The sequence below is a fragment of the Salmo salar genome, chromosome ssa10 (genome assembly GCF_905237065.1).
Source record: "Salmo salar chromosome ssa10, Ssal_v3.1, whole genome shotgun sequence".
NCBI lineage: Eukaryota > Metazoa > Chordata > Actinopteri > Salmoniformes > Salmonidae > Salmo > Salmo salar.
In genome coordinates, this window is record NC_059451.1 from 69,817,438 (window position 1) to 70,105,795 (window position 288,358).

The window sequence follows — 288,358 nt, forward strand, 5'->3', positions numbered from 1 at the left end:
CTTGTCAGTTTTTTGCCTGCCAAATGAGTTCTGTTATACTCACAGACACCATTCAAACAGTTTTAGAAACTTTGGAGTGTTTTCTATCCATATGTAATAAGTATATGCATATTCTAGTTACTGGGTAGGAGTGGTAACCAGATTAAATCGGGTATGTTTTTTATCCAGCCGTGAAAATACTGCCCCCTAGCCATAACAGGTTAAATGTATTTGGCTAAGGTGTATGTAAGCTTCCGACTTCAACTGTATCTAACAAGTGGGGCAAGGTATGGGGAAAAATATGAAACGCTCGTGCGCATTCTGACTGAGTGACAGCAAAATTGGCTGCCCATGACAAATTGAGGACACACTGCTTCTAATCTGCAGCTTTTTTGCAGTGAGAATGTGCAGGGGGGTATTTTGCCAACATCTAGTTATGTATATTAAAACACTTCAGTTTTTCCCAACCACCAGTATCATCCTATCTGATTTTCATCGTACGGATACGATTACGAATATGGCCGTGTCGGCACACCCCTACCAGACCCACTTGTCTAAATTGATGGGTCATGTGAAAGAAATACAATTTATTTATTTTACCTTTATTTAACCAGGTAGGCTAGTTGAGAACAAGTTCTCATTTGCAACTGCGACCTGGCCAAGATAAAGCATAGCAATTCGACACATACAACAACACAGAGTTACACATGGAATAAACAAAACATACAGTCAATAATAAAGTAAAACAAAAATAAAAAAAAGGCTATATACAGTGAGTGCAAATGAGGTAAGATAAGGGAGATAAGGCAATAAATAGGCCATGGTGGCGAAGTAATTACAATATAGCAATTAAACACTGGAATGGTAGATGTGCAGAAGATGAATGTGCAAGTAGATATACTGGGGTGCAAAGGAGCAAGATAAATAAAATAAATACTGTAAGGGGATGAAGTAGATGGATGGGCAGTTTACAGATGGGCTATGTACAGGTGCAGTGATCTGTGAGCTGCTCTGACAGCTGGTGCTTAAAGCTAGTGAGGGACATATGTGTCTCCAACTTAGTGATTTTTGCAGTTCGTTCCAGTCATTGGCAGCAGAGAACTGGAAGGAAAGGCGGCCAAAGGAGGAATTGGCTTTGGGCGTGACCAGTGAAATATACCTGCTGGAGCGCGTGCTACGGGTGGGTGCCGCTATGGTGACCTGAGAGCTGAGATAAGGCGGGGCTTTACATAGCAAAGACCTGGAGCCACTGGGTTTGGCGACGATTATGAAGCGAGGGCCAGCCAACGAGAGCGTACAGGTCGCAGTGGTGGGTAGTATATGGGGCTTTGGTGACAAAACGGATGGCACTGTGATAGACTGCAACCAATTTGTTGAGTAGAGTGTTGGAGGCTATTTTGTAAATTACATCGCCTAAGTCGAGGATCGGTAGGATGGTCAGTTTTACGAGGGTATGTTTGGCAGCATGAGTGAAGGATGCTTTGTTGCGAAGTAGGAAGCCGATTCTAGATTTAATTTTGGATTGGAGATGCTTAATGTGAGTCTTGAAGGAGAGTTTACAGTCTATCCAGACACTTAGGTATTTGTAGTTGTCCACATATTCTAAGTCAGAACCGTCCAGAGTAGTGATGCTGGACGGGCGGGCAGGTGCGGGCAGCGATCAGTTGAAAAGCATGCATTTCGTTTTACTTGCATTTAAGAGCAGTTGGAGGCCACAGAAGGAGAGTATTATGGAATTGAAGCTCGTCTGGAGGTTAGTTAACACAGTGTCCAAAGAAGGGCCAGAAGTATACAGAATGGTGTCGTCTGCGTAGAGGTGGATCAGAGAATCACCAGCAACAAGAGTGACATCATTGATATATACAGAGAAGAGAGTCGGCTTCGAGAATTGAACCCTGTGGCACCCATAGAGACTGCCAGAGGTCCGGACAACAGGCCCTCCGATTTGACATACTGAACTCTGTCAGAGAAGTAGTTGGTGAATCAGGCAAGGCAATCATTTGAGAAACCAAGGCTGTTGAGTCTGCCGATAAGAATGTGGTGAATGACAGAGCCGAAAGCCTTGGCCAGGTTGATGAGTACGGCTGCACAGTAGTGTCTCTTATCGATGGCGGTTATGATGTCATTTAGGACCTTGAGCGTGGCGTGGGTGCACCCATAACCAGCTCTGAAATCAGATTGCATATCGGAGAAGGTACAGTGGGATTCGAAATGGTCGGTAATGTGTTTGTTAACTTGGCTTTCGAAGACCTTAGAGAGACAAGGTAGGATAGATATAGGTCTGTAGCAGTTTGGGTCTAGAGTGTCACCTCCTTTGAAGAGGGGGATGACCGCGGCAGCTTTCCAATCTTTGGGAATCTCAGACGATATGAAAGACAGGTTGAACAGGCTAGTAATAGGGGTTGCAACAATTTCGGCAGATAATTTTACAAAGAGAGGGTCCAGATTGTCAAGCCCGGCTGATTTGTAGGGGTCCAGATTTTGCAGCTCTTTCAGAATATCAGCTATCTAGATTTGGGTGAAGGAGAAATGGTGGGGGCTTTGGCGGGTTGCTGTGGAGGGTGCCGGGCAGTTGACCGGGGTAGGGGTAGCCTGGTGGAAAGCGTGGCCAGCCGTAGAGAAATGATTGTTGAAATTCTCAATTATAGTGGATTTATCGGTGGTAACTGTTTCCTAGCCTCAGAGCAGTGGGCAGCTGGGAGGAGGTGCTCTTATTCTCCATGGACTTTACAGTGTCCTAGAACTTTTTTGAGTACTACAAGCTGCAAATTTCAGTTTGAAAAAGCTAGCCTTAGCTTTCTTAATAACCGCCTGTGTATATTTGTTCCTAACTTCCCGGGAAAAGTTACATATCACGGGGGCTATTCGATGCTAATGCAGAACGCCACAGGATGTTTTTGTGCTGGTCAAGGGCAGACAGGTCTGGAGTGAACCAAGGACTATATCTATTCCTAGTTCTACATTTTTGGAATGGGGCATGATTATTTAAGATGGTGAGGAAGGCACTTTTAACCTGTTATGGCTAGGGGGCAGTATTTTCACGGCTGGATAAAAAGCGTACCCGATTTAATCTGGTTACTACTCCTGCCCAGTAACTAGAATATGCATATAATTATTGGCTTTGGATAGAAAACACTCCAAAGTTTCTAAAACTGTTTGAATGGTGTCTGTGAGTATAACAGAACTCAAATGGCAGGTCAAAACCTGAGAGATTCCTTTACAGGAAGTGGCCTGTCTGACCATTTCTTGAACTTCTTTGCCATCTCTATCTTTTACAAAGGATCTCTGCTCTAACGTGACACTTCCTACGTCTTCCATTGGCGCTCAGAGCCCGGGAAAAAACAGAATGTCGTCATCCCAGCCCCAGGCTGAAACACATTATCGCCTTTCTCAAGTGGCCGATCAAGGGACTGTCGGCTTAGGTGCGTGCCCTGGCCGCCCCCGTCTTTGTGATTTTTCCTCTGTTTGCCGAAAAGGAGATTCCCGGTCGGAATATTATCGCTTTTTTACGAGATAAATTGCATAAAAATTGATTTTAAACAGCGGTTGACATGCTTCGAAGTACGGTAATGGAATATTTAGAAATTTTTTGTCACGAATTGCGCCATGCGCAAGACCCTTCTTTACCATTCGGATAGTGTCTGGGACGCACGATCAAAACGCCACTATTCGGATATAACGATGGATTATTTTGGACCAAACCAACATTTGTTATTGAAGTAGCAGTCCTGGGAGTGCATTCTGACGAAGACAACAAAAGGTAATCAAACTTTTATAATAGTAAATCTGATATTGGTGAGTGCTAAACTTGCCGGGTGTCTAAATAGCTAGCCCGTGATGGCTGGGCTATATACTTAGAATATTGCAAAATGTGCTTTCACCAAAAAGCTATTTTAAAATCGGACATATCGAGTGCATAGAGGAGTTCTGTATCTATAATTCTTAAAATAATTGTTATGCTTTTTGTGAACGTTTATCGTGAGTAATTTAGTAAATTGTTAGCAAATTCCCCAGAAGTTTGCGGGGGGTATGCTAGTTCTGAACGTCACATGCTAATGTAAAAAGCTGTTTTTTGATATAAATATGAACTTGATTGAACAAAACATGCATGTATTGTATAACATAATGTCCTAGGTGTGTCATCTGATGATGATCATCAAAGGTTAGTGCTGCATTTAGCTGTCTTCTGGGTTTTTGTGACATTATATGCTAGCTTGAAAAATGGGTGTCTGATTATTTCTGGCTTGGTACTCTGCTGACATAATCTAATGTTTTGCTTTCGCTGTAAAGCCTTTTTGAAATCGGACAGTGTGGTTAGATAAAGGAGAGTCTTGTCTTTAAAATGCTGTGAAATAGTCATATGTTTGAAAAATTGAAGTTTTTGTATTTTTGAGGAATTTGTAATTCGCGCCACGCCTATCATTGGATATTGGAGCAGGTGTTCCGCTAGCGGAACGTCTAGATGTAAGAGGTTCAAGAATAACTATAACCACCCCCAGCCACATCTAGCTAAGTGGATGGGTCACTATTGTCTAGACATGTACACATGTTCATGAAATACAATATATGGCCATAATCAATCCCAGACACACCTGGCTAATGTGATGGGTCATGTAATCAGAATAACAATCTATCCCTCAACGTAACCAAGACTAAGGAGATTATTGTGGACTACAGGAAAAGGAGGACCGAGCATGCCCCCATTCTCATCGACGGGGCTGTAGTGGAGCAGGTTGAGAGCTTCAAGTTCCTTGGTGTGCACATCAACAACAAACTAGAATAGTCCAAACCCTCCTATTACAGTAGTGAAGAGGGCACAACAAAGCCTATTCCCCCTCAGGAAACTAAAAAGATTTGGCATGAGATCCTCAAAAGGTTCTACAGCTACAACATCCAGAGCATCCTGACTGGTTGCATCACTGCCTGGTACGGCAATTGCTCGGCCTCTGACCGCAAGGCACTACAGAGGGTAGTGCGTACGGCCCAGTACATCACTGGGGCTAAGCTGCCTGCCATCCAGGACCTCTACACCAGGCGGTGTCGGAGGAAGGCCCTAAAAATTGTCAAAGACCCCAGCCACCCCAGTCATAGACTGTTCTCTCTATGACCACATGGCAAGCGGTACCGGAGTGCCAAGTCTAGGACAAAAAGGCTTTTCAACAGTTTTTACCCCCAAGCCATAAGACTCCTCTTTTTATGCTGTTGCTACTCTCTGTTTATCATATATGCATAGTCACTTTAACTATACACTCATGTACATACTACCTCAAATGGGCCGACCAACCAGTGCTCCCGCACATTGGCTAACCAGGCTATCTGCACTGTGTCCCACCCACCACCCGCCTACCCCTCTTTTATGATACTGCTACTCTCTGTTCGTCATATATGCATTGTCACTTTAAACATATCTACATGTACATAACACCTCTAACCATATCTACATGTACATACTACCTCTATCAGCCTGACTAACCGGTGTCTGTATGTAGCCACGCTACTTTTATAGTCTCGCTATTGTATATAGCCTGTCTTTTTACTGTTGTTTTATTTTTTACCTACCTATTGTTCACCTAATACCTATTTTGCACTATTGGTTAGAGCCTGTTAGTAAGCATTTCACTGTAAGGTCTACACCTGTTGTATTCAGCACACGTGACAAATAAACTTTGATTTGATTTGATCAATCATCTGGCGAAGCAGCGTCCTTTGTTTAGACATCTAGCTAGCTAAATAATGAACCATATCCCCAACCCATACTGCAAGCAATACAAACTGATTGTCATAGCTAGCCACCATGCATGAAATGCTGTAGTAACTAAGTTCAATGTTAGCTAGCTAGCTAACATTAATGCAAATGGGTTCCTGAGATACAAATAATATTACTACACAGATGATACACGTAACGTTAGCGAGCCAGCAAGCTAACATTTGCTAGCTAGCTAACAGCACACTTTAACTTGCAATTAAAACAACTTTCTGCAATTAAAACAACTTTCTGCCAAAATTAGAAACGTATAATATCTGAAAATGTAGCTTGACTCTTACCCGTATACATGGATGAATGCTTCACGGCAGACTAGAACCCGTTCAACTCTGTTTTGTTTGTACAGTTAGTTTGGCCCGCATTGTGTCAAGTCACTCCAGTTCACACTGACCATGTCTGCAGAAAGTAGTCCATCGCAACTTTTTCCAACTGATCTTTGTTGATAGCGCCTGCTAAATTCAGGGCAGCAATGTTGTTGAGAGCCGTAGCAACACTTTTGCAGTTCTCCATGACTAATGTTGTATCTTTCAAAAAAAGCCACTGTAGCAAGCATTATCTACACATACTAAGCAGCTCACGTTACAGACAGAAACATGATTACATGGCAGACCAATCTCTCGGCATGTCCAGCCCATCCATTATCTCAGACAGTCATGACTAGCGGGAAGGTTCCTCACTTTTTCCATGGCTAAACCAACTAGACTTGTAATTTAACAATTGTATTCGTATTTACAGATGGCATAGAAGTTTGTTATTAAGGCACATGAAAGTTCACATGTTCCAGAAGGCATTTCAACCAAGAAACGCATTTTGATAAAAAAAATTAAATAAATGTAAAATGCCTCTCCTTTGAAGTAGTGACAAGCGACCGACATACGCCTTGCTTCTTGAAACGTGTCACAAATGTCTGCATACTTCACCAGGGGAAACACTAGGGTATTGCTTGGGCTCTCATCAAAGAGAGAAAGAGAGAAGTTTGTCCGGCTCACCTTACATTAGCATGCCTCAAACCTAAATTGTCCGCTACAGTGAAATGGGCTACTCCTATGTGAATTAATGAGGAGGCAGAACGCACCTCATTTCAATCTGTTGTTTGAAAATCAGTTGAATTTGACAAGTTGAAACATAGCCTTTAGATAATTAACAGGTAGCGTGCCTTGGTTTGAGGGCAGCATGGGTTAAAGTAGCAAAGGGGGGAAAAACTCCATATTAATGCCCATGTGTCACGTCCTGACCATAGAAAGATGTTATTTTCTATGGTAGAGTAGGTCAGGGCGTGACAGGGTTTTTTTTCTTCCATGTTTTCTATTTCTATGTTTAGGTTCTAGTTTTGTATTTCTATGATGGGGTTTTGTTTGGGATGATCTCCAGTTAGAGGCAGCTGGTCCTCGTTGTCTCTAATTGGAGATCATACTTAAGTAGGAGTTTTTCCACCTGGGTTTTGTGGGTGATTGTTTTTGAGTAGTGTAAGTTTCAACTCTGCTTCACAGATTGTTGTTTTGTTCTTTAGTTTACGTATTGCATAGTTTCTGTCACGCTCATCGTAGTGATGGGACCAAACTGCAGCGGGTATGTGAATCATCTTCTTGTTTTATTGAAAGAAAATGAACACTGAACAAAAGAACGACAAAAACAGTCCTGTAAGGTACACTGACTATACACGGAGACAACCACCCACAAAACACAAGCTGAAAACCTCTACTTAACCTGTTGAGGGTAGGGGGCAGTATTTGCACGGCCTGATAAAAAACGTACCCGATTTAATCTGGTTATTACTACTGCCCAGAAACTAGAATATGCATAGAATTATTGGCTTTGGATAGAAAATACCCTAAAGTTTCTAAAACTGTTTGAATGGTGTCTGTGAGTATAACAGAACTCATATGGCAGGCAAAAACCTGAGAAGATTCTGTACAGGAAGTGCCCTCTCTGACCATTCCTTGGGCTTCTTGACTCTTTTTATTGAAAACTTAGGATCTTTGCTGTAACGTGACACTTCCTACGGCTCCCATAGGCTCTCAGAACCCGGAAAAAAGCTGAATGATGTCGAAGCAGCCCCTGGCTGAAAAACATTAGCGCCTTTGGTAAGTGGTCTATCAGAGGACAATGAGACTGAGGCGCGTGCAGGAGGCGACCCCATGTTTTTATTTTCTCTTTCTTTGAACGTAAACACGGTTTCCCGGTCGGAATATTATCGCTTTTTTACGAGAAAATTGCATAAAAATTGCTTTTAAACAGCGCTTGACATGCTTCGAAGTACGGTAATGGAATATTTAGAATTTTTTTGTCACGAAACGTGTCGGGCGCGTCACCCTTCTTTACACTTCGGATAGTGTCTTGAATGCACGAACAAAACAGAGGATATTTGAACATAACTATGGATTATTTTGAACCAAACCAACATTTGTTATTGAAGTAGAAGTCCTGGGAGTGCATTCTGACGAAGAACAGCAAAGGTAATAACATTTTTCTTATAGTAAATCTGACTTTGGTGAGGGCTAAACTTGGTGGGTGTCTAAATAGCTAGCCCTGTGATGCCGGGCTATCTACTCAGAATATTGCAAAATGTGCTTTCACCGAAAAGCTATTTTAAAATCGGACATAGCGAGTGCATACAGGAGTTCTGTATCTATAATTCTTAAAATAATTGTTATGCTTTTTGTGAACGTTTATCGTGAGTAATTTAGTAAATTCACCCGAAGTTTGCGGGGGTATGCTAGTTCTGAACGTCACATGCTAATGTAAAAAGCTGGTTTTTGATATAAATATGAACTTGATTGAACAAAACATGCATGTATTGTATAACATAATGTCCTAGGATTGTCATCTGATGAAGATCATCAAAGGTTAGTGCTGCATTTAGCTGTGGTTTGGGTTTATGTGACATTATATGCTAGCTTGAAAAATGGGTGTCTGATTATTTCTGGCTGGGTTCTCTACTGACATAATCTAACGTTTTGCTTTCGTTGTAAAGCCTTTTTGAAATCGGACAGTGTGGTTAGATTAACGAGAGTCTTGTCTTTAAAATGGTGTAAAATAGTCATATGTTTGAGAAATTGAAGTAATAGCATTTCTAAGGTATTTGAATATCGCGCCACGGGATTATACTGGCTGTTGTGTAGGTGGGACGATTTCATCCCACCGACCCTAGAGAGGTTAAATATGGCCTCCAATTAGAGGGAACGAAGAACAGCTGCCTCCAATTGAAGGCCAAACCAAAACCCTGAACATAGAAATAGAACAACTAGATAACCATATAGAAATAGATGACATAGAACATTACCCAAAAATCCAACAACACAAAACAAACACACCCCTGCCACATCCGACCAACTACAATAACAAAATGACCCCTTTACTGGTCAGGACGTGACAGTTTCACAGTGTAAATAAAATGTGGAACAACACACATGCTGCACTTTGGTCCGCTTCTCCTTTCGACAACCGTGACACCATGAGTTTGGAATTAGATGTTCAACGAGCAGGTGTCCACATACTTTTGGTCATGTAGTGTAGTTCTGAAACTTGGAAAATATGAAATCATGTGCCAATATTAAATGAATTATTTGTAGGCATTACTACTAGCTGCTATCAAAATATTGCTAACTCATAGGAATGTAATTCTTATGTAATAGCTTAACTTAATTTAACCATTGGAGTCAAAATATAATTAACACAACTCCTACATTTTCACAAGCTCACGGTCTTTGCCTGTGGGGAAAAGGTGTTGGGTTGTTTGTCCAATGAACAACATTACTTAAATAACAATATTAATTTAATGTTTCACCCTGGAACATGTAATATCTGGAGATGATACCTGCCCCGACCTACTGAACCTCCATGTTTATGTACTAACCAAACCATACCTTTTTCCTCAGGTATGGGCTATACAACTTTGGCTGTGAAGAAGTTTACTGGCAAGTTTTACTGCAATCAATAGAAGACAGGATTCCATCAGGACTTCGGCTGGGATGATTAAACCGGGCTTCAAAGTAAAATATGTTCCTGTAAAGCTAATGCCTTTCATGGGCCGAAGGGAGCAAGGAGGGCACTGATTAATGTAAGTGCTACCTTGCTGACACATAATCACATAGCCATTGTGAAGTAGAGAGGTATAAAGCCAAGAGAGGAGTTGAGCGAGAGAGACTAGAAGTGCCCTATGCCTAAGTTAATGGACGTGTGAATGAGTAGTGAAGAGGGTGAGAGTGGTAGATAGTACTAGAAAGAGAGGGGGAATGAGAGAGCGAGAGCAGGGAGAGAGCACAGAGGGGTTCCCTGGTTCCCAAGTGATGCATCATCATTACAACCTAATGACAATCAAGGTAATCAACTATTATGAAACATTATGACATGCTTATGGCGGCCTTATAAAGGCATTATGTCAGCATAAAACAAGTAGTGTTAATAAGTCATTTGACTGCCAGTCAATTTCTATGTGACATACAGTTGAAGTCGGAAGTTTACATAAACTTAGGTTGAAGTCATTACCCTGTTAGGGCTAGGGGGCAGCATTGACACGGCTGGATAAAAAACATACCCGATTTAATCTGGTTACCACTCCTACTCAGTAACGAGAATATGCATATACTTATTACATATGGATAGAAAACACCCTAAATTTTCTAAAACTGTTTGAATGGTGTCTGTGAGTATAACAGAACTCAAATGGCAGGTCAAAACCTGAGAGATTCCTTTACAGGAATGGCCTGTCTGACCATTTCTGGAACTTCTTTGCCATCTCTATCATTTACTAAGGATCTCTGCTCTAACGTGACACTTCCCACGTCTTCCATAGGCTCTCAGAGCCCGGGAAAAAACAGAATGTCGTCATTCCAGCCCCAGGCTGAAACACATTATCGCCTTTCTCAAGTGGCCCATCAAGAGACACTAGCTTATGCGCGTGACCCCGACCGCCCCGCCTTTGGGATTTTTTCCTCTGTTTGCCGAAAAGGAGATTCCCTGTCGGAATATTATCGCTTTTCTACGAGAAAAATGACGTAAAAATTGATTTTAAACAGCGGTTGACATGCTTCGACGTACGATAATGGAATACTTTGAATTTTATTGTCAGGAATTGCGCCAAGCGCGACACTTCTTTACTATTTCGGATAGTGTCTGGAACGCATACGAACAAAACGCCGCTATTCGGATATAACGATGGATTATTTTGGACCAAACCAACATTTGTTATTGAAGTAGCTGTCCTGGGTGTGTATTCTGACGAAGACAACAAAAGGTAATGACATTTTTATAATAGTAAATATGATTATGGTGAGTGCTAAACTTGCCGGGTGTCTAAATAGCGAGCCCGTGATGCCTGGGCTATGTACTTAGAATATTGCAAAATGTGCTTTCACCAAAAGCTATTTTAAAATCGGACATATCGAGTGCATAGAGGAGGTCTGTATCTATAATTCTTAAAATAATTGTTATGCTTTTTGTGAACGTTTATCGTGAGTAATTTAGTAAAATGTTAGCGAATTCCCCGGAAGTTTGCGGGGGGTATGCTAGTTCTGAACGTCACATGCTAATGTAAAAAGCTGGTTTTTGATATAAATATGAACTTGATTGAACAAAACATGCATGTATTGTATAACATAATGTCCTAGGGTTGTCATCTGATGAAGATCATCAAAGGTGAGTGCTGCATTTAGCTGTCTTCTGGGTTTTGGTGACATTATATGCTGGCTTGAAAAATGGGTGTCTGATTATTTCTGGCTTGGTACTCTGCTGACATAATCTAATGTTTTGCTTTCGTTGTAAAGCCTTTTTGAAATCGGACAGTGTGGTTAGATAAAGGAGAGTCTTATCTTTAAATGGCTGTAAAATAGTCATATGTTTGAGAAATTGAAGTAATAGGATTTTTATGGTTTTGAAAATCGCGCCACAGGCTGGCAGTGGCTGTTACGTAGGTGGGACGAATTCGTCCCGCCTAGCCTAGAGAGGTTAAAACTAGTTTTTCAACCACTTCATACATTTCTTGTTAACAAACTATAGTTTTGGCAAGTCGGTTAGGACATCTACTTTGTGCATGACACAAGTACTTTTTCCAACAATTGTTTACAGACAGATTATTTCACTTACAATTCACTGTATCACAATACCAGAGGGGCAGAAGTCTACATATACTAAGCTGACTGTGCCTTTAAACAGCTTGGAAAATTCCAGAAAATGATGTCATGGCTTTAGAAGCATCTGATAGGCTAATTGACACCATTTGAGTCAATTGGAGGTGTACCTGTGGATGTATTTCAAGGCCTACCTTCAAACACAGTGCCTCTTTGCTTGACATCATTGGAAAATCAAAAGAAATCAGCCAAGACCTCAGAAACAAATTTGTAGACCTCCACAAGTCTGGTTCATCCTTGGGAGGAATTTCCAAATGCCTGAAGGTACCACGTCATCTGTACAAACAATAGTACACAAGTAAAAACACGATGGGACCAGGCAGCCGTCATACCGCTCAGGAATGAGACGCATTCTGTCTCCTAGAGATTAATGTACTTTGGTGCGAAAAGTGTAAATCACTCCCAGAACAACAGCAAAGGACCTTGTGAAGATGCTGGAGGAAACAGGTACAAAAGTATCTATATCCACAGTAAAACGAGTCCTATATAGACATAACCTGAAAGGCAGCTCAACAAGGAAGAGGCCACTGCTCGAAAACTGCCATAAAAAGCCAGACTACGGTTTGCAACTGCACATGGGGACAGAGATCGTACTTTTTTGAGAAATGTCCTCTGGTTTGATGAAACAAAAATAGAACTGTTTGGCCACAATGACCATCGTTATGTTTGGAGGAAAATGGGGGAGGCTTGCAAGCCGAAGAACACCATCCCAATTGTGATGCACGGGGGTGGCAGCATCATGTTGTGGGGGTGCTTTGCTGCAGGAGGGACAGGTGCTCTTCACAAAATAGATGGCATCATGAGGCAAGAAAATTGTGTGGATATATTGAAGCAACATCTCAAGACATTAGTCAGGAAGTTAAAGCTTGGTCGCAAATGGCTCTTCCAAATGGACAATGACCCCAAGCATACTTCCAAAGTTGTGGCAAAATGGCTTAATAAGGACAACAATGTCAAGGTATTGGAGTGGCCATCACCAAGCCCTGACCTCAATCCCATAGAAAATTTGTGGGCAGAACTGAAAAAGTGTGTGCGAGCAATGAAGCCTACAAACCTGACTCAGTGACACCAGCTCTGTCAGGAGGAATGGGCCGAAATTCACCCAACTTATAGTGGGAAGCTTGTGGAAGGCTACCCGAAATGTTTGACCCAAGTTAAACAATTTAAAGGCAATGCTACTAAATACTAATTGAGTGTATGTAAACTTCTGACCCACTGGGAATGAGATGAAAGAAATAAAAGCTGAAAGAAATAATTCTCTCTACTATTATTCTGACATTTCCAATTCTTAAAATATAGTGGTGATCCTGACTGACCTAAAACATGGAATTTTTACTAGGATTAAATGTCAGGAATTGTGAAACACTGAGTTTAAAAGTATTTGGCTAAGGTGTATGTAAACTTCCGACTTCAACTGTAGGTAGATGTGTGCTTTTCCAAATCATGTCCAATCAACTGAATTTACCACAGGTGGACTCCAATCAAGTTGTAGAAACATCTCAAGGGTGATCAATGTAAACAGGATGCAGTTTAGCTCAACTTCGAGTCTCATAGCAAAAGGTATTTAATTTTTTATAGATTTGCAAAAATGTATAAAAACCAGTTTTCACTTTGTCATTATGGGGTATTGTAAACTCAGTAAAAAATCGAAATGTCCCTTCTTCAGGACCCTGTCTTTCAAAGATAATTCATAAAAAATCAAAATATCTTCACAGATCTTCATTGTAAAGGGTTTAAAAACTGTTTCCCATGCTTGTTCAATGAACCATAAACAACACCTCCCCCGTGCTTCGCAGTTGGGATGGTGTTCTTCGGCTTGCTAGCCTCCCCTTTCTTCCTCCAAACATAACGACGGTCATTATGGCTAAACAGTTCTATTTTTGCTTCGTCAGACCAGAGGACATTTCTCCAAAAAGAACCATCTTTGTCCCTATGTGCAGTTGCAACCCGTAGTCTGGCTTTTTTTATGCAGTGGCTTCTTCCTTGCTGAGCGGCCTTTCAGGTTATGTCGATAGAGGACTTGTTTTACTGTGGATATAGATACATTTGTACCTGTTTGCTCCAGCATTTTCACAAGGTCCTTTGCTGTTGTGTATGACGGCTCCTTCCTGAACAGTATGACGGCTGCTTGGTCCCATGGTGTTTATACTTGCGTACTTTTGTTTTTACAGATGAACGTGGTACCTTCAGGTGTTTGAAAATTGCTACCAAGGATGAACCAGACTTGTGGAGGTCTACAATTTTTTCTCTGAGGTCTTGGCTGATTTCTTTTGATTTTCCCATGATGTCAAGCAAAGAGGCACTGAGTTTGACAGTTGGCCTTGAAATACATCGACAGGTACACCTCCGCATATCAGAAGCTTCAAAAAGCCATGACATCATTATCTGGATTTTTCCAAGCTGTTTATTAAAGGCACTTATTGTATGCAAACTTCTGACCCACTGGAATTGGGATACCGTGAATTATAAGTGAAATAATGTGTCTTTAAACAATTGTTGGAAGAATTACTTGTGTCATGCACAAAGTAGGTGTCCTAACCGACTTGCCAAAACTACAGTTTGTTAACAAGAAATTTGTGGAGTGGTTGAAAATTGAGTTTTAATGACTCCAACATAATTGTATGTAAACCTCCGACTTCAACTGTGTATAAGGTCCCACAGTTGACACTGCATGACAGAATAAAATATTCTCTGGTCTGATGAAACCAAGATTGAACTCTTTGGCCTGAATGCCTAGCGTCACGTCTGGAGGAAACCTGTCACCATCCCTACGTTGAAGCATGGTGGTGCCAGCATAATGCTGTGGGCATGTTTTTCAGCGGCAGGTACTGGGAGGCTAGTCAGGATTGAGGAAAGACGAATGGAACAAAGTACAGAGAGGTCCTTGATGAAAATCTGCTCCAGAGTTCTCAGGACCTCAGACTGGGGCAAAGTTTCACCTACCAAGAGGACAATGACTCAAAGCACACAGCCAAGACAATGCAGGAGTGGCTTCAGGACAGTCTCTGAATGTCCTTGATTGGCTCAGCCAGAGACCACACTTGAATCTGAACATCTCTATATAGACCTGAAAATAGCTGTTCAGTGACTGTCCCCATCCAACCTGACAGAGCTTGAAAGGATCTGCAGAGAAGAATGGGAAAAACTCCCCAAATACAGGTGTGCTAAGCTTTTAGCGTCATACCCAAGAAGACTCGAGGCTGTAATCACTGCCAAAGGTGCTTCAACAAAGTACTGAGTGAAGGGTCTGAATACTTATGTATATGTGATATTTCTGTTTTTTTATATCCATTTTCAAAAATGTATAAAAACCTGTTTTTGCTTTGTCATTATGGGGTATTGTGTGTAGATTGATGAGGAGAAAAAATACAACTTAATCAATTTTAGAGTAAGGCTCCAATGTAATTTTCTTTTAGGAAAAGTCAAGGGGTCTGAATACTTTCCAAACACACTTTACTTTATTTTCCAGTGCACTTATTAACGTTGTCATACAGTCTGGTCCAAAATTATTTGCACCCTTGTTAACAATGATCCAAAAAGACTATATTGTATGCAAAAAATATATACTATATCATTTTACTTTTTTTTACAAGTTATATTTTTTTCTCAAAAAAATAGGGGTCAAAATTGTTGCCAACCATGATTTCAATACGTCACCTTGCAAGGATAAGCACTGAATATTTTTCTAAAATATTTTACAAGTTTGTAGAACACATTAGGAGGGATTTTAGTCCAGAATTTTTCCAGGTTCTTTATCCTTTGTCTGTGCTTATACCCTCTTCAATTCAAACCACATGTTTTCAAAGGGGTTCAAGTCCGGACTCCGAGATTTGATTATACGGTCAATTAACCTTTTCTTTGTGGATTTGTATATGTGCTTGGGGTTATTGTATTGATGGACGATCCACTTGAGGGCCAAGTTTCAGGCAACCAGGTTTTTGGCCAAAATGTTTTGGTACTGTGTAAAGACAATGATGCCATTGACCTTAACAAGGGCCCCAAGAACAGTGAAAACAAAACAGCCCGCATAACTTCAAATATTCACCACCATATTTTACGGTAGGTATGAGGTTATTTTCTGCATATGCATTGTTTGTTTTTTTAAACACAAAATCCACCACTGGTCTGCATGGCCTAAAAGCTCTATTTTAATTTAATCTCACCATAGCATTGGTTCCAATCCAATTGCCAATGCTGTTTAGCAAACTCCAGGGATTTACATTTGTTGGATGACAGGATGACAAATAGAGCTCTTGGTTTCAAATTGGTTCCGGGCCGGTAGAATGGGACATTTTTTTAAACATTCTGTGAACAAATGTAAACATTCCCAACTGTTCTGGGAACGTTAGTTTTTAGGTTGCAGGGAGGTTCTGAGAACATTTTACTTGAGTACCTTAAATCTTCCTGAAAGGTTTTATTAACCTTCTGAGAACGGAAGTTATAGGTTATTTGAAGGTAATTAAATTACATTCTGAGAACATTCTCTAAATATTATGAAAGTTTTGCTATGGTTATTATCAAAAAAAAATCCCAACAACAATGACATTTGAAGGTTATTTGGAGTTGTTTTAATAACTTCCTTAAAACTTTCGCTGAATGTTTCAATAAGGCTTTTAATAACACCACTAGCTTATTTTGGGTAACTTTGTTTTACTCAAAGGACACATGGAAGTGTATTTGCTGAGGCATTAATAATGCGAACGCATTTCTTTTCAAATGTGACACAGCATCAGTGAGATTCAAAACCATGATCTTCTGTTCTCTATCCATCGAATTACTCCACTGTGCCACAAGGATGGATTTCAAACAGGCCCCTTTTCAAAGGAAACAAACACTCATTAAGATCAGGTTTGGCCAATTAGTGGGAGCGGCCAACACACCTGAATAGACTTAACAAGGTAGAGCGAGTTCTGTTGACGCTGAGAACGGAATGTATACATTTTAAAATAACATTCTCTCAACGTTATTAAAGTTTTCTTGTGGTTTTTGTGGAAATTTTTCTTCATGTTCTGAGAATGGAATTGAAAACGTATTGATGTTAATGTGTAGAACATTTTTTTTAACATTACCAGAATATTGCCAAGAACTGACAAAAGACAACCATACATTCTCTGAACATTCTGAGAGCATCACTTAAGTCACACCATTTTTAGAACATTCCCAGAATGTAGTAAATTATGACATTAAATAGAACCACATGGGAACTTCAACCCACTAACACAAATTATCCGTGAAATAGAAACAAATTACTTGTGCGAGATTTGATACAGACACACAAAGTATATATTTTTTGTGTCCACCACACAATTTTGTTTGCTGTGCATTTCAATCACAGAAAAATGCAGTAGGTTACTTAATTCAAAAACAATAGGAGGGAGGTTGGCTGGGGAGGATGAGTGGGCATATAACGTGAAGGTCTAGCAACCCAAGCATTGCGTGTTCAAATTACTCGATGGCCAACTGTAGCATTTTAGATAATTAGCAACTTTGGAACTACTTACTACATCTTAACTACTCAGCTAGCATGTTACCTAACCATAACTCAGCATTTCCCAAACTCGATCCTGGGGACCCCAAGGGGTATACATTTTGTTTTTGCTCTAGTACTACACATCTGATTCAAATAATCAAAGCTTGATGATTAGTTGATTATTTGAATCAGCTTTGTAGGGCGAGGGCAAAAACCAAAACATGCAACCCTTGGGGTCCCCAGGACCGAGATTGGGTAACCCTGGACACATGCGTTATGAAGAAAATCATGTGGTGGGCACAAAAAGTCATTTGTGTCTGTTTGACAAAAATATGTGATAGTGTGTTGTGTGGAATGTTCTGTGGAAGTACTAAAATTCCCACAGAAAAACATTGTTTCGTAAAGTTCTCTTGAGAACATGACATTAAATAGAACCATGAGGAAACCTGTATGAAACGTTATGCTCAAGTATTGAAATTCCCACAGAAGAACATTGCTTCTTAAAGTTCTCTGAACAATCTAAGAACATGAATAGAAATAGAACACAGCATAAAATGATTTGTTTCAACGTGCATAAAATGGTAAACGTAGATATGATCGTAACTGTAAAAAGTGAAGCTAATAATTGTCAAAGTAGGGCCTGTGCCAAAATTTGATACATACTGACATTTACATGTTAATACAGTGCCTTCAGAAAGTATTCACACCCCTTGACTTTTTCCACATTCTGTTGAGTTACAGCACAAACTTAAAATTGATTCAATTGATATTTTGTGTCGCTGGCCTACACACAATATCCCATAATGTCAAAGTGGAATTATGTTTTTAGAAATTTAGAAAACTAAATAAAAAATTCAAAGCTGTCATTTGTTATGGCAAGCCTAAATAAGTTCAGAAGTAAAAAGTTGCTTAGCAAGTCACAACACATTGCATGGACTCACTATGTGTGCAATAATAGTGTTTAACATGTTTTTTTAATGACAACCTCATCTCTGTACCCCACACATGCAATTATCTGTAAAGTCCCTCAGTCTAGCAGTGAATTTCAAACACAGATTCAACCACAAAGACCAGGGAGGGTAGCCTAGTGGTTAGAGTGTTGGGCTAGTAACCGAAAGGTTGCAAGTTTGAATCCCCAAGCTGACAAGGTACAAATCTGCCGTTCTGCCCCTGAACAAGGCAGTTAACCCACTGTTCCTAGGCTGTCATTGAACATAAGAATTTGTTATTAACTGACTTGCCTAGTTAAATAAAGGTAAAATAAGAAAATACAAATCCAATGCCTCACAAAGAAGGGCAGCTATTGGTAGATGGAAAAAAAGCAGACATTGAATATCCCTTTGAGCATGGTGAAGTTATTAAATCAGTCTGGTTTCCAACAGAAACTGGGAGATAAATACATCTTTCAGCAGGACAATAACCTAAAACAAAAGGCCAAATATACACTGGAGTTACCTGGGATAGGATAAAGTAATCCTTCTAACCCCCCCCCTTAAAAGATTTAGATGCACTATTGTAAAGTGGTTGTTCCACTGGATATTATAAGGTGAATGCACCAATTTGTAAGTCGCTCTGGATAAGAGCGTCTGCTAAATGACTAAAATGTAAAATGTAAAAATGAGTTGCTTACCAAGATGAAATTGAATGTTCCTGAGTGACCTAATCATAGTTTTCACTTAAATTGGATTGAACAGCTATTGCAAGACTTGAAAATGGCTGTCTAGCAATGATCAACAACCAACTTGACAGAGCTTGAACATTTTTAAAAAGAATAATGTGCCGATATTGTACAATCCAGGTATGCAAAGCTTTGAGACCCAGAAAGACTCACTTCTGTAATCGCTGCCAAGGTGATTCTAACATGTATTTACTCAGGTGTGTGAAAACTTATGTAAATGAGATATTTCTGCATTTCATTTTTAATAAATTTGGCAAGATTTCGAAAAACATGTTTTCACTTCATTATGAGGCATTGTGTGTAGATTGGTGAAAGAAAACATATTTTTAATCCATTTTGAATTCACACTGTAACACAAGGGTGGAATACCTTCTGAAGGCACTGTATTTATTCAGATATCCCCAGATTTCCTGTACACAACCACACACACCGAATCATCTTAATGCACTGTATAAAAACTCTGAATGTGCGTCCACTTGAGAACATCACCATGTCCACTTAGTGAAATGTATATAAAGTTGATGCAGTCGATTTAAATTCTCGCTTAGCGAGAGCTTTCAAAAATTGATATTACAAATAAATGTATCAGCATACTGTAAATTACTGTCAAAATATAACAATACAACATGTTGCAAACAAACCCTTGAAATGAGAGACAAGAATATTGACAAAAAAATTGCCAATATATTGCTAATGGCTACTGTTGTCTGATCTGTTCAAAGTTTACTGCCAAAGAGTGAAGAGACATATGACTGGCTTTTTTGACAGCTACTGTAAATTTTGTAAAAAGATTGCTTTTGGTTGACATCGTGCAATACAGAGGACACAGACTGTTCATCAGGTGATGAACCTGGACCCCCATTTTCACTACCCGGGAACATGGGCTGGGCATACGTGGAGGCTGGGGCCTTGGTGCCATAGGCTACTGGGGAATTTGGTGCTTGGGATGCAGGGGCATTGCTGGAGGCATGAGCTGTTCGGCCATGTGTGGAGGCATGGGCTGCTGGGCTATGTATGGAGGTATCGGCTGTTGGGACATTGTTGAATAGACCAGGCATTTGGGGCCGGCATTATTGTTCCTGGGGGAATCCATTGTGGTGTTGCAGGACGCGTTGCATGGCCTGGAGGATACATTGAGAAAATCACAGTTTGCATGACATTCATTCTCGTTTTCTCTCCCTTTCTCTCTCTCTCTTTCTCTCGGAGGACCTGAGCCCGAGGACCACACCTCAGAACTACCTGACCTGATGACTCCTTGCTGTCCCCAGTCCACCTGGTCGTGCTGCTGCTCTAGTTTCAACTGTTCTGCCTGCAGCTATGGAACCCTGACCTGTTCACCGGACGTGCTACCTTGTCCCAGACCTGCTGTTTTCAACTCTCTAGAGACAGCATGAGCGGTAGAGATACTCTGAATGATCGGCAATGAAAAGCTAACTGACATTTACTCCTGAGGTGTTGATCTGTTGCACCCTCTACAACCACTGTGAATGTTATTATTTGTCCCTGCTGGTCATCTATGAACATTTGAACATCTTGGCCATGTTCTGTTATAATCTCCACCCGGCACAGCCAGAGGAGGACTGGCCACCCCTCATAGCCTGGTTCCTCTCTAGGTTTCTTCCTAGGTTCTGGCCTTTCTAGGGAGCTTTTCCTAGCCACTGTGCTTCTACACCTGCGTTGCTTGCTGTTTGGGGTTTTAGGCTGGGTTTCTGTACAGCACTTTGTGACATCAGCTGATGTAAGAAGGGCTTTATACAGTTGAATCCGGAAGTTTACATACTTACGTTGGAGTCATCAAAACTCATTTTTCAACCACTCCACAAATGACTTGTTAACAAACTATAGTTTTGGCAAGTTGGTTAGGACATCTACTTTGTGCATGACACAAATAATTTTCCAACAATTGTTTACAGACAGATTATTTCACTTATAATTCACTGTATCACAATACCAGAGGGTCAGAAGTTCACATACATACATTAAGTTGACTGTGCCTTTAAACAGCTTGGAAAATTACAGAAAATTATGTCATGGCTTTAGAAGCATCTGATAGGCTAATTGACATAATTTGAGTCAATTGGAGGTGTACCTGTGGATGTATTTCAAGGCCTACCTTCAAACTCAGTGCCTCTTTGCTTGACATCATTGGAAAATGTAAAACAAATCTGCCAAGACCTCAGAGAAAAAATTGTAGACCTCCACAAGTCTGGTTCATCCTTGGGAGCAATTTTCATACACCTGAAGGTACCATGTTCATCTGTACAAACAATAGTATGCAAGTGTAAACACCATGGGACCACGCAGCCGTCATACCGCTCAGGAAGGAGACGCGTTCTGTCTCCTAGAGTTGAACGTACTTTGGTGCGAAAAGTGCAAATCAATCCCAGAACAACAGCAAAGGACCCTGTGAAGATGCTGGAGGAAACAGGAACAAAAGTATCTATATCCACAGTAAAACAAGTCCTATATTGACAGCAAGGAAGAAGCCACTGCTTCAAAACTACCATAAAAAAGCCAGACTACGGTTTGCAACTGCACATGGGGACAAAGATCATACTTTTTGGAGAAATGTCCTCTGGCCTGATGAAACAAGCAAGGAAGCCAGGAAGCAAGGAAGCCTACAAACCTGACTCAGTTATCCCTGCTCTGTCAGGAGGAATGGGCCAAAATTCACCCAACTTATTGCAGGACGCTTTTGGAAGGCTACCCGAAACGTTTGACCTAAGTTAAACAATTTAAAGGCAATGCTACCAAATACTAATTGAGTGTATGTAAACTTCTGATCCAGTGGGAAAGTGATGAAAGAAATAAAAGCTGAAATAAATCATTCTCTCTACTATTTTTCGGACATTCCACATTCTTAAAATGAAGTGGTGATCCTAACTGACCTAAGACAAGCAATTTTACTAGGATTAAATATCAGGAATTGTGAAAAACTGAGTTTAAATGTATTTGGCTAAGGTGTATGTAAACTTCTGACTTCATCTGTAAATACATTTGATTGATTGGATTAAAATTCATGGCAAACCTATACATTTCTTTGCATACAGTCTCAACCAAAACAAAGAAGGCCAAAACTAAACAATATTTTTATGTAAATGAAAACTTGCATGTAAAAACTCACCATCGTCAACTGATGCTTTCATCTTTATGAATTTCAGGAGATGATGGGATTGGAGCCAGAGGGATTTCAACGCATGACTTGATAATGTTGATTGGGTTACTTGTTAGTCTTGTCCCTAGTATCTTGTCGTTCATCACAGTGGGAACTTAACCTTTGCAACCCCAGAGCTGCCACCTTTCCATATATTCTTGTCGGTGTTCCTAAACTTTGTTTCTTACCACTTTACATGATTTCTATGGAATCCCCTTTCACGTAATTTGTCACTAAACATCTTGAATGTATATAGATTTTTATGTGTTTTCTCTAGCTGCTCTTTTATGTAAATGTCAGCCCATATTTCACATTTCACCTCGTTTTCAGTCTGTCATCCCATGACAAATTTTAGTGTTTAGTTAGCTTTTTCTAGGCTAACTGTATGATACCGACCACAAAGAACATCGAAATTAAGCTCAGGTGCATCCTGTTTCAATTGATCATCCTTGAGATGTTTCTACAATGTGATTTGAGCCCACCTGTGGTAAATTCAATTGATTGGAGAAGATTTGGAAAGACACACACCGGTCTATATAAGGTCCCACAATTGACAGTGCATGTCAGAGTAAAAACAAGCCATGAGGATCTAAGGAATTGTCTGTAGAGTTCCGAGACAGGATTGTGTCTAGGCACAGATCTGGGGAAGGGTACCAAAACATTTCTGCAGCATTGAAGGTCCCCGAGAACACAATGGCCTCCATCATTCTTAAATGGAAGAAGTTTGGAACCACCAAGACTCCTTCTAGAGCTGGACGCCCGGACAAACGGGGGAGAAGGGCCTTGGTCAGGGAGGTGACCAAGGACCCGATGTTCACTCTGACAGAGCTCCAGAGTTCCTCTGTGGAGATGGAAGAAACTTCAGGAAGGACAACCATCTCTGCAGCACTCCACCAATCAGACCTTTATGGTAGAGTGGCCAGATGGAAGCCACTCCTCAGTAAAAGGCACATGAAAGCCCACTTGGAGTTTACCAAAAGGCACCTAAAGGACTCTCAGACCATGAGAAACAAGAGTCTCTGGTCTGATGAAACCAAGATTGAAATCTTTGGCCTGAATGCCAAGTGTCACGTCTGGAGGAAACCTGGCACCATCCCTACGGTGAAGCATGGTGGTTACAGCATCATGCTTTGGGGATGTTTTTCAGTGGCAAGGACTGGGAGACTAGTCAGGATTGAGGGAAAGATGAACAGAGCAAAGTACAGAGATATCCTTGATGAAAACCTGCTCCAGAGCGCTCAGGACCTCAGTCTGGGTTGAAGGTTCACCTTCCAACAGGACAACGACCCTAAATGCACAGTCAAGACAACTCAGGCGTGGCTTCGGGACAAGTCTCTGAATGTCCTTGACTGGCCCAGCCAGTGCCCGGACTTGAACCCGATCGATCATCTCCGGAGAGACCTGAAAATAGCTGTGCAGCGATGCTCCCCATCCAACCTGACAGTGCTTGAGAGGATCTGCGGAGAAGAATGGGGAAAACTCCCTAAATACAGGTGTGCCAAGCTTGTCGCGTCATACCCAAGAAGACTCGAGGCTGTAATCACTGCCAAAGGTGCTTTAACAAAGTACTGAGTAAAGGGTCTGAATACTTATGTGAATTTCACACCATATTTAATTTTTCTTAACCCATCAGACCTGGGTCCACAGGGACTTCTGGTTATGAGTCAACCCTCGCATCACTACTGCCTATGATGTCTGACAAATTCACTATTATAGTAGTTCTTCCAAAGTAAGTAAATCATACTTTTATGATTGCTGAATACCAACCATCAATCACTTAGATCATGCACATTCAGGTAGAGGCCTGACGAAGCAACTGCTCTCTATCCCTCTCAATCTCACAGTCTTCTGTCTCTCTCTCACTCTCTGTGTCTTTCCCACACTAACCTAATGTAGCAGGTGTAAAAAAACAAGCAGAATGGACAAGTAGGCAGGCAACGGATTATGTTCATTGTTGTAAATTACCACGTTTTCTGCACTAAACTTTTGGAAACTACAACTCCATACTACATTGCACAGTTTGGGCTTGGTCTGATTTATGTCTAGAGAAACTGTGCTATGTGTGCATTGAGCTTACAGAAAAAATAACTATGAAATGTAATTCAGATAATTGAATTGACATTTCAGTTAATCGCTCAGCCCTAATTCAGAGCGAATGAGTGGATCTTTTTTCTGTCTTTGAAGGGAATTATCTTTTGTTGTGACGGGACTACCATTAATGTGATGACTGTTATTTTATCAAATCAATTAACAGCATCCCGGAGTCGCCACTTCACTGTTGACGTTGAGACTGGTGTTGTGCGGATACTATTTAATGAAGCTGCCAGTTGAGGACTTGTGAGGCGTCTGTTTCTCAAACTAGCAACTCTCATAGAACAGACACGGTTACAATGAGCTGCCCTTGAGAGACCCATTTCACACCCTATACTGCCAACACAGTCATCCCACACTGTGGGTTCTTGCCATAACTCCTCTCCAACCCAGATAAGGCAGACAGATTGCACAGGTAAGTAATGAAAGTGAGGTTTCCATGTTAAATCTATTGTGGATTTATTCTCTGTAACTAACATGTTGACGTGTGTTTTAGAAACAAAATGGACCCATGAGGCCACCATCCTCCTAATATCCCTGGTGGGATAATTCACAGAGGAGTTCCAATCTCTAGTCATTAAGAAAAATATGAAGTGTGGAGGAAAGTAGCCATAGAAATGGCTTCAAAATGTCACTTTCACTCAGCAGGTGCCTGTCATGGGAAATACAGTGCTTTGATTAAAACGTAGTTTGGAAAAGTTTAACATATTTCAAACAGGTACATAAACATACATTGTGTCTGACGCTGTCTTTGATTCAAGAATATAAAAAACAAATTGAAGACAGGGACCGGGGCCGTCCTTTGGGAGTACTATGGACCTTTGGAGGATCTGTTGGCCTACGATCCAAGTGTGGAACCGGTGCACACACAGTTTATTGGTCCTCTGTAACTGACTTGGAAAAGTATGGCACTTACAAAGCCAGGATAATGGGTTTGATTGCCAGGACCATCCATTCGTAAAAAGGTATGCAAACATAGCTGTCAGTCGCTTTGGATAAAAGTGTCTGCTAAATGGCTCATATTATTATTAATTTACAGGTGAAAATATGTGCAATGTGGTAATTGTATAAAGCTAGCAAAGCAGTGAAATATTTAGGGAAGCATTAGTGAAGTTATTATAAAAATATAATGCTGGTATCACAGGTTGTGATGGCATAATATAATCAATGATATAATCAGTAAAATATCCCCACTCTCCTAGGATCCTCAAAAGACTGCACCACCCCAGCAAAGCCTCTTGCAGCCTGGGACAAGTCGAAAAGGCCAAGAAATAGGTATGTACCTGAGGCACTGCAATGGTTCCAGGACCATGCTCAGGAGCAGAGGACACAACTAACCTCACCTATGGAGGTTCAGAAGGCAACATTAAACATAGCCAAAGAACCTAATGACATTTTGAAATGTATTGTTTCAACATTTAAATTACAGCAATGATTTTATTTTTTGTCTACTATTTATTTTTCTATATTGAAACCTGACATTTATTAAGCAACAAATGTTTATTTTAATGTGTACATTCTGTTAAATACAAATATTTTAGCCAAAAATAAATACAATAAAGTCTAAGTAAATTGTTTTGGGCCTGTAATCTGAAAGTGCATACAAATCAACATATATATAAATCTGTCAAAAAAAATCTATAAAGCAAGATCATTCCTCTTTCTCTGTGCAGGTACATTGACCTCAGCCTCTTCATCACTGCCATCCTGAGGGACCTGAGCATCAGCCTCCTAGTCTTCAGTACCCTCATGCCTCAACAGGAGGTTGTGGAGGACACATGCCCGACCACACATTCTACCAAATGCAGAGCCAAGACCAGGAATAGTAACAGTTGCTCTCTTGTGATGTGCTTATTGGTGCAGCACATGTAAACACACATTTGTCATGTTTTCATTCATGTAGAGCTAATCTACCGAATCATGTCCTGCGCATGTGTTATGTCTCTGCCTCATATTTCTGAACAGTTGAAATAAAAACCCTATTGCGATTTGAGCGAATGTTCACAAAAAGTATAGCTATATTTTTGGGCTAATTTAGGATGTAGGCTACAACTTTGTCTGTTGTAACTGCAAGACACAGTCTACACATTGCATTGGGGCAAAATAATCTATAAGCATTTCATGAACAATACAATAATAATAAAACAACATTTGGGGTGGCAGATTCAGAAAAGACATAGGCTCTAATGTTGTTTTTAGTAGGAATTTCTTAGGTCCCCTGGGCTATTTTGTGTCTGCATTGAGCAGTTTGGTGAAGTATGATTGGGGGGAGCCAGTCTCCACACTGGGAGTTCTGCAGGGATTTAGCAAATGTCAGGCAGATCTGCTATCCAGAGACATGATTCCCAGGGTTTCGAGGGCTTCCTGGTAGCTATTAAGGCCTGCTCAGAATTATTCGACAGGCTGTCTTCTGGACACGCTCCAGCTGAGCAGACAAGGTTTGTTTGAGGCTAATTTTGACAGAAAGAGCCATTTACTTGGCTAGCTATAGCCTAATGTTAGCTAGCTGACATTGAACCTGGTTGGTTAGCTACCTGCAGATTAATGCAGGGTAGTAAAGTCATGACTTGTAATTACGGTTTATTGTTTACCTAGCTAGCTAGCTAACGTTACGTGTTTTGACCTTTATTATTCATATCTCAGAGCTATATGCTTGGCTAGCTATAGCCTAATGTTAGCCAGCTAACATTGAACCTGGTTGGTTAGCTACCTGCAGATTCATGTAGGGTAGTGTCGTGACGTGACTATCATTAATCTGATTACTATTATTTATAGAATAATTACCTATTATGTTTAATTATTACTCGTTTAAATTAAACATGTTACATTTAACTCATTGGGAATTTGGGGCACCACGGGAACAGATATTTACTGAGTTACTATCTCCCGACTTAAACCCTGGACGGACATCCAGCGAAAAATCCTATCGCCATTAGCATAACGAAATTTAATATATATATTTTTTCAAATATAGGACTATGTTATATCGTTTTATAGATACACCTCTCCTGAATCGAACCACGTCGTCCGATTTCAAAAAGGCTTTACAGCAAAAGCAAAACATTAGATTATGCTAGAGGAGTATATCGTAAAAGTAGCCACATAGCCATTTTCCGACCAACCACATGCATCACAAATAACCAAAAAACAGCTAAATGCAGCACTAACCTTTGACAATCTTCATCAGATGACACCCCTAGGACATTATGTTACACAATACATGCATTCTTTTGTTCGATAAAGTTCATATTTATATATAAAAACAGCATTTTACATCGGCGCGTAACGTTGACTAACTATTTTCCCTCAAATGCATCCGGTGAAACAGCGCTACAATTTACTAAATTACTATTCGAAAACATTTTTAAAATGTAATATTGTCATTCTAAGATTTATAGATGAATATCTCTTGAAAGCACCTGTAATGCCAGATTTAAAAATAACTTTACTGGGTAATCACACTTGGCGATAAAAGGGGATGCGATGCTCAGAAAATAGGCTACCGTTACAGGTCAGCGCCATCTTGGAACAATCGCATATCAAATCTAGTCTTGTATACTATTGTCAATAATCCCTTACCTTTGATTATCTTCATCAGAAAGCACTTCTAGGGATCCCAGGTCCACAACAAATGTATTTTCATTCGAAAAAGTTAATCCTTTATGTTCCAATAGCTTGTTCTTGTTAGCGCGTTCTGAAGGCTGCACCAAAAGTTCCGTCGTGCGCGGGACTCCACTTTCAAAAAAATGATTTTTAATTTTATTTAGGTTCGTTCAAACATGTCAAACGTTGTATAACATAAATCTTTTTGTGGCGTTTTTCAACCAGAGCTCCAATAAGATTGAAGGGGGACGATTGCATTGTGTTTCAAAACTTTTCGAAAGGGGAGGGTAGCCAGAGGCGCCGGCGTCATAATGGTGATGGCCCTCTCCGTGTGACCACGTTCCACTGCGTCTCATTCATTCAGTTTTCACAGTAGAAGGCTCAAATCACTTTGTAAAGACTGGGGACATCTAGTGGAAGCAATAGGAAGTGCTCAATGAACCATTGCTCACTGTGTGATTTACAGGCAAACTGATGAAGTTGAGTCCGCAATTCAGAATTCCACTTCCTGTTACGATTGGTCTCGGGGTTTTGACTGCCATATGAGTTCTGTTATACTCACAGACACCATTCAAACAGTTTTAGAAACTTTAGGGTGTTTTCTATCCACAAGTATTAATTATATGCATATCCTAGCTTCTGAGTTTGAGTAGGAGGCCGTTTAAAATGGGCACGATTTTTTTTCAAAAATCGCTGTAGCGCCCCCTATCCTAGGGGAACGACAAGAGGTTAAACTCTAAATATTATCTAAATATCTCTTACATCGTTAACAGTCAATTATTAAGTATCACCTCATCAGTCTCATTCTGAACGTTGCATAATCCTCAGATATCTGCACGAACGCTAACCTAAGTGATGAATCAGCGATACACAAATTGTCTTATTTATTTTCTAAATAACTAAATCATCACACAGAATATGTAAAACACACACAGCATAGGTTATTGATTACATACGTAATACAATGAAAACAGGTCCTTAGTGGACTAACAAAAGCATGACCGTTTGATGATGCAATGGAAAGGGAGGGGTATGTAAGGAGAGGGAGAGACAAAGGGAGTCAACTTATCGTACATACATACAATATCCTTCCAGTATACCCGGGCCAGGTCGATTAGAAAGGCCTGCTCGCTGAAATGTTTTAGGGAGCGTTTGACAGGGATGAGTGGTGGTGGTTTGACCTCAGACCCATTACGGATGCAAGTAATGAGGCAGTGATCACTGAGATCTTGGTTGAAAACAGCAGAGGTGTATTTGGTGGGCAAGTTGGTTAGGATGATATCTATGAGGGTGCCGTGTTTACGGCTTTGGGGTTGTACCTGGTAGGTTCATTGATCATTTGTGTGTGATTGAGGGCGTCAAGCTTAGATTGTAGGATGGCCGGGGTGTTAAGCATGTCCCAGTTTATAGGTCACCTAGCAGCACGAGCTCTGAAGATAGATGGGGGCAATCATTTCACATATGGTGTCCAGAGCACAGCTGGGGGCAGAGGTTGGTCTATAGCAAGTGGCAACAGTGAGAGACTTGTTTCTGGAAAGGTGGATTTTTAAAAGTGGAAGCTCTAATTGTTTGGGCGCAGACCTGGATAGTAAGACAGAACTCTACAGGCTCTCTCTGCAGTAGATTGCAACACCGCCCCCTTTGGCAGTTCTATCTTGTTGGAAAATGTTATAGTTGGGGATGGAAATTTCAGGGGTTTTGGTGGTCTTCCTAAACCAGGATTCAGACACCGCTAGGAAATCCAGGTTGGCAGAGTGTGCTAAAGCAGTGAATAAAACAAACTTAGGGAGGAGGCTTCTAATGTTAACATGCAAGAAACCAAGGCTTTTACGGTTACAGAAGTCAACAAATGAGAGCACCTGGGGAATAGGAGTGGAGCTAGGCACTGCAGGGCCTGGATTAACCTCTACATCACCAGAGAAACAGAGGATGAGTAGGATAAGGATACGGCTAAAGGCTATAAGAACTGGTCTTCTAGTACGTCCAGAAGAGAGAGTAAAAGGAGCAGGTTTCTAGGCGCGGTAGAACAGATTCAAGGCATAATGTACAGACAAAGGTATGGTAGGATGTGAATACAGTGGAGGTAGGCCTAGGCATTGAGCGATAATGAGAGAGATATTGTCTTTAGAAACATAATTTAAACCAGGTGATGTCATCGCATGTGTGGGAGGTGGAACTAAAGGGTTGGCTAAGGTATAGTGAGCAGGGCTAGAGGCTCTACAGTGAAATAAGACAATAATCACTAACCAGAACAGCAATGGACAAGGCATATTGACATTATGGAGAGGCATGCGTAGCCGAGTGATCATAAGGGTCCAGTGAGTAGTGAGGATGGTTGGAGACACGGCGATTCAGACAGCTAGCGGGCCAGGGCTAGCAAGCTAGCAGAAGGGCCTCAGAGGGACGTCGTGAAGGGGGGAAGTCTGTTTATAGCCTCCTTGTGCGTTTACGTCGGTAGACCAGTCGTGATGGATTAGTAGGGTTCCATGTGGTAAAGGGGACCAGTCCAATTGGCAAAATAGGTATAGTGGCCCAAGAAATTGTCCGATGGACCTATTCAGCTAACAGCCGATATGCTCAAGACAGCTAGCGGGCCGCGGCTAGCAGGCTAGCAGATGGGCATTCAGGGGATGTCGTGATGGAGGGGCCAGTTGAATAACCCCCTTGGGCAGATTACGTCGGTAGTCCAGTCGTAAAGAACCGGCGAGGCTCCGCACCGGCAGTAAAATGGGTCCAGGCCAATTGTCAAAATAGGTATTGTAGCCCAGGAGTGCAGTGGGAATCTGGGGATATGGAGAGAAAATAGGTCCGGTATGCTCTGGTTAGAATCGCGTTGTGCAAACTAGCGAGAGTTTTCCGAGCTAAAGGTTAGCTGATGACCGCTAGCAGTGGTTAGCTGACTACTAGCTAGTAGCTAGTCAGCTGGCTATCTTCTGTTGGGGTTCCGATTCAGGAGTAAAGAAAATACTTTAGAAAAAAGCAGATCCACACCACATTGGGTGAAGCTGTTTGCAGGAGAGTATTTTGAAGTTGAGGTTTAGAAAAAATATAAAAATATATGCGAAGAAGAAAGATATAAAAGATATATACATGGGACACAATAAAGATGTCTGACTGCTATGCCATCTTGGAAAATATCCTAAAATGGATCAATTTAAAGTGTGGGTTTACAACTCCAATCCAGATGTGTTGGTCATTACTGTGACGCGGTTAAAACCTGTTAAGGCTGGGGGTTCCGCTAGCGGAACGTTTCGACAACATCCGGTGAAATTGCAGAGCGCAAAATAAAAAAAGAATATTAGAAATATTAAACTTTCATACAATCACAAGTGCAATACACCAAACTAAAGCTTACCTTCTTGTTAATCCAGCCACCGTGTCAAATTTCAAAAAGGCTTTACGGCGAAAGCAAACTATGCGCACCCCATCAAACAAACACATGACAATCATATTTCAACCCGCCAGGCGCGACACAAAACTCAGAAATAACGATATAATTCATGCCTTACCTTTGAAGAGCTTCTTCTGTTGGCACTCCAATATGTCCCATAAACATCACAAATGGTCCTTTTGTTCGATTAATTCCGTCGTTATATCTCAAATGTCCATTTATTTGGCGAGTTTGATTCAGAAAAACACCGGTTCCAACTCGCCCAACATGACTACAAAATATCTAATAAGTTACCTGTAAACTTTGTCCAAACATTTCAAACAACTTTCCTAATCCAACTTTAGGTATTTTAAAACGTAAATAATCAATAAAATTTAAGACGGGATAAACTGTGTTCAATAGCAGATAAAATGAAAGTGGAGCGAGCTTCAGGTCACACCCCCCAAACAAAACTGTCCACTTGGCTATACACCCAGAAAGGAAATCTAAATCCCGTTAATGGGATTTGAGCCATAAGAAGTTCTCTCCTGGCCCCTTACACTAAATCTGAATTTGTTCTGCTAGGTTACCTAAACAGGGACATGATTAAACCACCTGACCAAGTCCTAAAGCAATGGCACTCCCTAAATCTTTCTCAGATTATTACCAATCCCACAAGGTATGACTCCAAACACACAGAAAAGGCTACTCTTCTTGATGTTATCCTCACAAATAATCCTGATAGGTATCAGTCTGGTGTTTTCTGTAATGACCGTATTGATCACTGTTTTACAGCCTGTATTTGTAACGGCTGCTTAGTGATACGACCTGTCCTGATTTGTCATGGACGCTTGTTAAAAAACTTTAATGAACAAGCCTTCCTTCATGAACTGGCCTCAGTAAAATGGTATAGAATCAGCGTGATCCCTTCTGTCGAAGATGCTTGGACCTTCTTTTTTTATATTTTCAGTGGTATTGTTAAAGGCAAGACTCTCGTTAATCTAACCACACTGTCCGATTTCAAAAAGACTTTACAACGAAAGCAAAACATTAGATTATGTCAGCAGAGTACCCAGCCAGAAATAATCAGACACCCATTTTTCAAGCTAGCGTATAATGTCACATAAACCCAAACCACAGCTAAATGTAGCACTAACCTTTGATGATCTTCATCAGATGACAACCCTAGCACATTATGTTATACAATACATGCATGTTTTGTTCAATCAAGTTCATATTTATATCAAAAACCAGCTTTTTACATTAGCATGTGACTAGCATTCCCACCGAACACTGCCGGTGAATTTACTAAATTACTCACGATAAACGTTCACAAAAAGCATAACAATTATTTTAAGAATTATAGATACAGAACTCCTCTATGCACTCGATATGTCCGATTTTAAAATAGCTTTTCGGTGAAAGCACATTTTGCAATATTCTCAGTAGATAGCCCGACATCACAGGGCTAGCTATTTAGACACCCAGCAAATGTAGCACTCACCAAAGTCTGATTCTATAAGAAAAATGTTATTACCTTTGCTGTCTTTGTCAGAATGCACTCCCAGGACTTCTACTTCAATAACAAATGTTGGTTTGGTTCAAAATAATCCATAGTTTTATCCAAACAGTGGCGTTTTGTTCGTGCGTTCAAGACACTATCCGAAAGGGTAAATAAGGGTGACGAGCATGGCGCAATTCGTGACAAAAAGATTCTAAATATTCCATTACCGTACTTCGAAGCATGTCATCCGCTGTTTAAAATCTATTTTTATGCCATTTTTCTCATAAAAAAGCGATAATATTCCGACCGGGAATCTGCGTTTAGGTAAACAGACAAAAGAAAATGAAGCATTCGGTCGACTCGGGCACGCGCCTAAGCCCATAGTACTCTGATCGGCCACTTGCCAAAAGCGATAATGTGTTTCAGCCAGAGGCCGCCTCGATATCGTTCAGCTTTTTCCTGGGCTCTGAGAGCCTATGGGAGCCGTAGGAAGTGTCACGTTAGAGCAAAGATCCTCAGTCTTCAATAAAAAGAGCCAAGATGAAACACAACTTCTCAGACAGGCCACTTCCTGCATGGAATCTTCTCAGGTTTTGGCCTGCCATTTGAGTTCTGTTATGATCACAGACACCATTCAAACAGTTTTAGAAACTTTAGGTGTTTTCTATCCAAAGCCAATGATTATATGCATATTCTAGTTACTGGGCAGGAGTAGTAACCAGATTGAATCGGGTACGTTTTTTATCCAGCCGTGTCAATACTGCCCCCTAGCCCTAACAGGTTAAAATGTTGTTTTGTCAGGTTTTAAGAAACATGACAATACAACAATATATAATACAGCAATATATTTCAAAATAACATAATAGCATATTTGAACTTGTATTATGTTCCTTGTGACGTCCTGGCCAGGATAAGGGTTAATTGTTATTGTAGTTTGGTCAGGACGTGGCAGAGGGTATTTGGTTTATGTGGTTCGGGGTGTTTTTTTTTCTAAAAGGGCATTTGATTTATGTATTCCGGGGTTTTTGGGCACTGTTCCTTGTTTATGTAATTCTATGTTTAGTCTAGGTAATCTGTTTCTATGTTGAGTTAATTGGGGTGGACTTCCAATTGAAGGCAGCTGTGTGGTGTTGCCTTTGATTGGAAGTCCTATATTAGTTGGGTGTGTTTGTCTGTGTATTTGTGGGAGATTGTTTCTTGTTTAGTGTGTGTGAGCCTAACAGGACTGTCTAGTAATCGTGAGTTCGTTTTGTTATTTTTGTATGTTCATTTTTGAGTTTATTAAATGTTCAAAATGAACTATCTCAAATCTGCTGCATATTGGTCCTCTTTTTCCGACGATGATTTCGCTATATCATCTGACGACGAAGAAATCCCTGACAGTTCCTAGTCTTTGATTAATAGCCTGAGCTATGCTGCCACAAGTGATCATGTGATCATGGAATATCGTTTCTTTCTTGGAAAAAGTGACATTTTGAATTAGAGCTCACCTCTCACCTCTTGAAGAGGTGAGCTCTAATTGTTTTAGGAACTGCAGAATCTACTCTCTGATACTATATAGAATGTTGTCACTAATCAGACTATTGTCAAATTAATCTTGTCTTTAGGCTAACGCTATTATACAGTGCATTCGGAAAGTATTCAGACCCCTTGACTTTTTACACATTTTGTTGTTACAGCCTTATTCTAAAATTGATGTAATTGTTGTTTTCCTCATCAATCTGCACACAATACCACATAATGACAAGACAAAACAGGTTTTTAGAAATATTTGCACATTTATTTTAAAAAAAATAACGAAAATATTACATTTACACAAGTATTCAGAACTTTGTTGAAGCACCTTGGGCAGCGATTACAGCCTCAAGTCTTCTTAGGTATGACGCTACAAGCTTGGCACAACTGTATTTGGGGAGTTTCTCCCATTCTTCTCCGCAGATCCTCTCAAACTCGTCAGGTTGTATGGGGGAGCATCGCTGCACAGATATTTTCAGGTTTCTCCAGATTTGTTCGATCAGGTTCAAGTCCGAGCTCTGGCTGGGTTAAACGAGCATAATTCAGAGACATTGTATCGAAGCCACTCCTGCCTTGTCTTGGCTGTGTGCTTAGGGTCGTTGTCCAGTTGGAAGGTGAACCTTGCACCAGTCTGAGGTCCTGAGCGCTCTGGAGCAGGTTTTCATCTAGGATCTCTCTGTACTTGGCTCCGTTTATCTTTCCTTCGATCCTGACTAGTCTCCCAGTCTTTGCCTCTGAAAACATCCCCACAGCATGTTGTTGCCACAACCATGCTTTACCGTAGGGATGGTGTCAGGTTTCCTCCAGACGTGACACTTGGCATTCAGGCCAAAGAGTTCAATCTTGGTTTCATCAGACCAGAGAATTTTGTTAGTCTTGGTCTTGAGAGTCCTTTGTTTGCCTTTTGGTAAAGTCCAAGTGGGCTGTCGTGTGTCTTTTACTGAGAAGTGGCTTCCGTCTGGCCAATCTACCGTAAAGGCCTGATTGGTGGAGTGCTGCAGAGATGGTTGTCCTTCTGTAAGTTTCTCCCACCTCCACAGAGGAACTCTGGAGCTCTGTCAGAGTGACCCTCAGGTTATTGGTCACCACCCTGACCAAGGCCCTTCTCCCCCGATTGTTCAGTTTGGCCGAGAAACCAGCTCTAGGAAGAGTCTTAGTGGTTCCAAACTTCTTCCATTTAAGAATGATAGAGGCCACTGTGTTCTTGGGAACCTTCAATGCTGCAGACATTTTTTGGTACCCTTCCCTAGATGTGTGCCTCGACACAATCCTGTCTTGGAGCTCTACGGACAATTCCTTCGACCTCATAGCTTGTTTCTTTCTCTGACATGCACTGTCAATTGTGGGACCTTATATAGACAGGTGTGTGCCTTTCCAAATCATGTCCAATCAATTTAATTTATCACAGGTGGACTTCAATGAAGTTGTAGAAACATCTAAACGATGGTAAATGGAAACAGGATGCACCTGAGATCAATTTCGAGTCTCATAGCAAAGGGTCTGAATGCTTATGTAAATAAGACATTTCAGATTGTTTTTATACATTTGCAAACATTTAAAATACTCTCATTATGGGGTATTGTGTGTAGATTGATAGGGAAAAAAATATTTAATTAATTTTAGAATAACGCTGTAACGTAATAAAATCTGGAAAAAGTCAAGGGGTCTGAATACTTTCTGAATTCACTTTATATTAAAGACACTAATGCCGTTACTGAAGTCAGTTTGAGTATTTATCGAAAGCTGTGGACTTAGATTTGATATGATATCATTGATCTCCATCTGCAAAAGTAGAATCCCTGGATTCTCTGGCTGAACTACTCAGTTGTTGGGGGAAACATGAAATGCTGCTCATGAGCGATTTAAACTGGGACTGGTTATCGCCAAACACAGAATTTTACTAAATTGATAAATGCAGTCACAAGACCCAATCCAAAAGACATCTGTAACTAACAATTTATTTGACCTTTATTTAACCAGGTAGGCCAGTTGAGAACAAGTTCTTATTTACAACTGCGACCTGGCCAAGATAAAGCAAAGCAGTGCGAGACAAACAACAACACGTAGTTACACATGGAATAAAAAATCGACATAAATAATCGACCGTTGGTATTTTCCCTAATGATTTAAGCTATAATTGTGCAGTTGCTTGCATTAGAAACACAAAAAGTGCCCCCTAAGTTCATAATCAAACGAAATGTTAAGTTTGTCTGTGAGCAGGCATTCCTGCACAACCTTTACGAATGCAACTGGGATAGGATTGTGCTTATTCCAGATATCAAGGAGGCATTATCCTATTTTCATTCAATGTTTCCTACTATCTTCAATAAGCACGCCCTTCTCAAAAAGTACCGCGTAAGAGGTAGAGACAATCCCTGGTTTACTGAGGAATTGTCTGATTAATCCATAAACTAAATAAACAATGGGCCAAAGCCAGAAAGGGTATCTCCCAGGCTGAATGGCAGTTATTCACTAACATAAAAAATCGCACCTTGTTAATGCAAATCCAGCTTCAAATAAAAATCTACCAAAGCAAACCTCAATAACCTGACGAAATTATGGAATACTATTAAATCCATGAGTGATAACACAAACTCCTCTGGTCTTCCACTGAAATTGACCTCAAATTCAATGGACATCACGGAGAAGAATAAACTGGTTGACATGACGGACAAGAATAAACTGGTTGACATGTTTGATGAGCAGTTTGCTAAGGCTGGGCATTTGAACTCCAACCTAACATCTCAAATGAAGCTGTGAATTAAACTGCCGGCCTATGGTTCATCTATTTCATTTTACAGAGATTGAGCTTTCAATTCTATTGATATCAAGAAAGCGGCTGGCCCAGATGAATTGAACCCTTATATAAAAAAATTGGTGCAAATCATTGATGCCCCTCTCACTCATTTATTCAAAAGTTTTAGAAAACTGGTGAACTTACAGTTGAAAGACTTTCTTCATAATTACTCAGTTTTATCTAAATTGCAGTTGGGTTTTAAAGCCAAGCATAGTATTATTACTGTGGGTAACTAACTTGTAGGTGATATTCTAGATGCTCAGGACAAGAAACATCACTGTGTTTCACTTTTTATTGACTTAACGAAGGTCTTCGACAATGTTGACCATGCCCTGATGTTGTATACACTAAAAAAGGTTGGTTCAAGTGTTGAAGAATTGGACTGGTTCCAAAACTACCTTTCTGACACAACACATTGTGTAGCACAGGAGGGTATGAAATCGGAGTTTCGAATGGCTTACAAAAGGAGTTCCACAGGGCTCAGTTTTTGGTCCAATCCTTTTTACACTGTATATAAATGATATAGGGAAGACTGTTGACTCTTCAAATCTCCCTATGTATGCTGATGACATAATTACTTATTCTAGAGCATCTAATATTGAGAAGACGAAAATAAGTTGACATTGGGTTTTTATTTTAGGAACAAATCTTGTTTTTCAAAATCAATCAGAAATAACTTTTTTATTGGTGCTGGATTATGGTGATATTGTCTATATGCTGGCCTCAGCAAGTACCTTAACTCTGGATACAGGTGCTCATGGTGCTTTAAGATACAGTGGCAAGAAAACATGTGAACCCTTTGGAATTACCTGGATTTCTGCATAGATTTGTCATAAAATCTGATCTGATCTCCATCTAAGTCACAACAATAGACAAACACAGTCTGCTTAAACTAATAACACAAACAATTACACATTTTCATGTCTTTATTGAACAGACTGTAAACATTCACAGTGTAGGGTGGGAAAAGTATGTGAACCCTTGGATTTAATAACTGGTTGACCCTCCTTTTTCCAGCAATAACCTCAACTTAACATTTTCTGTAGTTGTGATTCAGACCTGCACAATGGTCAGGAGGAATTTTGGACCATTCTTCTTTACAAAACTGTATCAGTTCAGCAATATTCTTGGGATGTCTGGTGTCAACCGCTCTTTTGAGGTCATGCCACAGCATCTCAATCGGGTTGAGGTCAGGACTCTGACCGGGCAACTCCAGAAGTCGTATTTTCTTCTGATGAAGCCATTCTGTTGTTTATTTAATTCTGTGTTTTTTGTCATTGTCTTGTTGCAACACCCAACTTCTGTTGAGCTTCAATTGGCGGACAGATAGCCTTACATTCTCCTGCAAAATGTCTTGATAAACTTGGGAATACTTTTTTCCGTTGATGATCGCAAGCTGTCCAGGCCCTGAGGCAGCAAAGCAGCCCCAAACCATGATGCTCCCTCCACCATACTTTACAGTGGAGATGAGGTTTTGATGTTGGTGTTCTGTGCCATTTTTTCTCCACACAGAGTGTTGTGTGTTTCATCTGTCCACAGAATATTTTGCCGGTAGCGCTGTGGAACATCCAGGTGCTCTTTTGCGAACTTCAGATGTGCAGCAATGTTTTTTTTTGGACAGCAATAGCTTCTTCCGGGGTGTCCTCCCATGAGCACCATTCTTGTTTAGTGTTTTACGTATCGTAGACTCGTCAACCGAGATGTTAGCATGTCCCAGGGATTTATGTAAGTCTTTAGATGACATTCTAGGATTCTTCTTAACCTTATTGAGCATTTTGCACTGTGCTCTTGAAGTCATCTTTGCAGGACGGCCACTCCTAGGGAGAGTAGCAACAGTGCTGAACTTTCTCCATTTATAGACATCTTGTCTTACCGTGGACTGATGAACATCAAGGCTTTTAGAGATACTTTTGTAACCATTTCCCGCTTTATGCAAGTCAACAATTCTTAATCTTAGATCTTTTGAGATCTCTTTTCTTCAAGGCATGGTTCACATCAGGCAATGCTTTTTGTGAATAGCAAACTCAAATTGTCTGAGTGTTTTTTATAAGCAGGGCAGCTCTAACCAACATCTCCAATCCTGTCTCATTGATTGGACTCAAGGTTAGCTGACTCCTGACTCCAATTAGCTTTTGGAGAAGTCATTAGCCTAGGGGTTCATATGCTTTTTCCAACCTACACTGTGAATGTTTAAATCATGTATTCAATACAGGCAAGAAAAATACAATAACGTTTGTGTTATTAGTTTAAGCACAATGTGTTTGTCTATTGTTGTGACTTAGACAAAGATCAGATCAAATTTTATGACCAATTTATGCTAAAATCCAAGTAATTCCAAAGGGTTCACATACTTTTTCTTGCCACGGTATATCACAAATGCTAGTTCACTCAGAGGGGTTGGGTTAAATGCGGTAGACACATTTCAGTTGAATGCATTCAGTTGCACAATTGACTAGGTATCCCGTATGTCATGGTGCAATGGAACTCGCTCCACCAGGAGGCTAAAGCACTGGTACAACTTTGATAGGGCAACTCCCTTTGTAGCTCTATTCCTTACTGAACAGATCTGTCACTCAATACAGTCTTCATTCACAGTCGCTACTGTCCTTGTCTGTTCTAGAACTGAGATGGGGAAATAACATTTTTCCCATAATGCATCTTCATCCTGGAACATGCTTCAAAATATACTAATGTTAGGGGAGTTAGCCTTGCCTGTTTTTAAGACTCTGATCGACCACAATGTTTTTGATAGCTGCAGTTGTTTTTAATCTTCAAATGTATCTGTATACACTTTGTCTTTTTGTGTGTATTTGTATTTTTTTTTTATATTTTATGTACACGCTGCTATATCCCTGTTTTGCCTTCTTGCCATGTCGCCAACACAAAATGTTTTTAACCTCAATGGGTCTTACCTGGTTAACCCATAGTGTCCGTCAACAGCCTTTCTTTAAATTACTATAGCAGCCGCTAACGGCCTTGTTTTTCTAACAATAATATCTGTGTCAATATTGCAAAATGAACTTGCTAACAACCTGTCATAAACCAGAAACCAGAAACAGGATCTGCTGTCATTTGACTTTTCAACTTTACTGAAAATGACAGCGTCGAAGCAGACATTACTTTTCACTGTGAAAGAGGCTTTATCTACTTGTATGTTGGTTGGTAATACAGACTGGCACACGTCCTTGCATTTTGAAAAGCGATGATGTCAAGGTGAGTGAAATAAGTAAACAGCAGATATATGTTTGGTGTTGTTGATGTTTGATGCTGTGAAACTTGGGTAATAGCTCACAGATTAGCAAATCCTGTCATGTTATGATAACTTGGTTGGTACAGGCGAGCACATCAGCGGTGGAGTTTGAATGATTTCTCTCTGTCTCATGGAAATAGTTTCAGTGTTTAGCTGTATAACAATCTAGTTGGTTGTTTTGTCTCGTTTCTACCAATGTAAATGGACCAAGCTGCTTGCTATAGCTAGCTGGTTAACTAGTTAGTCTGTCAGGCAAGAAAAGTTGTGTAGTGGTAAATTTGGGCAGTGCTCAAGAAATGTCAACCTTAGCTGTCACTTTCACTAGCTAGCCATACACACAACCAGCTAACTAGCCACCAAAATGAAGGCTAGAATAATGTGTGTTTATCTGTTGGACGTAGGTTTTGGTTTGCCATGTTTGCTAGGTGCAGATATTCATAGGCTATACATTGCCTCGTTTTCCTATTATTTGACAGCTTAGCTGTCCTATTAGGGTAGTAGATGCCCACACAGTGGAGCTCATATTTTGAGATGGATATTTGTTAACATAGCCAGCTAACAAGTTGCTTGTTTTGCCCTGTTTCTACAAATGCAATTCATTTTGAAACTGGGGGGGCATGTAACTGTATAACACAATCTTTCCACCGGCACAGGTTTCATAAATTCACAAATATCCATTAAATATTCACTTACTTTTTGAAAATCTTCTTCTGATTTGTCATCCAAAGGGTCCCAGCTATAACACGTACAGACATGGCCAAAAGTTGAGAATGACACACATCAATTTCCACAAAGTTTGCTGCTTCAGTGTCTTTAGATATTTTTGTCAGATATTACTATGGAATACTGAAGTATAAATACACGCATTTCATAAGTGTCAAAGGCTTTTATTGGCAATTACATGAAGTTGATGCAGTCAATATTTGCAGTGTTGACCCTTCTTTTTCAAGACCTCTGCAATCCGCCCTGGCATGCTGTCAATTAACTTCTGAGCCACACCCTGACTGATGGCAGCCCATTCTTGCATAATCAATGCTTGGAGTTTGTCAGAATTTGTGGGTTTTTGTTTGTCCACCCACCTCTTGAGGATTGGCTTCCTGGCCATGGACCCAAAATATCGATGTTTAGTTCCCCGAGCCACTTAGTTATCACTTGTTGACTTATGGCACGGTGCTCCATCATGCTGGAAAAGGCATTGTTCGTCACCAAACTGTTCCTGGATGGTTGGGAGAAGTTGCTCTCGAAGGATGTGTTGGTACCATTCTTTAGTCATGGCTGTGCTCCTAGGCAAAATTGTGAGTGAGCCCACTCCCTTGGCTGAGAAGCAACCCCACACATGAATGGTCTCAGGATGCTTTACTGTTGGCATGACACAGGACTGATGGTAGCGCTCACCTTGTCTTCTCCAGACAAGCTTTTTTCCGGATGCCCCAAACAATCGGAAAGGGGATTCATCAGAGAAAATGACTTTACCCCAGTCCTCAGCAGTCCAATCCCTGTACCTTTTGCAGAATATCAGTCTGTCCCTGATGTTTTTCCTGGAGAGAAGTGGCTTCTTTGCTGCCCTTTTTGACACCAGGCCATCATCCAAAAGTATTTGTCTCACTGTGCATGCAGATGCACTTACACCTGCCTGCTGCCATTCCTGAGCAAGCTCTGTACTGGTGGTGCCCCGATCCCGCAGCTGAATCTTCTTTAGGAGATGGTCCTGGCGCTTGCTGGACTTTCTTGGGCACCCTGAAGCCTTCTTCACAACAATTGAACCGCTCTCCTTGAAGTTCTTGATGATCCGATAAATGGTTGATTTAGGTGCAATCTTACTGGCAGCAATATCCTTGCCTGTGAAGCCCTTTTTGTGCAAAGCAATGATGACAGCACGTGTTTCCTTGCAGGTAACCATGATTGACAGAGGAAGAACAATGATTCCAAGCACCACTCTCCTTTTGAAGCTTCCAGTCTGTTATTCGAACTCAATCAGCATGACAGAGTGATCTCCAGCCTTGTCCTCGTCAACACTCACACCTGTGTTAACGGGAGAATCACTGACATGATGTCAGCTGCTCCTTTTGTGGCACGGCTGAAATACAGTGGAAATGTTTTTGGGGGATTCAGTTCATTTGCATGGCAAAGAGGGACTTTGCAATTAATTGCAATTCATCTGATCACTCTTCATAACATTCTTGAGTATATGCAAATTGCCATCTTACAAACAGAGACAACAGACTGTGAAAATGTATATTTGTGTCCTTCTCAAAACTTTTGGCCACAACTGTACATTTTTAACGTCTCTGAATAGTTGTTTGCATTTTTAAATTGTTACAGAAGTAAGAGTCGTTGTCAATCAAATACTTTCTGAATATTGTCTTCTGATCACGTTTTTTTATATATGTAAATAGCATCTAAGTATAATATATTATAGTTGGTACATTTTAAGTGAGTAGTTTAGTCAAATTTACTTCAATTTAAATACGCTTGGGTTTTTTGTTGTGGTAATGTTTTTTTGATATTGAGTGTCTTGACAAAATGAGTGTTATTCCTATTGAAATGAATGTGATGTCATATTAAAGAAGAGGTTGTGCTCTTTAAAACTAAGTAAACTCGTAATTGTCATTTGTTCTTATTTTTTGAGCTATTTCAGTTTTTTTTGTGTGAGAAAATGAGCTTTATCTTGAAAATTCTCAGTCATCTACAGCAGCATTTAATCATTATATTGGGGTCTAAAGAGTTAAAGAAAGGTTAAATTAAAAGGTACATTTCATGTCTGTCACAGGTTCGAGTTAGCTACAATTCTGAACTTTATATCGCTAACATCAAGTTCTGCATCAGCATGCCCACCCAGTTCTTTTGCTATGGTGACTGCTGCGGACCACAGTCTGGAAGACTACACAATTCAAGGTGAATCCAGAGACATTGAACTTCTATACAATAAGGATGACTGAATACCTTTTATGGAAGGAAACTTACATGCAAGTCTACTGCATTCTTTTATCAAAACACTTAAAGGAAAGGTTGCAAGATATACACCGAGTGTACAAAATATTCGGAACACCTTCCTAATATTGAGTTGCGCTAGAACAGATTTCCACCGGTGTAATGTCCATTGCTCTTGTTTCTTGGCCCAATCAAGTCTCTTCTTATTATTGGTGTCCTTTAGTAGTGGTTTCCTTGCAGCAATTCGACCATGAAGGCCTGAATCATGCAGTGTCCTCTGAACAGTTGATGTTGAGATGTGTCTGCTACTTGAACTCTGTGAAGCATTTATTTGGGCTGCAATTTCTAATGAACGTATCCCCTGCAACTGAGGTAACTCTGGGTCTTCCTTTCCTGTGGTGGTCCTCATGAGAGAAAGTTTTATCAAAACGCCTGATGGTTTTTGCGACTGCACTTGAGGAAACTTTCAAAGTTCTTGAAATTTTCCAGATTGACTTATCTTCATGTCTTAAAGTAATGCTAGACTGTCGTTTCTCTTTGCTTATTTGAGCTGTTCTTGCCATAATACGGACTATCTTCTGTATACCAACCCTACCTTGTCACATCACAACTGATTGGCTCAAACGCATTAAGAAGGAAAGAAATTCTACAAATTAACTTTGGTGACTACCTCATGAAGCTGGTTGACAGAATGCCAAGAGTGTGCAAAGCTGTCATCAAGGCAAAGGGTGGCTACTTTGAAGAATCTCAAATATAAAATATTTTTTGATTTGTTTAACACTTTTTTTGGTTACTACATGATTCCATATGTGTTATTCCATAGTTTTGATGTCCTCACTATTATTCTAAAATGTAGAAAATAGTAAACACAAAATAAAAACCGTTGAATGAGTAGATGTGTCTGTCACGACTTCCACCGAAGTCGGCTCCTCTCCTTGTTCAGGCGGCGTTTGGCGGTCGACGTCATTGGCTTTCTAGCCATCGCCTCATTTTTCATTTATCCATTTGTTTTGTCTTGTTCCCTGCACACCTGGTTTTCATTCCCCAATCACACTACATGTATTTATTCCTCTGTTCCCCCTCATGTCTTTGTGTGTGATTGTTTCGTGTTACGTGTCATGTTTGATGCGCTATTTCGTGTTATATTTCACGAGGTATGTTTATTTGCTTGTACATTGCGCGTTTTGCACTTTGGCATGTTGGCTGGAGGTTTTGGACTCAGTCTGTTGGTTTCTCCTGCCTAAATAAAGTGTGCGCCTGTTCACAACTCTCTGCACCTGACTCCGCTCCCAGTACGCACACCATTGACTGTGTCCAAAGTTTTGACTGGTACTGTGCATCATATGGAGATGATTTCTGTATTTCTATATGGTGATGTCCTTTGTGTCCTCTGTACAGAAGTCCCTTATCTTTTCTTAGAGGTACCACTGGTGTTCCAGGCTGATTCTGCTATGGATATGCTGGATATGATGCTGGGTCAATAGTGCTCTCTGGACGCTGCAACACAAACTGCTCAAATCAAATTTTATTTGTCACATACGCCGAATACAACAACCTTACCATGAAATGCTTACTTACAAGCTCTTAACCAACAATGCGGTTCAAGAAGTAGAGTTAATAAAATATTTACTAAATAAACAACCAAATTTAATAAAATAAAAACTCTGTGGCATGGACAACTCCAGGCTCAGCACTGGTGAAGAGGAGGTGGTGGCAACGCTTGGTACCTGCCAGTGGCTTGTAGTTGGTTGTGAGGAAGCTCTGCCAGTCCTGTGTTGGCACAAAGGTCTCAACAGACTCTGAGCCAAGCAGCTGGGGGATCTTGACACCAGTCATTGTGCTGGATTTGGATTTGACAACCTCAGTGATGTCGACCAGGCATGAAACTGGTGTGCGATGGAACTTCTGTTTAAAAAGCTCAAAACACCAGTCCAGACCAAACTTGCTGTGGCCAATGTTGGTTTGGTCCAAAATAATCCATCGTTATATCCAAATTGCGGCGTTTTGTTCGTGCGTTCCAGACACTATCCGAATGGTAAATCAGGGTCGCGAGCATGGCGCAATTCGTGACAAAAGATTTCTAAATATTCCATTACCGTACTTCGAAGCATGTCAACCGCTGTTTAAAATCCATTTTTATGCCATTTTTCTCGTAAAAAAGCGATAATATTCCGACCGGGAATCTCCGTTTAGCTAAACAGAGGGAAGAAAACAAAGCTTTCGGTCGACGCGGGCACGAGCTTGAGTCTCACAGTACTGTAACCAGCCACTATCCAAACGCGCTACTTTGTTTCAGCCAGAGCCTGCAAAGCCACGATTCAGCATTTTGCCGCCTTCTGAGAGTCCATGTGAGCCGTAGAAAGTGTCACGTAAGAGCAGAGATCCCCTGTAATAGATAGAGATAGTCAACAACATTTTTTACATTTACATTTTAGTCATTTAGCAGACGCTCTTATCCAGAGCGACTTACAAATTGGTGCATTCACCTATAATATCCAGTGGAACAACCACTTTACAATAGTGCATCTAAATCTTTTAAGGGGGGGGTTAGAAGGATTACTTTATCCTATCCCAGGTATTCCTTGAAGAGGTGGGGTTTCAGGTGTCTCCGGAAGGTGGTGATTGACTCCGCTGTCCTGGCGTCGTGAGGGAGCTTGTTCCACCATTGGGGTGCCAGAGCAGCGAACAGTTTTGACTGGGCTGAGCGGGAACTGTGCTTCCTCAGAGGTAGGGAGGCGAGCAGGCCAGAGGTGGATGAACGGAGTGCCCTTGTTTGGGTGTAGGGCCTGATCAGAGCCTGAAGGTACGGAGGTGCCGTTCCCCTCACAGCTCCTTAGGCAAGCACCATGGTCTTGTAGCGGATGCGAGCTTCAACTGGAAGCCAGTGGAGAGAGCGGAGGAGCGGGTTGACGTGAGAGAACTTGGGAAGGTTGAACACCAGACGGGCTGGGGCGTTCTGGATGAGTTGTAGGGGTTTAATGGCACAGGCAGGGAGCCCAGCCAACAGCGAGTTGCAATAATCCAGACGGGAGATGACAAGTGCCTGGATTAGGACCTGCGCCGCTTCCTGTGTGAGGCAGGGTCGTACTCTGCGAATGTTGTAGAGCATGAACCTACAGGATCGGGTCACCGCCTTGATGTTGGTGGAGAACGACAGGGTGTTGTCCAGGGTCACGCCAAGGCTCTTAGCACTCTGGGAGGAGGACACAAGGGAGTTGTCAACCGTGATGGCGAGATCATGGAACGGGCAGTCCTTCCCCGGGAGGAAGAGCAGCTCCGTCTTGCCGAGGTTCAGCTTGAGGTGGTGATCCGTCATCCACACTGATATGTCTGCCAGACATGCAGAGATGCGATTCGCCACCTGGTTGTCAGAAGGGGGAAAGGAGAAGATTAATTGTGTGTCATCTGCATAGCAATGATATGAGAGACCATGTGAGGATATGACAGAGCCAAGTGACTTGGTGTATAGCGAGAATAGGAGTGGGCCAAGAACAGAGCCCTGGGGGACACCAGTGGTGAGAGCACGTGGTGCGGAGACAGATTCTCGCCACGCCACCTGGTAGGAGCGACCTGTCAGGTAGGACGCAATCCAAGCGTGCGCGGTGCCGGAGATGCCCAGCTCGGAGAGGGTGGAGAGGAGGATCTGATGGTTCACGGTATCAAAGGCAGCAGATAGGTCTAGAAGGATGAGAGCAGAGGAGAGAGAGTTAGCTTTAGCAGTGCGGAGAGCCTCCGTGACACAGAGAAGAGCAGTCTCAGTTGAATGCCCAGTCTTGAAACCTGACTGATTAGGATCAAGAAGGTCATTCTGAGAGAGATAGCAAGAGAGCTGGCCAAGGACGGCGCGTTCAAGAGTTTTGGAGAGAAAGGAAAGAAGGGATACTGGTCTGTAGTTGTTGACATCGGAGGGATCGAGTGTAGGTTTTTTCAGAAGGGGTGCAACTCTCGCTCTCTTGAAGACGGAAGGGACGTAGCCAGCGGTCAAGGATGCGTTGATGAGCGAGGTGAGGTAGGGGAGAAGGTCTCCGGAAATGGTCTGGAGAAGAGAGGAGGGGATAGGGTCAAGTGGGCAGGTTGTTGGGCGGCCGGCCGTCACAAGACGCGAGATTTCATCTGGAGAGAGAGGGGAGAAAGAGGTCAAAGCACAGGGTAGGGCAGTGTGAGCAGGACCAGCAGTGTCGTTTGACTTAGCAACGAGGATCGGATGTCGTCAACCTTCTTTTCAAAATGGTTGACGAAGTCATCCGCAGAGAGGGAGGAGGGGGGGAGGGGGAGGAGGATTCAGGAGGGAGGAGAAGGTAGCAAAGAGCTTCCTAGGGTTAGAGGCAGATGCTTGGAGTTTAGAGTGGTAGAAAGTGGCTTTAGCAGCAGAGACAGAAGAGGAAAATGTAGAGAGGAGGGAGTGAAAGGATGCCAGGTCCGCAGGGGAGGCGAGTTTTCCTCCATTTCCGCTCGGCTGCCCGGAGCCCTGTTCTGTGAGCTCGCAGTGAGTCGTCGAGCCACGGAGCAGGAGGGGAGGACCGAGCCGGCCTGGAGGATAGGGGACAGAGGAAATCAAAGGATGCAGAGAGGGAGGAGAGGAGGGTTGAGGAGGCAGAATCAGGAGATAGGTTGGAGAAGGTTTGAGCAGGGGGAAGAGATGATAGGATGGAAGAGGAGAGAGTAGCGGGAGAGAGAGAGCGAAGGTTGGGACGGCGCAATACCATCCGAGTAGGGGGAGAGTGAGAAGTGTTGGATGAGAGCGAGAGGGAAAAGGATACAAGGTAGTGGTCGGAGACTTGGAGGGGAGTTGCAATGAGATTAGTGGATGAACAGCATCTAGTAAAGATGAGGTCAAGCGTATTGCCTGCCTTGTGAGTAGGGGGGGAAGGTGAGAGGGTGAGGTCAAAAGAGGAGAGGAGTGGAAAGAAGGAGGCAGAGAGGAATGAGTCAAAGGTAGACGTGGGGAGGTTAAAGTCACCCAGAACTGTGAGAGGTGAGCCATCCTCAGGAAAGGAACTTATCAAGGCGTCAAGCTCATTGATGAACTCTCCAAGGGAACCTGGAGGGCGATAAATGATAAGGATGTTAACCTCTATGGGACCGGCGGGACGAATTCGTCCCACCTACGTAACATCCACTGCCAGCCTGTGGCGCGATTTTCAAAATCTTCAAAATCCTATTACTTCAATTTCTCAAACATATGACTATTTTACAGCCATTTAAAGATAAGACTCTCGTTAATCTAACCACACTGTCCGATTTCAAAAAGGCTTTACAACAAAAGCAAAACATTAGATTATGTCAGCAGAGTACCAAGCCAGAAATAATCAGACACCCATTTTTCAAGCCAGCATATAATGTCACCAAAACCCAGAAGACAGCTAAATGCAGCACTCACCTTTGATGATCTTCATCAGATGACAACCCTAGGACATTATGTTATACAATACATGCATGTTTTGTTCAATCAAGTTCATATTTATATCAAAAACCAGCTTTTTACATTAGCATGTGACGTTCAGAACTAGCATACCCCCGCAAACTTACGGGGAATTCGCTAACATTTTACTAAATTACTCACGATAAACGTTCACAAAAAGCATAACAATTATTTTAAGAATTATAGATACAGACCTCCTCTATGCACTCGATATGTCCGATTTTAAAATAGCTTTTTGGTGAAAGCACATTTTGCAATATTCTAAGTACATAGCCCAGGCATCACGGGCTCGCTTATTTAGACACCCGGCAAGTTTAGCACTCACCATAATCATATTTACTATTATAAAAATGTCATTACCTTTTGTTGTCTTCGTCAGAATGCACACCCAGGACGTCTACTTCAATAACAAATGTTGGTTTGGTCCAAAATAATCCATCGTTATATCCGAATAGCGGCGTTTTGTTCGTATGCGTTCCAGACACTATCCGAAATAGTAAAGAAGTGTCGCGCTTGGCGCAATTCCTGACAATAAAATTCAAAGTATTCCATTGCCGTACGTCGAAGCATGTCAACCGCTGTTTAAAATCAATTTTTACGTCATTTTTCTCGTGAGAAAGCGATAATATTCCGACAGGGAATCTCCTTTTCGGCAAACAGAGGAAAAAATCCCAAAGGCGGGGCGGTCGGGGTCACGCGCATAAGCTAGTGTCTCTTGATGGGCCACTTGAGAAAGGCGATAATGTGTTTCAGCCTGGGGCTGGAATGACGACATTCTCTTTTTTCCCGGGCTATGAGAGCCTATGGAAGACGTGGGAAGTGTCACGTTAGAGCAGAGATCCTTAGTAAATGATAGAGATGGCAAAGAAGTTCCAGAAATGGTCAGACAGGCCACTTCCTGTAAAGGAATCTCTCAGGTTTTGACCTGCCATTTGAGTTCTGTTATACTCACAGACACCATTCAAACAGTTTTAGAAAATTTAGGGTGTTTTCTATCCATATGTAATAAGTATATGCATATTCTAGTTACTGAGTAGGAGTGGTAACCAGATTAAATCGGGTATGTTTTTTATCCAGCCGTGTCAATGCTGCCCCCTAGCCCTAACAGGTTAAGCTTGAAAGGGCTGGTAACTGTGACAGCATGGAATTCAAATGAGGAGATAGACAGATGGGTCAGGGGAGAAAGAGAGAATGTCCACTTGGGAGAGATGAGGATTCCAGTGCCACCACCCCGCTGGCTCGATGCTCTAGGGGTATGCGAGAACACGTAGTCAGACGAGGAGAGAGCAGTAGGAGTAGCAGTGTTATCTGTGGTGATCCATGTTTCCGTCAGCGCCAGGAAGTCTAGGGACTGGAGGGTAGCATAGGCTGAGATGAACTCAGCCTTGTTGGCCGCAGACCGGCAGTTCCAGAGGCTGCCGGAGACCTGGAACTCCACGTGGGTCGTGCGCGCTGGGACCACCAGGTTAGAGTGGCAGCGGCCACGCGGTGTGGAGCGTTTGTATGGCCTGTGCAGAGGAGAGAGAACAGGGATAGGCAGACACATAGTAGACAAGCTACAGAAGAGGCTACGCTAATGCAAGTGAGATTGGAGTGACAAGTGGACTACACGTCTCGAATGTTCAGGAAGTTAAGCTTACGTTGCAAAAATGTTATTGACTAAAATGATACAGTACTGCTGGCTGGTGGAGTAGGCTAGCTAGCAGTGGCTGCGTTGTTGACTTTGAACGTGTAGCTGGCTAGGTAACCTCGGTAGTTTCAGTACTACACCTTGTCATGATACAAAGCAACTTTGTAGCTAGCTAGCTAACATAACACTAATCAAGACGTTCCTTGTAGTGTATTTAGTTTCAACAATGCTGCTCGTCGGTAATAGTTGGCTAGGTTAGGAAAAATAGCGTCGCGGGGGACGGAAATAGCTGGCTAGCTAACCTCGATGGCTGGCTAGCTAACAATTATCAATTAACAATTATCAAGCTATGACAAAGACAACTAGGTAGCTAGCTAGGTAACACTGCACTAGTCAAATCGTTCCGTTGTAAAGTATTAGTAACTACAGCGCTGCTAGTTGGTAATGGTTGGCTAGCTGGCAGTGGGTTAATGATGACTAGGTGTGTTGAGTAAGTCTGGCGCCGCGTCGCGGCTGGCTAGCACACCTCGATAATACTCAAACTCAAACTACACAATTATCTTAGATACAGAGACAGCAAAGACAACAATGTAGCTGGCTAACTAACACTAACACCACACTAATCAAGTCGTTGCGTTGTAATGTAATAGTTTCTGCGGTGCTGCTAGTCGGTAGAAGTTGGCTAGCTAACAGTGATGACTAGCTAGCTAGCAGCTAGCAGTGTTGACTACGTTAGGAGGACGAGGATAGCTAGCCTCGATAATTACTCAGTTACTCTAAACTACACAATTATCTTTGATACAAAGACGGCTATGTAGCTAGCTAAGAAGAATTGCTCAGATCAAACAAATCAAGCCGTTGTAATGTAGCGAAGTGTAATATTACCTGTGGAGCGAAGCGTGGTGCGACTGCTCGCTCCAAACCGCACAATTTATTCTCAATTCTTATTTCTATTCAATATTTTAAAGTTCTGTCTTTCTCACTTCACATTCACACACACACACACACACACAATCACACACTTGCTAGCTAGTCAATCTACACTGCTAAAAAAAATAAAGGGAACACTTAAACAACACAATGTAACTCCAAGTCAATCACTCTTTTGTGAAATCAAACTGTCCACTTAGGAAGCAACACTGACTATACATTTCACATGCTGTTGTGCAAATGGAATAGACAACAGGTGGAAATTATAGGCAATTAGCAAGACACCCCCAATAAAGGAGTGGTTCTGCAGGTGGGGACCACAGACCACTTCTCAGTTCCTATGCTTCCTGGCTGATGTTTTGGTGACTTTTGAATGCTGGCGGTGCTTTCACTCTAGTGGTAGCATGAGACGGAGTCTACAACCCACACAAGGAGTGTGGGTTGTGCAGCTCATCCAGGATGGCACATCAATGCGAGCTGTGGCAAGAAGGTTTGCTGTGTCTGTCAGCGTAGTGTCCAGAGCATGGAGGCGCTACCAGGAGACAGGCCAGTACATCAGGAGACGTGGGGGAGGCCGTAGGAGGGTAACAATCCAGCTGCAGGACCGCTACCTCCGCCTTTGTGCAAGGAGGAGCAGGAGGAGCACTGCCAGAGCCCTGAAAAATGACCTCCAGTAGGCCACAAATGTGCATGTGTCTGCTCAAACGGTCAGAAACAGACTCCATGAGGGTGGTATGAGGGCCCGACGTCCACAGGTGGGGGTTGTGCTTACAGCCCAACACCGTGCAGGACGTTTGGCATTTGCCAGAGAACACCAAGATTGGCAAATTCGCCACTGGCGCCCTGTGCTCTTCACAGATGAAAGCAGGTTCACACTGAGCACATGTGACAGACGTGACAGAGTCTGGAGACGCCGTGGAGAACGTTCTGCTGCCTGCAACATCCTCCAGCATGACCGGTTTGGCGGTGGGTCAGTCATGGTGTGGGGTGGCATTTCTTTGGGAGGCCGCACAGCCCTCCATGTACTCGCCAGAGGTAGCCTGACTGCCATTAGGTACCGAGATGAGATCCTCAGACCCCTTGTGAGACCATATGCTGGTGCGGTTGGCCCTGGGTTCCTCCTAATGCAAGACAATGCTAGACCTCATGTGGCTGGAGTGTGTCAGCAGTTCCTGCAAGAGGAAGGCATTGATGCTATGGACTGGCCCTCCCATTCCCCAGACCTGAATCCAATTGAGCACATCTGGGACATCATGTCTGGGACATGTCTGGGACATCATGTCTCGCTACGTTGCACTACAGACTGTTCAGGAGTTGGCGGATGCTTTAGTCCAGGTCTTGGAGGAGATCCCTCAGGAGACCATCCGCCACCTCATCAGGAGCATGCCCAGGCGTTGTAGGGAGGTCATACAGGCACGTGGAGGCCAGACACACTACTGAGCCTCATTTTGACTTGTTTTAAGGACATTACATCAAAGTTGGATCAGCCTGTAGTGTGGTTTTCACTTTAATTTTGAGTGTGACTCCAAATCCATGGGTTGATAAATTGGATTTCCATTGATTATTTTTGTGTGATTTTGTTGCCAGCACATTCAACTATGTAAAGAAAAAAGTATTTAATAAGATTATTTCATTCATTCAGATCTAGGATGTGTTATTTTAGTGTTCCCTTTATTTTGTGAGCAGTGTATTTGTGCCTCATCACACACACAAAAACTGACTGACAGAGACACATGCACACATAACTCACTCACAGCCAACTAAACATAATTACTAATAGTTGAATGGCAAGCCACTTACCATTGGTGAGTTCATTCATCTGGTCACATCTCTTGACCATCACCTCAGTGGTAAAATGCAAATAGTAGGGCTTCCCTTTGTTGGACTTGCAGGTGCACCTGACCAACTGAAGTACTGTCATTTACAGATCCACCATTCACGAGTGGTCATCCTTGGTTGCCTCAAGGGGCTCGGCCTTGACTCAATTGAGCTTCTCTGTGTATGTGCCGTCTGAGAAGTTGCTAATGGAGATGCTCTCCGGCTCAGGTGTCAAAAAGTAGTCACCACTGAGTTGACACCACTGATTGTCTGAACCAGCTCTGAGTACAACATTACCATTAAGAAATCTAGCGATTTCCATAAAAAATCTCTCTGCCGGGAATCCATCGATGCAGTAGAAAGCTAAGCTAGCTAGCTTGCTAAGGTGTACTGTAGGCAGAGAAACAAGTGAGACTATGTATGATGGGTTTTTGACTGATCTGAAGAATGAGAGACACTGTAGCCTGAGGTAAACTTCTTGTTTTCCCACGGATGATATGCTACGGTAGGTTTGATTGGGCAAACAGGAAAATCATTAGATTAAATAGCCTATTAGGGTGTTTTCTATCCAAAGCCAATAATTATATGCATATTCTAGTTACTGGGCAGGAGTAGTAACCAGATTAAATCGGGTACGTTATTTATCCGGCCGTGTCAATACTGCCCCCTAGCCCTAACAGGTTAACACGTTTCAATGTTTTACTCACATTGGCCACGGAGGAGGGGAGCACCCAGGCTTTGGTAGCGGGCCGTGTCAGTGGCACTGTATTGTCCTCAAAGTGAGCAAAGAAGTTGTTTAATTTGTCTGGGAGCAAGACGTCGGTGTCCGCGACGGGGCTGGTTTTCTTTTTGTAATCCGTGATTGACTGTTGACCCTGCCACATTCGTCTATGTGGCACATTTCTCTGTCTAATTAATTCTGCTAACTTGGTAGAGTTGTTAAGGTTCTCTCTGACTACTTTCAGATAGAATTCTGATTTAAACCTCCTAACAAATCCTATACACTTGTTTCTTAGAGCTCTGACGGAGGTCCAGTCAGCAGGTGCATTTGTACAGCTAGCATTAGCCCAAGATACATTTTTCTGTCAAATTAATTCTGTTAAGTTATCTGAAAACCAGGGATTGTCCCTTCCACTGAGTACCTTTCTTCACAGGGGCATGCTTATCATGCTTGTTCATCAAAGTGCATAAAATGTATTTAAAAATGTAACAGGTTTAGCTTTAACCAGTTATGTATGTCTTACACAAGCGATTGAACAATGATCACTGACATCATTACAGAATGTCCCAGTAGATGGGTATTTGTGAGGGGTATTCATCAGAATGAGGTCCAATAGCATTGATTTGTTAGAGGCTCTGAGATTTAGTCTTGTTGGCGCATCAATTAATTGCACGAGATTCAAGGTCACACGGTTCTTTAACACTAGAACCGCTGGGCCCCAATGGACCCCCCTTCAAGCTAATAAGCAGTCATTCTGACTGCAACATTCTAACAGTGTAATTAACAGTGGTGGATAAAGTACTCAATTGTCATACTTGAGTAAAAGTAAAGATACCATATTAGAAAATGACTCAAGTAAAAGTGAAAGTCACCCAGTAAAATACTACTACAAAAAGTCTAAAAGTATTTGGTTTTAAATATACTTAAGTATCACAAGTAAATGGAATTGCTAAAATGTACTTAAGTATCAAAAGTAAAAAAACATTTCAAATTAATATATTAAGCAAACCAGACGGCACCATTTTCTTTTCCTTTTTTTATTAACGGATAGCCAGGGGCACACTCCAACACTCAGACACAATTTACAAACATAGCATTTGTTTTTAGTGAGTCCGCCAGATTTGAGGCAGTATGGTTGACCAGAGATGTTCTCTTTGTGTGTGAATTGGATCATTTTCCGATCAAAATGTAACGAGTACTTTTGGGTGTCAGGGAAAATGTGTGGGGTAAAAAGTATATTATTTTCTTTAGGAATGAAATGAAAAGTTGGCAAACACATAAATAGTAAAATCAAGTACAGTTACACCAAAAAACTACTTAAGAAGTACTTTAAAATATTTGTATCATAAGTACTTTACACCACTGGTAATTAATACATTGCATATATGCAATCACTAAAAATTATCGTTTGGTTGTGTTTATGAGTGTTTTAGGTAACATTAGAATATATATTTTTTTCATCAAACACAATAGCATTTTCACTAGTTTATGTTCTTGTAAAAAAGTTTATGTTCTTATAAAAAATAATCATAAAAACACAGAAATTCAAGTGTTCAATCAATTAATGGAAACATCAGTAGCCTAAACATCATAAAAAGCACCAAAAAAATCTAAATTTTATATGTCGGATACCATGTAGAATTTGTCTGTTTCCAGGTGTCACGGTCTCGTTTGTTTGTCACCCAAAATAGAGGTAAAACATGATCTCTTTGACGCGATCCTCTGGCATGGTCTCTCCAAAGAAAGGTACATACATGTCAGACCAGAAGCTCACCGTATACAGTCCATGCTCTTTCCACCGAAATGTTCCACGAACATACAGAATTGAAATGAACGCTTCTAGCTCATCAACAGACAGATCCCAGGCAGTGTCTCCTTTCTCCCTGTGTGCCACAGTACATTCCCTGATGTCCATGTCACATAAACAATGAAAGCTGGTGAGTGCGTTACGATGTAGGGCCTGCTCTCTCAGTGATGATATTTTGGGCTGATAATTGGCCTATAGTGTTTTCGCCGTCTTTTTCTATCCAAACGGTGCATTCCCTTCCATCTCTCCTGTCTCACGGTATCATTTGGTGTTGGCGTGGGCACCTGCTCAGTGTGCACCGTTATGTATTTTTTGCACTTAGGCCTCTGGGGGTGTAGGTTCAGGCTGAGGTTCAGAATCAGAAGAATAATCATTAGAGATGTCATTATTAATTTCTTCTCCACCATTTGATTTGCTTTCAGGCAGATATTGTAGCAGCGCTAATGCAGCATGTGCATTCATTTGTCTTGGTGTTCTTGCCATTGTAAATTACGAACGCTCTCACTGTTTAGTCCAAGTAGGCCAGAGTAGACTGATAAGACTGCTTGGATTTGGTAGACTGATATAGGGTACATACAATTTTTCTTCCCCTCGCTAATCAACTTACCCATTCTCCCACTTTCTCCCCCATCATATTTTACTTAATTTATTTCACCTGTTTTAATATGTGTGAAATTAGTTTTGGTAGGTTCAGTTTCGAGGCAATTGTGGGGGTGATTATGAACTGGGCATGGCACCTTCCACTGTTGAGAGGAGCGGAACAGAAGGCGGGGCAACTGGGAAAAAACATTGAAAAAATGACATGCCCTCCAGTTCTGGTTAAGATTCTAACAATGTCAGAGTAATACATTTTTTTTAATGGAGCAGTCAGAATGACCGCTTTAGCAGTTCTGGTGTTGAAAGAATCCAATGTAAGCCAGTCGCAGTTCAGATCTCCTAAAATAAATAATTCAGAGTCATTTAGCTTTTAAAAGGCCAGCATCCCGGAGTCGCATCTTCGCTGTTGACGTTGAGACTGGTGTTTTGCGGGTACGATTTAATGAAGCTGCCAGTTGAGGACTTGTGAGGCGTCTGTTTTTCAAACTAGACACTCTTATGTACTTGTCCTCTTGCTCAGTTGTGCACCGGGGCTTCCCACTCCTCTTTCTATTCTGGTAAGTTTGCGCTGTTCTGTGAAGGGAGTAGTACACAGCGTTGTACGAGATCTTTAGTTTCTTGGCAATTTCTCGCATGGAATAGCCTTCATTTCTCAGAACAAGAATAGACTGACTAGTTTCAGAAAAAAAGGGCATTTTGAGCCTGTAATCGAACCCACAAATTCTGATACTCCAGATACTCAACTAGTCTAAGGAAGGCCAGTTTTATTGCTTCTTTAAGCAGAACAACAGTTTTCAGCTGTGCTAACATAATTGCAAAAGGGTTTTCTAGTCATTAATTAGTCTTTTAAAATGATAAACTTTGATTAGCTAACACAATATTCCATTGGAAGACAGGAGTGATGGTTGGTATTTTTACTTTAAAAAAAAAATCCTTTCTTAAAACTTCTTAAACCATTGTTGGTTAAGGGCTTGAAGTAAGCATTTCACTGTATGGTCTACACCTGTTGTATTCAGCACATGTGACAAATAACATTTGATTTGAAGAATGACTATCCAACGTTAGAAAAGATAAGAGGGTGATTTAACGAGACAGCAAACCCTGCCAGTCTCATTACTGGGTAGAGTCAACACAATCAAAATGAATGTCCTTCCGAGGCTGAATTATTTATTTCAGGTGCCGCAAATTGCATTTCCTAATATTTTCTTTAAAGAACTTCAGAGCAGGGCCTCCTGATTGGCGCAGCAGTCTAAGGTACTGCATCGCAGTGCTTGAGGCGTCACTACAGATCCGTCACTACATGAGGCGGCGTACAATTGACCCAGTGTCGTCCGGGTTAGGGGAGGGTTTGGCAGGCCGGGATATCCTTGTCCCATTGCGCTCTAGTGACTCCTTGCGGTGGGCCGAGCGCATGCATGCTGACTACGGTCGCCAGTTGTACAGTGTTTCCTCCGACACATTGGTTCAGCTGGCTTCCGAGTTAAGCGACCAGTGTGTCAAGAACAGTGTGGCTCGGCAGGGTCGTGTTTCGGAGAATGCATGGCTCTCAACCTTCGCCTCTGCCGAGTCCGTATGGGAGTTGCACTGATGGGACAAGACTGTAACTACCAATTGGGGAGAAAAAGGGATAAAATGTTACAAATAAATAATAACTTCAGAGCTTGCTTTCTATTTTCATTTGGAATGGAAAGGTTTCCAGAATCTGTGTTAATGTACTGTATCTACCATATAAGGCAAGGGGCCTTAGGCTTCCTAAAAGGAAACTATACTATTGGGCAGCTCAGCTCTGCAACTGATGTGTTGCCCCTGGACTTGAATCATGTGTTGGCCTGTGGATTGAAGAATTTGAAATGGGTGGCTGATAATCCTATGAAAATTAACTCAATAAATATATGGGGAAACAGCACAGATTTATGAAATGCAATAAGCTTATGTCCCCTTGTACACACTGCTAGGGATGACCAAGGAGGCAATGAGAAACATTGAGATTGGGTGCAAACAAATAGGGGTTTTATTCTTCAAAATAAACCTAATAGTTTTAAAATTGATGAATAGAAACTGAATTGAAATGAAAAACAGACTGTCATAAAAGCCTCAACTTAAAAAAGAATTGAGGTCAAAGGTGCAGAAACATAATTTACATAAATCATAACTCAACTGACAAGAAGGGGTTACACAGAGAATATAGGAGGAGTGGCCAGTTCCATTCTCTTCCTGAAGGGAGTTTTGCAAAGCATTCATTTGAGCCCTTTAGACCCCAATATAGTTGTAGAATACTGGTGTTGTTACTGAGAATTTTCTAGATATAGCTCATTTTCTCACACATTTCAAACAAACAGACATAGCTCAAAAACAAAGAACAAATTACAAATACAATTTAACTTAGTTTTAAAGTGCACAACCTCTTCTTTAATATGACACCACCTTCTTGTCAATAGGAATAACATTCATTTTGTCCTCCATTGTGTAGACATTCACTATCAAAAAAACTACACAACAACAAAAAAATTGAGAATTGAATTTGTAGTAAATATGACTAAATTACTCACTCAAAATGTACCAAGTATGATATATTATACTTATAAATATAAAACATATAATGCAAAATGTGACCAGAGGACAATATTCAGAAAGTATATTATATAGGTCTATGTACAGTCGGAAGTTAAAGTACGTGAAACCTTTAGAATTTCCTGGATTTCTGCATAAATTGGTCCTAAAATTGTATCTGGTCTTCATCTAAGTCACAACAATAGAGAAACACAGTCTGCTTAAACTAATAACACACAAACAATTATAATTTTTCATGTCTTTATTGAACACACCATGTAAACATTCACAGTGCAAGTTGGAAAAAATATGTGAACCCTTGGAGTTAGTAACAGGCTGACCCTCCTTTGGCAGCAATAACCTCAACCAAACGTTTTCTGTAGTTGCAGATCAGACCTGCACAACGGTCAGGAGGAATTTTGGACCACTCCTCTTTACAAAACTGTTTCAGTTCCACAATATTCGTGGTATGTCTAGTGTGACCCATTCTCTTGAGGTCATGCCACAGCATCTCAGTCAGGTTGAGGTCAGGACTGACTGGGCCACTCCAGAAGGTACATTTTCTTCTGTTCAAGCCATTCTGTTGTTGATTTACTTCTATCTTTAGGGTTGTTGTCCTGTTGCATCACCTAACTTCTCTTGAGCTTCATTTGGCGGACAGAAATGTCTTGATAAACTTGAGAATTCATTTTTCCATCAATGATAGCAAGCTGTCCAGGCCCTGGGGCATAAAAGCAGCCCCAAACCATCATGCTCCGTCCACCGTAGTTTACAGTTGGGATGAGGTTTTGATGTTGGTGTGCTGTGCCTTTTTTTCTCCACACATAGTGTTGTGTGTTCCTTCCAAACAACTCGACTTTAGTTTAATCTGTCCACAGAATATTTTGCCAGTAGCGCTGCGGAATATCCTGGTGCTCTTTTGCAAACTTTCGTTTTTTTGTACAGCAGTGGTTTCTTTCATGGTGTCCTCCCATGCACACCATTCTTGTTTAGTGTTTTACGTATCGTAGACTCATCAACAGAGATGTTAGCATTTTCCAGAGATTTCTGTAAGTCTTTAGCTGACACTCTAGGATTCTTCTTAACCTCATTGAACATTCTGCGCAGTGCTCTTGCAATCATCTTTGCAGGACGGCCACTCCTATGGAGACTAGCAACAGTGCTGAAATTTCTCTATTTATAGACAATTTGTCTTACCATGGACTGACTTTTGAAGATACTTTTGTAACCTTTTCCAGCTATATGCAAGACAACAATTCTTAATCTTAGGTCTTCTGAGACCTATTTTGTTTGAGGCAATGCTTCTTGTGAATAGCAACATTTTGTAGCACCATTTTTTGGGGCAGGGCAGCTCTAACCAAAATCTCCAATCTCGTCTCATTGATTCGACTCCAGGTTAGTTGACTCCTGACTCCAATTAGCTTTTGGAGAAGTAGTTAGCCTAGGGTTTCACATACTTTTTCCAACCTACACTGTGAATGTTTAAATGATGTATTCAATATAGACAAGAAAAATACAATAATTTGTGTGTTATTAGTTTAAGCACACTGAGTTTGTCTATTGTTGTGACTTAGATGAATATCAGATTACATTTTATGTCAAGTTTATGCAGAAATCCAAGTCATTCCAAAGTATTCACATACTTTTTCTTGCCACTGTAAGGTTTTGAAGTGTCTGTCCTGTATTTATATTTTAATACAATCATCTCGGTTGTCATGTCCTTCACGTGTTTCTAACAATTACAGACATTGGCAACTTTGTATTTGTTGTCATATTTGTTCTGAAGTTATCAGCGTTCACAGAAAGACAGATAAACATCTTGATTTTGTGTTTAGTAGAAATGTTCTGTGTATAAACTGACGCAGACGGGCAAAAAAGCTAACGACGTACTTAGCTGTTCTACGAGAGGTCTGAGGCAATCGTTAAATAGCAACCGTTGTCAAGTGCAACTTTAGTAACGATAGTTTTTGGAAACAGCTCAGAGATTTAATGATGCTCTTACGAAGGTTCTAACGATACATTTAGCCTTACGATGCTCTTGGGAAACCGAGCTCAGGTTTTTAAGTACAACACTATTTTAGCAGTGCACAACATAAATGTATGTTGATATTAAAATGTAAAATGCCATTTTAATATCATCACAGAAAAAGAGTTCCCCTGCGTTGACCAGAAAGTGGGCATTCCCTAACATCCCTCTGGAACAATACTTTAGTACCGGAATTCCGGGCGGACCTCCTTTATCAGAACACATCCAGCTTCCATGCTGCAGACATGGTGCCGGTAACTGCGGAGACACAGGTAAACAGAAGACATTAAACAGCACATTTACTGTTTTTTTGTTAATGATATTCATAAAATTATAGTTAAATTATTGAATGAAATTAAACATATAACTGTATGGAGAAGACATGGGCATTGCATTGTCTGGTGACAAGCTTCTTTAAGACCTTGGCCTTTCACTGTCATTTGAGTTGGTGGTCAGTCATTCCTCAGAAACTAATTTCAAAGCCCCAAAGAGATTAAAAAACTGCAAAGTCATCTGTCAGTCTCTGCAATCTGTGCTTGTGAGTAAAAGCTGGTAATTGTAGTCTGAGAAAAAACAACAGCGCGGCAACATCTGACTCCTGTCTGACATGGAGGGGAGATAAACATTTCATGACACATTTCCATGCTATCATCTCGCTCTGACAGGAAATGGAAGCGCAAGGAGTGGGAGTACTGTCAAATGTAGCACCCCCATATAACATTTAGCCTGACTGTGGCAACATCAGTGAAATATTAAAAGCCGAGACGTGTCAATAGTATGAACGCTCCCCAGACATTTCATCACCCCCCTGAATAGAAATCTAAATCTTTGATGATCAAAGTGGCAAACAAAACATCCAAATGATGCACTGCAACTTGAAACAGAAAAGGGTGGGTTGCGACGAGGTGTGGTGAATGAAACCACTTCACTCATGTTCCTGAGCTTCGTGGCATGATGCAACAGAGTGTGACAATGAAACATGATGATGAGATGTTGTCATGACATGTCAAGCAAAGTACAACTGCCAGCCGTTAGACCATACAGACGTGACTTAATTGACCACTGTGTGGAAGAGGCCATGGATAATCATGTTAGCTTTTGTTTCTTATATCCTATACAATAACTTTATTGCAGAAATGGAAAAATACAATCTTGATATTTTATCATCGTTTCTCTATGTTATTGAACTGACAAAGTTCCCCAATCTTTTATTTCTGGCAAGTTTGTGGTTTATCCAAGTCTGTTATAACTGTGTGTTGATAATTGAAGCCGAATTATCTTTGTACCTGGCATTAGGTTCGAGGTTGTGTTTTTCTTAGAACTTCAAGTTGACAGTTTAGTGAAGAGTTTTCAAACCCAGAGTTCCAGCTGGCTAATACTTTCGGAAATGCCTCGTGAAGCTGGCTCGAGAGAACAGACCAGGGTTTGGGAAGTCAATGGAAGAAGTGAAGTGTTCGATAAAGAAGTGTCTTTATCGAACCAATGTCTTAAGTAGCTGAACATGTAATTTCTACAACCTTGTGAAAGTTACAAACTGTCAAAAATGACTTAAATGTGCACTGTGCAGAAATCGCTTTGCCATTTCCTGGTTGTAGAATTAGAACAGTTCTCCTAATATCAGTTTATTTGACAAAACAAGAAAGTATATTGTAGAGAATCATTGTTCCATCTAAACCGTATACAAAACCGAAAATAAAAGACGCCATCTTTGTGTCAATTTGTGACTCACTGCTTACCACAGGAAACATGACAACCTATGGAGCAATGGCAGTGGAGTAACTAGCAGCATGGTTGGGACATTTCAGGGCAGAGCACTTGAGCACCTCAATGCTCAATGTTTGTGTGCTGAAGACACGTATCAGTAGCACATTTATTTCTGAAATATGATCATTTTTACATTTTAGTTGACTCCAGACCAACATCAACATGGATTGACACTGAGTATGTTTACATGCACACTAATAATTTGATATTCAACAGATTATGGCAATAGGCCAAATATGGCATTAGTCATGTAAACACACTGATTATATTAGTTAGCGTAAGGTCATAATCGAAGTAAGCATATGCTGATTAAAACAACTACATTAAAATATTAGGACATGTACCTTAGTCGGAGTTCCAGCGTTGTATTAGATCTGTGAATGTGCTAGCACCAGCAGTGCGAGCATCCATCTTTTGTGCAAGTGAAGTGATTTAGGAGAAACTGAAAGTATGAATCTTAGAAATATTGTATATGTCTGGACTCAGAAACAAATAGGCTTCCCAAAAATAATATGATCCATATGACAGAATGTTTATTTTGATTGGTGAATTTATGCATTTATCACTGCCCCATCAAGTAGCCTGATTTCAGATATGTCCATGTAAACAGGATTATTAGGGAAATAGTCATTCTTGCAAAGCATGTACAAGTGTTTGGTCAAACTATTACATTCATCTATTCAGTGCATGTACACTTACCCACTGACACATCTAGCACATTGAAGAGGTAGGGGTAAATACTGGTAGTATACTGGTAGGCATAATGTCAAGTTGTCAATGTCATGTAAAAATTGCTATGAAAATGGCAATAGATTTTAGACCATAGGTTCTGTAGCAAGTGGAATCAGTATTGTAAGTTGACCCATGCATCTCATTGAACACACATTACACTCCCCCTGAAACTCAGTTCCCCTCAACCAATTGAAATGTATGCAATGACAAATGACTAACTCAAAGGAAAAGTGACAGTCATACCAGAGACGGAAAATAAAGCAAGACATCCCACTCAGTGTTTTTTTCTGGTTCATATACAGACAATTAACTAAGCAAACCAGACCTAGCTGTTAAATGGCCTGAGTGAACTATCTTTATTTTAATTTTTTTTCGCAAGTGGTTGCTAACTAGTGTTAGCACAATGACTGGAATCAGCTAGCTGATCCAATAGACTTCCAGTCATTGTGTCAATGCTAGTTAGCAATGGCTCGCGAAACTAACTGCAACTTCCTTCAAACTGCACACAGAGACTTAACAATGTTATCCATGAGTTCAGCTAACTCTGGGTAAGTAGATGATTGCCAAAATCCCTTTAAGTGGATGTCTTGGTCTGAGAGGGTGGCACTCACATTCATTACCATGTCACATTAAATATATTTATGAATCATCTGTGTATGGTGCCTTGTCACACGTGCCATAGAGCTACAGTCATATTAGACTGTAATGTTAGAGTTGTTTGCATATACACTCCGTACATGATGAAAAATGTGCATTACCTGTCATGGAAGAGCACAAAGAAAGTCAAATTCATACATTTTCAATAGGATGTTTTCTAGTATCATCTCAGAAAGTATTTGTTTGTTGGTAGTTATAAATATTTTAACATCTGTCAAAGCTGCAGCTGTGTTGTTTTACCAGAAGTAAATGAATCAAACATTTTTTTCTGCATAATTACTTTTTTTATTTTTTATTATGATGCTTGGTAGGGTTACGTCAACCATCTAAGTCTGTTCTTCATTATAACATTAAGTAATAATATTTCAATTTAGATGGCTCTGTTCATCTACTACACATTATTTATAAGTTAACTCATTAAGACTTCGTGACAGCAAAATATCTGGTCACTATTACTAAAATGTCATGATTAGTTGCTCTGGGGAGGCACACTCAAGCTATAACAAATAAATAAATAGCTATCCCAGTGGGTTACCATTTTAATAATATTGCCTGACCTTTTCATAAAACCAAAATAATTTAAGAAAGATCAGAATGGTTCGGCTGAATGCATGGCTGTTTTATTATCATGCAAATGATGATAACCCCTGGAAAGAGAACACCGTTGAGAGATTAGAACAATTATCATGATTGTGAGAGGGCTCAAATGAGATTGGCAAGAGCGTAGCATTGAAGAGGTGACACACAAAAAAAGGACGGTGGGAAAAAAGCCCCGAAAGTGAGAGCTGTTGAGCCATCTCCATCAGGTAAGTGCTTAAACTCTCGACAATCTGATTGCAAATGAGGTCTGTGCGTTCCATCTGCTCGGCTGTGACAGCCGGTCTCCTCAGACTGAGTCTGCTCAATGTACACTTCGCACCCTCTCCCCCTGTCTGCTCTCACCGTTGTAGACTCTCATCATTGAGCAACAGCTCCCCCTTAGGGCGTCTGAGGAGAGAGGCCATAATGCCTACAGTATGACTCAGATACAGTCCTGGGCCCATATTCATACAGCAACTCAGAGTAGGAGTGCTGATCTAGGATCAGGTCTTCCCCCTCCATATAATCTTATTCATAAGGATCTAAAAGTCAAAACTACTCTGAGATGCTTTATGGATACAGGCCCAGGTCACCCAAAGGCTGATGCTGCAGTGACGTCTTACTGTCACTACATGTACAGTATGCTCTGCTAGATAATAGTATTCTATGCTACTGCCACTACATGTACAGTATGCTATGCTAGATAACTTAACATTTGACTTAACTAAAGATTTTAAGGCAGCAGGGTGAGTAATATTTTGTGTAGTTAACGAGGAGCAATTAGATACAATTACTTAGACAGTGGCTTATATGAGGTGTAGGTTATATGAAGTAAAAATAACGAAGTGATACAGTGGTTATCGATTTGCCTTTTCTACCTGATGCATGTTTTGTATTACTGTGTAATTGCTGGTGGTGTATGTTTAGTGTACTATTAGAATAGACTGTGACAGTAGACTCCCTCTAGAGCTCTGATTAATGGGTTACCCTAATGAAGTGAAGGAAATTAGGGAGAAATCATTGAAAGTTCCTTTGGCTACTCTTCAATAAGGATATCATTCGGCATGTATCATACTGTATGTGACATGCACTATTCTAAAAACTCAAGTTGCACTTGATCTGTTTTGGATAAAGTTGATTTACAGGTTTTTTAAGCCAATTTTACAATTTAAACTGGGTTCAGTTGTTTTGAGCGTCAAAGTCATAATGTATGAATGCTTTTAAAGCCTTAAAACGACAAGATGCATAGTATTAACGATGTAGATCGAACAGGAGTTGCCGAATTCAGCTATTATCGCGCCTGTTGCTCGTCACAAATGTATGAAATCAATTAATAAACTAATTTGGAACACAGATGAGATAAGATTAATTTTATTCTCCATGGGGAATACTGTGTCTTGGACACAACCTCACATTGTGTTCTAAATCTGGTCAAATAGAGATGTATTGCAGAATGTGTTGTCACGGGTGTCGTAGGGATTGGACCAAAACGCAGCTGGAATATGTATACTCATCTTCTTTTTTATCGAAGAAGGAAAACTAAAATAAACACGTATACAAAACCAATGACGAAACAGTCCTGTAAGGATACTAGGCTATACAAAGAACAACTACCCACAAATCCCATAGAAAAACACCCCTACTAAATAAGACTTTGAATTAGAGGCAACGAGGAACAGCTGCCTCCAATTGAAGGTCAAAACAATAAACTAGACATAGAAATACAAAAACTAGAAAAAGAGCATAGAAATACAAAACATTAGAACACAACCCAAAAACCCCGACAACACAAAACAAACACACCCCTGCCACGTCCTGACCAAACTACAATAACAAATAACCTCTTTTACTGGTCAGGACGTGACATGTGTGCAATAAATGAGGCAATTCAGGTTTCTAGTATATCTTCTCCATCAAATGTGACTTGTTTCAGGAAATTAGGCATATGTCGCGCGTCACTAGTTCACAGGAGAGCCATTTGAACGTAAACGTTATTTTTTTTACAAAATGCATTTTTTGAGTAGAAGTGCCTTCTGGAACATGTGAACTTTCATGTGCCTTAATAACAAACTTGTATGCCATCTGTAAATACAAATAAAATTGTTAAAACCTCTTCAGCGTCTCATCTCGTCAGCGGGATCAAAATCCAGCGAAAAATCATATCGCCATTAGCATAACAAAATGTAATAATTTGGAAAAAAAATTAAAAAAAATAATAATAATTGTTTTATAGATACACCTCTCCTGAATCGACCCACGTCATCCGATTTCAAAAAGGTTTAACAGGAAAAGCAAATCATTAGATTATGTTAGAGGAGTCCATCGTAAAAAGCAGCAACATAGCCATTTTCCGACCAAACACATGCATCACAAATAACCAAAAACAGCTAAATGCAGCACTAACCTTTTACAAACTTCATCAGATGACACACCTAGGACATCATGTTACACAATGCATGCATTCTTTTGTTCAATAAAGTTCATATTTATATATGAAAACAGCATTTTACATCGGCGTCTGACGTTGACTAACTATTTTCCCGTCAAAAGCATCCAATGAAACAGTGCTACAATTTACTGAATTACTATTCGAAAACATATTTAAAATGTAATATTGTCATTCTAAGATTTATAGATGAATATCTCTTGAAAGCACCTGTCATACCAGATATACAAATAACTTTACTGGGTAATCACACTTAGCGATAAAAGGGGATGCGATACTCAGAAAATGAGCTAGTAAATACAGCTCGGCGCCATCTTGGAACAATCGCATATCACATCTAATGTTGTATAATATTGTCAATAATCCCTTACCTTTAGTTGTCTTCATCAGAAAGCACTTCCAGGAATCCCAGGTCCACAACAGATGTATTTTCGGTCGAAAAAGTCCATCCTTTATGTTCCATTAGCTTGCTGTTGTTAGTGCGTCCGAAGGGCGTATCCAACTAATCTGCCTTGCGCGCCACAGTGGTTTCGAAATAATACTTTTTTTTCACATTTAGGTTCGTTCAAACATGTCAAACGTTGTATAACATAAATCTTCAGAGCCTGTTTCAACAAGAGAGCCAAAAAGATTCGAGGGGGACGATTTCAATGTGTTTCAAAACGTTTCCAAAGGTGGGGGTAGACAGGCGTCATAATGGTGATGGCCCTCCCACTGTGACCAATTTCCAACGCGTCTCATTCACTGAGTTTCGACAGTAGAAGGCTCAAAACACTTTGTAAAGACTGGCGACATCTTGTGGAAGCAATAGGAAGTGCTCAATAAACGATATCTCACGGTGTGAATTATAGGCGACGACGTGAAGTTGAGTCCACAATTCAGAATTCCACTTCCTGGTTCAATCGGTCTCGGGGTTTTGACTGCCATATGAGTTCTGTTATACTCACAGACACCATTCAAACAGTTTTAGAAACTTTAGGGTGTTTTCTATCCACAGGTATTAATTATATGCATATCCTAGCTTCTGAGTCTGATTAGTAGGCCGTTGAAAATGGACACGAATTTTTTCCAAAATGCGCTGTGGCACCCCCTATCCTAGGGTAACGTCAAGAGGTTAAATTATGAGCCTAGTTGGTTTAGCCACAGAAAAAGACAGCAAAAAAGTGGAATTACATTGTTGCCAGCAGGTCTACACTCGGTTTGTTGTTTACATTAAAACATTTGCATTAAATTGATTTTAATCAGAACTAAAGTTTTGTTACTAAGGATTCAACAACGCGGTTAGCCTTTACGCCTGGGACTGCAAGTTTATGTTCCTTTTTTGTGTGTGGATTCCGCAAGTGCTAGCTGGCTGTACCACAGACACCTGCCGTCGTTGTGGGAAAGACTCATTGTTATCTTTTCGTAGAACAACTGGTTGCAGTACAGAGACAATCTGCATACCAAGGAGATCCTGAGTGAAATCGACGAGTACCAACAGCTTTACACTATGGAGGAACAACATACTCCCTTGTGGAAAGATCCGACCACCTCACAAAATAACTTTAACCCGACAAAAAAAAGAAAAACCGATTCATCTACGAACACGGACGATTTACTTACCATTGAGGTAGAGGCTAGTGCTCTGGCTGGAATCCATGCAACAATGGAAAAGTTGTGTGAGGAGGTAGCAAGGCTGAGGGGGAGTTTGGAGTTCAGCCAGAGTGAAATTCTCAAGCTCCAAAGACAAAACAAGACACACACAGCCAAGGTAAAAATACACGATTCCAACATGGATTATCTACTCAGGGAAAACAGGGTGATGAAGGAGACGCTACTAGACATACAAAGTCGTAGCATGCGTGAAAATCATTTTTTTTCTGGTATTCCTGAGGACGCATCCAATAATCCAGAGGGCGCGATCAGAGAATTCATGCAATCCGCATTGAAACTTCCTATAGAGACTGTAAACAAGGTGGCTGTCACACCCTGACCTGAGAGAGACGGTTGGTTTCTCTATGTGGTTAGGTCAGGGTGTGGGGTGGGGTGGGCATTCTATGGTGTCTATTTTTTTGTGTTGAGCCGAGTATGGTTCCTAATTAGAGGCAGCTGTCTATCGTTGTCTCTGATAAGGAATCATACTTAGGCAGCCTTTCCCCACCTGTAGTTGTGGGATCTTATTTTTGTACTGCTTGTTAAGCCTGCAAGACGTGACGGTCGTTATTATTGTTTCTTATTTTGTGTTTAGTGTTCTGATTTAAAATAAATACAAGGGTGAACACTTACCACGCTGCACCTTGGTCTACTCCATTGGACAGTCGTTACAGAAGATCCCACCACCAAAGGACCAAGCAGCATGGGCAGGATGACTGGACATGGGAGGACATCCTGGATGGCAAAGGATCCTGGACGTGGCAGGAGATCCAGGCCGGAAGGGATCGCCTCCCATGGGAACAGGTGGAAGCAGCGAGGGAGGTACAGCAACGAGATCGACAGGCAAGGCAACAACAGAGGCCCGAGAGGTAGCGGCAAAAAACATTTTTTGGGGGGGGCACACGGGTAGATTGGCTAAGGCGGTTTTAAGACCTGAGCCAACTCCCCATGCTTACCATGGGGAGCGAGTGACTGAACAAGCACCGTGGTATGCGGTGATGCGCACTGTGCCGCCCATGCGCACTCACAGCCCGGTGTGCTCGGTACAAGCTCCTCACCGTTGCCGTGCTAGAGTTGGCCGTCAGCCAGGAAGAAGTGGGCCGGCTCAGCGTATCTGGTCTCCAGTGCGTCTCTTCGGCCCAGGTTATCCTGCGCCTGCTCTACGCACGGTACCCCCGTTCACCAGCGCAGCACAGTTTGTCCTGTACCAGTGCTCCGCCCTTGCTGGGCGACAATAACCATCCAGCCAGGACGGGGTGTTCCAGCCCTAAGTTCCAGACCTCCAGTGCGCCTCCATAGCCCAGTACGTCCTGTGCCTGCTCCTCGCACTCTCCCTCCAGTGCGCCACCAGAGCCTAGTACGTCCTGTGCTTGCTCCGCGCACTCTCCCTCCAGTGCGCCACCATAGCCCAGTGCGTCCTGTGCCTGCTTCTCGCACTCTTCCTTCAGTACGCCTCCATAGCCCAGTACGGCCGGTGCCTGCTTTGAGCACTCGGTCCTCAGTGCGTCTCCCCAGTCCAGTGAGACCTGTTCCAGCTCCACGAATAAAGCCTCCAGTGATAATCTATTGTCCGAAGCCTGTAGAGATGATCCATGGCACGAAGCCTCTAGTGATGATCCATGGCCCGGAGCCTGTAGGGATAATCCATGGCACGAAGCCTGTAGGGATAATCCATGGCCCAGCACCTGTAGAGATGATCCATGGCACGAAGCCTCCAGTGATGATCCATGGCACGGAACCTGTATTGATGATCCAAGGCATGGAGCCTGCAACAACGGTCCCTAGTCCGGAACCTACAACGACGCTCCTCAGTCCAGAGCCTCCAGTGACGCTCCTCAGTCCGGAGCCTCCAGTGACGCTCCTCAGTCCGGAGCCTCCAGCAACGCTTTCCAGTCCGGAGCCTCCGGTGACGCTTCTCAGTCCGGAGCCTCTGGTGATGCTTCGCAGCCCAGAGTCTTCAGCGGCGGTCTGCAGCCCAGAGTCTTCAGCGGCGGTCTGCAGCCCAGAGTCTTCAGCGGCGGTCTGCAGCCCAGAGTCTTCAGCGGCGGTCTGCAGCCCAGAGTCTTCAGCGGCGGTCTGCAGCCCAGAGTCTTCAGCGGCGGTCTGCAGCCCAGAGTCTTCAGCGGCGGTCTGCAGCCCAGTGTCTTCAGCGGCGGTCTGCAGCCCAGTGTCTTCAGCGGCGGTCTGCAGCCCAGAGTCTTCAGCGGTGGCCTTCAGCCCAGAGTCTTCAGCGGTGGCCTTCAGCCCAGAGTCCTCAGCGGCAGTTGGCGGTCCTAAGCCTCCGGCGATGGTCCACGGTCTGGTTCCTCCGGCAACACAGAAGCGGGGGGATCAGCGGGCAGTGTGGGGGCTACGCCCCAAACCAGTGCCGCTACCAAGTTATAGATGCCCACCCTGACCCTCCCCTATAGGTTCAGGTTTGCGGCCGGGAGTCCGCACCTTTGGGGGGGGGGGGTACTGTCACGCCCTGACCTGAGAGAGATGGTTTGTTTCTCTATGTTGTTAGGTCAGGGTGTGGGGTGGGCATTCTATGGTGTCTATTTCTTTGTATTGAGCCGAATATGGTTCCTAATCAGAGGCAGCTGTCTATCATTGTCTCTGATTAGGAATCATACTTAGGCAGCCTTTCCCCACCTGTAGTTGTGGGATCTTATTTTTGTACTGCTTGTTAACCTGTTGGGGCTAGGGGGCAGTATTTGCACGGCCGGATAAAAAACGTACCCGATTTAATCTGGTTACTACTGCTGCCCAGTAACTAGAATATGCATATAATTATTGGCCTTGGATAGAAAACACCCTAAAGTTTCTAAAACTGTTTGAATGGTGTCTGTGAATATAACAGAACTCATTTGGCAGGCCAAAACCTGAGAAGATTTCTTACAGGAAGTGGCCTGTCTGACACTTTCTTGCCCTCCTTGATCATCTCTAACAAATACAAGGGGATCTCTGGCATGACGTGACACTTCCTACGGCTCCCATGGGCTCTCAGAAGGCGGGAAAAAGCTGAACGATGTAATTCCATCCCCAGGCTGAAACACATTAGCGCGTTTGGCAAGTGCTCTATCAGAGGGCCATTAGACTGAGGCTCGTGCATGAGGGGATAGCATGCTTTTACTTTCACTCTCTTTGTAATAAAAAAACGATTTCCCGGTCGGAATATTATCGCTTTTTTACGAGAAAAATGGCATAAAAATTGATTTTAAACAGCGGTTGACATGCTTCGGTAATGGAATATTTAGAATTTTTTTGTCACGAAATGCGCCATGCTCGTCACCCTTATTTACCCTTTCGGATAGTGTCTTGAATGCACAAACAAAACGCCGCTATTTGGATATAACAATGGATTATTTGGGACCAAACCAACATTTGTTATTGAAGTAGAAGTCCTGGGAGTGCATTCTGATGAAGAACAGCAAAGGTAATAACATTTTTCTTATAGTAAATCTGACTTTGGTGAGTGCTAAACTTGCTGGGTGTCTAAATAGCTAGCCCTGTGATGCCGGGCTATCTACTTAGAATATTGCAAAATGTGCTTTCACCGAAAAGCTATTTTAAAATCGGACATATCGAGTGCATAGAGGAGTTCTGTATCTATAATTCTTAAAATAATTGTTATGTTTTTTGTGAACGTTTATCGTGGGTAATTTAGTAAATTCACCGGCAGTGTTCGGTCGGAATGCTAGTCACATGCTAGTCACATGCTAATGTAAAAAGCTGGTTTTTGATATAAATATGAACTTGATTGAACAAAACATGCATGTATTGTATAACATAATGTCCTAGGGTTGTCATCTGATGAAGATCATCAAAGGTTAGTGCTGCATTTAGCTGTGGTTTGGGTTTATGTGACATTATATGCTAGCTTGAAAAATGGGTGTCTGATTATTTCTGGCTGGGTACTCTGCTGACATAATCTAATGTTTTGCTTTCGTTGTAAAGCCTTTTTGAAATCGGACAGTGTGGTTAGATAATGGAGAGTCTTGTCTTTAAAATGCTGTGAAATAGTCATATGTTTGAAAAATTGAAGTTTTTGTATTTTTGAGGAATTTGTAATTCGCGCCACGCCTATCATTGGATATTGGATCAGGTGTTCCCCTAGCGGAACGTCTAGATGTAAGAGGTTAAGGCTATACGCACTACATGTTACACCCATGGACACTGAAACATGCAGATTGGCAGAGTTGTTGTTTATTTGGACATCACACATTATGGTCTTACTCTTATACAGACATCATACACACTCTCATTATATCATATCCAATATCATACACATCAACCTACTCAGATTTGTTATACAAATAATTTGTCTCAATTTTCTAACATCTGTGGCATTGGCTCACAGGCAAACAGGCAAGTGAATAAAAAAAATATTGCTAGAACCTACTTCTTGAATTCTAAATATCAGACATTTGAAAGCTCTAGTTTTAACCTTCAAAATAGCTCTGATGGCAGTAACTTTACTGGTGGTGAAATCATTTTCTGTCATGGACAAAGGAACTCAAAGGGTGTGATGTTAATTAAGAAAAATGTAGATCTGAATGTGTAAATAATCAGGAATGATTCGCAACGAAGGTGGATCCTTTTGAATATGAAAGTGTACGAAAAAGAGATTTGGCTCATTAATCTATATGGTCCAAATCAGGATAATCCACACTTCTTCGAAAAACATTTATACCAATTTATTGAACTTCCAGGCAACAAATGATCTAATCATTATGGTAGGAGACTATAACACAGTGTTAAGTACCTCAATGGACCGTAAAGGTAATCACTCTACAACTATCATCACCGTGCCCTTAAGGAAATCACAAATATTATGGACACATTAGAAATAGTGGATATTTGGAGACTAAAAAACCCCGACCGAGTGAGATATACATGGAGGAGACTTAATCAAGCTAGTCGTCTTGACAACTTTCTTGTCTATTTCTCTCTTGTATCAAAGGTTAAAAAAGTTTTAATAGGAGACAGAATGCGATCGGATCATCATCTAATTGGCATTCACATAACTCTTAGACTTTCCACGTGGACGGGGATATTGGAAATTTAATCAAAGTTTACTGGAGGACAACTTATTTTTGACTAAGACAAAATAATTTATAACTGAATTTTTCCAGTATAATATAGGTTCAGCAAATCCCCTTATTGCTTGGGATACCTTTAAATGTACCTTCAGGAGTCATTCAATTCAATATTCATCAATAACGAAAAAGCAGTTTCTGGCTAAAGAAACAAGACTAACAAGGGAAATCCATGAACTAATAGTACAGGTAGATAGCAATAAAAACAATACTACAGAGATGCAAAATAAGTTAGAGGAAAAATAAAAAGAACTTGAGGAACTTATTCATGAATGATCTAATGTAATATATTACAAAATAAAGCAAACTGGATGGAATATGGAGAAAAATTCACAAAATTCTTCCTGAATCTCCAATACAGGAACGCTAACAAAAACAATTTGCAGAAACTCATTACTGAAGACGGAGTCATCTATGATTCTCCGAATTATATTTTAAAAGAGGAAGCTAATTATTTTAGGCAGATGTTCTCTTTTCCGTCTCATCCTCTCCCACTGAATGAAGATTACGGTAAGGAATTCTTTCCAAATAATATGAAAAATGGAAAATTAACAAATGTACAGAAAGATCAGTGCGAAGGCCAAATTATAGAGGAAGAACTTTTTTAATCCTTTCAGTCTGGAAAAACCCCAGGGCTTGATAGCATACCGGTAGAGGTATATCAAGTATTTTTTGATATACTAAAAGCTCCATTGTTAGATTGTTTTAACTACTATAGAAAAGGTAGTCTGTCAGGTACTCAGCAGGAAGGTCTGATTTCTCTATTACTAAAACAAGACCCAGATGGCAAATATAAAGACCCAGTCTATCTAAAAAACTGGAGGCGCCTTACACTTCAATGTTGTGATGCAAAAATACTAGCAAAATGCATAGCACTCAGAATTAAAAGGGTTTTACCAGGTATTGCTCATCTTGATCAGACAGGTTTTTTACATGGACGGTACATTGGAGATAATATACGACAACTACTAGAAATAATAGAACATCATGAAACATATAAGAAGTCAGGAATGGTATTTATAGCGGATTTGGAAAAGGCATTTGATAAAGTATGACTGGATTTTATTTATAAATGCCTGGATGTTTTCAATTTCGGTAATTCTCTTATAAAATAGGTAAAAATAATGTATAGCAACCCCAGGTGTAAAATGGTAAATAACGGCTACTTCTCAGCGAGTTTTGAATTGTCAAGAGAACATAAACATGGGTGTTCGCTGTCACCATATCTATTCGTTATGGCCATCGAAATGCTAGCTATTAAAATCAGATCAAATAACAACATTAGAGGATTAGAAATCCAAGGCTTAAAAACAAAGGTGTCCATGTATGCCAATGACTCAAGTTTTATGTTAAGTCCGGAAAGCTAGACCCCTGCAATGTCTCATTAAAGATCTAGATAACTTTTCTGTACTCTCTGGACTAAAACCTAATTATTACATATTGGATCCTTAAAAAATACAACTTTTACATTACCCTGCAGCTTACCTATAAAATGGGCTGATGGTGAAGTAGACATATTCGGTATTCATATCACAAAATATATAAATAACCTCTCCACAATGAATTTCAATAGACTTTTAAAAATAAATCAAATCAAATTTATTTATATAGCCCTTCGTACATCAGCTGATATCTCAAAGTGCTGTACAGAAACCCAGCCTAAAACCCCAAACAGCAAGCAAAGCATGTGAAAGAAGCACGGTGGCTAGGAAAAACTCCCTAGGAAAAACTCCCTAGAAAGGCCAAAAACCTAGGAAGAAACCTAGAGAGGAACCAGGCTATGAGGGGTGGCCAGTCCTCTTCTGGCTGTGCAGGGTGGATACTATAACAGAACATGGTCAAAATGTTAAAATGTTAAAATGTTCATAAATGACCAGCATGGTCAAATAATAATAATCATAGTAGTTGTCGAGGGTGCAACAAGCACGTCTGGTGAACAGGTCAGGGTTCCATAGCCGCAGGCAGAACAGTTGAAACTGGAGCAGCAGCACGGCCAGGTGGACTGGGGACAGCAAGGAGTCATCATACCAGGTAGTCCTGAGGCATGGTCCTAGGGCTCAGGTCCTCCGAGAGAAAGAGAGAAAGAGAGAAAGAGAGAATTAGAGAGAGCATATTTAAATTCACACAGGACACCGGATAGGACAAGAGAAATACTCCAGATGTAACAGACTGACCCTAGCCCCCCGACACATAAACTATTGCAGCATAAATACTGGAGGCTGAGACAGGAGGGATCATAAGACACTGTGGCCCCATCCGATGATACCCCCGGACAGGGCCAAACAGGCAGGATATTACCCTGCCTATTTGCCAAAGCACAGCCCCCACACCACTAGAGGGATGTCTCCAACCACCAACTTACCGTCCTAAGACAAGGCCGAGTATAGCCCACAACGATCTCCGCCATGGCACAACCCAAGGGGGGGCGCCAACCCAGACAGGAAGACCACGTCAGTGACTCAACCCACTCAAGTGACGCACCCCTCCCATGGACGGCATGGAAGAACACCAGTAAGCCAGTGACTCAGCCCCTGTAAAAGGGTTAGAGGCAGAGAATCTTTGATTTGATTTGATTTGATTTGACTTTTAAAAATAGACAAGATCCTGCAACCATGGAGAGGTAAATACCTGTCTATTTATGGAAAAAATTCCCCTGATTAACTCCTTAGTCATATCTCAGTTTACTCACTTACTTATGGCGCTGCCTACTCCTGATGATTCATTTTCAAATCATATGAGCAAAAAATATTTCACTTTATCTGGGACACTAAAACCAGACAAAATAAAACGAGCCTTTCTATATATCGAATATGAATTGGGTGGGTTGAGATTATTAAATATAAAAGCACTAAACCTCTCTCTAAAAGCTTCACTCATTCAAAAGTTTTATTTGAACCCTAAATGGTTCTCAAGTAGATTAATAAGAAAAGCTCATCCATTGTTTATAAATGTCCTTTTCGCCTTTGTGCAGATTGCAATGTCTCATTTTTGATTAATTGAAAATGATACTTTTTTCAAAGTATCTGTCTTTTTCAAACAAGCATTGCAGAGCTGGCTACAATTTCAATTTCATCCCCCTGAAAAGAGAGCAAATATTACAACAAATACACTGCTCAAAAAAATAAAGGGAACACTTAAACAACACAATGTAACTCCAAGTCAATCACACTTCTGTGAAATCAAACTGTCCACTTAGGAAGCAGCACTGATTGACAATACATTTCACATGCTGTTGTGCAAATGGAATAGACAACAGGTGGAAATTATAGGCAATTAGCAAGACACCCCCAATAAAGGAGTGGTTCTGCAGGTGGGGACCACAGACCACTTCTCAGTTCCTATGCTTCCTGGCTGATGTTTTGGTCACTTTTGAATGCTGGCAGTGCTTTCACTCTAGTGGTAGCATGAGACGGAGTCTACAACCCACACAAGTGGCTCAGGTAGTGCAGCTCATCCAGGATGGCACATCAATGCGAGCTGTGGCAAGAAGGTTTGCTGTGTCTGTCAGCGTAGTGTCCAGAGCATGGAGGCGCTACCAGGAGACAGGCCAGTACATCAGGAGACGTGGAGGAGGCCGTAGGAGGACAACAACCCAGCAGCAGGACCGCTACCTCCACCTTTGTGCAAGGAGGAGCAGGAGAAGCACTGCCAGAGCCCTGCAAAATGACCTCCAGCAGGCCACAAATGTGCATGTGTCTGCTCAAACGGTCAGAAACAGACTCCATGAGGCTGGTATGAGGGCCCGACGTCCACAGGTGGGGGTTGTGCTTACAGCCCAACACCGTGCAGGACGTTTGGCATTTGCCAGAGAACACCAAGATTGGCAAATTCGCCACTGGCGCCCTGTGCTCTTCACAGATGAAAGCAGGTTCACACTGAGCACATGTGACAGACGTGACTGAGTCTGGAGATGCCGTGGAGAACGTTCTGCTGCCTGCAACATCCTCCAGCATGACCGGTTTGGCGGTGGGTCAGTGATGGTGTGGGGTGGCATTTCTTTGGGGGGCCGCACAGCCCTCCATGTGCTCGCCAGAGGTAGCCTGACTGCCATTAGGTACCGAGATGAGATCCTCAGACCCCTTGTGAGACCATATGCTGGTGCGGTTGGCCCTGGGTTCCTCCTAATGCAAGACAATGCTAGACCTCATGTGGCTGGAGTGTGTCAGCAGTTCCTGCAAGAGGTAGGCATTGATGCTATGGACTGGCCCGCCCGTTCCCCAGACCTGAATCCAATCGAGCACATCTGGGACATCATGTCTCGCTCCATCCACCAACGCCACGTTGCACCACAGACTGTCCAGGAGTTGGCGGATGCTTTAGTCCAGGTCTGGGAGGAGATCCCTTAGGAGACCATCCGCCACCTCATCAGGAGCATGCCCAGGCGTTGTAGGGAGGTCATACAGGCACGTGGAGGCCACACACACTACTGAGCCTCATTTTGACTTGTTTTAAGGACATTACATCAAAGTTGGATCAGCCTGTAGTGTGGTTTTCCACTTTAATTTTGAGTGTGACTCCAAATCCAGACCTCGATGGGTTGATAAATTGGATTTCCATTGATTATTTTTGTGTGATTTTATTGTCAGCACATTCAACTATGTAAAGAAAAAAGTATTTAATAAGATTATTTCTTTCATTCAGATCTAGGATGTGTTGTTTAAGTGTTCCCTTTATTTTTTTGAGCAGTATATTATGGCTGAACTCAAATGTGCTGGTTGATAAAATACCTGTATTTATGGGAAAGATGTTTGAAAAGGGTATTTTGTTCTTAAATGATATTGTTAATTGTAATGGTAGAGTTATGTCCTTCATGGAGTTATCAGAATTGGACGGGAAGGTCTGCTCAATCCAAGAGTACAATTGAGTACAAAATATCCAAGAGTAATTGATTACAGCATTGTCCCAAAAATGGAGGAGGCGGGTGGCAGCGGGAGGAGGTAGGGAAATGGTCTGTCTGCCCAATATAAAGGATCAAAACTGTCAGAGGAATAAAAATAGCATAAATAGGAAAGTTTACTAGTTTCATTTGAGGACCAGGATGTTGACAACTGTGCCATACAGATTGCAAAATATTTGGGAAGAGATTTTTGATGTACCGATTCCATGGTACAGGGTGTATGAGTTGATATATAAAACAACGTTAGATTCAAGACTTTGTGCTTTTCAGCTAAAATCATTATATATAATTCTTGCCACCAACAAAATGTTGAATATTTGGGACATAAAATCATCGAAGCTCTGCAGTTTTTGTTGTGAGGATACAGAATCAATAGACCATTTATTTTGGTATTGCCTACATGTAGCCTGTTTCTGGTCTCAGGTTCAGGGATGGCTGAAAATGCATAGCACTGATCTAAAGTTGACCCTTGAAATAGTACTGTTAGGAGATCTGGAGAGACCGGGCCACTCAATTACTAATATACTAATACTCTTAGTAAAAGTATTTATCTTCAACACGCAATCTGTAGATTCTATTCGATTAGATTGATTGAAATGATACGTTAAACATCATACCATAGTTGAAAGATATGTGTTGCATAGAAACACGAAGTGCGTGGCCAGCAGAGATAGATGGGATGGACTGAGGGAAGCTGAGGGTTGGTATGTGGAATTTGAGACAAGTAGGAGTGGAGTTGCGGTGTGAGAGAGAGAATGATGGTCAAAAATGTCAAAATAAAACATAATAAAAGTGCATTTGAATGACACTAAGTGGCAGTGTTTTTACAACTAATGCCGGTTTGCCTGAGGCTGATGCCGTGCAGGTGTTTGTGCACATGCATATACACTGTCGTGTCTTTGGCTATGCCGGATTAAGTGATATGACATGCTAACCTATAAAATTCTTTCTCTAATTAATATTACCTGTTTAAGCTAATCATGTAAATGTAATTAACTAGAAAGTCGGGACACCACGGAAGAACGTTTATAGAGCCGTTATCTTCCGAATAAACTCTTAAAATACTTAGTAATACTTGACATCGATAGCAGTCAATATTAACCCTTATCTTATTTTCAGTCTCATAATGAAAGTTGTAAATTCTTGGCTATCTTCACGAACCCTGGCTAACAAGTTGAATCAGCAATACAAAATTGGGTTTAATTATTTATTTACTAAATACCTAAACTAATCACACAGAATTACAAATACACCGAATACAAATGATGTCATACGTGATGGCTGGTTACACAAAGAAAAGGGGGTTGGGCTTGAATGAAAGAGCGGGAAGATTTAGGAACAAAGAAACAGCAGCTATGCTATCGTAAATACATTATCTTATGCATTCTAAATTACCACCCATTTGGAAAAGGAAAATGCAATAAATATTTACTCTGAGCTGCGCTTCGGTAGATTGGTCGTAGATGCTGGCCGGGTTGGCCAACAGATCTTCCTGTCCTCGGAAGAATGTCTCTGGTGGTAAATTGGATACGTGGTGGTATCTTCGTCTGTTCGTTGTTAGACTGGATCCGTCGTCCGTCCTTTCCTAGCCCACGTCTACAGCGGCCGCTGCTAACTCAACGGCTAGGAAGTATCACTTCTGTAGTGAATAAGCTCAAAGTTCATACCATTCGCCACCAAAGCTCACACCGAGGTTGGCTTAGTTCTGTACTTGACATGTGTGTCCTTCTAACGTAGAGGCTGCAGACCTCACGTACTGGAACATGTGGTTATCTTTTCGTCAAAGGCTTATATAGTGGAGAGTGGGAAGGATGTGTTTCATCATTTATAACCCCTGTCTCTTCACAGGGGTGGGCCACTGATCAAGCAGGGCACTTTCCTTATGAAAACCCAATTCTCTCATTTGGAAGCTAAAATTACATTTAATCTCCTAACAAACAATTTCAATATCAAACATTTCAATTGCATAACAATTCCATGTTACTCTGATAACTAGAGGGTGTATACTTTCTCAGGTACAGTTTACGTCGTCCTGTCATCAGTCATAATGTCTCAGATGACAACCGAACTGACATCCATACTCATTACGTTCCCAAGCATATTTCCAACTGGTTTTATTACCAAAATATGGTTCCTTTTCCCCATTTGTTTGATGTTCCCAGACTCTCTATATTTAACACAGGCTATTCAAGTCCTTCAGTAGGGTCAGAAAGAGAGGGGAAGGGAGAAAGGTAATTATGGGGGGGGTCATAAACCTTACCCACAGGCCAACGTCATGACAACACACACTCTCAATCAAATAAGCACATACAAGAACACACACATACATGTAATAGTGCCAGACATGCACACAAACATATACAGTTGGCATTGCTGTTATGATTTCAGTTGTCCTTGATGTCCTTTGTTTTAAATGTATTATTTTATTAGATTTTTTTTGCATGGTTGTTTGCTGTTTTCTTCTGTCTTTTCTTTTTTTCTCTTTAGTTCATTCTCTTGGGTTGTTGGCATTGGGGCGTTCTTGGGGGTGGGGAATGGAATTAATTGTATTTTTAATTTTTTTTATCCCGGGGGGGGGGGGGGACTGTGGGGGGGGGTCTCGAATGGTTGAGGGACAGCTATTGGGGAACTGTGGGGGGATCTTGGAGGGTTCGGGTTTCACAAGATTGTGATCATGAAACAGGAAACTATGACATATATTTTATATCACTATCATTCACATGCACCCTCACACATAAGGATGGCTCTGTTGCGGAAAGACTGATACATGTTTGATAGTGTCTTGATGCTGTATTGTTTGTCTTTCATGTTGTAATACTTTAATGTTACCCCTTCCTTGTGTTTTTTGTAATAAATAATGTAAAAAATTAAAAACATTGTTGCCAGCAGCACAGTTGCCGTCACCAACGCTCTGGATAACATAAAAACAACCGAACCAGCTCTGCTAGGGCGAGTAAAATGGTCAGAGTGAGCTGTTCTATCATTTGTTTCTGGAAGTAGCTAGCAAGCTAACCTACGTTAGCCAGTTATCTTGGGTGCTTGACTGCTGTTGTTAGGACAGAACGCTCGGATCAACCCTACTCCTCTGTCAGAGCGTCCAGTGTGCACTCTGAACGCTCCTAGAGCGAAACACTCTGAATTTACGAAAGGACATATAGCTTAAGAGGGTGTAAACGATGCTGAATGGGTGAAGATAAAGAAGTGCTCTCCAGTCGGTGTACCAAAATATTGAAAGGCCATTTTCTCAAAAGTAAGGTTAAAAGTTGATCAACTTTCAAAGCAGAAATACTTTCACATTGTTGCTCAACAGTAGTGCATTTTCTAGCTCTAAGTTTCAACTTTAATCCAATGTAAAAAACACAATTTCAGACCGAATTGAGCCGGTCGGTCACAAAAAAGCACTGGGGAGCTTATTTTAATGTTCAGTGAAATAAAAGTATATATAGCATTGAAAAAGTGTCACGTACATTCTGATATACCAATTTGATGTACAGTCATTTTCATCTTAAAGGGAAATTGAATCAATGTTGCGTATTTAGATATTTATTTAAAGGCCAAATGCAGCTGTCTGTTAAGGCTTGGTAATTGTGGAGGAGGAATGAGGCGCAGGAACCAGCGAACACAGGGTAGTGGTGTTTTTAATATACACTCACCAAAAAAAACAAATGTTCCCACACACAGGGGAGAAAATACATGCGGCGTACAACAACGTCGACATGAACACAAGCCGTCACACAAGAAACAATCATTAATCCCGCACGAACAGGAGCGGGCCAGCTAAACTAAATAGCCCCTCTAATGGCTAATTGACCACAGGTGTCACAAAATAAAAAAAGGGAAAAGCAAAAGGGAATCGGTGGCAGCTAATAGGCCGGTGACGACGACCGCCGAGCGCCACCCGAGCAGGAGGGGCGCCACCGTCGGTGGGAATCGTGACAGTACCCCCCCTCCTGACGCGCGGCTCCCGCAGCGCGCCGACACCGGCCTCGAGGTCGACCCGGAGGGCGAGGGGCAGGGCGATCCGGACGGAGGTGGTGGAACTCCCTCAACATAGATGGGTCCAGGACGTCCGCCGCCGGCACCCAGCACCTCTCCTCCGGGCCGTACCCCTCCCAGTCCACGAGGTACTGTAGGCCCCTCGCCCGGCGTCGCGAGTCCAGAATGGCCCTTACGCTGTACGCCGGGGACCCCCCGATGTCCAGAGGGGGCGGAGGGACCTCCGGCACCTCATCTTCGTGAAGGGGACCAGCTACCACCGGCCTGAGGAGAGACACATGAAACGAGGGGTTAATACGGTAATAGGAAGGGAGTTGCAACCGATAACACACCTCGTTTATCCTCCTCAGGACTTTGAAGGGCCCCACACACTGCGGCCCCAGCTTCCGGCAGGGCACGCGGAGGGGCAGGTTCCGGGTCGAGAGCCAGACCCTGTCTCCCGGTGCGAACACGGGCGCCTCACTGCGGTGGCGGTCAGCACTCCTCTTCTGCCGCGCACTGGCCTCCTTTAGTGAGTCCTGGACGGCTCTCCAGGTCTCCTTGGAGTGCTGGACCCAGTCCTCCACCGCAGGAGCCTCGGTCTGACTCCGGTGCCATGGTGCCAGGACCGGCTGGTAACCTAACACACACTGAAAGGGTGATATGTTAGTAGAGGAGTGGCGAAGTGAGTTCTGGGCTAACTCAGCCCAGGGAATATACCTCGCCCACTCCCCTGGCCGGTCCTGGCAATACGACCTCAGGAACCTGCCCACCTCCTGGTTCACCCTCTCCGCCTGCCCATTGCTCTCGGGGTGATAACCGGAGGTCAAACTGACCGAGACCCCCAGCCGCTCCATAAACGCTCTCCAGACCCTGGATGTGAACTGGGAACCTCGATCAGAGACAATGTCCTCCGGCACCCCGTAGTGCCGGAAGACGTGGGTAAATAGGGCCTCCGCAGTCTGCAGGGCCGTAGGGAGACCGGGCAATGGGAGGAGACGGCAGGACTTAGAGAACCGATCCACAACCACCAGAATCGCCGTGTTCCCCTGAGAGGGGGAAGATCTGTCAGGAAGTCAATGGACAGGTGCGACCATGGTCGTTGTGGAACGGGGAGGGGCTGTAACTTCCCTCTTGGTAGATGCCTAGGAGCCTTACTCTGGGCACACACCGAACAGGAAGAGACATAGGCCCTCACGTCCTTAGCTAAGGTGGGCCACCAGTACTTCCCCCTTAGACTCCCCACTGTCCTCGCCTCACCAGGATGACCCGCAGTAGGTAGCGTGTGCGCCCACCGAATCAAACGATCACGAACACCGAGCGGCACATACATGCGCCCCACGGGCACCTGCGCAGGCGCAGGTTCCAACACCAATGCCCGCTCGATGTCCGCGTCCACCTCCCATACCACAGGTGCCACCAGCCTAGACGCTGGAATGATGGGAGTTGGATCGATGGGCCGGTCCTCCGTGTCATAGAGACGGGACAGCGCGTCGGCCTTAGTATTTAGGGAACCCGGTCTATAGGAGATGGTAAACCTAAACCGGGCGAAGAACATGGCCCACCTCGCCTGACGTGGATTCAGTCTCCTCGCTGCCCGGATGTACTCCAGGTTTCGGTGGTCGGTCCAGATGAGAAAGGGGTGTTTAGCCCCCTCAAGCCAGTGCCGCCACACCCTCAAAGCTTTAACCACTGCTAGCAACTCCCTGTCCCCCACATCGTAGTTACGCTCCGCCGAACTGAGCTTCTTCGAAAAGAAAGCGCAGGGGCGGAGTTTCAATGGCGCACCCGAGCGCTGTGATAGCACGGCACCCACCCCAGCCTCGGATGCGTCCACCTCCACTACGAACGCTAAAGACGGGTCCGGGTGCGCCAACAGGGGTGCGTCGGTGAACAGCGTCTTCAATTTCTTGAAGGCTCCGTCCGCCTCCGTCGACCATCGCAAACGCACCGGCCCCCCTTCAGCAGTGAGGTAATGGGAGCCGCTACCTGGCCAAAACCCCGGATAAACCTCCGGTAGTAATTGGCAAAGCCTAAAAACCGCTGCACCTCCTTCACCGTGGTTGGAGTCGGCCAATTACGCACGGCCTTAACGCGGTCACACTCCATCACCACCCCCGTGGTGGAAATGCGATAACCCAGAAAGGAGACGGCTCGTTTGGAAAACTCACACTTCTCAGCCTTAACGTATAGGTCATGCTTCAGCAGTCTACCAAGCACCTTGCGCACCAGGGACACATGCGCGGAGCGGGTGGCGGAATATATCAGAATGTCATCGATATATACAATCACGCCCTGCCCGTGCAGGTCCCTGAGAATCTCGTCAACAAAGGATTGAAAGACGGCTGGAGCATTTTTCAACCCATACGGCATGACGAGGTACTCATAATGGCCCGATGTGGTACTAAAGGCGGTTTTCCACTCGTCTCCCTTCTTGATACGCACCAGGTTATACGCGCTCCTGAGATCCAGTTTTGTGAAGAACTGCGCTCCGTGAAATGATTCCACCGCCGTAGCGATGAGAGGTAGTGGGTAACTAAACCCCACCGTAATAGCGTTTAGACCTCGGTAATCAATGCACGGACGCAGACCTCCCTCCTTTTTCTTCACAAAAAAGAAACTCGAGGAAGCGGGTGAGATGGAGGGCCGAATGTACCCCTGTCCCAGGGATTCCATGACATATGTCTCCATAGCCGCCGTCTCCTCCTGTGACAAGGGGTACACATGACTCCTGGGAAGCGCAGCGTTAACCTGGAGATCTATCGCACAATCCCCCTGTCGATGAGGTGGTAATTTAGTCGCCCTCTTTTTACAAAAAGCGATCGCCAAATCGACGTATTCGGGGGGAATGCGCACGGTGGACACCTGGTCTGGACTCTCCACCGACGTGGCACCTATGGAAACTCCTAGGCACCTACCTGAACACTCCTCTGACCACCCCTGGAGAACCCCCTGTTTCCACGAAATACAGGGATTGTGACCAGCCAGCCAGGGGACCCCCAGCACCACCGGAAACGCAGGCGAGTCAATAAGGAAAAAACGAATGCGTTCCTTATGATTCCCCAGCGTTACCATGTCCAGTGGCACCGTAGACTCCCTGACTAGCCCTGACCCTAATGGTCGGCTATCTAGGGAGTGCACGGGGAAAGGAGAATCTATCGGCACCCGCGGAATGCCCAGCTTAATGGCAAGTCCACGGTCCATAAAATTCCCAGCTGCGCCTGAATCGACTAGCGCTATGCTGGGAAGAGGGAAAAAATTTAGTAAACAAAACAGGTAAAAACACATGACCAACAGGGGGTTCTGGGTGAATCTGGTGCTGACTCACCTGAGGTAACCGAGAAGTGTTCTGCCTACCATCTCGACTCCCAGACTGGCTCCTCCGGCACCGGTCGGCCGTGTGTCCTCTCCGACCACAGCTGGTGCAGGAGGAGCCACCTCCTCCGGTGCCCCTTGGCACGGCCCCCCTACCTCCATAGGGGTAGGGGCGGGGGTGCACGGGGGTGGAACGGGCAGGACCCTCTCCGAACGCCCGCGGGCAGCCAGCAAGTTGTCCAGTCGTATGGACATATCTATCAGTTCGTCCAGGGACAGAGCTGTGTCCCGACAGGCCAGCTCCCCTGCGGACGTCCGCCCGGAGACTGCAGCGGTAGTGGTCTATGAGGGCCCTGTCGTTCCACCCCGCCCCAGCAGCCAAGGTCCTGAAGTCCAGCGCGAAGTCCTGGGCACTCCTTGTCTCCTGCCTGAGGTGGAACAGCCGTTCACCCGCCGCTCTTCCTTCCGGAGGGTGGTCGAACACGGCCCGAAAGCGGCGGGTGAACTCCGGGTAGTGGTCCCTCGCCGAGTCTGGACCGTTCCAGACCGCATTAGCCCACTCCAGAGCTCTGCCCGTCAGGCAGGAAACGAGGGCACTCACGCTCTCCTCCCCGTGGGAGCAGGTCTAACGGTGGCCAGGTACAGCTCAAGCTGGAGCAAAAACCCCTGGCACCCAGCCGCCGCCCCATCGTACTCCCTCGGGAGCGCCAGACGAAGCGCGCCAGAGCCAGACGTCATGGGAGGCGAAGATGGCTGTATCGGGGCAGGTGGAGGTGGAGAGAGGATACCACTTCTCTCCCATCTGTCCATCCTCTCCATCATCTGGTCCATTGCCGATCCGATGCAATGGAGGACTGTCGTGTGGTGGAGTACGCGTTCCTCCATCGAGGGCAGAGGAGTGGCCGCTGCTCCCGCTGATTCCATGCCTTCTATCGTGGTGCGGGATTCTGTTAAGGCTTGGTAATTGTGGAGGAGGAATGAGGCGCAGGAACCAGCGAACACAGGGTAGTGGTGTTTTTAATATACACTCACCAAAAAAAACAAATGTTCCCACACACAGGGGAGAAAATACATGCGGCGTACAACAACGTCGACATGAACACAAGCCGTCACACAAGAAACAATCATTAATCCTGCACGAACAGGAGCGGGCCAGCTAAACTAAATAGCCCCTCTAATGGCTAATTGACCACAGGTGTCACAAAATAAAAAAAGGGAAAAGCAAAAGGGAATCGGTGGCAGCTAATAGGCCGGTGACGACGACCGCCGAGCGCCACCCGAGCAGGAGGGGGCGCCACCGTCGGTGGGAATCGTGACACTGTCTTTATATCAATATAAAATCATTACAGGACCTTACTGTAATAGATTTTCAATAAATAAGGACTGTCTGCGAGTGGTCTGAGTGGGGAGGGGTAAATTGAAAACAAGCTGTTATTGTCACAGAAGTTTGGAACTCTTTGTTATTGGTCTATTAACCAATTTACCGCATGATTATGTCAACATAGCCTGGCTCCTCTCTAGGTTTCTTCCTAGGTTCCAGCCATTCTAGGGAGTTTTTCCTAGCCACCGTGCTTCTACATCTGCATTGCTTGCTGTTTGGGGTTTTAGGCTGGGTTTCTGTATAGCACTTTGTGACATCGGCTGATGTAAAAAGGGCTTTATAAATAAATGTGATTGATTGATTGAACATGGAAAGCCGACACTCACGCCCATGCCAACCTGCTGATTAAAAGGTCCTGTGTAGATTGTATTTTCAACCAGCAACTATGAGGAAATTACACCGATCCAATTGTTTAACACTTTTACAGTGTTAGTTTAATCAGCTGTTGTGCAATATGACATAAAGTTTGACTACACTGGGCCTTTAAAGCAAGGAGTGACTGCAAGGAGTGACTGCAAGGAAACCAATATCTAAACATGTAAATTGCTGAATTTCAATTATCAAATAGTTATGAATATCACATAATGCATAAAAATAACTGAATATGTCAAGCTTTATGACACATGATCTCAACTATACTCATAACACTGAAGCAGCTCTGCTTCTGCAATGGCTGTGATTCTGCGGCCAACTGTTTGGTGCCCTCAAATGTCTTCTCCTCTCGACTTCAAACATCACTGGCTGCCTGCAGCAGACAGTGCTTAGTATTCAGCCAGCAACATGACACTGATATTATTCTCGGGACGTTCTTATATGATTCCACTCTTTCCCCTTTGATGATAGATTGAAATGTTGGACTTCTTGACCCCTCATTTCAATATCCATTCATAAGCGGCCCGTGTCCCTGTGGGGGGAACAATGTATTTATACACTCAGCCCTTGAGCTGGGCAATAGGAGCCGCAAATGTGGGTTTTCTGTCAATGCGGCCCAAGCTGCAGAGTACAGTACCTGGGAGAGACACAGCCTCACGGTTACCTCTCGTATGAATAATGGGACACTAATGCGAGCCCCCTTTGCTCGCTGCTGTCACTATTAGAGGCGTCATGTGGCAAAAGGGTACTCCACATGGCATGGAGGTGAAAAAGGTGAACGCATGAGAGTGCGGAATCAGGAGGGCACGGGAGAAAATGAGGATGTCGGGGGAGGGGGTGTGCAGAGCGAGTAGGAAGGAGGCAGGAGATAGTTGCTTCTTTGCTTTTTTCCCATGTAGTTAAGACCACTACTATCTATTCATTAATGTTTCTAAAGCCCAAACCACTAAGGTGCTGTGCAGGGAGGCGAATCTAGATATCCTATGGCTAGCTTGTTTGTTTTCCCACGCTACACTCAAGTCATTGACTCACCATTGCCTCTGACTACCTAGGGCCAGTACAGTATTTGTTTACCTGTTAGAATGCCAAATGACCAGTGAGCACGTATGTGATTTGTTGACATCACTCCAGAAGTAGAATGAACAAAGAAAACTACACAGTAGCTCATGGCTGCCTTTCATTGCAAAGCTCTCTTTAAAGAAACTGGTGGGCAGGTGGAAAGACGGAGCCCTCGGTTTATCAAGTGCCTCCCATGAGTTTCCAAAAGCCTGCCCACTCCGTCGGTACAACTGTTCCACCCATAGATATTTGATGAGTCTTCGCCGAAAGCATTCCTCCAAATGTTTTTTGTACCTAGGGGAGCCAGGGAGTTTGTGGGACTCTGGAGTACCGTTGTTCCGTATTGTATGAATGTAAAAAAGATAATGATATCATGAATAGAAAGAGGTTTCAGACCCCCCTCCCTAAAATAAAAAAAGAGAGAAAAAAGGAAAGTAACCAGGGAATGCATTTTCATCTAGCGCTGAGGAGAAAAATAACGATCTGTCTTCGCCTCCTTGCTAAATGTCTTTCAAGTCTTTTTTCTGAGATCTCAAAGCTGGGAGAAGGGATTAGGAGAGTAATTATTGACTGGTTTGCTTTGAGAGAGAAGACGAGGGAGAAGAACAACAGTGCCTATTTGTCTTTGGGTTGGTTTTATTAAGTGCAAAAGTCCAGCTATTACTTTTTGACTGACCTTGGGGAGACCACTCTCTCTCTCTCTGCTCCTGTGTTTGTTTCTGCATCTGTCTTTCTCTCTCCATGTTTTCTCACTCCCTCTCTTTCTCTGCATTTGTATCTGTCTTATGTATATGTCTTTGTCTCTCTTTACATCTCTCTGCATCTCCTTCTTTCTCTGCCTCTGTATCTGTTTCTCTCTTCCACTAACCTCCCCACACTCTTTATTTATTTGCCTCTTTCTTTCATATTTCTCTCTCACTCTGACTCTTTCTGCAGCCTGAAGAGGTAGGGCACGGCTTAAAACTGCAAGGCATTACTGCAGTATCTTCCCTGGGCAGTGAAGAGCCTTATTAATGCAATACCAACCCAGGCTTCCTAATCCAAGGGGGTCTCTGTGGGGAGAATATCCTCTAAAACAAACCCCTGATGGGGCCTGTGGAGAAATCCTGCGATCAGTCAACCCTGAGCCTCTGAGCCCTTGGAGTGCTTGGGACTCTGCAAGAGTTTTACAACTGGCCTCTGCTCTATGGAGGAGGCCTGATGGTCTGGAAGCACCATCACTCAAACACAGGGACCTGAGTCACTAACTCACCGTCGGTGAATTCTCAAAGTGTAGTGTGAATTCACACGCACCCACTCATACAGATGCATTTACCATGTGTGTACGTGTACGTGTTCATATGTACTGTATAAGTGCTCCCGAGTGGCGCAGCGGTCTAAGGCACTGCATCGCAGTGCTAGAGGCGTCACTATTACCCTGGGGTTGTATCACAACCGGCTGTGATTGGTAGTCCAACAGGACGGCGCACAATTGGCCCAGTGTCGTCCGGGTTAGGGGAGGGATTGGCCGGGGATCTTTGTGTGAACAGATCTTATTTCAGGTTACGAGGAAGATACATTATAGGCTATCTGAAAGAAAACTATTCATCCTCACCCTGACAGGTATCAGACCAAAAGCAAAAATGTACATAAACAATTCCCATGCCTCATAGTGATCTGCTGTCTTATAGCTGTTAATGATGACACTAGGCAAGTCAAACACAATCAGTAGTCTAGCTGCCTTACCCACTGGGCCAGCTTAACATTAGGTTAATGAGAGCAAACAACAACACACAACTATGTGATATGTTTCTATTTCAAGGGTGATGGGGCTCGACCTTCCCCAATTTCAGACAAAAAACAATGACAAAGCCAAAAGACATGACTAATAACACAATTCACAAGTTTTTAATTTACATCTGCTTTCCTTTTGTCTTCAGAAAAATGATTAAATCTACTCTGCTCATACTAAGGCATATTAGTCAGACTTAAAGCCGTACAAGCCATGACTTCCAGCAAACTCCAATTTAGTTTTGCCTGATGTATTCTTCACAGCAATACAAACATAATCAGTCCTTCATATTACTAATACAAACAAGAGGTAGAATGTGGTGAGAGACATTTAGTTAAAAAAAAGTATATATAACTGAAATTGCAAAGGAGGCAAAAGTATGATGAAGGGTAATGGCAAAGTGAGGATGAATGAAGTGAAAGAACGGGTGCAGCAAGAAGGAGACTGAGCTCCCAGGGGTTGGGCACAGGATCAGACTGCTCCTCAGAATGGACTGTGCACCCCAGTCTGAGAAGAACAGAGGACCTGAGGCTGCCAGGGCTTGTGCTCGCTAGTGGAAACAACGATACGAACAGTGAGTGGGATTCTAACACAATCACGTTTAAACACACAAAAAAACAGTAAATTGTAGGGATGGGTTCTGGGCATCATTGGAAATTATGGAAAAGAAGATTCCCTTTTGGGGAAAAGTCAATTTCAGCAATACATTTACCCTACCATGGGCCCCTGATGGAACTAAATGGGCTATTATCATGAAACTATGAAAGCCTATGTCAGCTCTATTGAAGAACTTAACTTGTCTCCCACACCTGATTTAAAAAGAGTGGGGCAAATGCCAGCTTACCACACATTTGCCAGCAGCCCTGGCTTGTGAGCTATTGTGTTAGCTACAGCAGCTTTGCCATGTCAACAACCAGTCTCCAAAAATAATGTCTACAGACAAAAATTATGTCTCCAGTTGTTTACGTTTTACCATTGTGAAACGCACCCATTCATATCCAAACGTATTGAGATGCACCCTATGTGTGGCTTACCTTGACTTCCTCAACGTCATGGTAGCTCCCTGTGGCTCAGTTGGTAGAGCATGGTGTTTGCAACGCCAGCATGGTGTGTGCAACGCCAGGGTTGTGGGTTTGATTCCCACGGGGCCAGTGCAGTACAAAAAATAAATAAAAAATGCATGAAATGAAAATGAAATGTATGTATTCACTACTGTAAGTCGCTCTGGATAAGAGCGTCTGCTAAATGACAAAAAAATGTGATGAGGGGGATCCACAAAGTGCTTGGGCAGATCCAGGGAGGCAAAGCTAGAAATAGTTATGGAAATGGATGCATGAATACACAGTGATAAAAACCCATGGCAATGGGTCACATTATTGACCAAGCTGTTTACTACAATTTAATACATTCCTTAATTTTAAATTGTTGTTCAATTCCACCAGAAGTACACCTGAGGTATGTATATTCTGTGAAATCTCAGGTGAAATGTATAGAATATTTCAGGTACAAATGTAATGAATATAGTTATTACAATTTGCTATTCTACCTGGCAGATAATGATGTATTTTCTAGACAATACATTTATATCTAAATGTTCTGTAATGTTATATCCCTTCTCAAGCTATTTATTAGTTGAATCAGGTGTGATAGGACAGAAATATGCAACGTCTTGGGGTCCTGGAGGAACGGATTGGGAAACACGGGGCTAAGGAATAGGGTGGAGGGATGGGATGATGGGCTAAGGCTGTTGTCTCACCTGGGGCTGTTGTGAAAGACTGGGCCAGGTGTATAATATCCCTGCACGCCAACACATTCTCAGTATGACAGGATGCTGTTTTATGAACTGTCTGCTGTCATGACACTGTAGAAGGAACATGATCGAAAATTCAAGTTTTCATCACAATGTGAAACGAAGACCACAGTATTAAACTGAGTGGTGTAGTGTCCAAACTGGGTCCTTTTTAAGGAAAGGATGAGGGTTGAAGGCAACTGCTAATGGCTACCCTGGTCTTTCAATAGAAAGGTCCTTTCTATTGCATATATTTGATACTTTTATCCCATCCAGTAGTTTTTAGGTAGCCTAGTGTGTTAGAGCATTGGGGGCCAGTAATTGAAAGATTTCTGGTTTGAATACCCGTGCCGACAAGTTGAAAAATATGTTGATGTGCCTTTGAGCAAGGCACTTAACCCTAATTTGCTCCAGGGGCACCATACTACTACAACACATTACAATGCACCTATCCAGCATCTGTTTATTTGACCTGGTCCAGGAGATAACTTTTTTTTTGCCCTAGCACTACACAGCTGATTCAAAGGCCCTGTGATAGACTAGTGTTCTTGTCCAGTTGGTGTACTTGTGCCTCACACTACATGAGACAGGCTCCTGCCCTATGAGCTGTTCTGGCATGCACAAGCCAAGGCTACTTACATCATGATTTTAATCAGGCCTTAGCACGGCAAAAAAAGGTCCCCAGGAACAGGATTAAGAAACACTGATCTAAACATTCTTTACAAATTATATAGATCAGTGTTTTTACCTTCTCGGTATCTCTGCCTTCAACAGTGCTCTTAGGTCAGCTACAGGGTAAAAATAAATTTGGAGAGTATAAGAGACATGCTACATGTATAAAGGCAATATGAAGAACAATAAGTTTGACAGTGCTGACAAAGATTGGGGAAGAGCGATTCTCTTTTCTACCCTGTAGACAAGCAACAGGGACTTGAATTTGACGCACACTCATTGGAGCCAGTGGAGAGTGTGAAGGAGTTTTACACAGTCTGGTAGAGGGACACAATGGAGTTGTTAACTGTGACAGAGGTCTTGGAGCAGGCAGTCCTTTCCAGGGAGGAAGAGCAGCAGAGTTAAGTGTCTTTTCATCTGGAGGGAGAAGACAGAGACCCCATTTGGGTAACTTAGTGTAACTCAGTGTGATTGCTAACATTGTATTTTTGAAATAACCATTCGTTAGACAACTAGCTAGCTATCTAGGTGAACGAGTTGTTTATACTTTGTCTAAAAACAAGCTTTTACATTAATTAATTTAGCTATACAAGCAAGGTAAAACTGCACACCTCTGAGAACAAACCATCTCAACCAGCTGATAGCTTATTATGCTAGCTAGCTAATTCAAGGGTGAGGGAGGGTGAGACGAGCTATCCGCATGAGCGCAGCCATTTACACAGGAGTGTTCACAACTAACTAACAGGCTCGTGGCTAATGCAGCAATCGCTATGCTAACACAAACAGCTAACTCTTACCATTCCACCCAGTTGCTTTTGTGTGATATCTTTTGTGAACATCACTGACGTACATGGGCCATATACTGGCGTTACACAGTTTCTATGGAACCCCGCAATGTAGGAGTTAATTTTCGATGCAACAGCATACTAATCAGCTAAATGCTTTTTTTTTAACATAAGTTACAACTGTCCTGTATAGCCTACCTGAACCTGCATGACATGAGCCGTCCTCATGACCTCTCCCTGCTTGGATAGAACGTTGTGTGTAAAACCAGTCCATTAATGCCAAATAATGCAGTCTACCCTCAAAACACTAGCTTACCAGGGATTGTTTCATTCTATCTATAGCTACTACCGTTCCCCCCGAAAAATGCTAACCTCCCCTGTTATTGTAATGGTGAGAGGTTAGCATGTCTTGGGGTTTGATATTTATGCCGCTGTAACTTTCTCACTCATCATTATTCATGATTCATTCAGGATTATTCATAATCATGGTAGCATCCACATTAATGTAGAAGTGTTTACAAACATATTCTACTCTTATTTACAATAAAAGTGACTCCAGAATGACACAATACATTATTAACTATTAATTTCTATTTGGCACAAAATTATCTGAAACACAAAACAAACAGCAAATGCATCCACCAAATTAATAAAGTCATAAGCTTGATGTAGTCATTGCGTGCTATGAATATGGGACCAAATACTTAATACTATGCAGAAATCCGTCCGCCATTTCCTCTTTGCTAAAATTCAAATAGTTTGCCTAATTTCAGTTTATGTTACAAAGCAAGCAGTCATCTTGTAGAGAATCATTGTACCATCTACCTCTGAAATATATTTTCCATAACCAAAAATATTTGTTTGAAGCTGGTGTACAAAACCGAAAGTAAGATGCAAAAACGAAACTTCAGAACGGGAAGCATAGAAATAGCATGCAGATCTATCGCTTCTTAGACTTGCTTTAAATGGGAATGAAAGATCTATAACTCACATTTCCATGTGAATTTGGTCGGGTCGCCCAACAAGTTCATTTGTAGGTTTAACTTTTGACTACTGTAATACAAGTGAATTTGTCCCAATACTCTTGGTCCCCTAAAATGGGGGGAATATGTACACAAAGTGCTGTCATTTCTAAAAGGTTCACCCGATATGGATGAAAATACCCTCAGATTGAAGCTGAGCATGTTTTATTCATTTAAGCTATATTAACTTCTTTGGGCTAGGGGGCAGTATTTTCACATCCGGATAAAAAACGTACCCGATTTAATCTGGTTACGACTCCTGCCCAGTAACTAGAATATGCATATAATTATTGGCTTTGGATAGAAAACACCCTAAACTTTCTAAAACTGTTTGAATGGTGTCTGTGAGTATAACAGAACTCCTATGGCAGGCAAAAACCTGAGAAGGTTTCATGCAGGAAGTGGCCTGTCTGACAAGGTGTTGTTGTTCTTGCTTCTGTGTATTGAAGAGTCAGGATCTTAGCTGTAACGTGACATTTCCTAGGGCTCCAATAGGCTCTCAGAGCCCGGGAAAAACCTGAATGATGACGAGGCAGCCTCAGGCTGAAACACATTATCGCCTTTTCCAAGTGGCCCATCAGAGGACAATGGAATTAGGCGCGTGCCCGATTCGACCCCGTGCAGTATTTTCCTTCGGCTGTTTAGCTAATTGCAGTTTCCCGGTCGGAATATTATCGCTTTTTTACGAGAATAATGGCATAAAAATTGATTTTAAACAGCGGTTGACATGCTTCGAAGTACGGTAATGGAATATTTAGAATTTTTTTGTCACGAAATGCGCCATGCGCACGACCGTTATTTACCATTTCGGATAGTGTCTGGGACGCACGAACAAAACGCCGCTGTTTGGATATAACTATGGATTATTTGGGACCAAACCAACATTTGTTATTGAAGTAGAAGTCCTGGGAGTGCATTCTGACGAAGAACAGGAAAGGTAAGACCATTTTTGTTATAGTAAATGGGATTTTGGTGAAGGCTAAACTTGCCGGGTGTCTAAATAGCTAGCCCTGTGATGCCGGGCTATCTACTCAGAATATTGCAAAATGTGCTTCATCCGAAAAGCTATTTTAAAATCGTTGTAAAGCCTTTTTGAAATCGGACAGTGTGGTTAGATTAACGAGAGTCTTGTCTTTAAATAGCTGTAAAATAGTCATATGTTTGAGAAATTGAAGTAATAGCATTTCAAAGGTTTTGAAAATCGCACCACAGGATTGAACTGGCTGTTACGAATTCGTCCCGCCGGTCCCATAGAGGTTAAACTAGGCAAGTCAGTTAAGAACAAATTCGTATTTACAATGACGGCCTACACCGGCCAAACCTGGATGACACTGGGCCAATTGTCCGCCGCCCTATGAGACTCCATAACATGGCTGGATGTAATACAGCCTGGATTTGAACCAGGGTGTCTGTAGTGATGCCTCCAGCACTGAGATGCATTGCCTTAGACCACTGCGCCACCCAGGAGCCCTATGAGAATGAGAGGCTCAATTAAAATGTTGCAGAACAAAACTGCTGTATTTGAAGCACCACTCAATTCTTCCCAGTTTCCCTGATGTTGCTACTGCAATCAAGCTGTTTTTACCATCCCTGTAACTGTCACTTCTAAGGAGAGATTGTTTTCTAAACTAGAACTAGCTAAAAAAAAAACATTAGGCTCTCGGTCAACAGTCTGATATGAGCTTTTGAACACCTGAGTAAGCTCCACTCATTACATGGTCAGTGCTATCGGGAATCCTTGGGACGTCCCTACCCTAAACCTTAACCATAACCCTTACCCTAACCATTTTAAATTTCAACTTCAATGGGGTAGTGACGTCCCAAGGAACCAGGATTGCACGGACCCTCATTGCACTGGCGCAGCAGTAGCCTTGACCACGGCATTTGTTCATTGATATCCACCTACTTTCAATCAGTTACATTTTTATTTTTCAAGGCCTTGGGCACCTTTTCAGTAACATTCCTGAAAGTGACAAAAAAATATGTTTTTGAATGACTTTCTGGAGGGTGGGTGAAATGTATTACATTTACGAAAATAGACTGATGAAAGGCACATGAGACCCCAGAGCTCGTGGGCCTCCCCGCCTTACGAGTGTGTCCGGTACGCCAGTGGAACCATACTGTTAAATTCACAAATAAATCAGAGCCAATACAATTCAGGCAGTGACAGTCATACAATAGATTTTAAGAACAGATTCACTCTGCAGTGACTCACTGGGTGGTTATGCTGTAATGATGATAGTGTTTGGCCTTTGACCTGAGCTCGCAATTGCAAGGACGTTCTCATACTATCCTCTGAGATGCACTCTTTCCTATCTCTTTCCCAAGGATCATATTTTTCCGACCACTTCTCTATTACTAACTAATCTGTGAATGATAAGCAGGGACGGAAATTACTGTTTATAATTTAAGATCTTTTTTTTTGGGCCTCATTCTTGGGCTTAAATGACATGTAAAGTACTGTTTCGTAAACCATCTTGAATTAAAAGTCTCCCAAGGACAACTTTTCAGATTAGATATTTGGATGAGACGGTCAGCATTGAGCTATGCTATTCATTTTCATCACTACTTACAGGTGCATTGATATGAAAATCATTCAATACTTTCTTATGTACTGCGTAAGAGGATAAAGGAAAGTGTGACATCGGCACTCTGTAAGGGACATTTGAACCTCCCCCACCAGAGGGCAGTAATTGACAGAATTAGGATGCTTTACTCTATTCCATCACACCACCCTAGTTCCTCTCTATGAATTTAGCAATGTGCCCGTGCCTCTAGCTTGTCAAAAGTTGCTTGTCTGCTTTACTTAATCTACACTGATCTGAAACAACTGGACAAGTGAAAGCACCCTTCTCCACCATATCACATTCACCCATCATGTGATTTCAGATCAGTGCTGGGGGGGGGGGGTGTTCAGACTCCCCTGGGACAGATATAGACACCTTTCTGTGTTTGCAAATATTGCCACATGCGCAAATTTGGTGGCAGAACACACATGGGGGAGTTCTCATGACTGCCAGCAAAGAAAGCTACCATTTACATGTTTCTTATGAATGCATTTCACACTACTTTTGGATTATAATTGGATTTTAAGACTCGTATGATTGTCCTGTTTAATATAATGTTTGTGTAATCATCAAAAATCAACTGCATTGTACTTAATAAACACTTCAACTTCAACCAGTAAAGTGGTTCTCTGGCTAGCTTTTGTTACAGCCTATGTCAATGAGTGTTAACATTCCAAGAGTGTCAATGAATGCTAGCTTCCAAAATATGCATTTTGCAAAGATCACCACCAAATATGATCTTAGTGACTGTTCAAGCAATAATCAAAACAACATTTACAGTGTATGAAAACCCCCCAAGTTTGTTGTTTGTTTAGAAGTAATAACTATTTAAATGTAGGCTATGTTGAATGTGCACAGATGATGGCCAGCCTTTCTGTGTCCAAAATGGGCTCACATCTCTGCCTGAAGTCAGTGTGTTGTGTACTGAAAAGGGATCTATATACAGTGCCTTGCAAAGGTATTCATGCCCCTTGGAGTTGTTCCTATTTTGTTGCATTACAACCTGTAATTTAAATTGGTTTTAATTTGGGTTTCATGTGTGATGAGTGAAATATTTGGCCAGAATTCAATGAAATTGGATTGTAGCAAAAAAAGGCATAGAAAAAAAGGTACTTTGGTTCTCATCCCTGAGAGAGATTTTCAATTTTTTACCTCGATGTTCAACAGGCCAGTGTCACACCCTGATCTGTTTCACCTGTCTTTGTGCTTGTCTCCACCACCCTCCAGGTGTCACCCATCTTCCCATTATCCCCTGTGTATTTATACCTGTGTTCTCTGTTTGTCTGTTGCCAGTTTGTCTTGTTTTGTCAGGTTTACCAGTGTGCTTTCCCGTCTTCCTATTTCTCTAGTCTGTTTTCCTAGTTTTCCCCGGTTCTGACTATTCTGCCTGCGCTGACCCTTAGCCTGCCTGCCGTCCTGTACCTGCCTGACTCTGACCTAATTACAAACTTCTGCCTGCCCTGACAACCTCTGCCTGCCCCGACCGCGCGCCTGCCTGCCGTCCTGTACCTGCCTGACTCTGACCTGATCACGAACCCATGCCTGTCCTCGACCTGCCCTTTGCCTACCCCGTGTTTTCAATAAATCATCTGTGAACTGTACTATCCGCCTCCTGTGTCTGCATCTGGGTCATATCCTGAGTCATGGTAGTCCAGTTTATTGTTTAGCCTGCAAGCATTTAGAGGCACCGGGGTCATTACCTGTGTAAAGGACCATTGATTCTCGACAAGAGGGAATTCTGTCCTATAAACCATGCTTGACACACAATTTCCATCAATGACACTGTTTTTCAGGAATGATCAACTTGATAACCAGCTCAATTCTTTGTTGTTTGTGTTTAGATAGATTTGTGTTTACTCTGCCCAAACAAGGGATACATCTAGGTTATTATTAATTAACAAGGTAAATGTTACATATTTACTAGGCCAGTCTCACCGATACATTTGAGTGTCAATGTTTTTTCCCACTACTGCAAGTAAGAAAAAGATACATCACAAAAATGTAAAAAATGTATATTTTTGCTGATGTACACAGATGATTGATATCCTATATACTGGAATAAAGCTCTGTGAAATGTATTGATACAGGTTGCATATCAGATTCACAGCGTCTCTTGCTGTAGGACCCTGGGAAGGTTGATGTAGCTACACATGATGAATTGATATGAACTCTTATTGGCGGGAGTAAATGGATATTTACTTTTCGGAGAAAAGATTCCATCTTCTGAATCACCACAGGCAGCGTTAAATATATTTTTAAATGCTCAATCACTGTTTGGCTTTGTGTAAAAATATAAACACAACATGCAACAATTTCAATGATTTTACTGAGCTACAGTTCAAATAAGGAAATCAGTCAATTGAAATAAATTCATTAGGCCCTAATCTATGTACTTCACATGACTGGGCAGGGACTTTATTACAGACATAAAAACTCCTCAGTTTCACCAGCTGTCCGGGTGGCTGGTCTCAGACGATCCCGCAGGTAAGAAGCCAGATGTGGAGTTCCTGGGTTGGCGTGGTTACACGTGGTCTGTGCTTGTGAGCCCAGTTGGACGTACTGACAAATTCTCTAAAACAACTTTGGAGGCGGCTTATGGTAGAGAAATGAACATTACCTTCTCTGGCAACAGCTCTGGTGGACATTCCTGCAGTTTGCATGCCGATTGCACACTCCTTCAAAACTTGAAACATCTGTGGCATTGTCTTGTGTGACAAAACTGCACATTTCAGAGTGGCCTTTTATTGTCCCCAGCACAAGGTGCACCTGTGTTATGATCATGTTGTTTAATCAGCTTATTGATATGCCACATCTGCCAGGTGGATGGATTATCTTGGCAAATGAGAAATGCTCACTAACAGGGATGTAAACACATTTGTGCACACAATTTGAGAGAAATACACTTTAAGTGCGTATGAAACATTTCTGGGATGTTATATTTCAGCTCATGAAACATGGGACCAACAATACATGGTGCGTTTATATTTATGTTCAGTATACATGGAAACAAGTGGGTTGACTTGAGGGATATCCTACAAAGTAAGCTAGATCTACTCAGGGTTTTCTAAAGCTACCCAGCTTCAGTTTACTTCCCAATCCAGCTCAGGCTTCATCTGTACTACGACAGTGGATATTTCTCGTCTGCCTGCCTCTAATTTCTGCCGAAATCACTTACAGTATAGTTAATGTGGTCTTTGGTGTGCTTATCAGTGCACAAGCACCGTTTTCTCACTCCTATCAGTATTTTTTTAAAGTCATAGAAAATTGTTACATTGCATGAAGTTGACATTTTTTTCTGTCATTACTAAATGTGTTACGTGATATATTTGAACATTACATTTTTTCCCCCAAAATAAAATAATTAAATCAGTCAAATGAAAGGGATGATGACGCGATTTTTGCAAGAGGAAGGGAATCTGATTTCACTGGTTCTCGACTCGTGGCTCAGTCATTTCATTGAGGATAAATGGAGATAGCCGTGAGTTAGCTTGCCCCTGAGCAGGTTAGTTCTGAAGGATTTGCTGCCATAGACATTTATCTGGCTAAAACTTGAGCTGCTTTCGTATGACTGGTTATCCTGAGTTGAACTCAGAGTTGATCAAACTTACCTCGTTAATAAACTCCTCAAACCTGCTTCGTAGGATACCCCTTTGGTCTGTTCTTGTCACGCAGTGCTTGTGCTAATTTAGAGAGTAGAAACAGCAGGGGATATTATAGTGTTTCCCCCCCTAGCGCTATCTACAGCCTCCTCCCTGGGCCTTGAGTTGATTGAAACATCTTCAATTTTTTTTTTCATTGGTGTAAATATGTATATGTCGATTCCTTTCGCAGATAGCTAAAAGAAGTCCAAACATCTCTTTCAACTCCCGTACTCCAATTAAGTTGTTCCTTTGATATTGGCAAAATTAGAAAACCGGATTAATATGTTATGATGGGCTTTCATGTTTTAAGCTATGCCTTGTTGCGTTGTGCACATGTACCAAAATTGAAAAGGAGTTGAACAGTTCTAACATTTAACATGTTAACTTTTTCTGTATGGTAGAGAAGATTGTTACATCTATCAAACAGTGAACTCTAAGATTACTTTCACTTAAGAGGAAATGACTTTTGACCTCTTCAGATGTTCCTGTGTTTGTTCTCTTTATCTTACAACTTTGCATTGTCTCTTTATTACAATGAAATTTCAACCAACGCTTAGTTGTTAATCCCTTATTTTCCCTTTTCCACTTATAATACCTGAGGATTCTGATCTATCCACACAGACAATACACCCGGCAGCATGGCATTAGAGATGGAGATTCACAGGCACAAAGCTGTCAGAAGAAAGATAAACACACTGTATGTGATGAGGATTAGCATTTAGTTAGGGATTCCTGTTACCTTTCAGAAGTGAAGGATAATACAGATTACGGCTCAGAAAATGTTGGAAGGTTTTAAGTAAATACCGGGAGGACTGTGAGTGCTTCGATGTTTCACTATCAAGTGGCATCGTTTTTCATGCTGTTAAGCGGTTTGACTGACTGACGGATTCGGGGCATGGATACTTGATAGGATAACACTTCAAAACACTGTCGTGGCACAGTCATGAGAGTGACATCAGTCCGGGGTGGGGGGGAGGGGGATGTGTAACACTTTACATAACCATGTCAAAATATATTATAACAGCTGACATAACTTGTCATAACCTGTTATAATATGGTCCTAAGACTGTCATGACCCGTATATTTACACCTGTTTTGACATATAGTACAAGTGAAAAGTTTGGACACACCTCATACAAGGGTTTTTCTTTATTTTTACTATTTTCTACATTGTATTATAGAAGTGAAAACATCAAAACTATGAAATAACAGAAATTGAATCTTGAAGTAACCCAAAAATTGTGAAACAAATCAAAATATACTTTATATATGAGATTCTTCAAAGTAGCCACCCTTTACCTTGATGATAGCTTTGCACACTCTTGGCATTTTCTCAACCAGCTTCATGAGGTAGTCACCTGGTATGCATTTCAATTAACTTCTATGGGCTAGGTGGGACTAGCGTCCCACCTGCGGGACACAGCCAGTGAAATATCAGGGCGGCAAATTCAAAAACAACAAAATGTCATAATTCAACTTGCTCAAACATACAACTATTTTACACCCTTTTAAAGATACACTTCTCCTTGATGTAACCACATTGTCCGATTTCAAAAAGGCTTTACAGCGAAAGCAAAACATTCGATTATGTTAGGAGAGTACATAGACAAAAATAATCACACAGCCATTTTCCAAGCAAGGACATGTGTCAATAAAACCCAAAACACAGCTAAATGAAGCACTAACCTTTGACGATCTTCATCAGATGACACTCCTAGGACATTATGTTACACAATACATGTATGTTTTGTTCGATAAAGTTCAGATTTATATCCAAAAACAGCATTTTACATTGGCGCGTGATGTACAGAAAATGTATTCCCACCAAAACGTCCAGTGAATGTGCACATCAATTTACAAAAATACTCATCATAAACGTTGACAAAATATATAACAATTATTTAAAGAATTATAGATGGACTACTCCTGGATGCAACCGCTGTGTCAGATTTTAAAATAGATTTACAGAGAAAGCACATTGTCACATCCTGGCCAGTATAAGGATTAATTGTTATTGTAGTTTGGTCAGGACGTGGCAGAGGGTATTTGGTTTATGTGGTTCGGGGTGGTGTTTTTTCTAAAAGGGCATTTGATTTATGTATTCCGGGGTTTTTGGGAACTGTTCCTTGTTTATGTAATTCTATGTTTAGTCTAGGTAAACTGTTTCTATGTTGAGTTAACCTCTTACATCTAGACGTTCCGCTAGCGGAACACCTGCTCCAATATCCAATGATAGGCGTGGCGCGAATTACAAATTCCTCAAAAATACAAAAACTTCAATTTTTCAAACATATGACTATTTTACAGCATTTTAAAGACAAGACCAGTGTAATGTCTGCAGTCTCTGTGCGAAAAACAGAAGGAGTTTTTGTGAGTGGTCAGGCTGGGAACAGTGACACTGGAGATGCGCGTCCACGAGATGACTCAATTTTTTTCTTTCAGCCTTTGAATGAATACAACGTCGCCCGGTTGGAATATTATTGCTATTTTGCGCGAAAAACAGCATAAAAATTGATTTTAAACAGCGTTTGACATGCTTCTAAGTACGGTAATGGAATATTTAGAACATTTTTGTCACGCAATGCGCTCGCGTGTCACCCTTCGGATTGTGACCTGAACGCACGAACAAAACGGAGCTATTGCAGCTAAATGCAGCACTAACCTTTGATGATCTTCATCAGATGACAACCCTAGGACATTATGTTATACAATACATGCATGTTTTGTTCAATCAAGTTCATATTTATATCAAAAACCATCTTTTTACATTAGCATGTGACTAGCATGTGACTAGCATTCCCACCGAACACTGCCGGTGAATTTACTAAATTACTCACGATAAACGTTCACAAAAAGCATAACAATTATTTTAAGAATTATAGATACAGAACTCCTCTATGCACTCGATATGTCCGATTTTAAAATAGCTTTTCGGTGAAAGCACATTTTGCAATATTCTCAGTAGATAGCCCGGCATCACAGGGCTAGCTATTTAGACACCCAGCAAGTTTAGCACTCACCAAAGTCAGATTTACTATAAGAAAAATGTTGTTACCTTTGCTGTTCTTCGTCAGAATGCACTCCCAGGACTTCTACTTCAATAACAAATGTTGTTTGGTCCCAAATAATCCATTGTTATATCCAAATAGTGGCGTTTTGTTCGTGCGTTCAAGACACTATCCGAAAGGGTAAATAAGGGTGACGAGCATGGCGCATTTTGTGACAAAAAAATTCAAAATATTCCATTACCGTACTTTGAAGCATGTCAACCGCTGTTTAAAATAAATTTTTATGGCATTTTTCTCGAAAAAAAAGCGATAATATTCCGACCGGGAATCTGCGTTTAGGTAAAAAGAGGAAAGAAAATAAGGCATGGGGTCGACTCGTGCACGCGCCTAAGACCATTGTCCTCTGATCGGCCACTTGCCAAAAGCGTAAATGTGTTTCAGCCTGGGGCTGCCTCGATATCATTCAGCTTTTTCCCGGGCTCTGAGAGCCTATGGGAGCCGTAGGAAGTGTCACGTTACAGCAAAGATCCTCAGTCTTCAATAAAAAGAGCCAAGATGAACAACAACTTGTCAGACAGGCCACTTCCTGTAAGGAATCTTCTCAGGTTTTTGCCTGCCATATGAGATCTGTTAACTTCTTACATCTAGACGTTCCACTAGCGGAACACCTGCTCCAATATCCAATGATAGGCGTGGCGCGAATTACAAATTCCTCAAAAATCCAATATTCAATTTTTCAAACATATGACTATTTCACAGCATTTTAAAGACAAGACTCTCCTTTATCTAACCACACTGTCCGATTTCAAAAAGGCTTTACAGCGAAAGCAAAACATTAGATTATGTCAGCAGAGTACCAAGCCAGAAATAATCAGACACCCATTTTTCAAGCTAGCATATAATGTCACAAAAACACCGGAAGACAGCTAAATGCAGCACTAACCTTTGATGATCTTCATCAGATGACACACCTAGGACATTATGTCATACAATACATGCATGTTTTGTTCAATCAAGTTCATATTTATATCAACAACCAGCTTTTTACATTAGCATGTGACGTTCAGAACTAGCAAATTCCCCGCAAACTTCCGGGGAATTCGCTAACATTTTACTAAATTACTCACGATAAACGTTCACAAAAAGCATAACAATTATTTTAAGAATTATAGATACAGACCTCTATGCACTCGATATGTCCGATTTTAAAATAGCTTTTTGGTGAAAGCACATTTTGCAATATTCTAAGTACATAGCCCAGGCATCACGGGCTAGCTATTTAGACACCCGGCAAGTTTAGCACTCACCATAATCATATTTACTATTATAAAAGTTTGATTACCTTTTGTTGTCTTCGTCAGAATGTACTCCCAGGACTGCTACTTCAATAACAAATGTTGGCTTGGTCCAAAATAATCCATCGTTATATCCGAATAGCGGCGTTTTGTTCGTGCGTTCCAGACACTATCCGAAATGGTAAAGAAGGGTCGCGCGCATGGCGCAATTCGTGACAAAAAAATTCTAAATATTCCATTACCGTACTTCGAAGCATGTCAACCACTGTTTAAAATCAATTTTTATGCCATTTTTCTCGTAGAAAAGCGATAGACCACATTAACTATACTGTAAGTGATTGATTGGAGGCCATATTTAAGTGTGTTTGTTTTCACTTGTGTTTGTGGGTGGATGTTTCCTTGTATAGTCTGAGCACCTTACAGGACTGTTTTTCGTCGTTTGTTTTGTATGAGTATTCTTTTTTCCCTTCTAAATAAAAAGAAGATGAGCACCTTAACCGCTGCATATTGGTCCGATGATTTCTCCTCCTCAGACGACGAAGTTTATGACATGACAGTTATATGACCATGTTATAACAGGTTATGACAATTTTTGTAAGCTGTTATAACATATTATTACATGGATATGACCGAGTCGTAACGTGTTATGACACTGGGTGTCAAGTAAAGTGTTACAGAAGGGGTAATTCATAACATGTATTGCTCAAGGTCACAATGGCAGTAGGGGATGGCACCAGCCCTGGGTGTAGTATCGTTCAAATACATAAGATAGCTGTGCTGAATTGAACTTGCCTATTGCAGTGGAAGCAATGGAATAGTCCTGAAAGTACAAACCACACCTGCCCATCGGGCACTCCAGGCAGGCTCAAAGTTTTTTTAAGATTTCAAATACTATTTGAATCCAGGTGTGGATGGCACCTGAGCAATTGTTTTCCATTGTAATGTGGTAGTCAACATTCTAAGCTGAGACCTGAAGACTTGTATTAGCTACACAAACTAATATTTATTATTGGGGCTCCCAAGGTCTAAGGCACTGCATCTCAGTGCAAGAGGCATCACTACAGCCCCTGGTTTGATTCCAGGCTGTATCACATCTGACCGTGATTGGGAGTCCCATAGAGCTGTGCACAATAGATCACTAATCACTTTAATAATGACCACTTTAATAATGTTTACATATCTTGCATCACTCATCCCATATGTATATACTGTATGTTTATATCATCTATTGCATCTTGGCTATGCCGCTCGGTCATCGCTCATCCATATATTTCTATGTATTATTATTCCATTCCTTTACTTAGATTTGTGTGTATTAGGTAGTTGTTGTGGAATTGTTAGATTACTTGTTAGATAATACTGCACTGTCGGAACTAGAAGCACAAGTATTTCGGTAAACACTCGCAATAACATCTGATAACCATGTGTATGTGACCAATAAAATTTGATTTAATATGATTTGAATTGGTCCAGCGTTGTCCGAATTTGGCCGGGGTAGGCCGTCATTGTAAATAAGCATTTGTTCTTAACTGACCTGTCTAGTTAAATAAAGGTTAAATGAAAAATGAAAAAAATTATTCATCAGGCTAACAAAATCTTATGGTGCGCAGGAGACCAGGGCTTGACCCCACCCACCCCATCAGTAACACCATCAACTAACTGGTTCACTAACACTTTTTGTAATATCATGAAAATGTACTTTTATTTTGAAGAACCCTGATGAATGATGTTGAATGAATGTGTTATGAATGTTGTATCCATGTCAATGTAACATTCATAAATCTTTTTGTCACATGCGCCGAATACAAGTGTAGACCTTACCGTGAAATGCTTACTTACAAGCCCTTAACCAACAGTGCAGTTCAAGAGTTAAGAAAATATTAACCAAATAAACGAAAGAAAAAAATCAAAAAGTAACAATAAAATAACAATAACGAGCCTATATACAGGGGGTACTGGTACCGAGTCTATGTGCAGGGCTACAGGTTAGTTGAGGTAATTTGTACATGTAGATAGGGTTGAAGTGACTATGCATAGATAATAAACAGTGAGTAGCAGCAGGGTACAAAACAAACAGAGGGGAAGGGGGGTGTTAATGTAAATAGTCCGGTGGCCATTTGATTAATTGTTCAGCAGTCTTATGGCTTGGCGGTAGAAGGTATTAAGGAGCCTTTTGGTCCTAGACTTGGCGCTCCGGTACCGCTTGGTTGTGCGGAAGCAGAGAAAACAGTCTATGACAATTTTTGGAAATTTCCTCTGACACCACCTAGTACAAAGATCCTGGATGGCAGGAAGCTTGGCCACAGTGATGTACTGGGCCGTATGCATTACCCTCTGTAGTGCCTTACGGTCAGATGCCGAGCAGTTGCCATACCAGGCGGTGATGAAACCGGTCAGGATGCTCTCGATGATGCAGCTGTCGAACTTTTGGATGATCTGGGGACCCATGCCAAAACCTTTCAGTCTCCTTTGGGGAAAAGGTGTTGTCGTGCCCTCTTCACGACTGTCTTGGTGTGTTTGGACCATGATAGTTCGTTGGTGATGTGGACACCAAGGAACTCAAAACTCTCGACCCACTCCACTACAGCCCCGTCGATGCTAATGTGGGCCTGTTTGGTCCGCCTTTCCTGTAGTCCACGATCAGCTCCTTTGTCTTGAGAGAGAGGTTGTTGTCCTGGCACCACACTGCCAGGGCTCTGACCTCCTCCCTATAGGCTGTCTCATCGTTGTCGTCATCAAACTTAATGATGGGGTTGAGTCGTGTTTGGCCAGGCAGTTGTGGGTGAACAGGGAGTACAGGATGGGACTAAGTACACACCCCTGAGGGAACCCAGTGTTGAGGATCAGTGTGGCAGACGTGTTGTTGCCTACCCTTGCCACCTGGGGGTGGCCCGTCAGGAAGTCCAGGATACAGTTGCAGAGGGAGGTGTTAAGTCCCTTCTGGTTTGGATATGTACGTATGGTCACTGTGGGGACAATGTCGTCGATGCACTTATTGATGAAGATGATGACTGAGTTGGTATACTTCTCAATGCCATTGGATGAATCCCGGAACATATTCCAGTCTATGCTAGCAAAACAGTCCTGTAGGCGTAGCATCCGCGTCATCTGACCATGTCCGTATTGAGCGAGTCACTGGTGCGGTCTACTTTAGTTTTTGCTTGTAAGCCGGAATCAAGAGGATATAATTATGGTCAGATTTGCCAAATGGAGAGTGGGGAGAGCTTTGTATGCATCTATCTGTGTGGAGTAAAGGTAGTCTGGAGTTTTTTTCCCTCTGGTTGCACATGTGACATGCTGCTAGAAATTATGTGAAACGGATTTAAGTTTGCCTGCATTAAAGTCCCTGGCCACTAGGAGCGCCGCCTCGGGATGAGCATTTTCTTGTTTTCTTATGGCCTTATAGAGTTGGTTGAGTGCAGTCTTAGTGCCAGCATCAGTTTGTGGTGGTAAATAGACAGCTATGAATAATATAGATGAGAACTCTCTTAGTAGATAGTGTGGTCTACAGGTTATCATAAGGTACTCTACCTCAGGTGAGCAATACCTCGAGACTACTTTAATATTCGACATTGCGCACCAGCTGTTATTGACAAATAGACACACACACCCGCCCCTTGTCTTTCAAGATGTAGCTTCTCTGTTCTGCCGGTGTGTGGAAAATCCTGCCAGCTCTATATTATCTGTGTCGTCGTTCAGCCACGACTTGGTGAACATAACATATTACAGTTTTTAATGTCCCGTTCATAGGATAATCTTGATCGTAGGTCATCGATATTTTTATTGCACGTTGGCCAATAGAACGGATGGCAGTGGGAGTTTACTTTCTCGCCTACGAATTCTCAGAAGGCAGCCCGACCTCCGCCCCCTTTTTCTCTGTCTTTTCTTCACACGAATAATGGGGATTTGGGCCTGTTCCCAAAAATGCAGTATATCTTTCGCATTGGACTCGTTAAAGGAAAAAGCTTCTTCCAGTTCAACGTGAGTAATCGATGTTCTGATGTCCAGAAGTTATTTTCGATCATAAAAGACAGTATCAGCAACATTATGTACAAAATAAGTTAAAAAAAACAAGTTACAAACAACGCAAAAAACGAATGAAATAACACAGTTGGTTAGGAACACGTAAAACGTCAGCCATCCTCTCCGGCGCCATTGTACAATTCATGACTGTTTCATAAAGGTGTTATGAATGCCTTATGTATACACAGTTTATATATAAGTGTTACCAAATATTGGTCATGCATTTCAGGAGTCACAAAAACAACATGTTTGTTGTCAGAAGTGTGAAGGCTGTTGACAGTTACTCTGACATCTTATGACATGCGTTCTATGTGAACATAGTCCCACTCATTATGGGTAGTGTATTCCGGTTGGAATACTTCTTATCGAAGTATGTCATATTCCAGTGGCCTGTCTGAGTAGCCACTTGTCTCTAGATGATAGGAACTCTTCTAAGGCACCATGTACTCTTTGAGTTGTGCTGAGAATTGCCAAACCATCTGGATGACTCCAGGAACACATGAACTCTGCTTCTCAACACTACTGCTTTGTCTCACTGAGACTCATGAAAGTGTGAGCCGTAGCCGTTACACTGACAAGGGTGTGACCCCCTCCAAATAATTTTCCCTCTATAAAAATCTGGCCTCTCCACCCACACTGGAGGCAGACCACTGTGTGGCGAGGAGTGAAGTTACACAGGTGGCTTGGAGGTGACTCCCGCTTTTCTTAATGCCTGCTTATGGAGAGAAGCTGGCATGAGGTCATAAAGTGATACTTCTCTAGAGGGTAAATGTTTTGGCATGAATTTTGAATCATTATCATGTGGGACTTTCGAATCATGCCCAAAGCCAGAAGAATGTAGAGCAAGGATGAAAACAGAGATAAGACATTACAATGAAAGCAAATGCAATGTTTAGTCCATTTGCAAAATATTATCTCAAATGCAGTATGGAAATTCTAAACCATCCGATTTTATGTCTTATTTATGTTGATGGTCCACTGCAAAATAAACGTAAACACATTTTATGGGTATGTTATCTTGAATTCTTTGCTCGTTTGCTTCCATTTGGGTGCAGAACTGCAACAAATGTGTACAGTATACTGTATTAGACCTTGTTCAAGGGGGCACTTGAATGTATATTTAAACACAGAAAAAAAATACAGTGATGATTATTTACCTTTTGTGATTATCTGGCAATTAGTGCTGGGTTATTACCCAACAGTGGAAAAAGGTCTAGAATAACATTGACAAACCAGGCTGCGGTTAATCAAGTCTTTAGCTTTAAGAGTGAAGAGGTGGTCTGAGCCTGGCGTGACAGCAGTAGCAACACAGACAGATGATATCCTAGCTTGTTTGTGGTGAAAACTGAGCCATACTGCTTTTTCCTGAGGAGACGTGTGAGGTATTCCCAAGTATTCCTTGGGAGAACTATCCCAGTCTTCTGCATATTACAGGGTGTGTGTTTAGGGATTACACACATCAACTTTAAGGAAAATGAGAAGTGTTTAGTCTGCTTGACCTGGCTCCTTATTATTGATGTTCAAACGAAGCCAAACAGAGGATCGAGTCCAGTGCAAAAGGAAGTGGTAGGTGTGAGGTTTTCACTATTGTGCGCTTTGGCTAGGTGCTTGGGCCCAAAAAGTGGTCCAGTAGCAACAAGATATTCAATGGCAGAACTCACATTTTTGGAAAATACAAAATTGCAAGAAGTGACATCATTTCCACTTATTCAATGTGAGCATGTCTGCTGATACTGTTCAGCTAGTTTTTTAACCCTCCACAGATCATTTAGTTAATAAGACCATTAGACATTTTGTGGCTCAGTCAGTATGGCATGGCACTTGCAATGCCAGAATCATAGGTTTGATTCCTGCTGGGGCCACCCATATGAAAAATGGATACACGCATGACTATAAGTCGCTTTGGATAAAGGCATCTGCTAAATGGCAAATATTATATTATTATAAACTGGGTGGTTCGATCCCTGAATACTAATTGGCTTACAGCCGTGGTATATCAGACTGTATCTCAGGTGTATGATAAAATATGTATTTTTACTGCCTAATTACGTTGATAACCAGTTTATAATAGCAATAAGGCACCTCGGGGGTTTTTGATATACGACCAATATACTGCCTAAGAACAGCCCTTAGCCATGGTGTATTGGCCATATACCACAGCATTGTTGAATACTCGGTTTTGATTGGCTAGAAGGGCATTCTAGAATGGACATTAAAAACAGATAACGGGACAGTTGGAATTTATATTGGGACATCTTGCAATCATGACAATATATTCCCCTACATATGCAGACCGTACTTGCTAAAAAGTTACAGAAAGTTAGGCCAACAACCACACAAACTGAAATTGGATGCATTGTAAACGCAGGTCCAACAAGGGAAAAACATAGCTAGTTAGTAAGCTAGTATTGATTTGTTTTTGCAGAGACATATATTTTTTTAGCATCTGATGACGTAATGTGGTGAGTGATGAACATGTGGTGAGTGATGAACATCCAGCATACAGAGGTTAAGTTATATAAGAAACCAATATGGCAAATTGAATAATTGAATTCAATAACCGCTGTTTTTTATTGAGTTTACAGAAAAATGTCTGGGTATGAGACATAGACACACAACAACAAACTGTTTGTTGTGAATCTGTTTTATAAACCGCCACACAATTGACTCACCACACATCATGTGAAGTGGTTTGAAGCTGTCCTGGCTGTGAGGTGAACCTCATTTGAATGAATGTCTGTGGCTTTGTGCCCTCCCATGCGAAGAGAACCCAGTCATATCTGTGAGTGGCATCCCTCCAGTCAAATTACCATGCCCAGGGGAACGAGCCTCTGTGTCTTGGGACCATGTGGCGTGCTATGATTCATAAAGACATTATTGATGCAGCACAAGCTTCCGTGAAATTATCAAGGGAGCCGAGTCAAAAAGATTAGTCTCGTAAGTGGTGTCACTAAAGTCACTTAAAATACCGTTCATGAATAAGACCCATTGACCCATTCCTTTAATTTCTATACACAGTAAAAACATCTCCTATGGAGTCAAATTCAACACTATTTTGAGGTTCATATGGTTCCACCCCCATTTTGAGGTAAAACTACTCTGGTCATGGTGTTTATATTTTTGGAGTTAAAACAACACTAAATGGAGTAAATCTCCAACTCAGAGAGTTGATTAAACTCCCTTGCCATTTTGCACTTTTCTGTGTTGTTTTTCATTAACAATCAACTGTTAGAGTAAACATTTTTTCTGTCGATTTACTTCCTTTGAGTTATGAAGGTGTAAAGTCTTATTTACATATTTCTAAAAGTGTCACATTACAGTGGCTTGCAATGTGTAATCCAATCTCTGTTGGAATCCAACTAGCAGTAGGAACTTCACCAATTGTCCATCACCCATTACAATCAGAATGCCTGCCAAAGTAGGGTGATATAGTGCAGTTGGAGACTACGTACAGTACATCTGTCATGTCCTGACCAGTATAAGGGGTTATTGGTTATTGTAGGTTGGTCAGGACGTGGCAGGGGGTATTTGTTTTATAGGGTTCGGGGTGTGTGTGTATGTAGAGGGGTGTTGGATTTATGTGTTCCGGGGTTTTTGGTTTATGTTCTTGTTATGTATTCTAGGGTTTCTATGTTGTGTATTTCTTTGTTGGCCTGGTGTGGCTCTCAATCAGGAACAGCTGTACATCGTTGTTTCTGATTGAGAGTCATACTTAGGGAGCTTGTTTGCCACCTGTCCCTTTGTGGGTAGTTGTTTTTTGCATTGCTTTTGTGTAGCCTGCAAAACTGTCATTTTTTCATGTTCACCTATAAATAAAATAATGAAGAGCACGCAACTCGCTGCGCCTTGGTCTAATCCCTTTGAATTCCATGACAACATCATGTAAACTGGAACAACTATCTCAGTAATGAATGCAATAAATCCAACCACTGACAGATTGGATTCGTTTTAAAAATGTTTTACTTATATTTGTGAAGCATAAGATAAAAACAATCAATGCGAAATCATAGATATTGAAACAAACTCTTTAAGAAATCTACCTACAACAGAGCATGCTGGGAAATAGGACAATGAGGCCCCTCCCAAATATGTAGATATTCCATAGATTTAACTCCATGTCTCTGGTGGAGTTAAAAGTACTCATTTATCAGCACCAAATCCAGAGAGTGTATCACTCTGTTAAGATAACTCCAGTAGAGTTAAGATAACGCCAGTAAAGTCAATTTAAACCTAAAGTGTTAACACTGATTTTAACTCTCCTTGATTTACTGTGTACTCTTTTCAGAAGTTATTCCATTGAATTCAAGTGTAGGATTTGTATGTGAATACCATTATTACTACCAAGTAGTAACAGAGACACTACCTCCAGACTTAAGAGACAAAAGCAACAGAGAGTGAAACAACCTTGATTTTCATCTTTAATTAAAAGCAAAAGGTTTATCCCTGCAGCACCAGCCTGCAGTCTCTGAAGGCCATTCCAATTACTGGCAGAAGACATAAGGAGCCCTTCAACTTTGAGTGGCCAGCCTCAGTAATTTGAGAGAGAGGGAGGGAGAGAAGGGAGAGAAAGGGGCGAGGGAGAGTTGTGTACTTTTTTCCACCAGGGGCGGCGTGGCTCTCTCTGGGAGTGTGCTAGGCAAAGGGCTGAAGGGAGGCGTAGGCAGGGCTCTTGTGGCTTTTGGGGGGATGCAGGAAGGAGGGCGTTTACTTCGGGGGCCCAACCCCTTCCATAGAGTAGAGATGCAGAAGCAACTCGACTCCCAAAATTAACTGGAAGACCGTTCCCTTTGAATGGAGAGTGAGTTGCAGAGGACTACACCGGCAATATGAGAGCCCTACGTTTGGTCCTGCTGAGTGCCTTCTTGCCCCTGCTCTGTCTGCCCAGCCCCAGCCATGGAGGTAAGTGCAACAAGCCAAATTAGTTTGTCAAGCTATTAGACGCCCAGCTGACCGACCCCCTGTTATGTCAGAAAGTCACAGCTGTAGCTATGGGAGTCATTCAAGTCAACTCTCACTTTCAAGCGCTTCCCTCCTATACATACCAATCATAATTACTTGTGTTTCCGGGTTGAAGTTGCCTCTAATCACTGATTTAGGTTCAGCTAATTGATCCTTCACCCTCCTCACTTTTGGGAGGTAAAAAAGAAAAACTGACATCGGACCCGGGCATAGGGGTAACTTCATCCCACACCATTAGGTATCGATCAGTCAGGTTTCTTTCAAACACATTTTACTGCTGTTTTACATGAAATTACATACACCTGGAGAGATCTGCTGTAGGTGTTGTGCAGTGCTATAGGTCTCAGACAGCAGATGTTGAAGTTTATGTGTAATGTTTGCTCAGGAACAGTTTTGTGGGAGCAGTGTGTTGGTAGAGGGTACAGTCAGTGGTTAGATAGCTGACTTTAAAGGGAGGTGAGTTTGAGGTCCCCTTCTCGAGCTCTGAAAAGCTCTTTCAGAAGCAGCCCAGGGCCAGGGTAGGCGAGGTTTAATTACACCCATCCAGAGAAGTGAGCTTTAGGGGGTGGAGGGTCAAGAAAGAGCTGGCTTCCTCTCTCCCTCCCTTCTCCTCTCTCTCTCCCTTCTCCTCCCTTGGCCACACAGTTCTGAGTTTGATTGAATCAGGAGCAGCAGCACCTCAGCTGTAACAATGCAGTTCCCGGCCACGAGGAGTTTCAGAAGTGTATGTTTGTGCGATCTCGTCCGTGCATGCGTGTGCATGTGTGCACAAGTTGGGGGAAGGCAAATCTGGTGTTCGCCCTGAATCCGGTGAGGGAATGAAACGATGCCTTTCAAAAGCTCACTGGATCCTACAGAAATCTGTACACATGGCAATTTGGCAGGAGTAGCCCCGGCCCCATTGCCCAGATGTTTAGTTTATTGTTTGTCCCAGGCTCTTAGATCTTTCAAATCACATTGGAAATTTTACTCCAATTAAACTCCAATGGGCAAACAGTGATGAGCCCCAGTCTGGGGTTGGGAATGCCACTTGGTCTAGGTGGAAAACTGCTTGTTAAGTCTAGTTTAGGGAATCATTTCAACCTTCAAAGCCTGTGTAGTGAATGTCATCTGTAGCACTGTAATGCGATCTTATCACGTGATAGCATTGATATCAATTGGCACCACAGTCTGTAGTGTTAAACTGCGGACCCGATAGCGCTAATGCTTAACAGATGTTCCAGAGTCTGCGCCTTTCTCTCCCACACACACACACACACACACACACACACACACACACACACACACCCCTCCCTGTCACCCTCACCCTTCCAACCACAAGCTGTCAGGAACACCTCACAAACTACCTGGAATGTGCATCTCTGACCTCACCTCCTCTGTGTTTGCGTCTTGTTCCTGTGTCACGGGGGTGCCACATTGCTCCCAGCTGGAACTGGACGAAGTTGTACGTCATTGTACGACAGCAGAATGCTATGGAAAAGTCACTCTAATGATTGCTCTGGTCTGTGGAGGTGTTACTAAATGACTCGGGTTCATAAACCTAATTCTCCTTAACTGCTACATTAATTATCCTAACCTGCTACAAAAAGTCTAATCTGACAAAAGCTCTATCCTTTCTAGTCAAAACTACTACATCTCATTCTCTACCTCTGTGTATTATGTGGCTATGGTAACAGAGCTAAACAAATATGGATTTTGATGCTGGGCTTCTTGGAGCTTCTATACAAGGAACCCATGTGTTCTGTGTGAGTTGCCAGAAGGGTAAACTGCACTGACTGCAAGTGTCTGCACATTACATTAATGAATCCAATACTTGTTTTAGGGAATTGACGAGATGAGTCCGTTGGTGGCTGGAGCTCTCTGACTAATGCAGCCAGCGACCCTGAATTCAGTGGTGCATGCATATGTATTCAGCCCCTTTGCTATGAAGCCCCTAAATAAGATCTGGTGCAACCAATTACCTTCAGAAGTCACATAATTAGTTAAATGAAGTCCTCCTGTGTGCAATCTAAGTGTCACATGATCTGTCACATGATCTCAGTATATATACACCTGTTCTGAAAGGCACCAGTGTCACGATCGTCGAAATGAGCGGACAAAGGCGCAGCGTGAGTTTGGTTCCACATATTTATTTCCAGTGAAACTTAAACAAAAAACAATAAACATACAACGAACGTGAACTACGTGGTGCTGAATGCACTCACAAAATATCCCACAAAACAGGTGGGAACAAAGGACAACTTAAATATGTTCCCCAATTAGAGACAACGATAATCAGCTGCCTCTAATTGGGAACCATACACAAAAACAAACATAGAAATACAAATACTAGAAGAAAAAAACCTAGTCACACCCTGACCTAAAACACCATAGAGAACCCCGAGGGCTCTCTATGGTCAGGGTGTGAAAACCAGAGTCTGCAACACCACTAGCAAGGGGAACCACCAAGCAAGCAGCACCATGAAGACCAAGAAGCTCTCCAAACAAGTCAGGGACAAAGTTGTGGAGAAGTACAGATCAGGGTTGGGTTATAAAAAAATATCTGAAACTTTGAAAATCCGACTTAGCACCATTAAATCCATTATTAAAAAAATGTAAAGAATTTGGCACCGCAACAAACCTGCCAAGAGAGGGCCGCCCACCAAAACTCACGGACTAGGCAAGGAGGGCATTAATCAGAGAGGCAACAAAGAATCCAAAGATAACCCTGAAGGAGCTGCAAAGCTCCACGGCAGAGAATGGAGTATCTGTCCATAGGACCACTTTAAGCCATACACTCCACAGAGCTGGGCTTTACGGAAGAGTGGCCAGAAAAAAGCCATTGCTTAAAGAAAAAAATAAGCAAACATGTTTGGTGTTTGCCAAAATGCATGTGGGAGACTCCCCAAACATATAGAAGGAGGTACTAGGGTCAGATGAGACTGAAATGTAGCTTTTTTGGCCATCAAGGAAAACACTATGTCTGGTGCAAACCCAACACCTCTCATCACCCCGAGAACACCCCGAGATGTTTTCCATTGGTAGGGACTGGGAAACTGGTCAGAATTGAAGGAATGATGGATGGCGCTAAATACAGGGAAATTCTTGATTGAAACCTGTTTCAGTCTTCCAGAGATTTGAGACTGGGATGGTTTACCTTCCAACAGGACAATGACCCTAAGCATACTGCTAAAGCAACACTCGAGTGGTTTAAGGGGAAACATTTAAATGTCTTGGAATGGCCTAGTCAAAGCCCAGACCTCAATCTAATTGAGAATCTGTGGTATGACTTAAAGATTGCTGTACACCAGCAGAATCCATCCAACTTGAAGGAGCTGGAGCAGTTTTGCCTTGAAGAAGGGGCAAAAATCCCAGTGGCTAGATGTTCCAAGCTTTAGAGACATACCTCAAGAGACTTGCAGCTGTAATTCCTGCAAAAGGTGGCTTTAACAAAGTATTGACTTTGTGGGGAGAATTGTTATGCACGCTCAAGTTTTCCGTTTTTTTGTGTCTTATTTTGCATCTTCAAGGTGGTAGGCATGTTGTGTAAATCAAATGATACAAACCTCCAACAAATCCATTTTAATTCCAGGTTGTATATATCAACAAAATATGAAAAATTCCGAGGGGGGTGAATATTTTCGCAAGCCACTGTACATGTAATTATGTAGTACAGACATCTATGTACAGACATCGATGTTAGAGACGTGGTTTTGCATTCCACTTAATCACAAAGGTTGCAACCCAAATGGCAACCTATTCCCTATGAACAAAAGTATAGATGCATCATACAACAATTTAAAATATTTTACTGAGTTACAGTTCACATAAGGAAATCAGCCAATTGAAATAAATGAATTAGGCCCTACTCTATGGATTTCACATGACTGGGAGTACAGATATGCATCTGTTGGCGACAGATACCTTTAAAAAAATGTAGGGCCGTGGATCAGAAAACCGGTCAGTATCTGATGTGACCACCACTTGCCTCATGCAGCGCGACACATCTCCTTCGCATAGAGTTTATCAGGCTATAGGTTGTGGCCCAAGGAATGTTGTCCCACTCCTCTTAAATGGCTGTGCGAATTTTCTGGATATTGGCGGGAACAGAAACATGCTGTCGTTCACAGCAACCCAAACGTGCTCAATGGGTGACGTGTCTGGTGAGTATGCAGGCCATGGATGAACTGGGACATTTTCAGCTTCCAGGAATTGTGTACAGATCCTTGCGACATTGGATATTCAGCATTATTATGCTGAAACATGAGGTGATGGCAGCAGGGGAATGGCACGAACAATGGGCCTCAGGATCTCGTCACGGTATCTCTGTGCATTCAAATTGCCATAGATCAAATGCAATTGTGTATGTTATCCATAGCTTATGCCTGAGCATATCATAACCCCACCGCCACCACGAGGCACTCTGTTCACAACGTTGACATCAGCATACCGCTCACCCACACAACGCCATACATGCCGTCTGCCATCTGCCCGGTACAGTTGAAACCAGGATTCATCTGTGAAGAGCACACTTTTCCAGCGTGCCAGTGACCATCGAAGGTAAGCAGTTTCCCACTGAAGTCAGTTACAACGCTAAACTGCAGTCAGGTCAAGACCCTGGTTAAGACGACGAGCACACAGATGAGCTTCCCTGAGATGGTTTCTGACAGTTTGTGCAGATATTCTTCGGTTGTGCAAACCCACAGTTTCATCAGCTGTCCTGGTGGCTGGTCTCCGACAATCCCGAAGGTGAAGAAGTCGGATGTGGAGGTCCTGGGCTGGAGTGGTTACACGTGGTCTGCAGTTGTGGGGCCGGATGAACGTGCTGCCAAGTTTTCTAAAACGGCATTGGAGGTGACTTATGTTAGAGCAATTAACATAACATTTTCTGGCAACAGCTCTGGTGGGCATTCCTGCACTCATCATGCCAATTGCACGCTTCCTCAAAACTTCAGACATCTGTGGCATTGTGTCATGTGAAAAACTGCACATTTTAGAGTGGCCATTTATTGTCCCCAGCACAAGGTGCACCTGTGTATTGATCATACTGTTTAGTCAGCTTCTTGATATGCCACCTGTCAGGTGGATGGAAACATGGGGCCAACACTTTACATGTTGCGTTTATCATTTTGTTCAGTGTAATTCATTTGTTTTGACAAGGGCCATGGGGTGACAGTCGTGATAGGATCAACCTCTTACATTAGTTCTTGATCTTCGCTATATCTGCTGTAGGCTGTATACCCAAACTTCCTGATATTTTATATCTGCTGTAGGCGCTATACCCAAACGTCCTGACATTGTTTATGAATGGTATGTGCACTGAGCATTGTTATTTGCATTGGATAAGTGCCCTCCTCTGGCTAAGACTAGTACTGCTATTACTACAATCAGAATCAGCCCCAAAAGACACATCATTTTATTACAACCTTTTGCTTGAAACCAGGGGCATAGGCACGGCTGGGTCTGGGTGGGCGCAGGCACAGGCACAGGCATAGGGGATCCAGGCCCACCAAATAGGTTTGAGCAAAAAAAATGCTTTACTCGTCAGTGTTCCAAACGGGACGTTATTTGTCTTTACTTGACTTGCACAGTACTTGACTTGGGCAGGATCTAAACGGAACTGAGTACCGGCACCTTTTCTTCTGCTTGAGTTCCTGCACCTCCTATAGAATACTAGTTCAAAACTATTGAGGAGTTCCTGCAACTAAATATAAACGGTACCGGCACTCGAAATGAGTACTGGCACCTATTTCCGTCCAAGTCAAGCACTGGTCTAAACATGCATACACCATCAGATAGAATTCCTAGCAAGCAGTAGGGAGGGGGTGGGAAAATGAAAGGGATATACGAAAGGGATATTGACAATAACAATAATAATAATAATACAATAATAATACATGGTATTTGGCAGATGCCTTTCAGGACACTAAAGGCATTCTTACATAAAATCTGGTGCTTTACATTAAATCAATTTCAGTTAGGCCTATGTAGTGAATATGAATTATTCTTTATTTACCAGGGGGGAAAAAAACAAATTGTAAAAAAAATGAAGAAATCAGTTCCTGAGTGGCACAGCGGTCTAAGGCACTGCATATCAGTGCAAGAGGTGTCACTATAGTCCCTGGTTTGAATCTAGGCTGTATCACATCCGGACATGATTGGGAGTCCCATAGGGCGGCACACAATTGGCCCAGCGTCGTCCCGGTTTGGCCGGGATAGGCCGTCATTGTAAATAAGAATTTGTTTTTAACTGACTTGCCTAGTTAAATACAGGTTAAATTGATTCATTTCCAAATAATGTGTGGGCTCTGGCACGTGTCACTTTGCGCTGATACCATGTGCAGTAAACAGCAGCTATCACTGTGTTGGCTAGCTAAGACTCTCTAGCCAACTTGGCTAGCAAAAACAAGTACATGTGATGTTGGAGCATTTGCCAAGTTACTTGATATCAGTGATTTTGCCCTGAAGGACTTCCAGTACATTCAGAGACAATGATCAGCACTACAAACACTTTTTATTAAACATTCTTAGAAATCATGAAACACGCTTCTCCACTTCGACACACGCTCGATCCCTCCCTCCGCTGAGACATGACATGAAATAAAAAATCTAGTTATTGAAATGTATGCTCTGTTGTGCCTTGCAAGAAATAGGATACAACAACTGACACTTTACCAGTGTTATCATATAGCCTAGCTTGAGACTCGAGTTTTGAAATATAAGGGACTCTACGTTATTCTGAAAGTAGGCAAACGCATGGGGAATTTAATTGAATTGGAAATAGAACTTTGTCCTGTGCTTCTCCGCCCATGCACTTTAGTTAGGCCCTATAGGCTATTGATAATTTAACTGATATCACACAATGCATTGTAGGCACACTTGATCTCCCGCACCCACAGAGAATAGCATTCTACTTGCATTATGACTCATAAAGCGATCTTGACTAAGAAAAGGTTGTGGACCATGTTCTGATATATAGGCTACGGCCTATTATGAGGTGCATTAGCATACTGTTTGGCAAAAATGTTTGCTGTGATTGTGTCTCACGCAAACCTGATCCAATTAGATTGGCCGACATGCTAGTGATTAACACTAGAAAAGCCTGGCCTTGTTGGATCCCTTCGGGCCAATGACTTGTCTTTCGAAAGTCAACAGTCTAATAAATACATGTCATATATGCTATCGGAAGAATAATCATTTGGTTGTGTTTATGAGGGTCTTAGGTAACACTATACAAAATATAATGTATTTCAAAGAACACAATAGCATTTTCATTCATTTATGTAACTGTAGGCTATATGTACAAAATAAAAAACACAAAAAAACACAATTCAAGTGTTAAAATCCATTAAATAAACACCATCACAAAGATCAGAAATTATTCATTAGTTAAGTGCAGTTCTTAAGGAATGAATTAATGAAAAAAAATGTATTTCAAAAGAACAGAATGGCATATCTGTTTAAATATATTACTGTGCTTTGAGTGTTGCAAGTGCATACTTGAATACTGAATACTTTCCGAATGAGTTCTGTGTTATTAATGATCTTTCTGCCTGTGGCTGGGGGAAAAATCCATTGTGAGAATCCACATTTCTTAATTTGGATATTCTCTATGCCTTCTCCCGCTCTTCCCCCACCAGGCGGAATAAGTGTAACTTTATAACCCTAGTAAAACTTGCCATATGATAGGGCTTGCCATATGATAGGGCTTGCCATCTCTGCTTGTACTTATTCCCGCCCGGTGGGGGAAGAGCGGGAAAAGGCATAGGGAATGTCCAAATTAAAAAATGTGGATTCACACATCGGATTTTGCCACTGACCACAGTCAGAAAGATCATTAATAATAACAAAGAACTTATTCGGAAAGTATTCAGACCCCTTGACTTCTTACAGCCTTATTCTTAAATGGATTAAATAAAAACAATGTGCGCTGAGAGACTCTTCCTAGAGCTGGGCGCCCCACCAAACTGAGCAATTGGGGGAGAAGGGCCTTTATGGTAGAGTGGCCAGATGGAAGCCACTCCTCAGTAAAAGGCACATCACAGCCCACTTGGAGTTTACCAAAAGGCACCTAAAATACTCAGACCATGAGAAACAATATTCTCTGGTCTGATGAAACCAAGATTGAACTCTTTGGCTTGAATGCCAAGCATCACGTCTGGAGGAAACCTAGCACCATCCCTACGGTGAAGCATGGTCCATGGCAGCATCATGCTGTGGGTATGTTTTTCATTGGCAGGGACTAGAAAACTAGTCAGGATCGAGGAAAGATGAATGGAGCAAAGTACAGAGAGATCCTTGATGAAAACCTGCTCCAGAGCACTCAGGACCACAGACTGGGGTGAAGGTTCCCCTTCTAACTGGACAATGGCCCTAAGCACACAGCCAAGGCAATTCAGGAGTGGCTTCGGGACAAGTATCTGAATGCCCTTGCCTGACCCAGCCAGAACCCAGACTTGAACCCGATCAAACATCTCTGGAGAAACCTGAAAATAGCTGTGCAGCGACACGCCCCATTCAACCTGACAGAGCTTAAGAGGATCTGCAGTGAAGAATGGGATAAACTCCCCAAATACAGGTGTGCCAAGCTTGTAGCGTCACACTCAAGAAGACTCGAGGCTGTAATCGCTGCCAAAGGTGCTTCAACAAAGTACTGAGGAAAGGGTCTGAATTCTTACTGTACGTAAATGTGATATATATACACTACCGTTCACAAGGTTGGGGTCCCTTAGAAATGTCCTTGTTTTTGAAAGAAAAGCAATTTTTTGTCCATTTAAAATAACATCAAATTGATCAGAAATACAGTGAAGACATTGTTAATGTTGTAAATGACTACCGTAGCTGGAAACGGCAGATTATTAATGGAATATCTACATAGGCGTACCGAGGCCCATTATCAGCAACCATTACTCCTGTCTTCCAATGGCACGTTGTGTTAGCTAATCCAAGTTTATCATTTTAAAAGGCTAATTGATCATTAGAAAACCCTTTTGCAATTATGTTAGCACAGCTGAAAACTGTGTCCTGATTAAAGAAGCAATAAAACTGGCCTTCTTTAGATTAGTTGAGTATCTGGAGCGTCAGCACTTGTGGGTTCGATTACAGGCTCAAAATAGCCAGAAACAAATACCTTTCTTCTGAAACGCGTCAGTCTATTCTTGTTCTGAGAAATGAAAGCTATTCCATGCGAGAAATTGCCAAGAAACTGAAAATCTCGCACAATGCCGTGTACTACTCCCTTCACAGAACAGCACAAACTGGCTCTAACCAGAATAGAAAGAGGAGTGGGAGACCCCAGTGCGCAACTGAGCAAGAGGACAAGTACATTAGAGTGTCTAGTTTGAGAAACAGACGCCTCACAAGTCCTCAACTGTCAGCTTCATTAATAGTACCTACAAAACACCAGTATCAACATCAACAGTGAAGGGGCGACTACAGGATGCTGGCCTTCTAGGCAGAGTTCCTCTGTCCAGTGTCTGTGTTCTTTTGCCCATCGTAATATTTTCTTTTTTTTGGCCAGTCTGAGATATGGCTTTTCCTTTGCAACTCTGCCTAGAAGGCCAGCATCCCGGAGTCGCCTCTTTACTGTTGATGTTGAGACTGGTGTTTTGCAGGAACTATTTAATGAAGCTGCCAGTTGAGGACTTGTGAGGCGTTTGTTTCTCAAACTAGAAAGTGCATTTGTGAAGATACCAAGTCAAAGCCTGTGTTTCTATCCCCGAAAGTGCAACCGTTACATTTTCTCCCTCAGGGTTGTAGGAAAAACAAGTGTAACACAAAGTGAAACAGCACCACCAAGCATATATTTATTGTTGATAAGAACTGTTCAGGAATTTAATGGCGTGGATTTCATGATCAGGCCAGCGTGACCAACTGGGTTTGAATAGACTGTGTTAGCCCGATCAGCTAAGGTCAAGGCATTACATTTCCCCTTTGGAGACCAATGATGTACTGGAAAAGATCTTATCATATCTGGTTTTGAAGAAGTCTGTGTTAGCCCATCGAGCTGAAGATTAGGCATGAGATCAGGGAGCTAACCAATGTCTTCATTTGTCAGGCGAAGTTAGCATTTTAAAACATTCATTTTTTGATAAAAACAGTATCTGATTTGACCAATAGGCAGCACAAATCTGCTTCTCTAAGCTAATGTAACAGTGTAAATAAGTTGTTCAATTCCTGCATAAATGGGTAATACACCACCTCCTGGCAGATGAGTGTTCTTACATTGTCTAATGCACTCAGTGGTAATGGTATGGAATTCTGGGTAATCCACAGCAGATCTATGGAGAATAGCGGATGTGGATAAATATGGCACCCCCATGCACTTACCACAAATGACTTGTTTGCCGTATTGTACTTTCCTCTCCGGTACTTTTTTGTTGTATCGTCAATAACACATTATCTACAAGACGCCGGCAATTTGAAAAACTGAAAAATTGGATTCTGCATTGAACCATGATGTATGCTGTAGTTTCAAAACTCTGTGGATAGGGCTAAAACAATGATGCAATATCTGAATTCCGACATCTTTATGCACCTTCGCCATTGTTGTAGTTGAGTTGGGTGTCCTGGGATAAAAACTGTCATTAAGTTGTCATAAAATGTATGTTTTGTATCATGCATTAGCAATTTATGTTATCAGCAACTACCATTGTTTATTTGGCTTCAAATAAGCCACTCTTTACATGTCTATTTCTGAATCTAAGAATATCGTTTCCTTGTGGGTTTTATGCTAGCTAAGGTTGCCCTTTTTTAGGAGTGCTGATAATATCTATTTTATAACTGAACATTCATCTATACCGTGTCCCATCATTGCAGATAATTTATTGTTGACGATTGTACAAAGTATAAATGTTTTATAAGCTCATGAGCAGCAGCTAGCTTGTTAGCGTGGTTGTTAGCTCAGAAATATGTGGTGCATTCTATTTCTTCGCCACTAATGTGACATCGAGTCACTTTTCAGGTACATTTGACATATTTTGATGATAGTAGTTTATTGTAATGTTGTAGACATGAGATTATGTTTGAAAACGATTTATTTATTTGTATTATTATTTTTTTTTAAAGTATCTACTATACGATCACCAGGACCTTTATAGACATTCAAATTGTCTTTTTGTTAGTGTATTATACAGCAGATCTATGGAGAAGTGTTGTTGGAGTGCTGTTAATATGCCTTTGATGACTAAACATTCATCTATACTGTGTCCCATCAGCTTGGTAATAAATAAACTATCCATCCACTACTCCATCGTGTGCTGACTCACTGACGAGGGATGGGACCGAGAGTTCACACTGAGAAAATACAATTTTCATATAAATAAATCAAATCAAATTGTATTTGTCACACAATACAACCTTACAGGGATATCCTTACTTACAAGCCCTTAACCAACAATGCAGTTTTAAGAAGAAAAAACGTGTTAAGAAAGTATTTACTCAAATTAACTGAAGTAAAAAAAGTTTTTATTTAATTTAATTTAAATAAAATAAGAAAAATTGAAAAATAACAAATATTTAAGGAGCAACAATAAAATAACAGTAGCGAGGCTATTTACAGGGGGTTCCGGTACAGAATCAATGTGCGTGGGCACCGGTTACTCAAGGTAATTTAGGTAATACGTACATGTAGGTAGAGGTAAATTGACTATGCATGGATAAAAATTGTCTCCAGTGTTGGGATGATTCAATGGGGGAAGTGTGATAAAAGAGCCTGGTCTGATGGTTAGCAACATGGCAATACCTTGATCAAAATATCCCTGTTTATTCCCCATTGTCAGTAGTTGCTAGGAGTGGTGGTAGGAGTCAGGCGCAGAGAGCAGAGGTAAGGAACTTTGTGTTTATTTAAATAAAACACAACACGATCGACGCCAACAACCGGCGTGGAAAAAATGCAAAGTGCCCAGAACAGGTGCACAGCATGCATACAATATAACAGCAGTAAATCGCCAGCACATCCGAATACAAAAACACAACCTGACGCGAAATAATCCCGCACAAACCTGGGCGGGCTAACCAGGCTTAAATAACCAAAATCAAAAGACCCAAATGAGGAACAGGTGCAAACAATAAGACATACCAAATGAAAAAGGAAAAAGGGATCAGCGGCGGCTAGTAGGTCGGTGACGACGACCGCCGAGCGCCGCCCGAGCAGGCAGGGGAGCCACCTTCGGTGGGATTCGTGACACCCATCCTTATATAGACAAAACTGCTTCTGTAAGAGGCTTAGAAAATGTTCCGATTGCCATCTCAATAGTTCCTGATTTCAAGTATGCCTACTATTTGACTGTATGTTTTTGTTCTTTCGATTAGGTTGAGATAGTAATAGAGATTAAAAAAAAAGTACTTGTAAGAGAGCAATTAATTGTTATACCAAGAAAACGTTTTCATTATTTTATTTCAGAACCCATGAGAACCTTTGTAACAATATACCGGCTTGGAGCCAAGCTTTACATCAGCTATGGCCAAATCTACATTAGTGATCATACAAGGGAAAATACATTCCTTAAAATGACTGAATATCTGTTATGAAAATATGTCAACATACATATCTTTGCAGACATACTTGTGAGGCTTTGTAATTTAAACCCTCCATGAAACTTTCCTTCTGTTAATAATATAAACATAGACAGCCTTGGTGGTCGCTCACATGTTTTAGTGAGTCATCGGCTACTTCCAAAATGGCACACTTGAGTCGAATGTAGGAGACACCAGTCTAGTGCTGCTGGTCTTTGTGAGTTCTCTCAGGTCCACAGAGTGTCTGAGTCATACACTCATGAGGCCACTGTGGTTAAATCATGGGATACTGTATCTTACATTAACACAACCAACACATTTTGAGTCCTCTCAATGGTGCTTGTTAGAAATGTTGTGGTAGCGTTTTTGGGAAAACTCTCCCTTTTAACTATCTCAAAACCAATGGAAACCCGACATGAATTTCCCTCTAACATCCTTGTATGTTCTATCTAGAGAGAATTCCTTTTCAGCAACCTTACACAGAAAATATAACATGATTGTCTGTTGATGTATGAAATTACTCTGTCTTCAGTTGACCTGAATATGCAGTTTGAATATCTCCTGCCATTTGACTTTCGCAACATGGCAGGCAGACGGCAATATGCAAGGAGGGTGACACAGAGGCATATCAATGCCAACTTCTGTCCTGCTGAAATCTTCTTCAGGCCTGATAAAACCCTGAAGTGTTTCTGGGTAATTTGTGGCCTGCCTGTTCTCGTCAGAGGCTGGATCCTATGGGAGAAAATCAAGGGGCCTGCTGGGGTAGCTTGGTTCTGCTCTTGCAGCTGACAAGACGTGACTAAATTGCGCTGGATAAATATGGATAAGTGTAGCCCGACCCAGTAGCGTATTGCTTCACATGTTGCAGAAGAGGAGAGGGGGTGTGAGAGGGGCTGCTTGGAAGCTCTGGGGAGCGGAGAGGAGGAACGGGGTGCAGAGTGGTGGTTCACACAGATTCCAGTGTTCAGGGGCTAGAGCATGTCGTCATCTCCCAGTCACGGCAGATTGAAATAGACAGAGGAAATGGTTTGTTCCATGGAGCTGGGCCTGACTGACTGTAATGGCTTCTTCAGTAGCTGCCTCGGGTGCTGAGGGGACTTGCCAGGAGACCAAGCCCTTGTCTGAGCTGACATAATAGCCAAGGCTAATACAGTTAGGTCTTTATTGTGTGTTTATTTACAGCACTTGAGATCATTGCTGTTTAATGCACATTATAAAGCAAACAAATGGGCACTGTCTTACACAGCATTCTGAAGCTCTTGAATGTTTATTTGGTACATAGGGATACATACTGAATATAATAAGACAACAAGTCTCAATAAAATGTTATTGTATAACAAATTGTTGTCCTATGTTGCTCAATAACAATCAAATGGTGCTAGCTAGATTATCAGTTTTGGCAAAACAGTACAACTCGCAAAGTAGACAAATCATAGGCTAAATAGAAAAACACTATCAAATGGCAGCAGATTCAATGTATAATGACAAGAGCTACCCAGTATTTTGTGGTGAAAGTATTAGAATATGCTTCCACAGCCACATAACCAGTGCATCAGGTCACATACACTATATATACAAAAGTATGTGGAGTCCCCTTCAAATTAGTGCATTCGGCTATTTCAACCACATCCGTTGCTGACAGGTGTATAAAATCGAGCACACCGCTATGCAATCTCCATAGACAGAAATAGGCAGTAGAATGTTTTTACTTGAGAGCTCAGTGACTTTCAACGTGGCACTGTCATAGGACGCGTCTAGGAGCAACAACAGCTCAGACGAGAAGTGGTAGGACACACAAGCTCACGGAATGGGACTGTTGAGAGCTGAAGTGCAGAAAACTCATCTGCTCTCGATTGCACCACTCTGTATCGATTTCCAAACTGCCTCTGGAAGCAACGTCAGCACAGGATCTGTTCGTCTGGATCTTCATGAAGTGGGTTTCCATCAGTGGAGGCTCCTCAGATGAGTAACGGGAGGACCATCCTCCTCAGTGAACTTCATAAAAATAACAAAAATGTAAAAAAAAAAAAAAGTTATCCTTTTTAGATTAAACTATACTAAATATATTGACATTACGCCAAATAATTGATTGAAACACTGTTTTGCAATGAAGGTGTACAGTAGCCTCAACATCACTCTGTAGGGTAGTACCATGGTGTAGCCGGAGGACAGCTAGCTTTCGTCCTCCTCTTGGTACATTGAAATCAATACAAAACCCAGGAGGCTCTTGGTTCTCACCCCCTTCCATAGACTTACCCGGTAATTATGACAACTTTCGGAGGACGTCCCCCAACCTATCAGAGCTCTTGCAGCATGAACTGACATGTTGTCCACCCAATCAAAGGATCAGAGAATGAATCTAGTACTGAAAGCATAAGCTACAGCTAGCTAGCCCAGCAGTGGATAAAATGTGGTGAGTAATTGACTCAAAGAGAGAGAAAGACAATAGTTGAACAGTTTTTAACAAATTCATTTCTTTAAAAATGAAGGAGAAGCAGGAGAAAGAGAGATTTTGTCATTTTTTTCACTTTCAGTTTCACTTAGCTAGCCAATGCAGCTAGCTAGTTTAGCCTACTCAAGCACCCAGCTCAAACAGAGGGATGCTATGTTAGCTAGCTGGCTATGACTATCCAACGCAACACTGGAACATTTCCAAGTCAAGGTAAGCTTTTGGTTTTATTAATTTATTAGCACCGCGGCCCACCGGTGTAACTTCTTACTGACTAAACACTGTAACGTTACTGCATGATTGTAGCAGGTTAACCAACACATTTATAGTTAGCTAATGCACTTTTGTACATCGCGCTGTAATGTACAATTAACCTTATTGTAGCGCCCAAAAGTGTAGTATGAATACCATTGGAAAGCAACATTTCTCCCCGTTCCAGCAAAATCAATGATGAGACCTTCATGCTGCCTGATTGAAGAAGGCAGTGAGCTCCGTCAGGTCTTTTTAAAAATGGCGGGTTGGGAAGTGAAACCTACTGCGTGATAGGGAAATGGGGAGATAAGCTGTGTGGGCAAACTGCTTTTTACACCCGATCCGTCCAACTTATCACCTCTTAAATGTAAATAAAACACTATAAAGAGTTTATATAATGTGTCATTACATACCTATTTGAATCAGGCTTTTAGGGTGGCGCTAAAGTTATCTTCAGAAGTAAACAGTGGCTGTCGCGGCTTTTGAGAGTCATGATGGCTTGCAGTGATGACGCAAGAAATGAATGTATTCAATTGTACAATTGACTAGGTATCCCCCTTACCCTGTCCCTTTCTTGTTTTTAATCTGCCAGACAAGTGCAACACCTGGTTGAGAGAGGCAGTACAACCCAGAATGAGTTGCATTATGCGTGCTGTACGTTACATCATGACACGTCACAATTTAACATACAGTCTCAGAGGGGTCAGTTTATTCAACTTTTCAACTCCAATACTATCGGTCCATTACCATGTCAATCAACGCTTGAATAGAAACGTAGTTCACACCCCAGATTTTGATGCCAACACAGTCACTACAATCCCATAAGTTTTCATTGCAGCCTTGTTTGAATGCCGCGGTTGTGCAAATTTGTACGGATTGGGGTTAGTCAACAATAGCTTTATTAGCTATGTTGACTAGGACGTTACTTTAGCTAATATGGGGACAACGATGTAGGCTGTGTGTAGCGGTTATGACATGGTTTGGCTAGGAAAGTTTTTTTTTGCCTGGTCACATACAGCTGATATGTTGTGCATTGAAGTCCACAAAGGAAAGGAAACGGTGAGAGGAGGAGAGTGCATAGAGGAGAGAAGGAATACAACGTGGTGTTTACATGTGACCAGGGGTGTATTCATTCCGCCGATTCTGGTAAAAACATTTCTTAAACGGAATCAAACAAAACGGGGATAAAAAATACCTGAATTTGTCAAATAGAAACTCTCGTTTGCAACTGTTGGACTAATGATTACACTCTAGATAAGCTAGATGCTCTCGACTTGTATTCACCTATGTTGTAAACTTTCATTCACAGGCTAGGCTGCTGCTAGGCTATACCCTCATGATGGGTATAGGGAAAATTTGAGTATCATGTAGTAGCCTAAACCTATTGATGTCACATTGAACTGGGTGAATGGAATTTGAATGTCATCCAATATGCTGTAATATAAATAATGCCATGCTCATAAAAAAATTGTCCTCCCTCATCATTAACAGCACTGACCGTCACTGGTTTCCATGGCCGAGTAGCCACACACAAGCGTAAGACCACCATGCACAATGCCAAGCCTTGGCTGGAGTGGTGTAAAGCTTGCCAACATTGGACTCTGGAGCAGCGGAAACACGTTCTCTGGAGTGAAAAAAAACCGCTTCGTCATCTGGCAGTCCGACGGACAAATCTTGGTTCGGCAGATGCCAAGAAAACGGTACCTGCCCCAATGCATAGTGCCATTTGTAAAGTTTGGTGGAGGAGGAATAATGGTCTGGGGCTGTTTTTCATGGTTTGTGCTAGGCCCCTTAGTTCCAATGAAGGGAAATCTTAAATCTACAGCATACAATGACATTCTACAATGACGATTATGTGCTTCCAACTTTGTGGCAACAGTTTGTGGAAGGCCCTTTCCTGTTTCAGGATGACAATGCCACTGTGTACAAAGCGACGTACATACAGAAATGAACAGTACTTATTTTTACTGAAAGGAAACTAAATAAACTAAATTCTTGTAGGCCGATTATACAGCTGTCTTTTTCTCTTGAACATTTTATTGAAAAATTAGGATACGCTTTTCTTAAGCTATTGAAAATGCTTAGGCGTATTGAACAATTAAATTGCTCCTCCGCTCTCTCCACTGGCTTCCAGTTGAAGCTCGCATCCGCTATAAGACCATGGTGCTTGCCTACGGAGCTGTGAGGGGAACGGCACCTCCATACCTTCAGGCTCTGATCAGGCCCTACACCCAAACAAGGGCACTGCGTTCATCCACCTCTGGCCTGCTGGCCCCCCTACCTCTGAGGAAGCACAGTTCCCGCTCAGCCCAGTCAAAACTGTTCGCTGCTCTGGCACCCCAATGGTGGAACAAGCTCCCTCACGACGCCAGGACAGCGGAGTCAATCACCACCTTCCGGAGACACCTGAAACCCCACCTCTTTAAGGAATACCTGGGATAGGATAAAGTAATCCTTCTAACCCCCCCCTTAAAAGATTTAGATGCACTATTGTAAAGTGGTTGTTCCACTGGATATCATAAGGTGAATGCACCAATTTGTAAGTCGCTCTGGATAAGAGCGTCTGCTAAATGACTTAAATGTAATGTAAATGAACAGTAGCCTATAATTTTACTGAAACGAAACAAAATGTAAAACAATAAATGGACATCTTGTAGGCTGACTGCCTATGTGAGCTAATATCCTATACCGGTATATTAATAAAAAAATTCAATAAAAAAATAAAAAACAATTTCCCTTGGAAAATACCTAGGCTATAACACAACATAAATGGGTGGGTCTAATCCTGAATGCTGATTGGTTAAAACCACATTCCAGGGGCCTCCCGAGTGGCGCAGCGGTCAAAAGCACTGCATCGCAGAGCTTGAGGCATCACTATAGACCCGGGTTTGATCCATGGCTGTATCACAACCGGCCATGATCGGGAGTCCTATAGGGTGGCACATAATTGGCCCAGTATCGTCCGGGTTAGGGGAGGATTTGGCTGGGTGTGCTTTACTTGGCTCATTGTGCTCTAGCAACTCCTTGTGGCAGGCCGGGCACCTGCAGGCTGACCATGGTCATCAGGTGAACGGTGTTTCCTACGACACATTGGTGCAGCTGGCTTCCGGGTTAAGCGGGCAGGGGTTAAGAAGTGTGGTTTGGCAGGTTATGTTTTGAAGGACGCATGACTTGCCCTTCACCTCCCGAGCCTGTTGGGGAGTTGCAGCGATGAGACAAGATCGAAATTGGGGAGAAAAAGGCATTTTAAAAAGCATTCCAGCCTGTTTTTATTCCACAAGTTACCACATGCTAAGTATATGACTTTAAAATGCCTATTTACTCAGCTTCATCTGACTGCTCAATCCACTGTCTCATCAGCCCAGCCAGGCAATTTATAAACCTGATCTCCACTATGAAAAGCATCTAGACATTATCTCACATTTCTTTTAGACTAACATTTTTTCAACAGTGGAGATTTGTATAAACCTTGCTGTCTGTCTCTCCAACATTTGCAACATTGTTTCAATATTCAAATTCGATCTCCAGCTGTCCTATAGTGATGAATGTGTCAGGAGTCAGGATGAGACAGACAGACAGGCAGGCAGCTTTTCTCAGCCAGTCAAAATCATGAATTAGCATGATTTTTATGGATATATACAAAGAACTATCAATTGAAACAGGTCAAACTAACTGCAGCTAGTTTGCTGTCTTTATAGCTTCCATTTGAAGTGATTATGTTAGTTTTGTTGTTGGCTAGCTCCTCTGAACAACAGTGTCCTGACGAGAGAGCACATTTTCTATGCCAGGGGAAATCGTGCATCATTAGCTCATTGTTATGAATGCATCCAAATAAATTTCACTAGAAAACAGCTTAAATGCAAATGCAGCTACTTTGCTGTTATTCTGGCTGCAGAAAGTAAGTTAGCCGTAGTTGGCTAGCTAGCAGGCAAGGGATAAGCCAGTATGGCAATGGAACATTCAGAATGAATGACTGGGTCGCGTCCATAGACCCAGAACAAAAAGACTGAACGACTGGGTCGTGTCTCTTGTGTTGGGACTATGTCTTGTGGAAGGACGAACTAGTGTAAATAAATTAATCAAAATGACGTTTTTAATGAAAATATGTCAATCATTATTTGAATATGTTGGTAACCCATTGTATTAAAGTGATAATGTCCTTGAAGCCGGTGTTTGGAGGATATATTGGCACTGTTTGCCGACCCTCAACTCTCGGGCCTAACATCACCCATGCCAATATATCCTCCAAACACGGGCTTCTCGGGTATTATCGCATAAATAAATTAGTTGGCTATTAGGCCATGGGACTTGCTGACACCACTTACCAAATAATAGGCCTACGAATATCCTATACACTAGCGGACTTAAATCATCAAGGCCTCAAATCATCAGTAATTAAATACTAGTAATTATTTAAAAAATATATGTAAGTCCTCTGCTGGAGGACCCCCCATGCCTCACTTGTCCTTAGTCAACCACAGATTGGTTCATAATAATAGACTATTCCACCCTGACAGAGTTTCCCTGCTCTTTTCACAAGTGGCACATGGCGCATGGAGCTTGTTATTGGCCAATCATGTCATCAAAGTGGCAATAGGCTACAGTCATAGAGCCTATGTGTATGGCAAAAGTTAGGAGATGTCAAATCAATAGAAGTTAAAAGTTAAAGGAGGAGGACAGGCTATAGCCTAGGCAGCCGATAGTGGTGTGCTCTAGCTCATTTTTTCCCCGCCTTTTTGCATTTAAAGATAGTTAAGGAGGAAAGTATGCCTTTGCAGCCTAAATGGAGGATGCTTTAGGAACGAGCCGGTGCACGGGGGTCATGAGTGTACTACCAGGAATGCACATCAAGCCTAGACGATAGTGCAGATCTAGCGTAGCGCCCACCACTGTCGGCTGCCTAAGCTAGGTAGGCTACAACAACCAAGAGTCAACAGGTAGGCTGCTACTTAATATTCTGAATGGAGTTGTAGTTATTTTTAACTGTAAGCCAAGAAAGCGCATGGAGCCTCAATTAGCCTAGCTCGCTAGCTAGCTAGCTAGCTTAAGTAGCTTCTTCCAGTTTTATGCAGTCAAGACGGTACTACATAATCATGTTGGATGATACATAACTTAACTATGGAAGTTATTAGTCTGCTATAGCACAAGTCAGCTTGGTTTGTTGCTGTCTCTAGTCTCTACCTCCCGCCTCCCTGCACCCAATGACACACACTCACAGCAGTAGCACGGCCAATCCCCCGCCTGCTAGAGCGGCACCTCTCTCTCCTTCTTTTTCTAATTCAAATGTGTTTTTTTGGCAGACTACAAGCTTTGTTGTGTATTCCTCCTCTCCCTCACGCTTTATCAGCTCAGGGTTAATAAATTAGCTTAAAAATATACCTTTCTGCTGCTTCCCTCACCTTGGATCGGACCGGGTCTAGTTGTTATAGTGTCCGTTTGAAACGTGTTTCTATGTGTAAAAAAAATATTTATGCATATCGGGTCCGGGTGGGTAAGCTCCAGGTCCATTTTGGAACGGGTACAACTTTTTGAAGACCTGTAATGTGTAGCCCATGTATCTGAAGCTCTGGCCAAAAAGACTATGACATGACATACTCTTTTTGGCCAGACAGCATCAGATACCGTGCATTCGTAAAGTATTCAGACACTTTCCCTTTTTCCACATTTTGTTACGTTACGGCAAAAAATATCATCAATCTAAACACAATACCCCATAACGACAAAGCGAAAACATGTTATTAGAAATGTTGGCAAAAAAAATGAATAATAAAATACCAAGTCATGTCCTTGGCATGCAGTCACAGTTGACTGAAGAAAAAGTCATTTTACATTTGCTGTGTTTTTATGTTTCTATTTAATTTATTCCACTTCCTAAGCAAAAGTGGATGATGTATTTTCCTTATTCATCATTTGTCAGCATTACATAGCTATGTTAAAACCTTTTACTACAGTGGGTAAATCAGGGTCACACAGAGTGTTTCTTGGTAGTCTTAAACAAATTTACTTTGAAACAAAGTATGCACCTCACACATATGATTATGGGCTTAAAAAAGAAGACTCCTGTACCATGTCAGATATAGAGTTGCAATGTATTGAATTTTGAGTTTGCATCCCTATATTACACTTTGTATAACAAACCCTTTTGACATAGGACCATCGGATTTTCAGCGTTAAAAAAAAAAGTGATGTTGAATAATTATCAAATTATGACAAATATTAATAACATTCCACCCATGAGGTGTCTGTGTCAGTACGTGGTCCTGTGTGATGACAAATATAGTAGTCAGAATGGATCACTATTTAATTAAATATCTTGATTTGTAGCAAACTTGAAAATAATTCACTGTGGGGATCGAAGTTAACAAACATATTTTAGAGCCCAAAACGGGAGTACGTTTTTTTTTGTTGTATGGCTTTTCTGGCTATCGTTATTTCTGTAGGCTATCTAGGGCAGACCAGGGCTTTTGCCACCACTTGGTTGCTACGCCGTAACCGACCAGCAGAACTTGTGACTTCATGCTCCAGACTGGACTCGTATTGTTTATTAAGCATGTGACAAATATGATTTGATTTAATATTAGAGACCTTACAGTTAAAGCTGCAATATGTAACTTTTTGGGCAACCAAACCAAATTCACATAGAAATATGAGTTATAAATATGGCATTCTCATTGAAAACAAATCGAAGAAGCAGTAGATCTTTAAATTTTGGTTTTGGCCACAGCTTCAAACAGCTGAAAATAGAAGATTTATGGTTATTAAAAATATATTTAAAAGCAATTTACATGGTACAATAATTCTCTACAGTATATGCTTGTTTTGCCACATAAACTGAAATTAGGCTAGCTATTAAAATTTTAGCAACCAAAGGTGAAAATGTATTATTAATATCATGAATTTGGCATCCTATTTGTAGAGCTAATGGTAACTACTTCAAAACTTCCAAAGATCCAATCAACCATAGATTAATGACAGGATACCTAGCTACAAGCTCAACTGAAATGCAGCTTGTTTCCAAACCTATGCAAGGTACATGGAGGTAGGAAATTGGATGGTTGACTTGTTCTCTTTGAAGTGCACTACCCTTCATATACCAGTAGGAGTCACTGTTCAGGCAGGAATCATTGGACTGTGGCTTCACATTTTATTTCAATATACCTCTTTATTTAGCTTGATGGCATGACGTTGAAACGATGACGTTGATTCAAACACTATCAACATTGAAACAAGGTCAAATAAAACATGTTTAATTAAATATAAAATTGAACATAATTTTTAATGTGGAATTTAACACAATTTCAACGTATACATAGTTCTGATGATTATATTGAAATTATATTGCTATAACAACCTGTTAGTCAGGTTATGTCAATGTATTTAAGTTGAAGTTTTACCCGAATTTCAATGCTAACAACGCTGGTTGAAATTAAATGAAAACAGTACTGATTGATTACTTTTTTCAAATCCAATAACAAATTACGTTAAAACAATGCTGACTCAACCAGTGTGTGCCTAGTGGGAAGTATGTTCCTTGCTCTTCAAATGGACATCTTGGATGTATAGTTCACTGGCCATGTCAATTACATAGATCTCAGCTCAAAACACGTCACTTGCTGTCTTCCCCTTAATTCAGAACATACACATGACCTCTATGGAAGGAGAACATTGTAGTCATGAATCCTGTAGCATGTAATCTGGTTGCTACTCAAAGATGGAGACAGCAGCAAGGCAGGAAGGCTTGCAGTCCTAATTGCATCGAAGCATTCTTTAGCAAATACCGCCCTGAAACCGCTTTGCATTCTTTGTCATCCAAAATGTATTTTTAATTGTTTATTGAACAAATTCTCAGAACACAATGCAATGCCACAGATGTTTTTCAAGTGCAAACATACACTTCAGAAAGTCAAAGATAAGTGAGATTTGATCCACATTTGAATGGAACATGTTTTCATATTCCCCATAGTCTCACAGAAAAGTCAAGAGCACATTATTGGAGTGAAACGTTCAGGTTTTACCTGCCATCTGTCTTTGTGTAAACTTAAACTATAGTTGGCATTCCAGAGACATTCTGCAGTCAAGAAATGGATACAGTTTGGGAGCCGATACTGGGAGCGCTTTGTTCAACTGTCAAGTCAAGGAAGTAATCCAACTATGGAGCACTGAAGTTTTACTCCCAGTGTCTGCTCAGCATTTAGGATCCCTAGGGAGAATCACTGGCTGAATTATTATTTTTTGTGTAGGTTTTTAATGTGTGTAGGCCTTTCTTTGTTACGGCAAGAATTTGCAAGATTCAAGCAAACCCATTAATTATCTAGGGTTAAGCTGCATATCTACTGCATATTCTAATAGGTTTACCACCAACCGAAGCAAGGAAAATGTTTCTGTACATCTTTCACTTGTCTAGAGCGTCAGAGTTTGTTTACATTGGCGTTCAGAACATTCTGTCCAAATGGTGACCATTTTTCAAACCATATGGTTGCAAACCATATAACATCAGATCTCTAAATGTGGGATGTACACTACATGAACAAAAGTATGTGGACACACCTTGAAATTAGTGGGAATCGGGTATTTCACCCACAACCGTTGCTGAGAGGTGTATAAAATAGAGCACACAGCCATGCAATCTCCAAAGACAAACATTGGCAGTTGAATGGCCATAACTGAAGAGCTCAGTGACTTTCAATGTGCACCCTCATAGGATGCCACCTGTCCAACAAGTCTGTTTTTTTACCCTGCTAGAGCTGCCCCGGTCAACAGTAAGCGCTGTTATTGTGAATTGGAAACATATAAGAGAAACAACGTCTCAGCTGCGAAGTGGGAGGCCACATAAGCTCACAGTACGGGACCACCGAATGCTGAAGCACGTAGTGCATAAAAATTGTCTTCACCATCTGGCAGTCCGACGGACAAATCTGTGTTTGGCGAATGCCAGGAGAACGCAACCTGCCTCAATGCATAGTGCCAACTGTAAAGTTTGGTGGAGGAGCAATAATGGTCTGGGGCTGTTTTTCATGGTTCGGGCTAGGCCTTTAGTTCCAGTGAAGAGAAATCTTAACGCTACAGCATACAATGACATTCTAGACGATTCTGTGCTTCCAACTTTGTGACAACAGTTTGTGGAAGGCCCTTTCCCTGTTTCAGCATGACAATGCCCCCATGCACAAAGCGAGGTCCATACAGAAATGGTTTGTCAAGATCGGTGTTGAAGAACTTGACTGGCCTGCACAGGGCCCTGACCTCAACCCCATCGAACACCTTTGGGATGAATTGGAACACCAACATCAGTGCTTGACCTCACTAATGCTCTTGTGGCTGAATGGAAGCCAGACCCCGCAGCAATGTTCCAACATCTAGTGAAAAGCCTTCACAGAAGACTGGAGGCTTTTATAGCAGCAAAGAGGAGACCAACTCCATGTTAATGCCCATGATTTTGGAATGAGATGTTCATTGAGCCGGTGTTCACATACTTTTGGTCATATAGTGTGTGATTATACATATAATTCATTCACAGATCAGGATGATCACTTTACCTGGACCAGAAAAATGTAATTAGTCAATTTTACAACATGGTGTAAAGTTCTGACGATGATCTGTATCTGACCTATTCATGACTTCAGCATCACATCATTCAAGAATGCGGCTACTTGGAAACAATGGAAAAGTTGTCAAGAGACAATTTTACTCTGTTCATGGAGAGAGGGGATTGGATAATATATAACGGGCTGTTCCAATTCAGTCGTTCACTCAGCATAACATACTATGGTGAGTCAACAACCAGTCATACAGTATTCACACCCAACTGGCCAATGGATGCCGAGCCCGCCCTTAGCAGCCCCGCCACTATAATATCAGGCTCGCATTCATTTCCTAAAATCTTCACTCTTCAGCTCACCTGCAGGAAGAACATGTCACGCAATTTACACACAAACACTACAACATTTGGCTCTGACTTAGGTGTCTGTTAGTGGAGAGAGAGTTTTCCCCCCCCTAGATATTGCAAGTTTTGGGTCATGGTACTGATTTCTTTGTGCTAAAGCTAACTACTCTCTGCTCTGCTTGTGTAGCTAATGCTTCCTTGCTTGGTTAGGATTTGTGTTTACTAAAAACCCAATTCTTTCTGCTGTTCTGCTTCCTTGCTTGAGTAAGATGGCCAGTGGTGAGAGTTCAAAAAGGCTTACCAGCTGAGTTTGATCATCCGACCGTGCCGTAGGGCATGTGGTTTCACAATAAAAATGTGTGATACTCATGAGTGCTGTCCTGTTTGCCTGGGGTGGAAACATGCTCAGCAGGCTTTGGCTCGGACCAGTTAGTGGGACATTGTCTCAGGCTGTGTTCAACTTCCATTGGGCATCGGGCTGACTTTGTGAGAAAGATTGGGGCTGTTGATGAAGGGTCATTCGGTGAAGCGACCTCAGGAATGGGGTTGTCTGAGGCCGGGAGAGAGCTGCAGCAGTGGTCGGAGTTGATAGGAGTGTCATCCCAGCCGAATGAGGCTCATTACGGTTTCTCTGGCAGTGTTCTGAGTCCGGATTCCGGGGATGACATGCTATCCCTGGTTGGCTCTGGAGGGCTTTGAATTCGGCAGGTGAGTGAACCATTGGTTGTTAATGAAACTTTGATGGAGCAGTGTCATAGGACGACAGATCACCTGTGGGTGAATTGACCATCTTCTCCCCAGTGGAGTTCTTCCAGGTTTGGGGGAAGGTATTTGCCTCCTGTCACTGCAGTGGTGAATCGGTGCGCAACCCTGTTTAAAGATTTTGCCAATGAGCTAAAGACGACCTGGGATTCCCCTCATTCAGCCAGGCTGGTGCTACCAGGTTATGGCGAGTTCATGAATGTAGAGGCTATGGAGGAGGCAGGGCTCGTTTGTACACCGCCGATGGTTGGAAAGCTGGAGTTACTTAGCTCCAGAGACTAACAAAGGGGCTAATCCTAACATGGTGCTTCCGAATAAACAGTGCCGCTTCTCGGCGAATCAGCTGGACAAAATGTACCAGGCTGATGGTGTGGCGGCCCGGTCATTGAATGTGGTTACAATGCTGCAGATGTATCGGTTTGCTGAAGGAGCTGAATAAGACCGTCAAGGCAGGGAAGCCGCTTTTAGAGCTTCTCGACAAAATCCGTGCTAAAGCTTATTTTGTGCTGCGCCTGTCCCTCTGTACTATCCTGGCTGTGTGGGAAAGTATGGGGGTGATGGTGGCGGATTCCTGAGACTGACAGGTAGATGTATTTTGATGAGACAGTTTCACCAACAAGGTTGTTTGGCTCGGCTATGGAGTACTTACAGGCCCATTTTGAGGAGAAACAAAAACCGGACACCGGTCCTTTTCCCACAGAAGTCTTTCACAGGGGTGGCTCAGCAGTTCCTGGAGCATGAAGGAAGGAGTCGCATTCCGGCTCTGTCTGGCACGGTTTCAGCTGCGGCACTCTGTACCTTTTCGCTTGTGCCTGTTGTTAATGGGTCTATGATAACTGTGGTGCCTCTGGGACTTCTGTTGATGCGTTTGTTTCAGCGCTGGGTGATTGCTATGTGTCTGGACGCATCTCACCACTGCCATCGGTTGCTCAAGTTATCCCCATCGTGCCTAAGGGCATTGACTCTTGGAGGGTCCCGCAACTGCTGTTGCAGGGGGTTCTCATGGGCCGGGTAGTGTCCCGCAGGGTGATCACGACAGACGCATCATTACAGTGTGTGGGCGACTCGGAAAGAGGGATTTGGTCAACAGCGCAAAGGGCACTTCATATCAATTACCTAAAGCTACTGACTGTTTCGCTAGTGCTGAGGCGTTTCTTTCCAATGTTGGAGGGCCAGCATGTGTTGGCTCTCTGCATTGTCGTCTGTCCTTTCAACAAAGGATCTGGACACTCCGTTGAGAACGGATGCTTTGGCGTATCAGTGACTCTGCTCTATGTGCTTCTCCGGTGGAACTGATTCTATGAGATGGTTGTATACATATACAATTGGCGTGCATTTGAGGGTTGGTGTCAGGTTAACCTGTTAGGGCTAGGGGGCAGAATTGACACAGCCGGATAAAAAACATACCCGATTTAATCTGGTTACTACTCCTGCCCAGTAATTAGAATATGCATATAATTATTGGCTTTGGATAGAAAACACCGTAAAGTTTCTAAAACTGTTTGAATGGTGTCTGGGAGTATAACAGAACTCATATGGCAGGCCAAAACCTGAGAAGATTTCATGCACGAAGTGGCCTGTCTGAGAAGTAGTGTTTCATCTTGGCTCTTTTTATTGAAGACTCAGGATCTGTGCAATAACGTGACACTTCCTACGGCTTCCATAGGCTCTCAGAGCCCGGGAAAAAGCTGAACGATATCGAGACAGGCTCTGGCTGAAACACTTTAACGCTTTTGGCAAATGGCCACTCAGAGTACTATGGGCTTAGGCGCGTGCCTGCGTCGTCCGAATGCTTTCTTTTCCTTTGTCTGTTTACCTAAACGCAGATTCCCGGTCGGAATATTATCGCTTTTTTATGAAAAAAATGGCATAAAAATTGATTTTAAACAGCGGTTGACATGCTTCGAAGTACGGTAATGGAATATTTAGAATTTTTTTGTCACGAATCGCGCCATGCTCGCCACCCTTATTTACCCTTTAGGATAGTGTCTTGAACGCACGAACAAAACGCCGCTGTTTGGATATAACGATGGATTATTTTGGACCAAACCAACATTTGTTATTGAAGTAGAAGTCCTGGAAGTGCATTCTGACGAAGACAACAAAGGTAATAACATTTTTCTTATAGTAAATCTGACTTTGATGAGTGCTAAACTTGCTGGGTGTCTAAATAGCTAGCCCTGTGATGCCGGGCTATCTACTGAGAATATTGCAAAATGTGCTTTCACCGAAAAGCTATTTTAAAATCGGACATATTGAGTGCATAGAGGAGTTCTGTATCTATAATTCTTAAAATAATTGTTCTGCTTTTTGTGAACGTTTATCGTGAGTAATTTAGTAAATTCACCGGCAGTGTTCGGTGGGAATGCTAGTCACATGCTAGTCACATGCTAATGTAAAAAGCTGGCTTTTGATATAAATATGAACTTGATTGAACAAAACATGCATGTATTGTATAACATAATGTCCTAGGGTTGTCATCTGATGAAGATCATCAAAGGTTAGTGCTGCATTTAGCTGTGGTTTGGGTTTATGTGACATTATATGCTAGCTTGAAAAATGGGTGTCTGATTATTTCTGGCTGGGTACTCCGCTGACATAATCTAATGTTTTGTTTTCGTTGTAAAGCCTTTTTGAAATCGGACAGTGTGGTTAGATTAACGAGAGTCTTGTCTTTAAAATGGTGTAAAATAGTCATATGTTTTTGCATTTCTAAGGTTTATGAATAACGCGCCACGGGATTACACTGGCTGTTACGTAGGTGGGACGATTTGGTGCCACCTATCCTAGAGAGGTTAACTTCCGACTTCAACTGTATTGGGTGAAAGGACAAGTTGTTTTGCACTATTTGTCAACTGAATGAAAGCCCAACTTTCACTTTGGGCACATTAAATAAATTGTTATGACATTCATGAATTTATCATGGTGGTAAACGTCATGTAAAATGTCACTACTCTGACACTATAACGGGTACACTATGCACTTAATGTGTTTCGAAACGTATCCATTTGTGATCATGACAAGCAACGTGTGAGCTGGTGTCTCTGGCTGCTAACCCTGTGGCACCACCCGTTCTCCCCCCCCACGCCGAGCCCTTTGCTGAACAGAATCCGCCCAGTAAGCCACAGCCACACTCCAGGGGAACCACAGATCCACAGTCTCACACATACTGCCTCCCGCCCACTGGAAGACAGCCAGAGAAACAAACAAACAACAACAACTGCTGTAATACTGTGGGACTCTTCTTGATGCACTTCAGTTGCCAATGACCAGCCAGGTGTGCACGTGTGTCTGTGTGTGTGTGTGCACGTGTGTGTACTCAGTACTGTATATTCCTATGCACCAAGGGGTATTCCCAAGCATACACAGCTCCTATCATGTTGTGCAGCAAGTCTGTCATAACTACAGAATGTCACAGGGAGAACACGCTGGGAGAAGCCATTTGGTGCAGTAGGCTCTCCTTGGTAGAAAGCTCTCAGTAATACTGTCGACAGAGGGGTACAAACAACACTCAGTCGGTCTTCTCGTTTGGCTTCCCGAGGAGAGGTCTGCTTTACCCCCCTTCCCAGAGAGATTCAACTCAGCAGGCCTAAACACCCAATCACTGCACGCTCATTTGAAGAGATTAAGAGATTAAATTATACAATATTCAGCGGTTGAAGAAAATAGCTCAAGGCTTGGAGTGAAAGATTGAGCGAAATACCTCAACGTTTCCACTGATAAGTGAGAGCATTGGTCTGGTACGTGTTACCCCCACATGCATAATTATGGTGAAAAATAATTTAGACATGGACGCTCCTGGACGAGTCTCCTACGCATTAGTTAATTTTGACACATTTTTACTTTGCATTCCACTTTCTTACATATCAGATTTGATTAATGAGTTCGTAAGTTTCGTTTTTGATTTGAATGTCACACGATCTGAGGAGCAGAAGACCTGTACCTAACGTTTCAACCGTGATGGCAAACGGTAATGGCGCCGACTCCAGTCCAACTGTTACAGAGTCACACTCCCCCCACAGATCTTCAGAACATCTGGACGTTCTGATCTCGGAAATTACAGCTACCATTGCCACTCAGCTTAAAACTGCCATCGATGCTGCTCTGGCCCCATTCTCTGCTGTCCTGGATGGTGTCCGAGCCGCTGCGGATGAACAAGGCCGCCAACTTGACGGCTTTGAACATGACGTATGTGACTAAAGTGACCGCATAGTAGCCATTGAGAAAACAGTCGCTCGTCTGAGCTCCGAATACCAAAAGCTGATTGGCAAGGCCGATGACCTGGAATCCCGTTATCACCGTTGCAATCTTCAGGTTGTTGGTATACCAGAGAAACTTGAAGGAGGGGACTCAGTTAAGTTCATGTCAGGTTTCTTTGCGTAGATGCTGGGTCTGGCCATCATTCCATCACCCCCGAAGCTGGACAGAGCCACACCGCATTGGCCCTTCCCCAGTGGGCGGAGATGACAACTCCAAGCCTAGAGTGTTTATCATCCATTTTCACTACTACGTGACAAGGAGCGCATCCTCCAGAGGCATGGCAGAGACCAGCTACACTTCTGCGGACGCAAGGTGTTCTGTCCATCTTTCCTGACCTCAGTTTGAGTGTCGCCAAGAAGAGAGCTAAATTCCTTGAGGTGAAACGCAACCTTCATGAGAAGAAAGTGAAATTATCATTCCGCTTCCCTGCTTGTCTCCATGCTGAACATGCCACGAGGAACCCCAGCGTTGGTTCGGCAGTCACTTCTGAGTCGTATCTTGGGTCTATGACCTACTATTTTACCAGGTAGCATGCATAGCCTAGCCTACCCTCCAAGTCAAAGGTATGTTTAGATAAAAAAATTATATGACATCATTTTGGGTGAACTGTAGACTCCCACAGTTGAGGCTGAAACTGCAGATGACCTTGATTCTCCTCTCAGCCTTGAAGAAGTTATTTAGTCTATCAAGTCAATGCAGAGCAGCAAAGCCCCAGGGCCTGATGGGTTTCCAACTGAGTTCTTTAAGAAATTCCATACCAAGTTAACCCCTTTCCATAAATTTGTTTATATTCGGACGCTGTTTAACGTTATTTATTCTAAACAATTTTCCAACTCCCCTGAGGTGGCAATCTCCCTAGATGCAGAGAAGGCATAGAAGAGAATTGAATGGGAGTAACTATTTGCTGTTCTTAAAAAATCTCATGGATCCGTCTCTTGTATTCATCTCCCCAGGCCAGTGTCAGTACCAATAATACCCATTCTAATTATTTTGCCCTGGAACTTGGGACACGCCAAAGCTGCCCACTGTCCCCTTTCTTATTTGCCGTCGCCATTGAGCCCCTTTCAGTATGTTTACGGGGATCCTACTCTTTCCAAGGTGTAACATAGGAAGGAGTTCAACATAGGTTATCATTATATGCAGATTATTTGTTACTCTATGTAAATAACCCTGTAACCTGTTTCCCTTCTATCCTTTATATTCTGGAGAACTTTGGCTCCTTCTCCAGATACAAGCTGAATCTCCAGAAAAGTGAGTGCTTCCCAATCAATCCAGCAGCGCTACAGCTCCAGCAGACAGACTTGCCTTTTCAGCTTAGCCGCTCTGGTTTCAAATATCTTGGAGTGAACGTAATTTGTTAATTATATGCTATTTTTCTGCAAACGTTGCTCCCCTCCTTCAGCAAATTAAATATGATTTTCAGAGATGGGGTAGCTTATCACTATCACTTGGATTAATGCTATAAAAATGAACAGTTTACCCCAATTCCTTTATCTATTTCAATCTATGCCATTGTTTTTACCAAAGCTGTTTTTTAAGTCAATCAATCAGGCTGTTACCACATTTATCTGGGGAGGAAAGGTATCCAGAGTCAGTAGATCTTAACTTCAGAGATGCAAGTTTAGTGGAGGGCTTGCACTACCCACCTTTTTATTCTATTACTGGGCAGCCAACTTTCAGAAAGTGTCATTCTGGTTACATGCTCCAGAAACCCCATGGAGCCACCTAGAGGCACATTCTTGCATTTCTGCTTCTCTTCCTGCTTTACTCTGCTTTTCTCTCCCAGCATCCCCCTCTCGCTATACTGGCAGTCCTATAGTGGTTTCCAAACTTGAGATTTGGTACCAGTTTTGATGGCATTTTAAATTCTCCTCTGCATCTACTATGGGTTCTATTGATAAGAATCACTTATTCCCCGCTTCCCTAATAAATAAATTACTGGACAAGGAAAGGTATTAAGTCCTTCCAAGACTTATATGTAAATGGAATGTTTTCTAGTTTTCCCAATCTGGCCTCTAAATTCTCTTTGCCTCCATCTCACTTTTTCATTACCTTCAAATTAGGCATTGTGTCTCCCCCCAATTTTCTGTCTTCCCTACTCCACCCCCTTGCCAACCCTGGGATGGTTTATTGACTCTATTACCTCAACAGAAAGCAGTCGTTTCTAAGATCTATCTGTGTATTATGTCATTGCACAAACACTCCACCAACAAAACTATATATGCTTGGGAACGGGAAATGGCTGTTGAATTTACACAGGGGTGGTGGGATGAGGCGATTGATATAGTACGCTCCACTGCATCTTGTGCTCGCCTTGGTCTCATACAATTTTCCGCACAAGTAGCTGCAGTAAAAATGTATGTTATGACTAGTATGTGTTACAATGGTGTGACATCCAGATGTTTTAGTGCGACTGAACCAAAAAAGCTCATTTTCCTTTTGAAAACGCCCTATGTGGCATCGATATGAGTCAGATACATGTGTTGTAATGTCAAAATTGACTACAAAGTGTAAATAGGATCATTTTGGTCATAAATTCAGTCTCATCTAAAACAGAGATTTGCAAGATAATTAGGGGGAAAAAATGATGTCACTGAATGAAGGGTACCGTAACGGTTTGCTTTGGGTTGGGTCAGAGGGGAAGAGGCGAAGTGAGAGGGCTTACTCCGCCCAAAATCTGTCCACAAAAATAAGACCATGAAGTGAGGAATTTTTATGTGGTGGTCAATGAGTGTTGAGTTCGGTCAACAATTTATTTTATTGCTAATTTGCTACTTGAGGCTTATTTGATTGAATAAAAGTTACATAATGGTTAGGTTGTTACGAATGCACTGATATAAGTGGATGCACGTGACAGTTCGTCAACTTTGGAAAAAAATACTTTATATCAGAATGTTCCCACCTGATCTTACCTGCCTTCTATCTTTGAGGACATGTATTTCCAATGTTAGAGCGGTCACTCGACTATCTTGTCAACATAATCGGACATCTTTGGTTTGGTTTATTTCAATCCTGCCCACAGCAGGCAACAAGTAATCATCAATTCGAAGCGCAGTTGCACGAGAGCTGATCCTAATGACCATGGTCAATGCATACACAAATATTAAAAGCATTTAATGAGATATCTAAAAGAAGTGCAACATACAAGTATTGGCCCATTCACATTGTGTAATTTATTGACGGTCCCTAACTAGGCCCACAGATAGGCTATCCAAAGTCAAACCAACTTCACCATGGTCGCACACCAGCAGGCTGAAGCTAATTGGCGAAATAAGTTGGCTACCTTGTTAGCTAGTCTAGGCTACTTCCAAACACAAGTTAGAAGGGTGAGTGACTGTAACTGTGTACTGTTTTGGCAGAGTGAAAGTACAAACGCTTCCCATATTCAAACACACACACAAGAGACACTTTCATCAGAGCACCCCTCCAAAACCCAAATCTCGTTTTCAGTCACATATCCTAATGAGGAGAATTGAAACTGAGGCTAAATCTGGAAGTTCAGCCCCCCTTTAACATCCAACTGAGAGTGGAGTTTGAGTTTGAAAGGGTAACAAGTTACCCAGCAACAGATATATGAAGGGATTATGTGCTCATATCATTCAACAGGTCTGTGAATATGATGTAGACATATAATTCCTCTCTGTTGAGTAAACATTATGTTCTGACATTAGCTATTCATATCTCCCTTGAGTGGTCGTCTGCCAAACTGAATGCATGATTATATTTCATGTGTGCAGCCTTATATAAACCAGGTCTGCTCACTGAACTTGACAGATGCTGTTTGTTCTGCCACGTCAGATGAAAGGATAAAAATAAAACATGTTATAAATGTCTTATGAAGCAGTGGTGCTGTTGCAATGAAAGTAAGTGATGCCTCTGGAAACTAGAATAAACGCCCCAGAACCTGAAGCCAAGATCTGCTGGCGAAACGTGGATTTCGAACTGAAAGAAGGGTCTCTTTCCTCCCGAAATAAATATTTTACAGTTCACCAAAAAAACCTCCCTTTCTGTACATTTTGTACCCTTCTGTTGAGTATTTATTTCCTGCTGTTCTTTCCTCTGCTCTGACATAGCAGTGAGTGTCTGGTGGACATCAAACATTTGAGACACAAAGGCTCCTTTTACAGTAATCAACATGAACAAAAATGTTTTATGCTGTTTGTTTGCTTTTCCTTTTCGGGACAGTTTCGCCTATTACACCCTCTAGAAGGGCCCCTCCTGTCTGCGAATGGATTCGCCCTGTACCTCATAAAATGGTTAAAAAAAGAGCCCTCTTCCCATGGCTCCAAAACCACCTCAAAGCTTGGTATGGTGGAGTCTGGAGGGAAGCTGCGCAGAAAAAAAACAGCACTTCATGTCATCAGGCATGCACGGCTGCCGAGGCACAGGGTTTCTCTACCTCCCTAAACCCTCTCTTTTGCTGACAGAGTTGAGAGAGAGTCTGTGTTTGCTTAGTTTAGCCAGTATGCCCTAATGAATTAATTGACTCCGCCATCCACTTAATCTCTTCAAATGAGCGTGCAGTGATTGGGTGTTTAGGCCTGCTGAGTTGAATCTCTCTGGGAAGGGGGGTAAAGCAGACCTCTCCTCGGGAAGCCAAACGAGAAGACCGACTGAGTGTTGTTTGTACCCCTCTGTCGACAGTATTACTGAGAGCTTTCTACCAAGGAGAGCCTACTGCACCAAATGGCTTCTCCCTGCGTGTGCTCCCTGTGACATTCTGTAGTTATGACAGACTCGCTGCACAACATGATAGGAGCTGTGTATGCTTGGGAATACCCCTTGGTGCATAGGAATATACAGTACTGAGTACACACACGTGCACACACACACACAGACACACGTGCACACCTGGCTGGTCGTTGGCAACTGAAGTGCATCAAGAAGAGTCCCACAGTATTACAGCAGTTGTTGTTGTTTGTTTGTTTCTCTGGCTGTCTTCCAGTGGGCGGGAGGCAGTATGTGTGAGACTGTGGATCTGTGGTTCCCCTGGAGTGTGGCTGTGGCTTACTGGGCGGATTCTGTTCAGCAAAGGGCTCGGCGTGGGGGGGAGAACGGGTGGTGCCACAGGGTTAGCAGCCAGAGACACCAGCTCACACGTTGCTTGTCATGATCACAAATGGATACGTTTCGAAACACATTAAGTGCATAGTGTACCCGTTATAGTGTCAGAGTAGTGACATTTTACATGACGTTTACCACCATGATAAATTCATGAATGTCATAACAATTTATTTAATGTGCCCAAAGTGAAAGTTGGGCTTTCATTCAGTTGACAAATAGTGCAAAACAACTTGTCCTTTCACCCAATACAGTTGAAGTCGGAAGTTAACCTCTCTAGGATAGGTGGCACCAAATCGTCCCACCTACGTAACAGCCAGTGTAATCCCGTGGCGCGTTATTCATAAACCTTAGAAATGCAAAAACATATGACTATTTTACACCATTTTAAAGACAAGACTCTCGTTAATCTAACCACACTGTCCGATTTCAAAAAGGCTTTACAACGAAAGCAAAACATTAGATTATGTCAGCAGAGTACCCAGCCAGAAATAATCAGACACCCATTTTTCAAGCTAGCATATAATGTCACATAAACCCAAACCACAGCTAAATGCAGCACTAACCTTTGATGATCTTCATCAGATGACAACCCTAGGACATTATGTTATACAATACATGCATGTTTTGTTCAATCAAGTTCATATTTATATCAAAAACCAGCTTTTTACATTAGCATGTGACTAGCATGTGACTAGCATTCCCACCAAACACTGCCGGTGAATTTACTAAATTACTCACGATAAACGTTCACAAAAAGCATAACAATTATTTTAAGAATTATAGATACAGAACTCCTCTATGCACTCAATATGTCCGATTTTAAAATAGCTTTTCGGTGAAAGCACATTTTGCAATATTCTCAGTAGATAGCCCGGCATCACAGGGCTAGCTATTTAGACACCCAGCAAGTTTAGCACTCATCAAAGTCAGATTTACTATAAGAAAAATGTTATTACCTTTGCTGTCTTCGTCAGAATGCACTCCCAGGACTTCTACTTCAATAACAAATGTTGGTTTGGTTCAAAATAATCCATAGTTATATCCAAACAGCGGCGTTTTGTTCGTGCGTTCAAGACACTATCCGAAAGGGTAAATAAGGGTGACGAGCATGGCGCAATTCGTGACAAAAAAATTCTAAATATTCCATTACCGTACTTCGAAGCATGTCAACCGCTGTTTAAAATCCATTTTTATGCCATTTTTCTCGTAAAAAAAAACGATAATATTCCGACCGGGAATCTGCATTTAGGTAAACAGAGGAAAGAAAATAAAGCATTCGGTCGACTTGGGCACGCGCCTAAGCCCACAGTACTCTGAGCGGCCACTTGCCAAACGCGATAATGTGTTTCAGCCAGAGCCTGCCTCGATATCCTTCAGCTTTTTCCCGGGCTCTGAGAGCCTATGGGAGCCGTAGGAAGTGTCACGTTATTGCAAAGATCCTAAATCTTCAATAAAAAGAGCCCAGATGAACAACAACTTCTCAGACAGGCCACTTCCTGCATGGAATCTTCTCAGGTTTTGGCCTGCCATATGAGTTCTGTTATACTCACAGACACCATTCAAACAGTTTTAGAAACTTTAGGGTGTTTTCTATTCAAAGCCAATAATTATATGCATATTCTAGTTACTGGGCAGGAGTAGTAACCAGATTAAATCGGGTACGTTTTTTATCCAGCCGTGTCAATACTGCCCCCTAGCCCTAACAGGTTAAAAGTAATTCAAACTCGTTTTTCAACCACTCCACAAATTTCTTGTTAACAAACCATAGTTTTAGAAAGTTGGTTAGGACATATACTTTGTGCATGACAAAAGTAATTCTTCCAACAATTGTTTACAGACAGATTATTTCATTTATAATTCACTGTATTAAAATTCCAGTGGGTCAGAAGTTTATATACACTAAGTTGACTGTGCCTTTAAACAGCTTGGAAAACTACAGAAAATGATGTCATGGCTTTAGAAGCTTCCTATAGACTAATTAACATAATTTGAGTCAATTGGAGGTGTACCTGCGGATATATTTCAAGGCCTACCTTCAAACTCAGTGCCTCTTTGCTTGACATCATGGGAAAATCAAAAGAAATCAGCCAAGACCTCAGAAATAAAATTGTAGACCTCCACAAGTCTTGTTCATCCTTGGGAGCAATTTCCAAACGCCTGAACGTTCATCTGTACAAACAACAGTACGCAAGTATAAACACCACGGGACCACGCAGCCATCATACCGCTCAGGAATGAGACGCGCTTTGTCTCCTTGAGATGAACGTACTTTGGTGCAAAAAGTGCAAAAACAACAGCAAAGGACCTTGTGAAGAGCTGGAGGAAACAGGTACAAAAGTATCTATATCCACATTAAAACGAGTCCTACATCGACATAACCTGAAAGGCCGCTCTGCAAGGAAGAAGCCACTCCTCCAAACCGCCATAAAAAAGACAGACTACGGTTGGCAACTGCACATGCGGACAAAGATCGTACTTTTTGGAGAAATGTCCTCTGGTCTGATGAAACAAAAAAAATCTGTTTGGCCATAATGACCATCGTTATGTTTGGAGGAAAAAGGGGGAGGCTTGCAAGCCGAAGAACACCATCCCAACCGTGAAGCACGGGGGTGGCAGCATCATGTTGTGGTGGTGCTTTGCTGCAGGAGGGATTGGTGCACTTTACAAAATAGATGGCATCATGATGAAAGAAAATGATGTGGATGTATTGAAGCAACATCTCAAGACATCAGTCAGGAAGTTAAAGCTTGGTCGCAAATGGGTCTTCCAAATGGACAATGACCCCAAGCATACATTCAAAGTTGTAATAAAAAGGCTTAATGACAACAAAGTCAAGGTATTGGAGAGCACTCACAAAGCCCTGACCTCAATCCTATAGAAAATTTGTGGGCAGAACTGAAAAAGCGTGTGCGAGCAAGGAGGCCTACAAACCTGACTCGGTTGCACCAGGTCTGTCAGGAGGAATGGGGCAAAATGTACCCAACTTATTGTGGGAAGCTTGTGGAAGGCTACCCGAAACGTTTGACCCAAGTTAAACAATTTAAAGGCAATGCTATCAAATACTAATATACTGTATGCAAACTTCTGACCCATTGGGAATGTGATGAATGAAATAAAAGCTGAAATTAATCATTCTCTCTAACTATTATTCTGACATTTCACATTCTTAAAATAAAGTGGTGATCCTAACTGACCTAAGACATGGATTTCTTACTAGGATTAAATGTCAGGAATTGTGAAAAACTGAGTTTAAATGTATTTGGCTAAGGTGTATGTAAACTTTCAACTTAAACTGTATATAGGGGGTACCAGGACAGAGTCAATATGCGGGGGGCACCGTTGTTGAGGTAATTGAGGTAATATGTACATGTAGGTAGAGTTATTAAAGTGACTATGCACAGATAATAATGAAGAGTAGCAGCAGGGTAGAAGAGGGGTGGGCGGGGTAATGCAAATAGTTTGGGTAGTCATTTGATTAGATGTTCAGGAGTCTTAAGGTTTTGGGGTAGATGCTGTTAAGAAGCCTCTTGGACCTAGACTTGGCGCTCCTGTACCGCTTGCCGTGCAGTAGCAGAGAGAACAGTCTATGACTAGAGTGGCTGGAGTCTTTGACAATTTCTAGGTCCTTCCTCTGACACCGCCTGGTATAGTGGCCCCGGATGGCAGGAAGCTTTTCCCCGGTGATGTACTGGGTCGTACGCACTAACTTGCGGTCGGAGGCTGAGCAGTTGCCATACCAGGCAGTGAGGCAACCCGTCAGGATGCTCTCGATGGTGCAGCTGTAAAACCTTTTGAGGATCTGAGGACCCATGCCAAATCTTCTCAATCTCCTGAGGGGGAATAGGTTTTATCTTACCCTCTTCACGACTGTATTGGTGTGCTTGGACCATGTTAATTTGTTGGTGATGTGGAAGCCAAGGAACTTGAAGCTCTCAACCTGCTCTGCTGCAGCCTCGTTGATGAGAATGGGGGCGTGCTCAATCCTCCTTTTCCTGTAGTCCACAATCATTTCCTTTGTCTTGATCACGTTGAGGGAGAGCTGGTTGTCCTTGCACCACACGGTCAGGTCTCTGACCTCCTCCCTATAGGCTGTTTCATCGTTGTCGGTGATCAGGCCTACCACTGTTGTGTCATCAGCAAACTTAATGAGTGTGTTGGAGTCGTGCCTGGCCGTGCGGTCATGAGTGAACAGGAGGGGACTGAAGGGACTTAGGGGCCCATGTGTTGAGGATCAGCGGGGCGGATGTGTTGTTACCTACCCTTACCACCTGGGCGCGGTCCGTCAGGAAGTCCAGGATCCAGTTGCAGGGGCGAGTGTTTAGTCCCAGGTGTTCCTTTTGTCAAGGTGTGAAAGGGCAGTGTGGAGTGCAATAGAGATTTCATCATCTGTGGATCTGTTGGTGCGGTATGCAAATTGGAGTGGGTCTAGGGTTTCTGGGATAATGGTGTTGATGTAAGCCATGACCAGCCTTTCAAAGCATTTCATGGCTATAGATGTGAGTGCTACTGGTCGGTAGTCATTTAGGGAGGTTACCTTAGTGTTCTTGGGCACAGGGACTATGGTGGTCTGCTTGAAACATGTTGGTATTACAGACTCAGTCAAGGACTGGTTGAAATTGTCAGTGAAGACACTTGTTATTTGGTCAGCGCATAATCGGTGTACACGTCTGGCCCTGCGGCCTTGTGAATATTGACCTGTTTTAAAGGTCTTACTCACATCGGCTACGGAGAGCGTGATCACACAGTTGTCCGGAAAGGTGATGCTCTCATGCAGGTTTCGGTGTTACTTGCTTCGAAGCGAGCATAGAAGTTATTTAGCTCGTCTGGTAGGCTTGTGTCCCTTTGCAGCTCTTGGCTGTGCTTCCCTTTGTAGTCTGTAATAGTTTGCAAGCCCTGCCACATCGGATTAGCATCAGGGCCGGTGTAGTACGATTCGATCTTAGTCCTGTATTGATGCTTTACCTGTTTGATGGTTCGTCGGAGGGCATAGCGGGATTTCCTGTAAGCTTCCGGGTTAGAGTCCCACTCCTTGAAAGCGGCAACTCTACCCTTTAGCTCAGTGCGATTGTTGTGCGAAAACAGTCCTGTAGTTTAGCATCTGCTTCATCTGACCACTTTTTTATAGGCCGAGTCACTGGTGCTTCCTGCTTACATTTTTGCTTGAAAGCAGGAATCAGGAGGATAGAATTATGGTCAGATTTTCCAATTAGAGGGCGAGGGAGCGCTTTGTTTGTGTCTCTGTGTGTGGAGTAAAAGTGGTCTACACATTTTTTTCCTCTGGTTGCACATGCTGATAGAAATGAGGTAAAACTGATTTAAGTTTCCCTGCATTAAAGTCCCCAGCCACTAGGAGTGCCGCCTCTGGATAAGCGTTTTCCTGTTTGCTTATGGTGGTTTTTGATATAAATATGAACTTGATTGAACAAAACATGCATGTATTGTATAAGACTCTCAGCTCATTGAGTGTGGTTTTAGTGCCAGCATCGGTCTGTGGTGGTATGTAGACAGCTATGAAAAATACAGATGAAAACTCTCTAGGTAGATAGTGTGCTCTACAGCTTATCATGAGATGCTCTACCTCAGGCGAGCAAAGCCTTGAGACTTCCTTAGATATTGTGCACCAGCTGTTGTTTACATATATGCATAGGCTCCCGCCCCGTGTCTTATCAGAGGCTGCTGTTTTTTCCTGCTGATAGAGTGTATAACCCGCCAGCTGTATGTTCCTAATGTCGTCGTTCAGCCACGACTCTGTGAAACATAAGATATTACAGTTTTTAATGTCCCGTTGGTATGATATACTTGCTTTCAGTTCGTCCCATTTATTTTCCAGCGATTGAACGTGTACAAAACATTAAGAACACCTGATCTTTCTATGACATAGACTGACCAGGTAGATCCAGGTGAAAGCTATGATCTCTTATTGATGTCTCTTGTTAAATACACTTCAATTAGTGTACATGAAGGGGAGGATACAGTTTAAAAAAGCCTTGAGACAATTGAGGCATGGATTGTGCATGTGTGCCATTCAGAGGGTGAATGGGCATGACAAATTATTTAAGTGCATTTGGTGTGAGTGTGTCAAGAACTGCAACGCAGCAGGATTTTCACGCTCAACAGTTTCCTGTGTGTATCAAGAATGGTCCACCATCCAAAAGACATCAAGCCAATTTGACACAACTGTGAGAAGCATTGGAGCCAACATGGGCCAGCATCCCTATGGAATGCTTTCAACACCTTGTAGAGTCCATGTCCCGACAAATAGAAGTTGTTCTGAGGGCAAAAGGGGTGCAACTCAAAATTAGGAAGGTGTCTATGTTTAGTTGAACCCTGGGTTGAATTGAAACGATAGCTGTTGATGAGTTTGCAAATGCTATATAGGCCTAAATAGTAGCATTGATGATATATTCATAAAAAAATATGGTCACATTTAATTTACTCTGTTAAAACTTCTTAGGGCTAGGGGGCAGTAATTTCACGGCCGGATAAAAAACATACCCGATTTAAACTGGTTACTACTCTTTTCCAGAAACAAGAATATGCATATAATTGGTAGATTTGGATAGAAAACACTCTAAAGTTTATAAAACTGTTTGAATGGTGTCTGTGAGTATAACAGAACTCATATGGCAGGCCAAAACCTGAGAAGATTCCATACAGGAAGTGCCCTCTCTGATCATTTCTTGTGCTTCTGTGGCATCTCTGTCAAAAATACAGCATCTCTGCTGTAACGTGACAATTTCTAAGGCTCCCATAGGCTCTCTGAAGGCACCAGAAAGTGGAATGAGATCTCTGCTGTCTCTGGGCTAGGTACCGGAGCGCTGTTTGTGAGTGGTCAGGCTGGTGGCTCAGAGACAGGAGATGCGCGGCCCCGAGAAGTGGCCATGTTTTTCTTTCAGCCTTTGAACGAAAACAACGTCGCCCGGTTGGAATATTATCGCTATTTTACGAGAAAAATAGCATAAAAATTGATTTTAAACAGCGTTTCACATGCTTCTAAGTACGGTAATGGAATATTTTGAAATGTTTTGTCAAGACATGCGTCCGCGCGTCACCCTTCGGATAGGGACCTGAACGCACGAACAAAACGGAGGATATTTGAACATAACTATGGATTATTTTGAATCAAAACAACATTTGTGGTTGAAGTAGAAGTCCTGGGAGTGCATTCTGACGAAGAACAGCAAAGGTAATCCAATTTTTCTACTAGTAATTCTGAGTTTACTGAGCCTCGATGTTGGCGAGTGTCTGTTTAGCTAGCCGTGATATCTACTCAGAATATTGCAAAATGTGCTTTTGCCGAAAAGCTATTTTAAAATCTGACACCGCGATTGCATAAAGGAGTCCTGTATCTATAATTCTTTAAATAATTGTTATGTATTTTGTAAACGTTTATCAAGAGTAATTTAGTAAATTCACCGGAAGTTTGCGGTGGGTATGCTAGTTCTGAACGTCACATGCTAATGTAAAAAGCTGGTTTTTGATATAAATATGAACTTGATTGAACAAAACATGCATGTATTGTATAACATAATGTCCTAGGAGTGTCATCTGATGAAGATCATCAAAGGTTAGTGCTGCATTTAGCTGTGGTTTTGGTTTTTGTGACATATATGCTAGCTTGAAAAATGGCTGTGTGATTATTTCTGGCTGGGTACTCTCATAACATAATCTAATGTTTAGCTTTCGCTGTAAAGCCTTTTTGAAATCGGACAATGTGGTTGGATTAACGAGAGTCTTATCTTTCAAATGGTGTAAAATAGTCATATGTTTGAGAAATTGAAGTTATAGCATTTTTAAGGTTTTCGTATTTCGCGCCACTCCATTCCACTGGCTGTTGACTAGGTGGGACGATTTCGTCCCACATACCCGAGAGAGGTTAAACCTACCCTTTGGAATGTCTTTGATAGCAACAGTGAATATATTTAGTTAGTAAGTGGAGATCACTCAATAATCATTCTCATAATAGCACATTGGTAGTAATCAGTGACACATATTGAAGCTGGGCTTGGTTAAAACACTCATAAGGATCTGCTCCTTTTTTTCAATTTTCACCTAAAATGACATACCCAAATCTAACTGCCCGTAGCTCAGGCCCTGAAGCAATGATATACTGTACATATTCTTGGTACCATTTCAAAGATAACCTCTTGGGGCTAGGTGGGACGCTAGCGTGCCACCCGTGGTGCACTCCATCAACAGCAGGTGCATTTCAAGAGCGGCAAATTTGAATCCAAATAAATGTCAAAATTCAAATTTTTCAAAAATACAACTATTTTACACCATTTGAAAGATAAACATCTCCTTAATCTAACCACGTTTTACGATTTCAAAAAGGTTTTACGGCGAAAGCATAAATTTAGAGTATGTTAGGACAGTACATTTACAAGAGTTGTGTGTAATGTTTTGTCAAGTCAAAGACAGGGTCACCAAAACCATAAAACCAGCTAAAATGATGCACTAACCTTTTACAATCTCCATCAGATGACACTCCTAGGACATTATGTTAGACAATGCATGCATTTTTAGTTCTATCAAGTTCATATTTATATCCAAAAACAGCGTTTTACTATGGCATTGATGTTGAGGAAATCGTTTCCCTCCAATAACCGGCAGTCAAGTCAGCGTAACAAATTAAATAATTAAAATTAGAAAACATTGGTAAAATATTATATTGTCATTTAAAGAATTATAGATTTACATCTCTTGAACGCAATCAACTTGCCAGATTTAAAAATAACCTTACTGGGAAATCACACTTTGCAATAATCTGAGCACTGCGCCCAGAAAAATACGCGTTGCGATACAGACTAGACGTCATGTTGGGGAGATCTAAAATCGAAAATACTATGTAAATAATCCATTACCTTTGATTCTCTTCATCAGATGTCACTTCCAGGTATCACAGGTCCATAACGAATGTAGTTTTGTTCAAAAAAGCTCATCATTTATGTCCAAAAATCTCCGTCTCGTTAGCACATGATGTAAGCCAGCCGGACTTCTCGTCATGAACGAGGGGAAAAAATATATTTCCGTTCGTTCAAACATGTCAAACGTTGTATAGCATAAATCATTAGGGCCTTTTTAACCAGAACATGAATAATATTCAAGGTGGACGAATGCATACTCTTTTATAACGTATTGGAACGAGGGTACCCAACATGAACTCGCGCGCCAGGTGTCTAATGGGACATCATCGTTCCATGGCTCTTGTTCGGTCAGATCTCCCTCCAGAAGACTCAAAACACTTTGTAAAGGCTGGTGACATCTAGTGGAAGCAATAGGAAGTGCCAAAATATTCCTAAACCCCTGTGTTTTTCAATGGGATAGGTTTAAAGTCAATACAACACATCAGGTATCCACTTCCTGTCAGAAAATGTCTCAGGGTTTTGCCTGCCAAATGAGTTCTGTTATACTCACAGACACCATTCAAACAGTTTTGGAAACTTTAGAGTGTTTTCCATCCATATATAATAAGTATATGCATATTCTAGTTACTGGGTAGGATTAGTAACCAGATTAAATCGGGTACATTTTTTTTATCCAGACGTGCAAATGCTGCCCCCTAGACCCAACAGGATAACACTGACGTTTGTGGAAATGTGAAAGGAATGTAGGAGAATATAACACGATAGATCTGGAAAAAGATATTACAAAGAAAAAACCAACCGTTCTTTTGTATTTTTTTGTACCATCCTCTTTGAAATGTAAGAGAAAGGCCATAATGTACTATTCCAGCCCAGCTGCAATTTCGATTTTGGCCACTAGATGGCAGCAATGTATGTGCAATGTTTTAAACTGATCCAATGAACCATTGCATTTCAGTTCAAAATGTATCAAGACTGCCCAAATGTGACTAATTGGTTAATTAATAACTTTTCATGTTCAAAATTGTGCACTCTCCTCAAACAATAGCATGGTATTCTTTCACTGTAATAGCTACTGTAAATTGGACAGTGCAGTTAGATTAACAAGAATTTAAGCTTTCTGCCAATATCAGATATGTCTATGTCCTGGAAAATGTTCTTGTTACTTACAACCTCATGCTAATCGCATTAGCCTACGTTAGCTCAACCATCTTCGGGACACCGATCCCGAAGAAGTTTTAAAACCCTGGATGGGAGACCAAATGAATACTGTAGCTATAGATAGATCAAATCTCCAGTGGAAGGTGCTGCCCAGCCTATTGTTCTTTTCTGATAGTGGATATAACATTGAAGATCTGACATTTCTAAGGTACAAATTCATTGTATTATATACGTTTGTCTATGTTGAACATTTGTGACAATGATTACATAATCCTGTACCTGAAATTTCACTATCAAAACAGCAGTTTAAATTGATAGCTTTTTTCAAATCCTATTTATTTTCCACATAGATTCCACATCACAATAAGTAGAAAAATTGCACTGAAACAACACTGATTCAACCAATTTGTGTCCAGTGGGATTGCTCTTTTTAAAGATTAACTAAACTCTATTGTTAATTTGTTTAAATTGGAATGTCTCATCTGACATTGATTTCTCTAATCCCATATTGGATACAGTGTTGCTGATGTTCAAAGAAGATAGCTGGCCTTATTCAGACCTAATTATTACCCAGAGCTTTTGGGTACTGTTGTTTGTGATAACAGTTCTCGGGTCGTCAAGCTGAACAGCAGAATTATAGAGTGATGAAGACATTAGCCATGTCACACAGTCTAGCATAAGTTTCCATCAGAGTGGATTCCAAGCTGGTTCCTTTATCCAGTCCCTCCATCCTTGTTGACCTTGTTTTTCTAGATCCATCTGGTAGGACAGGAAAGGTACAAGAAATATGGCAGAAACTGTACACACAGTCTAACACGGTACCCAAACTGGCTGCGTGCATGCGCCATCGTGCGCCATCGTGCATAAATGTATTTTGTCCCCCAACACCAAACGTGATCACGACACGCAGGTTAAAATATCAAAACAAACTCTGAAACAATTACATTAATTTGGTGACAGGTCGAAAAGCATCAAACATGTATGGCAATTTAGCTAGCTAGCTTGTACATGCTAGCAAATGTGTCCCATTTAGCTAGCTTGCTGTTCTAATTTGTCCTGGGATATAAACATTGAGTTGTTATTTTACCTGAAATGCACAAGGTCCTCTACTCTGACAATTAATCCACACATAAAACGGTCAACCGAATCGTTTCTAGTCATCTCTCCTCCTTCCAGGCTTTTTCATCTTTGAACTTATATGGTGATTGGCATCTAAACTTTCATAGTATTACCATGACAACCGGCAAAACAGTTCGTCTTTCAATCACCCACGTGGGTATAACCAATGAGGAGATGGCACGTGGGTGCCTGCTTCTATAAACCAATGAGGAGATGGGAGAGGCAGGACTTGCAGCGCGATCTGCGTCAGAAATAGGAATGACTTCTATTTTAGCCCTTGACAAAGCAGACGCTCGTTGGCGTGCGCAAGCAGTGTGGGTGCAATAATTGAATAAATCCTGTTAGGAACAGACGTTCCGCTAGCGGAACGCCTCACCAATATCCAATGGTATAGAGTGGCGCGAATTACAAATACCTCAAAAATGCAAAAACTTCAATTTCTCAAACATATGACTATTTTATACCATTTTAAAGACAAGACTCTCCTTTATCTAACCACATTGTCCGATTTCAAAAAGGCTTTACAACGAAAGCAAAACATTAGATTATGTCAGGAGAGTACCCTCCCAATAATAATCACACAGACATTTTCAAAGCAAGCATATATGTCACAAAAACCAAAACCACAGCTAAATGCAGCACTAACCTTTGATGATCTTCATCAGATGACACTCCTAGGACATTATGTTATACAATACATGCATGTTTTGTTCAATCAAGTTCATATTTATATCAAAAACCAGCTTTTTACATTAGCATGTGATGTTCAGAACTAGCATACCCACCGCAAACTTCCAGTGAATTTACTAAATTACTCACGATAAACGTTCACAAAAAATATAACAATTATTTTAAGAATTATAGATACAGAACTCCTTTATGCAATCGCGGTGTCAGATTTTAAAATAGCTTTTCGGTGAAAGCACATTTTGCAATATTCTGAGTACATAGCCCGGCCATCACGGCTAGCTAATTTGACACCCACCAAGTTTGGCCCTCACCAAACTCAGATTTACTATAAGAAAAATTGGATTACCTTTGCTGTTCTTCGTCAGAATGCACTCCCAGGACTTCTACTTCAACAACAAATGTTGTTTTGGTTCGAAATAATCCATAGTTATATCCAAATAGCTCCGTTTTGTTCGTGCGTTCAAGTCACTATTCGAAGGGTGACGCGCCGGCGCATTTCGTGACAAAAAATGTCAAAATATTCCATTACCGTACTTCGAAGCATGTCAAACGCTGTTTAAAATACATTTTTATGCTATTTTTCTCGTGAAATAGCGATAATATTCCAACCGGGCGACATTGTGTTCATTCAAACACAACACTGAGGCACGCGCGCCTCAGTGTCATTGTTCTCAGAAGGACCACTCACAAAAACCCCTGCTGTTTTTCGCCCAGAGACTGGAGAGCTCTCATTCCACTTTATGGCGCCTTCCTAGAGCCAATGGAAGCCTTAGAAAATGTCACGTTACAGCAGAGATGCTGTATTTTTGATAGAGATGCCCTAGAAGGAGAAGAAATTGTCAGACAGGGCACTTCCTGTATAGAATCTTCTCAGGTTTTGGCCTGCCATATGAGTTCTGTTATACTCACAGACACCATTCAAACAATTTTACAAACTTAAGAGTGTTTTCTATCCAAATCTACTAATTATATGCATATTCTAGATTTTGGGCAGGAGAAGTAACCAGATTAAATCGGGTACGTTTTTTATCCGGCCGTGAAAATTCTTCCCCCTATCCCAAACAGGATAACATGGATTTCTACATTTATTTTGCAACGCTCGCACACCCGACGTGTCCGGTCTGGTCAGCATGTAACAGTATGATGTGCATTTTAAGACACCCTCAGTCTCAAGCCTCACCCCTTCTTGAGCCAGAGGGTGTCCCAAAATGTACATAGTACTTTAGAGGGCAAGCTATTGAGGAGATATTACCTTATTGCTTTCACCTAGCCCTTTCTGATCCATGGGGGGAATGGTCCATTACAAATCAGTCCATGCTAGCCAATAATACAAGCCTCTTTGCCCTTGTTACTCATTCTCACAGAGGGTGCAATATGTCCAACCCAATCCATGAATAATTATTCCCAAAAAACACATTTTTCCATTCACAAGGTATTTCAAGTTATTGACATAGATAAATAAACCTGGTACTGTTCACAAGAGATAAAACTATCTCTAATCTCCCATAATCCTTTGCAGCTGGGATCTGCATTCCCAGCACAGCAGTAGTCCATAGCATCTCCCGACCCGAACATCCATCTATCCATCCCCATGCACCTATCTACACAATCTACTCACACTCACCCCCCATTATTAATTAACAAGTTTGCTCCATATAAGCACATCCCATATGCGCAGAGCAACAGTTTGCTGTGAACAGTGTCTTGAAACCCCTGTAATTCATTCTGGGTGAGGGGGGATTTCACTGATGTCATCATAAATAATGGTAATAGTTGAATAAATGCCCTATTTTCCCAGACTAAAAGGGCGGTGACGTGGCGCTCAAAAGCTCCCGTTCTTCAAACATTGTGTAGTCTGGGGTCTCATTGACCTTATCCTGTACTGTGTCCAATGTCTCCTTCTCTCCAAGAATCCCCAAATAGCACCCAAGTTCCAAATAAGGACCAACACATCTATCTGCAGCTGAAGATTTGCTCCCACAATGCACTGTTCTGACATTTTGTATAATACACTCAAACAATAGTGTTAGAAATTCTGAGACATTTGGGATAAATTCTGAATGGCCTGCACATCAGTACTAAGAATGTGTAGATTTAGCTTCATAGAAATTAAGTTAAAGTCCTAACATGGGCTTTCATTGTTGACAATCTGTGAATAGTTTAGGCTTGTTAGAAACATTCAGATGTTGTTCCGCAGAGAGTGCAGAGAATGTTTTCAAAGTAAAGTAAGTTTATGAAAAAAAAGGACTGGCTTGGTGTGAAGGACTCAATGAGTGCTAATGAGTCTTCATGAGTGTCTGTCATGTGCAATTTGGTTTTTCACTCTCTTCATATCTAAAAATGGATCATTGCGTTGAAGTACCATGAAATCCAATGTTCGCTGTCAGCATAGCTAAAGTCTTTCTAACAACCCCCATGAAACTCAATGAAGGCATTCAAATCTATTGGAATTTTAACAATATTAGGATAGCTTGCAAATTGGTTCCTTGTGTTGTTTGTTGGTAAAATAGTGATGCTTAAGTCAGATGTTTTTTCACTTCTTGTGAGGAAAACCATTTCAAGAATGTTGCCGCGCTTCCAAGCAAAACCTCAAGGTATGTTGACAACAACACGCCCAAGATATGGGGGACTTTTGTTGAAAAAAAAGGAAGAATAAACAAGTTGAAAACAGAAAGCTGACTTTAAATTTAAATACCAGCCTGAAAGATTCTCAGAGCCGTGAAATATGTTGAACTGTAAAACCTAAACCCCATGATTACAATATTCCAATCTATCGGAAGTCGATTCCCTTGTTGAGGTATTAGATTGTGCATGTGTAGACCATGTGCCACATACAGTGCCTTCAGAAAGTATTCATACACCTTGACTTATTCCACATTTGGTTGTGTTAGAGCCTGAATAAAAAACGATTAAAAACTATTCACCCATCTACACACAATACTCCATAATGACAAAGTGAAAATGTGTTTTTGAAATTTAAGTAAATGTATTGAAAATTAAATACATAAATATTTAATTTACATAAGTATTCACACCCTTGAATCAATACATGTTAGAATCACCTTTGGTATCGATTACAGCTGTGAGTCTTTCTGGGTAACTCTCTGGTAACTCACCTGGATTGTTGTCACGTCCTGACCAGTATAAGGGGTTATTTGTTATTGTAGTTGGGTCAGGGCGTGGCAGGGGTGTGTTTGTTTTGTGTTGTCGGGGGTTTTGGGGTATTGTTCTATGTTTTGTATTTCTATGTTCTTTCTATGTTGTGTATTTCTTTGTGTTGGCCTGGTATGTCTCTCAATCAGGAACAGCTGTACATCGTTGTTGCTGATTGGGAGCCATACTTAGGTAGCCCTTTTTCCACCTGTCTTTTGTGGGAAGTTGCACTGCTATGGTTAGCCTGCAATACTGTTTAGCTGTCGTTCGTTTTTTCGTTTTCTTGTTTTGTGTAATGTTCTAATAAAAGTTAATATGAGCATTCACGTACCGCTGCATTTTGGTCTACTCACTACGACGGCCGTGACAATTGTACACATTTTTTTTTGCAGTTATACTTTACTTTTATTTTTATTCTGTACAGGCTTCCTTCTTTTTACTCTGTCAATTAGGTTCATATTTTTAACCCCTATGGGACCGGCGGGACGAATTCGTCCCACCTACGTAAAAGCCAGTTGAATCCTGTGGCGCGATTTTCAAAACCTTTGAAATGCTATTACTTCAATTTCTCAAACATATGACTATTTTACAGCTATTTAAAGACAAGACTCTCGTTAATCTAACCACACTGTCCGATTTCAAAAAGGCTTTACAACGAAAGCAAAACATTAGATTATGTCAGCAGAGTACCAAGCCAGAAATAATCAGACACCCATTTTTCAAGCTAGCATATAATGTCACAAAAACCCAGAAGACAGCTAAATGCAGCACTAACCTTTGATGATCTTCATCAGATGACAACCCTAGGACATTATGTTATACAATACATGCATGTTTTGTTCAATCAAGTTCATATTTATATCAACAACCAGCTTTTTACATTAGCATGTGACGTTCAGAACTAGCAAATTCCCCGCAAACTTCCGGGGAATTCGCTAACAATTTACTAAATTACTCACGATAAACGTTCACAAAAAGCATAACAATTATTTTAAGAATTATAGATACAGAACTCCTCTATGCACTCGATATGTCCGATTTTAAAATAGCTTTTTGGTGAAAGCACATTTTGCAATATTCTAAGTACATAGCCCAGGCATCACGGGCTAGCTATTTAGACACCCGGCAAGTTTAGCACTCACCAATATCAGATTTACTATTATAAAACTTTGATGACCTTTTGTTGTCTTCGTCAGAATGCACTCCCAGGACTGCTACTTCAATAACAAATGTTGGTTTGGTCCAAAATAATCCATCGTTATATCCGAATAGCGGCGTTTTGTTCGTGCGTCCCAGACACTATCTGAAATGGTAAATCAGGGTCGCGCGCATGGCGCAATTCGTGACAAAAAAATCTAAATATTCCATTACCGTACTTCGAAGCATGTCAACCGCTGTTTAAAATCCATTTTTATGCCATTTTTCACGTAAAAAAGCGATAATATTCCAACCGGGAATGTCCATTTAGCTAAACAGAGGAAAGTAAACAAAGCTTTCGGTCGACGCGGGCACGAGCCTGAGTCTCACAGTACTGTAACCAGCCACTACCCAAACGCGCTACTTTTTTCAGCCAGAGCCTGCAAAGCCACGATTCAGCTTTTTACCGCCTTCTGAGACCCTATGGCAGCCGTAGGAAGTGTCACGGGACAGCTAAGATCCTCACTCTTCAATAAACAGAGACAAGAAGAACGACACCTTGTCAGACAGGCCACTTCCTGCATGAAACCTTCTCAGTTTTTTGCCTGCCAAATGAGTTCTGTTATACTCACAGACACCATTCAAACAGTTTTAGAAACTTTAGGGTGTTTTCTATCCATATGTAATAAGTATATGCATATTCTAGTTACTGGGTAGGAGTGGTAACCAGATTAAATCGGGTACGTTTTTTATCCGGCGGTGTAAATACTGCCCCCTAGCCCTAACAGGTTAAGTAACTACAATGTTGTTGATCCGTCCTCAGTTTTCTCTTAACACAGCCTTTAAACTCTGTAACTGTTTTAAAGTCACCATTGGCCTCATGGTGAAATCCCTGAGCAGTTTCCTTCCTCTCCTGCAACTGAGTGACTGGGTGTGACTGGGTGTGTTGTTATACCATCTAAAGTGTAATTAATAACTTCACCATTCTCAAAGCGATATTCAATGTCTGATTGTTTTACCCATCTACCAATAGGTGCCCTTCTTTGCGAGGCATTGGGCAACTTCCCTGGTCTTTGTGGTTGAATCTGTGTTTGAAATTCACTGTTCGACTAAGGGACCTTACAGATAATTGTATGTGTGGGGTACAGAGATGAGTTAGTCATTCAAAATTCATGTTAACCACTATTATTGTTCACTGAGTGAGTCCACGCAACTTGTTATGTGACTTGTTAAGCACATTTTTACTCATGAAAATATTTAGTCATGTCATAAAAAAGTGTTTGAATACTTATTGACATTTCAGCTTAATTTTTTAAAATTATTTTATAAAAATGTATAAAAACATAACATTCCACTTTGACATTAAGGGGTATTGTGTGTACAAAATCTAAATTGTATCCATTTTAAAATCAGGCTGTAACACATCAAAATGTGAAAAATGTCAAGTGGTGTGAAGGAACCCTAGATTCTCACATACATCAACTTTTCAGCATTCTGCAAGGATGGTTTGCTTACTTAGAGAGTAAGCAACAGTGAGCACATCTGCAGATCATTTTGGTTTTGTTCGTACTGTAGGAAAGTCCCCATTTTGGTGTTCTCTTCATTTGTTGTGCAGATAACTGTATTCTTTTCAGTTTAATGGGGCAAAAAGAAGAACGGAAAGGTTAATCTTTGCAGTTTATAGGTTCTCCTCCCTAATAACTAACAGGTAGTTTGAAAAATAGAGCAACATCCTCTTTCAAATAAAGTCAGATAATCTTTTAAGGCCAAACATTCTGGGAATGCGTTGGTTAACCGAACGTTACATAACGTTCCGAGGAAGACATACGGTGTCCTTTAAGACATATTTCAGGGACATGATGGAATATGATTGCTTCTGAACATGTAAGCTAAACATCTCTCTGCTAGTTCCATTAGGCACTGGTTAACCAACTTCTTTTTAACCCGAAAATGGTTCAACAAAACCCTGTGTGCAGGCATTGTCATTGCCACATACATGGATACAGATTTCTCAAGCAATGTGTTATGTATAGGTTTCATTCTGTCTTTGTCATTGATATGTTATACCACAGTTCTGTGATATTCCCTTGTAGGTAAGTGAGGTCTCTTAGTAGGAGAACTGAAGGGCATAGACATCTGGTACACATACGGTGAGTGTGTGTACTGGTTAATAAATTAGGAGTGAAATGGGAAGGAAAAAAGGTGAACAAATGAACATATGCCCCCCAGGGGCCTGTCACAGCATCATCATAATGACGTACTATCAGCTTGCAATTACAGAGATAGAAGACATCCCCAAATGCCTTTATGCCTGGCTGCTGTAGACATGGAATATGGGGGAGTGGATCTACTTGGTTTGAATCAAGAACAGTCGAGAGTTTACAAATCATTACCTCAGAAAGCTGGCTATCGAACAATGTATCCATGGTGGATAATGTCAGATCATCAGAACTTTACATTTGTTGAGTATGAAACAAGTCTAAAGACTTAGATTATGGTTATAATATCTCTTCATTCAATATGGAATATGTTGTTAATTTACATTAGATATTTATCTCACACACTCACTCACTCATCTTTGCTTGCTCCTGGGAAGGTAGTGCCTATTTGCTAGCTCCTGGGAGCGTAAGGCATCGAGCGTAGTGCACAAGGTACTAAATATGTCAGGAATAGAGGCCATTATGGAATTAGCTAAGGATGCTAGCTACAGTAATACATAATGTTGTTATCGATAACCCAGATCGAAGATAGTCACCCTTGCGTCCTTTGCATGGACCAACATGATAGAGTCAATAACGCATTCACGCACAGAAATGCAGCATTGATTTTAGTCAAGTGCTTTGTCAAAAAGTCCTCTGTGGTACAGTCTCTATAGAGCTGCCTCCAGCTGTGAATAGAAGAGACATCCTTCACTTTCCCTTTTTTTCCTCAGCGACCCAGTCTCTCAACCATGTTAATAATCTTCTCTTCTTCTTCCTCCCATTTACTATGTGTCAGCCAAACCCGTATTCATCACAACTTGACACCAATATCAATATTGTTTGCCTGAAGTGTGCAAAAAAAACATATAGAGGCGAAAGAATGTGGTCGTAAATCTAGATAAAGCCGTTGAGCTGTCTCCATTGTATGTAAAACTATGTTGGTAGATGTGTGTTTTATGCAAGAAATCTGTGCTTGCCATCTGTAGGGTAGAGCATATTTTATTCCGTAGAATGATTCACACCGGAGCCTATATAGGGCTTTCATGAACATAATTACACTGTGATAAGATCAAAGATCTTATGATGGACGATTGTTTTGGAATGTGTAGGCCGAAACCGAGATGTATATGTTAGCCTATCGCACCAGATTGCATACAGGAAGACGTGGAGTGGACATAAATAATTGGGATAAAGCCGAACTCGTAACACTGTTGCTTCGCCCTACGGATGTATGATCTTAATTGTATCACCCTGTTGAAGCATAACTTTAAAAAGGATTCTGAAGTTTGTAAATTCCACTTAGAAATTTTAGACTTGAAAGAAAAAAAATCCATTAATTATAATCCAGATAATAATTCACATTTCCTGTTGCTGCAGGATTATTTTCCTGCTGTGGCAAACAGGCTCAAATTCAGATCCTACATCTGCATATAGACTCATTATCTGCTTAGTTAAGCTGGGTCTGGGCTGATGATGGTGAAGCTAAAAGATAATTAGCGTTGGAGTAGACCTAATGCATTATGCTCTATGGTTGTCTTGGAAAGCTAATGCTAATTTCATGCACAATGACTAGCAACTGACATACTATCCGGGATATTGAGCATGTTACGCACTGTGTATTACAAAGAGGGTCATTTGAGATTAGGAGTAGAAGCCAATTCATTCAAATGGAATGAAGAGATAACAGTAAATCAATTGCAGTCAATGAGGTGCAATTGCTTGTAATTACATTGGTTTAACCACTGGGAAAGCTGTTTGAACAACAGCGTCTAAAAATTGCTATATGATTGTTATAATCTAAATGCAAATAGGGGAATAAATACTCTACTGTTTTTCCATCGTCTTGCCAGCTCTTTGACACATTGTTCACGTACAATAATGATGTACGAAGTTCCTTTCTCTCTCCCTTTCTGTTCTCTCTCTTCCTCTCTCTGTCTGGTCCAATCTGTCTTTTAACAAATCTCTTTCTCTTTCCACTCTCTATCTGCCTCTGTTTCTCATTCCACTCTCTTAGTGTCTCTCATTTTCTCTCTGTCTCTATATGCAGTGAGCTCCAAAAGTATTGGGACAGTGACAATTGTTGTGCTGTTTTGGCTCTGTACTCCAACACTTTGGATTTGAAATGATACAATGACTATGAGGTTAGTCAAGTGCAGACTGTCAGCTTTAATTTGAAAGGTATTTTCATCCATATTGGGAGAACCGTTTAGAAATTACAGAACTTTTTGCACTTGAAAGGAATATGTTACTAAACAGTTCTACATTAATGTGGATGCTACCATGATTACGGATTGTCTGGAATGAATCGTGAATAATGATAAGTGAGAAAGTTACACAAGCACAAATATCATACCCCCCAAAAATGCTAACCTGCCCTGTTATTCTAATTATGAGAGGTTAGTATGTCTTGATGGTATGATATTTGTAGAACTGTTTAGAGATATATTCTATTATTATTTACAATAAAAGTGACTCCAAAATTACACAATACATTATTTACCATTCCTTTCTATTGGGCATAAAATAATCTAAAACACAACCAAAGAAAACAGTAAATGCATCCATGAAGTTTGTCAAGTAACACGTTTTATGTAATCATTGCATGCTAGGAATATGGGACCAAATGCTCAACTTTTGACTACTTTAATACATATACTGCATAAGTGAATTTGTCCTAACACTTTTGGTCCCCTAAAATGGGGGGACTATGTACATAAAGTGCTGTAACCCTTTCTTCAGTACTTTGTTGAAGCACCTTTGGCAGTGATTACAGCCTCAAGTCTTCTTGGGTATGATGCTACAAGCTCGGCACACCTGTATTTGGGGAGTTTCTCCCATTTTTCTCTGCAGATCATCTCAAGCTCTGTCAGGTTGGATGGGGAGCGTCGCTGCACAGCTATTTTCAGGTCTCTCCAGAGATGTTTGATCGGGTTCAAGTCCAGGCTCTGGCTGGGCCACTCAAGGACATTCAGAGACTTGTCCTGAAGCCACTACTGCGTTGTCTTGACTGTGGGCTTAAGGTCGTTGTCCTGTTGGAAGGTTAACCGTTGCCTCCGTCTGAGGTCCTGAGCGCTCTGGAGCAGGTTTTCATCAAGGATTTCTCTGTACTTTTCTCCGTTCGTCTTTCCCTCGATCCTGACTAGTCTCCCAGTCCCTGTCACTGAAAAACATCCCCCCAGCATGATGCTACCACCATGCTTCACCATTGGGATGGTGCCAGGTTTCCTCCAGACTGACGCTTGGCATTCAGGCCAAAGAGTTCAATCTCGGTTTCATCAGACCAGAGAATCTATTTTCTCATGGTCTGAGAGTCCTTTAGCTTGGAGTTTACCAAAAGGCACCTATCTGTCATGTGCCTTTTACTGAGGAGTGGCTTTCGTCTGGCAACTCTACCATAAAGGCCTGATTGGTGGAGTGCTGTAGAGGTGGTTGTCCTTCTGGAAGGTTCTCCCATCTCCATAGAGGAACTCTAGAGCTCTGTCAAAGTGACCATCTGTCACGTCCTGACCAGTAAAAGAGGTTGTTTGTTGTTGTAGTTTGGTCAGGGCGTGGCAGGGAGTGTTTGTTTAGAGTGTTTCGGGGTTTGTTGGGCTGTGTTCTTGTTGGTCTATTTCTATGTTTGTTCTAGTATGTCTATTTCTATGTGGTGTTTATTGGGTTGACCTTCAATTTGGAAGCAGCTGCTCCTCGTTGCTTCTAATTGAAGGTCCTATTTAAGAGGGGTGTTTTTTCTATGGGATTTGTGGGTAGTTATTTCCTGTTTTGTGTTCATGCACCTGACGGGACTGTTTAGTGTCGTTTGTTGTTTTTGTATATGTGTTTCTTTTGTTTTCCTTCTTGAATAAAATAAGAAGATGAGTTTACACGTTCCCGCTGCGTTTTGGTCCAATCCCTACGTCACCCGTGACAGAACTACCCACCACCAACGGACCAAGCAGTGGAGGAAGGAGCAGCAGCAGAGCTATAAGGAGTTTTGGACTTGGGAGCAGATACTAGCAGGAGAAGGACCATGGAGGAAGGCTGGAGAGGACAGAGAACGCTATGCTGGGACACGGCTAGCAAGGAAGCCTGAGAGGCACCCCCAATAAAAAAAATTGGGGTGGCACACGGATAGTTTGGCTGGGCCAAGGGTGAGCCCTAAGCCAACTCCCCGTGCTTATTATGGGGAGCGTGTGGAGTGGAGAGCGGCGGTGTATGCGGAAGTGCGCACGATCTCGCCCATGCGCACGCACAGTCCGGTGCGAGCGATCCCAGCCCCTCGCAAGTGCCGTGCTAGAGTGGGCATCCAGCCTGGAAGGAGGATGCCTGCGCAGCACATCTGGCCACCAGTGCGTCTCCTAGGCCCAGGCTACCCTACGCCTCTGCACAGCCCAGTTCGCCCTGTACCAGCACTCTGCTCGTGCAGGGCTGCTATTTCCATCCAGCCAGGACGGGTTGTGCAAGAGGTGCGCTCCAGACCTCCAGTGCTTACCCATGTCCCGGTGTATCCAGTTCCTGCTTCTCGTGCTAACCCTGAGGTGCGTAGTCTGGCGTCTCCTAAACCAGCACCATGCACCAGGCTTCCAGTGCGTCAGCCCAGTCCAACTCGTCCTGTTCCTGCTCCCCGCACTAGCCCTGAGGTGCGTGTCCCCAGTCTGGTACCTCCACTACCAGCCCCACGCATCAGGCTTCCAGTGCGTCAGCCCAGTCCCGAGCTTCCGACGACAGTGCCTCGTCCAGAGTGTCCGGTAACAGTGCCTCGTCCAGAGTGTCCGGTAACAGTGCCTCGTCCAGAACTTCCGGCAACAGTGCCTCGTCCAGAACTTCCGGCAACAGTGCCTTGTCCAGAGTGTCCGGTAACAGTGCCTCGTCCAGAGTGTCCGGTAACAGTGCCTCGTCCAGAGTGTCCGGTAACAGTGCCTCGTCCAGAGTGTCCGGTAACAGTGCCTCGTCCAGAGTGTCCGGAACCAAGAGAGACGGCCCACTGTCTGGAACCAGGAGTGACGGCCCACTGTCCGGAACCAGGAGAGACGGCCCACTGTCCGGAACCAGGAGAGACGGCCCACTGTCCGGAACCAGGAGAGACGGCCCACTGTCCGGAGCTCCCAGAGTACAGTCCAGGGTCTTCAGTGACTGGCCTCAGGCAGAGGTATTCAGTGGGGGTGGACTGGTCAGGTAGGGGACTAAGGCCTAAGCCTAAGCCACCTCCACTGTAGGAGGTTTGGGGAGGGGGGGGGTGTAGCACAGGAGCTGTCGGTGACGGCAGCCACCCTCCCTTCCCTCCCTTTAGTAGGGGTTTATTTTTGTAGTTTTTTTGTAAGGTGCATCCGGGGTATGCACCTTTGGGGGGGGTACTGTCACGTCCTGACCAGTAAAGGGGTTATTTGTTCTTATAGTTTGGTCAGGACGTGGCAGGGGGTATTTGTTTTATGTGGTTCAGGGTGTGTTTGTGTATGTGTTCATGTAAAGGGGGTATTTGGTTTATATGGTTCGGGGTGGTTGTTTATGTAGAGGGGTATTTGATTTATGTATTCCGGGGATTTTGGGTTATCGTTCTATGTTAGTTTATTTCTATGTTCTGTCTAGGTTTTTGTATTTCTATGTTTTGGTAATGGGGATTGGGGCCTTCAATTGGAGGCAGCTGTCTATCGTTGCCTCTGATTGAAGGTCCTATATTTAGGAGTGTGTTTGTCATGGGATTTTGTGGGAGATTGTTTCCGTGTATAGCCTCATGCCTTACAGGACTGTTAATCGTCGTTGTGTTTTTTTGTATACGTGTTTGTTTTGGTTTTCCTTCTTTGTCCTAAATAAAAAAGAAGATGAGTATACATTTTCCCGCTGCATTTTGGTCTACACCCTACGACACCCGTGACACACAATCCTGTCTCGGAATTCTATGGACAATTCTTTCGACCTCTGGCTTGGTTTTTGCTCTAATATGCACTGTCAACTGTGCGACCTTATATAGACAGGTGTGTGCCTTTCCAAATCATGTCCAAACAACTGAATTTACCACAGGTGGACGCCAATCAAGTTGGATGATCAATGGAAACAGGATGCACCTGAGCTCGATTTCGAGTCTCATAGCAAAGGGTCTGAATACTTATGTAAATAAGGTATTTCTGTTTTAAAATTGTTATAAATTTGCAAAAATGTCCAACAATTTCACTTTGACATTATGATGTATCGTGTGTAGATTGATGACGAAAATGTGTAATTTAATCCATTTTAGAATAAGGCTGTAACGTAGCAATCATGTGGAAAAAGGGAAGGGGTCTGAATACTTTCCAAATGCACTGTACCTCCTGCCCACTGTGGTGGATGGAGTGGGGACTAATTTATGATTACTAGGAGGCTGAGAGTCAGAGTTTTCCCCTCAGGGGGACTTCTCACTGAAACAGCACATGTTTAAACCATTAACATGGATGTGGCCATTGGGATGGGAATACGGGTGTTTTGTGGTCCACAACCTCAACAGAAAAAAAGTGGGACTTAAATAATAAAGCGTAACGCAACATTCTTACCGCATTGGCTTTTAAGTGGGTTGAAAAGTGGGGTTTGAAAGTGGTGGAACAGTTTCCAAATGTGTTGTATGTTTTTGCGATTTGAAGACAATTCTATTCACTGTGCTGTCTCCCATTGAACCTTGAGTCCACCACCAATCAATTCCTGTTGATATATATATATATGTGTGTGTGTCTAGACCTCATAATGTGCTAGACCTTTTGAACAATACCATCCTTTGAGCCAAGTTTAGATTGCATCTTGATTGAGACTGGTCCATAAAGTAATTGCAGAGGCTATTAAGTAACCCACAGTCAATCAACAGTGATTACTGGGTTTTACTGTAAACTTTGTTTTGTAGAGTTTGTGTATCCAATATTGTAACATATTTGGGGGCTCGTCGGGAATGTGGACTATGATTTTACTTCTACAGTATAAATCAACAGTAGATGTACAATACAGTATTTCACAAACACATTTCAGACTTATTTCATGTTTATCCTGAAAACCTACTTGGATAGATGGAATTGGCCCTCAGGGTTCCCCATTTCCCAATATGAAATAATACCTTGGACTTATCTATCTTTGCACAGTTGGTTATAGAGCGTACCACGGACGGCCATGCCAGGGAGTGAGAATGTGGCTGAGCTGAGAACCTGTTTCAGATTAATCCCCGGTCTGAGTGGGTTTTCTCCCTGTCTCTTAATGACTCCCGACCTACATTTTCCATGGCCAACGATACTATCAATCTTTAAGTTAGACATCCAAAAACTTCCCGAAACAAATTGTCATGGTGTAGGAAAAGAAAATGGATGAATAGGTGGATGAAAATTCAGAGATGGAAGATTAGACAGGCTTTTAAGTCGTTTTGCAGTGTTCCCTGGTTTTCCTAGCGCCCATGTTTATTTTGGGCTGTGGAGAGTGGTGGTAGGGCGAGGGGTGAGAGGTGGGGTAGTGTGGGGTGGCTTGCTCCTAATTTGTCCCAAATGAGAGGCAGTCAGTCAGTAAAAACAGGGTGGGGCCCCTGAGTAGTAGCGTTGTGGAAATGGTGCCGGGAGTGGCGGGAGAGCACCAGCTAAGGGTGGAGTGACCAGACCAACCAGGAGACTGAATACAATGATTGAGTGGTTGTGGAAAACCTAGTTGTTGGGGGAAAAAATGAGCGAAGCAAGGAGGAGGTGGAGTGGGCAAGGAGGGCTGGGGGAGGGGTAGCTAGACAGCTTCAGGAAAGGCATTTATGGGCAGCTTTAACACAGTGGACTGGGATAGGATAGGGAGGGGTGGACAGTGAGTTGGCTTATGGGAAAAGAAGGGGGAGTGGTGGGGGGGCAACCTGAGCCCTGCGAGGTCTTCATCTGGTCTGCATTAAGGGGCTAATGTTGTGCTCTGATCTCACACACACACTGACTTACACACCAGGGTTGTAAGCCAGATAGGGAGCAACGCAGCTTTCTGCTTCTGTGTCACAGTTTCCCCTCCACAGACTGGACACACAACCAGGCCTGCTTGGCTAGGGGCTCACATGCCACAGCCCATAGAGAGAGCTCTGATCTGGGCTCTGCCTCAGACTAAGGGACCCTTTACTTTCCCCCTTTCTATACCCCATTCAGCTTATCCATATACCGGATTCACTGCACAGCACGCAGCGTACAAAGGAGCCAGTAAAGAGATATGTCTTTATGAATCAGGTCTCAAATATTGTCCTTTGTTGACATTCAGAGGGTGATTTATGACAGAGATCTGCTACTCGCCGAATTGTTCTCCACTCCATTGAAAAGCCAATGTCATAGGGATAATTAGCTGTTGCGTGAATGTAGGCTGCTCTCTAGTGCTCATAACCAGAGTCATAACGGAGCAAATGTTAATACTAGTGAATACTTAATTAATTATGTTTTTGAAATGTCAGGAACAGTGGATTTCGTTAAAGTGGAAGGACTACAGACGTGGAGGTAAAGGTGATAGAAACTCTGTATGGAATATTTGACATATGCATATCTGTAAAGGTACACTGGTAGTGTGTATATGGAAAGGAAAAAAGGAAAAATATGAGTATTATACACACCAATCATCTCTTTCCAATATAGTCACATGAGGCTATGGTTGAACATTATGCTACTGCATTTACATTTACATTTAAGTCATTTAGCAGACGCTCTTATCCAGAGCGACTTACAAATTGGTGCATTCACCTTATGATATCCAGTGGAACAACCACTTTACAATAGTGCATCTAAATCTTTTAAGGGGGGGGTTAGAAGGATTACTTTATCCTATCCTAGGTATTCCTTAAAGAGGTGGGGTTTCAGGTGTCTCCGGAAGGTGGTGATTGACTCCGCTGTCCTGGCGTCATGAGGGAGCTTGTTCCACCATATCAGAGTAACTACAGTGTAATAACCTATATAATTACACTGTAACAAGCTAGTAAGTACATGACATTATGGAGTAATTAGTACTTACATTTTCTCTCCATTTTTGTATTTACTTTGAAAACAGAATTAGCAGCGGGAAATGCCTGTACTGACCTAGCTACATGGTCATTTCCGTCATGCTTATGTCTTTGTACTGTAGTTACCCTGTAACTAAGCCTATGTAATTTAAAGTAATACTTTATTACACTGCACTTGTCTATTGACTCAAGTGTCCCCAGGCATTGCTGACGCGGTCCACAAATTCGATGAAGGAATCTTCAGGAGACAGCACCCTGGGGTTTTGAAGCCCCTCCTGCAGGTCATACAAGTATAAACAATCACTTGTTGTTAGTCCCGGTGGGGGGGGGGCTGGTCAATCATATGATGTCACGGGGGGATTATTTAAACAGAACCCACCCGCAGGGACCTTGGAGGTTGATGGCTTCCGTAGCTCGCCTGGGCCTTACAGAGGCGTCCTTTGTATTGCCTGGCTATAAACCAGGCAGGGCTCAGGCCTGGTACAATGCTCCTGTTGAGGTTTCTGTTTTTGTTCAAATGCTGTTAGGTGAGTGAGATTATCCGTCCAGGCCATTTGTGACGACTGCTATTAGTCTTTTCATTTGGGTGTGATGAACTCTAAACCAAATAGCGAACTTGTTGTCCTGCTTGCTATAATGGAAGACATAATTATTTACATACAAGGTAAACAATGTTGGTGATTTCAGGCTGAGGTGTCTAAATAGGAAAGAATGAAGGATTGTATGACATCACTTGGTAGATTTGTCCAGTGGGCTATCGCAAATTTAACATGACACTGAAATGCAGCCAAGCTCTAACGAAAAGTATTTTCACTGGCTTCCGTACATATAGGGGATCCAGGTTTTCTAGACATACATTTCACATAAATAATTGCTCTGTGATTTGGTTCCCATGGTAGGGTAGCTACAGGAAACTGTGTGGTCCAAAACTGTACCCCCACCAGTGACGTGCAGTCAGGGTAGGCAGTGCTTACCCTGTGATAATCTAATTCAAAAAATCTGTTATGAAAAAACGGATTAAAATTATATAACAAATAGTCATTATTTTTTGTTATCTAAATGTTTTTTCTTAATGATTCTGGTGTTTTTTTGCTCAAAATCTCAAGATTTTCTAAAACTGAATCAAAACCTCAGGAAAGGCGCCAGGGTATACAGTGGGGGAAAAAAGTATTTAGTCAGCCACCAATTGTGCAAGTTCTCCCACTTAAAAAGATGAGAGAGGCCTGTAATTTTCATCATAGGTACAAATGACTAAATACTTTTTTTCCCCACTGTACATGCCTTCCTTTCCATTAATGCAAATCACTGCGTGCATGGCCGTTCCTGACTCCAGTAACTGTTTAACGGACAGGGTCAGCATAGGCTTCGCTGCTTTGCCTAGCTTGAAGTACTGTAGCGTCATTAGTTTCATTGAGCCGATTTCATTTTTTGCGCATGCGTATTGACTAAACATGTTGTTTGGGTAAACCTGGGATATGCTCTGAAAATGTGTCCGTGTCTACAAAATTTTGCACTCGCATCCCTTGAACTGAACAAAGCTAGCTAGCTAGCAAAACCAACCTGAGAAATTGACATTATACTGCACCTCAAAAATGTTCCAAGTTGGAATAATTGAACGAACCGTTTGGAGGGTTTGAAGAGTGGAAGGCCAACTATAATGAAAGTTAAGACCAGACAGAGGCAGCATACAGGAGCTTTACAATACTTTATTCATGACAAGCAACCACTATCTGCTATCTGTCAGGCAGGCGAACAGTGAATACTGGACTGTAAACGACTGTCATTACCAATTAATACTTTTTACCCAGACTTTTACACATCTTAGATATTTTTTTGTGTGGACATAATTGGAATGGGGCTTCTCCTGCCACTCAATGTAGGGCAGAGCCTTGGCTTCTACAAGATGGATGCGACTAAGTACAACGATTCTACATGCGTGGATGCATGAGCCGCACTCAATTCTGCTCTCCAACAAGCTGGCAGCCCTAAAGCAGGGATAGGCAACTCCAGTCCTTGGGGGCTGGAGTGGTGTCACACTTCTTTCCCATCCCTAGCAAAGACACAGCTAATTAAACGAATTGCATTCCAATTTAAGATCACGATTAGTTGGTTATTGGAGTCAGGTATGTTAGCTGGGGCTGGGGCAAAAGTGTGACACCAATCATCATTTTGTTTTGATGAGACACTTTTTTCCAAATTTCCCCTCTTTGTTGGTGAACCAAGCCCAGACAACAGAGACTCTGCACACAGAGACATGCAAGTGGTATCCACTAGTTCATCTGACTCTGGGAAGTAGATAAAGGGCTTCATTGCTAAAATCCCAAAGTATCCTTTATATCAAAGTTATTCTCCACCTCAACTTTCCCATGTTTTTCCCCCATTTCTCTTGTCGATTTCACAGCTGAGCTTACACCACTATGTTATGCTTCTCTCTAAGATGGAAGGGTCCTGTTTTCCCCCTCCATGTGTAAACGTGGTGAGTTTTTAAGAAGGAGCAGAACCGTTGTAATTATTCGCAGGGAGAAGGCCACCCCCTGAGCCATTGTCACGCCCTGACCATAGAGAGCCATTGTTTCTTTTTGGTGAAGTAGATCAGGGCGTGACTGGGGGGTATTCCAGTTTATTATTTCTATGTGGGGTTCTAGGTTACTATTTCTATGTTGGTGATTTGTATGATTCCCAATTAGAGGCAGCTGGTAATCGTTGTCTCTAATTGGGGATCATATTTAAGTAGTTATTTTTCCCACCTGTGTTTGTGGGATCTTGTTTATGTGTAGTGGCCTGTGAGCACGCCATAGCTTCAAGTATTCGTTGCGCTTTATTGTTTTTGTGAGTTTCATTTAAAAAAAGATGTGGAACTCTACGTACGTACGCTGCGCCTTGGTCTGAGTATGATTACAACGACGATCGTGACAACCATATTGAATCTTTAATTCATCTTTGCCCCGGCGGCTTTGGTGAATCTTGAAGGAACTCGGAGGTAGATGGGAATCTGAAAGGAGGCTAAAATTATGTTGTGCTTGCCTTCACAATGCCTGGGTCCTGTGTTAGAAATAGCTCCTCAATGACTGTAAATGTTTGTAATTGGTATGTCCTGGGTGACATACAGTTGAAGTTGGAAGTTTACATACACCTTAGCCAAATACATTGAAACTCAGTTTTCACAATTCCTGACATTTAATCCTAGTAAAAATTCCCTTTCTTAGGTCAATTAGGATCACCACTTTATTTTAAGAATGTGAAATGTCAGAATAATAGTAGAGAGAATGATTATTTAATATTTTATTTCTTTCATCACATTCCCAGTGAGTCAGAAGTTTACATACACTCAATTAGTATTTGGTAGCATTGCCTTTAAATTATTTAACGTTGGTTAAACGTTTCGGGTAGCCTTCCACAAGCTTCCCACAATAAGTTGGGTGAATTTTGGACCATTGCTCCTGACAGAGCTGGTGCAACTGAGTCGGGTTTGTAGGCCTCCTTGCTCGCACAGGCTTTTTCAGTTTTGCCCACACATTTTCTATAGGATTAAGGTCAGGGCTTTGTGATGGCCACTCCAATACCTTGACTTTGTTGTCCTTATGCCATTTTGCCACAACTTTGGAAGTATGCTTGGGGTCATTTTCCATTTGGAAGACCCATTTGCAACCAAGCTTTAACTTCCTGACTGATGTCTTGAGATGTTGCTTAAATATATCCACATAACTTTCCTGTCTCATGATGCCATCTATTTTGTGAAGTACACCAGTCCCTCCTGCAGCAAAGCACCCCCACAACATGATGCTGCCAACCCCATGCTTCACGGTTGGGATGGTGTTCTTCGGCTGGCAAGCCTCCCCCTTTTTCCTCCAAACCTAACGATGGTCATTATGGCCAAACAGTTCTATTTTTGTTTCATCAGACCAGAGGAGATTTCTCCAAAAAGTTAGATCTTTGTCCCCATGTGCAGTTGCAAACCGTGATCTTTTTTTATGGCGGTTTTGGAGCAGTGGCTTTTTCCTTGCTGAGCGACCTTTCAGGTTATGTCGATATAGAACTTGTACCTGTTTCCTCCAGCATCTTCACAAGGTCCTTTGCTGTTGTTCTGGGATTGATTTGCACTTTTTGAGACAAAGTACGTTAATCTCTAGGAGACAGAGCGCGTCTCCTTCCTGAGCGGTACGATGGCTGCGTGGTCCCATGGTGTTTATACTTGTGTACTATTGTTTGTACCGATGAACGTGGTACCTTCAGGCGCTTGGAAATTTCTCCCAATGACGAACCAGACTTGTGTAGGTCTACAATGTTTTTTCTGAGGTCTTGGCTGATTTCTTTTGATTTTCCCATGATGTCTAGCAAAGAGGCACTGAGTTTGAAGGTAGGCCTTGAAATACATCCACAGGTACACCCCCAATTGACTCAAAGGATGTAAATTAGCCTATCAGATGATTCTAAAGCCATGACATAATTTTCTGGAATTTTCCAAGCTGTTTAAAGGCACAGTCAACTTAGTGTATGTAAACTTCTGACCCACAGGAATTGTGATACAGTGAATTATAAGTGAAATAATCTGTCTGTAAACAATTGTTGGAAAAATGACTTGTGTCATGCACAAAGTAGATGTCCTAACCGACTTGCCAAAACTACAGTTTGTTAACAAGAAATTTGTGGAGTGGTTGAAAAACGAGTTTTAATGACTCCAACTTGTGTATATAATCTTCTGACTTCAACTGTACATATTTTAAAATAGAAAATGGTTTAAAGCATAAATATTGATTTATTGATAGAATTTTCAGTCAATATTTTAATTAACATTTTGAAGAAGACACTGGGAATTTGAATACTTTTCATAGGGTAGACTTTGGCACTAATTATAGGCTACAGTTGCCTGGAAACTTTGTGAGATTGTAAATAATGTTACTCTCCAGATTTTTAGGGCTATGAAAGTTATATCAGAGGTAACATGTACAACATGAACCTTCATCACTGGTATTTATGTGAGAAGGCGGATGTGAACTCAGGTCTCCTGCTTGTCAAAATATTGCCTTAGTCCACTCAGCTTGTCATCAGGAGAAAACTGTTGTGATGAACCAACCTTGTTACACTGTTGACATGGGGCCCGATTCAGACTTGAGATAAGTAGACAACATGGACCCAATTATGGACTACAGTCATACATTTTTTTAGTCCACATTAAATCATCTTATATCAAGTCTGATAGGGCCTAGGGATAATTTTGGGGGGTGAAATTCTACCTTTATTTTTTTCATACCTTCATATCAGAAGATTAAAAGCAAAATGTGAACTACAAACATTGTGCTTTTGTACTGTTCAGAATTCCCCCAGTCTGAGGCATAGAGGTGGAGGGAGGGCATTTGTGGGCAGGTGTGCCTTCTAGTAAACTCTACAGTAAAGTATAAAAACAGGCAAGTTTGCAGCACCTTCCTTGTATTCCGGTCCTTCACGAACTCAGACAGTTGAGGGCACACCAAACGCTCAGATGAAACTCTCCAAAACAATCCAAGAAAGTGTGTGTCAATGAAACGTGAATACACAATGCTATCACATTGAAGAAGGAAACAGAAAAGGAATTCACTCAATAAGAAAATGTATTTTGTGTAGCATTTCGGCTGCTTATGCTAACAGTCTAAGTAAAAGTCCTAACTTTACTGTACTGTGATTCAATTCATCTGAACAACCTTCCATGTCATGTATTGTACCATCATCTGAATATATAGACTCAGGACAGGACATTAGAATAATGGATGACTGACTAGTGAATCGCATTGAGCCCTGAGCTAAAGTGTTTTACAAGTTTTGTATGAGTGCTACTGTTAACATTAGCAGTCATTGTCCCTATTGTTTTTCATGAATGTGAAATATACCACATTTCTGTTGCTTTAGAAGAATATGATGAATATCTTAGATCTTTGAACTGTCTATATCAATATAAAAATCTTTAAGACCTTTACATTTTTGTTATCATTTGATCATTTGCAAATAATTTGCTTCAGTCATGTCTTGAAAAAGTAATTTTGTACTCATTCATTATTATCCTGTATTAATTAGTATTTTCACGAAACAATTTTATCTTGTGTCCTTCGTTTGAGATATAATACTGTACATTTGACCATTTGTAATACCCGATGAGGGGCTTATAAACACACCATGTAAGAGCAGGGAATATACAATAAGAGCTGAGACTCCCATTTACAATATTTGGAAACTCCAGATGAAGGGATCAAATTGTGCACTAGACAGGATTTGAAACACCATCATAGTGGTTAGGAGCATTAGAGAGAGGAAACAACCCCAATAGATAAGGGATCTAATTTTGCACTACACAGGACTCGAAACACCATAATAGTGTTTTCAAGCTTTTCCGGGTTAGGGTTCCCAGTCTCTGGCAATGTGCAGCACATCTCTTGATTATGTGGTGTTACAACACACCTCAGGATGAACGTTTCAATACACCTTAAATCGGTCCCCAATACCCTCACAACCATTTGTTTCAATACTCCAGCAAAGTTAAGGTATCGTCTCCTTTAAGGTGGTGGTGGCAGCTCAGTTGGCACTAGTTTGTCTCACAAAGCACTTAATTTTTACTGTGTGTGTTTGGTTCCTTTAAGAGCAGCTTGCGTGCTGAAATTGCATGTGAATAACACTGTAGGTGTTGCAATGAAGTGGTTTTAAAAAAAAATCATCCTGGTGAAAAGGGCTCAAATCTTATATTTGAGAAATAAGTGTAGCCTAGTAACAAAAGAAAACTCTGGGATCCTCCTTTTAACAGTGGCCATCAAAATTGCTTTAAAAGGAGTGTTTTCCCGCGACTGCACTAAGAAATGTTGTTCAATGACTGGCCATTTATATTTCACTTCCTGTGCGGCACTCGGAATTTGATTGCACCTCTAGAGGAACATTATTCTCTCACATAGAATGCAACAAGTTGAACAAGAATAGGTCAACTATTGTACTATGGGGTTGTCTGATTTTGCTGTTGCTTACTCGTGTTGTTGGCTGTGGAAAATGTTCTGTGGACAACAATTTTTCATTAAATAATTCAAATAACCAACGTTTGGTGGCCTACCTACCAGACCTGGCCCAATTTAACCCCTGTACATTATTGTCATTAAACTTTGAATGGATTCATTCATATCACTGTCATGTTACTTATAATGGTCTCATACAGTAAATGTCATCATATCCATTGGTAGATCTACTCTATCGCTGAATAGCAGCAGCAGCCCATCCCTCATGTAATTATATCCAGAACATCACCATGCACTGACTGGTATAGTGGGCAGGCACAACCCAGTAAGGAAAACAAATTACCAACATGACCGCTATACATAGGCAAGTTGACCAGAGTTTTACCACTGCTACGCAAGTAGATGGTTTGTTTGGTGAATCAGTGGCTGCCAGTGGCTTTTGCTATGGCGGAGGGCACACATGGAAAAATGGTTTCCATGGCGCTGGTACAGATAAACATGCTGATGCGACCTGCATTATGATAGGGACTGTGACACAAGGAATCTACAAATAGGACAATAGGACCACATCAGTATTAATAAAAAATCATGTTGGAATAAAGCTCATGTTGGATGTACAGGGGTATGGTTATGTACATTAAGCCTGCACATCTGTATCTGATCTGAATGGTGTCTTCATCTCTAGAGAATACATGCAAACTTGATCAGAACAATGGAAATGCCATGGAAACGTTTGGGGAAAAGATACAAAATCTCCTTGACCCCAGCAAAATTTGCCTACATTTAGGCTATTGTTTATGTGTGTGTTTCACACTATCGTGAGGTAAAAATCTGAGTATAATGCTTGTATGGATGTCAACCCCAACACATATTCATGTCATCATCACCAATCAACTGCATTACAGTTAAAAACTACTTTGACTACCCCCACTGATTTCTGTATGCTAGCTACGCTACCAGCTTATACGAACAGGAGTTAGCATTTAGCAGTCATTTCTTCTAAACCTGAAAAGGGACAACTTCTAAATGTTATGCAGCGAAAACATCCAAATATATCCAAACTGGATATTAGTAACCACATTGTGGGCCTGTTACAATACATAAATCATGACGGATTTAACGAATATCCACTGTTAGATCAGATTTGTTGAATGTGTGCCAATCCGGCGTCCTTCTTCTATCCGCCATGGTCTGCATTTCATTGACCTCTTTACTGCATCTATAGCCAAAGGAATCTGACTCATCACCCTGCCAAGTCACAAGGCCAAAAAGAAGCAGTCCAAACAACACATAGCTTCCTTCCCCTGTGCCCTCTTCCTTATGTGTTTTCCGGACATGTGTCGGGAGCTCGAAAGCAAAAACCCAGCTAACAATTGTAGGGAGAGAAAAAGGTTTTGTAATGTTACCTGTAATGTTACCCTGATGTTTGACTGTCCAGATACCTGTTAGTTAGGGGGGAACAATCTATGTATGTTAGCAAAAACCTCCTATAACCTCTTTAGCATGTTTTGGCATTTGCGTCAGGAGAACATTAATGTCAAACAGAATTTACCCAGAATGTAGTTAGCATGTTCTCATAATATCCAATATTAATGTTCTATGCACTTTTCATGGGACGTTGCAAGAACATTAATGTGCTCAGTTTTCTGAGGGTTAGGAGAATATTTCATAGACATTACACCAAACATACACAGAACGTGTTTGCCATGCTCTCAGAATATAAGATATTAATGTTCTAGACACATTTCATGGGAATGTTGCAAGAACATTCTGAACATTCATGTGTCCAGTTATCTGAGGGTTAATGTTCTAGACATGTTTCATTGGAACGTTGCAAGAACATTCCTGTGTCCAAGGACATTTTAAACATAGGACATTCTGTCATGGTCCCCTGGAGGAATTTGTCTAGTTCCTAAAGGACGTTGCAATATGGTCCCAAAAAACAGAACTTATTTCATTACACATCACCCCTTGTTGCTATTGCTAAGTCCATCATTGAACCACTGATCCATTTACAACTCTTTGTCTGTTGGCAAAGTTAGGGACATCCACACACCTACATATTTGACACAGGATTACATTGTGCATGTTTATTTATACAGTAATTTTTATTTAACATGTCTCACTGGGGATTTGAACAAACTCTTGGTTCACAGCGTTTCGATCTTCCTGCTACGCCAGCACGTCTGTGTCGATGATTGATTTCACTTCGAAGTAAATCTCAGCCCTGTTATTTCTCAGAGTGTTTACAGAGTAACATTAAAACAGAGTAATGTGCCCCAGCATCACTTGACTTTACAGAAAACCCCAAAATTGCTGAAATAAGTAAATCAAATCAATGATGAGAGAATAGTGAGATTGTGGCGTAGCAGGAAGCTCGGAATGCTGTGAACCAAGAGATTATACATTCAAATCCCAGGTGAGGACATGTTGTATAATAACTACTGTATAAATGAACATGCACAATGAAATCAAATATGTCAAATAAATTGAAAATGTTTATGTGAAAAGCACTGTTTCTGTGTGAGGGTGTCCCTTGCCAACATACAAAGATCTGTGAATGAATCAGTGGTTCACCAATCATACGCTGTACAACAGTAACAAGGGGTGGTGTATAAAGAAACATTTTGTAGGAGAACGTTTCTTTAGGACCATCAGGCAACATCCTAAAAACATCTTTAGGGACGTCCCAGCTGGGAACTACACAAAAACCGCCAGGGGACCATGACAGAACTATGTTTTAAACGTCATTGGACACAGGAATGTTCTTGAAACGTTTCCATAAAATGTGTCTCGAACATTACATTTAATATTCTGAGAACATGGCAACCATGTTCTTTGTATGTTTGGAGTGACGTTGATGGAATATTCTCCTAACCCAAAGGAAACTGGACACATGAATGTTCTTGCAATGGCTCATGAAACGTGTCCAGAACATGAATATCTTATATTCAGTCAACATGGCAACCATGTTCTGAGTATGTTTGGTGTGACGTTGATAGAATATTCTTCTAACCCTCAGAAAACTGGACACTGGAACAGCCTTGCAATGTTCCAATGAAACATGTCTGAAACATTAATATTGAATATTCTGAGAACATGGTAACCACATTCTGGGTAAGTTCTGTTTTACATTAAGGGAATGGTCTCTTGGAAATAGTCCTTGCACTGGAGCATTCCTATGAAAACGTTAGGTAATGACATAATTAGACTCTTAAGGGAATGTTCTCTAAAGTTGTGGGAACATTTGTTGTTAGCTGGGAAGAGAGCAGGGGTTGAAAGAAGGGGATGAAAGACAAGAGGGAAATTAATTCACTGGTCTGAGAAATAGAAGACACTTTCAGTTTCCTCCAAGCACTATAAATACAACCTCAGTCAGTCATCAAATTATAGCCATCTGCATTGGCTGCTGCCCAGGACACTGCCCATGCACAATACAGCAGTGTTAGCTTGGGAGTGGCGGTTAAGGGGGAAACGAGCTGTCTTCAGATCAGTTCTAGTGCATTCCCAGAGGAGCTGTGATGACTCTCATACTCAGACAGACATGTGAGACCAAACCTCTCAGCTGTTTTACAACCCGGGTCTTCTGTCTACTCTGGTAGAATGTTAACCATAACTCAAACTTAATGATGCTTTACCATGGATCAACAAGGCTAGATTTCACCTAGGCTATATGCTCCCTGAAGGCCATTTATTTTCAGAGTTAGCACCACATGTTTTACGAATGCTATCCAACTGGTCCTGAACTTCACTTGCAATTTGATAAAGGAAGTTCTCGCATTTTTGTGAAATCAGCATGAGTCTTATTTTTGGGATATTGTCTTCTTTGGCCACAGAGTGACTATCTCTAGGTTGTGGTCTAGGTTTGTGAATCATACAGAGGTGGAGCACCTCTGCTCACTCTGTGAGTGGGCTGATGGTAGTGAGGGCTGTCAGCCAATAAAGGTTGAGAAATACCTCGAAACAAAGCATGGTACATTAAAACCCCATGCAAACCCTTTAAAAATTTCCAATTTCTTTACACATGTATTCTATTCACAGCACTCTAAGGGAGGTAGTGAATTCCAGGTACTCTGCTGAGACTAGGACCATTGTATCTCATTACAAAATGGTGCTTCTTCCCCACAGGCTGGAGCAGTGAGCTCAGCAGAGACCAGAAAATCCCTAAGCAGAATTGTTTGGCATCACCCTCTACTTCAGTATTGTATCCCTTTTTCTCTGTGGACAATCCAGCTAAAGCTCCAGCTTAAGGACCATGAAGCTCATTGTGATTTGCTTTGTTAATTTAATTGACTTTTAGAGAACAGTTTATTTTTTATTTTTGGTTCCAAGCCACAGGCTCCTGTTCTATTAGCAGAAGTCTCATATTTGGAAGATCTTATTTGGACCATGTCCCAAGAGTTCTCTGAACTGTAGCATATACAGCTTGGACACAATCAGAAATGTATAGACATAGCTTCCTGACAATCCTCAGTATTTGCATATAGCCATAATATTTGTCTGCATTTAGGCTCCAGTCTCTTCGGAGGCACGGGTTCAAATCCCACCGCTGCCACCAATAACAGATTTCTACCTTAATTATAATGTTCTTATGCTCATTTTAGAGGGAAAGTAAACTCTCATTCGTGAACATTTTTATCGTTTTTTGCAACTTGTTTATTTTCACTTTGCCATGGTTTGTAAATATAGTATGTATAATATAGTAATCATCTGCTGTGTATGTTTGTGCATGTGATAACAGTTAGAATAATTGCATCGTTGAACATTGGGAGTTGCCTACATTGTGTATCCTTGGCAAGAGAGCAGAACTTTGCTGTGTGCCACTAAAGGTCACTGTGTGCATTTGGCTCTGTACAGGGACAGTTAATCACAACTGTCTTTGTTCATGAAAGAGCAAGCTTTGCACCTTCAAATGCGCACAGTGTGATCACAAAGGCCCTGGGCGAGACACTAAAAGTTGTGCCGACTGTCTTATTTTAGTTCTGTATACATGTGTATGGGGGCTCTCTAATGCAGTATTTTGTTTTCCAATGTTTGTTGCAGATCTGGTTGGAAAGGGATCATTTTCCAGGATGAGAAAACGCAGGACAAACATACCCTGGTTGTGTTTGGCAGTAGGCCTATGGCCGTTAATGTTGATAAAACACAGATACTGACTACCACTCAACCATCTAAAACACACACACACACACACACACACACACACACACACACACACACACACACACACACACACACACACAAACCACATATTGAATAAGTCTTGAAAACATATTTTTACCTTTTATAGTTACAATAATGAGTCAGAATAACTGCCCACATGCACTTTATACAGCACAAAGTCTTGCAATTAGATCTAGTGCTCTGCTGTTGGCTTGCTGGGTGCTCTGTTAGTTTTGAGGGACACTGTGACCTCTTTGGAAGGTTCTGGGTGAGATGTAGGGATGTCTGTCTTTTCCTCCCGGTCCCCAAAACATCTGCATTGTCTGTCGTTCGGAACAGTGTCAGAGTTCCACTTCGATGAATTCCAGAAAGGCGCTCTGGCTTGACCTATAATCCCCAGAAGGCGAGTGTGCGGCTTGTGGAAAGCCCCCTTCTATGTCTCTTGGCTCTAGCTTTGGAAAACCCTGCCTTGGAAACAGGGCCTTGGAGGTCAAGCTATTGCTATTTAGGAGCACAAGCTATTGGGAAATAATTGGCTTCGTGAGTGGTTTACTGTTGGAGAGGGGCTCCGGAGAACGTGGGCCAAGGCAGATGGCTGAATTTACATATAGCTGGAAAGGAGACAGCCAAAAAGCCTGGGAAACCCTACAGCCCATAGTTGGCTCCCAAAAACCCTCTCTAATGATAATGACTGATGTCTCAGTGAGAGAATCCTTTTGAAGTGATGAGAACACCTCTTCAGAGAGCAACAGCTGTACTAGGCCTGATAATGTTTTAGTTAATCCAAAAATAGCTTTTTCATGTTGGTCAGTACAGCAGAGATGCAATGGAACAGAGTTGCAGCTGAATCATGACACAAAGAAAGAAAGTAAAAAATTATGAAAGGTTAGAGCTGGGACGATAAACTGAAAATGACCAACACCGACATTGCATTCCTCTTACCAAAGCATTTTGCATAGGCCTATGTTGGTGATTTTGCTTCACATGTTTTCTGTAGATTGTTCTAAAACCATTATCTGGTCAACAGTAATAGCCCATACATTACGTTGATCCCTGCTATGATGGTATCTGCCTGTCCCTTTTTTGCTGTCGGCTACTGTGTGAGCAGACCACTCTCACTCCCCCTCCCCACTATGCGCACAGAGGAGGGAGAGATGCATTCTGGGAAGGTCAAGCATATGACCATTGCTCAAAATGCAATTGCGGGAAAAATACAGTTTTCAAAGCAACTACTGTTGTTCCAGTTACAGAGAGGAGAATCACAGCTTTCTATGAGTATATACAAGAAAAAGAGAGAGAACAATGACAGCATGGCATATAACAGACAGTCTCAACTAACCTGAATTCAACGTGAAATCACCCAAAAATGTCACCATGTCATTGGATTTAGGTTAAAGGTTGGGTGAAATTCCCTTACATTGATTACTTATTTCAAATCAAATCAGTTTTCCACGTCGATTCAATATAATCACATAGAATGTTTTTGTTGATATGATGTGGAAACAACATTGATTCAACCAGTTTTTGCCCAGTGGGATGCTACCATCTCAGTTGTCTTACTTTGCACTGGAAAAAAATGTCTACAGCCCTGCTGCTAATGTAAATTAACTGTCCATAAAAAAAGTAAAAAATGTATTTGTTGTTATCAGGCAAAATAGTTACATTTACCACCATATGACTTATTGTCCATATCGCCCAGCTCAATGAAAGGGTATCAAGCTAATTTTCTGTTGATATCCCTATGCCATTTTGTATCAAGAATCCACCCCACACCACACCTTTGTTGATAAAATTGGCCACTATATGAATTAAAAAGTGACTGTATACTTAACAAAAATACATCTAACCATATTTATTGACTGTTCAAAGAATACTGTATGTCAGAATATTTTTTTTTCTTTAACGCTCCTCATTTTTGTCTCTCCAGCATCCTACTTTGGGGACAGTTTCTGCAAGATAACGTCAATCCAAGATGTCTCCTCCTTTCACCTGTCGCTGCAGTTCAAGACCAGCCGACGAAGTGGACTCCTCCTCCTGGCTGCAGGGATGCAGGACTACCTATTTCTGGAACTCCAAAATGGGAAATTACAGGTTAGTATCAACACCTGTCTTGTCGGAAAGGATTCTATTTGCAATGTACTATCAGACCGGCTTAAACCAAGGCAACCTAGCAAGCTGTTGCAAAGTGTATTTTACACAAGCTTTATGATGTTATTAAACCACCCAGAAATGTACAAGGCATGGTTATTTAGGTGGATGACTGATTGTGAATCCTAGATGGCAAACATGTTTTGTCAGCTGGTTCACAATATTCCAGTTTATAGTCCTTTCCAGGGTTGGAATTGGAAAAAGTCACTCTGGGGACTGACCATGTCAAATCCTAGAAATTCAAATTTAACACAGTTTTACAAAAATGCTTTCACTTTGGGGACTCGGTTCCTACGCATTCCCCCACCCCCCAATTCCACCTCTGGTTCTATCCTGTGGAGATGAGGCACTAAAAGTATTACAAAAAGGACACCTGTCTTAAAACTTCCTATAAATGTCCTATATTTTAATTGAAAGACTGACAACAGCATCTGTGATGTTACTTTCCTCTTTCCAAACCAAAAATGTACTTCAACCTAATACATTTAAAGATTATAACAGAAGTGAAAGCAGGCTGGTGGTGTGTGCTCATTAAAGAAGCATGTATGTGACAGTTTCAATTAGATGGTACTCTGAAATCATTCTACATTGCTTTACTGGTTGTCACTTTAAAATGTGATTCCTGACATTTTAATTCCATAATGAATTGCTTGGCAGAGTCTGTCAGGAACTGAATTAGCATCAGATGTGCTGTCATAAACAATCCCTAAATTGTGTACAATAAACAAGGTTTATTGGTTTTAGAGGTCTGGTGCGCTTGCTATTAATAACATTTGAATATGATAGAATCACAAGAAAGCTATGATGCTACTCACACAATTATTAAAATCTTAAAATGCTTTCCCCGTTCTCCTCTGATCCATAAGAAGCAGTTTGTAAGGACAAGATAGGTGAAAGAGATATGCCCCCAAAAAGACAATCACAAGTCTATGCTAGATTGATTCCTCTTTGATATCATCTATCAAATCCTTTTAGATAATCGTTCATGGGAAGAAAGGCTATGAGGAAGGAATCCTTTCAAGAATATAATGACAGTCCAAAAAACATACAATTATTGAGCTTCATAAAATAGCAATGACACTTCTCTTCTCTCTTTTTTCACAAAGGTGCGAATGAACCTTGGGGCCGGTGAGATGGTGCTGTCATCATCTCTGGGGCTGCAGCTGAACAACCTCCTGGAGCATAAGGTGTCTATCACGATGCAGGAGGCCAAACTGACCATGCTGATCGATGACCTCTTTTCCACTTTCATCTCTGTGCCTGAAACCCAGGAGGACCTCAACATTGACATGGGGGTTTACATGGGGGGCACCGGAGACTTAGACGCCCCATATCTCAGCAATGCCATACCTCCATTCCGCGGTTGCATGACCAATGTCAAGTTGGAGTCCCATCAGTTTGATATTTTCGACTCTGAGCCCATTGACTGCCATGATACAAAGGAGTCCTGTAGCAGTGAGTTTGAGGTTGGTGATGGAGAGGCGACCAGCTTTATCAGCCCAGACTCATTTGTGTCCTTCCCTACTTGGAGCGGGGCTAGTGGTAGTGAAAGGACCTTGGAGTTTCTCATGAAGACCACCATTGAGGATGCCCTACTCACCTTCCACCCTGGACGAGAGTCAGACTTTATAGCTGTTGGCGTTGTGGGCGGTTACCTAAAAGGTGTGGTGGACCTTGGGAGTGGGATGGTGGTACTGGACAACCCCAGAGTACAGCTAGATGATGATCAGTGGCATAGGATCAGAGTCACTGTAGATGCGAGTGTGTTTGAGATTAATGTGGACAGCCAGCCTGCCTCTCTCCCTCTGAGGGGCTCAGAGCGATTGGATCTAGCTGGCAATCTGTATATGGGGGGGATCCAGGGCAAGATGAAGGATGTGTTTCGTGATAGTAGCTTGTCTCGTATGGAGGAGGAAATAACATCTGAGTCTTTTATCGGATGCATGGGAGAAATCAAAGTGAACCAGAAGGACAGAAGCCTGCAGGACGCGTTGGTCACCAAAGACGTCCATGTGAAATGCGAGGGAGAGGACTATGACTACTCAAGTTACTATGATCTTGAGGCAACCACAACTACGGCTCCTGTTCGGATCCGATATGTCGACGCTGACCCTAATGAAAGACATTGCTACCCAACTGACGACACACCAGAGGCCTTCCGGAACATTACAAAACTTATTGAAGTCAACCCTTTGCTTGTACCCGAGGGTGGGGAAGCTTTTCTCGATATTAACAACCTTAGCCCTACATTTGACCTAAACACTGTGGGAATCCGCCAATCCCAGATCATCTTCACTCAACAAAGTGACCCTTGGTACGGACTCGTAGATATGAACATCAATACCAGACGTACCAAAAAGTTTACACTCCTGGATGTGGTCAACAAGAAAATCAAGTATCTCCACGACGGCAATGAAAAGTATGGCGATCAGATCCAGTTGGAGGTGGTTGCCCATAGTAACAGTTACCTTCCAGGATGTCTTAAAAATCCTCACCAGTACATTCTCCCAGTGGAGATCATACCTGTCAATGACACACCACAACTAAGCGGAGGAGACATTTCCATCACAGAAAATGGTCGCACTCGCTTAAATCCCAACCTTATCAAGATTGTGGATTCGGACACTCGCTGTGATGAATTGATTGTCACCGTGACCTCAGAACCTCCCAGAGGGGTTGGCTACTTAGAAAATGCTCAGCAACCAGGAAGAAGTATCAAAGAGTTCACATGCAGGCAGTTGAAAGACGGCAATATATATTTTGTCCACAGAACTGGGAGCGGTGGGATAACTCTACAGGTATCTGACGGACAATCCATAAGTCATTCAACCACTTTTAAACTGTCCATTACACAGCCCCAAATGAGCCTTGTGACCAATACCGGCCTTCTGTTGTCTCAGGGAAGCAACTCTTCCATTGGGATCCAGAACCTGGCCGTCATTGCCACCCCTCGTAATGGAGATATTGTGTTTAATGTCACACAGGCTCTGAGATATGGTGAATTGCATGTTCTTTCTAGCAATGGTTTGCCCAAACAGGTGACATCTTTTCACCAGTCAGATTTGGAGCAAGATCGCTTGAGATATGTTAGCACAGACTCAAGTGACCTGGAGGACATTGTGTCAGATCATTTTCAATTTGATGTCCATCTTGGACAGTTTTCCCTATGGAACAATACTTTTTTGATCAAGATCACACCCTCCCAGGTTAAAATGGCCCAAGTAGTTCCCCTTGAGATTGAAGGCAAGGTAGAGCAAAAGGCAATAAAACACACTGAACTTGAAGCAGAAGTGAAGGGAAAAAGTGTAGCCCCAGAAACTATAAGATACATCCTTCTGAAGGCCCCCACACTGGGTACTCTTCAGATGATCGGCAGGAAGCTAGTTGAGGGAGACAGTTTCACCCAACAGGACCTCTGGAATGCCCAGGTCAGCTATAGAGTCCAGGTGCAAAGGGCGGTGGCTAATGAGGACCAGTTCCAGTTCAGAGTCTTTGCAGAGAATCAGTACTCCCCTATGTATACCTACCCAATCAAGATCCAGGCTGATTCAGACGCCCCTGTTTTGACAAATGAGAGACTCGTTGTCTTAGAGGGTGGGGAGAATATTCTGAACAAAGACTATCTATGGGTTCAGACATCCACCTCGACAAACTTTGTTTACAGGGTGACGCAAGACCCCAAGTATGGCCGTCTCATCAGGGAGTCCCCATCTGGACAGCCCAGGTTCGACGGGGCCATTAGAATGTTCAGCAATGAGGATCTGAATCTAGATAGGCTGATCTACCAACATGATGGCTCAGAGTCTAATGATGATGAGTTCTATTTCCTGGTATTCGAGCAAGCAGCAGGAAGTGAAAACATCAGAATCGATGGTCAAGAGTCTATGAGCAGCATGTTTAGAATATCTATTCAGTCCAAGAACGACCACGTGCCTCTTAGAGTGGTTGATAAAACCTTCAATGTGGTGCGAAACGGACAACGTTTGCTGACCACAGAAGATATCCTCTTCAGGGACGATGACTCAGGGTTCAATGATACCCAGTTGGTCTTTGTTCGCACAGGCATTCTCTCAGGAAATATTGTCTCCCCATCAGACCCCTCGCAGCCCCTCTTTCGTTTCACTCAAGCGGACATGAAAGACCAGAATGTTCTATTTGTGCACCATGGGGCAGACCGTGAGCGCTTCCAGCTCCAGGTTTCTGATGGCCTGCATAAGACCACAGCCCTGCTGCAGATCCAGGCTGGTGAGGCCTACCTCCATGTGGTGAACAACACTATGGTTGTCATGGACCATGGAAGCACAAAGACGCTCAACACCAGTCTGTTGAGTGCAGAGTCCAACATGGACATAAGAGACGCCAGTGACATTAGGTACCAAGTGACATCACCCCCTAGTGATGGGAAGATCATCGTGAGTGGGATTGAGGCCTCTTGGTTCACACAGGAGGATCTGAAAAAGGGTGTGGTGTCCTACGAGCATAACGACCAGAGTCTGAGCTCCAAGGACTCATTTGGCTTCACTGTGGAAGCGAAAGGATTTTCTGAGGAGGGCACATTCAGAATAAAGATCTTCAAGCAAGGCTATTTGTCAGAGCCTGAGGTCATCACCAATGAGGTCATCATCTCCTATGAGGGAGAGCACACCGTGATCAACCAGGATCATCTTAAGGTATGTTTACATTATCAAATCAAATCAAATGTATTTATATATGATATCTCTGATATCTCAAAGTGCTGTACAGAAACCCAGCCTAAAACCCCAAACAGCAAGCAATGCAGGTGTAGAAGCACGGTGGCTAGGAAAAACTCCCTAGAAAGGCCAAAACCTAGGAAGAAACCTAGAGAGGAACCAGGCTATGAGGGGTGGCCAGTCCTCTTCTGGCTGTGCCGGGTGGAGATTATAACAGCACATGGCCTAGATGTTCAAATGTTCATAAATGACCAGCATTGTCAAATAATAATAATCATAGTAGTTGTCAAGGGTGCAACAAGTCAGTAACACAAGAGTAAGTGTCAGTTGGCTTTTTCATAGCCTATTCTGCTATGTTTTTTTCTACCACTCCTGCAGTCTCTAGAGAGTTGAAAACAGCAGGTCTGGGACAGGTAGCACGTCCGGTGAATAGGTCAGGGTTCCAGCAGGTCTGGGACAACAGGTCTGGGACAGGTAGCACGTCCGGTGAACAGGTCAGGGTTCCATATCTGCAGGCAGAACAGTTGGAACTGGAGCAGCAGCACGGCCAGGTGAACTGGGGACAGCAAGGAGTCCTCAAGCCAGGTAGTCCTGAGGCATGGTCCTAGGGCTCAGGTCCTCCGAGAGAGAGAAATAAAGAAAGAGAAAGAGAGAATTAGAGAGAGCATATTTAAATTCACACAGGACACCGGAAAAGACAAGAGAAATACTCCAGATGTGACAGACTGACCCTAGCCCCCCGACACATAAACTACTGCAGCATAAATACTGGAGGTTGAGACAGGAGGGGTCAGGAGACACTGTGGCCCCATCCGATGAAACCCCCGGACAGGGCCAAACAGGTAGGATATAACCCCACCCACTTTGCCAAAGCACAGCCTCCACACCACTGGAGGGATATCTCCAACCACCAACATACCATCCCGGGACAAGGCCGAGTATAGCCCACAAAGATCTCCGCCACAGCACAGCCCAAGGGGGGGCGCCAACCCAGACAGGAAGACCACGTCAGTGACTCAACCCACTCAAGTGACGCACCCCTCCCAGGGACGGCATGGAAGAACACCAGTAAGCCAGTGACTCAGCCCCCGTAATAGGGGTAGAGGCAGAGAATCCCAGTGGAAAGAGGGGAAACCGGCCAGGCAGAGACAGCAAGGGCGGTTCGTTGCTCCAGCCTTTCCGTTCACCTTCACACCCCTGGGCCAGACTACACTTAATCATAGGACCTACTGAAGAGATGTGTCTTCAGTAAAGACTTAAAGGTTGAGACTGTGTCTGCGTCTCACATGGGTAGGCAGACTATTCCATAAAAATTGAGCTCTATAGGAGAAAGCCCTGCCTCCAGCTGTTTGCTTAGAAATTCTAGGAACAATTAGGAGGCCTGCGTCTTGTGACCGTAGCGTACGTGTAGGTATGTACGGCAGGACCAAATCGTAAAGATAGGTAGGAGCAAGCCCATGTAATGCTTTGTAGGTTAGCAGTAAAACCTTGAAATCAGCCCTTGCCTTAACAGGAAGCCAGTGTAGGGAGGCTAGCACTGGAGTAATATGATCACATTTTTTGGTTCTAGTCGGGATTCTATCAGCCGTATTTAGCACTAACTGAAGTTTATTTAGTGCTTTATCCGGGTAGCCGGAAAGTAGAGCATTGCAGTAGTCCAACCTAGAAGTAACAAAGGCAAGATTTGGCTTTTTCAAGAGAGGCTTTATTACTGCCACTTTTAGTGAGTTTGGTACACATCCGGTGGATAGAGAGCCGTTTATTATGTTCAACATAGGAGGGCCAAGCACAGAAAGCAGCTCTTTCAGTAGTTTAGTTGGAATAGGGTCCAGTATGCAGCTTGAAGGTTTAGAGGCCATGATTATTTTCATCATTGTGTCAAGAGATATAGTACTAAAACACTTTAGTGTCTCCCTTGATCCTAGGTCCTGGCAGGGTTGTGCAGACTCAGGACAACGGAGCTTTGGAGGAATACGCAGATTTAAAGAGGAGTCCGTAATTTGCTTTCTAATGATCATGATCTTTTCCTCAAAGAAGTTAATGAATTCATCACTGCTGAAGTGAGAGCCATCCTCTCTTGGGGAATGCTGCTTTTTAGTTAACTTTGCGACAGTATCAAAAATAAATTTCGGATTGTTCTTATTTTCCTCAATTAAGTTGGAAAAATAGGATGATCAAGCAGCAGTGAGGGCTCTTTGATACTGCACAGTACTGTCTTTCCAAGCTAGTCGGAAGACTTCCAGTTTGGTGTGGCGCCATTTCCGTTCCAATTTTCTGGAAGCTTGCTTCAGAGCTCGTGTATTTTCTGTATACCAGGGAGCTAGTTTCTTCTGACAAATGTTTTTAGTTTTTAGGGGTGCAACTGCATCTAGGGTATTGCGCAAGGTTAAATTGAGTTCCTCAGTTAGGTGGTTAACTGATTTTTGTCCTCTGACGTCCTTGGGTAGGCAGAGGGAGTCTGGAAGGGCATCAAGGAATCTTTGGGTTGTCTGAGAATTTATAGCACGACTTTTAATGCTTCTTGGTTGGGGTCTGAGCAGATTATTTGTTGCGATTGCGAACGTAATAAAATGGTGGTCCGATAGTCCAGGATTATGAGGAAAAACATTAAGATCCACAACATTTATTCCATGGGACAAAACTAGGTCCAGAGTATGACTGTGGCAGTGAGTAGGTCCAGAGACATGTTGGACAAAACCCACTGAGTCGATGATGGCTCCAAAAGCCTTTTGGAGTGGGTCTGTGGACTTTTCCATGTGAAAATTAAAGTCACCAAAAATTAGAATATTATCTGCGATGACTAATAGGAATACAGGGAACTCAGTGAGGAACGCTGCATATGGCCCAGGAGGCCTGTAAACAGTAGCTATAAAAAGTGATTGAGTAGGCTGCATAGATTTCATGACTAGAAGCTCAAAAGACGAAAACGTCGTTGTTGTTTTTTTGGGGGTAAATTTAAATTTGCTATCATAAATGTTAGCAACACCTCCGCCTTTGCGGGATGCACGGGGGATATGGTCACTAGTGTAACCAGGGTGTGAGGCCTCATTTAACACAGTAAATTCATCAGGCTTAAGCCATGTTTCAGTCAGGCCAATCACATCAGATTATGATCAGTGATTAGTTTATTGACTATAACTGCCTTTGAAGTGAGGGATCTAACATTAAGTAGTCCTATTTTGAGATGTGAGGTATCACAATCTCTTTCAATAATGGCAGGGATGGAGGAGGTCTTTATACTAGTGAGATTGCTAAAGCGAACACCGTCATCTTTAATTTTGCCCAACCTAGATCGAGGCACAGACACGGTCTCAATGGGGATAGCTGAGCTGACTACACTGACTGTGCTAGTGGCAGACTCCACTAAGCTGGCAGGCTGGCTAACAGCCTGCTGCCTGGCCTGCACCCTATTTCATTGTGGAGCTAGAGGAGTTAGAGCCCTGTCTATGTTCGTAGATAAGATGAGAGCACCCCTCCAGCTAGGATGGAGTCCATCACTCCTCAACAGGCCAGGCTTGGTCCTGTTTGTGGGTGAGTCCCAGAAAGAGGGCCAATTATCTACAAATTCTATCTTTTGGGAGGGGCAGAAAACAGTTTTCAACCAGCGATTGAGTTGTGAGACTCTGCTGTAGAGCTCATCACTCCCCCTAACTGGGAGGGGGCCAGAGACAATTAATCGATGCCGACACATCTTTCTAGCTGATTTACACGCTGAAGCTATGTTGCGCTTGGTGACCTCTGACTGTTTCATCCTAATATCGTTGGTGCCGACGTGGATAACAATATCTCTATACTCTCTACACTCCCCAGTTTTAGCTTTAGCCAGCACCGTCTTTAGATTAGCCTTAACGTCGGTAGCCCTGCCCCCTGGTAAACAGTGTATGATCGCTGGATGATTCGTTTTTAGTCTAATACTGCGGGTAATGGAGTCGCTAATGACTAGGGTTTTCAATTTGTCAGAGCTAATGGTGAGAGGCTTCGGCGTCTCAGACCCCACAACGGGAGGAGCAGAGACCAGAGAAGTTTCGGCCTCCGACTCCGACTCGCTTAACCTCTTGGGGCTATGTGGGACGCTAGCGTGCCACCCGTGGTGCACCCTATCAACAGCAGGTGCATTTCAAGAGCGGCAAATTTGAAACCAAATAAATGTCAAAATTCAAATTTTTCAAACATACAACTATCTTACACCCTTTGAAAGATAAACATCTCCTTAATCTAACCACGTTGTCCGATTTCAAAAAGGTTTTACGGCGAAAGCATAAAGTTAGATTATGTTAGGAGAGTACATTGACAATAGCTGTGTGTAATGTTTTGTCAATTCAAAGACAGGCGTCACCAAAACCATAAAACCAGCTAAAATGATGCACTAACCTTTGACAATCTCCATCAGATGACACTCCTAGGACATTATGTTAGACAATGCATGCATTTTTAGTTCTATCAAGTTCATATTTATATCCAAAAACAGCGTTTTACTATGGCGTTGATGTTCAGGAAATCGTTTCCCTTCAATAACCGGCAGTCAAGTCAGCACCACAAATTAAATAATTAAAATTAGAAAACATTGGTAAAATATTATATTGTCATTTAAAGAATTATAGATTTACATCTCTTGAACGCAATCGACTTGCCAGATTTAAAAATAACCTTACTGGGAAATCACACTTTGCAATAATCTGAGCACTGCGCCCAGAAAAATACGCTTTGCGATACAGACAAACGGCCATGTTGGAGAGATCTAAAATCGAAAATACTATGTACCTTTGATTCTCTTCATCAGATGTCACTTCCAGGAATCCCAGGTCCATAACGAATGTAGTTTTGTTCAAAAAAGCTCATCATTTATGTCCAAAAAGCTCCGTGTTGTTAGCACATGATCTAAGCCCGCCGGACTTCACTTCATGAACGAGGGGAAAAAATATATTTACGTTCGTTCAAACATGTCAAACGTTGTATAGCATAAATCATTAGTGCCTTTTTTAACCAGAACATGAATAATATTCAAGGTGGACGAATGCATTCTCTTTTAAAACGTATTGGAACGAGGGTACCCAACATGACCTCGCGCGCCAGAGTCTAATCGGCCATCACCGTTCCAAGGCTCTTGTTCGTTCAGATCTCATAGTAGAAGACTCAAAACACTTTGTAAAGGCTGGTGACATCTAGTGGAAGCAATAGGAAGTGCCAAAACATTAATCAGCCCCTGTGTGTTTCAATGGCATAGGCTTAAAGGTAATTCAACACATCAGGTATCCACTTCCTGTCAGAAAATGTCTCAGGGTTTTGCCTGCCAAATGAGTTCTGTTATACTCACAGACACCATTCATACAGTTTTAGAAACTTTAGGGTGTTTTCTATCCATATATAATAAGTATATGCATATTCTAGTTACTGGGTAGGATTAGTAACCAGATTAAATCAGGTAAGTTTTTTTATCCAGCCGTGAAAATACTGCCCCCTAGCCCCAACAGGTTAATGGGGAAAACCGGTTGAAAGTTTCTGTCGGCTGAATAAGCGACACCGGTTGAGCATTCCTACAGCGTTTCCCTCCAGAAGCCATGAGAAAGTTGTCCGGCTGCGGGGACCGTGCGAGGGGGTTTATACTAACGTTACTATCTGTACTTACTGGTGGCACAGACGCTGTTTCATCCTTTCCTACACTGAAATTGCCCTTGCCTAACGATTGCGTCTGAAGCTGGGCTTGCAGCACAGCTATCCTCGCCGTAAGGCGATCGTTCTCCTGTATATTATAAGTACAACGACTGCAATTAGAAGGCATCATGTTAATGTTACTTAGCTTCGGCTGTTTGAAGTCCTGACGAACCATGTCCAGATAAAACCTCCGGGTGAAAAAGTTGAATGAAAAAAGTTGAGTGAGGGGAAAAACTAAGAATATACGCTAATGAAAAAGTAAAAACCGTGAAGTAGTCAGGTAGCAAAGTAAGATCGGCAACAAAACGCACAGCAGCACGTAAACAAGTCTATATATTCCCCTCTATGTTTACCAATAGTTAACTTCCACCTTTACCTACTGTTTGTTCTTGAATCTATTACAATACCGCCAACTGAGTGACTTAGTAGACTGTAATTGTGCTTCTGAAGCAGTCATTAGAGTTGCAAGTACCCAAGCATGCATCCTCAACAGTATGTACACTTTATGGCTGCACGATCTGGATAAAATATCTAATTGCGATTTCTTGGGGGAAGATATTGCAATTGCGATTATGAATTGCGATTTTCGAAGCACTTGGGTGAAAACTAAACAGATTTAGTTGAAACAAGAGTCAGGGTAGAGAACATCACTTCTAAAATGAGATCATATGAATGACTACATACTGTGCTAACTGAATACAAAACCAAATGAAACAAATATTTTCCAACATTGTTATAGGCTACATATGATAATAGATAGTATTCTTACACCAACATATTAACAAACATTTTTACCACAATCATCAAAATATAGTGTGCATTTATTAATAAATGAATGAATAACATTATGAGTTCCTATTTTACCATGAAGAGTTCCTAAATAACCTAAGTTAATTATTTATTCAGGCAGCCATAGCCTGCAGATGGAATAGGAAACTTATGATTGTGCAATTATGTATAAGTAGGCTCAATAATTATTATAATTGAAATTCTAAGCCTTAAAAACATGTAACGTGTAGCCTACCCATTGCAAGGTGCAGCCTGTGTCCAAAACATTGGAGTCTGGTCCAGTTATTCAACGAGACGTGTTTCAACTTGTCCCTTAATTTTGTTATACAGTGTTGGGATGACAACTTGGGAGGAATATGTGCGAGATAGAATCTTGTATCTCCTTTCCAGCTTGTTTATCATCTTCTTGAAGCGGTCTTTGCTGACTGTGTAGCTAGGAACCATGTCTTTGGCTATGTGTTAGCTTCTGTGATTTCTGTGTCTGCACAGGGTGTTTTTTTGTAGGGCTTTACACTTGAAAACCCATCTGCAATCAATGCCTGTTGAACATAGCTGGCTGGTTGTGGCTAAGTTGCTTTGCTGCTGTTGGGCACTTTTTTTGTACAGTACAATCGTTGTAAAGTAGGGGATGGTTAACTTCAAATGATTGAATACGTTTGTTGTGATGCCTCGTGCTGTTCCCATAACTCTGAGGCATTTTTTGCCCAACACTTGCATTGGGTTGACATCGGTTTGCCTGTAGCCAAAATACTGCCATACTACTGAAGATGTGCCTTCTTTGGCACCAAATCAACGTTCTCATTAGCACTCGCAGCACTCATGTTTCGAACACTCACTGATGCAAAGCCACAGAGTTCCTAAACTTCATACTGTACTGTCTTTGGTAAAAACCGTTCTCTCCTCACCAGCACCTAACTGGGCGATGCATGTGATTGGCCAGCAGGTGCATACCATGCAGAGAGTAACAGAGGCCGCTTGTGATTGGTCAGTATGCTCTGGATATGTAGAGAGTGAATAAAAAGACTACTGCATCTCGTTGGAAGAGGTACCATAATCTAGTTTTTGTTGTATTAATTAACAGTGTCAAATAAAGTAGAAAATCATAGCCTCTTGCGATATGAATATTGCACATGTCAATATCGCAATTTCGATCTGAATTCAATTAATTGTGCAGCCCGAGTACACTTGTACATTTGTTGTTCATTCATTCATCCTGTTCATTGGAGAATTCTTTAATTCATTCACAGTGTTTATAAATTCACTTTTTGTTTATGTTGTCTCTGTGGAGCAGACTCTCAGTTTCACATGACATACAGTAATCACATAAACGTGGTGTAGATGTGATGTGTGACCCCCGTCCCTGATGGAAATCAGGAATATTACGCCTTCGCTTCGGAAATATTCTGACCCCTTGACTTTTTCCACATTTTGTTACGTTACAGCCTTATTCTAAAATTGATTAAATCGTTTTTTCCCCTCATCAATCTACACACAATACCCCATAATGACAAAGCAAAAACAGGTTTTTAGAATTTTTTCCTAATCTATTAAACATTCAAAACTGAAATATCACATTTACATGAGTATTCAGACCCTTTAATCAGTACTTTGTTGAAGGACTTTTGGCAGCGATTACAGCATCGAGTCTTCTTGGGTATCACGCTACAAGCTTGTCACACCTGTATTTGGGGAGTTTCTCCCATTCTTCTCAGCAGATCCTCTCAAGATCAGGTTGGATGGGGAGTGTTGCTGCACAGCTATTTTCAGGTCTCTCCAGAGATGTTCGATTGGGTTCAAGTCTGGGCTCTGGCTGGGCCAATCAAGGACATTCAGAGACTTGTCCCAAAGCCACTCCTGCATTGTCTTGGCTGTGTGCTTAGGTCGTTGTCCTGTTGGAAGGTTAAACTTCGCCCCAGTCTGAGGTCCTGTGTGCTCTGGAGCAGGTGGTCATCAAGGATCTCTCTCTGTACTTTGCTCCGTTCATGTTTGCCTCAATCCTGACTAGTCTCCCAGTCCCTGCCACTGAAAACATCCCCACATCATGATGCTGCCACCACCATGCTTCACTGTAAGGATGGTGCCAGGATGGTGCCAGACGTGACCCTTGGCATTCAGGCCATCTTGGTTTCATCAGACCAGACAATCTTGTTTCTCATGGTCTGAGTGTCCTTTAGGTGCCTTTTAGCAAACTCCAAGTGGGCTGTCATGTGCCTTCTACTGAGGAGCGGCTTCCGTCTGGCCACTCTACCATAAAGGCCAGATTGGTGGAGGGCTGCAGAGATTGTTGTCATTCTGTAAGGTTCTCCCATCTCCACAGAGGAGCTCTAAAGCTCGGTCTGACTGACCATTGGATTCTTGGTCACCTCCCTGACCAAGACCCTTCTCCTCTGATTGCTCAGTTTGGCCAGATGGCCAGCTCTAGGAAGAGTCTTGGTGGTTATAAACTTCATTTAAGAATTATGGAGGCCACTGTGTTCTTGGGGACCTTCAAGGCTCCCGAGTGGTGCCGCAGTCTAAGGTACTGCATCTCAGTGCAAGAGGCATCACTACAGTCCCTAGTTCGTATCCAGGCTGTATCACATCCAACCGTGATTGGGAGTCCCATAGAGCGGCACACAACTGGCCCAGCATCGTCCAGATTTGGGCCAGGGTAGGTCGTCATTGTAAATGTATTCTTAACTGACTTGCCTAGTTAAATAAAGGATACATTTTTGGTTTTAATGTAAAAAAAAGAAATCTGCAGAAATGTGTTGGTACCCTTCCCCGGAGCTGTGCCTCGACACAATCCTGTCTCAGAGCTCTACTAACAATTACTTCGACCTCATCGCTTGGTTTTTGCTCTGACATGCAATGTCAACTGTGGGACCTTATATAGACAGGTATGTGCCTTTCCAAATCATGTACAGTCAATTGAGTTTACCACAGGTGGACTCCAGTAAAGTTTCAGAAACATCTCAAGGATGATCAAAGGAATCGTGATGCACCTGAGCTCAATTTCGAGTCTCATAGCAAAGGGTCTGAATACTTATGTAAATGAAGTATTTCTGTTTATTATTTAATTATTTGTTTTATTTATTTAACCTTTATTTAACTAGGCAAGTCAGTGCAGAATAAATTCTTATTTACTATGACGGCCTACCAAAAGGCAAAAGGACTCTTGCGGCGAAGGGGGCTGGGATTAAAATAAAAAAAAGAAATACAATATAAATATACAGTTGAAGTCGGAAGTTTACATACACTTAGGTTGGAATCATTAAGACATATTTTTCAACCACTCCACAAATTTCTTGTTAACAAACTGTAGTTTTGGCAAGTTGGTTAGGACATCTACTTTGTGCATGACACAAGTAATTTTTCCAACAATTGTTAACAGACAGATTATTTCACTTATAATTCATTGTATTCCAGTGGGTCAGATGTTTACATACACTAAGTTGACTGTGCCTTTAAACAGCTAGAAAAATTCCAGATAATGATGTCATGGCTTTAGAAGCTTCTGATAGGCTAATTGACATCTTTTGAGTCAGTTGGAGGTGTACCTGTGGATGTATTTCAAGGCCTACCTTCAAACTCAGTGCCTCTTTGCTTGACATCATGGGAAAATCAAAAGAAATCAGCCAAGACTTCAGAAATAAAATTGTAGACCTCCACAAGTCTGGTTCATCCTTGTCCTCTGGTTTGATGAAACAAAAATATAACTGTTTGGCCATAATGACCATCGTTATGTTTGGAGGAAAAAGGGGGAGGCTTGCAAGCCGAAGAACACCATCCTAATCGTGAAGCACGGGGGTGGCAGCATCATGTTGTGGGGGTGCACTTCACAAAATAGATGGCATCATGAGGCAGGAAATATATTATGTGGATATATTGAAGCAACATTTCAAGACATCAGTCAGGAAGTTAAAGCTTGGTCACAAATGGGTCTTCCAAATGGACAATGACCCCAAGCATACTTCCAAAGTTGTGGCAAAATGGATTAAGGACAACAAAGTCATGGTATTGGAGTGGCCATCACAAAGCCCTGACCTCAATCCTATAGAAAATCTTTGGGCAGAACTGAAAAAGTGTGTGCGAGCAAGGAGGCCTACAAACCTGACTCAGATACACCAGCTCTGTCAGGAGGAATGGGCCAAAATTCACCCAACTTATTGTGGGAAGCTTGTGGTTGGCTATCTGAAACGTTTGACACAAGTTAAATAATTTAAAGGCAATGCTACCAAATACTAATTGAGTTTATGTAAACTTCTGACCCACTGGGAATGTCATGAAAGAAATAAAAGCTGAAATAAATCATTCTCTCTGCTATTATTCTGACATTTCACATTCTTAAAATAAAGTGGTGATCCTAACTGACCTTAGACAGGGAATCTTTACTAGGATTAAATGTCAGGAATTATGAAAAAAATGTATTTGGCTAATGTGTATGTAAACATCCGACATCAACTGTAGGACAAAACACACATCAGGACAAGAGAGACAACACTACATAAAGAGAGACCTAAGACAACAACATAGCTAGGCAGCAACACATGACAACACAGCATGGTAGCAACACAACATGACAACAGCATGGTAGCGACACAAAATGGTAGCAGCACAAAACATGGTACAAACATTATTGGGCACAGACAACAGCACAAAGGGAAAGAGGGTAGAGACAACAATACATCACGCAAAGCAGCCACAATTGTCAGTAAGAGTGTCCATGATTGAGTCTTTGAATGAAGAGATTGAGATAAAACTGTCCAGTTTGAGTGTTTGTTGCAGCTCGTTCCAGTCGCTAGCTGCAGTGAACTGAAAAAACGAGCGACCCAGTGTGCTTTAGGGACCTTTAACAGAATGTGACTGGCAGAACGGGTGTTGTATGTGGAGGATGAGGGCTGCAGTAGATATCTCAGATAGGGGGGAGTGAGGCCTAAGAGGGTTTTTATAAGCATCAACCAGTGGGTCTTGCGACGGGTATACAGAAATGACCATTTTACAGAGGTGTATAGAGTACAGTGATGTGTCCTATAAGGAGCATTGGTGGCATATCTGATGGCCAAATGGTAAAGAACATCTTGCCACTCGAGAGCACCCTTACCTGCAGGATGGTCATCTGAATCAGGGTTAGTTTGGCAGCTGCGAGGAAAGAGGAGCGATTACGATAGAGGAAACCAAGTCTAGATTTAACTTTAGCCTGCAGCTTTGATATGTGCTGAGAGAAGGACAGTGTACCATCTAACCATATGCCAAAGTACTTGTATGAGGTGACTACCTCAAGCTCTAAACCCTCAGAGGTAGTAATCACACCTGTGGGGAGAGGGGCATTCTTCTTACCGAACCACATGACCTTTGTTTTGGAGGTGTTCAGAACAAGGTTAAGGGTAGAGAAAGCTTGTTGGACACTAAGAAAGCTTGTTGTAGAGCATTTAACACACAATTCGGGGATGGGCCAGCTGAGTAGAAGACTGTAGCATCTGCATATAAATGGATGAGAGTGCTTCCTACTGCCTGAGCAATGTTGTTGATGTAAATTGAGAAGAGCGTGTGGCCTAGGATTGAGCCTTGGGGTACTCCCTTGGTGACAGGCAGTGGCTGAGACAGCAGCTTTTCTGACTTTATACACTGCACTCTTTGAGAGAGGTAGTTAGCAAACCAGGCCAAAGACCCCTTAGAGACACCAATACTCTTTAGCCGGCCCACATGAATGGAATCATCTACCCTATCAAAAGCGTTGGCCAAGTCAATAAAAATAGCAGCACAACATTGCTTCAAGGGCAATGGTGACATCCTTGAGGACCTTTAAGGTTGCAGTGACACATCCATAACTTGAGCGGAAACCAGATTGCATACCAAAGAGAGTACTATAGACGTCAAGAAAGCCAGTCAGTTGACTATTGACACGTTTTTCCAACACTTTTGATAATCAAGGCAAAATAGAAATAGGCCTGTAAGAGTTAGGATCAGCTTGATCTCCCCCTTTAAATAAAGGACGAACCGTGGCTGCCTTCCAAGCAATGGGAACTTCCCCAGAAAGGAGAGACAAGTTAAAAAGGTCGGAGATAGGCTTGCCGATAATAGGGGCATCAACCTTAAAGAAGAAAGGGTCTAAACCATCTGACCCAGATGGTTTTTGGGGTCAAGTTTCAGGAGCTTCTTTAGCACCTCGGACTCAGTGACTGCCCGCAGGGAGAAACTTTGTAGCGGGGCAGGGGAAAAAGAGGGAGAAGCATCAGGGATAGTCAGATTAGAAGCGGTAGGAGATGAGGAAATGTTGGACGGGCAAGGAGGCATGGCTGAGTCAAATAGGAATCCCGACTTAATGAAGCGGTAATTAAAGAGCTCAGCCATGTGCTTCTTGTCAGTAACAACCACATCATCAACTTTAAGGGACATGGGTAGCTGTGAGGAGGGTTTAATCTCCAGGTCTTTAACTGTTTTCCAGAACTTCTTGGGGTTCGACCCACAGAGAGAGAACTGCTCCTTAAAGTAACTAACTTTGTCCTTCCGGATAGCCTAAGTGCACTTATTTCTCATTTGCCTGAACGAGAGCCAGTCAGCCTGAGTATGCGTGTGCCGAGCCTTTCGCCAAATGCAGTTCTTGAGGTGGAGTAACTGCAATATCACGGTCGAACCAGGGGCTGAACCTGTTTTTAATTATAATTTTCTTTATGGGGGTGTGTTTCTTAACAATACCACTGAAAATATCAAAAAAGAAGGTCCAAGTGTCTTCGACCGAGGGGATCAAGTTGATTCTATACCATTTTAAAGAGGCCAGTTCATGATGGAAGGCTTGCTCATTGAAGTTTTTTAGCAGGCGTCTATGACAAATCAGGACAGGTCCTTTCACTGAGCAGCCATTATGAACACAGGCTGTAAAACAGTGATCACTAAAGTCATTACAGAAAACACCAGACTGATACCTATCAGGATTATTTGTGTGGATAACATCAAGAAGAGTAGCCTTTTCTGGGTGTTTGGAGTCATACCTTGTGGGATTGGTAATAATCTGAGAAAGATTTAGGGAGTCCCATTGCTTTAGGACTTGGTCTGGTGGTTTAAGCATGTCCCAGTTTAGGTCACCTAGCAGGACAAATTGAGACTTAGTATAAAGGGTCAGGAGAGAGCTTAGGGCAGGTAGGGTACAGGCCGGTGCTCATGGAGAATGATAGCACCCAGCAACAGTCAACAAAGTTTTAATACTTAAAACCAGTGTTAGGTTCTAATTCTCTGAGTAAAACACTCAACGGACAATATGAAAGCTTAACCAAGTTTAATTCTTCCCAGAGGGTCAATACAGCTGCATTCAGACAAAATATTTTTCAACCACCACAAGTATGTATACTCCAATTTAGGCACTCCTCCTTCCCTCCAATCCTTACATATTTTATGGTTTGACAGGAAGATGAAGTGATATGGTAATAAACCACTGTTTCTTCCTTAAGGGGGATCTGACCGGACCTCAACCCCCTTGATGCCTAATCCAAAGATCTCCACCCTTATCCCTATAGCAATCCAGTGACTTCCTCCCGTCCACCCAACACATTCCAAAGCCATCTGGCTCCTACAGATAACCATTAACTTCTGATGTAAAAACCAGTCTCTATCACTCTTTAGATACTATACTTCTGAGTATACAATGTTCCAAGTTTAACCCAGAATCTAACACCAGCAAATCAAATTGTTTGGGGACAGACTTGGTGGAGACAACCGAGCACTGAAGGTGATCCTTGGTAAAGATTGCCACTCCCCCACCTTTGGAAGATCTGTCTTGCCGAAAAAGGTTATAACCAGAAAGGTTAACATCAATATTCAAAACACTTTTCCTTAACCACGTCTCAGTAATGACCAACACATCTGGATTGGAGCTGTGAACCCACACTTTCAATTGATCTATTTTAGGTAATAAGCTTCTAGTGTTAATGTGCAGAAAACCCAGGCTTTTACGAGAGCAGAAATCAGTGAAGCAGATATCGGAGCACAAGTCAGAATTGGGGCTAGCAACAGTAGATGGGCCAGGGTGTACATGCACATTTCCAGATATCATCAACAGTAATACAATCAAGGCACAGCATAGGACAGGGAGAGCTCTGCAGTGCTGATTTATGACATCTGAATGTGCATCAGATGGCAACAAGATCATATTGTACGGCAATTTCATCAGGTAACATGAATACAAAGCCGGCGAGAGGTGATTAGAATAGGATGGGAGGCCAAAAGTCTGTGTAACCAATAGAGAGTCAGAGTCCCGAGTGTGGGAACAAACATAGTCTGTCCCACGGTTGGGGAAAGAAAGTTCGTAGTCAACAAAGCATGCAGGAGTCATGAGGCAAATAGCAAAATAGTAAAATGAGAAGGAAAAATTTAAAATATATAACGACTTGGGGCTAGCCATTGTAAGTTCAGAGTCACTCGCCCCAACTGTGCCTGTGTGCTGGAGGGAAGCAAAAGCTTGGGAGAGAGGTGGGGGGACTGTAGTGGGGGTACCTGTACCAGACAGGGGAAGACAACCAGGGAAGATGATGAACAGATCGCCAAGTGGAATCTAAGCAGCAGTGCAGCAGGCAACGGGAGTAGGTGTCACACCCACTTGGAAGAAGCTTTTACTTCTGGAGGCAGATTTCTTGTAGTACATTTATAATACATTTGCAAAAATGTCTAAAAACCTGTTTTCGCTTTGTCATCATGGGGTATTGTGTGTAGATTGCTGAGGAATTGTTTTTATTTAATCCATTTTAGAATAAGGCTGTAACGTCACAAAATGTGGAAAAGGTCAAGGGGTCTGAATACTTTCCGAAGGCGCTTTTAATCTTGTTTATATAATGTATTATAGTCTATTTAGTGTGGAAAACACTCACTAAGTACACCCTAAGGATATATCTGGAATCGTGTTGTTTCGAAGATGAACACGAGTGCACTTCATCTTGAGAGCATATTGATGAAGTTACATTTTTTCCAATGCATATTGCATTCCTGTTTTCACCTCGATTTGTGAAGTAATATTGTGAAGAATATCGAATTGTGAGGAAACATATTGAAAATTGTGCTTGATATTTAAAGTTCAATTTCTCAGAGGACCTTGTTCTGTTCTTTTCTCAGTATTGACTTAAGATGGACCAAGATGTACAGACATTGAATGCATTATTGAGAAATGTCAAACAAAGCTCAGGTTGTCCTTTAAATGTGGCCCTATTGACCATGGCTTTTGTGGAGCTTACTTGAAGTGCATTCTCACTTTTAGTTGGAGAACCAATGATTCCCACGGTTGTGTCAAGTTGTCTGGATGTGCTTTGGGTGGTGGACCACTCTTGATACACACGCAAACTGTTGACCGTGAAAAAAATCAGCAGGGTTGCAGTTCTTGACACACTAAAACCGGCGTGCCTGGCACCAAATTAGCGTAAAATAATATCATTTTTTAGATATCAATACCAAGCTTTCCCAAGTGACCAAAAATAGGGAGTTTTTTTAAGACCATATAGCTATGAGTCATAGCAAGTGCCCCATGCCTAATTCACATAGGAAAAATGTGTATTTGTGACTAATGTTGTGATTATAGATGGTAGAACAGTCAACTATTCCAGAAATGATTTATCCCTGAGGCAAAGCATCTCCCTTTATCCCAGGGTTTCCCAAACTCAGTCCTCGGGACCCATAGGGATGCATGTTTTGCTTTTTGCCCTAGCACTACACAGCTGATTCAAATAATCAACTATAATCAATAATCAACTAGCTTTAAGATGCAGCTTTTGCCTATTTTGAAAGGTACTTGTTTTCAGAAGCGCTTCAATCAGGCCACAAAAGTGTCAGACCCTGAATCTTCTTTAATCGATCAAGTTATGAGGTCTTTAGATGAAAAACTATTGTGCATCGAATGTAATTCATATGCAATGAATCAAAGTCAGTGGAGACTGTCTGTTTATTCCATTACCTGAATTTATAGGTTGTAAAAACCTTTAGTATACTGTTATTGTAAATATAGGTCTACTTCTGTCATACAACATAAGGGAAGACATAGTAAATGCTACGGTACATTGATGTGCTCATCTTAGTAGCAGAAGGTTTTTACAGTGGTGGTGGAACAAATTGACTGAATGTATATGGAATGTACTGACTGAACTAACTGGTCCAACTTTACATAAGTGTCCTTAAAATGTGTATTTACATGGTAAATTGTAAGTTGTTAGTACTATGTAACAATGTGTAGGCTACTTACAACATAGTCACACACTGCACCTGTCCATGTAATTACCATGTAAATGCATAGCTATAACATAGGTGTTCTACAACCATGTAAGTACGACCATTTAATTAGTCAAGACTTGAAAGTGAATCTGTACCTGGTCTCCCAACTTTCTCCCCCCAGGTGGAACAAGCAGACATCCTGCCCTCTGAGATGGTGTTCACAATCAAGGAGCCTCCTCGTCTGGGCCACGTGGTCATGCTGACCAACCACTCGGACAGTACGGCTGCGCCCATCCTGGACTACATCCACTCTTTCACCCAGGAGGATGTCAACAGGGGCCGCATCCTCTATGTCTCTGCCTCCATCCAGGGCAGTGACGCCTTCGCGGCTGACGTCAGCAACGGGTTCACCACCGTGGATGACCTCCGGATGATGGTGGACATTGTGCCTCGCCTCATCCCCATCCAGGCCCACAACTTCAGTGTGAGGGAGGGCGGCGGGATGGCCCTTACCACTGAGCTCCTGAATATCTCTCACCCTTTCTACAGTGCGGTCAACGTGGACTTCGTCGTAGAGGAGCCACCGCAGCATGGGGATATCCGCTACTTGGATGGTGACGAACAAGAGCTCACCTTCTTTACCTGGGAGGAGGTGAGTGCTTTTCATAGGTTTTGTTTTGGAAGGGGTAGGCGGGTGGTTGGTTTGTTGATGGATTGATTGATTGAGTTAGTTCATTAGCTAATTCAAAGGTACACAGATATCCATATCAACTGTTAAGTGGTGGACTCTGGTATGTATCACCCCCTGTGATAAAGACAGTATATTTATTCAAATTCAAATGATCAAGGATTTAAAAAACATACCATTTCTATTTAGATGCCAGGAATTGAGCTACTCTCTCTCCCCAGATTTTAAGTGTTATTTGTTTCTTAATCGTTCTGAAGAGAAGGAACCATGAGAAAATACAACACAAAAAGGGATTCGTTAGTTTAATTGAAAATGGAGTTTGACTTTTCCGTTTTGACTTGTTTGGAAACAAACCGAGTCCCACCAGACCACAAGCCATATCATTTATATGCACCATAGCATTTTCTGTGTCTTAATTACAAGATGCTCACAGAATAATATCCACCTTCCCTGACTTTGATCTTGCTGGTTGTTCGCGAAGACAGCCAAGGCCACACTAAGTTCACTTTGCTGTTGTTTGCTTAGTAACTCTTTTCACAGTAGCTGCTCACTATTCTGTGTGATGCGTCTCTGCTGTTTTATGATTCTGTCCGTAGTATTAGATAGAGAGAAACTACAGTATGTGAGACTGTGAGTTGTCTAGTCTCCAACCATTTGGTCCTGAGGCCTAGCACTTGGAAAGAATGAAAAGGAGACATGAGTGGTCACTTGTGGTGGAAAAGCCTCATGCATTCTGTATGTACTAGGGAGCCTAGTGGAGCTTGTGAGTCACTCCACTTATGGCTTGCCTGCTACGTGTATAGCTCAGCTCTTCTCCTCACTCATACACTACTCTTCTGAAAGGGTTGTGGAAAAACTGACGGTGATGTTCGGCAGCCCGAAGCCAAAATAAACTGGCCCATATATTCCTATAATAAGGCATGTGCACACAGCCCTCCTGCGCTTTGCCCCCAGACAGACTTTCTGAAAGACCCCACTATGTGTTTCAATTCAACTGGGACAAGCGTATAGCCATGATTCAGGTTAATCTGATTTAGATTTTTAGAGGAGAAAATGTGGGGAAAAAACGTTGACATAATCGTCTGCCATCCTGGACATGTTTTCTCTCTGGATCGGTGTATTTTTGTGTGCACTCTCTCTGTACATCGTCAGTGAGTTTTTTTCATGTTATGCAAGGACGACCCAAAAAACGTTTAGAGGACAAAACACAACACTTCTCCAAATGAGTACCACATTTAGAAGTAAATCTGCAGACTTGACTCGGTTGAGGCAGGATTAGAACCAGAGCATAATTGTTTGTAAATGAAAGATGGATATGCTTGGACTCATTATTGGACATGATTTGGAATTTCTTGACTCACTCATGTGGGAGCAGTGGTTCTTTTCATGCTCAGCGATGCTTTTCATGTTCAGTGCCCACTACTCCGCGAAACTCATATTGGCTTAATTGCTGCGTAAAGACATTTTCGGGATAAACTCTTCGTCACGCAGGGGAAGTTTGTGAGGTTATGTCAGAATATTGTAGCTTACTGCATGTAGGAGATACAGTGGAGAAAATGAGAGTGAGGGAGCTTTACTCCTGTAGTTGAAGTGGTTGGCACTTCTCATTATAGACTGGTAGTCATCATAAGTATGAATTAAAGAGGCCACAAGAATGTCAATAGCTACTTGCATGTACTGCACATAACATAGGAACAGAACATACAGTAAGTAGTATTGTAACATGTAACATAGGAACATAGTACATTACATGATGAAGGGTGTGTCAGAAAGGTCAGAGATAATTTAAACACTGTTTTCTAGAAGAGCCACTATATTGACTTTTGTTGTGATGTTTAGAGCTTTGTAAACTAACTGACTTGGAAGTGGAACATTCTAGACTACCAAAGGTATGATAAACAAGCTCAACCAGGTGCAGAGAGAGGAGTTTCATCAGGAATGGTGTTGCTTCTATAAACATGGAGCCTCCATCTGATCGAAGCACTCATTAAAATCACATCCACATCCACGCATGCATGCACAAACACACCACACCATCATGCACGCATGCACACACACAGCAGCCGAACATTGACCTGTTTGATGCTGTACAAACACTATCCTGAATTAGCAAAGCTCTCCCAAATACTGTGGTAAAGTTGAATGACTGTCACCAATAAAAATATCAGAACACCACATTGTATCTCAGCATGGAACAATGTGACAGGCCACATGTCGAACAAGAGCCATTCATTGTTTATTGTCCTTGAGCAGAGGCTGATTTTCCCGCTCACTTTCTCCGATCAGTAATGAAACTAAGTGTTTTTCCAGTTAGTTGGCTTCCATCTTGGATCAATTTGAATCTCCCTACTACAGTTGTGGTGCAGCAGGCCCCTCTCACCACCAAGTCATGCTCCCCTGCATGTAGACTAAATAGGAAGTCCTACCCATTCATCGGAAACAATGCTTCTGTATGCATTTCCTCAAATACTCAGGGCCTGTATTCACAAACAGTTGGACTGTAGGACTGTATTCTTAGAGTAGGAGTGCTGATTTGGGATCAGGTCCCCCGGTCTTATTTAGGTATTATGATTTAAAAAATACCTCACCTGTGTATTTGCATATCAGAACATCAAGATCGTCTGACGAAGTGGCCTACACTAACATGTAGCCTATGTGACTCACCACCTGGATTTGGTCTTATGTAGCAAAATTTGAAATTGTGTTTTTTACATTGAATAAAGGTAGAGACTTAGAGCTACAAAATGGTATATAATACACTGCATTTTTGAAGAACAATGGGAAAGTAATTCTGCTTTGAAAGTTGATAAACCTGTAAATTCACTTTTGAGAAAATGGCCTTTGAACGTTTTGGTATCTAGTGAAGAGCTCTTCTTTGTCTACACCCATTCAGCATTGTTCACACCCTCTTAAGCTTTAGCCCCACCCATCTCGTTTCGCTCTAGGAGCGTTTAGAACACACACTTGACGCTCTGGCCGATGATTTGTTTACCTCTTGATAACATGAAAACAGCCTAACCAGCCCTGCTGGCAACAATTTCATTACTCTTTTGTGCTGACGTTTACTGACACCAGCCATATTCAATGGGTGTTGTACACTTTAGCTTCAGACATGTAGCTAGCTAGGTAAACAATGTGTAAGATCACACACCTAATGTAATGTTTGCTAAAGAGCCAGCCAGCTAACGTTAGCTAGTTAAACAACAATGAACATAGTGCCAAATCATGTTGTTACTATCCTGCATGAATCTGCTGGGACCTAACCAACCAGGTTCAATGTTAGCTAGCTAACATTCGGCTCTAACTAGCAAAGCAAACGGCTCTGGGGTACGAATAATAACGTCATACACTTAATGTTAGCTAGGGAGCCAGCCAGCTAATGCTAGCTAGCTAACAGTACACTTGAGCTTGAAATGAAACCACTTTCTGTCTAAATGAGAATTGTGTAATATCTGAAAATGTAGCTAGCTAGACTATCTTACCCGTATTCATCATCATGTATGATGGATGCGTCTCCCTGTCACGGATGCCATGCCACAGTTGCCCTTAGTTTGAAGATGTAATCCAGAGACAGGTGTCTTCTCCATCTCTTTGGCTATCATACTCTCGCGCCACTGATTTCAAAACTCAACCCTCCAGAAAGTGGAGAGCAACCCTTACACATCTCCACTACACAATAAAAAAAATTAAAAGCCGCGTTCGACAGGATTATCACCAGCTCAAATAGACAGAAGCCTTCTATATGGCAGACCAATCCGAACTCCTCTCTCGGCATGTCCAGCCAACTCATTATCTCAGCCAATCATGGCTAGTGGGAAGGTTGCTGACTTTTTCTGTGGCTTAACCAACAAGGCTCGTAATTTAACAATTGTATTCGTATTTACAGATGGCATACAAGTTTGTTATTAAGCAGCATGAAAGTTCACATGTTCCAGAAGGCATTTCTGCCAAACAACGCATTTTGATTAAAAAAAAAACATTCAAATGGCTCTCCTGTGAAGTTGTGACTTGCGACATACTGTACGCCTAGTTTCCTGAAACGGGTCACCTATGTTATTGATCAGTAGAGGGAGAGAAAGACACAGTGATCCATTGTCTGTCTGTCCTCTGGACTCCAAAATACTGTAATATGAAGACCTTGATAGAATATTGTTGATCCATCCATCTCCAAAACATGTGCATGATATATTTTACACACACTAATAATTGCTTTTTTTGAGTGTAACAAACTTCCAACATGATAAGGTAGTGATCAACATTTTGAATTATCACCTTAGTCCAAAATGTTTTGCCCAAAGGTTGCCAAATTTTGCCTAAACATTCCTAGACACAGGAGCTATTATAGCTTTGCTTGAGACTGGGATTAAACAACACCACTGTGTCCATTCTGCCAATTCTCTTTGCCTACCACCATTGTGTGACAGGAGAACTGACTAGTCTGTGTGACCCCCACGGCCCCTTTTGTTCTCTACAGGTGAAACTTGGACACATCTACTACTTACATGACAGCACGGAAAGCGGCGAGGACAGTTTCACGCTCTCTGCCTCGGCCTATGAGATAGAGCGCCGCAGCCTCCCCGTTACCTTCACTGTCACCGTCTTCCCGGTCAACGATGAGGCACCTAAACTGACACGCAACACGGGACTGGAGGTACTGAGCTGTCGGTTTACCACAACAGTCGACTACTGATAACTATATATTTGATGAGTGCAAACTCCTTTTAATTGCAATGTACTGTATTTCACCAGAACCAATACAAACATATTTGTTTTATGCTCTAGTTTAGTGCACACATTTAGGACACTCCAAAACCATTATACTTGTCAGAAGTTGACAGTGTTTGTTTGTTTATTTGTCTGTTTTTTGTTTGTTCATCTATGCTATCATTTATGTTTTGATAAGCCTTCTCAGTGGGTTGCCTGAAAACAACTTAATAGCTAATTAACTCTATTCATAAGTGATTTACACATTGCCACTAGTTATGAAGGACAGAATTGGTTTGTAAACATCTTACTAATTAATGTACTTGATAATGAATACCTTAATTAAGTAATACCTTATACATCTGGCAACACTTTATATTAGTAACCCTTTTACACCTGAGGTTCATTACCAATTTCAGTCATGGATATATTGTATTACCCGTCAATTCTTGAAAGCAAACAGTAAGGCCGTGTCTTAAATCTGACTTGCCTACTACTTACTTAAACTGCATACTGTGTACTAATCGTACTACATACTATTTAGAACATACTGTTTAGTAAAACGAATGCAGTATGCAACAAATATCAACATACTAGGCACATCCTACTGAGAATGAGTCATCTAATGTGCATTTGCGTTGATTCCCACCATTCGTTTATTTTGGCACAGAGCGTCCCCTCAACTGATTATCAGCTGTTGTCAGACACACGTGGGTTTCGAAAGACAATTATTTCCTCAATATTGTGTAGTGAAGTCTACTAAATGAGTATGACATTCTGGCATTTAAAGCATACTACATTTAAAAAAAAATCTATAAAAAGTCATTTTTTCACATATCCAAAGGGCCTACCATTTAGAACGGAAATATGGGTATTCGAACATGGCCTAAGTGTTTCAAAAATTCAGAATGCAGATTTTACTGTAGAGACACAAAATGGCTGGAAAAAGCTATAATCATCTCACATACAACTGGAAACCGAGTGTGTCATTCAGCTTTGTTTACTCTGGCCTGTGGTTCGGCGTATCCACGGTAACCCGTATTTTGGGAAAACTGAGATGATGACAAGACCTCAGGCTTTTGGCGATGCCAGGGAACCAGCCAATCGCAGTGTCTCTCGCACGGCCACAAAATGTAATATAATGATATGTCTCTCTGTCCACATGCAGGCCTAGTGTTCATTCATACCAGCTCCAGCTCCTCCTGTGAGTTCTCTCCTTAGGTTCCCAAGCACTGCTTCTGATTTAGGGCAGGAAATGTGAGCATAGTGACCTAGAGCAGATGATCAGGCATGACGAACAACATGGTCCTGTCGTGACTCTCTGATCGCCATAGATCCTGTTGGCCAGGCCCTTGCTACAGCTGGCTTCTATTAGGATATTTTCTCTCACTCCGTCTATCTTTCTCTTTCTCTATTTCTTTCCCTCTTTCTCCTCTCCCTCTCTTTTGCTATAATCTCTCTCCTTCTCTCTCTCTCGCTCTCATTTAATCTCGCTCTATTTCTCTCTCTCGCTCTCTCTCAATCAATCGCTTCCTCTCTCCCTCTCTCTTTACTGGGATTTGGGGACGAATACAATTAAAACACTGACACATTGAATCATATTGTTGGCTTCAAAAGAAATGAGACATCCATTTTGTCAGATCACGTTTAATTTGCAACCCTTCTTCCTGAGGAGTAAAATCCATTGATTGTTATATAAACAATCCATTTCCAGCACAATTTAGAAATAACTTGCCAAAATGACTCAGGGAAATTTCTTGGGTGATAGTGAGGTAATGTTGCCATCTAGTGGACAGTTCATGGAATAACTAATAATTCTATGGTGTACACACCCCCCAAAACATACACTTTATTGTCCCTGTGGCTCAGTTGGTAGAGCATGGTGTTTGCAACGCCAGCATGGTGTGTGCAACGCCAGGGTTGTGGGTTCGATTCCCATGGGGGGCCAGTACAAAAATAATTATATATGAAATGAGATGTATGCATTCACTACTGTAAGTTGCTCTGGATAAGAGTGCCTGCTAAATGACAAAAAATGTCACATACACTGGATAGGTGCAATGAAATGTGTTGTTTTACTGGGTCAACCATAGTAGTACAGCACCCCTAGAGCAAATTAGAGTTAAGTACTCTGCTCAAGGGACACATTTTTCACCTGGTCAGCTCAGGTATTTTAACCAGCAACCTTTAAGTTACTGGCCAAATGTTCTAACCGCTAGGCTACCTGCCACCCTACACAGTAGTGCTAGGCTACCTGCCACCCTACACAGTAGTGCTAGGCTACCTGCCACCCTACACAGTAGTGCTAGGCTACCTGCCACCCTACACAGTAGTGCTAGGCTATCTGCCACCCTACACAGTACTACCACCAGACAGCAGTAAGAAAGAATAGGCTTGGCAGAGCACAGGCTGCATTTGCAGCAATCGTCAATTTACATTGTCCATAGAGTACATACAATTATATGGAGGCCTACATACAATGTCATTTTGGGGTATATAAAACTCTTCAACTACTATGCTCATACATATCTATTAAAAGTAGTTGAATCATTCTCATAGTTGCTAGTTGAATATATCACAACGGGTATGATAAACATTCTAAACTTAAAAGTTTTGAATATAATGCTGAATATAATGCACATCTTGTTTTACATATATGCTTTTTGGAAAATAGACTCACCAAAAGTTAATAGAGATGTATCCCTTTCCTTAACCAAGACCAAGCTCTGTTCTTTGGGCTTCTGTCTTTCAGATTTTTTCCCACTTTCTGATTTCTTTCCCTTATTTGCTATATTTCTTTGCTCTTTATCTGGAGACTGGAGACAGAGGGAGCGAAGAAAAGAACCAGGCAGAACAAATCAATATGTATACTTCCCAGCCTTCTCCCTGCTGATTCAACCTTTTTAAGACTCTCCTTCAGGACATCTGCCTCATTTCTTTCAATTAATGTTCCGTTTAGCCAGCACTAAACTCAAGGAGACTAATTCCCTGTGACCCACATGCTTCATCTTCAGATAACAGGAGCTGCCATTATATTGTAGAGGATTAATGAACCTTTACACTTTGTTTGTGTGTAGTTTTGATTATATTTAGTTTCACATTCACATTCTCTCTCTCTCTCTCTCGCTCTCTCTCTTCAGGTTTTAGCTGGAGAGGAATCAGACATCACCACCAGCATGTTGAATACAGAAGATGCAGACACCCCCATCAATGAGTTGGTTTATTCCATCGAGTCAACCATCAATGGGTTGGTGGCTCTAAAGGTGGAACCTGACGAAGAAATCCAGAACTTCACACAGGCACAAATTAACAATGGGGAAGTCATCTTTATCCATGAAGGTAAGGCTGTTTGAGCTTCTACCTACAGACTCAGCTACCTCACTGACCCCAATTGACTCACTGGCCACAAATTCACTTTCAGGCTGATCTTTCTGTCGAAATGTTGGTAAATAAATTATTTCATCGGAGCTACTAGAGTGTGCAGCTTTTTCTTTTCTTTTTAAGGATGCAATTGGTATACCTTGTCTAAGACCTGCAAACCTGTGTTAGCTCCCTAGGCTTTAAAATATCAAAATAAAGAAAGTCGCACACTCCATGTATAATCTCCCAGCAATTTAATGGGTATTTACCAACGTTTCGGCATCACTGTGCCTTCCTCAGGGTAATGTCATGAATACTTGAACCAGATTATGTAGACACACAGTGCAATTAGTGTAACCAATGACAGTAGTGAGGGGTGTGTCATAATGATTAAGTTAATTCAAATGAATTTGTGAAACTGTTAAAAAATAGTATATGGCATATTAAATATATTACGCTATGTTATCATATAGAAACATAATGGAATATTGTACATCATATTAGCATCAACATACATTATTGTTTCATTCAATTTCACATAATAATTTCGTATTTCATTTCATTGTTACATGTAATCTTTTGGTTCAACCTTAATATAGAATGAGCATCGTCAACAGGGGGAACATATTAGGTGTACGCTAATAAGCTGTAAAAAATATTTTTTCAATTTATAAGACTTGTTCATAAAGGAAAATGTGTTCATAAGAAGGGCCTGAGATCAAAGTCAATATTCAGACCACTAGGGATCAATGTTTTTAGATATATGCCTTACCTTTGAAGATCTTCTTCTGTTGGCACTCCAAAAGGTCCCAGTTACATTACAAATGGTCCTTTTGTTCGATAAAGTCCTTCTTTATATCCATAAAAACTCATTTTAGCTGGTGCGCTTCAGTCAATAATCCACTCGGTTTCCCTCCTTCAAAATGCATACAAAATGAATCCCAAACGTTACCAATAAACTTATCTAAACAAGTCAATCAACGTTTATCATCAAACCTTAGGTACCCTAATACGCAAATAAACAGGAAAATTTAACACAGAGAATCGTTATTTACCGGAGATAAACAAAAAGAACGCGATCTCTCGGCCATGCGCTTGGAAACACTACAGCCAAAATGGGAGCCACTTAGAAAAACTACAACTTCTCCCTAGCTTCTGAGCCTGAGTAGCACGCAGTTTACTTTGGGCACGCTTTTCATCCGGACGTCAAAATTCCACCCCCTATCCCAAAGAAGTTTTAAGGTTGAACCAAAAAATTACATGTAACAAAAATGTAATTAAATCGAAATTATTATGTGAAATTGAATTAAACAATAATGTATGTTGATGCTAATATGATGTACAATATTCCATTATGTTTCTATATGATAACAATAGCGTAATATATTTAATATGCCATATACTATTTTTAACAGTTTCACAAATTCATTTTAATTAACTTAATCATTATGACACACCCCTCACTACTGTCATTGGTTACACTAATTGCACGGTGTGTCTACATAACCTGGTTCAAGTATTCATGACATTACCCTGAGGAAGGCACAGTGATGCCGAAACGTTGGTAAATACCCATTACATTGCTGGGAGATTATACATGGAGTGTGCGACTTTCTTTATTTTGATAGTTTATAGTTTATTTGCGTTAGTCAGCACCTCCACACAAGGTATTATTCTGGGTGTGCGCCAGCTCATGTTTTTTTTAGCTCCCTAGGCTTTGTAAGCTTAATCTTTGACTCTGATGGTCAACCTATGCCACCTACTATTCTGAACTGTTCCTTCAGGTCTGGAGTCTGGAGGCTTCAGTTTTACCGTAACAGACGGAGAGCACACCTCTCCTCTCTACCGCTTTGTCGTTACGGCTAGACAGCTCACCATCACCATGGAAACCGGGGAGGAGCTAATGATCTTTCCAGGTGAGCTACCAAAAGCATGCTGGGTCATGAAGTAGTGAACCCAACTTGACCAGACATTTATGATGAACAAATAATGGCCATTTCAAATTATGTCTCAGCATGACTTTGTTTTTTGTTTTGTTGATTGGATAACAAATAGGCCTCAATATCAGATAAAAATAGTTCCATGGGTATTTTGTAGCCCACAATGAAAACAATTTAGGATGTGTAATGTTTAGCTTTGTTTTCTTTTATTTTCCCTTCTAATCCCTTTTCCCCTCTTTAAATCACAACATGTTGACATTCCACACTTAGGCATGAAACACACTGAGAATCTCACTGCCGATAGGTATTTATCACAGTGGGAGGCCGTTTTTTTCTCTTGCTAGAACAAAAGTGGTACCTGCTAGTTACGTTCGATACCGGAGCTCTGAGGCACGCGTCAAAATCTCTAAGCAGTTTACTTCTAAGCAGTATGCCGATGCTTGTATCACTTTATCAGAAGCACGTGATCAATGATCAACAACTACCTGATTGGTTTGATATTGGTTTCGGTAGAAGACAAAAAGGCTACACTGCACACGTGCTACAGCTTGTGCGACGTCATCTATAATAAATTGCTGTTCTTTAGACCAGCAGGTGCCACTAATATACACAGTGTTGATTAAAGCGTAATGAACCTATTTTCGACACAATTGGCGGGAAATGCTCAACTCTTCATTAAGTTTTATTTTCCCATCACTAGTACCAACATGGTAGTGACGAACCTGGCAATGCTCGTCAGTGGCCAACAACTTGACTTTGAGCCAATCAGAGCGTATGAACCCCCAGATGGGGAGCCAGCAAGACTGACAACAAAATGGAAAAAATAGGGCATTTTCTTCATACATCCACAGTTAAATGTCATGAGCCAGTCACACTTCATATGCAATGTAGGCTATGGGATGGTAATGCACACAACACTGAATACTTCCTCCAAGCTAACTAACCACTGTAGCTAGTATTGACATTATAATTAAATTACAATGGATTAGTTTCCATGAATCATTTCCATTGTGCCATTTTAGTGCAGTTTCCTTAGCTAACTAGCTAAGATGTGCTAGCTATCGAATATGCTAACATTAGCACATTAGCTAGATAACATTATGGGATTATGGAGAGTGAATTAAATTGTTTCTTGGTCATCTTGCTAAGTAGTTATCTAGCTGTGGCCATCTGGCTAGTATCAACAAGAGCTTTCTAAAAAATAGCAACATTAGCACACCTAGCTAGCTAACATGGGAATCTACACCATAAACTAAGCAACACACATGGACATGCATTGCCAAACAACCCTACTGCCACCTTCTGGTTTGGTGTATTTTAACAAGGCTGAGTGGCTGACGACTTAAAAGTCTTTGCTGTGCGAACACAAAAGAGATTGACTGCCGACTCTCTGTTCAGAGGTGCTAAGTAAGTACTATCGGCAGGGAAACGTTTGACAATCCTACTGGTGTTTGAGCTATTGGAAAGTCTGGCCTTAAAGGCTTAAAAGGTGTCAATGAGAAGAACCTAAGAGCTACAATGACAGGGCATGTGTTTTATATCCTGCATTATATTCACTTATAGTGAATCTGTACCATTTTTACAATTTTACAGGAACAAGACATGCCATCACCAGTGCCATTTTGAAGGCAGTGACCAATGAGGATGGAGATGAGATAAGCTTCTCATTGGTCAGGCCTCCTCGCCTGGGAAGACTGATCTTAGCCAACGACAGGAACCAGTTTGAAGAGATCACACGCTTCTCTCAATCAGAGGTAAGACAGAGGATCTCCAGATGACTGAGAATTATTATAATTTAATTTCCATTGTGCCGTCTTCTATTATAAGAACATTCCTATGAATGGATAAGACATTTACTTCCTGGGTCTGTGGGAAAAGTGTCCAGTCAGTGCATCTGGTTTTCAATTTAGGATGAGTTTGGAAACCAATACTTAACTAACGCTGTAAGAGACAAGCCAATGTCAACGGCCCTGATCATGTCAGCAGGAAGCTATTTTCCATATTTATGTATATGCTGATGGGGAAAAAGAAAGGAAAGCTAAGGAAAAGATGACATACAGTACATGCATCCTATGTAGGATCTTAATTTGACCAATATTGACACAGCAAAAGAAACTTGCAGCAACAGGATTTAAACGTTTACTCCATAATGTTGCTTGATCGATGGTTAGGCTATTAGATGGCCAAAATTAGGCTACATGAAAAGTGCAATACTGTTAATATAACCATGTGTTAGTGTGGGTTTTCAGTGAATTTACACTACCGGTCAAAAGTTTTATAACACCTACTCATTCAAGGGTTTTTCTTAATTTTTACTATTTTCTACATTGCACAATAATAGTGAAGACATCAAAACTATGAAAAAACACATATGGAATCATGTAGTAACCAAAAAAGTGTTAAACAAATCATAATATATTTTTTCTTTGAGATTCTTCAAATAGCCACCCTTTGCCATAATGAATGTTTTGCACATTCATGGCATTCTTTCAACCAGATTCACCTGGAATGCTTTTCCAACAGTCTTGAAGGAGTTCCCACATATGCTTCGCACTTGTTGGCTGCTTTTCCTTCACTCTGCGGTCCAACTCATCCCAAACCATCTCAATTGGGTTGAGGTCGGGTGATTGTGGAGGCCATGTCATCTGATGCAGCACTCCATCACTCTCCTTCTTGGTCAAATATCCCATACACAGCCTGGAGGTGTGTTGGGGTCATTGTCCTGTTGAAAAACAAATGATAGTCCCGCTAAGCTCAAACCAGATGGGATGGCGTATCGCTGCAGAATGTTGTGGTAGCCATGCTGGTTAAGTGTGCCTTGAATTGTAAATAAATTACAGTGTGACCAGAAAAGTCCCCCACGCCATAACACCTCCTCCTCCGTGCTTTACGGTGGGAAATACACATGCAGAGATCATCCATTCACCCACACGCATCTCACAAAGACAAGGCAGTTGTAACCACAAATCAAAAATTTTGACTCTTGACCAAAGGACAAGTTTCCACCGGTCTAACGTCCATCACTCATGTTTCTTGGCCCAAGCAAGTCTCTTTTTATTATTGGTGTCCTTCAGTAGTGGTTTCTTTGAAGCAATTTGACCATGAAGGCCTGATTCACACAGTCTCCTCTGAACAGTTGATGTTGAGATGTGTATGTTACTTGAACTCTGAAGCATTTATTTGGGATGTAATTTCTGAGGCTGGTAAATCTAATGAGCTTATCCTCTGCAGCAGAGGTAACTCTGGGTCTTCTATTCCTGTGGTTGTTCTCATGAGAGCCAGTTTCATCATAGCGCTTGAAGGTTTTTGCGACTGCACTTGAAGAAACTTTCAAAGTACTAGAAATGTTCCGTAGTGACTAACCTTCATGTCTTAAAGTAATGGGCTGTTGTTTCTCTTTGCTTATTTGAGCTGTTCTTGCCATAATATGGACTTGGTCTTTTACCAGATAGGGCTATCTTCTGTATACCCCTCCTACCTTGTCAAAACACAACTGATTGGCTCAAATTTATTGAGGAAATAAATTCCACAAATTAACTTAAGGCGTACCTGTTAAATGAAATGGATTCCAGGTGACTACGTCATGAAGCTGGTTGAGAGAATGTCAAGAGTGTGTAAAGCTGTCAAGGCAAAGGGTGGCTATTTGAAGAATCTCAAATATGAAGCATATTTTGATTTGTTTAACTCTTTTTTGGTTACTACATGATTTCAAATGTGTTATTTCATAGTTTGTCTTCACTATTGTACAATGTAGAAAATAGTAAAAAATTAAGAAAAACCCTTGAACGAGTAGGTGTTCTAAAACTTTTGATCGGTAGTGCATGTAAATCACAATTCATCTGCATCTAAAAACCCATCTTGGATATTAAAACATGATTCACATTTTAATAATTTAGCAGACGCTCTTATCCAAAGCGACTTTCAGGAGTAATTAGGGTTAAGTGCCTTGCTCAAGGCACATGGACAGATTTTTCACTTAGTCAGCTTGGTATCCGAACCAGTGACTTTTTGGTTACTGGCCCAACATGCTTAACCACTAACCGCAAAATAATGATACAAAATAGACTCTGCATACTGCATTACACAATGCATTCAGAAAGTATTCAGACACCTTTACTTTTCCCACATTGTTACGTTACAACCTTGTTCTTAAAATTGAATAAATAGCTTTTCCCCCTCATCAATCTACACACAACACCCCATAATGACACGGCAAAAACAGTGTTTTTGAAAATGTAGCAAATTTATTTAAAAAAAAATGGAAACATCACATTCACCTAAGTATTCAGACCCTTTACTCAGTACTTTGTTGAAGCACCTTTTGGCAGCAATTACAGCCTCAAGTCTTCTTGGGTATGACGCTACAGCTTGGCAACCTATATTTGGGGAGTTTCTCCCATTTTTCTCTGCAGATCTCCTCAAGCCCTGTCAGGTTGGAAAGGTGAGCGTCGCTCCACAGCCATTTTCAGATCTCGCCAGAGATGTTCGATCGGGTTCAAGTCCAGGCTCTGGCTGGACCACTCAAGGACATTCAGAGACATGTCCCAAAGCCATCCCTGCCTTGTCTTGGCTGTGTGCTTAGGGTCGTTGTACTGTTGGAAGGTGAGCCGTCGCCCTAGTCTGAGGTCCTGAGCACTCTGGAGCAGGTTGTCATCAAGGTTCTCTGTACTTTGCTCCGTTCATCTTTCCCTCGATCCTGACTAGTCTCCCAGTCCCTGCAGCTAAAAAACATCCCTCACAGCATGATGCTGCCAGCACCATGCTTCACTATTGGGATGGTGCCAGGTTTACTGAAGATGTGGCGCTTGGCATGCAGGCCAAATAGTTCGATCCTGTTTTCTTCAAACTAAATAATATTGTTTCTCATGGTCTGAGTCTTTAGGTGCCTGTTGGAAAACTCCAAGTGAGCTGTCATGTGCCTTTTACTGATGAGTGGCTTCTGTCTGGCCACTCTACAATGAAGGCCTGATGGGTGGAGTGGCACAGAGATTGTTGTCCTTCTGGAAATTTCTCCCATCTCCATAGAGGAACTCTGGAGCTCTATCAGAGTGACCATTGGGTTCTTGGTCACCTCCCTGAATAAGACCCTTCTCCCCGATTGCTCAGTTTGGCTGGGCGGCCAGCACTAGGATGAGTCTTGGTGGTTCCAAACTTCTTCCATTTAAGAATGATGGAGGTGTTGTTCTTGGGGACCTTCAATGCTGCAGAAATGTTTTGGTACCCTTCCCCAGATCTGTGCCTCGACACAATCCTGTCTTGGAGCTCTACGGACAATTCCTTCGACCTCATGGCTTGTTTTTTACTCTGACATGCACTGTCAACTGTGGGACCTTATATAGACAGGTGTGTGTCTTTCCAAATCATCTCCAATCATTTGAATTTACCACAGGTGGACTCCAATCAAGTTGTAGAAATATCTCAAGGATGATCAATTGAAACAGGATGCACCTGAGCTCAATTTCTAGTCTCATTTCAAAGGGTGTAAATAAGGTATTTAGTTTTTTTATGTTTAATAAATTAGCAAAAATGTCTAAACCTGTTTTCGCTTTGTCATTATGGGATAATGTGTGTAGATTGATAAAAAAAATTTTATCCATTTTAGTATAAGGCTGTAAGTAACAAAATGTGGAAAAAGTCAAGGGATGTGAATACTTTCCTAATGCACTGTATGCTCCCATGTGTGGTTGATTGTCATGTTGCAGACAAGTTTTAGTTCTGTTGAAAAGTTCAGCTCAGGACACAGTAACCTCAAAGAAGCACACATAGGCACATTCCAGTCTACCTTCCATCACATTCCCAGTCTAGTTACTGGCCCAGATCTATCTTCAACACTCTACACTAGCTCAGTGGCAGTGGAGGCTGCAGAGGGGAGGACGGCTCATAATAATGGCTGGAAAGGCGCTAATGGAATAGCATGAAACATGTGTATTTAATCCAATTCCACTTATCTGCTCCAGCCATTACCACAAGCCTGTCCACCCCAATTAAGGTGCCACCAACCTCCATTGTTCAGTGGTAATCTAATCTTACAATACAGGATGCTAAATGAAGATCATGAAGATGTCCAGCCACAAATAAAAATCTATGACACAAATCGTCATGACACAAATGAATAAAATAGATTACAAAACAGGCAAGATCAGAAAAGCACTTGATCAAAAGTTTATTTAGAAGTGTTTGATCTTAATTACTCCTTCTAATCTCCAGGCTCACATAGGGTTATGTTTATCATCCTCCTCATCACGCAGAAACCAGCAACAGGGGTTTAAAAGTAAAACACTGACACGGTGCTTATGTTGACTGGGTTGAAAGTAATACACACGCACACCAGACCTGGGTTCAAATACATGTGTATTTGAGTATCTGATATTTAAAATAAATTTTAAAAAAACTGTATTTCAGTATTTTCACTTTAACCTCATAGTCATTGAGTATTTTCAAATACACAGCCCAGAACAAGTACTTTTATTTGAGTGTTTGAATGGTTATTTGTAAAAATCATATATTCTGCTAAATCGTATTTCAAATACAGTGACTCAAATACACTCGCATGCATTTAACCCAAGTATTTAAAAATTGTATTTGAAAAAAGTACTTGAAAATACTGTCAAATACTTTCCAAGTGTATTTCCAAATACATTAAAATATTGAACTACTTATCTTTTCAAATAAAATATCTCTGAATGTCCTTTATCCCAATACTTTTGTCCCCTAAAATGGGGTGACTATGTACTAAAGTGCTGTAATTTCTACATGGTTCACCCAGGCTGCACTTTAACCTCATAGTTATTGTATAATTTCAAATCCAAAGTGCTGGAGTACAAAGCCAAAAACATTTGTCACTGTCCCAATACCTTTGTAGCCCACTGTATGTGAAAGTAATTGAGATATTTGAAGTAGTATTTGAACCCAGTTCTGACGCCCACACGCACTCACTCACAAACACATATACACACACATACAAACGCACAGCTACCTGGGTCGTGTTCATTAAGCGCCAAACTGAAGATTACATGCTGAAACAGGGAGGGACTACCTGGTCTTGTCTAATGAGAAATGGTCATTTTTGTTGCTAAACATTTCAAACGTTGCCTTAATGAACAATGTCTTATCTTCTGCTCTTCCCCACAGCTGGAGTCCGGGGCCATCTTCTACGAGCACCAGATGCCTGAGGAGCCCTTCTGGGTGGTCCGGGACTCTGTGGAGCTCCTGCTCTCCTCCCCTCCGGCCCCAGCTGTGCATCACGTCCTCCCCATCACCGTGTCCTACTACGCAGCCAGCCACAACGTCTCCTCACAGCTCTGGAAGAACAAAGGTAGGTAGAGCCACATGGATCTGGGCAGGTGCCATGTCAAAAGTGGTGGATACCAAAGAAAATGGTGTCCAGGTCAGTCATTGTATGGGATTCAAGGCATTTCACAACATCTGAAAATCCAGATAACTGTGTACTAGCTAGCACTAGTGACTATTCCATTGGTTCTATTCTACTGAGTAAGATAAATCAAGCTGACTTGACATACAGTATGTATTTCACACAGGTCTGGCTGTCTGTTATCAGTCTAAGATATGCATGTGTGTCAGGTAGCAGTTTGTAAACAAAATGTTCTGTAAACAAAAATCTTGCTATTGCAGGTTTATTGAAGGCATAATTACAAAGAAGCATTACAAGAAAATAAAAAAGTTATTTAAAATGTCATATAAAGAAAGGGTATGTGGCCCTATACATCAATGGATAATCTTGTATATTATTTGTCTTTCTTCTTCTCAGGTCTGGACATAGTGCAAGGTCAGAGGAAGGTGATTGACAGATCCATCCTGGACGCCTCCAACCTGCTGGCCAGCCTCCCCGAGGCGGAGCGAGGTCTCTTGGACGTGGTCTTTGAGGTGCGCCGCTTCCCGGCCCATGGGAGAGTCACCCTGGGGGGCCTGGATCTGCCCCAGGGTGCCCCTTACTTCATGCAGGAGGACGTGGCGCAGGGCGAGCTGGAATACCTCCACGATGACTCTGGAGCCTCCGTGGACAGCTTCTCCTTCCGAGCCCGGCTCAACGCCCAGGGCCGCGGCACCCTTCCCCCCTCCCCAGCCCAGGCAGTGGTCCTGGAGGAGGTCTTCAACATCTCGATCCGGAGAAGGGACTCTAGTCCTCCAGAGCTGGTGAGCTTGGATGTTCTTCTGGAGGTTCTCCAGGGCTCCATGACAGTGATCACCCAGAAGTACCTCAACACCCGTGACGAGGACAGCACGCCCGACGAGGTGCGCTTCACAGTCTCCAAGGCGCCCACCAACGGGCGGCTGGTGGATGCCACCAAGGGCGACCACATCTCCACGTTCACCCAGGAGGCGGTCAACCAGGGCCAGGTGGGCTTTGTCAGTGACGGAAGCCTGTCGGACGGCTTCATGGAGTTCACTGTGTCGGACGGAAAGCACCACACCGAGCCGCACACTCTCCATGTAGGAGTCCTGGCCCGGACGCTGGTGCTGGCCAAAGCCCCAGAGATCCAGGTGCTGCAGGGGGACGACGAGACCCTAGTGACAGAGGAGATGTTGAGGGCCACCACAGGTGGCCCCAATGAGGAGGAAGTCCTCTACAAGATCACCAGTGTGCCCAAGTATGCTGCCGTCATGGTGGACCGGCAGCCCACATCGGCCTTCACTCAGACCCAGATAAGGGAGGGCCGGGTGAGCGTTCGCTTCATCAAGTCCACCTCGCCCCGGGACAGCGTGGCCTTTGTGGCCCGGAGCCGGGCAGCCAACGTCTCCTCTGTCCTCAACATCACGGTCAAGCCTCTGGCCAACATCCCCCAGGACCTCCTGCTGCCACGGGGTACCACTGTGCTGCTGGACAAGAAGCTGCTGGATGCCACTCCACTGGCCAACAAGACCCGGACATCACCCACCTTCAGCGTCATCCAGCAGCCGCAAGGCGCCCGCTTCGTGAGGGCTGGCGGGAGAGGGCCAGAGGGAGACGGCCAGCCCGTGGACACGTTCACCCAGAAAGAACTGGATGAGGGACGTGTAGCCATGGAGATCCTGAATGGAACAGGAGGCAGCCAAGCCCAGGACGTGGCTCGCTTCCTGCTCAAGGCCCACGGGGTCCCTCCCGCTGAGTGCGTTCTCTCCTTCAAGACTACCCCTTACAACACCTCAGGGGTCTACCCGGCCACTCTCCTTAAGGTCCCTGGCGGGTATGCATGGTCCAATAGCAATGACCTCCCTGAAGGGGCAGGGTCCCCACGCATCACCCCAGCCAGCCCCCGCTGGAGGGGCAACATGGACTGGCCTCATGGAGGAGATGCCCCCACCACTGCGTACACTGACAAAGACTCCCATAGGAAACCAATGGTGTCCAGGAGGAACAACCTGTGGTCCATCCTCATCCCCATTCTGATCCTCCTGCTCCTCCTCCTGCTGGTGGCCATCTTGGCTTTCTACTTGGTGCGTCGCAACAAGACGGGCAAACACAATGTGCAGACGGTGGCTGGCTCCAAGCCCAAAAACGGAGACATCAGCCAGGAGACCTTCCGGAAAACCGACCCGGCCAATAACATCCCCATGTCCCAAATGGACTCCAAAGACGCCGACCCGGAATTGCTGCAGCACTGTCGGACAACGAACCCGGAGTTAAAAAAGAACCAGTACTGGGTATGAGAGTTGACTAAATGCTTAGACATAGGACACAGAGAGGAAGATCCTCTACCATTTTGAATGCGGCCTTCTTGAATCATTCCTTTTCAGTGTTAAAGACCTTTTTGCCATGATAGTATTAAGAAATGTGTATGTTTTGATATCATTGGACATTTCACTATCACATACTAACATTGTGCCAATTCTCAGGTCAAGAAACACTGAATAGTTCCATTGGTAAAAATGTCACCATTAAACTTATGAGGGTTTTGCCTAACACGTATATTTATTTTTAGGACAACTGCTGGACATCTATGATGTACTTTTTCACAGGGCACAAATTAGGACATATTGAGCTTGCTAAAACTTTGTGTGCTCCTACAATATATTCAGTATGCTATTATAGGACAATATTACTAATTTGACTACATAAACAGATTTATTTGAAGTTTTGGTAATAGTTTTATTGTAGTTTCGCTTTAACAGTAAAGGTGGACAAGTGTGTACATAATTCAACTCAATAAGGTAGATTTATGCTGTATGAAGGAAAAGGAAAAACTGTTTCGGTTTTGATTATTATTCTATAAATGTATTATTGATCATGTATATATTTTTTTGCTTTGTTGTTAGGCCCCAATTCAATCTAACTTCTGTTACAGTATTTACAAAGCCACATATGACATTTGTCCTGTTGTAGAATAAAATCTGAGGGGTTATGGGAAGAGCCTTCTATTTGGATATACACTACAGCACCAAAAGTATGTGGACACCCCTTCAAATTCGTGGTTTTGGCTATTTCAGCCACACCCGTTGATGACAAGTGTATAAAACCGAGCACACAGCCATGCAATCTCCATAGACAAACGTTGGCAGTAGAATGGCCCATGCTGAAGAGCTCAGTGACTTTCAACGAACCAACATAGGATGCCACCTTTCCAACAAGTTAGTTCATCAAATTTCTGCCCTGCTAGAGCTGCCCCGGTCAACTGTAAGTGCTGTTATTGCGAAGTGGGAACATCTAGGAGCAACAATGGCTCTGCCGCGAAGTCACACAAACTCACAGAACGGGACAGCCGAGTGCTGAAGCGCATAGTGCATAAAAATCGTCAGTCATCGGTTGCAACACTCACTAACAAGTCCCAAACTGCCTCTGGAAGCAACGTCAGCACAAGAACTGTTTGTCGGGTGTTTCATGAAATGGGTTTCCATGGCCGAGCACCCGCAACCAAGCCTAAGACCACCATGCACAATGCCAAGCTCGCCGTCATTGGACTCTGGAGCAGTGGAAACACATTCTCTGGAATGATGAATCAGGCTTCACCATCTGGCAGTCCAGATGAAGAGAACACTAAACTGAAAGCAGATATTAAAGAGCATTTAGATTACCACCTGCAGCTTTTTCACACTATAAGTTTAGAAATATCTCAACTTAGTATTTAGAACTAAGAAGAATCCTTAAGTTTTGCCATTGAGTATAGGTTGTGAAAAGATCTATTTGGCGCTATTGGAAATATTATTGTAAATCTCTCTGTTCAAAAGTACATAGATCAATGACGAATAATGTTTGTTCAACCAACACTGTTGTAACTTTATTTGGTGGTTCCAGAAGTGTTTGTTGTTTCTAACAACATCCCAAAGTATAACTTATCTTTGTCCTCAGCTGGGCTGTCCCTCTAAAGTGGCTGTGTAGACAGCCTTAAGTGTATTTCCAGAGGTTCTCTCTTAAAATAACTGCACTGCATACCAGTTATTTTGCCCTCCCCTTCCCTCCTCCCCTTCACTCGTTGGAAGACCACCACCCACCATCCCATTGGCTGGCATACAATGATGACATGGCCCAGATCAAAAGCCAAATCAAGCCCTGTTTCCCATCGGGGCATCCACCCTGGCAATTTCCCACCATCGCCCCAGCCTCTGGCCTCCTCCGTGGTCTGGGGACGGGGTTGTGCTAGACTGAGAGCTGTGTTTTCCTTGGCTGTATCTGGCTTTGTAGTCTGACCCAACCCACTGCAGGGCCTCAGACACTCACATGCATGCACCCACGCACACAACCGGTTATGTTTGTTTCTTGATTAACGATAAACCGGGGCGTAGGTTTAACTACTTTTAATAGCGAGATACTGTATATCTTTATATACAAATATAATCCAAATAAATGGCTCTGGTTTGGTTATTTTTCCAATACCAGATAGACTTCCCTCACAGGAATATACTTCAATTTTTCATATGATGACACAAGTGTCTCATGGCAGTACTTGTGAAAAGATGCTCCCTAAACATTGCTAAGGCAGTTTTGATTGAATTGACCCTAAATCTTTCAACCAGCTTTTAATCATATCCTTTCATTTAGCCTTTCAATGCTAAAGATTTGCTCAAAACTGAACCACTTGCTTGGATTCACAGGACTGATTTATGACACTGATGACAAAAAACTGCATAGTATAACATTTCGACACCACAGACAGGACTTGACTCACGAGTGGCTGTCTTAAAAGCAACTCTATTGGCTGACAGGCAGCGGTGAGGTCATTTTAGAACTGCCAGAGTTTTATTTTCCCGGCCTGCAATTAATGTTTAATAAAGGCTCTGATTTCTATATGTGAAGTTGAGAGAAACGTCTGTGATAGGATAGGTGTTTTACCTAAGCTCCACTGGTTGGATCATGTAGTATAACACATTCTGTGAGAGGTTATTCTCTAGCTTGGTCCCAGAACTGTTTGTGATGTCTTGCCAAATCACAACAACCATAGCAGTTGGAAAGACAGCACAAACACATCTGGGGTCAGGCTAGGTATTCTGTGCTGATGAGATTTTGTTTCCCATTAGCGGTTTGCATTCCATAATTAAGTTGATCAGATGAAGGTACAGTACAATCTTGCAAATTCAGGAGATACAGTGTACAGCTTATGCCATAAGTAATAACATTCAAATTGGCATCACATCCTGGTGGTGTTGAAATGTTTATCTATAGACTTAACCTGAAAATGAGCAACAACAAAAAATTCAAGATAGACATTGATGGACACATATAGTTTGAGTAAGAAACTCCATCAAAATAACATTAAAGCAGTTAATTACTGTCAGTGCACTGCAGAGTGTTTTCTCTTCTTTTGATATAGTTATCTGATAGAAAATAATAGGTCGTAAGTCATATCAACCACAATTTACAGAAACGTTTTATTTTACTGTTACTACATTTTACTAACCAAATGTCCTCTTTAATTTAACGGTGCCTATTACCTTGTATATACTCTGTTGCTTTTAAATTAAATTAGCTGCTGACTGTTGTGAAGTGGTCAAATTAGGAAAAAATTTGTTCGGAATTAGACAATATAAAGGGTAAAGATAATTCTCATTTAATCACCAACTATATGAGAATATTGTTTGTTGTATTTTATAATTTGATGAAAATAAATAGGCTTGAAGGTTAGTATCGTTACAAAATCTAACAGTATAACACATTTTGGCAACAGTTGTACATTTATTTTCCTTTGAAATGACTATATACATTGCATTCAGAAAGTATTCAGAGCTCTCGACTTTTTCCACATTGTTACGTTAGTCTTATTTTAAAATGGATTTGATAGATTTTTTTCCTCATCTATTTACACACATAAAAACGTAAAAATCACATGTACATAAGTATCCAGACCCTTTACTCAGTACTTCGTTGGAGATCCTCAAAATGTGTCAGGTTGGATGGTGAGTGTCACTGCACAGCTATATTCAGGTCTCTCCTGAGATGTTCGATCGGGTTCAAGTCCGGGCTCTGGCTGGGCCACTCAAGGACATTCAGAGACTTGTCCAGAAACAACTCCTGCGTTGTCTTGGCTATGTGCTTAGGGTTAATGTCCTGTTGGAAGGTGAATCTTCACCCCAGTCTGAGGCCCTGAGCGTTCTGGAGCAGGTTTTCATCAAGGATCACTTTGCTCCGTTCATCTTTCCCTCGATCCTGACTAGTCTCCCGGTCCCTGCCTCTGAAAAACATCCCCACAGCATGATACTACCACCACCATGCTTCATCATAGGGATGGTGTCAGGTTGTCTCCAGACGTGACGCTTGGCATTCAGGCTAAAGAGTTCAATCTTGGTTTCATCAGACCAGAGAATCTTGTTTCTCATGGTCTGAGAGTTCTTCAGGTGTCTTCTGGCAAACTCCAAGCGGTCTGTCATGTGCCTTTTACTGATGAGTGGCTTCCATCTGGCCACTCTACCATGAAGGCCTGATTGGTGGAGTGCTGCAGAGATGGTTGTCCTTATGGAAGGTTCTCCCATCTCTACAGAGGAACTCTGGAGCTCTGTCAGTGACCATTGGGCTCTTGGTCACCTCACTGAACAAGGCCCTTCTCCCCCGATTGCTCAGTTTGGCTGGGCGGCCAGCACTAGGAAGAGTCTTGGTGGTTCCAAACTTCTTCCATTTAAGAAGGATGAAGGCCGCTGTGTTCTTGGGGACGTTCAATGCGGCAGACATTTTTTGGTACTCTTCCCCAGATCTGTGCCTAGACACAATCCTGTCTTGGAGTTCTACGGACAATTCCTTCAACCTCATGGCTTGTTTTTGCTCTGACATGGACTGTCAACTGCGCAACCTTATATAGACAGGTGTGTGCTTTTCCAAATCATGTCCAATCAATTGGATTTACCACAGGTGGACTCGAGTCAAGTTGTAGAAACATCTCAAGGATGATCAACGGAAACAGGATGCACCTGAGCTCAATTTCAAGTCTCATAGCAATGGGTCTGAATACTTATGTAAATAAGGTTTTTCTGTTTTGTATGTTTAATACATTTGCCAAAATGTCTGTTTTTCACTTTGTCATTATGGGGTATTGTGTGTAGATTGATGAGGAAAAAACTGCATTTAATCCATTTTAGAATAAGGCTGTAACGCAACAAAATGTGGAAAAAGGGAAGGGGTCTGAATACTTTAAGGATGCACTGTATGTATTATATATATTTTCTTTTGATAGCTACACATTACCTTGTTGTTACTTTTAGAGGCTGTTGCTGTTTTTGTAATATATATATTTTTTTTATCTGCAGAGCATGATATTACAGTATAATATTGGTATCAGATACACCATTCAGGAGATAGCTCAGGAAATGTCTGAATTGTGTTTCCTTTTACAGTATTATTAGACAAGGAGCCTTGTTGTTTTGTTTCTGTTTAATTGATTAAGTCCATGCCTTGATGGCTATTTTGTAAATGTTGTATTTTTAAATACCATTGCTTGTGCATACCTCATAGAATAAAAACTAAGACTAGTTTTTTATTTTCTTTGCAATGCTAATATGCCATATTTTCTATATTTGCACTTTTACGCAGTTGTCTCTTTCCCTCTTCCTGTTGAGGGTGTCTTTGCATATCACCCCTAATATGTTTCTGCTTTTATTTATTTATTTTGGTCACTTCTGCCATACATAGACTTGGTTATTTGGTTTGTCAGAGATGTACTTTGTAAATGCAACCCAACAACAACATGTGCCTTAAATTGTCATAAAATTCCAATCCTCAGACAAATAAAGAGAGTTATGTCCATGGAACATGTCTTTGAGGTTGTTTTTGACTGTTTTATAGAAGATGAGTTATACACAGAGGCCTTTGTGTGCTCTAGCTCTCCTATTACATCAGTTGCTTGGTGACAGGTAGCTCTACTTACAAAGACTTACTGGTTGAGTGATATTTCATTTTATTTCAAACAGAGAAACTTTTTAGACTCATCTGAAAGAATTTATATTACTGTAACTTAGACTAAGATTTGCACTCCCTCAACGCAACTCAGATTTTTTAGGGTGTCATATGTTCTATTTGACACCAGGTGGCGTAAGGGTGAAGGTGGAATTTTCAAGTAATGACGTATGTACAGGCATTCGTCAGCATTTAACAAGCCCCTCTTCAGACATAATTTTTTCCTATGAGCGACCTTTACTTTCAGGGCTTATTTCTGCTTTTTCCTGCTTTTTCTGTCTCGTCAAAACAGCCCTTATGCTAGTGTTCTGGATGTGCTTTTCAATTATATGCTACTGTAACCTATGCATTTCTTAACTTCCTAGGCCAACATACATTTAGATAGCTGTTTCTGCATGTGTTTGCTTTGCTTATGTCTTACATCATGGACAAACAATTGGATGGAACAGTACAGTATGTTTCCAGAGAGATTATGTCATGGTAAAATGGTTACACCCTACACCAACTTCACTCCCCAAACTGTGTCTTTGTATTGAAGGAAATGCTTTTCCTCCTACATTCCTTTGTTGTCTGTTTTTCTTCTATTCTGTAGCAGTTGGAGCCGCAAGAGAGGGAGGGAGGGAGGGAGGGACCATAGACTTAGATAGACACCACATCATTGTATCTGTCTCATTATGGCGTCTGAGGCCATCTCCATTTTCAAGTAGTTAATTTTCTTCTTCTGCTTCTATGAGTTGGCAAACAAACTGAAAGGGTGCATACTGCCACCTAGAGTGTGTTGTTTGAACAGGTATAAAGATAAGGTTGATGATTTACTGCCATCTGCAGTTCTGGAATGTTTGCTCACAAGTATAATTAATTGGCTGACCCATCCTCATTACCTGGATGGAAATCATGTGATATTTCTTTAACCCATAGGAAGTCCCACCCAGTTGTCTACTTCAAGATGGTGAATGTCCTCAATGGCACTGCCCAGGATAAAACAGGCTTTTGAGCAGTAGAGTCCTCTATCTTTCTCCATGGGAAAGACAGACAGAGAGAAAGAGAGAGAGAACAGCTGATTGCTGTCTGTGCTACAATCAGCCAATCAGTCTTTGTTCCAAGTAGACCAGCTCCCCCCTTAACTTCTCCCGAAAGAACATAAGGGAGGAGACAGAAACTAACAGGAGTAGTCAGTGTTTTTAAAGTGCGGAGGTAATGGGACATGGGCCTTAGAATAGCTGATTATGGTCTAAAACACCACAATAATGTATGAGCTTGATGGTGATATCCAATGAACTTCACTGAAAACAATGAGTGTTTACATGCATGCTAATAATTCAATATTAAACTGATTATGGCAGTAGCCCGAAATGGCATTAGTCTTGTAAACACCTTACCCTGCTTATCTTAATCGGTGTATTTGATCTATGCATATGCTAGCAAGAGCAGCGCAAGCCTCCCTCTTTGCCAAGTGAAGAAAAACTGAAAGTATGCATCATATTTTTCACATATTAACTTCAAATGTCCAAACTCAGAATCAAATTAGGCTTCCCTAAAATAACATGATCGCTGTGGTAGAATGTTTCTTTTGATTGGCGATGTTCTGCATTTATCAAAGTCCTATCAGATATTTCCAGGTAAACAGGATTATTAGAGCAATCGTTCTTCTTGCAAAGCATGTAAATATTTTAATCAAACTATTATATTAATCTGACTATTCACAATGTGTATATGAAAGTATTCTTACAGTAAGAATGCGCTAAGGGGGCGCATTCTTACAGCATGTGTCAATCATGGACAAACAATTTACCTGTCAAACATAATTTCGCTTGTGCTGCAATACTTCAGGTGTGTCCTTAAAAACAACCATAAATGTTTGTTACTTTTTTACTTTAGTTTGTAAATATTTTATAAACTCGTTTTTCTTAACTGCAGTGTTAGTTAAGGGCTTGTATGTAAGCATTTCACGGTAAGATCTACAGCTGTTGTATTCCGTGCACGTGACAAATAAAATTTGATACGTGACAATTTCATGCAGCAACAGTGTAGAGTTGCCGGCACAGAGGAGCGGCATTCTCTCACGTGTTTCTATTTGAGAATAAACAGAGCTGGTCAAACTATTTCTGGAAAATGTATTTTGATAAATTCTAAATAAATTATATAATTTACCCCCCAAAAAAGTAAAACAATAGAATGACAAACCAAATAAATATGTATAGCAGCCTAGAGGTAGGTGAATGGTGGTTTCTTCCCTGTCTTCTCTCTGGCGATGGCAAGAAATCTGAAGAACTATGTGTGCACAATGTGTGCACTGCGGAGGCCCATCAGAGGCCTGCAGTTAATAAAACTCCACGGACCCCCACTCTACTTTTGCAGAGTGGAGCCCAAAACGATACAGTATGTGACCACTTGGATACGGCGACACCATTCTAAGGAGAACACCCAAACCAGAGTAGCCACCGTAAAGCCCAAGGAGCTTGACCCTCTCTGGAAGTTGCTGTAGTCCTGCTAGGGATATTTTTGACTGCCCGTTCTGGCTTGGTACGTCAGGGTGGGTAATTGGACATTTGAATTCGGGCAAGTTGGAGGTAGTAATGCATTTCGGTTATTGTTTATTGCGATGCATGAACGCACTACAACAAAATATAGATTTTATGGCTGTTTTAAAATGAATTTCCTGCAATTCTACGAGTAATGATTTATATTCACTATTTGGTCAATGACTCTGTAATAGGGTATATTGTAACTCAAATGTTTATTTATGATACAGTGTGTAAGCCACACAATACAATTAAATGCCTAATCGAAATTACGCTTTCCTCGGAAACTGTGCAGTGATATTAAGCTATATGTATTTGTATTTATATTAGGCTATAGCCTACAAATAAACACAGCAAAAAAAGAAACGTCCTCTCACTGTCAACTGTGTTTCTTTTCAGCAAACTTAACATGTGTAAATATTTGTATGAACATAACAAGATTCAACTACTGAGACATAAACTGAACAAGTTCCACAGACATGTGACGAACAGAAATTGAATAATGTGTCCCTGAACAAGGGGGGCTCAAAATCAAAAGTAACAGTCAAGTATCTGGTGTGGCCACCAGCTGCATTAAGTACTGCAGTGCATCTCCTCCTCAGACTGCACCAGATTTGCCAGTTCTTGCTGTGAGATGTTACCCCACTCTTCCACCAAGGCACCTGCAAGTTCCCGGACATTTCTGGGGGGGAATGGCCCTAGCCCTCACCCTCCGATCCAACAGGTCCCAGACGTGCTCAATGGGATTGAGATCCGGGCTCTTCGCTGGCCATGGCAGAACACTGACATTCCTGTCTTGCAGGAAATCATGCACAGAACGAGCAGTATGGCTGGTGGCATTGTCATGCTGGAGGGTCATGTCAGGATGAGCCTGCAGGAAGGGTACCACAATAGGGAGGAGGATGTCTTCCCTGTAATGCACAGCGTTGAGATTGCCTGCAATGACAACAAGCTCAGTCCGATGATGCTGTGACACACCGCCCCAGACCATGACGGACCCTCCACCTCCAAATTGATCCTGCTCCAGAGTACAGGCCTCGGTGTTACGCTCATTTCTTCAACAATAAACGCGAATCCGAGCATCACCTCTGGTGAGACAAAACCGCAACTCGTCAGTGAAGAGCACTTTTTGCCAGTCCTGACTGGTCCAGCGACGGTTGGTTTGTGCCCATAGGCGACATTGTTGCCGGTGATGTCTGGTGAGGACCTGCCTTACAACAGGCCTACAAGCCCTCAGTCCAGTCTCTCTCAGCCTATTGCGGACAGTCTGAGCACTGATGGAGGGATTGTGTGTTCCTGGTGTAACTCGGGCAGTTGTTGTTGCCATCCTGTACCTGTCCCACAGGTGTGATGTTCGGATGTACCGATCCTGTGCAGATGTTGTTACACGTGGTCTGCCACTGCGAGGATGATCAGCTGTCCGTACTGTCTCCCCATAGCGCTGTATTACACGTCTCACAGTACAGACATTGCAATTTATTGCCCTGGCCACATCTGCAGTCCTCATGCCTCCTTGCAGCATGCCTAAGGTACGTTCACGCAGATGAGTAGGGATCCTGGGCATCTTTCTTTTGGTGTTTTTTAGAGTCAGTAGAAAGGCCTCTTTAGTGTCCTAAATTTTCATAACTGTGACCTTAATTGCCTACCGTCTGTAAGCTGTTAGTGTCTTAATGACCATTCCACAGGTGCATGTTCATGAATTGTTTATGGTTCATTGAACAGGCATGAGAAACAGTGTTTAAACCCTTTATAGTGAAGATCTGTGAAGTTATTTGGATTTTTACGAATTATCTTTGAAATACAGGGTCCTGAAATAGGGACGTTCCTTTTTTTTTACTGAGTTTAGCTATATCACGTAGTCGTAGATTTATTAGGCTATACCTGATGCAAATTACTATTGTTTCTTCCTAGACTGGCTGAATGCACAGAGCCATCCTTCAGCACCACAAGTTGGTTCAACATTTTTAACATCGTTGCACGATCTTGGCGGTGTCCTTTCAGCACCACAAAGGGCGCACCAATTGCTTAAAATGACATGTCATCAATAGTCATATTATTATTATTACACATATCACTTCTCACAATGATGCTCATTTAGTAAAGTTAGAACAAAGCTGAATCAATTTCTTGTAAGATCACATAATGATGAATTAGCATTTTACGTAACAGAACCAAATATAATACCATGGCATAGTATGTCTGTAATGTTACTGTTACACCAAAAACACAGAATTTTGTATTTTTTGCACCATTTTTTTAACAATACAAAACATACAAACGACAACATACAGACGCTCACAAACATCCACAACATAACCCCTGCCCAGACCCACCTGCTCACACACCCATTTCCAGCGCCCGCATCACTTTCCGCCACATGGCCTCAAACTGCACCATTTTGTTTCTCTCCGTTGCCCATGCACTTTGACATTTAGATAATAAAGCATTAGATCTTTCCATTGTGTTGACAATGGAGGACTTATTGATTTCCAGTTAAGTATACATTTTTTCAAGATGATTGACAAGAAAATTATTGTCCAACCCATCGGGTATATAACTCCACTCTCATATGCCATGTCTTGAAATATGCAGACAGAGATTAAAGGTACATTTATATGGTAAAACTTCTGACAGCCAACTTTCTAACTCTGCCCATAACTTGGTCTTTATAGCATCTCCAGAAGGCATGGATTATTGAGTCATTGTTAGTTTTACATTTAAGACATGACTCTGCCATTGTGCTGTAGAATTTGTGAATTTTGTCTGTGTAATAAATTAGACAAATTAGTTTATACTGGATTAAGCGTACATTTTAATTAACTGAAATATCGTTAGCTATGTTCCAACATTCCCTCCATCTTGTCCCAATATCAGTTATTTTTAAGTCTTAGTTCCAAATTAATATTTTTTTCTAAGAGATTGGATAAGCTATCTTTATGAATATCCTTTTCTGACTCAAATAGGATTCCCTCAAGATTGCTCTGAAATTTCTTGATATAATACTTTTAAGTTGCATGCATTTAAAAATAGCTACGTTGGTCAGTCTAAAATTGCTTTTAATTCTGTCATGCAAATACATGCATTTCCTATTACCAAGTAATTTACGTTTTCCATGCCTTTAGTTTTCCATGTTGACCAATTTGTCTGTGAATTCTGAAAAGCTATCCAATTATTGTTCCATAGGGTTGTGTTTTTAGGGATTGATATTGGTTCTTGTAGAATACGATTCATTTTCTTCCATATTGTTATAGGGTTCTTAACTATGAAGTTGTGCATGTTCTTAGCTTTATCCTTTGAGAATAGACACATGAATGAGTATGCGTATCTTCAATTTGTACCCATTGTTCCTCTTTAGTGCGTTTAACTATACACCAGTGGAGGCTCCTCAGAGGAGGAAGGGGAGGACCATCCTCCTCAGTGAAATTTCATAAAAATAAAAAGTGAAAAATTAAAAAAGTTATCATTTTTAAATAAAACTATACTAAATATATATTCATATGTCACCAAATAATAGATTAAAATACACTGTTTTGCAATGAAGGTCGACAGTAACTTCAACAGCACTGTCTGGGTAGCACCATGGTGTAGCCAGGGGACAGCTAGCTTCCGTCCTCCTCTTAGGAGGCTCATAGGCCTCATCCCCTTCCATAGATGTACATGGTTATTATGACCAATTCTGGAGGACGTCCTCCAACCAATCAAAGATTTTGCAGTATGAACTGACATGTCCATCCAATCATAGAATTAGGATCAGAGAATGAACCTAGTGTGTTGTATTGGGATTGTGCCACAGAACATTATGGGTGTTCTATGTGTTTAGAAGCTTGGTGACATTGTTGGGTATAGATAAGAGTGAAGAGTGATAGTTTAGCATTTTTGGGATATTATTCAATTCAAATTCGTTTTTTCAAATTACTGGAGACGGATGAGGTCAATTATAAATTGTTTTCTTGGTTTTAGAACTTGTTTTTTTGTGTCTAGTTAGTGCAATTTATTTATATTTGCCTTGCTAACTTCAGTAGCTAGCTAGCTACCAGCTCGAGTGTGCAGGTTTCTCCGCCAGAATGGTAGAAATGGACAACGTTGCCACGCTGTGGACTTTTTGTTGAAGAACCCCTTTCATTCTCTGGGGTACACGGAAAAGGTGCGAATTAAAAGCGAGGCCCGATCTCTGCCTGAGATCAGTTCCATGAAGAAGGATGAAAAGGTGAAGGCGTTCAATACCAACTGGTATCAAAAGTATAGCTGGTTAACAGGGAGCCTTTCATCAAGCCGCCTGTATTGCTGGCCTTGCCTGCTTTTTGGAAAGTCTGAGCCTTGGTCGAAAGGTGGGTACAGTGACCTGAAGAACATCGATTGTTCAGCTAAACGGCAAAACAAAAGCAGGGAGCATATAAATGCCCACATCAGATTCAAGCTTCTGGGAAAAAGCTGCATCGATTATGACGAAGGTCTGCTTGTTCAAGAAAGTAAAAAGAAACAGAGAAGTTCTCAACGGCTTATCAACACTACTACATTTTTGGGCATGCACAAATGTGCTTTAAGAGGACACGACGACAGGCAAAGTTCCGTCAACAAGGGCAACTACAAGGAGGTGCAGAGGTAATTGCACTTTACGATTCATTACTTGCTGAACATATCGAACTTTCGACTGTCTTTTCTGGGATGTCAAACAATTCCGAAAGATTTGATCGCTTCCATCGCATCATCCATTAAACGTAAGATTAAAGAGAGCGGTTGACGGCGGGCATTTTTTTCACGTACGCTCAAGTAGGCTTTCCACTTTCTTCCGGTAGCGTTATTTATTTGGCAAAGTTGATAACACATAATCACTCATGACATACATGTTGCAGCAGCCTAGGCTACACCTAAACATTGGAAATCTGACATGCTGTACTGTATGAAAACGAGACTATTTTTCAGTTTGATCAACTGTAGGTTACTAATAAGAGTAGCTGCATACAGCCTATGTGCGCTGCTATCCAGCTGGTGAGGGTAACTAATTGGTAACGTTATGTATTTATAGTCCATTTGTGTGTCAGGAGAAAATGTGAACGTGATCAAATTTTGTTTATATTCAAAATTGGCCTGGCTAGGCTGCCTATACCTTTTTAATCCAAAATTATTAACTGGAATTAATCAAACATAGTGATGACATATCAGTATATTCTTTTACAAGGCCTGCAGTTGCACAGGCCTGCATGATGCCAACATGCATAAAGCAATCTAAGCTCTGTGAGTTCTATTGTCTGTCAGTTGTTTTCTATGTGTCTAGGTAGAGGAAATTCCCCACCTAATCCAGTCTAAATATAATTTATATGAACAAATATAAGGTAGCTGCAGTTTGACAGGGTTTTTTTTTTTCAGGAGTTTTTTTAAAACCATGTGACTTAATTAGGAAAACTGGTCTCATCGTAGCCCATGTAAAACTTTTTTACAACTGATTAATCGCTGTCATACCTTATAGGGTCCAGAGTTTTCCTAGTTAGGTTAACAAATAAGGAAACACCCCAGACCCCCCACCGCTTTGGGACCTATGGTGCCACCAGTCTTCTTGCAGTTGTCAGTTATCGTCAGGTATGTGGATGATCAGGGCTTTATTCACAACCGTTTCTTTGGCTACTTTGATGTGTCAAGTGTGCGAGATGCACAGTCTGTTTGATTTGATGAATTTTGAGAGATTTTGAGTTTAACTTCATAGAGAAACTCGTTGTCTAAACCTACGATGGTGCAGCTGTAATGGAATGTATCTGCTATTTGAATTTACAGTTAAGTCCCCTCCTGTTCCCTGATTAAGAGGTGATGACTACTCCACTACCATTGTCAACTTTCTCCTGAGATGAACTGAAGCCACGTCTCATGTGCCCGCTCATCCACTGGCACATTGAATGTCTCATGCACCCTGAGTACCCCTATCAATTTCTCTCATTACTGTATGTAGAGTCAATCACATTATTACACATCAATGATTTTACTCCTTGCTTGGGATAGCTCATTTTTAGATATTTTGTCTAACTGTGTAGTGTGTTGTGTTATTGTTTTTTGTCTTGCCAGTCAAATCCTGTCCTGCACTGGTGAAGCCTCTGAATATCTCAACTCATGCCACATACCCTCATTCAATCACTGCTGTGATCCCTTTCCAACACTGTAAGTAGCCCTGTCATTCCCATTCCACACAATATTGTACTATAAATGTCATTATTTAATGCTTTAGGTTAAAATAATTAGTCTTTGATGATTTTTGAAAGACACTTTGATCTCTGTGCGTTCTGCGCCGATAACATGGGTCTCCCCGTATACACTCCCCATATACACTGAGTATACAAAAAATTTATGACACCTGCTCTTTCCATGACATAGACTGACCAGATTAATTCAGGTGAAAGCTATGATCCCTTATTGATGTCACTTGTTCAATCCACTTCAATCAGTGTACTGTAGCTGAAGGGAAGGAGACAGGATAAAGGGGGGGGGTTCTTAATGTTTTAGACACGTGGTGAATGTCGCAAGTTGTTGGAAAAATTTGTGGACTGGTTGAAAAACGAGTTTTAATGACTCCAACCTAAGTGTATGTATACTTCCAACGTTAACTGTATATACACTTAGGTTGGAGTCATTAAAACTCGTTTTTCAACCACTCCACAAATTTCTTGTTAACAAACTATAGTTTTGGCAAGTCGGTTAGGACATCTACTTTGTGCATGACACAAGTAATTTTTCCAACAATTGTTTACAGACAGATTATTTAACTTAGAATTCACTGTATCACAATTCAAGTCGGTCAGAAGTTTACATACACTAAGTTGACTGTGCCTTTAAACAGTTTGGAAAATTCCAGAAAATGATGTCATGGCTTTAGAAGCGTCTGATAGGCTAAATTACATCATTTGAGTTAATTGGAGGTGTACCTGTAGATGAATTTCAAGGCCAACCTTCAAACTCAGTGCCTCTTTGCTTGACATCATGGGAAAATCAAAAGAAATCAGCCAAAACCTCTGAAAAATAATTGTAGCCTTCCACATGTCTGATGCATGCTTGGGAGCAATTTCCAAATGCCTGAAGGTACCACGTTCATCTGTACAAACAATAGTACGCAAGTGTAAACACCATGGGACCACGCAGCCGTCATACGGCCCAGGAAGGGGAAGGAGACGCGTTCCATCTCCTAGAGATACTTTGTTGCGAAAAGTGCAAATCAATCCCAGAACAACAGCAAAGGACCTTGTGAAGATGCTGGAGGAAACAGGTACAAAAGTATCTATATCCACAGTAAAACGAGTCCTATATCGATATAACCTGAAAGGCCGCTCAGCAAGGAAGAAGCCATTGCTCCAAAACCGCCATAATAAAATCAGACTATGGTTTGCAACTGCACATGGGGACAAAGATCGTACTTTTGGAGAAATGTCCTCTGGTCTGATGAAAGAAAAATATAACTGTTTGGCCATAATGACCATCTTTATGTTTGGAGGAAAAAGGGGGAGGCTTGCAAGCCGAAGAACACCATCCCAACCGTGAAGCACAGGGGTGGCAGCATCATGTTGTGGAGGTGCTTTGCTGCATTAGGGACTGGTGCACTTCACAAAATAGATGGCATCATGAGGAAGGAAAATTATGTGAATGTATTGAAGCAACGTTTCAAGTCATCAGTCAGGATGTTAAAGCTTGGTCGCAAATGGGTCTTCCAAATGGACAAAATGGCTTAAGGACAACAAAGTCAAGGTATTGGAGTGGCCATCGCAAAGCCCTGACCTCACTCCTATAGAACATTTGTGGGTAGAACTGAAAAAGCATGTGCAAGCAAGGAGGCCTACAAACCTGACTCAGTTACACCAGCTCTGTCAGGAGGAATGGGCCAAAATTCACCCAACGTATTGTGGGAAGCTTGTGGAAGGCTACCTGAAATGTTTGACCCAAATTAACCAATTCAAAGGCAATGCTACCAAATACTATTTGAGTATATGTAAACTTCTGACCCACTGGGAATGTGATGAAAGAAATAAAAGCTGAAAGAAATCATTCTCGCAACTATTATTCTGACATTTCACATTCTTAAAATAAAGTGGTGATACTAACTAACCTAAAACATGGAATTTTTACTAGGATTAAATGTCAGGAATTGTGAAAAACTGAGTTTAAATGCATTTGGCTAAGGTGTATGTAAACGTCCGACTTCAACTGTATGTATGTATGTATGCATGCATGTATGTATGTATGTATATTAGTATTTTACCGCACCAATGCATCAGAGGAAACAACGTTCAACTGACCATAGATATTTATCAAGTCTGGTAGGACTTTTTCCATTCTTTTGTTTAGGAGCTTTGTTAACATTATATTCTAATGAGATTTTAGGATAGTAGCTGAAGCAGGATAGTCCCCCAAAAAATATACACTGCTCCAAAAAATAAAGGGAACACTTAAACAACACAATGTAACTCCAAGTCAATCACACTTCTGTGAAATCAAACTGTCCACTTAGGAAGCAACAATGATTGACAATAAATGTCACATGCTGTTGTGCAAATGGAATAGACAACAGGTGGAAATTATAGGCAATTAGCAAGACACCCCCAATAAAGGAGTGGTTCTGCAGATGGGGACCACAGACCACTTCTCAGTTCCTATGCTTCCTGGCTGATGTTTTGGTCACTTTTGAATGCTGGCGGTGCTTTCACTCTAGTGTTAGCATGAGACGGCGTCTACAACCCACACAAGTGCCTCAGGTAGTGCAGCTCATCCAGGATGGCACATCAATGCGAGCTGTTTCAAGAAGGTTTGCTGTGTCTGTCAGCGTAGTGTCCAGAGCATGAAGGCGCTACCAGGAGACAGGCCAGTACATCAGGAGACGTGGAGGAGGCCGTAGGAGGGCAACAACCCAGCAGCAGGACCGCTACCTCCGCCTTTGTGCAAGGAGGAGCAGGAGAAGCACTACCAGAGCCCTGCAAAATGACCTCCAGCAGGCCACAAATGTGCATGTGTCTGCTCAAACGGTCAGAAACAGACTCCATGAGGGTGGTATGAGGGCCCGACGTCCACAGGTGGGGGTTGTGCTTACAGCCCAACACCGTGCAGGACGTTTGGCTTTTGCCAGAGAACACCAAGATTGGCCAATTCGCCACTGGCGCCCTGTGCTCTTCACAGATGAAAGCAGGTTCACACACGTGACAGAGTCTGGAGACGCCGTGGAGAACGTTCTGCTGCTTGCAACATCCTCCAGCATGACCGGTTTGGCGGTGGGTCAGTCATAGTGTGGGGTGGCATTTCTTTGGGGTGCCGCACAGCCCTCCATGTGCTCGCCAGAGGTAGCCTGACTGCCATTAGGTACCGAGATGAGATCCTCAGACCCCTTGTGAGACCATATGCTGGTGTGGTTGGCCCTGGGTTCCTCCTAATGCAAGACAATGCTAGACCTCATGTGGCTGGAGTGTGTCAGCAGTTCCTGCAAGAGGAAGGCATTGATGCTATGGACTGGCCCGCCCGTTCCCCAGACCTGAATCCAATTGAGCACATCTGGGACATCATGTCTTGCTCCATCCACCAACGCCACGTTGCACCACAGACTGTCCAGGAGTTGGCGGATGCTTTAGTCCAGGTCTGGGAGGAGATCCCTCAGGAGACCATCCGCCACCTCATCAGGAGCATGCCCAGGCGTTGTAGGGAGGTCATACAGGCACGTGGAGGCCACACACACTACTGAGCCTCATTTTGACTTGTTTTAAGGACATTACATCAAAGTTGGATCAGCCTGTAGTGTGGTTTTCCACTTTAATTTTGTGTGACTCCAAATCCAGACCTCCATGGGTTGATAAATTGGATTTCCATTGATTATTTTTGTGTGATTTTGTTGTCAGCACATTAAACTATGTAAAGAAAAGTATTTAATAAAATTATTTATTTCATTCAGATCTAGGATGTGTTGTTTAAGTGTTCCCTTTATTTTTTTGAGCAGTATATATTGCGCAAAAACTCAACAGACCTTGCCACTAGGCAAGATATATACACTTTGATTGAAAAAAAAAAATACAAGAAAGGCTAATAGTTTGTTAACACCATCTGCTCTAACTCACAAGAAGATCTCAATGCATATTCCCATGAAACGGAGTGAGATCAATCAAATGATTTGCATGGAGATTAAGTTTGGACGTTTCACTGGTAAAATGTGAAGAATTATCATTCTCGATTGACAGTGATGATGGCCTATTTAGAAATTAGGAGACGGTGCCTAACGTTGTGTTTGAGGGTATTGAAAATATAAAATGTTCCTGAGATATGTGTGGGCATAGGCAGACGTTGCAATCGAAGGATGTTTTTTATGCATATTCTACAAGTATAGGCTATTCAATTGGCTACACCTGTCGGTAGAAACTTTGATTGAGGAAAGTATGTAATTTACTTTTTTTTTTGGTGCTACCTCGGCTAAACAAAAAGCACTACACCACTGTGCAGCGCTAATGAGAAGATTTAAGACCCACAAAATCAGGTTTTAACGCTAACGAAGTTGATAATGACATGGATTATGAGAGTTATCTATCCATGATGGAAGGACAGATGTGCCCTTTGTGCCAGTGAATTTCGCATTTAGAAACATAAAAAAATTATTGGTTTCCCCCATTTAGTTTAATTTGATCAAAAACCAAGCATATCCTTATCTCCCCGGAGAAACAATGTCTGCGCACCCGTGGAAATGTAATTAGCATAATAATAAATAATCCCCGTCAAAATCTGTTTGTTTATTAAACTTGAGGGCAAGGTAGCGGTAGAGGGCAAGACTGTACAAACCAAATCGAATCTGTCTAACAGGAGCTCAAACAGGTAGGCCTACATAACATAAGTACTTGGCCCCCAGGACCAAATAATTTGCCAATTGCCAATTATAACCAATAAACCTTTTCTACAATTTAAAAGGCAATTTCCACATCCATTGTTACATTATTAATAATATGTCAACACCATGCATACATGGAACAATCATTTTCTCCTATTCTCCTACTCCAAAGCGTGAGCGTAGGCTACGTAGCCTATTTCTATGCGCACTGAGGCGCACACGCTCCTAATATGCACAACCAGAATGACAGAGACATAGAACACAGACGGAACTCCGACATAACACTGGAAAACAAAGGAAAGCATTCATTGAATTAAATAAACAGAACTTCTACCTCAAGAGTCTTGTGAACGTTCATGTGCACAATAAACGCAGCGCCCACTCAGAGGGTAAGACATGGTTGGCTAAATAAGAATATATCAAAGACCTATCAAACATGAAAAATAAATGTATGTGTAGCAATAAATGTTACGGGGATGGAATGATGAAACGCTAACAATTATTGTAGTATTAGATGGAATATAGACTTACCACATAGGGCCTATACATTTAAACATGTGAAAGCAAGAGCAAACATTTCAACAAGATAAAAAAACAAAACACTCGCCACTACACCTTTGGTGCGTCTTCGCCAAAGTAATAATTAATTTGAAACATATTCCAAATGCAAGCTTCGTAAGTAAATTATCATATTCAAGTAATTGTTACATACCAAAATACCAGTAGGCCTATATTAGTAATTGTTTCCCAATTGCTGCTGAGATTGCAAAGTAAACAGTTCATATTCCTGATCGCCAAACCATTTTTGGAGCTATTTATTATGGCAATCCCCTTTTCCTATAATTTGACGTTTGCGCCGCACCCGTACAGCAAATCAACAATCTGTTCGCTAGCTCACCACCCGATCTGTGTTGATAGACTGTTTACTTGTCCAATCAAAGTTCCCAGTGTGCGTTTCACTAGCCAATCTGTTGCTGGTTTTTCTGCAAGGGCGATGCTGCCGCTACTGTATCTGGCTGAGTGTAGAATAATCCATGTAGACTCTGTGCCACAAAATGAGTGACAAAACCTGTCAAGATAAATTCAAGTCATCAAAGTCGATTCCCGAGTCTTGAGGTTCAAAGTCCAAGTCAAGTCTCAAGTTATTTTATTTTCTATGAAGTCGAGTCTCATGCCATCAAATTTGTGACTGAGCCAGATATGGGTCCAAGTCATGTGACTTGAGTCCACAACTCCGTGGTTACATAAAACAGAAGGTTACTTAAAGCAAAAACGAAAGGAGGGTGGTAGGTCATGGTGGATAGGTGGACATATAACGTCAACATCTATTAACCCAAAGGTTATGTTTTCTAACCTCATCACGGAAAATGTTTGCTAATTAGCAACTTTCAACAACACTACTTTTTAGCTACTATGCAACTACTTAGTATGTTAGCTAACCCTTCCCCCAACACTACCCCTAAAACTTAACCCTTTTAGCTAACCCTTCCCTTAACCCTTTAAACTAACTCCTAACCTTAAACCTAACCCCTAGACTAGCAAACGTTAGCCAGCTAGCCAACGTTAGCATTAGCTACCTAGCCACCTAGCTAACGTTAGCCACAACAAATTGGAATTTGTAACGTATCATACGTTTTGAGAATTCACAACATACTGTATATTACAAATTGTAACATATCATACATAGCATCCAACAATGTATGCATACAATACGAAACATAACATATCATACTAAATGGAGTGTATTTACGTACAGAATAACAAGAAATGCTATGAGACCAGGTTGATCCACCGCATCCACCAATGTCGGACTTCCGCATCTGCCGTGGAAGTTGGCAGAGCAGCGGTGTTTGTCAAACCAGGAAACATCCTGAAAATCTCACAATAATGTATGTAGCGTCCAAACGGTTTGGGCTACAAACTAATATGACCCTTCTATGGAAAGATGAGACTCACAAACTCAATGGTGTTCTTCGTTTGAAGTCTAGACCGCCAATGTGCCAACTTCTGTCTGTAGCGTCTGAACGGTTTGGTTTAAAAAACAGATAATGGAATCTCCCATTACCTCATGGGTATTTATACCTGTGTTTTCTGTTTGTCTGTTGCCAGTTCGTCTTGTCCCGTCAAGTCCTACCAGCGTGTTCCCGTGTTCCCTGTGCTCTAGTTTTTGCTTTTTCTAGTCTTCCCAGTTCTGATCTTTCTGTTGTCCTGATCCTGCCTGCCGTCCTGTACCTGCCTGACTCTGATTTGGATTACGATTCTTTGCCTACCTTGACCTACATATTGCCTGCCCCTTGTACTATAATAAACTGTGAGATTCGTACTATCCGCCTCCTGTGTCTGCATCTGGGTCTTATCCTGAGCCGAGATAGTATGAACTGGCCATGACTGACCCAACAGACTTGGACCAGCTCCGCAACGCTGTCTCCTCCCAAGGAGGCACCATTGGACGACACAAGGAGTTACTGAAAACCCTTATGGAGGGACTCCATACTCTGGCAGAACACCATGACCATGCGTTCAATACATTGCTGGAGCAATTCCACAGATTCACAACTAAGCAGCAAGCCTCAACAGTAATCCCCCAGACTCACGGCAACCCCGCCACCAATGGTGCTTATTCCCAGCCTACCCCAGTGTCCTGAGATCCCTTGCTTACCTCCTCCAGAGCGCTACGTAGGAGATTCTGGAACCTGTCATTTCTCTCCCAGTGCTCCCCCATCTTTGAGCTGTAACCTTCTTTGTTCCCCTCGGACCGCTCGAAGATTGTGTATTTGATAATGCTGATGTCCGGGAGGGCCCTCGTCTGGGCTACGGTGGTGTTGGAGTAACATTCTACCGTTTTCCTCAGTCTAGAGGAGTTTGTGGCGGAGGTACGTAAGGTGTTCGATTCTCCGTTGTCCGGGAGAGAGGCTTATTGGAAGACAGCCTTAAACATGGCTAGCGGGCACTACAAGTACCTGGTCCTGTCAGTTCGTGGTGGAGGTCGATGCCTCAGACATCGGAGTGGTGGCTGTCCTGTCCAAGCGTTCTGCACAGGACCAGAAGCTGCATCCCTCCATTTCCTTTCCCATCGTCTTAACCCTGCTGAGAGGAACTGTGACGTGGGAAATCGAGAATTACTCACAGTTAAGATGTTGGAGGAGTGGAGGCACTGGTTAGAAGGGGGGGAACATCCATTCTTGGTGTTGATGGACCATAAGAACCTGGAATATCTCTGCACCGCCAAGCGTCTCAACTCCATCTGGGGAATAGAGAGTCTGGTCCACAAGGCTAACCAAATGTTTGTCCTGGACTCTGCCTGTGCTCTGCATGGCTGATGTTTTGCATTCTCCCAACCAATTGTACTATTTTGTTATTTTTTTTGTGTTTTGTGTAACTTATTTTTTTACTTATTTTGTACATAATGTTGCTGCTACTGTCTCTAATGACCGAAAATAACTTCTGGACATCAGAACAGCGATTACTCATCACGGACTGGAATTTATTTTTTATTTTTTTTATGAGTCCGACGAGAAGGATATACTGCTTTCACTGGAACAGGCCCAGATCCCCGTAATTTGCTTGAAGAAAAGATGGAGGAAAAGGGGCCGCAGATCGGGCTGCCTTCTGAGAATCCGTAGGTGGGCAAGTAAACCCCCACTGCCATCCATTCTTCTTGCTAACGTCCAATCATTGGAAAATACATTTGATAACCTACGATTAAGATTATACTACCAACGGGACATTAACCTGTTATGGATAGGGGGCAGTATTTTCACGTCCGGATAAAAAACGTACCCGATTTAATCTGATTATTACTCCTGCCCAGAAACTCGAATATGCATATAATTATTAGCTTTGGATGGAAAAAACTCCAAAGTTTCTAAAACTGTTTGAATGGTGTCTGTGAGTATAACAGAACTCGTTTGGCAGGCCAAAACCTGAGAAGATTCTGTACAGGAAGTACCCTGTCTGACCATTTCTTGGCCTTCTTTGTCATCTCTATCCATTACAAAGGATCTCTGCTGTTACGTGACACTTCCTACGGCTCCCATGGGATCTCAGAGCCCGGGAAAAAGCTGAATGACGTAATTCAAAGCCCTGGCTGAAACACACCAGCGCTTTTGCTAAGTGGTCTATCAGCGGACAAAGGGCTTCATGCTCGTGCACGAGACGACACCATGTTTTTATTCTATCGTCTCTGAACGGATTCAACGACTCCCGGTCGGAATATTATCGCTTTTTTACGAGAAAATTAGGATCTATGACTATTTTACACCATTTAAAAGACAAGACTCTCGTTAATCTAACCACACTGTCCGATTTCAAAAAGGCTTTACAACGAAAGCAAAACATTAGATTATGTCAGCAGAGTACCCAGCCAGAAATAATCAGACACCCATTTTTCAAGCTAGCATATAATGTCACATAAACCCAAACCACATCTAAATGCAGCACTAACCTTTGATGATCTTCATCAGATGACACTTCTAGGACATTATGTTATACAATACATGCATGTTCTGTTCAATCAAGTTCATATTTATATAAAAAAACAGCTTTTTACATTAGCATGTGACGTTCAGAACTAGCATACCCCCCCAAACTTCCGGTGAATTTACTAAATTACTCACGATAAACGTTCACAAAAAACATAACAATTATTTTAAGAATTATAGATACAGAACTCCTCTATGCACTCGCTATGTCCGATTTTAAAATAGCTTTTCGGTGAAAGCACATTTTACAATATTCTCAGTAGATAGCCCGGCATCACAGGGCTAGCTATTTAGACACCCAACAAGTTTAGCCCTCACCAAAGTCAGATTTACTATAAGAAAAATGTTATTACCTTTCCTGTTCTTCGTCAGAATGCACTCCCAGGACTTCTACTTCAATAACAAATGTTGGTTTGGTCCAAAATAATCCATAGTTATGTTCCAACAGCGGCGTTTTGTTCGTGCGTTCAAGACACTATCCGAAAGGGTAAAGAAGGGTGACGCGCCCGACGCGTTTCGTGACAAAAAAATTCTAAATATTCCATTACCGTACTTCGAAGCATGTCAACCGCTGTTTAAAATCAATTTTTATGCCATTTTTTATGCCATTTTTTATGCCAATGAGTCGGCCTATAGGGAGGTCAGAGACAGGACAACAACCTCTCCCTCAACATGATCAAGACAAAGGAGTTGATCATGGATTACAGGAAAAGGCGGGCCTAACAGGCCCACATTAACATTGACGGGGCTGTAGTGGAGCTGGTCGAGAGTTTAAAGTTCCTTGGTGTCCACATCACCAATGAACTATCATGGTCCAAACATACCAAGACAGTCATGAAGAGGGTACGACAAACACTTTTCCCCCTCAGGAGACTGAAAAGATTTGTCATGGGTCCCCAGATCCTCAAACGCTTCTACAGCTGCACCATCGAGAGCATCCTGACTGGTTGCATTTTTGCCTGGTATGGCAATTGATCAGCATCTGACTGCAAGGCGCTACATAGGGTAGTGCGTATGGCCCAGTACATCACTGGAGCCATCCAGGACCTCTATATTAGGTGGTGTCAGAGGAAAGCCCATCAAATTGTCAGAGACTCAAGTCACCCAAGTTATAGACTGTTTTCTCCGCTACCGCATGGCAAACGGTACCGGAGCGCCAAATCTAGGACCAAAAGGCTCCTCAACAGCTTCTACGCCCAAGCCATAAGACTGCTGAACAATTAATAAAATCGCCACCGGACTATTTACATTGACCTGCTGCTACTCGTTGTTTATTATCTATGCATAGTTACTTGACCCCTACCTACAAATGTACAAATTACCTCAAATACCCTGTACCCCCGCACACTGACTCTTGTTATCCTTATTGTGTTACTTTTTATTATTATTTTTTACTTTAGTCTATTTGGTAATATTTTCATAACTCTTCTTGAACTGCACTGTTGGTTAACGGCCTGCAAGTAAGCATTTCACGGTAAGGTCTACATTTGTTGTATTCGGCGCATGTGACAAATAAAGTTTGATTTGATTTGCTCCAGTCCTGGAATGGGCATATTCCTCAAGACTCACCTGTCATCCTGGCTCCCATCGGACCTTGGCGTTCATCCAACATCATTTTTGGTGGCCCACCATGGTTCCTGACGTCTCTGCGTTCGTAGCCGCCTGCACTTTGTGTGTGCAGAACAAGACTCCGCGGCAAGCACCGGCTGGCCTTCTTCAACCACTCCCTGTTCCTCATCGCCCCTGATCCCATATATCCTTGGACTTCATCATGGGTTTCCCTCCGTCAGATGACAACACCACCATCCTTATGGTGGTGGATAGGTTTTCCAAAGCCACCCATTTTATACCCCTTCCTAAGTTGCCCTCAGCTAAGGAGACGGCCTAGCTCATGATGCAGCATGTCTTCTGGATCCATGGACTTCCGGTCGACATGGTCTCCAATTACTGTTCTCATCCCGGTTCTGGAAGGCGTCCTGCACCCTCATTGGGTTGTCAGCCAGCCTGTCCTCTGATTTTCATCCCCATTCTAATGGCCAGTCAGAGTGAGCCAATCAGGACCTGGAGACGACTCTTCATTGCCTCGTCTCCACCAATCCCACCACCTGGAGCCAGCAACACGTGTGGGTGGAATATGCCCGCAACACCCTTCCCTGTTCTGCTACTGGTCTCTCGCCTTTTGAGTATTCCCTGGGATATCAGCCCCCACTCTTTCCGGAGCAAGAGGTCAGCCTACCATCTGCACAGATGTTCATCCGTCACTGTCGCCGTACCTGAAAGAGAGCCCAGGCCGCTCCTTTCAAGACACCGGACCCCTGCCAGGAATATCCTGGACTGCCGTCGACACCCCGATCAACCAGGTATGTCCCAGGGTTGGACGCCAAGTGGGGCCCCTAGAAGGGGGTGGGGGGCACTGTCAAACCCTGATCTATTTCATTTAAACTCAGTTCTTCACAATTCCTGACATTTAATTCATCTTAGTTCAGTTAGGATCACCACTTTTATTTTAAGAATGTGAAATGTCAGACTAATAGTAGAAAGAATGATTTATTTCAGCTTTTATTTCTTTCATCACATTCCCAGTGGGTCAGAAGTTTACATACACTCAATTACTATTGCCTTTAAATTGTTTAACTTTGGTCGAACGTTTCAGGTAGCCTTCCACAAGCTTCCCACAATAAGTTGGGTGAATTTTGGCCCATTCCTCCTGACAGAGCTGGTTTAACTGAGTCAGGTTTGTAGGCCTCCTTGCTCGCACAAGCTTCTGCCCACAAATTTTCTATTGGATTGGGGTCAGGGCTTTGTGATGGACACTCCAATACCTTGACTTTGTTGTCCTTAAGCCATTTTGCCGCAACTTTGGAAGTATGCTTGGGGTCATTGTCTAATTGGAAGACCCATTTGCGACCAAGCTTTAACTTCCTGACTGATGTCTTGAGATGTTGCTTCAATATATCCACATAATATATTTCCTGCCTCATGATGCCATCTATTTTGTGAAATGCACCAGTCCCTCCTGCAGGAAAGCACCCCCACAACATGATGCTGCCACCCCTGTGCTTCACGGTTGGAATGGTGTTCTTCGGCTTGCAAGCCTCCCCCTTTTTCCTCCAAACATAAAGATGGTCATTATGGCCAAACAGTTCTATTTTTGTTTCATCAGACCAGAGGACATTTCTCCAAAAGTACGATCTTTGTCCCCAAGTTCAGTTGCAAACCGTAGTCTGGCTTTTTTATGGCAGTTTTGGAGCAGTGGCTTCTTCCTTGCTGAGCGGCCTTTCAGGTTATATCGATATAGGACTCGTTTTACTGTGGATATAGATACTTTTGTACCTGTTTCCTCCAGCATCTTCACAAGGTCCTTTGCTGCTGTTCTGGGATTGATATGCACTTTTCGCACCAAAGTGCGTTCATCTCTAGGAGACAGAACGCATCTCCTTCCTGAGCGGTATGATGGCTGCGTGGTCCCATGGTGTTTATACTTGCGTACTATTGTTTGAACAGATGAACGGGGTACCTTCAGGCGTTTGGAAATTGCTCCCAAGGATGAACCAGACTTGTGGAGGTCTTACATTTTTTTCTGAGGTCTTAGCTGATTTTGATTTGATTTCAAGCAAAGAGGCACTGAGTTTGAAGGTAGACCTTGAAATACATCCACAGGTACACCTCCAATTGACTCAAATTATGTCAATTAGCCTAACAGAAGATTGTAAAGCCATGACATCACTTTCTGGAATTTTCCAAGCTGTTTAAAGGCACAGTCAACTTAGTGTATGTAAACTTCTGACCCACTGGAATTGTGATACAGTGAATTATAAGTGAAATAATCTGTCTTTAAAGAATTGTTGGAAAAATGACTTGTCATGCACAAAGTTGATGTCCTAACCGACTTGCCAAAACTGTAGTTTGTTAACAAGAAATTTGTGGAGTGGTTGAAAAACGAGTTTTAATGACTCCAACCTAAGTGTATGTAAACTTCCGACTTCAACAGTATGTTGTTGTTTCGTTTTTATAAAAATTTGATTAGAATTAGTATTTTTTGTCCTTTTCAATAACATTGTGAATTTAATCTTGCTTTTTGACTACGTTGTGCATGCCCATCTCCAGACAGCAATTTACAGTAGGCCTATACCCTATTTTAGCATGAGTGCTATAGCCTATGTTTAACAATGTATTTACATGTTGAAGCAATGTAATTAGAACACTGGGAACTACAAATATTTTCAACATATTTAGCAAATATGGGACAGACTATTTAACAAACTAGGCTATAATGGACTAAGATTCGAATTGGAGTTGATGACGACACAATGCATGAAATGCCATAAATACACAACTTGAAGCAACCACATATTTATCCATGGAGGACGTTTTGATTGGCCAGTGAGCGGCCAAGCCTCGAGACACCCACAACTTGTTTATTCATCAAAACCCAGCCCTTTCACACCATCATCAGCTACTGTGCCCATAATTCCAGTTGTGAAAATAGCAAAAATATTTCTGACACACCCCCAAACCTAGAACGCTACCACCAGAGCTAAGATTGACCTTTTTGGTAGGTTTGTTAAAATAGAGTGCTAGATGTAGAGTTATGTTGGAGAACTGACCATTAAGATATTTTTTCACAGTTGCCAAGATGAAGCATGTGATGTACATAGGATAAAGAGTTACAAGCCTGCATGGAGAGGTCATTTTGTTGTTATGAAAGTGCAACTCACAAAACAGAGGTTGCACCGTCTACATCTGAGACTTTGAGCCAAATTGTTTTCAAGAACAAGATGTAAACAGATTGCATCAGATTTCACCAAACCATGGACCACTGGGCAAAGTTTGCAGACTCTAGTTCCAATAAACAACCCCAGTACTGTTTCCAACCTGCGTGATTTCAAGTTGGTTCAGGACCATTGATTTAACCTCTCATATCATTGAAAACCAAATGTTGTTCACTTGGGTTTTTCACCGAGTCTGCTTCTCAGACATCTTCTCAGACATTGGACTCTGTGACCACTCCCAAAGCCCAGTCAGTCTTCCCCTCCACCTGCACCTCATAGGATAATCTCCCTGAGAAGTCCCCCAGCTAGCACATAACGCTCTGAGAACCATATGTTTCTTAGAGCTTGGTGAGAGCGTGGATGTCCAATGGTTATTTTGCATACAACCTTCCCACAACTTTCTGGGAATGGTGCATGATAGTTGCTTGACATTGGAACATTCTCAACATATTTAAAGGGGAACTGCACCTGCTAATTTGGCTTCGTTTTTTGGCTTGATTCTGTATTTACGATAACACAGCTTCTCCCTTTGTTCCTCAGTCTTCCCGCTCTTTAATTCAAGCCCAACCCCCTCTCTTTGTGTAACAAGCCTCATACAGGTTCCGTCCACCAGGGACGTTTTCTCTATGACATAATTTGTATTCTGTGTATATGTAATTCTGTGTGATTAGTTTAGGTATTTGGTAAATAAATAATTAAACCCAATTTTGTATTGCTGATTCAACTTGTTAGCCAGGGTTCGTGAAGATAACCAAGAATTTACAACTTTCATATGAGACTGAAAATAAGGTGACGATTAATGTGGACTGCTATTGATGTAAAAGATTACTAGGTATTTAAGAGTTTATTCGGAAGATAACAGCTCTATAAACATTCTTCCGTGGTGCCCCGACTTTCTAGTTAATTACATTTACATGATTAGCTCAATCAGGTGATATTAATTACAGAGAAAGGATTTTATAGAATAGCATGTCATATCACTAAATCCGGCATAGCCAAAGACACGACATGGGTGTGCCCTTGCACCCACCAAGACACTCCCATCTGTCAGAATCTTGCCCGCAGCCATTTCCCCCATCTCAATCACAACAAATAAACCTCCTGCAGGTTGAGTTCAATAACTACAGGCAGATGTACGGTGAGATGCTCGAGGAAGCTTTGAATAGGTAAATAGCCCACAGAGTAATATGATAAGAATGCAATTGCTGAAATTATGTAGATATTCTAAACTAAGTGTTTTGATAACTTCAAATGTATTACAGGTCCATGCAAATAGTCCCATAGAAGCAGTGCTCTGCTAATATAACAATGTGCACCTTTCATCTTTCATTCCCAGCCGATACAGATAATGTGCATATCGGCATTTTGTCTGGTGGTAATGGGGCTACCTTGGCAAATATGTCAGAGTGCTCATCGGTTCCTGTGTGGTGTCCCCGATACAACAGGAGTTCCCAAAATGCACAGGGTTTCTCCCGCCCCATATTGACTGATACCATTTGATTCAATAAAAAAAGATAATACAAGTAAAAGCTGTGTCCAGGAAAATTGTAATGCCGAGTGCCAGGTCTCTCAATTCAGAGACATCACTATCAAGCCAGTCTGGACATCATCTTGCAAGTCTCTATGTGCTGGCTCCATATGTTTCTGGGAACACTCATAGTCACTGTTTTATTACCAATGGTAGTTAGTACAGGTAATATCTGACACACGAACAGGTACTATGTTGACGTTTTAATAGGTCAGATAAAACCTACCCAAGTTTGTTCTCCTCATCAAATGACAGAGGCTGCCGTCTGGTAAAAGCATCTTCAGTCCATCTGTAGAAATAGGCAGATGTTGTGACTTTGACAATGAATATTCAAGGTCATTTACTGATTAATTACTGGAAAAAATTATTGATCTAATTGATTTATTTAATTTGGTTATCGTATCCAAATTAACCTAAGTGGGGCACCATTAAGGGTTTTGATATGGAGTGACCCCTTGAATTAACTATATCAGTAGTTATCATTAACTCATTATCAACAATAGTCTTAATCAACAGTCAATTTACCATATTCTCATTCTGAATGGTTGTTGAGCTCGGAAACTTCAAGAACCCAATCGCTTGGTAATGGATTCAAAGCCACAAATAATCAATTTAAGGTTTTATTTAATAGACTAAATAAGTTGGAAAATGAGGTAGTTAACAGATACAATAGTAAGGCAGGGTATAGGCTAACGGAATACAACACTTCCGTACTCAAGGTAGCACATACAACAGTACATACATTCACCAGACAGAGACAGTATTAATCATGATATGTAATTAAGACTATCAGTCGTATAATAATCAGTTAGTGCCACCACTTTTACACAGACACAGAGTCACACAAAGGGAATGGCATCTGGTTCAGCTGGGTTTCCGTTATGACGGAGCGGTAAACAGGGAAAAGGGTCAGTGGTCCTGGTGTTGGAGCATTCGGTCTACAGTAGCATCTTCCCTCGGCGGGGCACACACACACAGGAGCTCTTCGTTCTCTCTCAGTTCAGTTCTCAGTTCGTTCAGTCCAAAGAGATAAAGTTTGTTACGGTACTAGGGTTCAATCCAATGTTTGGGCCCGTTTTGGGAGAGATAACACTCAGCGGTGTGTTGTTCTGCAAAGTTTCTCTGATTCTTCTGTCTGAGCTGGATAAAGCTTCCTTGATCTGTATTTTGGTTCCACAGAGATACGATCGTTCAACCCACCTGTGTGGCTGCGCCTAGCGGTATTTGAACTTATTTCTAGTGAGTAAGTCCTTTTATTTATAGGAAGAATCACAGAAGGTGGGCTCTAATGGCCGGTCTGTGTCATTGGGACCTCCCCGTGTATTATAAGGATGTTCATATGGTATAATCCTGAGACTTACTCATAAGTGTTCACAGCATGTTTTTCTTGTCCGGAAGACAGTTTCACAGTCTTTAACTAGAATACAGAGCCTGTAGAGTCAAACACTTCCTGTGTAAAATCCATACTTTTATGTTACATTGAAATACCCATTATACTTGCTTTATGACATCAGAAGAAATATATCACATTGTTTTTCAGGTTATGTCAACATGTCATGAGTTCAACAGTTTAATAGATTGATAAGAAAACATGTTTAAATGTACTTTTTCGCTCTTGGCACCATTTTCTCTTTGTTACAAAGAGTAACAATTCCTGACTCTCCACTTGGGATAGACATGCTAGGTGGTCTGCTGACTTGCAGAGGGTCTGGTTTCTGTCTCTTGACCTGCTCATGGTCATTCAGAGTCGTAAAAGTGAGAAAGGGACAGCAGTTGTATTGGTCTTGTGATGGGCTGAAAGGGTGCGCTGTCAATTAGAGATCTGTAAATGTTGGCCTGGAATGTAGTATTCTGTCCACTCTTGGGCTCACATTACAACACAGAGTTGTGCAGAGTTAATCAATGACACAGAGTGAAAAGGGTGTTGCTTTTACTGGACATTTGTGGGGTACTGTATTATTACCGATCACCTCATTGGGGATGAGTTGAGTGCCAGGTCTGTCTACATCTCATACATCGATTGCCAATGGCAGTTAGGGATAGTATATGTTTGTGTGTCAAATATCTCCTATGTTGAAGAATGAACAGGTCAGAATAAACCTAACTAATTCTGTTTTATCCCTAACTATCATTGGCAATCGAACAGTGGCTGGGTTCACAGATGCATGAGATGTAACCCAGACGACGCTGGGCAAATAGTACGCCGCCTCATGGGTCTCCCGGTCAGCTGCGACCCAGCCTGAGATCGAACCCAGGTTTGTAGAGACACCAGTAGCACTGCAAAGCAGTGCATTAGACCGCTGCGCCACTCGGTAGGCCCCAAGCTTTTCACATTTCACGTAACACACATTACCTGTCGTTGTTGATGAAGCTGTCTGTGTCATCAGAGCAGTAAACATAGCTTGAGAAATAACATAATCTTGGAAGATACGGTACCAGTCAAAAGTTTGGACACACCTACTCTTTCCAGAGTTTTTCTTTATTTTACTATTTTCTACATTGTAGAATAATAGTGAAGAAATCAAAACTATAAATAACACATATGGAATCATGTAGTAACCAAAAAAGTGTTAAACAAATAAAAATATATTTTATATTTAAGATTTTTCAAAGTAGCCACCCTTTGCCTTGATGACAGCTTTGCACACTCTTGGCATTCTATTAACCAGCTTCATGAGGTAGTAACCTGGAATGCATTTCAATTAACAAGTAAGTTAATTTGTGGAATTTCTTTCCTTAATGCGTTTGAGCCAATCAGTTGCATTGTGACAAGGTAGGGGTGCTATACAGAAGATAGCCCTATTTGGTAAAATACCAAGTCAATATTATGGCAAGAACTGACAGTCCATCATTTCTTTAAGACATGAAGGTCAGTCAATGTGGAAAACTTCAATAACTGAAAGTTTCTTCATGTGCCGTCGCAAAAACCATCAAGCGCGATGATGAAATTGGCTTTGATGAGGACCGCCACAGGAAAGGAAGACCCATAGTTACCTCTGCTGCAGAGGATAGGACCATTAGAGATACTAGCCTCAGAAATTGCAGCCCAAATAAATGCTTCACAAAGTTCAAGTAACAGACAAATACCCAAATAAGAAGAAGAGACTTGCTTGGGCCAAGAAACACTAGCAATAGACCTGTGGAAATCAGCCCCTTGGTCTGATGAGTCCAAATTTGAGATTTTTGGTTCCAACCTCCATGTCTTTGTGAGATGCAGAGTAGGTGAACGGATGATCTCTGCATGTGTGGTTCCCACTGTGAAGCATGGAGGAGGAGGTGGGATGGTGTGGGGGTGCTTTGCTGTTGACACTGCCAGGGATTTATTTAGAATTCAGCATGGTTACCACAGCATTCTGCAGTGATATGCCATGCCATCTGGTCTGCATTTAGCTGGACTATCATTTGTTTTTCAACAGGACAATGACCCAACACACCTCCAGGCTGTGTAAAGGCTATTTGACCAAGAAGGAGAGTGATGGAATGCTGCCTCAGATTACCTGGCCTCCACAATCATCCAACCTCAACCCAGTTGAGATGGTTTGGGATGAGTTGTACTGCAGAGTGAAGTAAAAGCAGCCAACAAGTGCTCAGCATATGTGGGAATTCCTTCAAGACTGTTGGAAAAGCATTTCAGGTGAAGCTGGTGAGAGAATGCCAAGAGTGTGCAATGCTGTCATCAAGGCAAAGGGTGGCTACTTTGAAGAATCTCAAATACAAAATATATTTTTATTTGTTTAACACTTTTTGGTTACTGCCTGATTCCACATGTGTTATTTCATAGTTTGATGTCTTCATTATTATTCTACAATGTAGAAAATAAAAAAATAAATTAAAAAAGAAAAACCCTTGAATGAGTAGGTGTGTCCAATCTTTTGACTGGTACTGTAATTCTATGTTTTACAGATGTCGACTGACCGGCTGCAGATTGGATTAGATTCATGCTAGTGACGCTGTTACATTATGCAGTCAACTGTGACATGTTTTGCTATGGCTCTGGGTTGTTTTTAGTTTGTTGTTGCCTGTTAGTACACTGTCGAATCTGTTACGGAATTTTAATGTTTGTGCTTTTCTTATATCAAATTTCTGTGTTCTATTCATGTGCTGTTCTGTAAACCAATTTATGTGTTCATGCAAGTGGTTGACTGTACAAATCCTCACAATCAATAGCTGCAATTTGGCAGTACGCCCAGACCATGTTTTGAGAACGAATGAAAGATATCTCAGTTTCAAGGTTTTAGCTTAGAGAGAAGAAGCCTCATGAGATATTGGTCTGTCACATGTTATGAACCAGTATTGGTCTGTCACATGAATGAAACGGTAATGATTAATGAATTATACTAAATCATGCAAATATAACTTGTCTCTGTATAGCCTTATATAACAAAACTGCTTGGACTGCCCAGGCAAAGCTCCTGATTAGCATGTGTACTATGGTGCATTGAGTTAGTTGGAACCTCTCCAGCGCGCTAACAAATAAATAATGATTTATTTAAGATTGACTTAGAGTGTCCCTGTGTAAGAATTTCAATGACATTTCCAATATTTGTTTGTGCCCTAGACATGGGTTGCACCTCAGAGGCTAATGCGACTGTTTCGTCTAAATTACAGTAATTTAGAGTGGCATGGAAATACAATGACTTTGCTAAAGTGGGAAAATAATTAGTAGGAAACAACTTTGCCATATATTGATGTTGTCAAATTTGCTGTAGAGCAAAGGCAAATTTTGCCATTACTGATCCTAGCAACGTTTGTCGAAAATAACTAGCAATGCTAATGTTAGTGTCACGTCCTGACCATAGTAAGATGTGATTTTCTATGGTAGAGTAGGTCAGGGCGTGACAGGGGGTGTTTTGTGTTTTTCTATGTTTTCTATTTCTATGTTTAAGTTCTAGTTTTTCTATTTCTATGTTTTTTTTGGGGGGTTGATCTCCAATTGGAGGAAGCTGGTCCTCGTTACCTCTGATTTGGAGATCATATTTAAGTAGGGGTTTTTCTTCCTGGGTTTTGTGGGTGATTTATATTTTGAGTAGTGTTTGTTTCTCTCTGCGTCACGGTTTGTTGTTTTGTAAATTCAGTTATTTATGTTTTGCAAAGTTTCACGGATTTAATATAATGTGGAACTACAACCATGCTGCACTTTGGTCCGATCCTTTCGACAGCCGTGACAGTTAGGTAGCTAAAATACGGTGGTCCCCTCAATCTTAGTTAGCTGACTAAAGTTCTACTGCATCTAAAGTCAATCTGACATCACAATGATGACAAAATGCTTTCCTACTTATTATTTGCCTTCTTTTGAAATGCTATCGTGTTTCCAAGACAAGTTGTACTGAGGTAGGCTGCAGAGTTAAAGATTAAAAATACAAAATATAAAATAAAATAAAAAATAGTGACACGAGAACTAAATACACAGTGAATAACAAATAACAATCACAAGGCTTTATACAGGGAGTACCAGTACCTAGTCAATGAGCAGGGGTACAAGGTAATTGAGGTAGCTATGTACATATAGGTAGGGGTAAAGTGACTAGGCAACAGGACAGATAATAGACTAAGCTGTAGCAGCAGCGTATGTGGAGCAGTAGCAGCAGCGTATGTGGTGTGTAAGAGTGTATGTGTGTGGCGGGCGGGGTTGTCATTATACATGTGTGCGCATGTAATGTGGGTGTATTTAGTGTGTGTGTGTGTTGGGGTATCAGTGGAAGTATGTGTGAGCGTGTGTGCGTAGAATCCAGTGTGTGTGCATAGAGTCAGTGCAAGAGTGTTAGTTAAAAAAAGGATCCGTGCAGGCAGTTTGGGTAACCATTTCATTAGCTATTTAGTAGCCTTGTTTATGCATGTGTGTGAGTGTATTTAGTGAGTGTTTGTGTGAATGTGTGTGTTGAAGTGTCAGTGGAAGTATGTGTGCCCATGTAATGTGGGTGTGTTTAGTGTGTGTGTGTGTGTATGTGTGTGTTGGGGTGTCAGAGGAAGTATGTGTGAGTGTGTGGGTAGAGTCCAGTGTGTGTGCATGGAGTCAGTGCAAGAGTGTTCGATTTTTAAAAAAAGGATCAATGCAGGAAGTTTGGGTAACCATTTTATTAGCTATTTAGCAGCCTTGTTTAGCAGTCTTATGGCTTGGGGCTAGAAGCTATTCAGGGTCCTGTTGGTTCCAGACGTGATGCACTGGGACCACTTGCCATGTGGTAGCAGAGAGAACAGCCTATGGCTTCGGTGGCTGGAGTCTTTGACAATTTTTTGACCACCTGGTATAGAGGTCCTGGATGACAGGGAGCTTGGCACCAGTGATCTACTGGGCAGTACTCAACACCCTCTGTGCGCCTTGCAGTTGCAATACCAAGCGGTGATGTAGCCAGTCAAGATGCTATCAATGGTGCAGCTGTAGAACTTTTTGAGGATCTGAGGGCCCATACCAAATCTATTCAGCCCCCTGAGAGGGAAGAGGCGCTTTCGTGCCATCTTCACAACTGTGTGGGTGTGTGTTGACCATGTTTATTCCTTAGTGAAGTGGACACCAAGGAATTTGAAGCGCTCGACTCACTCCACTACAGCCTCATTGATGTGAATGGGGTGTGCTCTCCCCTCTGTTTCCTGTAGTCCACGTTCAGCTCCTTTGTCTTGCTGACATTGAGGGAGAGGTTGTTGCCCTGGTACCACACTGCCAAGTCTCTGATCTCCTCCCTATAGGCTGCCTCACAGTCGTCCCGTCAGCAAACTTGATGATGGTGTTGGAGTTGTGCGCAGCCACGTAGTCGTGAGTGAACAAGAAGTACAGGAGGGGACTAAGCAAACACTCCTGAGGTGCCACCGTATTGATGGTCAGCGTGGTATTTGTGTTGTTGCCTAGCCTCACCATCTGGTGTCGGCCCGTCAGGAAGTCCAGGTTCCAGTTGCAGAGAGTGCCGTTCAGTCCCAGGGTCCTGAGCTTGGTGATAAGCTTGGAGGGGACTATGGTGTTGAATGCTGAGCTGTAGTCAATGAACAGCATTCTTACATACAGTAGGATTCCTTTTGTCCAAGTGGGTGAGGGCAGTGTGGAGTGCAATAGAGCTTGCGTCATCTGTGGATCTGTTGGGGCGGTATGTGATTTGGTCCAAGGTGTCTGAGATGATGGTGTTGTTGTGAACCATGACCAGCCTTTCAAAGCATTTAATGGCAATAGATGTGAGTGTTACGGGGCGATAGTCATTTAGGTGTTCCTGGGCAGGGGGACAATGGTGGTCTGATTGAAACAAGTTGGTATTACAGACCGGGTCAGGGATATGTTGAAAATATCAGGGAAGACACTTGCCAGCTGGTCAGCGCGTGCTCTGAGTACGAGTCCTGGTATTCCATCTGGCCCCGAATATTAACCTGTTTAAAGATCTTACTCACATCGGCTATAGAGAGCAAGATCACACAGTCATCCGGAACAGCTGGTGCTCTTATGCTGTCTCTGCCTAGCCGGCTCCCCTCTCTCCACTGGGATTCTCTGGCTCTGACCCTATTATGGGGGCTGAGTCACAGGTTTACTGGTGTCTCCCATGCCGTCCCTTGGAGGGGAGCATCACCTTGTGCCAGGCTTTTTTTGCTATACTTGACTTGAGTGGGTTGAGTCACTGACGTGATCTTCCTGTCCGGTTTTGCGCCTCCTCAGGCTGGTGCGATGGGGGAGATCTTTGTGGGCTATATTCAACCTTGTCTCAGGGTAGTAAGTTGGTGGTCTGTTGATTTCCCTCTAGTGGTGTGGGGTCTGTGCTTTGGCAAAGTTGTTGGGGTTAAATCCTGCCTGGTTGGCCCAGTTCTGGGGTATCGTCGGAAGGGGCCAAGACTCTCAGGCCATGAAAAACAAGATTCTCTCGTCTGATGAAACCAAGATTGAACTCTTTGGCCTGAATGCCAAATGTCACGTCTGGAGGAAACCTGGCACCATCTCTACGGTGAAGCATAATGGTGGAACCATCATGCTGTGGAGACTGAGAGACTAGGCATGGTCGAGGGAAAGATGAACGGAGCAAAGTACAGAGAGATCCTTGATGAAAACCTGCTCCAGAGCGCTAAAGACCTCACAGTGGGGCGAAGGTTCACCTTCCAACAGGACAACAACCCTAATTACACAGCCAAGACAACATAGTGGCTTCAGGAAAACTCTCTGAATGTCCTTGAGTGGCCCAGCCAGAGCCCGGACTTGAACCCGATAGAATATCTCTGGAGAGACCTGAATGTAGCTGTGCAGCAACGCTCCCCATCCAACCTGACAGAGCTTGAGTGGATCTGCAGAGAAGAATGGGAGAAACTCCCCAAATACAGTTGTGCCGAACTTGTAGAGTCATAACCAAGAGTCGAGGCTGTAATCGCTGCTAAAGGTGCTTCAACAAAGTCCTGAGTAAAGGGTCTGGATATTTATGTAAATGTAATATTTCCGTTTTTTATTTTAGCAAACATTTCTAAAAACCTGTTTTTTCTTTGTCATTATGGGGTATTGTGTGTAAATTGATGAGAGGAAAAAACTATTGAATCCATTTTAGAATCAGGTTGTGATGTAACAAAATGTGGCAAAAGTCAAGGGGTCTGAATTCTTTCCAAATGCACTGTAGTCTTTTAACCCACCCCTCAGATCCTGGTTCCTCTCTAGGTTTCTTCTTAGGTTCCTGCCTTTCTAGGGAGTTTTTCCTAGCCACATGCTTCTACATCTGCATTGCTTGCTCTTTGAGGTTTTAGCCTGGGTTCTATATAAGCATTTTGTGACAGCTGCAAATGTATAATCCATTTGACTTGAGGTTTGAACATTTTCACATATCTGTGACCAATGGTTCTCCATAATGTTTTCCTTTAGATCTGTTTCCCATTTTTTCCATGTCGGTTCTTTTTCAACCCTTGATATAACTTGGCAATCAACGTCTTTGGCGCAGCAGGTTATTTCAGTACTTTTAAATTAATCTAGATTCTGCCACTCACAAAACAGGTTGGACCATCCACATCTGTCGAGACTTTGAGGCAAATTTTTCTCAGGAACAAGAAGTAAACAGATTGCATCAGATTTCATTAACCATGGACCACTGGCAAAAGTTTGCAGACTCAGCAGGTTCCAGTGTCCTAGTATCGTTTCCAACCTGTGTGAGATCAAGTTGGTTTAGGACTATTGAGTTCAGTCATTAACCTCTAATATCATTGAAAGCCCAGTGTTGTTGACTCTGGGGTTCTTCACTGAAGTCTTTCTCAGACAGCTTAAGTACTAAGGATGTGAGTATTTACTTTGCTTAGAAGTGTGCTGACAGCATCTAAACACAATTGTTTCTTAAGTACATGGCTTATGTATACATAGTACAATAACCTCGATAATCAAGGTTATCCAGGTTTGTGTGTTTGAGTGCATGCGTGTTTTACTGACTCTGAAGGATAACATGCCTCTGTCTTCTTTTCATTCATGTAGTCATTTATTTCCTCCTCTTTTTCAGGAAATGTTCACAGACAGATCATTGAATAGCAGTAAAAGTGTGTATGAGACACAAAAACATGGTTCAACTACTTCAGATGAGAAAATTACCAAAATAAAACTTGAGAAAGATATTGACCCTTTCAATGTGTCAACAAAAGTTTGAGTCTGTTTTACTGACAGGAGTGATGATCAATGGGGCTGGGTTTGTACCATTCTCATAAGTGTCTGGACTGAAGAATAGAGTTTCTCAGTGAAGGTGTAGCCAGTGATAGAGTTGACATGAAACCTGGCCTCCACATCATAGAAAGAGACCTGACTCATCTCATAATCCACAAACACCCTCACCTTCTGGGGCTTCTGATTAATAGAGGACAGAGGTGTAACCAAGACCTCCATACTTACACTGAGTATACAATACATTAAGAACACCAGCTCTTTCCATGACAGACTGACCAGGTGAATCCAGGTGAAAGCTATAATCCTTTATTGATGTCACTTGTTAAATCAGTGTAGTTGAAGGGGAGGAGACAGATTAAAGAAGGATTTTTAAGCTTTGAGGCAATTGAGACATGGATTGTGTTTGTGTGCCATTCAGAGGGTGAATAGACAAGACAAAAAATATAAGTGCCTTTGAATGGGGTATGGTAGTAGTTGCCAGGCGCACTGGTTTGTGTCAAGAACTGCAACGCCGCTGGGTTTTTGACTCTCAACAGATTCCCGTGTGTAAAAATAATTTCCCACCACACAAAGGATATCCAGACAACTACACAAAACTCTGGGAAGCATTAGAGTCAACATGGGCCAGCATCCCTTTGGGGGGGTTGTCATGGACACTGTGTTTTGTATCTTCAAGTCTCAATTGTTTTCCATCTTCAGACAGGATGAGATAAGGCTGTATTGTATTAGTGTCTAGAATCACATCCACTGCATACTGCTGCATCCCCCACAGTTCAACACTATATATTGTGAACACATCATTGAACACATCCAGACAGATACAGCATAGGAACTGCTCTTCAGACAGGAGACTTCTAGGTGCAGTCATAGCTAGGAAGAACAAATACACTATTTGATATAGTTGCAATCCCCTCTAGATTCCAATACAGTCTTAATCTGGAAGGCAAGATGATTTCGAGATCTACAATACTTGGGTTTTTAATAAAGTGTTCTGGGCATGCATTGCTTTAATCATTGTACATTGAACAGTATTGACTGCTTGTGTTGATGCATCAGTAGATCATTATTTTCACACATTTGTAGGGGTTTCAATGAACAAGAATGTGGTCAACAGAAATATAAAATAAAAAAGATACAACTAAATAATTTAATTTGAAATTCATTTTAAAAATCTACTGTGTGGATTAGTAAACACTCTCCCTCCTCTCTACTCTCTCTCCACCTTCCTTTCTCTCTATTTACCTGTGTGTATAATCTGTTATTTCACGTCAGTTGGATGTCCACAGAAACAGAATAGTTAGTGGAGTTATGTGAAGTGAGTGGAGTTGTGTGAAGTGAGTTGAGTTGAAGAGCAGGTATGATTTACGCAACTTCCAAAGATTACAATGGCAAAGATCGTTCTTGCAAACAGCCAAATGCACCCTTGTACATTGTTTGAAAACAGGTTCTGCCACATTGTTCTAAGTATAAACTTTATTATACAGTGCCTTCAGAAGGTACTCAACCCCCCTGTTTCCACATTGTATTGTATTACACCCTACATGTAAAATTGTCACTAATCTACACACATTATCCCATAATGTCAAAGTGAACTTGTGTTTTTCCAAACGTTTACAAATTTATAAAAATGAAAAGCTGAAATGTCTTGAGTCAATAGCCTACTTATACTGTCAACTATTTTACATAAGCTACCGGTATATTTACTGTGTTGTCCGAATTTTTTAATCTTTAGCAGTCTGCTATGCTGTTTCTGTAAAATGCCAACTTTTGCGGGAAAATTGGAGCACGCACATTTTGGGGTATATTTTGTACTTACACTTGGTTTATAAATGAGGCCCCAGGTGTGCAAAGCTCTTAGTGATTTACCCAAAAAGTCTCACAGCTGTAATTGCTGCCAAAGGTGTTTCTAACAGGTATTGAAAAATGTTAGACTTTATCTTCCACTTTGACATTACAGAGTATTTTGTGTAGATCGTTGACAAAGAAATGACAATTAAATCCATTTTAATTCCACTTTGTAATGCAACAAAATGTGGAAAAAGTCAAAGGGGTTGAAAACTTTCTGAAGGCACTGTACCACTGGTTGTTTGGACGAATCACAATTCAGCTACACCAGATTTTCGGAAGGGGAGGGGGCATTTGGCCCATAGACTGAGAGTTGCCCCTTGCTATTGTTCCGTACACAACTCCAATATGAGCAAGGTCACAATATAAACCCTCTTGAAAACTTGATATAAAGTAAATAAATATAGAGCACAGAAAAAAATAAAATAATAATAATGTATGAAATGAAATGTATGCATTCACTACTGTAAGTCGCTCTGGATAAGAGTGTCTGCTAAATGACTAAAATGTAAAAAAAGTAAAAATGTAAATAGAAACATTTAAATATTGATAATTCAGAAGCAAGAGGAGTAACATAAAGTCGATTAATTAATATGTACCTATGGAATAAGCACATTACAGTTCACCACTGTAAATGAAAATACACTCTCATGCCCTTGATATATCTGCACACTATCACAACAGTCAAGAGTCATTACATTTTTCAGGAGTCCACTGACTTACAGTGCCTTCAGAAAGTATTCATTCCTCTTGACTTATTCCACATTTTGTTGTGTTACAGTCTGAATTCAAAATGGATTAAATCTTTTTTTTTTCTCACCCAGCTACACACAAAACCCCATAATGATATGTTTTTATATATTTTTTTGCAAATGTATTAAAAGGATAAATAGAAAGGATTAATAGTGTCAGTTGCCCTGTGATTCACTGTACACAAACAGTCTGTGGATGCATGTGTGCGTGTGAACCCCGTACAGCTGTTCCTGACTCACTGTAAGCAAGCCTGTACGGACGTGTGTTTTTGAATCATGCAATTACCTTTTACAAAACTTTAAAATGGCTTCTTGTCATCCTCTATTTACTTTCAATATTAGTCCTAATCAGTGCGGGTCCCTATTGCTTGATGAAACTTCTGAAGCATCGGTCTCTGTTTCATTGTGAGAAACTGTGCGCTTACGTGGTGACCCCATTTACATCCACCTCAAAACAATCCAAATCAATTAAATAAAATAAAAATGTATTTGTCACGAACAGTGAAATGCTTACCTCTGGGTCCTTTTCCAACAATGCAGAGTTAAAGATAAAGATATAAAATAAAACATAGAAATAGTAACACAGTGAATAAACAAATAACATTAACGAGTAAAAATAACATGGCTACAGTTGAAGTCGGAAGTTTGCATACACTTAGGTTGGAGTTATTAAAATTAATTTTTCAACCACTCCAATAATGTCTTGTTAATAACAAACTATAGTTTTGGCAAGTCGGTTAGGACATCTACTTTGTGCATGACACAAGGAATTTTTCCAACAATTGTTTACAGACAGATTATTTCACTTATAATTCACTGTATCACAATTCAAGTCGGTCAGAAGGTTACATACACTAAGTTGACTGTGCCTTTAAACAGCTTGGAAAATTCCAGAAAATGATGTCATGGCTTTAGAAGCTTCTGATAGGCTAATTGACATAATTTTAGTCAATTGGAGGTGTACCTGTGGATGTATTTCAAGGCCTACCTTCAAACTCAGTGCGTCTTTGCTTGACATCATGGGACAATCAAAAGAAATCAGCCATGACCTCCACAAGTCTGGTTCATCCTTGAGAGCAATTTGCAAATGCCTGAAGGTACCACGTTCATTTGTACAAACAATAGTACGCAAGTATACCATGGGACCACGGAGCCGTCGTACCGCTCAGGAAGGAGACGCGTTCTGTCTCCTAGAGATGAACGTACTTTGGTGCGAAAAGTGCAAATCAATCCCAGAACAACAGCAAAAGACCTTGTGAAGATGCTGGAGGAAAACAGGTACAAAAGTATCTATATCCACAGTAAAACGAGTCCTATATTGACATAACCTGAAAGGCCGCTCAACAAGCAAGAAGTCACTGCTCCAAAACCGCCATAAAAAAGCCAGACTACGGTTTGTAACTGCAGTTGGGGACAAAGATCGTACTTTTTGGAGAAATGTCCTCTGCTCTGATGAAACAAAAATAGATCTGTTTGGCCATAATGACCATCATTATGTTTGGAGGAAAAGGGGGAGGCTTGCAAGCCGAAGAACACCATCCCAACCGTGAGGCATGGGGGTAGCAGCATCATGTTGTGGGGGTGCTTTGCTGCAGGAGGAACTGGTGCACTTCACAAAATAGATGGCATCATGAGGCAGGAAAATTAGGTGGATATATTGAAGCAACATCTCAAGACATCAGTCAGGAAGTTAAAGCTTGGTCAAAAATGGGTCTTCCAAATGTACAGTGACCCCAAGCATACTTCCAAAGTTGTGGCAAAATGGCTTAATAAGAACAACAAAGTCAAGGTATTGGAGTGGCCATCACAAAGCACTGACCTCAAACCTATAGAAAATGTGTGGGCGGAACTGAAAAAGTGTGTGCGAGCAAGGAGGCCTACAAACCTGACTCAGTTACACCAGCTCTGTCAGGAGGAATGGGCCAAAATTCACCCAACTTATTGTGGGAAGCTTGTGGAAGGCTACCCGAAACGTTTGATCCAAGTTAAACAATTTAAAGGCAATGCTACCAAATACTAATTGAGTGTATGTAAGCAACTTCTGACCCACTGGGAATGTGATGAAAGAAATAAAAGCTGGAATAAATCATTCTCTCAACTATTATTCTGACATTTCACATTCTTAAAATAAAGTGGTGATCCTAATTGACCTAAAGATAAGGACTTTTTACTAGGATTAAATGTCAGGAATTGTGAAAACTCAGTTTAAATGTATTTGGCTAAGGTGTATGTAAACTTCCGACTTCAACTGTATAAGTATACAGGGAATACCAATGTGCCCTTTAGCAAGTAAGTCGCTCTGGATAAGAGTGTCTGCTAAATGACAAAAAAAAGAATAATTTAATGAGGCAATGCACTACCCAAGAGGTGGTTGTTGGGGAGGGACACTATTCACACCACTTCGATACAGCTACGACCGGAGGTCATTTCTGTAGCAGGTTAGGAGAGCGCTAACCCTTTTCCCAACTTTAACCTAATTCTCCTAACTTGCTACGTTCATTCTCCTAACCTGCTGCATCAGTTCTACTAACCCTCTATGAAAAAGTCACTTCCGGTAGTAGCTGTATCGAAGTGGCGTGAAAAGAGTGTTTCTCGGTTGTTGGGAGAATGCATTGCATGGCTATGCACTGTACTATTGTTGGCTGAAGTATCTTGTTATTCAAAATAGTTAAACCTACGCCAAGGTTTGTCATTGATAATGAACAAATATAACATGGTGTCAGATTGGTAGTCACTCTGAAAAGATGGAGAAAATAAAGGATTATACCAACTGGGCACAAACTGGTTGAATCAACGTTGTTTCAACGTAATTTGTCAATGTATTGTGATGTGGAATTTATGTGTGAATTTACACTGGATTTGAAAAAAGTTACATTAGGGTGAAATTTAACCACAGGATTATGTTACCATGGTAACCAAATTTCAACATAGACAAACCTTGTATAAAATATATTGAATTTGTACCTTTAAAACAACGTCAGATCTTCAAAGTTATATCCACTTCAGAAGAAAATCTATAGGCTGGGCAGCACCTCCTACTGGTGAATTGATCTATCTACAGCTACCCTTTGGTCTCCCACCCAGGGTTTTAAACAAACTCTGCTTTGATAGTGTATTTGTCACTGACTATTACCAATGTGCTATCCTGAGAATGTTTGTGGAGAGATCTCCACTTAAAAACTAAATCAATTCACTGTTGCTATTGAGGGCATTCCAAAGGGTAAGTGTAACAGAGCAAATTAAATGTGACCATACTTTATCACTTATTTATCATCAATGATGCTATTTAGGCTTGTATAGCATTTGCAAAGTCATCAACAGCTATTGTTTCCATTCAACCCAGAATGTAACTAAAAATACCCAATAATCGAGATGGAGACGTGAATCCAAAATATAAATGATTCATTTGTATTGGTCTCGTGTGGCTCAGTTGGTAGAGCATGGTGTTTGCAATGCCAAGGTTCTGGGTTCGATTCCCATGGGGGACCAGTACGGACATAATGTATGAAATGTATGCATTCACTACTGTAAGTCGCTCTGGATAAGAGCGTCTGCTAAATGACTAAAATGTAAATGTAGACAAACTGGAATTAAAGCCAGACGAAGTCAGTGGCACAGATGGAACTATCCAAGCAGTACGTACTGTACAGTACATCTCCTTTAAGGGTTCTATTCAATCTGTATTGCTGAAGCTTTACAGATTGCGTGATAGAAATGTAAAGATAATTTCCGATTGAGCCGACATATTGTATGCAGCATTTACCGTGAATGCAGTCTCCACTAACCCGGGAACATTGCCTTTCAATCACGATGTAACGCTGAACTTCTGCAATATGGATTGAATAGAGGCATAAATGTTCATATTTCGTTGCGTTGTCAACCAAATATAATTCTATGTTACTTTTGTAATACTGTATATAGCCTAAATTTAAGGCTATTTTACAAACTAATGTATAAAATGAGTAACACATCCATGGCCGCAGGTTACTGTAACTATACATTTCTTCTTATGTAGTCATAAAGTGTGCATGTTCAACATAGCATGCATAGGTCGTCGCAGGTCAGTGGTCTTCACAATTGCTGTAATAGTTGAATGGCATTGATCACTTACAACATGTACTTTTAACGTAAACTCAACTGCAATCCAAGTAATTTGGTTCTGCTATTCGATGGAGCACAGTAATAACAGTCATTTGTATAACTGAACAAAATAACTGACATTGTATTCCCATTTGAACTTTTCTGTGCTTTTAAATGATTGAAAACACAGTGATAGACATTTGGGTGAAAAACTAAAATCAGATATTGTTTTTCCATTGGAATTTGGTCAGGCTTTTAGATGGTTGAAAGCAAAGTGAAATTCAACTCAGTTTTGGCTTTCTTTTTGAGAAGGTGAATATAGGTTGTAATTTCATTGATCAACATCTCAACCAAATATTACCCAATTATCCACATTGACTGATGTGGTGTGCCCAGTGGTTATGGAGTCAAATACGATTCAAAAGTCGAAAGGGCGCGAGATCAAATCAAACTTTATTTGTCACATACGCCGAATACAACAAGTGTAGACCTTACTGTGAAATGCTTACCTACAAGTCCTTAACCAACAGTGCACTTCAAGAAAGAGTTAAGAAAATATTTACCAAATAACCTAAAGTAAAAAATTATAAAAAGTAACACAATAAAATAACAATAATGAGGCTACATACAGGGAGTACCGGTACCGAGACAATGTGCGGGCGTACAGGTTAGTCAAAGTAATTTGTACATGTAGGTAGGGGTGAAGTGACTATGCATAAATAATAAACAGCGAGTAGCAGCAGTGTACAAAACAAATGGAGGGGTGGCCATTTGATTAATTGTTCAGCAGTCCTATGGCTTGGGGGTAGAAGCTGTTAAGGAGCTTTTTGGTCCTAGACGTGCCGTGCGGTAGCAGAGAAAACAGGCTATGACTTGGGTGAAAGACAATTTTTTGGGGCTTTCCTCTGACACCGCCTAGTATATATATCCTTGATGGCAGGAAGCTTGGCCACAGTGACGTATTGGGCCGTATGCACTACCCTCTGTAGCACCTTACAGTCAAATGCCAAGCAGTTGCCATACCAGGCGGTGATGCAACCGGTCAGGATGCTCTCGATGGTGCAGCTGTAGAACTTTTTGAGGATCTGGGGACCCATGCCAAATCTCCTGAGGGGGTAAAGGTGTTGTCGTGCCCTCTTCACGACTGTCTTGGTGTGTTTGGATCATGATAGTTCGTTGGTGATGTGGACACCAAGGAACTTGAAACTCTCGACAAGCGCGGCGATGTTAATGGGGGCCTGTTCGGCCCGCCTTTTCCTGTAGTCCATGATCAGATCCTTTGTCTTGCTCACATTGAGGGAGAGGTTGTTGTCCTGGCACCACACTGCCAGGTCTCTGACCTCCTCCCTATAGGCTGGCTCATCGTTGTCGGTGATCAAGCCTACCACTGTTGTGTCGTCAGCAAACTTAATGATGGTGTTGGAGTCATGTTTGGCCACACAGTCATGGGTGAACAGAGAGTACAGGAGGGGACTAAGTACACACCCCTGAGTGGACCCAGTGTTGAGGATCAGTGTGGTAGACGTGTTGTTGCCTACACTTACCACCTGGGGGCAGCCCATCAGGAAGTCCAGGATTCAGAAGCAGAGGGAGGTGTTTAGTCCCTGGGTCCTTAGATTAGTGATGAGCTACGTGGGCACTATGGTGTTGAACGCTGAGCTGTAGTCAATTAACAGCAATCTCACGTAGGTGTTCCTTTTGTCCAGAGGGGAAAGGATCAGTGTGGCGTGCAATTGAGATTGCGTCATCTGTGGATCTGTTGAGGTGGTATGCAAATTGGAGTGGGTCTAGGGTATCCGGGAGGATGCTGTTGATGTGAGCCATGATCAGCCTTTCAAAGCACTTCATGGCTGCCGACGTGAGTGCTTATGGGGTTGTAATCATTTAGGCAGGTTACCTTCGCTTCCTTGGGCACAGGGACTATGGTGGTTGGCTTGAAACATTTAGGTATTACAGACTTGGTCAGGGAGAGGTTGAAAATGACAGTGAAGACACTTACCAGTTGGACCGCGCATGCTTTGAGTACACATCCTGGTAATCCGTCTGGCCCCACGGCTTTGTGAATGTTGACCTGTTTAAAGGTCTTGCTCACATCGGCTACCGAGAGTGTTAGCGCACAGTCGCCCAGAACAGCTGGTGCTTTCGTATATGCTTCAGTGTTGCTTGCGTCGAAGCAAGCATAAAAGGCATTTAGCTCGTCTGGTAGGCTTGCGTCACTGGGCAGCTCGCGTCTGGGTTTCCTTTTGTAGTCCATAATAGTTTTAAAGCCCTGCCACGTCCGTCAAGCGTCAGAGCCGGTGTAGTAGGATTCAATCTTAATCCTGTATTGACGCTTTGCTTGTTCGATGGTTCGTCTGAGGGCATAGCGGGATTTCTAATATGACTCCGGATTAGTGTCCCGCTCCTTGAGAATGTCAGCTCTAGCATTTAGCTCGATATGGATGTTGCCTGTAATCCATGGCTTCTGGTTGGGATATGTACGTACAGTCACTGTGGGGATGACGTCGTCGATGCACTTATTGATGAAGCCGATGACTGAGGTGATGTACTCCTCAATGCCATTGGATGAATCCCGGAACATATTCCAGTCTGTGCTAGCAAAACAGTCCTGTAGAGTAGCATTCGCATCATCTGACCACTTCGGTATTGAGCAAGTCACTAGTACATCCTGCTTTAGTTTTTGCGTGTAAGCAGGAATCAGGAGGATAGAATTATGGTCAGATTTGCCAAATGGAGGCACAGGGCGAGAGCCAGATGCAGACACGTGAGGCAGATGGTTCGAGTCTCTGATATTTATTATAATCCAAGGGTCAGGCAAGAGAATGTTCATGGACAGCCAAAAGATCATAACAAGGTCAGAGTCCAGGAGATACAGAGCGGCAGGCAGGCTCGAGGTCAGGGCAGGTAGGATGTTCAGGCAGGCGGGCTCAGAGTCAAGGCAGGCAAGGGTCAAAACCGGGAGGACTAGCAAAAACAGAGATAAGACAAAGCAGGAGCATGGGAAACCACGCTGGTTGACTTGACAACGAACTGGCAACAGACAAACAGGGAACGCAGGAATAAGTACCCAAGGACTAAGGGGGAAAACAGGTGACACCTGGAGGTGGGTGGAGACAATCACAAAGACAGGTGAATCAGATCAAGGAGTGACAGTGTGTGGAGTAAAGGTTGTCTAGAGTTTTTTCCTCTGGTTGCACGTGACATGCTGCTAGAAATTAGGTCAAACAGCTTTAAGTTTGCCTGCATTAAAGTCCCCAGCCACTAGGAGCATCAATTCTGGATGAGCATTTTTTTGTTTGCTTATGAGTGCGGTCTTACTGCCAGCATCGGTTTGTGGTGGTAAATAGATGGCTACGAATAATATACATGAGCTCAACAGCTTATCATAACGTACTCTACCTCAGGTGAGCAATACCTCGAGACTTCTTTAATATTAGACATCGCGCACCAGCTATTATTGACAAATAGACACACACCCCCACCCCTTGTCTTACCCGCCAGCTCTATATTATCCATGTTGTCGTTCAGCCACGACTCGGTGAAACATAAGATATTACAGTTTTTAATGTCCCATTGGTAGGATAATCTTGATCGTAGGTCATCGATTTTATTTTCCAATGATTGCATGTTGGCCAATAGAACAGAGGGCAGTGGGAGTTTACTCGCTCGCCTTCAAATTCTCAGAAGTCAGCCCAACCTCTGCCCCTTTTTTCTCTGTCTTTTCTTCACGCAAATGACAGGGATTTGGGCCTGTTGCTGAGAAAGCAGTATACCGAAAAAGCTTCTTCCAGTTTGAGGTGAGTAATCGCTGTTCTGATGTCCAGAAGTTATTTTCGGTCAGAAGAGATGGTAGCAGCAACATTATGTACAAAATAAGTTACTGTAAGGGCTGTCTTCAGGAATGGACCAAAATGCAGCGGAGTTAGTATTCATCTTTCAATTTAATTAGAAAGAACACTATAACAAACAAAACAAGGAAACTGACAGCCAACAGTCCTGTCAGGTGCAAACACACTAAACAAGAAACAATTACCCACAAAACCCAAAGGAAAAACATGCTCCTTATGTGTGACTCCCAATCAGCCACAACCCTCTACAGCTGTGCTTGATTGGAAGTCACACGGCCAAAATCAATGAAACAATAAAAAACACACACTCCCTTCTGCCACGTCCTGACCCAACTACACCCTCTACTGGTCAGGACGTGACAGTACCCCCCCCTCAAGGTGCAGACCCCGGGATGCACCTAAAAAAAGAACACACAAGAAAATCCCCAACAAAAAGGAACACCTAAACAATAAGGGAGGGAAGGGAGGGTGGCTGCCGTCACCGATGGCACTGTGCTACACCCTCCCTCCCCAACCCACCTATCCTGGAGGTGGCTCAGGTGCAGGACGTGGACCTCGCTCCACCTTCGGCGTCGCCCACTTTGGTGGCACCGATAGCTGCGCCGGGCAGACGGGCCACTCGGGCTGACCCTGGCAGACAGACCACTCGGGCTGGGCCGGAGGACTGGAGGGCCACTCGGGCTGGGCCGGAGGGCAGGAGGGCCCCTCGGGCTGGGCCGGAGAGCAGGAGGGCCCCTCGGGCTGGGCCGGAGAGCAGGAGGGCCCCTCGGGCTGGGCCGGAGGACAGGAGGGCCCCTCGGGCTGGGCCGGGGGACAGGAGGGCCCCTCGGGCTGGGCCGGGGGACAGGAGGGCCCCTCGGGCTGGGCCGGGGGACAGGAGGGCCCCTCGGGCTGGGCCGGGGGACAGGAGGGCCCCTCGGGCTGGGCCGGAGGGCAGGAGGGCCGCTCGGGCTGGGCCGGAGGGCAGGAGGGCCGCTCGGGCTGGGCCGGGGGGCAGGAGGGCCCCTCGGGCTGGGCCGGAGGGCAGGAGGGCCCCTCGGGCTGGGCAGGAGGGCCCCTCGGGCTGGGCCGGAGGGCAGGAGGGCCCCTCGGGCTGGGCCGGAGGGCAGGAGGGCCACTCCGGCAGTTCAGCGCAGTCTGGCCACTCCGGCAGTTCAGCGCAGTCTGGCCACTCCGGCAGTTCAGCGCAGTCTGGCCACTCCGGCGACTGTTGACTGGCGGGCAGCTCCGGCGACTGTTGACTGGCGGGCAGCTCCGGCGACTGTTGACTGGCGGGCAGCTCCGGCGACTGTTGACTGGCGGGCAGCTCCGGCGACTGTTGACTGGCGGGCAGCTCCGGCGACTGTTGACTGGCGGGCAGCTCCGACGACTGTTGACTGGCGGGCAGCTCCGACGACTGTTGACTGGCGGGCAGCTCCGACGACTGTTGACTGGCGGGCAGCTCCGACGACTGTTGACTGGCGGGCAGCTCTGGCGACTGTTGACTGGCGGTCAGCTCTGGCGACTGTTGACTGGCGAGGCTGGGCTGACGCACTAGACTCCTGATGCGTGGGGCTGGTACTGGACGTGCCAGCCTGGAGACACGCACCTCCATGCTAGTGCGTCTAGCGGGAAACACCGGACCGAAAGGGCACACTGGCGGTCTTGAGCGCAGGGTTGGCATCACCCCTTCCGGCTCGATGCCTACTTCGCCCTGGCACATGCGGGGCGCTGGTACCTTGCCTACCGGCCTGAAAATCCCAGGCCTCACCACAGCCCCAACCCCAAAGCACGGGACCTGTCCAGTCTGCCCTACAAGGGTACGGGGAGCTGGCCTGGGGCTGTAATCTCGCCCCGCCAAATAGCCCTTGTGCCCCCCCCTAAAAAATTATTGGGGCTGCCTCTCGGGATCTACCTGCCTCCCAGGCAGGTTGTCACAGTGGACCCGCAACTGCTCCCATGTTCAGTCAATCCTCTCCGTCAACACCTCCAGCGACCAGGAATCCATCACCTCCCGAGCGCGCTGCTTCCAACATTCCTCCCTCACTTGCCTCTGTCCTCTTCTCAGCTGCTTGGTCCTTTGGTGGTGGGTAGTTCTGTCACAAAATCATTCGTTGTGTTTCAGGAATGGACCAAAATGCAGCGGAGTTAGTATTCATCTTTCAATTTAATTAGAAAGAACACTATAACAAACAAAACAAGGAAACTGACAGCCAACAGTCCTGTCAGGTGCAAACACACTAAACAAGAAACAATTACCCACAAAACCCAAAGGAAAAACATGCTCCTTATGTGTGACTCCCAATCAACCACAACCCTCTACAGCTGTGCTTGATTGGAAGTCACACGGCCAAAATCAATGAAACAATAAAAAACACACACTCCCTTCTGCCACGTCCTGACCCAACTACACCCTCTACTGGTCAGGACGTGACAGTTACAAACAACGCAAAAAAAACGAACAAAATAGCACAGTGTAAAATGTTAGCCATCCTCTCCATCCTCATCCTCTCCGGCAGCATTTTACACTGGCGTGCTTGCTCATGCACACCTCAGACACTCCCACACATGCATGCACGCATGCACGAGATGGTGTGCGTGAGCAAGATGAAACATCATTGCGTGAGCAAACACTGAGTCGAGAGAGAAGAAATATGGTCGAGCAAGCAGAGGACTGGTCCCGCCATTGCACAGTCCAGTCAAGAGCGCAAATTAAACTTGCAAGTGTGACTTTGAGAGAGCAGAACATCATTGTCACAGATCAAAAGAAAAATGTCTGTAAGCAATAAAATGTTGGAACATTGCTGTGGGGACTTGCTTCCATTAAGCAATAAGACCATTAGTGTAGTCGGGCACAGATGTTGGACGATTAGGTCTGGCTCGCAGTCGGCGTTCCAATTCATTCCAAAGGTGTTCGATGGGGTTGAGGTCAGGGCTCTGTGCAGGCCAGTCAGTTCTCCCACACCGATCTCGACCAAACATTTCTGTATGTACCTCGCTTTGTGCACGGGGCATTGTCATGCTGAAACAAGAAAGGGCCTTCCCCAAACTGTTGCCACAAAGTTGGAAGCACAGAATCATCTAGAAAGTCATTAATTGAATGCTGTAGCGTTAAGATTTCCCTTCACTGGAACTAACCATGAAAAACAGCCCCAGACCATTATTCCTCCTCCACCAAACTTTACAGTTGGCACTATGCATTCGGGCAGGTAGCGTTCTCCTGGTAAGATTCGTCCGTCAGACTGCCAGATGGTGAAGCGTGATTCATCACTCCAGAGAAAGGGTTTCCACTGCTCCAGAGTCCAGTGGTGGTGAGATTTACACCACTCCAGCCAACGCTAAGCATTGCGCATGGTGATCTTAGGAACACATTTCATGAAGCCCCCGATGAACAGTTATTGTGCTGACATTGCTTCCAGAGGCAGTTTGGAACTCGGTAGTGAGTCTTGCAACCCAGGACAGACGATTTTTACATGCTACGTGCTTCAGCACTCAGCAGTCCCGTTCTATGAGCTTGTGTGGCCTACCACTTCGCGGCTGAGCCATTTTACTCCTAGACGTTTCCACTTCACAATAACAGCACTTCCAGTTGAATGGGGCAGCTCTAGCAGAGCAGAAATTTGAGGAACTGACTTGTCCTATGATGGTGCCAAGTTGAAAGTCACTGAGCTCTTCAGTAAGGCCATTCTACTGCCAATGTTTGTCTATGGAGATTGTATGGCTGTGTGCTCGATTTTATACACCTGTCAGCAACGGGTGTCGCTGAAATAGCCAAATCCACAAATTTTAAGGGATGTACACATACTTTGTATATATAGTGTATCTCATTATTAAAGTACCTAAACCTATGCCCTGGTTTATTATTAATCAAGGAACAAACATAACAGGTTGGAAAATTATTGTTGTGTGTGTGTGTGTATGTGTGTGTGTGTGTGTGTGTGTGTGTGTGTGTGTGTGTGTGTGTGTGTGTGTGTGTGTGTGTGTGTGTGTGTGTGTGTGTGTGTGTGTGTGTGTGTGTTTGCGTGTGTGTGTGTTTGCATGTGTGCGTGCATGTGTGGGAGGTGTGTGTGTGTGTGTTTGCATGTGTGCATGCATGTGTGGGAGTGTCTGAGGCCCTGCAGTGGGTTGGGTCAGACTACAAAGCCAGATACAGCCAAGGAAAACACAGCTCTCAGTCTAGCACAACCCCGTCCCCAGACCACGGAGGAGGCCAGAGGCTGGGGCGATGGTGGGAAATTGCCAGGGTGGACGCCCCGATGGGAAACAGGGCTTGATTTGGCTTTTGATCTGGGCCATGTCATCACTGTATGCCAACCAATGGGATGGTGGGTAGTGGTCTTCCAACAAGTGAAGAGTGAAGGGGAGGAGGGGTGGAGGGAAGGGGAGGGCAGAATAACTGGTATGTAGCCCGGCTGTGCAGTTATTTTAAGAGAAAACCTCTGGAAATACACTTAAGGCTGTCTACACAGCCACTTTAGAGGGACAGCCCAGCTGAGGACGAAGATAAGTCAAACTTTGGGATGTTGTTAGAAACGACAAACACCCCAGTAGTCATTTCTGGAACCACCAAGTAAAGTTACAACAGTGTCGGTTGAACAGACATTATTCGTCATTGATCTATGTACTTTTGAACAGAGAGATTTACAATAATATTTCCAATAGCGCCAAATGGATCTTTTCGCAACATAAACTCAATGGCAAAACTTAAGGATTCTTCTTAGTTCTAAATACTAAGTTGAGATATTTCTAAACTTACAGGGTGAAAACACTGCTGGCGGCAATCTGATTGCTCATTAATATCTGCTTCCAGCTTAGTGTCCTTATCCTGGAAAGTTTATAACTACAGATGGAGAGAAAGAACAAAATATCCCTGGAATAGCATACTGGAAAGCGAGACATGTTGGCACACCTCCACAGAGTTAGAACAAAGCCAGGCGTTTCTCTTCCTTATCATTTCCCCTTTGCTCTGCATTAAAGGGATAGTACAGGCAAATTTGAAATTTACATATTGGTTTCCTTACCCTGTAAGCAGTCTATGGCCAAGGCATGACACCAATCCATCCTTTGGTTTAGTTTCCCTGGCACCGTTTCCACATTCTACATGATGCAACTATCGGTCCCATGACTTGAATGGGATGGTAAAAAATGCTAAAAGAACATTTTTAAAACGTTAGCATGTGGAAACAGTGCCAGGGAAATTAAACCAAAGCATGGATTGCTGTCATACCTTGTGCATAGACTGCTTACAGGGTAAGCAATTTGTCCTGCATTCAATGACCAAAAGCAATCCTCTGTGGCCCCATGGGTAGAATGTTATTAATAACTTCATCATTATAAATGAAATTACATTGAGACGGAAATCCAGTGTTTCTATGTCAAACAGTTTTGTTAAATTTCAGTCTTCTGTGATGCATATACAGTGTAATATTGGGATGCAAACTCAAAACTGAATACATTTCAACTCTATATCTGACATGGTAGGTAGCCTGACTTGGGGTGGCAGGTAGCCTAGTGGTTAGAGCGTTGGACTAGTAATCGCAAAGGTTGCAAGATTAAATCCCCGAGCTGACAAGGTGAAACTCTGTCGTTCTGCCCCTGAACAAGGCAGTTAACCCACTGTTCCTAGGCCGTCATTGAAAGTTTGTTCTTAACTGACTTAACTGGCTAGTTAAATAAAGGTAAAATAAATTTTAAAAATGGTAGAGGTGTCTTTTTTTAAGCCCATAACCATGTGTGTGAGCTGTATACTTTTGTTTCAAAGTAGATTTGCTTAAGACTACCAAGAATCACTCTGTGTGACCCTGATATAGCCCACTACAGTAAAAGGTTAAGCTCCTGACATTTACACAGTGCTTGATACCATCAAATCATACCACCAGATATGCAGTATTAGCCAATAAGCTGTTTATTCTACAGCAGGCTAATTTATGTTCTGTATGATAGGGATTTAGAGGCGCTATGTTTTCCTCTTTGTA

The 288,358-nt window shown here is 42.2% G+C and overlaps 1 protein-coding gene across 1 annotated transcript; it reads left to right on the forward strand.

The window, feature by feature from the left end:
* The first annotated feature begins 113,946 nt into the window (after window positions 1-113,946).
* cspg4 (chondroitin sulfate proteoglycan 4) lies at window positions 113,947-233,189 on the forward strand. Its single transcript, XM_014124061.2, has 10 exons — window positions 113,947-114,097; window positions 190,632-190,795; window positions 191,959-195,522; window positions 212,333-212,803; window positions 217,314-217,490; window positions 220,684-220,882; window positions 222,688-222,819; window positions 224,437-224,597; window positions 229,975-230,158; window positions 230,612-233,189. Exons 1-10 carry the CDS (start codon window positions 114,025-114,027, stop codon window positions 232,489-232,491), a joined length of 7,005 nt encoding a protein of 2,334 aa, XP_013979536.1. The 5' UTR covers window positions 113,947-114,024; the 3' UTR covers window positions 232,492-233,189.
* The last annotated feature ends 55,169 nt before the right edge of the window (window positions 233,190-288,358 follow it).

Coding starts and splice junctions, on each gene's coding strand:
- cspg4 (XM_014124061.2), top strand. CDS start 114,025: ATGAGAGCCCTACGTTTGGTCCTGCTGAGTGCCTTCTTGCCCCTGCTC. Junction 220,883..222,687: donor AGTCATCTTTATCCATGAAG/GTAAGGCTGTTT, acceptor CTGTTCCTTCAG/GTCTGGAGTCTGGAGGCTTC. Junction 222,820..224,436: donor GGAGCTAATGATCTTTCCAG/GTGAGCTACCAA, acceptor ACAATTTTACAG/GAACAAGACATGCCATCACC.